At 44.8% G+C, this 288,358-nt stretch overlaps 2 protein-coding genes and 1 pseudogene across 6 annotated transcripts; 2 read left to right on the forward strand and 1 right to left on the reverse strand.

Annotated features, from left to right (window-relative positions):
• Positions 1 to 20,722: 20,722 nt before the first annotated feature.
• Positions 20,723 to 21,418, forward strand: LOC143402202 (stAR-related lipid transfer protein 6 pseudogene; annotated as a pseudogene).
• Positions 21,419 to 24,253: 2,835 nt separating this feature from the next.
• Positions 24,254 to 33,050, forward strand: Psmg4 (proteasome assembly chaperone 4). Of its 2 annotated transcripts, XM_076857875.1 has the most exons (4): positions 24,254 to 24,539; positions 29,122 to 29,197; positions 31,821 to 31,936; positions 32,861 to 32,943. In XM_076857875.1, exons 1-3 carry the CDS (start codon positions 24,366 to 24,368, stop codon positions 31,907 to 31,909), a joined length of 339 nt encoding a protein of 112 aa, XP_076713990.1. In that variant the 5' UTR covers positions 24,254 to 24,365; the 3' UTR covers positions 31,910 to 31,936; positions 32,861 to 32,943. The 2 variants fall into 2 exon arrangements, with proteins under 2 accessions (XP_076713990.1, XP_076713989.1); XM_076857874.1 differs by lacking the exon at positions 31,821 to 31,936 and having other exon boundaries at positions 24,255 to 24,539; positions 32,861 to 33,050.
• Positions 33,051 to 34,271: 1,221 nt separating this feature from the next.
• Positions 34,272 to 216,307, reverse strand: Slc22a23 (solute carrier family 22 member 23). 4 transcript variants are annotated; one of them, XM_076859136.1, is made up of 10 exons: positions 215,604 to 216,307; positions 177,274 to 177,377; positions 171,418 to 171,572; positions 84,875 to 85,043; positions 64,183 to 64,310; positions 55,280 to 55,382; positions 52,571 to 52,803; positions 50,687 to 50,719; positions 49,377 to 49,500; positions 34,272 to 38,630 (listed from the first exon to the last, which is right to left on the reverse strand). In XM_076859136.1, the coding sequence occupies exons 1-10, from the start codon at positions 216,258 to 216,260 to the stop codon at positions 38,273 to 38,275; spliced, it is 2,064 nt and encodes a 687-aa protein (XP_076715251.1). In that variant the 5' UTR covers positions 216,261 to 216,307; the 3' UTR covers positions 34,272 to 38,272. The 4 variants fall into 4 exon arrangements, with proteins under 4 accessions (XP_076715251.1, XP_076715254.1, XP_076715255.1 ...); XM_076859139.1 differs by lacking the exon at positions 215,604 to 216,307 and adding an exon at positions 189,553 to 189,611; XM_076859138.2 differs by lacking the exon at positions 34,272 to 38,630 and adding an exon at positions 46,821 to 46,949.
• Between the last annotated feature and the right edge of the window lie 72,051 nt (positions 216,308 to 288,358).

A 288,358-nucleotide genomic window follows, 5' to 3' on the forward strand; every position in this document is an offset into this window, starting at 1 on the left:
ACATTAGCTGTTGGCTTGCATTTGGAGATTTTTAGGGGCACAGTTAACTGTTTGAGTAAATGGTAGGCAGGGAGGTGTGAGTGAACTGGAAAGTAATAGAGGTACACGTGGGCATGAGTTACTTTCAAGTGGCATTGTCTTATTCCATTGTGTGCTGCTATCACAGAAGACCACAGATGGAGTAATTTTAATGGATAGAAATGTATATTGCTTACAGTTCTGGAGGTTGGGAAGTCCAAGATGGAGAAGACAGCGTTTGGTGAGGGCTCTCTTGCTGTGTCATATCATGGCAGACGGTGAAAGGCAGAGGCAAGAGGAAGAGAGGGAGGGGTACTGAGCTCCTCTTTATATAAAGAACCCACCCCAGTGAGAACAGTCCTCATGGCTTAATTACCTCTTAAAGGGCCTGCCTCTCAACACTGCTGCAATGAGTATAGGCTCCCAACATGTGGACTTGGAAGGACCCATTCAAACCATAGCAGGCACCAACCTTAAACAATCATTGGAGAATCTCTATGCGAAACCCCCTAATTCACTGTCAGGGGATCTCAGACTTGGAGTGAGCACCAGGTGGCCCCTCATCAAACTCCTACCTGAAGGAATATGTTCAGGTCAAGTAGCTCCTCACTGACTCTCAAGGCAGAACCATAACTCTGTTATTCAAAGTGAACCCAAATCTGCCTCCTGAAAGCTCCATCTGCAGGTCTTAGTTCTGCCTTTTGGAGTAGCCTAGGAAGCATGAACAGCAGGGAAACAAGCCAGGGAGCCTGCGACCCAGGCCCAATGCCTGAGTGCCAGTATCTGTGGGGCTTCCAGCAAGCACACAAACCTCTGCTTCAGTTTCCCAGTGCTGCAGTCTGGCTGAGCACAAATCACCGATCTTCAAACAGGAAACTTTATTGCCCGAACTCCACCAGCACTCCACACACACTCCCCAGGAACTCTCTCAGTCTTCCCCAGGCTTTGGGCCTACCCCACTTGGACCCCTCAACGGGAACTCCAAAGTAGAGGGCGACTGAAGCAGGAAGAACCACCCTATTCCCCCCCAGCTGCCCTATAGCCGGACAGCAGGGTCCATATACAACTGAATGCACAGCTTAACATAACCATCATCCTCTCAATGGCTCGCTGGCCTCACCTCTCAAGCACTCCCTTCTGGCAGAATGCCATGCGTCATCCCGACTGTGGCCCTCAACATCCCAGCTCCAATAAGATCTTTCAATTATGCTCCAGTTTTCAGGTTCCCAAATATTTAAAACCACAGTCATCAACTGTGTAAATGTTCCATCTCTAGGCTCACGGTTGCTATGCTGTAACCTTCCTGTACTCTCCTGGATACTTACTTATTTGACTTTTCTCTTGTTTTGCCTTCCTGTTTTTTAATTTTTTTCTTTTTAGCTTTTGATGGACGCTTATTTTATTCATTTATTTATTTGTGGTGCTGGGAATCGAACCCAGTGCCTCACACATGCTAGGCAAGCACTCTACCACTAAGCCACAACCCCAGTCCCCTAGCCTTGTTTTTTGAAGCTATGGAGTGTCTCCAAAAATTATTTTTCAGTATGATAAGTCTGAACATCAAAAGTATCCCCAAAGAGACCCAAATAAGGCTGAATATAGTTGAAGTCCCATTTTCCTGCCTTTGCCACATACTTGAATACTTGAGTGTGTGCAAGCACACATGTGTATATGTGTATGCAATTGTGTCTCTGTGTGTATGCGTGCATGCAGTTGTATATGTTTTTGTGTGTATACATGTATATGTACATACATGCAAATAAGTGTATGCATATGTTTCTCTGTATATGCATATATGTACATATATGTATATGTGTGCCCGCATGTATGCATGTGCATTGTGTGTGATCTATGTATATGCATGTATGCATGTCAGTTTGTATGTGTTAGCTTTCTGTCACTGTGGCAAAATACCTGAAGAAAACAACTTAAGGAAGGGAAAGTTTATTTCGGCTCACAGTTGTAGATGTTTCAGTTCATAGTTGGTTGGTTCTGTTGCTTTCGTGCCTGTGATAAGGCAGCACTTCTTAGCCGGGAGCAAGTGGCAGAGGAAACTGTTCATCTCATTGGGGCCTGGAAGCAAAAGAGAGAGACAGGAAGGGGCAGGAGTTCTAATATCCTCTTTAAGAGTGTGTCTCCAGTGACCCAACTTCCTTCCACTAGGATCTACCTCCTAAAAGTAACCCCCATTCCAAATAATGCCACAGGCTGGAGACCAAGCATTTAACATGGTCTTTGTCCCAGGAACACTGAAGATCCAAACTACCACAATGTGTATGTATGTGTGTGTATGCATATATGTGTAATAGACAAGCTGCACATAGTTATCTGTGGTCCTGTCTGACCCTGGGCCTGTTTTCTGTCATGCACATGCCTCTTCAATCTTTGTCCTTCTTGTGTGTGAGCTGTTGAGATATTCACATTGTCTTTACTCCACCCCCTGATTTTTTTTTATTTTAATTTTTCCTGGGATTGAATCCAGGACCTTGAGCTACATCCCCAGCCTTTTTATTTTTTATTTAGAGACAGGGTCTCACTAAGTTGCTGAAGGTCTTGCTAAGTTGCTGAGTCTGGCCTCAAACCTGTGATCCTCTTGTCTCAGTCTTCCAAATTGCTGGGATACGCCACTGTGCGTGGGCCAGGATTTTTTAAAAATAAGCTACTGTCACCTTAAGCTTGACATAAAAAATAAATGTTAAACCTTAAACTGTATTTAAACTCAAAGCTTAGTAAGTAAATGATGATTTCTACCATTTATGATGATTTTCTCCTATTTTACCTCCCCTCACTACCCAGGGTAGATACCTTTTTCACATTAACCACTATATTCAAAACTTATTTTTTAAAAAATATTTTTTAGTTGTAGATGGACTCAATACCTTTATTTTATTTACTTATTTTCATGTGGTGCTGAGGATGGAACCCAGTGTCTCACATGTGTTAGGCAAGCGCTTTACCACTGACCTGCAACTCCAGCCCCAACACTTCTTTATGATACTCTCAGGATGTGTTCTGGTCTAATCCCAAATTATTCCTCCATCTATAAAAGGTGTTTTCAAATTCTAAGAAAGGTGGAGTGCTGGGGCACAGAACCTCATCCTGAGCTCAGCTCTGGAATGAAATCGGTGCTGTTCTTTGGCATCCCTTGCCAAGTTCTCGCTCTGCTCTTCTCCCCTGGGACTCAGGAATGATTTATTGTTGAATGGTCCCTTGTTTGGAGCAGTGAGTTTTCAAACCCTGGAGCCTTAACCACAGTGAGATTCCACATAGGGGGAGGCCTGCCTTTCTTTGAGGCAGTGGAAGGGTGAACATACAAGGGCCACAGGGAAAAAAGAGCTCTCAGAATACAGAATGCTCTCAGACCCAATGTGACATCCTCTCAGAATACATGCATAAGTTTGGGAACTGGAAGCAAATCCCTTACAGCTGCTCATGACTCTACACACCCCATGCTGACTTCTGGGGATGCCTGCCTTGCTTTGAAGCTCACTTGGCCACAGTCCAGCTACCCCTTGAGACAGATAGATTCTCTCTGGGCCCCCACACAAATTCTGAAGAAAGGGATACTGCCGGGCTCTGATCTCTGGGCTGGAGCCTCCGAGTGTCTGGAGTCCACCGAATGGGCACTCCGAGGACACCCCATGATAAACATGGGGGTAGGCAGAGGGATCTATTCCAAAAAAGTGTGTTGGGCAAACAAGGACGGGTGCAGTGACGTGGGACGCTGGTGGGTAAGGAGCTCTCTAATTACTTTGGAGGTTTTCATTTCCAACTGTGAGAAGACAACTTGTCTTACCATATAAAGCAGATGATTTTGCTCATGTTTTTTAGTAGCTATCAGCTCAAAGTTTCTATGAGGACTTAAATGGACCCTGTTCTTTCTGCCCTTGGCTCTCTCAGTCCTGCAGATTTCAAAGATAAAAGATCTGGTGAGGAAGTAGCCTCTCTTCTTGGGTTTTCTTCCAATCATTTGCAAGCATTGGATTTGTTGGGGGAGGAAGTCAGCTGGAGGGCAGGATTCAAGTAGAGACTTGCTCATTCTTGGACTTCTGAGACAGTGCCTTTTGGCATCTGGGAGGCTGGGAGCTCTTTTCAATCAGCTTCTTAGCACAGGTGTTGTGATGCTGTTGTTATTGGTGTTGATATTGTTGGACTAGAAACCCAGCCCCATAGGAAGCCCAGAAGAAAAAGGCTGAAAGGGATACAAGAGAAGAAGTAGGTGACATAGTTATGCATGTTATCGCATCCTCTCTGACTCAGAGGGAAACCTTAAATACCCACACCAATCAGATTGCACACAGGAAGCAGAAGAGCATTATGGGAAGAGCATTGCATTTGGAAAATTGTAACAATTAATGGGGGATACTAAGGAATATTCAGACCTTTCCATGGCATTAGTACCTACAGCTCATCATGCAGTTCCTGATGAGTGGCAGGCACCAGTGACTGGTAGGTATTATCCTTATTGCTATGTTAGTGGATGGGAGACTGTCTTAGTCTAGTCAGACTGCTATAACAAAATACTGTAGACTGGGTGGTTTATAAACAAATTTATCATTCACAGTTCTAGGGGTGGGAAGTCTATGATGAAGGTACTGACAGATTTGATATATGGTGAGGGCTCTCTGCTTCACAAATGGTGCCTCCCTAGCATGCTCTTACTTGGTGGAAGGGGAAGGCACCTCTCTGGAGCTTCTTTTATAAGGGTACTAATTGCATTTAGGATGGCTCCATCTTCAAGCCCTAATCACCTCCTAAAGTCTCCATCTTTTACTATCATCACTTTGGGGGCTAAGACTTCAACCTATGAATTTGGTGGGGGACACAAACATTCAGACTATAGCAGAGACCATGTGATGATGCGCCAAAACGGTTAGTGGAATAAATCTAGGAGTCAGAACAGAGAACAGGAATCTTCATTTCAATGCTGTCCGTATGGAAGTACAAGGGAAGTCTGAGTAACTGCCTGGGAAAAGCTCAGACTTCCTGCTAGGAATCCTGGTTTCTTGTTTCAACCCAACTGCATGGGTCTGGGCAAGTTTCTTACCTTTGCTGCTCAGACGGTTGTTAGCAATGTCTGCCTCATGGGGTTGCTCTGAGGGCTAAAGATGGTGAATCTATTCCTGGAGTCCTGGGCCAGAGGCCTGACCCTGAGGGTTCCAACAAACTAGGTCTGGCCACTCCACCCCCCAAAACCAAGCCAAAAGAAAAGGTAATGGGGAAAAACCAGGGACGGAGACTTTAATCAATATGGCCATTCTGGGAAGACAAAGTGAGATCCAGAATCCAGGCCCTGTCTTCTGGACATCGACAGGAGCTTTAGGGTTTAAATAGAGAAGGAATTGCAGGCATGAGAGGTGTGCAAAACTAAGAAGGCTTGGTCAAACTGTGATCTGATCGATCATTCTCTCAGTTCTGGTTTTGAGAGGTAGCTCTGAAGAAGTCTTTATTATTTGAGGGGGTAGTTTCCACTTGCTGCTCAGAACGTATATCAATCAGACTTGTGATCCTGGAAGAAGGAGCTTCAGTTTCCATGAAATGATCGCTCCTACTTAGGGTGGCAGTCTCATCTTTGGGTGACGTGCCTGCCTTCCTGCCGAGGTCCAGCCCCCGCGGGGGGTGGGGGGTGGGTTAGAGTTAGGGGTGAGGGTCCAGGGTGGTCCCTAAGAAGGAGTGGCATCTGAGCAAGAAGAGGAGTCAGGACGACAAGTTGCAAGTTAGGAGCAATCTCCAGAAGACATCTCATTGCCCCTGGAGGACCTTTATTTTTATACCTGTTTTACAGGTGTTTTTTCAGGCAGTTAATGGATAGCTTCAAAGCCCGAAGCTTTCTTACTTCTAAACTAAAATCCTAGTAAAACACACTTAAAGTAGTGAAAGTCTATTATTTAAAAACCTACTACTCTGAAGTGCCTCTAAAATATATCTATGTTAATTTTACATTATTCTATTTTTAATTTCCAAAGTAATTTTCTTTTTTCATATGACCTATTCAACTGCTTTCTAAAAGAACTTCCTGGATCCTTGGTCAAAGCACACCAATTCTCATGTCTTTGTAATCTTTAACTAAGGTAGGCTTTACACCTCAACCCCTTTTGTCATTTATATTAACTATGTGTTTTCCATTTTCATCATAAGTTTCTGCATAAAGCAAAGGAGGGTCTATTGGTTTGAGAATGTATTTTTATTAGCCTCTTGTCCTCGAGGGGATACCATAAGCTACTATGATGGTCCTTGTACTGTTGGCACAGCAATTGTTTTTCTGTATCTGGGCTATTGTACAGGTTGTGGCTTTAGGATGGGGTTGGGGGGGGGCTAATGTAAATTGTTAACCATGGGATAAATATTTCTCGTTGCTTAGGCTTGAGGAATAACACCATTGTTTGTATCCTGAGAGACACTGAAACGCACCTCATCGCATGTCTCAATTGTATTATCCTTAGTCTCATTCTGGGAATTTTCCGGCAATCTCAGGCAGTACGTCCTTTTATTATTGATTGACATATGCCCTGTTATCCATATCATGAGTATCACAAACAAAACACTTAACATTCCTAATGATTCCAGTTTCTAGATTGTGTGGCCTTGCCACAGCATCCCCCACACTGTGACCCTGTCAGACAGAAGGTGCAGGATCACCTTCACCACCTTCCACTGTTCTTGGAAGGTCCAGGACAAGACCAAAGACCTCTAGGCACCACTACAGGTGTGGGGAACAGAACGCTGCAAACCTTGCCTTAGTCTTGAAGGGGGATGAGATAGATTAGGGAAATTTAGGGCTAATAAAACCTGTATTTCTAGAATTTGGATGAACCCTCCTTAAATGATTAACATACCTCCATGCAGAGGTGGGCAGATCCCAAAGTTCAACGTAATAAAAGAGACAGATACACAGTGAAGGCAGAGATGCCAGGCTTTATCCTGCTTTCATTTACCCATGGGGCATCTGCAGGCCAGTCTCGGCTTTTAGCAACAGCAACTTCTCTTAAGTCCCATCATGTCGAGAATAGACCTAAGATAGTACTCGGCAAGGAGCACAGCATCACTAATTCACAGTTCTTATTCCACTGAGAAACCGTGGATGCTGTGTTCTTATAAGTAGCTTTGAGAGAGAAATGTCCAGAAATTAGGTCCAGTGAGGCTCATGGAAATGAAACTGATTTAGAAGTTTGGAGAATTGTGAAATAGGATCTTTGTAGGGTTAAGACAATTTGTGAATTGTTCTAGGTTCTTGGAGGAGGACCTGTTATAAATTGGGGAGCAAAGTATCGAACCTCATTAGGGTGGTGAGACGTGGTTAAATGCATACCCAACATGCCTGACCTTCTAGGAAAAGATTACCTGGAATTTTTAATTTGTGATAAAATTAAATTCATGCACATAACATAAATTTACCATCTTAACCCTTTTTAGGCAAATAGTTGACTGGCATTCAGTACGGCTTAATAATTGTTTGCAAGATTAGCGTATTCATGAAAAATTGAAATTGACATTACTGGGCAACCATCACCACCAGCCATCTCCAGAACTTTTTCATCTTCTAAGACTGAAACTGTCTTTCCACAGAGCACTAATAATACCCAACTCCTCACCCGCCACCCCAGCCCTTGGCAACCAACATTCTACTTGCTGTCTGTAGGATTTGATGACTCTAGGTGCCTCATATGAGTGGACTCATGCAGTATTTGTCCTTTCTGTGACTGGCTAACTTCCCTTAGCATGATGTCCTTGAGGTTTGTCCAGATATAGCAGGTATTGAAATTTCCTTCCTTGGTAAGATAAGGTTGCCTTTCTCAGTGGACGCCCCAGGCATTTAATCAAAGCTTTTTCATGAGATCAGTAACTAGGAGAATTTTACTGAATTCAGTTCTGCCCTTCTCCTCTCTACCTGCTACCCTTCCTTACCTGGCCATCGCTCCTGCTCTCTGTAACAGCTTCCTAATCTGCTCCGTACTGTGTCTCTGACTTGTTCTCAGCCCTGCCTCTCCACCTTCTGATGTTCTTGCACTTCCTCAAACTGACCTCATGCCCCTTGCTGTTGGTTTATACCAGTGCTGTTGGTTTCGACCTGGTAGAGTCCTCTTTATCCTCCAGGCAGCCCTACCCTTGTCCATTCCAGGAAGGCTTTCCAACAACCCTGTCTGTGCTCAGTGAGCCTCCTAAGTCACTGTTTATTTCTAGCACATCCTGTGTTGCTCTGTAGTTATTAGCTTGTCCATTTCTTTCACTAAAAACAATATTTGTCTGTTTTATTTAGGGGGGGGCGTATCCCCAGTGCCTAGCAAACAGTAGGAGCTTAATAATTGTTTGCAGGATGAGCATATTCATGAAAAATTGAAAAATTGCTTGGCAGCTCACCTACTGAAAGGTGAGTTTCTATCCAGATGCAGGTGCCATTAGTAGAACTAATGAGCTTGATTGACACATTTTATCATTTTATGGCTTGATATTAGCTCTAAAGATGACTTTTTATGAGGAGATGTATTAAAGTTTGGAGTGACTTCTGAAGGGGCCAGAGGTATTTAGATATGATGTTGTGCCCATTAATGTATAGAATAGCTGCTTTTAATGGTCTTTGTGCTGTAATTCAATATACAAAGACATGTTGTTCAAGTCAGCTTTTTGTGGCTGTGACTAAAATATCTGACACAAACCACTTGAGGAGAAAGGTTTATTTTGACTCATAGTTTCAGACATTTCAGTCCACGGTTGGCCAGCTCCTTTGCTCTGGGCCTGAGGTGACGCAAAGCATCATGGTAGAAAAGTTTGGTGGAGAAAAGCTGTCAGCTCCTAGCATCTGGGAAGCAGAGAGAGAAAAAGAGAGTGGGGTAGGGAAGGAGCCCAGGGACAAGATGTAGTCCTCAAGGGCACGCCCCCAGTGACCTACTTTCCCCAACCATGCCCCACCTGCCTATAGTTTCCATCACCTCCTAGTAATTCATTCAAATTATTAATCCATCAAATAGACCGGTACACTGATGAGGTTTAAGCCCCCAGGATCCAATCCTCAAAACCCCACCTTTGAACATTGCTAGGTTGGGGACCAAACCTTCACACATGGGACTTTGGTGGGCATTTTAGATACACACCATAATACATGTATAGACGTATGTAAGTAGATTCTTAAACCTTTGAAGGGTGGATTTGTGTGTGTGCATGGGTGTGTGCGTGCACATACACACACAGTGGGGATGGAACCCAGGACCTCACACCTAACAAGCAAGGCTGTACCACTGAGCAACACTTTTAAAAAGTGCTCAGACGATGGTACACAGCCGATGAATGTCACAGGGGTCACTCCCAGCATTCCAGAAGCCCCCTTGGTGTTCTCCCTCCCATCTCCCATTCCAAATATAATCAGTGTCTGACTGTAGACTATCTGCCAGATTGGGGAATTTATAGAGAGGGAATCCAGTAGTGTGTGCTGTGCTGGGTCTTGTTTCTTTTTCTTAGCATTCTTTTTTTTGAGATTCATTCATATTGTTGCACACGGACGTACATATCCGGCGCATTCTTGGTTCCTTAAGGTGTTGTGGAGCTGCGAACGGTTAACCCTGATGTGTTTATTGTGTGCCTGCCACTCCATTTCGGCGGAGGGGGACGCAGTGGTCACCATTCTCAAGGGCACCTTTGTGTCTTCCCAGCACTCAGTACAGTGCCTGGTGTGCAGATGGCTTCAGTAAATGTTTGCTGAGTGAACCCAATGAATGGGCATTTTGTCACTGGATCTTTTCATTTGTTCCTTGGCTTGTTCCCTGGCTCTCCTTGAAATACAGCTGCTTTCATTGGTCTCATCTTTATTTATTGGGTGTATGTGCTTGTTTTTCAGAGCCAGGAAGGAAAAAAAAAAACAAAAAACAAAAAAAAACAAAAAACCTAGCACAGAAATAACCCCTTCAGGGCAGCCATAGTCCCTGTGAAGGAGCCCTCTTTTGTGCCCAGAATGGAATCGTCTGCAGCTCGGTGGAGGTTTAGAGTCCACTGGGATTCAAAGGGCCCTGTGTGAAGAATCAGAGGGGCAGGCCAGGCAACAGGGCTTGCAGACAGGCCGTGACTCATGTGGCGTCTGAGCACCGATGCGGGAAAAGGGCTTTGACATTCTCAGAAGCACACACAATGTGCTGAGCAACCAGCCCACCTGCCCCTCCCACCCATGCAGGGCCTTGCTGATGAATCCCTGCTTCTGTATCACGTGATCCGTTTCAGCAGGAAAGAGAGAAAATGAGACAGTCTTTTGTTCTGCCACCATCCATGGCTGCCTATCTCTAGCACAATGCTCTGAATCAGGCCAAGCATTCTAAGAAAATACCAGATTGGCCCAAACGCAAGGTGAGCTTTCACTCAGCATGGGCTTGAATTTAGGGCCATACATTTGCCTGTCATGCTTTTGTGTCTCTTTGCTTATCTTCAGTAAATCTCACAGGACCTTAATGATCAGACCTGCATTCCAGAGCCTCAGGGCCACCCTCTGTACCACCACTGTAGGTGCAATGAATGTATTTTCCAACCCCATAAAGGCATACACCATGTGGGAAAGAATCCCCCTCTCCCCATAAACAAGCATTAACAAACACAGACTAAAACCTCATGGGCCTGCATTTAATGAAATATTTAACACTGTGGTTGTACTGGGAACTTGAAGGTATCAGATAAGAAATCTAAAGCAAGAATGCAATACAACTCCCAAAGGCTTTGATAGCTAGCCTGGGCCTAGGACCACCATCCACCTTCAGGGTCCGCTGGGGTGAACATCTCTCTGGGAAAATGGTTTGGGGGAGATGACAACATGCCACTGAGGGCATGTTGGTCAAACTTACCTGGAAGCCTGTGAGTTTCCTTAAATCTAGGCTCCATGGCCCTACATGTTGTCATATATTCTTTCTGTTTCCCCACTCTCCCCCTCCCCCTCCATTCTCTGATCTGCGAGTTGGGGAGCGAAGGCTGAGGGGTGCATGTGGGATCCAAAAATTCCACCCCTCAATGACTAAGTGCCTTAAGGCATCTCATCTATTTTCCCCAGGTTCCTAACGACTACTTCCCAGGATTTTTATGGGATTCTTCGCTTACCTCTTCCGTGTTAGTCAGGTTTGCATTGCTGTGACCAAAATGTCTAACAAGAACAACTTAAAGGAGGGAAAGGTTTTATTTTGGCTTACACTTCCACAGGTTTAGTCCATGGTTGGCCCACTCCATTGCTCTGGACCCAACGTGAGGCAAAACATCATGGCGGAAGGGTGTGGAGGAGAACTGTCACTTCATGGCAGTCAGGAAGCAGAAAGAGGGAGGGGAAGGGGCTGCAGAGAGGATAAACTCTTCCACAGCACTCTCTGAGGGACCCACCTTCTCCAGCCATGCCCCACCTGCCTACAGTCACCAGCCAGTCAGTCCATTCAAACTAGGATGGACTGATTAAGTTACAGCTCTCTCGGTCCAATCATTATACCTCCGACATTCCTACATCAACCCAGAAGCTTTGGGAGACCCTCATATCCGAATCATAACATCTACCTCTTTTTGCCCAGCACACTGGCTCCCTTTCTCCAGCCTCCCTGATCTTTACTCAGCCACTCCAGGCCTAGCTACTTGTCCAAGTGACACCAGTCCCCTCCTGCTCTCGAGGATTCAGCATCTCAGTATCTAGTGCCCCAACCTCTCACTGGGTCCTGTCCATGCCCTTCCCTCTCTGTTAACTCTTTCAGGTGCTGAGGAAGGAACCCAGGGCCTCAAGCATGTCTGAGTAGTATAGCAAGAGTTTTCCCACTGAACCACACTCTTAGCTCTTAATGAGCATTTTGTGCTTCCAGGTCTTGTGTTTGCAACAAGCTACCTGGGCCAAATACTGGATTGGGCAGAGTTCAGCATGGGTTAAAAGTTGCTGCAGGAAGCAGAGATCAGCATGGGAGGACCCAGGGTCCCCCCTGCAGCAGTCGGGATGCCCTCTCCTTGGAAACCCTTTCCTGTGCTTTGATGTATGAATCTGTAATGAGTCTTGTTACTGTCCTTCCCTAATACAAGGGTGTAGGAAGACCAGGCTGCCCCTGGCCAGTCTGACTGGGAAGAAATCTTTTTATTCATTACTTGTGCTTCGTCTAGGGCAGAGGCCAGGTCTGGTCCCATACCATAATGGGTTGGTGTGGAATGTGGGATCCTGCCACCTCTACCTTCACAGCAGCAGGGTGTGAGTGAAAGGGGTATCTCTACTATGACCTGAGGTGGAGTAGCCAAGAATCTAAGGACAGAGGTAGAATGGATGATTGAGTTGTCTTCTAGGTAAGTCAGGACCATGTCGATGCTTCATTGGTTAAGAAAACTGTATTGGGCTGGGGTTATGGCTCAGTGGCAGAGCGCTTGCCTAGCTTGTGTGGGGCACTGGGTTCGATTCTCAGCACCACATATCAATAAATAAAATGAAGGTCCATTGACAACTAAAATATTAAAAAAAATGTAATGTCATTTTATTTGTGTGTGTGTGTGTGTGTGTGTATATATGTGTGTGTGTATATATATATATATATATATATATATATGACAGAGATTGAACCCAGGATGCTTAACCACTGAGCCACAACCACAGTCCTTTAAAAAAATTTTTTTTTCTTTTGAGAGAGGGTCTTTTTAAGTTCCTTAGGGCCTCACTAAGTTGCTGAGTCTGACTTTGAACTCATGATCCTCCTTGCCTCGGCCTCTTGAGCAGCTGGAATTAGAGGCATGCACTTCCACACCCAATTTATTGACAATTTAACAAAGAAGTATGGACAGCCTTGTATTGACAATTTAACAAAGAAGTATGGACAGCCTTTGACTTATGGTGGCTTTTAAAAACGATCTTTTAGCTTGATGGTGCAAAACTGACTTTCACTCAATAGAAACTGCCCTTGGAGTTTTAAATTTGGATTGATACGTGATCTGACCCTCTCTCATGAGGATGGGCAGTGACAGTGAGCTTCAGGTTCTCATCAGCCCCGTGATCATGAGGGTTAACAACCAACATTCCACAGTGTGCTGTGTTGCTAAGCTGGGATGCTGGATAGGTTGGGTGCAGTCAATACATTTTTAACTTGGGATACTTTCCACTCATTGGCCCATTTCCCCATTGTAAATTGAGGATCACCTGCGTAGAACACCAGACCTTGGGGCTTTCCTTTTATGCCAATGGGGTGGTTGCTGTGCTGGTTTTTGTGTATACTTGAGCAGTATAAGTGGGTCAATACTGACAAGGAGGTGAAGAGCCAGAAGAGGTAGATGTGTTTGGGGACAATAGCCTTTTGGGGGATATGAGAACCAATAGGGGAAATTTTTTTAAAAATTTATTATTCTTAGAGCACCTAGGAAAGTCTAACATTCTCCAAGTTCTCCCTAGAAACAGACTGCTTATTTTGGGAAATTTTGGTATAAGAATCTATTCTTCCCATGTCAAAGATTAGAAAGGATGAAGAACCAGCCAGGGAGCCTGAGAGGGAGGGACCGGGAAAGCCAAGGGCACCCAGACAGAGCAGAGACCTGCAGGTCCAGGGCTGCCCATCTGGTGAGGAAGGGACTGAGACTTTGCTGTAGGCTTTGTACATAAAGAGTTTTGGTGACCTTGGCAGGAGGAGTTTAGTGACCTGCAGGGAATGAAACCCAATCAGAGTAAGCTCAAAAGAAAGGGAACAAAGGAGGTGGAGGCAGCATAGAAACCCTTTCCCCAGGAGTTTTGCAGTAGAAGCCTAGGGATCCAGCCTGACCTGGCCATAGCCTCTAGCTCATTGCCACATCTTTCCCACCAGGTGACCCAGGCCTGCAATCTACATCCTATAGGATAAACTAAGTCATCCAGATAATCAGCAAAAACTGATGAGGGGCTGTGTCTTAACTGATGTTTGACGTGTTAATAGTTTTTGAGAAAGGCCAGGGAATTGGCAGTTGGCTGTGGCCACCGTCTAACTTAGCATATAAACCCCTCCCTCCTGTCTTGAGGTGTGAGGATCCTTCTGTCTTGCTGCCTCTCAAGGTACACTTCAGTCATATGTCCCTAACAAATCGCACTTTGTGCATTTCTAGATTGGACCACTTCTTTCTCCAGCCTTTTGGCCCCTCCTATCTTTGGAGGCTGGTTCTTACGTGCCAGAACTGGGTTTTTCCAAGACAAGAAGCAAGCAGACAGAGAAGGGGAGGTAATCAGAGTGAGTGTGTGTGTGGGGGTAAAGAACTCTTTTTTTTTAAAAAAAAAGATGGGGGGGGCTGGGATTGTAGCTCAGTGGTAGAGTGCTTGCCTAGCACATGTGAGGCACTGGGTTCGATTCTCAGCACCACATATAAGTAAATAAAATAAAGGTTCATCAACAACTAAAAAATTAAAAAAAAAAAAAAAGATGGGAAAAACAACAGTATATCAGTGCCGAACGGAATAGCTGTGGAGGCAAAAATCGATGATATGGGAGAGAAAGGTAAACATTGTTTATGTGCTGTCCTTGAGATGGTGAGAGGAAGTGGAAATTCGTGGCGCTGTGGAGGAGGTACCTTCACATCAGAGCATGGGTCTGTCATCTACAGTAACAGGGTCAGAAGGGCACATTGCAGATAAGTTGCTGGGTTTGGTGGTAGGAATAGATTAAGAGCAGGATGTGAATTATCATATACTTTTTTTTTTTTTTTTGTACTGGAGATTGAACCCAGAGGTACTTAACCACTTTTCATTTTTTTTTATTTTGAGACAGGGTATTGCTAAGTTCCTTTAGGCCTTGCTAAGTTCCTGAGGCTGGCTTTGAAATCATGATCCTCCTGCCTTAGCCTCCTGAGCCACAAGGATTATAGTCATGTGCCACTGCTCCTGGATTTCATGTACTTTTTTTTTTTTAGTACCAGGGATTGAACTCAGGGGCACTTGACCACTGAGTCACATCCCTAGCCCTATTTTGTGTTTTATTTAGAGACAGGATCTCACTGAGTTTCTTAATGCCCTCGCTTTTGCTGAGGCTGGCTTTGAATTCACAATCTTCCTGCCTCAGCCTCCTGAGCCGCTGGGATTACAGGCATGTGCCACCTCTCCTGGCTCTCATATACTCTTAAGATGAGAGAAAACAAAATGGTTTGATCACTAGGAGGCTGAATGCAGTTTTAGGTGATATTTCTTCTCCAGGCCATTAGGAATTCCTCAAGAAAAATCTTGAGAAATGTTCATTGGCAACTTTTAGTCAATCTTATTATTATTATTATTTTGTGGTGGAAATTATACATGCTAAATAGGTGCTCTGCCATTGAGCTACCAGCCATCCCCAGCCTAAATCAGAATTTTTGTTACTGTGGCAGGCAGTGGTAACACCAAATATTCAATATGTTCCCCACATTTTGCAGCCCCCCACCCCTTGCAGCTATGCAGCAACAGGTGACCATTTCTAGTTAATGGGCTATATGAATGAATGAAATGTGTCACTTCTAGGTCAGAGCATAAAAAGCCCAGGCCTAACAGTCCAGTGCTTTCCTCTGTTACTGTGATCTGTGTTGTCAGGTGGTGGTGGGGGCTCTATCAGCCTGGGTTACTGAATATTCAGCATCCCCCACCCCCACTACTCTCCCTTCTCTCATTCTAAGCTAGATATACAACATAAGCTAAAAATAGACTGTCACATCAAGTCATTAATATATTAAGATTAAAATGTTTATCATGGGATAAATCAGTCTGTTATTAACCCAAACAGCACATTACCAACCATGACCTATAATTGAGTTTGGGTTTGGTTTTGGCTTAAAGGCCTAAGGATCTCATTTGTGAGTAACTCCATGAAGCTATTAACATCCTGGAAAATCTTATGACTCATTGTCAACACCGTGAGCATCCCAGGGACAGCTCCTACGGCACACAGCCTCATTATAAGCCCCAGACTCCCTTTCTGCACCTGGAAGGAAGCTGACAGGAGTCCTTTCCACAGAGCAGTTTTTATACACCATCTGAGATCCTGTGACTGGGGCTGAAAGGGTAGCTCAGTGGCAGAAGACATGCTTAGCATTCACAGGGCCCTAGGCTCCGTCCCCAGCACTGAGAAAAAAAAAATCCTGTGATTCTTGATTCTTAATAAAATTCATGCCAGACAAAGGCTCACAATTTAATCTGCTAGCAGAAATAGGGCAGAGCTGAATCAAATCTCCCAGACCGGCTTACCCTCTCCCTTCAAACTCACTGTTTTCTCCCTCTGTTGCTGCATGGTTTTGCATTCGTGAGCTGCAGCCTAATTGGGTCACAGTACCTGCTGCAATATCTGAATGTTGTACAATCACAGAGCCTATAGGAAAGACTGACTCAGACACAGCTCCCGGGTTAAGAATGGGAATCCAAGGACCTGCCTGCAGCTTTGGGAAAGCAAAAGTAACCGCTTCCTTCCCACCTGCCACCTAGTGGCTTTCTGCAGAATTACACTCTTCTTTGACGCAGTGGGGGTTTGGGCGGAATGTGGATTTCGTTACCATTCTACATTCTTATCTGATCTTGGTAGGGTATTAACTCTGAAAGGTGGCCTTAGAGACCATATGAGCCAATCTTCTCAATTTACAGCTAAGGTAACAGACCTAGAATAGAGGCATACAGCTAATTAATAGAGGCATACAGGACTACGATCCAAAGTTTGTAGATTCCCTTCTTTTCAAATAACCATTCAATATTTGCTTTATGCTGATTATGAGTAGGGTCCCAGGTTGTACACTGCATTACAGATGAAAGATCCTGTTGCAGTTTTTAGGAGCTCTCTGAGGGGGAACCGGGCATGCAAAAAAGCCATTACACAAAATGGTTGCTCCATGGAGGTCAGAATGAAGGACAGAAGAAGGGCCAGCCTGCCTGGGGCTAGGGAAGGCTCCTCAATGGGGTGATGTTAGGAATGAGCAGTTTTCAGGCAGGAATGTGAGGGGCAGGCCCAGGCACAAAGTTGCCCACCGTGTGCAATGGTGCATAGGACAAATACGGTTTGGGGTCTAACAGCTTCAAAGAATTCAGTATCACCTGACTGTAGAGTCAGCGGGTGGGTGGCAAGGGGAGGGGCCTTGAATGTCTGCAAAGGCATTGAGGTTAAACATTGCTGAAGAATTTTTTTCTTAGTGGAAGCAGCACAATCAGATTTATCAGTTCAATAGCTCTCTCTGGCGATAGTGAGAAAGACAAATTGAAAGCCAGTGAGAGGTCGAACAGGGAATGTCGTCAGAATGTCATAGCTGCAGTCTAGGCCAGAGATGGGCAAGGTCTGGACCAGGTCAGGGGCAGTGCAGGTGAGAAGGACAGAAGACAAGAGCGTGGGAGAGGTGAGTGGGCAGCGCCTTATGCAGTCATGAGATGGTTAAATGCATGGACTGGGAAACAGAGCGAGTGGGGGACATTCAACACTGCAGGGAATATAATAAGGCAAGTAAACCTGGGGCCAGGTCAGAGAGGGGAGAGGGAGAGGCTGAGTTCTGGTGTGGCACGCTCCCAGGCCAGGTGCTGTGCAACAGACACACAGTGACAGCCAGCAGGCAGTTGGGTACGCAATGCTCACTGCAGATTCACACTTGAGAGACAAGTTGATGAGCAAAATCACGGCCCTGGATGAAATGGCACACGGGTGTCTGGGTGAGATGAGAACAGGCCACAGGGGAAGCTGGACCCAAGGTGGATTCTCAGAAAACACATGTGGAGAGAGTGTAGATCGAGTATTGATTGTGTTTACTAGGGATTACCCTTGGCAGGAAGGGAGAGAAAGCAGGATTGGACAGAAGGAGAAGAAAAGTTGTAAGGCGGACCCCAAAGCCTCTGTTGACTGCAATGGATCTTCAGAGTTGAAATAGCTGTCAGAGTTGACCATACTGGGCCCAAGTGGCAGCCCTTATTTCCTTGCCTTCATCAGAGAGCTCTGTAGGAAGGAGCCTTGGGAAAGACAGACCTCAAGAGCTCTAGTAAATCCATACAGCGGATGACATTTAAAGGCCCTGTGCTCATCACTGAGCTATTTCTCCCTGGAAGGGGGTCTGCCCTGCTTGGGCCACAGTTGCTATTATGTCCATTTACTATCACACTGGGGAAGGGAGTACCCAATGGCACACAAGGAGATTACTTGTGTGCTAACTGGGGTGCCAGGAATGGATGCCAAGCATTTTCTAACTGTCTCCAGTGGGGGCCAACAGTTCTATCATCTCTTGGTGATCAGAGTGGATTTCTCCACTAAGATGGTGACTCTTCCCCAGGAGTCCAAAGTGCCCAGCTGCAGCCAGAGCTTATTGTTTAGTTGGACTCTTGCTGCATTCTCTGGTGGAAATGGATCCCTAATCCTGTAATCCTGTAAGCACAGGTTTGGGAAGCACAATCCCGGAAATGGGCCATTGACAGTGATAGTGTGTGGGTTGCTTCTGTTTCTACCCTTGGGTCTGATCCATGAGGTCTTCCTACTGGTGGCGTAGCCCCAGGTAAAGCCCTGTGTATTCACATGGACAGACTGATCTTTGACAAAAGGGGCACCTCTCTGTGATGGTGCATACCTGTAATTCCCACACCTCAGGAGGCTCAGGCAGAAGCATTGCAGATTCAAAGTTAGCCCCAGCAACCTAGCGAGGCTCTAAGCAACTTAGCAAGACCCTGTCTCAAAATTAAAAATGAGGCACAGTTAAGAATGGGGTTCAATGAAGACAAGGGTTTGAAATGATAGATGAGAAATTGGGGAAATCAAACTTGATTACCTTTACTTTTGTTGTAGAAGCAGAACCAGGGTCACCTAATGAACTTGGGCTTGGGTAGGGTCAGGACTTAGAAAGAAAAGTCCTCAATAATTCCCAAACACAGTTTAGGGAATGTGGGTCTGAGTCTTTTGGGCTGTTGATGTTGGGGACACGACTGGCTATGACCCACTGTTGCCGAATCACGTGGCTTCCTTGGGTGCGGAAGAGGGAGGAGCATGTTTTGACCTGTGCTGGCTGGATGCTGGGGAGGACGCTGAGACAATAGGGTGCTAATTGTCTTAGTTTCCCATAGTTATTTAAGGTGTGTTTAGAGATGAACTCTCTATTTAAAAAAAAAAATGTGTAGGGGCTGGGGATGTGGTTCAAGTGGTAGCGCGCTTGCCTGGCATGCCAGCGGCCCAGGTTCGATCCTCAGCACCACATACAAACAAAGATGTTGTGTCTGCCGAAAACTAAAAAAAATATAAATAAAAATTCTCTCTAATAAAAAAAAAAATGTGTTTTATTTTTCCTACGGAGAGAAAGCACCAGAAGGTATGAAAGGGGACTTGAGGTGTGTGTAGGGGGTCTGTTCCTTTGGAAACCTTTGGCCAATCTCTCTGCCTTTTGCCCCACTTCTCAATCCTTCAGGCTCTGGTTCAGCTGGCTGCTTCCTCTACTCGAGCCCCCAGGCCCAATTCCTCTGCTGTTTCATTAGAGGAGACTCCAGTGTTCACTTTCTATTTTCCAAAGACATGCTGGGATTCCTTGACCACGGCTATCCCTCTTCCCACTCTCTTCATAGCCACAGGATTATATGTCTGACATCATTTGCTATCCTATTTATAGGTTTAGACTACGGACAATCCCTGATCGCAGAGTTTGATGTATGATTTTTCATATATAATGGTCTGGAGGTGCTACACATGGGCTAGCAATACACAATCCTATCCTCTCTGGTGAGGCTAAATAGCTCCCAGTCAGCCACAGTCATGAGCGGAAATAACTGATTCTCTACCGTGCACTGTGTTGCCAAGCTAAGGTGTTGGAAAGGTTAGGCGTATTACAAGTATTTTTGGTTTGATGATCTTTCCAATTTATGATGTGCAATTTCCAATATTTGTGCCATGTAACTCCATGGGAAGGGAAGGTGTTTCTGTGGAGGCAGAGATGGGGGTGTAAATGCATACCATCCTGAATCAGAAGCCCTTTTAGATAAAACCAATAGTGACTAGCACACAGTGAGTCCTCAACATATCTAAGATGACACCGGGAAGCAGAGTTCATTCCTCTTAACGTCTTCACAGAGCTTACAGTGCCAAGGATTGAACAGGGGTCAACGCTGACCTGAATGATTCTCAGGTTTGGCATTTGATGAAGCATCTATTCATCTATTTCTAAATTGGATGTTCGTTTTTTCATTGTTGAGTTTTGAAAGTTCTTCATACATTGGATATAAAACTTTTATCAGATATGCTTCGCAAAGATTTTTCTCCCAGTCTGTGGCTTGTCTTTTCACTTTTTTATTTACTTTTATTTTTTTTAGGAGTTTCTTTTGAAGAGCAGAAAAAATGTAATTTCAATGCAGTCCAGTTGATCAATTTGTTCTTTTATGGGTCACATTTTGGGTATTGCATCCGTGAAATTGATGCCAAATCAAAGATCACAAAGCGGGGGTCAGGATAGGGGCACTTCAGGCCTTAGGCTGCAGCCCCTGTGGGAGGTGTGGAGCTTCTCCCTGTCTGCTTTCTGGGTTGGGAGGGGGTGGTTCTGGATATGGTCCAGGTCGCAGTGCCCTACGTCCCCAGCCATTCTAGGAATCTCTGCAAAGTCCACAGGCCGGTCTCTTCACCTGGGGCTGTGGAAAGCAAACAGGAAAGGAAGAGGCTTGAGGGCATTGAAACCCAAGTCCTGCCCTTGCAAATATCCCTAATATTCCATCTGAATGTTTTCCAGCTCATCCGATATGTCACCAGGTTAACAGATATGGAGGTTTCTATGAGGATTTGGAGAAGAGTCCCAATGATTGGTAAGATTCTGGACTAGATTAATGTTAGGAAAGGAAGTGACATTTAAACAAATAAACCAATCAAACTGCATCAGCTGTGTAAATACATTGCAGAAGAGTTTTCTAAGCAGAGGGAATATCAAGTACAAAGACCGTGAGATAGAGGAATATTGGGCAATTGACCAACAAATTGCTCAAAAAATTTTAGGTTACAATCAAGATACATTGGGCTGGAAAGGGGTTAAAATTTCAAAAAAGAAAACTGTTTCCATTAAGGATTATAGAAAATTCCTTGGAAATCTATTTGGTGTTGAATGAATAATTCCAGAATCAACATTTAAACTATTTTATTTTTCTCTACCAACTTGGAAATAGGATTACATGGGTTACAGCACTGAAAGTAAACTATATGGTATACAGGATTGATTCAGACACATTTATATGTCATACCATAACACAAAGTTTTTCCATGGGCTCAATCCCAGCCCCCGAGACTTTATTGTCTTAGTAGACATCAAGGGCTGTGAAGGGAACATGGACATTATTAGTTCTCAAGGTGTAGATTTCCCAGAATATCCTCCATCTTCAAATTATGTCTGTCATTATAACCATCTTTGTGGCTATGTATGTTCACCTCTAAAAGAAAACCCAGCATATTCCAAACTAGAGATTTTAGTCCAAACAGAAATGAGAGGAAAATTGTCCCCATCAATAATTGAAAAAAACCACATCTTCTAACTTAGTAAATTTCGTCTTCAATGCAAAAGATGAATAAAGACACACAGAGCTCCATTAGACTGTGGACATCATAATGGTCACCTATCATTCCAAAAGAAGAAATAAAGCCTCTCTGTTATTAAATCAGAGATTTAAGACTATTACAAACTGCTAGTAAAATATGGTATAGCAGGTATTGCAGTTTATTTCTGAGTCAATATGCTTAAATACTGCTAAACTGTTTAGACAGTACTCTTGTACAAATTACTGAAGATACTTTATAAAAATAAAAACTCGTAGTTGTATAAGAAAACACTAAATATATTTTTTAGTCTCACATAATGATGTTAAATGACAAGCATTACTAATACACTTTGCTCTTTTGCTTTTGTCCCTGGAAAATGATTTGTTTACAAATTATTTTATAAGAAAACAAATATACTCTGAGATCAGCACTGAAGATTAAAACAAAAGTTTTCTCCTATAATTTTTTCTTTAAGTTTTATGTTTACATGTATGAAACCATTTTGAGTTCTTTTTTTGTGTGTGTGTGTGTGTGTGTGTGTGTGTGTGTGTGTGAATGGTGCACATATGAACTGAGATTCATCAGTCATTAAGAAGATGTAAATTAGCCAGGTGCAGGGACAAACACTTATAATCCCAGTGACTTGGGAGGCCGAGGCAAGAGGATTGCAAGTTGGAAGCCAGTCTGGACAATTTCCTGAAATCCTGTCTCAAAAATAAAATAAAATAAAATAAAAAACAGGCTGGGGATATGGCTCAGTGGTAGAGCATCCCTGGGTTCAATCACCAGTATTGAGGGGGGCGGGGAAAGGAAATGTAAATTACAACCACAATGAGATAACACTGAATACCTCTTATGGCTTAAATGAAATAAAATGCACATACCAAGTAGTTGATGTGGTCCTTGCTGTCTGACTTTCATATGTCAAGGTTCTTAAAAAGTGCGACATATAACTGCCATATGATATAGCCATTTTACTCCTAGGCTTTATCTATGAGAAATGAAAGCATATGTCTATACAGAGAATTGTTTGTACACATATGTTCATAGCAGCTTTACTGTCATATCCAAAATCTGGAAACAGTCCAAAGGAATGTCAACATGTGAAAGGGTAAACAAACATGGTATAGCCTTACAAAGATATACTGCTCAGCAATAAAAAGTAATGCAATTGATACATACAACATAGATGAATCTCAAAATAATTAGAATGAATGAAAGCCAAAAAAAAATAGTACTGTATGATCCCATTTATGTAAAACCCTAGAAAATGCAAACTAATCTGCAAATTAGAATGCAGATCAATGGGACAGAGGACAGATGGACTGATTATGCAAGGGATTGAGGGGGTACTGGATGTGTTCATTATCTTGATTGTGATGGCGGTTTTATGGTTATGCATGTGTCAAACCTTCAATTTGTACTTTTTAAATGTACGGTTATTGCATGTTTTACACTTTAATAAAGCCATTAGAATATTGACTTGAAAATGAACTATAGTATTGAATCATTAATAATTAGCAAATAGATCAAAACTATAAAAAAATTTCCTTTGTTATTAGTCAGCTTTGTGAGACCACAATGAAATGTCTATTAACTTTATAAAGAGATAAGTTTCAACTTTGGTGAAGATCTCACAGCCAATGATGGAAGCACAACAAGGGACAGTGGTCACATCTTGAGCCTGGAGGGGGGGAGAGAGAGAGAGAGAGAGAGAGAGAGAGAGAGAGAGAGAGAGAGAGAGGTAGGTAGGTTTGGAACCATGCTTGCTCCTTTAATAATAACCTTCTCAGGAGAACTACCAAAGAAATATCTCACTGTCCTTGGTGACCTAAAAACTTCCACTAGGCCCTGCCTCCCAAAGGGGCCATCCTGGGGCTTTAGACTTTACTCAAAATGGACCTTTGGAGGCCACAAACCACATTCAAACCGCAGCACCCTCTTAAATTTCAATTAATTAACAGAGATTTAAAAAGTAGACCCGTGATAGTGGTCCCATTTTTTTAAAATTATATTTTTAGTTTTGGGTGGATACAATATCTTTATTTTACTTTTATGTGGTGCTGTGGATGGAACACCAGTGCCGCATGCGTGCTAGGAAAGCACTCTACCACCGAGCCATAATCCCAGCCCTTGTTTGCTTTTTTCACATTCTCTCTTGACCCCTCTCTTGCCCTCATAGAAAGGACCACAATGGCCGGCATTCATGGTGTGTCCCAGGTACTGTCAGAATCTCTCCCACATCTCTGAAGGGTTCCTATTCTAATTTTCATTTTGCAGATGAGGAAGTCGGGTCTCAGGCATTAGGGTTTGTTCACGATGGCAGCTCACGTGGGTCCCATCCCCAAAGAGTGCCTATTCCTCCGCCTGCTAACTTAGTCCCCACAATTTTCCTTTTTTAGGGCTTACTCTCCACATCATTGCCATTCTAAAGGGCTTCCCTGGAATTAAGGGACTGCTAAGAGGGGGAGGTATGATGGAGGTGTGTTGGCGGAGTGCTTAAGGAACAGCGTCTCACTGTGGGGTGCCGTGTCACGGCCTGGGAAGACGCTTCCACTTCAGGCCATTAATGCTACACGTCAGTAAAAGTCAGGGTGGTAGGGAACAAGGTGGAGACGAATTCTCATGGGTGTCCGTGGGCTCCCCGCCAAGGCTGCACCGTAGCTCGGGGTAGAGGCCCGCTGAAGCGCCGGGTCCTGGGAGGCACCGACTTGGTCTAATTAAACCCAAGGCCAGCCGCCAAGCCCCTCCCACCGGGATTGCCCCGCCCCGGCCACCACAGGCACCGCCTCTCCCGGGGTAGCTCCGCCCCCTGCCCTAGTCGCTCAATCGAAAGCGAAAGAGCGCTCGGCCTCTCGGCGCTCGTTCGCTCGGGTCTGGCCCGATCGGCGCCCGCGGCTGGGACCGGGTTCCGGCGCCGTGGGCGTGGGGCTGGCGGGAGGCATGGAGGAGTCGCAGGCCGCCGCGGGCGGGGACGTGTGTCTGCACAACTTCAGCGCGAGGCTGTGGGAGCAGCTCGTCCACTTCCACGTCATGCGGCTGACGGACTCGCTCTTCCTGTGGGTGGGGGCCACGCCGCATTTGCGCAATCTCGCAGTGGCCATGTGCAGCCGCTACGTGAGTGCCGGTGGCGACCCGGGGCCTGGAAGTCCGGCAGGGCCGGGGCTGGGGAGGGGCTTGGTCAACGAGGGGACCCGGGCTGGACGGAGGACGGGCGAGGGCACCTGGAGAGATCCAGGGAGGTCCTGGGCGAGAGGGTGCCACCAGATGGGGGCCGGGAGGGGAACGGGGTAAGTGGGAGCAGGTGTGGTGGCTGGGGACAAGGAAGAAGGCCACAGGAGGAACTGAGATGGGACTCGGGCAGGTAGGGGATACCTGAGGGGCCTCATGTGCAACCCCAACCCGGAAGATCGCGGGATGGTGTCACCTAGGTCTATCCCTGGGCTGGTGGGGACCCCAGGAATTGACCCAGGCCTGCACCGACTGGTCCTCAAGCGGGTTCCTCCTCTCGGGTCCCTTTAGGTTGCAGTATAGGGGACCTTGCCTCTGGTCACATTGGCTGGAGATTGCCATCAACTTTAGTTTTGACGGCATAGATGTTTATTTACATCTCCAGTACAGACAACCCTTCCTGAAGTTGGAAGTCCTGCATCTACATTTGATTGCCTAACAGGCATCTGACAGACATACTTGAGACCAATCTTTTGATCTCTCTCTCACATCTGCTCCTCCCACAGCCAGCCCTTCTCTGCCTTTGCAACTCCCATCTTTCTGGTTGTTCTGGTCATCCTTGATTTCTTTCTCTCACATATCACTGCGCCCTGAGTTAGTGAATCCATGTGCAATGCTGTCATTCAAAGCTTGCAGGGAATACAATTGATCACCTTTATGTTGGCCACCCTGAGCCAAGCCTGTGTCTCCTCTTTTCTACTTTTTTTTGGCTTTCTTCTTGTGCAGTCTACATTAGTTTCCTAGGGATGTTGTAACAGTACCACAAACAGGTGGCTTAAAATACTGAATCGCCTTTCTGGAGGCTAGAAGTCCAAATCAAGGTGTTGGCTGAGTTGGTTCCTTCTGGGGACTTCAGTGGAGAAACCATCCTTTGCCTTTCTCTCAACTTCAGGTGGTTGCTGGTAATCCTTGGTGGTTCTTGGCTTATAGATATTTCACTCCAGTCTCTGCCTCTGACATCATGTGATCATCTTCTCTCTCTCTCTCTCGTGTTTGTGATTCCTCTCTTTTCTTTTCAGGGTGCTTGGGATTGAACCTAGGGCTTCATGCATCCTAGACAAGTGCTTTACCACTGAGCTACACCACTAGCCTTCACCTCTTCTCATGAGAACATCAGTCATATTGGATTAAGGGCCACTCTACTCTGGTATGACCTCATCTTAATTATATCTTATTTACATTTGCAAGCACTCTATTTTCAAATAAATTTACACATCCAGGGATTAGGACTTAAACATCTTTTTCTTTCGGGGACACAATTTAACCTGTAACATTGCCTATGGCTGTTTCTTTACAGTGCAGAAAAGTGATAGTTTTAAGACTGAGGTGAGACATTGTCATCTGTGTTAGGTTTTTGTTGCTGTGATCAAAATACCTGACAAGAACAACTTCTCTGAGGAAAGGCTTTATTTGGTCTCATGTTTTCAAAAGGTCTCATTCCATAACATCATTCCTCTATTAAAAAACCTTTCAAGAGATGAACTCAGAGCATGATCCAGAGACTTTTCAGTGACCTCTTAAGGCCTATTAGTGCTCCTCTTAGTGCCGCTTAGTGCTCCTCCCTACCTACTTACTCCTGCAGTGCTGTCCTCCTCTGCAGTTTAGTGTTTCAGAGTGAGGCTTGTCTGATTTAGGAGTGTTTATGAGAGGCTGCTCATTAAGCCCTGTGGAATGTATGAGGGAGACCCTCTCAGGGGGGACTAACTTGAAGTCACTCAGGTAATAGGGTTGATGGGTCACCAGGGGCATTGGAAAGCCACAGGTTTATAGCTATATACCATAACACCCAGAGAAGCCTTGGGAAAGAGACAGCATCTGAATTGGGAGTTCTGGAAATCCTTAGTCAGTAGTCCTTTCCATTCTCACTGTTCTTTTCTGGGTGTTTTGTTTTTCTCTTTTGGTGACTCTCGAAAGGTGGGTCTTTGGGCAGGTTACAATTCCAGTTCTTTCATTGCAGGAGGGGGATACCTAGGGGGACTAGTGTGTTTGGAGCCTCCTCATGTTCTTTCTCTATTTATTTGTCCCCACAGTAATAGGAGTGGCTAATAGATTTGGGTAAGGCAGTGGGCATATGAGGCTTAGGACTGTGCGTTGGTAAGACCATATGTCACTCATGAACTATTTCAGCCCCTTTTTGCAGCACTGGTTTAGGGAGATAAGTAAATAAACTCCTCTTGTGGGCTGCTTTGGTGGCCTGACCACTTGGTAGTCATAGCTCCCAGCAGAGTATATTTTCTCCATTGGAAGGTCATATTCCACCAAGACCAGGGCTGAAAAGGAAAAGGGACCAGTCTCCCTTATCAGATCTGTCAGAAGCCAGTTCCTACTGAATGGCCATGTTGGTGCAGTGCCTGGATGTTCCTTTTGGGGACAGAGGCTGAGGCAGCTGGGAAAATAAGGTAAAGGTATAGCTGAAGGCAGGAAATCCAAAGTTCCTGTGGAGCAGGGCTCAACAAATTATGGCCCATGGGCTGACCCTCCCTCTGTTTTGTAATAAAGTTTTATTGGAACAGGGTCATGCTCCTCCATGTAGGTAGAGTTCTGTTCCAGCTTTTGTGCTTTGATGGCAGCATCAGGCAATGATAATAGAGGTTTTGTAATTTCTTTTTTTTTTTTTTTTTTTTTTGAGGTTTTGTAATTCCTAAAGCCTAAACTTTTTACTCTGTGGCTCTTCCCAGAGAAACTCTCCTGGCTTCTTTGTGGAGGATAGCATCACAGTGTCTGTGAAGTCTCTCTGCCTCTAACCCTGTACATGTATGACAAGGCCATGAAAACAAGATCACACAGTACAGCTGCTTCCCCAATTGGCCTGCCTTGGATGGAGCAGGGAATTTTGGTGCCTAGAGAGGCTGCCGATATGGATGATCTGAGCTGGATCAATTTGAGGGTGGCTGCCTGGCATCTAGGATATCCCTGATGTGTGGAAGGTGGCACTCCCACTACAGCAAAGTCATCGGGGATCCTAATGTACTTTTAAAGTAATGAACTATTCAGAAGGGTAACAAGATAGGTTTCTTTCCTTTTTTTTTCCTTTTAGTACTGGTAATTTAACCGAGGGGTGCTTTACCATTGAGCTTCATCCCAGCCTTTTTTTTTTTTTTTTTAAATTTTGAGACAGAGTCTTGCTAAGTTGCTGAGGCTATCCTCAAACTTATGATCTTCCCTCCTTAGCCTCTAAAGTCACTGGATTACAGGGGTGTGCCATAGTGCCCAGCCAAGATAGGGTATTAAAATTTAATTTTGGTGGAAAAAGGCTACAGGGTAAGGTTTCCTTTTTCAGGAGACTTAATTATAAATACTATTAACAGTACAGCTACATGTTGGCCTTGGAACCTGTAAACGGCAGGTCCATTAATTAAGATCATTGACCTTAGAACCTGTAAGCAGCAGGTTCATTAATTAAGATCATGTTTTTTGTCTTTCTCAACCAAAAATGTGTGCAGGAAATGCTTTAATCTCCTGTGTTTTTTGATCTCCTTTTTAAAAATAGACCTGAACAAATTCTGAAAGTGACTTTGAATCTCTTAGGAGACGAGCTACAGTCTCTTTGGTCTGTTCTCTGCCATGCTGCCCAGCACACAGTAGGTGTCTGCTTAGTCCACTTGTTTCCACATGCACAGTGGGGTGAGGGACATCAAGCCCAAAGCCTGTCATTAAAACCCTTGCACAGGTTTCCCAGAGCTCTGTACCCAGGCTATTTCTCGTAGAAATCTGCTATTTTGATAAAAACAATTTTGGCCATTTTACAAGGTTAGCAAGACATTTTAATGGTGAGGGAGATTATTTCCAAGTTAATTGGGAGTAAGATTTCCTTCAGATTTCATAAGGACCATATTTGTTTATCTTAACATCATTATAGTGCTTTTTTCATTTTATTGCTTCTTATCTGAAATGAGATTGGCTAGAGTATTCAGAAGTCTTTATGTTGGCTTTCTGGATGCGGTGGCTGGTATCCTTCTCAAAGTCATAGGATGCTAACTGACCTTAAAGGCCTTAGCAGAGCCTTCAGGGATGGGAGCTGTGAGTCCTCTCATGGGCTGAGCTGAGAGGATCATCCTCCCTCTCAGAGCCAGGCACGAGCCACCCAGGCTGTGCTTTGCTTTCTTCTTGCTGTGCCCTCAGTGATCTTGTTTGCTTCCCTTTTGGTTGGAATGTTGCCCTTCCGCTTACTTTGGAGTTTCCGACATTAAAACAAGCCCTTTATGTAAAATCAGTCCTAGAACTTATTAACAGCTCTGTGGCTGCAGCTGCAGGTGACTTCTCTGTGTTTGTCTCAGCTCTCTGACCTCCTGTGAGTCAGGGGTCAGCTTGCTTGGCTGTTGACAAATGCCAGCCATTTCCCTCAGTCCACGTTTCTGCCCTCTCAGAACCTGCTGCTGCCACCCTTGTGAAGAATCAGAAGCTGTAGAACTATGGCTGTTGGCATCCAGGTGGGGAAGCTTCAGTGCGTTCTTTGTTTTTCTTTTAGGATTCCATCCCTGTGTGCACTTCCCTCTTTGGAGACACTTCTGACACAACCTCCACTGGCCTTGCCCAGCGCCTAGGTACGTATGTACCCACAGCTGGTGCTGGGAGACCAGCCAGGTGGGACCTGCTGTCTAATGCCATGAGGCAGGTAACTTCAGAAGTGAAGAATCTTTATACTAAGAGATGCAGCCTCATCACTGCTGGAAGCACAACCCTGCATGTTCTGTCTTTACAGGGCACAACTGTCCCTGCTCCACCTGTCACTACTGTCTTGACTAGCATATTCCCAAGGAACTTTCCCATGCTCCTTGGCTTCATTCTTGAGTTGATGAGCTTTTATTTTCCTCCAGGGAGCACATCACCTCCTCATGGGAGGAGAGAGTGAGTGGTGCCCACAGCCTGCCATGGGCAGCTGCTCAAGGTGGCTCTCTGGGCCCTTGTGGGGATTTGGTAGAGCCTATGAAGCAGGCCTATGAAGCAGGCGTCATCATTGTTCAGGAAGGACCATCCTGTAGTCTCTCAGTGTATGTTCAGATCTTGGAGAGACTGTGGTTTGGCTTCTGAGTGTGGCATAGAGTGGGTATCAAGCAAAGAATATGTGGTGAAGATTCTACCCTTTCTGCACCTTGGATATATACATACTGTAAATGTCCAGGTAGTTCAAGTAAGAATGGCATGTTCTGCCATTCTCAGCCCCTCAGGCCCACAGTCAGTGTGCACAGGATGCCCTGCCTCCTTCTCAGTCTTTGTGTTCTTTGTTGTTCCCATTTGCTTCAGTTCTGGGGTTAGCATAGGGCCCCTCTGGAGAAGGAGGCCAGCTGGTTTTGAGGAGCTCATACTTAGTTGTGTTGGGTGCTATGCAAAGAGGCTTCTATTGGCCTGACAAGTGGGAATTTTCATGTCTGTCACTGTGTTCCACATGCATGAACATACAGCACACAGCCAAAGAGGACATCCTCCAGTAGGTGAAGGCAGGCTAGATAGAATGTCACCAGCCCTTCCAGACTTGCCACACCCACACGGTCAGCTTTTAGGAACTTGCAGGGTACATTTTCTCTAGCATGGAGTTACAGAGACCTGGCTAGTAATTTGGTAACTTTTTATTAGGAGACAATTTTAAATTTACAGGAAGTTTACAAAGAAGAAACAGGAACTCCTCCCCTGTCTACTCTGATTCCTAGTTGTTATCCTTCCCCCTCTGGGTTTATATCATAATTTTTTTCTGAACCATGTAAAATTTAGTTGGAGATATGCCCCCTTTTATTTATTTTTTTTTTAGAATTATTTTTAGTTGTAGATGGACACATACCTTTATTTTATTTATTTATTTTTATGTGGTGCTGAGGGTTGAACTGAGTACTTCACATGTGCTAGGCAAGTGTTCTATCACTGAGCTACAACTCCGGTCCCTGATGCCCTTTCCTTTTAAGCGCTTCCCCATGTTTTTTTCCCATGTGTGAGGGGTAGCACACTTAGCTAACTACTGTGTGTCCATGCCTGCTTAAAGTGGTGGGAAGATGTTCCTGTTTACGGAGACAGAAAGCTGGCTGGGATTGCCATGGCAGACACGCATAGAGGAGGATGGCGGGAGCTCCTCTGATATGCCATGAGTTTTATACCAGAAAGGTAAAATAGGTTCAAGAATATCCATCAGGTGTCTAATCCAAGTTTGATGCAAGAAGCCAGCGGTTCTCAGTAACTTAGAACTGCTTGAGTAGTGCAGTGTGGCTGTCTGCTTCTCTGAAGGGTCTGGTGCCCCACAGTACCCAGACCAAGTGGAGGCTGCCCAATTAAGTCATGTGCTGTGCCTATCCTCTTAAGCCTGGAAATTCATTATTAATGCATTATAATGAAAAGGGAGAGGTTTCCTGCAACTGTATCATGTACAGAAAGTGAAAGCAAGTACGGAAAGAGCCAGCCTTGGAAATTCCAAGTAGCTCTGGAAGTATCACAGGCTTTGGTATGGATGAGGAGACCCTGTGCTCTTGTGGCTCTGCAGGACAGCTGAGTATGAGTAGATGATGTCAGCAGATACAGTGCTACTCCCTGGGAGGACCTATCTTAGCAAACAGAATGATTGGAATCTCAGTGGGTTCCTACGGGGAGAGAGGAACCTCTTCTGGGCAGGCTGAATGGGTGTGGCCTGATGGGCCTTCTCCCAAGTGGCCTTGGTATGTCCCCCTGTTCTGCTGTACTCTATTTATTTATAGATCATTGTCTAAACGAGTAATTCCCAGTCTGCTTCATGCACTGAAGAAACGATGGGAACCTATGGGCCTTCCCGCCCCCCCAGGGCTTAGTGGATCACTGTTTGGGCACAGCTGTCACTGATGTGGGCACACTGCACCCACCAAACTGGTGAGAGACTGCTCCAAGCACCATAAGCTAAACACTAGCTCTTAGGATACTGAGAACTGCTTCTGTCGAGATACTTTCCTCTTAAAACAACAACAACAACAACAACAAAAAAAACAGCTTAATTGAGGTATAATTCACCTGCCATACAATTTGCCCAGCTCTCCTCAAGGCAGAGGCTGGCTTGTCCTCTCAGCTTCTCTGGAGTTCTGCCAGTTGCCCTGTAAAGAGGGCAGTCAACTAATCCCCAAGATCTCTTTTATCCCTGAAAATCAGACTATTCTGGAAAAGGTGAATAAAAAGCCCTTTGAGGTCCTGAGGTCTACCCTTTCTTGATTTACAAAGGAAGACCTGGAGCTCAAAGAGGTTTCCTGGCTGTGATGGAATGGGAAAGGATCCAGGCCTCCTGCAGCTGGCTGTCCCCATTCTCCTGAGCCACATGGTACCTAGGAGGACCACAGGTGTGATGGTGATACCAACTGAGTGGACAGAGTAGTCCCTGGATGAAGCCTGGTGCTGTGTGTGTTCTACACCAGCCTTTAATCATGGTACAGGTGGCCACCACCACCCCACTTTTCTGCCTGTGATGAGATTGATAGTGGGATGGGAGGATAGGAGATTCTGCACCAGCCTGGGGTGTGGGTGAGGCTGAGGAAGGAGACCCCGGCACAGTGCAGTCAGCCAGAGTTGTTTTGGGCTTACTGCTACTTCTCAGCACATTGTCTTGTCTTTCACATTTGGAGTGTGTGACTTTGCTTGATTTTTGCAGCTGGACCAGTATACCCCAACTATTTATCATTGGCTGTATAGAAAAGAGCTAAAACTTAGATTCAGCATCAGAAAATTATACATGTGTGTATACACATGTGTGTGAACATGTACACATATGTAAATGCATAGAAATATAGGGTTGCCTCTGGGAAGGAGAACTTTAACTTTTAAATACTTTAGTGTTATACTGTCTGTGATTTTAAGAAATAAAACCCAAAATGCCACAAAACCAAAACACCCTATGTAGAGCAGCAGCTCTCAAGCATGACTGTGGGTTATTGGAGGGCTTGTTCACAGATTTCTGGCCTGAACTCCCAAATTTCTGATGCAGAAGGTCTGGATAGGGCCTGAGAATCTGCAAGTCTAACAGGTTCCAGCTGCTGCTACTGCTATGAAGCCACACTTAAGAGTCACTGTTCTAGAGACTAGGGGAGTGGCTAAATGACACTTGTCTGCATTTGTAGCATCAGTTCAAAGAGTCCTAAAATTAGGACTCTCTTCTCCCCTTGAAACCATTCTCGAGATTCTCAAGCATTACCAGCTGTGGGTAGGTGTGAGGAACAGGCAATTGTGGTGTTTCAGTCATGGCTGTGTCAATGTGTTCTCTCTTTTAGCCAGGAAGACCAACAAACAGGTGTTTGTCAGCTATAACCTTCAAAACACAGACAGTAACTTCGCATTACTTGTAGAAAACAGGATCAAGGAAGAAATGGAGGCTTTTCCAGAAAAGTTCTAGCTGAGTGGCAGAAGGGAGAATTTATAACTTATCTACAGTGTACATTTAAATAAATGGATTGAATTTTATTTTATCAGTTGTGTTCAAACTTTGTTCTTGAAGGCTCACTCTTAGGAGCTTTTCCTTCTCCTCACAGGGCTGTAAGGCCCTAGGGATGGGCCTTGAGAAGGAGGAGAGTCCGGGGGCTGTAAGGCCCTAGGGATGGGCCTTGAGAAGGAGGAGAGTCCGGGGGCAGTAATACCTGGCCACTTGGTGACAGAGAAAAGGGGTGAAATGGGATTTTTTTGGGAGTGAAGCGTGTGACCTAACAATCTAAAGTGTAGATCAGACATGATTCATATGTACATTCCCAATTAGAATTAAGATGAACAAGTCTTTACAAATATGCTTTGGGTTTGTGTGTGTGCCTGAGACTGTCTGCCTCGTGAACTGATGTGTTTATCTTCCCATCTCAGCTGAACCCTTCTCCTGGGCACGCACTTCTTGCTTTGTTTTCCTTGAGCCCTTCCTTCACTTTTTGTTTTTTTCTTGAGGCTACATTTGAACCTCACTCAATACTACTTACTAGATTTGTGGTCTGGGTGAAGCCTGAACTTTTTTGGACTATATTTTCTCATCTACCAAATGGGGATAATTCCCACCTTCCTGTGTGTTACTGCTCGGATTAAGTATGAACTGTGTTGTCAACTAAATGTCTTGGCAGTCAAGTGTCAATTATGGTTTTACAGGTTCGGATACCTCAGGTCCCTCTTGCTCTTTCTATTATTGCAGTCTCTTCCATCTCCCTTCTCTTTTCTTCCAAGTCCCAAGTATCTGCCTTTGATTTTCACCTTAGCATTTTTCTGTCTATTAACACTTGGATTCCAGTTGTGCCTTTCCTCAGAGGTGCAGGTAGTCTGAGGCCCAGGCTTTCTGATGCAGAAGGTCTTGCAAGCTCCCTAGGTGCTTCTCTAGGCAAGAAATGGCAAACACCACCAACAAAGAAATTTCTAATCTTTGGGGTCCACATGGACCCTTTTGTTACTAGAGGTGGATAGTTCAGGCCCTGGAACCATTTTGTGCAGTGGCAAGAGTTTTGCATGGAGCCCGTGATAGTAATGGAGGGTGGTGACTGGCCAGGAAGAAGGGCACTCAGAGGAAGACATTTGTATGAGGTTCCATCCAAGTGCCTCCCTCCTTTGCAGACTTTGGATGCTAACCTTGGAGGCCTCAGTCAGCTTGGAAAGCAAGTGGGCACCTCTCCAGGAATAGAATAGTAAGTGACACAAAATCAGGGCTATGGAGAGAAGTTTGGTATAAATACTTTATTAAAGAAATAATTGTTTTCTTGTTAAAAAACACTACATTAGAGAAGAGAGTTTTGGGTTATCAGTCTTTCCTCACAGAATCACAGTGTAAGATATTCACTTCTTGACCTCTCTAGGAACTTTCAGGCCACGGATTAGCAGAACATAAACAAGAGAAAAAAAATTCCTCTTAAATGTACTAAATTCTCAGGTGGTCTGAGAATGGCAATAGATAAACAGTTTATGTTTAATCCGATCTCTGCCTCCGACTGCCTGTTAAGACTAGGACTCTTAAAGCAGAGTGAGAGGCCCCCACCATCCTGCTTAGGGCGAAAGAAGACAAGCATACAGAGGCATTGAAAGTAGTGACGCACCGAGCGAGGTCTGAATCAACATGGAGGATTTTTATTACTGGTCGTCAATGGTAGTGAAATGCCCTTCGTTGGATACCATCAGGTGAGGTAGGGAAGACATTCCAGAGGAAATCTGTTAATGGGGCAACATTTTTATTTCTGTACATTTACATACGAATTTTCCCCAAAGGTACAACAGATGCGACACCATGCAGACACGTTGCTGTGAATGACAGTTCAGAACTGGATGTAAGCTTGTGCTGTGAACAAGTACCGCCAGGGGAACCCCATCGACACGTACAGGAACACGGTTCTTATATGAAAACCTCACGTTTGGGGTGTAGGAAGGACAGAGGTAGGGAAGCGGTCCTCACTAGACATAACACCGTACTGCTTCTCCAAAACACACACAATACATTAAAGTGAGGTGGTGTCCTTCAAAACAAGAAGACAGGGTTGAAGCATGGGCCTCCTCCAACCCGTGCGCCACCCCGGGGCTGTGCGAATGTGACAGTCATGAGATTGATTGAGTGGCACTTCCACTTCAGGGATTTCTCCTTTGGCTCTAGGAACTGGTCATGTTGAGTGTGATACTTCCCTTAATGAGGATTTTTTACTTGCTCTCTCTTCCGTGGTCAAACCAAATTACCAGCCCTGTCCTCTAGTTGCAGGTGATTATGATCTTAGAAAATAAAAACATTTAAAACTTGTTCCTATTTGTCTTGGGTGCTAATAAGTAGGATATTTGATAATAGTTATTATTGGCTTCTGGAAAAGAATAAAATGAAGAAACATCCAGCCCCAGCTCAGGTGTTCACATTTGTGCATATATATATATTTTTTTTAAATCAAAAAGGAGTCACAGAGCTCAAAGGTGAGTAGAGAGAACAGCAGGGAGTAGGTTTGTACTCTTGATGTTTCCCTGGTGGGGAGAGGGTCGAGTAGAAGGGTCAGGAGCCTGAGAAGCGTCTCTCTACTAATCATGGGGGGAACACAGGACTGAGAAGCTCAAGTGCGGGCAGCATGGTGCTGGAAGCTGGGCAGAGGCCACCTCCTCTGTGGAGCCCCACAGGCCTTACACGTATCAGGCCTGGGTGCATCTGCTGCCTTTCTGACTTGGTTGACACATACTTCACAGGGCTCTGTCCATGGGGATGGTTTCCTTCTCCAGCTACATTTCATAAAGGTGTTCCTCAAGAGCTTCAGGTACCCCTTAGCTGAAGTAGCAACTCAGCCTCATCCTCTGGCTGCTCCAAAAGGGGGAACCCCTGCTGACCAAGGGACAACACCTGCACATCCACTAGACTTTGGTCCTTTGAGTCCAGGCCTCAAAGCCAGATTCTTCTCTGGTCTCTGATGGATTAGTCCTGATTGCTGAAGTGATCAGTGCTGAATTGGTTGGCCCAGTGTTTTCATCATTGTTATCTGAGGTGGAGATCAGAGGCTTTGGAACGGAAGTTTGGAAGTGCCCTACCTTGACACCACCTGCCTAGTCATTTCAGCAGTTCCCTGCAGTTTCCATACGTTTCTTTAAAAAGGCCTGCATGACCAGTGTGAGACCGCTCACAACTTCTGAGTATGCCTTATCCTGAACTTCACAGGGCTTGCTACCAGGTGTCTTGGTAGCAAATACCCTAAAAAAGGTAAAAGATATTTCACAAGTTTGGCACACGAAGGCTGCACAGATCCAAAAAAATAAAAGGCCTTTGTAAGGTGAATGCGGACTAACGTGGAAACATGGAACAAAAGTGACTTCAGAAACCAGGAAGGGAGAGGATGAGCTAAACTTGGAGCAGGTGGATGGGGAAGGACTGCTCAGAAAGCCTCCCCTCAGCTGCTGGGACTTGAGTGAGCTTCTCCCAACCCCACATCGGCTGATGAGACAGCTCAGGTCCAGGTGCTGGGAGCACGTGGCTATACATCTGATGTCTGCCCCGTTGATGCCTTCATCAAGGCAGTGAGTGGGCTCCTGCCAACACTAGTAGTACCAGCTGTGAAGGGCAAGAGTTGGATGGAGACTACAGGAAAGACCAGGTGGAAGTTGGAAGGGGAGAAACTCAACCCCTGTCTCTTTGAATTCTAGCAACTGTCATTTGGAAGTCATCTAATTACCCACACAGGCCAAGACCATCATGACCTTGGAAGAACACAGCCCATCGCAAAGGTGAGCATCGCTAAGGGGTGAGGCTGACGTTCTGTGAGAAGCCAGGCTGTCTAGAAGAGCAGGTGCTAGAGTTGCAACAGAGTGGCACCTGCGTGCCAAGAAGGCTGGTTTCTTAGCTCTGGGCTTTCTACTGGATGGTGCACGATGAGGAACACGGCGAGAACCCTTGGAGGTGGATCAGAGGTGGGAGGGGAACTTTGGTGAGTTATTGCTTTCTCTCACTTTATCTTGCTTCCAAGAGGCTGGAGGCCATTTGGACTCACCTGTGGGGAATCTGCACTCCTGCCCAAGCCCCACCTCTGGGCTGAGCCAATGGCAAGCAGGGAGCCACTGAGGAAGATGTGAGGCTTGCAGGCTCTGCTGGCTCTGGTGTGACTTGAGTGACAGCTATCCCAGCCGGTGATCTCTGTGGTATGTGCTTGAGATGTGGGTGACAGGCTGTGTTGGGAGAGCAGGCCCTCCCTGCTGGGGTTTGCCTCAGCTGTCTTTTCAGTTATTTTCTTGTTTTTAGTTCGAGAAAGTAGCCACATTTTCAAGTAGTGACAGATGCAAAGCTGACTGTGAAAGAGGGAATTTCTCTGCTGGAGCAAAATCTGGGAAGGAGTTTAATAAAAATCAACCCATCTCAGACCTCAGCACATTTGCTGGTTGTGTACTTAACTAAGCAAAACCTGGCATCAGAAAACTGGTGATATTATCACTGATCATTTATGATTTCTGGTGAAGTGTGGAAGTTTCCCCCAAAGAGCTTCCGGCGTCAAGTACAAAAGAATGATCCTGAAGGAAAGAAAGACTGAGCTGGTTTTGATGATATCCGGGAACTGTTTTCCCCTAAAACTTGGGGTGGAAGCTCTTACCTTACAAAGGAAGAAAAAAGGAAAAAAAAAGTTTAAAAAAAACCATACACAGACTCTAGCAAAAACCTAATTCATGTACATTTCACTGTTTAAAATGAAGTCCTGGGAATGCTCCAAGAGTGTCATGTCTGTCCACAGGTGGGCAGCCTGTGGTGGGGGGCTCCTTCGGGCCTGCCCAGGTGACCTCTGGCTCCTCAGGCGGAGGGCGAGGAGCGGCATCTGACTTCTCGGGAGGACACTGGCTGCTGTGTTGGTCACTCACAGGGTCTTCCTTGGAGTGACCATGCCTTGCTCCCAAAGGAGGTGTTTCTGCTTCGTGACCAGTGAGAGGAAAGGGAATAAAGTGCTTCTCGTAAAAATGACCAAAATAAATATAAACATTTCATGGCAGAAAAGAAAGTCTTTGAAGGGTTGTTTCCAGAGTCTGTTTCCTTGAACCCTCTCCTTGGACTTTTGGAAAGACAGAATTTCCCCATACCAGTTGAAAGTCTCACGACTGGGTGGCATCAGCAGCAGAGTTGGACTTTCCTACCCCAGGTCATGTGCCTGCTCCCTGGTCTGTAAACCTGTGCCCCAACTCCCCCCAACCCTTCAAGCCCCAGGGGACTCTCAGGATGGTGGCTTGGCCAGCTACATAGACTTCATGCCATTGGCTGTGGCACCCTCAGGCAGCCCGTCACCTGCAGTGGCGACATCATGCAGGCCCGAGTAGTCCTTGAGCTCAGCGTTGGTGAGCAGGAGTGGCTGCTCCCCCTTCTTGTGCGGCAGCAGAGGCTGCCTTGTGTAATGTTCCCCATTGGAGATGTTCTCGGGCAGGTTCTGGTCCCTGCTTTCAGGCAGCAGGAGGATACAGATGATGCAGATGAGCGTGCAGCAGGCAAAGATGATATGGTGCAGGAAGTAGCCTTTCTGGTTGTGCAGCTCGATGATAGGTGCTGTCAGCATGCCAAAGCCTGCGCTGGCCAGAACCAGCCCCAGCCCGCCACACCTGCAGGGGGAGACAGAGCACACCGTGTTAGTGGTGTGCAGGGGGTGAACACCCAGAAACACAGTGGTCCAAAGTGTGGAAGAGCTTGAGTGGATCACGGGAGGCAGTGGCAGACTGGCTCCTGTGGTTTGAACGAGTCCCCAAATTCCATGTCCTGAAAACAGAATTTTTCAAATTCATATGTTGATGGCATTTGGAGGCGAGTCCTTTGGAAATAATTAGACAAGGTGGTCAAGGTGGGTGGGGCACTGTGATGGCATTAGTGGCTTTACAAGGAAAGAGAAGCCTGGGCTAGTGTGTTTCCCGGTCTCACCATGTTATGCCACTACCCTAGGACTCTGCAAGTTCCTACCAGCAAGAGAATTCTCACCAGGTATAGCCCCTCACCTTAGACCTCCAAGACTTTAGAGTCAGGAGCTGAATAAATATTTATTCTTTGTAAATTACTCAGTCTCTGGTATATTTATATCAACATAAAACAGTAAGACACGGGAAAGTGTCACCTCTGCAGTGGGCCCAGCTGTGCTTGGCATCACTCAGTGTATCCCATCGTGGGACTTCCCAAAGTACCTTCACCTTGGCCCCATCTATGTTTCCTCATCAACTCAAAAATTTTCACTTTGGAAAGGCAACTTTTTACTACTATTGTAAGTGGGAAAACAGTCTTATTTGCCATACGTAACAAGGGAAAACAGTGTTATACTGTGTTCCCAAGCCTTGTTCTTTGTTTTTTTAAAAATATTTTTTAGTTGTTGATGTACCTTTATTTTTTATTTATATGTGGTGCTGAGGATCGAACCCAGTGCCTCACATGTGCTAGACAAGTGCTCTACCACTGAGCCACATCCCCAGCCAGTCTTGTTCTTTAAAGAAAAAGGCAGAGAATGGGCAGAGTAGAGGATACCCAGGGGTTAAACAGGGTATTAAAAGGCATATTAACACTAACAGAGACTTTGTCCTAATTGTAGTGATTGGAAAATATCTGTGCTTTAAAGACAATAATTTCCTCACTGTGAGTTGACATCCTGTGTATTTCTTGAAATCATTCTGCATACCATCAGTGGAAACTGTCTTATTTCTGGGGATTATGCCAGAAGGGTCCTTGAAATGAGGTACACACTGAGAGAAATTCATTGCAGCCCTGAGCTCAGAACCAAACCCAGAGCACAAGCCATTTATCTTTACTCCTCTATCAGGTGAGGTAGCTTGCCCCAAATCCCAGAGCGATTCACAGATATGCAACACTTAAAAATCCCATAGGGCTAATTTCTCTCTACGTTGACCTAAAACCATATTTTGGGGGCTGAGGTATTCTGTGGCCACTGAGAAAGCAATGAAGTGTTGGGCTGCAGTGGGACCCTGGTGTTCAGGTGACAGGCGATTAAAAAAAAAAAAAAGAAAAAAAAGAAAGTGACAGGTGGAGGTGGCTTTGTCTTCAAAAATGGGGAGAAGGGTTGTTCGTCCAACCCTGGAGCTGTGGGTAGAACATACAATGATGAGCACTTCAGTTGGTCTGAGGAAGAACTTTGTCATGGAGCTTCTAAGACTTCTTATGTGCCTCTTTGAGTGAAGGACCTTTGTTCTTGGACATCAGAGGCGGGGGGTAGGGGGGAGGCTGAAAGGGAAAGCCTTGCAGCAGGTAGGAGGTAGGTATGTAATTCCAGCTCTTGACTAGTTTGTGGTTCATTTAGCTGACACTGTAGATGGCTCCTAACTCAGAGAAAGACTGTCCTACAAGTTTACAAGATATAAGATCAGCTTACAGAAATCAACTGTAAGTTTCTATGTTAAAAACAAACTACAAAATGAAAATGCTTAGAAATAAAAGAAATATAAGTCTTGCATGCTGAAAACTGCAAAACATTGCTGAAAGAAATTTTGAAAAGATAAAAATAAACGGAGAGACATTCTGTTGTGGTTTGGATCAGGAATGTCTCCCAAAGACTCACGTGTTGAAGGTTTGGTCCTTAGCTGGTGAAGCTGTGGGGAGGTAGTGCAAACTTTAGGAGGTGGGGCCCTATTAGAAGAGGTAGGTCACTTTGAAGGATGGACTTTGTCCTTGGACATTTCCTCTGCTTCCTGGGTGCTGTGAGGTGAGCAGGTCTGTTCCGCCATGCCATCTGCCACCAGGGGCTGCCTCACCACAGACCCAGCCACAATGGAGACGGCTGACCAGGGACTGAAATCTATGCAATTGTCAGCCAAAGTAAAGCTTTCCTCCTTCAAGTTGTTTTTCTTAGGTATTCTGTCACAGCAGCAGAAAGCTGACTAACACATATTCCATGTTCTTGGACTAGAAAACTCAATTTTGTGAAAATAACAATTCTTCCCAAATTGAGTTCTAGAGTCAACAGAATCCCTATCAAAATCTGAGGGGATTCCCCCCCTTTTTTCTATTGAGAAAATAATAAGCTGATCCTGAAATTTATGTGGAAATGCAAAGAACCCAGAATATCCCAGAACAATTTAGAAAAAGAACAAAGTATGAAGACTTACTTTCCCAATTTAAAACTTTCTATAAAGCTACATTGATTAAGGCAATGTGGTATGGATGTATCCACAGACAGATCCATGGGATTGCACAGAGTTCAGAAACAGCCCTTTACACTATAGTCAATTGATATTTAGTTATTTATTTAAAAAATATATTTTAGTTGTCATTGGACCTTTATTTTATTTATTTATATGTGGCGCTGAGAATTGAGCCCAGTGCCTCATATATGCTAGGCAACGGAGCCACAACCCCAGCCCCTGGTCAACTGATTTTTGACAAAGGCAATTTCAGTGGGGGAAAGGACAGTCTTTTCAACAAGTAATGCTAGCTCAATAGGGAAATTTTTTTTGAAAAGAATAAAGTTGAGCCTTGACTTCATATCATATGCAAAAAATTAATTCAAAACCTATGATAGCACTAAAGGTGAGAGCTAAAACTATAATACTTACAGAAGAAAACAACAAAGTCTTTGTGACTTTGGGTTGCAAAGAGTTCTTAGATATGACACCAGAAGCACTATCCATAAAATAAAAAGTTGATTACCGGACTTCATTGAAATTTAAAACTTCTACCCTTCAAAAGGCAAACGGCTTCAGAAAGGGAAAATATTAAGTCACATATTGGGAGAAAATGTCTGCAAAACATATGTCAATAAAGGACATGTATCCAGAATACATAAATAACCCTTAAAACTCAAAAGACAAATAATCCAGTTTTAAAATTGGCAAAAGATTTCAACAGAGATTTCTCCAAAGAAACTATACAAACTACAAATGTGCAAAAAGATGCAAGATGATGCCCATCATTAGTCATAGAGAAATGCAAATTAAAACCACAGAGCAATGCTACTTCATACCTGCTTAGAGGATAGATATAAAAAGAGAATAACAAGCTAGGTACGGTGGCACCGCCTGTAATCCCAGCAACTCAGGAGGCTGAGGCAGGAGGACTGCAAGTTCAAAGCCAGCCTTAGTAACTCAGTGAGACTCTGTCTCAAAAACAAAGAAACAAAAAGGTCCGGGGATGTGGCTCAGTGGTAAAGCACTCCTGGGTTCAATTCCCAGTACCTTAAAAAAAAAGAAGAAGAAGAAAAATGTGTTGGCGAAGTCATGTGGAACTGCCATCCTCATATATATGTTCTTCACATATTCCTACTACTGATAAGAATATAAAACAGTGCAGCAACTTTGGAAGACAGGTTGGCAATTTTTTAAAAGGTTAACCAAACTTTTTGTATAACCAGCAATTCCACATATGAAACAGATGAGAACACATGTCACAAACCTAATAAGACAAGTGTTTATCAAAGCATTATTCATAATAGCTAAAATTTAGAAACAACCCAAATGCCCATTGACTGGTGAAAGGACAAGCAAGATGTGGAATATCATATATAATGGAATATTAGTCACAAAAAGGAATGAAACACTGATATGTGCTATCCCATGGATAAATTGCAAAAGCATCCTGAGTAATCGTTTGACTCCATTGATAGGAAATATCTAGTCTACAGATACTGAGAGCACATGAGCAGTTGCCTGGGGTTGGAGTGGGGACAGAGACTAATTGCAAAGGGGCCTGAGGGGGTTTAGTGGGGTGGTGGAAATGTTCTGTAACTTTTTATGATGGTCACATGGTGCTATAAATTTACTGTCAGTGAACTGTAAACTTAAAATGGATGAATCTGATGGTATGTAAATTATGCCTCAAAGCTGTTAACCACCTCTCTGAAATTGCCTCTGTGGGGTTGGGCCTCTTGCTAGTACAAATCCCTAGTATGTTATATAAAATGCTGTGGTCACATCCCATACTATGAGACTTTACCTTTTCTTCCCAGGAACCCAGAGACTGTCCACACTGTCCTGTCCACTGCCACCTGTAGCTGCTCAGGCCAGGATTTCTGTTCTGCTCTGCTCACCAGGGCACTTAGCAGCCTGTTCCCTGTACCTGGGGTCTTTTCAGGGTCTTTGTTAAGAGCAAGGTGGGAGAGCCCCTACCCTGCTCCCACAGACCCTCTCAGACCAGTCCTAGGTGGATATGGAGTCACATGACTTGGCGCTCATCCCCTTCTGGGCACTGAGCTGTGGCTCCTGCAACTCCCTGAGATTTCCCTGTCCACACCAGCATCGGTAGTCCAGGCAGAGCAAGCTGCAGAACTGCTCCCACCTGTTTGTGCCTGGTGCTCCCACCCTATCTTTAAGACATTCTTGTATGGCTTCAAGACATAGTGCACGACCATGTATCTCATAGACTGAACAAGTTTTCAAGGGCAGGACCTGGTTTTTCTCTATCTGCTGTCCCATTGCCCGAGACCTGGCTGGCACCTGAGTAATACTCAATGTTGCAGTCATATTTCTAAGAGATCCCCAATGATTCCCACCTCCCAATATTCCCACCCTTGTGCCCTGATTGTGGGATGGACCTTAAGGCACAAATAAGTCACTTCTTATCAATAAAATGCTGCATGGTAATGCTCTTCCACGAGCAGCTCACAACAGACTCTCTTGGATCAGCCTGGCTGTCTATGATGAAGCAAGCTGCTATGTTGTGAGGTTCATGTGACAAGGAACAAATTGGCCCCTGGTCAATTGTCTGCAATGAGCTAAGGTCCTTAGTCTCACAGCCCTGTGAGGAACTGGATTGTGCCAATGGCCAACTGTTGGGTGGTTTTAAGGCAGATCCTGCTCCAGATGACTACAGCCCATAAGAGAACCTGAGCAGGGGACCTGGCTAAGCCAGACTCAGACTCTTGACCCACAGATGCTGTGAGATAACAGATATGTGCTGCCTCAGGCTACTCAATTTTGGGATTATCTGTTATGAAGCAATGGATAACTACTATACTCCGCGAGAGACAGAATTCTCCTGCCTTATTAGTCCAGGAAACTCTTGCCCAGGCTGTGATATATCATTGGCACTTTGTATTAGAAAGTCCTTCACCAGGGGAGAGGCTGAAAACCTTCAGGAAAAGTCACACCATTATGCTGTGCACCAAGAGATGCAAATAAGAAGCAATATTTCTAGGAGTGCCTCCCAGATACCCACCCCTTGTCAGGCAGAGGGTCCCAGATCACCCTTTAAGAATACTCTGCATCTATCTATCTTTCTTTTCTTCCTTCCTTCCTAGCCACATCCCCAGCCCTATTTTGTATTTTATTTAGAGACAGGGTCTCACTGAGTTGCTTAGCATCTCGCTTTTGCTGAGGCTGGCTTTGAACTTGTGGTCCTCCTGCCTCAGCTTCTGGAGCCACTGGGATTACAGGTGTACACACCACTTTTGGGGTGCTGGCGGTCGAACACAGGGCCTTGTGCATGAGAGGCAAGCATACTACCAACTGAGCTATATGCCTAGCCCCGCCTTTTGTTCTTACTTGTCCATGAACCTTTCAAGGACACAGATTGTTTTCTAAAACAGCAACTGGAACACACTGTTTGTACTTAATAAATATTGGATGCTTGTGGATTGGGCCGGCTTCCTAGGTAGGAAGGCTGGCTCACCCAAATGAATGGGACAGGTTAAATATAGATGACCACTACGAAGAGCAGTGAGACAAAGTCCATCTATCAGATGAGTAATAGGAATACCTAAAATAGCCATTCAGTACTTCTGATAAACTCAGGAAGCCACAGGATGTCGTGAGGGACATTGTCAGATGCCAGGGATAATGGATGTGTTTGGGCTTTAGTAAGATATCTCTGGAGCCTCCCTGAATTCTACTTGTGCTTTTCTGGCATTAAGTATGGACAGAGCCCTTACTCACATGGGGGTCATAAACAGAAAGGTGGAGTGCAGACCCTCAGAAGAATATGCATGGGACCACTACTAGAGGGCAAAGGCTCAGCACCAAGGAAGTCTCCTTGCATAATGCCAGGTGAATGATATTTATATAATTTATGAATATAATGTTGATAAATCATGTTAATGAAATATAATTGATTTATGGCGCATTAACCTATCTGTATTGTGTATATAATATGAAACATGTTCATATGCATATATAACATGGAATTTGGTCATATGGTACATAAAAATATTTCAGCCCATGACAAACCACAAACACACACAACAATGGACCTATGAGATTATAATGCAGCTGAAAATTTCCTGTTCCTGGTGATATTGTAGCAGTGGTGACATAGCCATCATGACATCCAGCACAGTGCATTTCTTGTGTATTTGTGATGATGCTGGTATAAACAAACTACTGTGCTGCTATAAAAGTATAGTGCATAAAATTAGGTACAGTACATAATAATTGATAATGATGACCAATGGCTGCTACTACTGGTTTGTGAATTTATTATACTTATTATTTTAGAGTGTACTTCTTTATAGTGTAGAAATATACTTTAAAATAAATGTTAACTGTAAGTAGTAATATTCTGTGTTATTTGACAGTGACCTCATACGTATTTACCATGTTTTTGATTGTATCAAAAGGCCATGCAAATGATTAACCTAGACCATTCAGGTTTGTGTTAAATGAATGCTAGGATGTTTTCAGGATAAAACTGGCTGGTAACATATTTCTCCTAACATGTCCCCATTGTTAAACAATGCATGACTATTTATATATACATACACATATTTTTTTCTATGAAGGCACTTTTCTGTTTGGTTTTATACCAGATTTCTAGAAGTTATTTGTAATATTAGGAAGGATTTTGGCAGATATTGGTATACCATTTTTGACTTTGTATTTCCTCTTCTGAAATCTCTCATGTGATCCTTACTGGGCATAGTTTTAAGGTGTTAAATTCATTTCCTTCCAAAATGCAGACCTGACTTTTCTGCTGTTCTCCAGGCTTGCCACTAAGGGGCAGCATATACACATGTTTACTTATCAGAGACACCTGATTTATAGAAAGGGGGACATGTTGTCTCCTTGTGCATTAAGAACACAAATACTTTAATAGTAATAATATATAGATAAGAATGGAAATATGACAGGAAGACTACTATTAAAAGTATCAAGCTTGAATTAAGAATTCCAGGACTACATAGACTAAATAGACTCTAAATGCCATATTACAGCATGTCATCTTGGTCCTTTATGCGTCTTCTTGAAGCAATATTGAAACAGAAGACCCTGGGATCTTGTTCAGGGAGGAGTCAGCGCAGTCTGACTACAAATGATTTAGAAAAATGGGCTGGGGGTACGGGGTGGGGAAGTGTGCAGGAGAGGGTAGACAAAGGAGTTCAGACAATGCATGGGAACTGAGCACCAACACCCAGGGCTCCTGGGACCTGTGAGTGATTATTGCAGACAATGAAGCCAACTTATCATGATCACCAGTACCTGCCTCCTCTCCCATCCTGACCTCTTTGAATGGAGAAAGGAAGCCAGTGCAGGTCCAGGGGTTCCCTCCTGCAGCTTTCAGTTAAATAGTATAAAACAAGATGACCTGGCACAGAGAAGCCACCAGCTGCTAATAGACCAACCCAGGACCCCAAGGCCACTTCTGCTCAAGTGGGGAGATGGGGCCATGGGATATAGGTCCTTTCCCAGCCCACGGCAACTTGTACCCAATTCCTGAAGCCTTGGAAGGAAATCTCAGAAGAAGTTGTCACATGACTGACAAACACAATCCGGACTGAGACTAAGCAGCAGGGAAGCGGTTCTCTGTCATATAAAGTCTGGACAGAATCTCATGAAATAAGATTTTGTTCACCCTCCTTAGTCTTCACAATCCTCGGGATAACAGATTTCTGCAAGTGTTTGTGCAGAAAACTTCTTATTCTTGTATTTGTTTACAGTCAGTCACTCCTGGAATCTTAACCTTTGCTACTGTTCTTGCTCAGAAGGTTTGTTTTTAGTTTAGCACTGTAGAAAAAAAGTAAGTTTTGCATTAAGAAAGAAGAAGACCACAGATCCCCCCAAGCTGCCCACCCTTATTTATCTTGTACTTATCTATGTGAAGTGGGGGATGGTAGGAAAGCCCATTCCCACCCCAGGGACTTCATGGGAGTTGTTCTGTTGTGTGAGAAAAAGCCACACAAGTCCACGGGTGGGAAGGGCTCACAGTGAGAAGCGTGATTTGTCAGGAACACTAGACATTCTTCCCAGCCTGGCCTGGAGACCCCCTTTGGACTCAATTTCCTTTCATCCTCTGCAGGTACAAAAACATCCCTCAGGGTCTGATGTTTTTTCTAGTTGGTCATCTTGGTGAGCTGAGCCTCAGAACATACTGGTTGAATTTCTATCCCCAAATAATCTTTTCAGGTTTGTGTCAAAGAAGAAAAGGGTACCCCATTTCCTCCAGTCTAGCTTGCTAAGCAAAATCTAACAATGAATAAGGAGGCTACAAACTACCAGAGTTAAGTTTGCCCTCCCTCCAGAGAAACAGATCATATAATCATATAAATAATCATATAAATACTGCAGAGAGGCCAGCCCCAAACCCAGAAAGTCTAACAGGGACTGGGGCCCTCTTGAAAGAATCACCTTTGTTCGATTCTTTTATAAAGGAAATTTTACTAGTTAAAGAAAGAAGTTGCTGTGCGCCTGAGGTGTTTTGCAACTACAGGCATGAAACGAGCCGACTCGTCCCTGACGGCTGCTTACTCAGAAGGCAGGGACAGGATGGATTACTTGGCACTTAATCACTTTTTTCTTAATCATAGAATATCTTGGCATTTTCTTACAGAAACCAAGTAGCCATCATTCTTGGCTTGTATTGAACGAATCCAAGAGCATGAATCAAAATGAGCTCCTGTGAAAACTCTATTGTCAGCATGACAAAAGTCCAAAAGCCTGTCTGCCTGCTCCCCAAGTCCTGCCTAGCACCAGAGGGGCTAAAATAATTAGTCTCTCTGGGTCCTGCTTGGAATGGAAATGGCCTCTACTTGTTCTTCCAAAGGGTGTCACCATGCTGACTTTCAGGTTTTAACTCACAGCTGAGTAACTGCCTATAACTCACAATTTATATTTTCTAAAAGCACGTGCTTTGATGCTAATGATGTCCTTCGAAAAAGCTCAGTGTGGTATAGATCAAGGTAAGCTCTTCAGTAAGTCACAAAATAGCAAGTACAGGCCGAGTATTTCTTACCCAAAATGCTTGTGGCCAGAAATGTTTCAGCTATTGGATTTTTCCAGATTTTGGAATATTTATGTATACATAATGAGATATCTTAGGGATGGGACCCAAGTTTAAACACAGAATTCATTTATGTTTTATATACACCTTAGAGATATAGCCTGAAGGTATTCTAAAATAATATTTTAAATAATTTTGTTCATGAAACTTTGTGACACTTCTATGGTGTCATGTTGGAAAAAAAGTTTTGGATTTTGGAGTATTTTGGATTTTTACAATTTCAGATTAGGAATGCTCAACTTGTATTAGGAAAGTGACACTCTTAAATCACTTGATTTTTATTATGCTTTAATAATAACATTAAATGGTGTCTATCATCCCTAAACTACTTTCCAGGGATAGCACCAGAAGAATGAAACCTCACTTTATGAATTAAAACAAAAGTACTTAGCACACATTAATGACACCTTTCCGGAAAACATGAATTAAGGACAAACTCCATGTGGGCCAGGGTTATGTTCTTATTTATCTGACCTAGTGTTTGGCAAATAGCAGGCTCCCGATAAATCCTTCCTAACTAAATCAAAGCCACTTCCTGGGCTTCCTCTTTCTGAGGCCTTCCTTTGGATTAGTGATTTCTAATCTTTTCAGGCCAAGCCAAAAAATAGGTCCTTTCTGCTTCTTCCCCCTGCCCGCCGGCACCCCTAGACAGGGTCTTGCTGTATTGCCCAGGCTGACCTTAAACTCATGATCCTTCTGCCTTAGCCTCCAAAGTAGATGGGATTACAGGCCCATGCCACTGCATCCAGCTTCCTTTTGATTTTCAATAGCTTTGTTATTGAGGTCTCTTAGGAGAGCTAACAGCACTGACCTTAGCAGAAATACATGTATAAGTGATCTGCCTCTCTTTCCCGCTTCCAGTCATCATTATGTTTCCTATATGTGAATAGTTTCCTGCTCCCCATTCCCCTGGTTACTTCCTGGACAGGACCAGGGATCAAACTCTCACCTGCCCGTTGGGTGCCTCCGGGTCAGAGTGAAGCTGTCCATCTGGCTGTGAGTCATGCAGCTGACACTGCCTGCACACCCAGTACCCTTGTCCAGAAGCCAGGGACGGGGAAAGCTGCTGGGGTTCATGACACTTGAGCCTGTAGCCAAGGACTCATCTCTGAGTCCCCAGAAGAGAATGTGCTGTGGTATCCCTTGTTACCCACCTTATCACCGTGGGGGTGATCTCCGCACAGAAGAACACACTAAGACTTCCCACCGCATGGGAGGCAAACATGCCCACAATGGAAAACGCAATGGAGAACTTGTCCTTGACGCTGTCACTCATCCCTGGAGGGGATTAAGAAGAAGGAGAAGTGAGGGGAGACAGAAAAGAACGAATAGGAGGGAGCTAGGCCGGGGGTGAGGGGTGCGGAGCAGGAGCAGGGATGGGAGGATGGAAGCCTGGGACAACCCCCAAGGGTTCCCTCCTCCCCGCTGCCAGTGTGCAGTACAGTCAGGGGCATGCAGTTTCCTTTGGTCAGGTAGCACCTCCAGGCTTAGGAGCCTGGAGCCCTCTTGGCAGGGAACTCTTTTGGGCTCCTTGAGTCCCTGTCCATCAAGCATGCCAGAGCTACAGTGACCTGAATCCTGCAGCCGGGAGCCATGCCCAGCAGGGAGCAGGCTGGCCATGTCCCTGCTGTCTTAGCAGCATCCCTCCTGCCCCAGCTTCCAAAGGAGCCTCCGTGATTTCAGCCTTGGGTCTGATCAGTCCATGCCAGGAGGCAGAGTATCTTAGAGTTGATTTAAGAGAACAAAACCTCAAATAACCCCAGAAGAATTCAAGGGCTTGGAGGGAAAGTGCTTAGCTGATCCCAGCGACTCGTCAATGGCACCAGAGCCTAGTTTGCAGAAGGCAGCGTGAAGCATAGCTCATTGGCACGTGTTTGTGGGCCACATGCCTGGGCCCAGCTTAGTCTTCCCCTTCCCCCGCCAGGATTGCATGGAGGGCAAACACTCCTCAGGGACACTGAGGCATGGGCTTGGATTGGGCCAGGCAGGTGCGATGGCAGCATGGGGCTCAGGGCAGCCGCTCTGCTGTCCCATGACTGGAGAGCAGCGAGATTGCACTGAGTTGCAAGGGAACAGAAGCTTCCCCCTGGAAGCACGGACCGCCAGGCCCCAGCACTCCAAGGGCTCTCTGATCTTGTCCAGGCGCTGTCCATGAGACAAAGCAATATCAGCAGGGGGCCAAGGGCCTGTGCTGACTTTGGGTGCCAGGGGATAGGGAGGGCATGCGTGCCAAGCTGCACAAAACCGGGGAAATAGGAGTGGCTCTCTGTAGCGGCAAGAGCAGGTAGAGAATACAAATGTATGCTTATAGTGTCCAACCTACGGCCAACTTCAGCTGCAATTCTTGGAGGGCAAAGGGAGGAGAAGAGAAAGAAAAAGGAAGCCAGTCTGTGAGTCTTTATGAAAACTCCCACGTGGGTGAATTAAAAGATGAGAACGTGCAGGAACAGCTTTGGGGACTCACCTGAGTCTGGATGCTGGCTGTATTTTCCGATCACTACGCCCATGGAAACGATGGCACCCATGCCGCACAGGATGACAAAAGTGGGAAGAGAGGGAGAAGGCATGTTAGACATGGGCTAGTGTAGTACGCGCCCTCGTGACTTGTTTCTGAGCTAACTCCCTTCTATGTCTGGGTCGGCGCCGGCTGCCTGGGCAGTGGAATTCACACTGGACTAAACAAAGAGCTTTTTGTTAAGAAGAGAGGGCTGAAGCCCCACTGGCCTCAGAGCCTGGGGAGAGAATGCAACCCTTCAGAACAGAGACCCTAGTAAATCCAAAGGATGAATTTCCTCACATATAAAGTTATTCCAGGGTTACTGCTTAGGGCCAAAGAGGGCATCTGTGACACCCTGGGGGCAGAGGCATACTGCCACATCTTTCCCAATTGTGTGAGCTCTGCAGAGGCTCCCTGGAAGGGCAGCTAGTGCAATGCTCATCAGGGGGACAGGGACGGAGGGAGAGAGATGCCACCTGTCCATTTCCATCATTAGTCACAGCTGCAAATAGGATCAGGCTCCCTGCAAGGTACTGAATGCATAAGAACCTGCCCAAGTTAGAAAAATACCTCCCGAGTTTGAAACTAGCTGTCTTATAATCCAGTCTGCACAACAGGGCTGCTTCCATCTGGGGTGCACAGGGTCAGTCAGTGAGTCTAACTGACAGCTGGGGTTGGCTTCCCTTGTAAAGGAAGGGGGCATGCCCTAGGGGCGTTGATTTACCCACAGTGTCCCCAGCCTGTCCCAGGAGGACTGCCTGGGCATGAGAAGGCATCCTGCTCGTTCATTTTGTGCTCTGCGCAGGCCCGGGATGAAGTGGTGCTTTTCCACACACAGAGGTGGCTACTTGTCCATGAGGAGCTATAACGAGCTCACTGGAGAGACGAGATGGATTTCCTAGCCTTTCCTTAAATTATTTTAGACATTTATCAGGAAATTTCTTTGGTCCAGAGAGAAACTGAAAAACGAGAATGTATACGAAAAAGCAGTGCCCCCCACGTGAGGGTGTCAAAACAGATTTATTTTCCCCTTAATTTCAGACAAAAGAAACAGGCCCTTTGTTCTTTGTCATGTGATGAATCACACAGAAATAGTCTGCTCATTAGCGGAGTCACATCCACCAGGACTCTGAGGGCCGGGCATGCTGTGGAGTCACAGTGCAGCTGAGAGAACTCTGATTTAGGGCCGAGGAGCTGGGGAAAAAGGCAGGAGGGAAGGCCCAGCATCCTCAGAGGCAGGGACCAGAGACACTCTACTAAAGGACCATCCTTCCCAAAGCAGTTTCTTCAAGCTGTTGACTTTGGAATGAACACTGAGGCCAGAGGAAACGCTCCTCGGGCCTCACCCAGCCCTTCTGTTACAGTTTGGCTCTCAAATGTCCTCAAAAGGCCCATGTGTTGAAGGCTTAGTCACCAACCTGTGGTGCCACTGGCATGTGATGGAAACTTAAGGAGATGTGCCCTATTGGGACTGGGTTAGGTTATTGGGAGCATGTCCTCAAAGAGGCTGTTGGGACCTCAGCCCCTAACTCTTCCTCATTCTCTTTTACTTCTCCTCTACCATGAGGTGAGCAACTTCCTGCAACATGAGCTCCACCATGATGTGCCTTGTCCCGAGGAAAAAGGCAGTGGACCAACTGACCGTGGACTGACCGTGGACTGGAACCTCCAACACTGAGAGCCAAAGTAAACTTCTCTGTTCTTTAAGCTGATTATCTTGGGTACTTTGTTACAGTAACAGAAAAATAACTGATAAGCCTTCCAAATACTCTTGGTAGTTTTCCAGAGTATCTGCTTCCCTCCTCCAGCACCCCCCCACCTCCACCCCTCCTTTTCCCCTGGCCCACTCACAGTTGAGGAGCCCAAGCTGCAGAAGTGAGGCCAAGGCGGTGAGGATCATGAAGAGCAGCAGCCCTCCCCTCCGTCCAAGGAACCTGACCACCACGCACATGGCCAGGCAGGACGCCAGCGCTATGCTGGCCATGGTATAGTAGTCAGCATAGAAGTTCTCCAGGAGTGGCACCTTCACCTCGTGGCCCATCATGCTCCTGGCAAAGCAGTGGTGGATCCCGTACCCTGTCAGCCTGCAGGAGACACACACACATACACCAGGAGGGGCAGTGGGCAGGCATGCACAGACGGAAGGGAAGCCCTGTCTTCTGGGGGTGACTGGGAGAGACAGGGAAGCAACTCAATGTGTGAGGGGGCGGGGGAAACGTGCCGTCATCAAATGTGAACCTCTGACAGAGTGGAATACAGAAGAGAAGACTTCAGAGGAATGTCTGAGAGTCCTCTTGTTCAAATGCGACCTTTCCTGGGAACTGAGGGTGTAAAGCAGAGCTCTTTGTGTGCTCATTTAATCCCACAAGAGCCCTGTAAGTGGCCATGCCGACCTCAATTTGGGCAAACAGGCACAGGGCAGTTCTCAGTGGGTCAGTGACAACTGCTGAGATATACTGCCTCTTGGGGTCTCTCCTCCTCTTTGGTGGCTTGGGTTCTGGAAACTTGGGGATCCATCCAGAGAACTACTTATTTCACTCATTACCTCTGGCTTCTCAACCAAGGGAACTGGGACGAGCCGATTAGAAATCAGGCCAAAGGGAGACATTTAGTCTTCAGGAAACTCTCTCAGTTATTCATTTATCCCAGCTTCCCCCTCATTGTCCTGGGTGTGGTCCTTTACTGTCCCACATGAGCATGAAAACGTGTACCCTAATGTGGCTGACAGATGTCCTCCAGGAAAACAGGAATGAAAATGTGGCTAAGCACTCCCAGGAAGGTTGATGGTGCCTAGCACATACCTCCGGGGCTCCGAGGGGTCCTGTAGGACGTGGCTGAATCTGAAACACCTGTGATGCCACGGGAGCCCGTTCATTATGTCAGCTCTGTCTGTCCCACACCTAAAAATTCCTCTCCCAACCACTCTTTTCACGCTACAGGGAAATCTAAATGCTTTTCATTTGACCTTGAGGATACATCAAAGTCAACTACAACAGATCCCGCCCCCACAGGGGACAGGCACCCTGGGCTTAGTGAAAGTATTTCCACTCGGGAGATCCTCTATAGGACCCAGCTCCCCTGTGCAACTATTTTATAATCTAGCAATTGATTGGATTTGGTTAGTCTCCTGGGATCCCGTGTCAATTTCTTTTCTTCCTGGCCTGCTGGGATCTCAAGGCAATCTGCTACTTTTTGTTGCTGTTATTGTTGTTCTGATAGAAATGAAGCTTACAGCAGGTAATTTTCAGATAACAAAACCAGGGAGAAACAGTCCTCCTCCCTCTACAGGAATTATAAAAATGGAAACTTGCCATCTCGTTTATGCCAAATTTTGTGATTTTTTTTCAACATTCTTAATAGCACCATTAGCCTATCAGGCATGTGCCTGAGATTGGACAGCAGCAGGATGATTGTGCTTCGCACTCATGTTGGGTGGCTGAGAGTGCTGGCCTTGATCACTGTGGGGTTACAGCAGGTCATCAGAGAAGGTTTAAAGAGTGATTAGATATTTCCTTTTCTATCCTTTGGTGGTAAAATCTTTTGTATCCTTCACAAATGAAATTTAATCTGGAACCTCCAAACTGAGAACTGATTAAATGGAGCTACTTTGACAGAAAAGAGTTGTGGGGCATGACAGGCTCCAACCCTGAGCCTTTCTTTACCTGAAGGCAGGCTTAGACCTTCTACAGACAAGTGCAAACTCCTCCCCCAGTTCACAAATAATGTGCAAACTCCTCCCTCAATTGACCTTCACAAATAATGTGCAAATCCCTTGCTCTGATGACAGCTAACCCCTACAGGGAGCTAACTACCCCAGATAAGACCTGACTCTAAATGAAGGTCCATATTTTGCAGTCAGGGAAAGGCAGCTTATTAAGCTATGGGTTGAAACAGGAAGGATCTTTCTGGGTTTATGCTAAGCCCGCTGTGTGAGCAAAGGGCTCCCTTGTAGGGCCCAGCAGGTGAGTGTGAACAGTAGTGTGTGAGAGGCCTCTTGGAGAGCATCTGAGCTGTTCTTGGTTCAGGCTGACCTACCATTATCTGCAGCTACCCCTGGTTGGGGCCTCTGAGCAGGTTGGGGTGCAGGCGTGAGACAGCCGGGCTGAGGACAGGCACGGAGCATGGTGTGTGGCCTGGGCTGTAGAGCCAGGCAAGGGCCCATCATCTCAAACCCCCTTGCTTTTTTTAAAAAGCAGAGAGAGAGAATTGTTTTGAGGGCACATCTGTTGTGACCTAGCTTGGGCCTCCATCTGGGCTTCCTGTACTTGGGGAGCTCTGGCACTGTGCAGGACACAGGGCAAGATAGCTGGGATGGGGACCACTGGCTGGGTGCTAGCTGCCCGAGGCTTCCTGGTGGAGTCTAGATATCTTCAAGCCCACAGATAAGTAGCTTTGATGGGGTGTATCACACTTCCTATGACCCCCTTCACAGAGAGCTGGCCTGAGAGCAGGCAGGGGGCAAGCTGTGATTCAAAATCCTCTGTAGGGCAGGGAGGAGGATCCTGCACCCCATGCCCCGCCTGCCCCCCACCTGGCCGCATGTGTCCCCTTGTGACTCACGAGTTCACACACAGAACCACGATGTTCTTCCACAGGTTCCGGGTCCCCACCACCTTCACAATGCACACCTTCTTGGGTCTCCGGGAAAGCTCCTTCTCCAGCTCTGCAAGAGACAGACTGTGTGAGACTGGGCGGAATGGAAGATTCCAGTCCAGGCACCACACAGAGGGGAGAAAGCTTTTCCTTCCTTTAACACAGGGATAGGGTCTAGGCTTTTGGGATAGAAATGTACTCATAGGACTTTAACTTTGTAGTTCAAAATCCCCTATAGAGACCGAAAGGGAGCCCAAACATAGTAGTGTGAGTTTCCATTCAAAGCTTTTTTTTTTGGAGGGGGGGGCGGTTTACCCAGGCAGGGTACATACAAATAAACAGTGTAGACTCATTTAACTTTTTTCTGAGTATATCACTTGATGATGACTTTCTAGGTTACCCAGGCCCTCATTATGCCCTGGGCAAACAAAATAAATGGCTCTTTTCTTTATAGAATATGTATCCATGTTTGTCACCCACAGTTCAGATACCCTATTTTTTTTTTTAATATTTATTTTTTAGTATTTGGCGGACACAACATCTTTGTCTGTACGTGGTGCTAAGGATCGAACCCGGGCCGCACGCATGCCAGGCGAGCGCGCTACCACTTGAGCCACATCCCCAGCCCCCAGATACCCTATTTTTTATCACTGATTTATAATCTCATTTCATTATCATCTGATAGGATGCAAGATTATGCCTTTTTTTTTTTTTTTGGTATTTGCTTAGACTGGCTTTTTGGCCTAAAATATGGTCTATTTTAGAAGATGTTCCATGTGCTACTGAGAAGAAAGTATATTTAGTCATTGATGGGTGAAATATTCTATATATATCCGTTAAGTCTAAATTATTACTTGTATTCTTTAGTCCTGATGCCATGACTATGGCTATTTCTGTTAGAAATTGCCCATATAGTATGTGGACATTTGAGAGACAAATGAATACATATGTGTATGTGCATGTTTTAGTTGACAAAAAGTCTTTGAGATCTGGGGCTGGGGTACAGCTTGGTGGTGGAGCACATGCTTAGCATGCCAGCACCCCAAACATAAAACAAAAACAAGACAGACAATGTTTTTACTCAAAAGGATGTGATGGACTATAAAGCTATGACACTGAGACTCTGGTGCAGCTCAGGGTAGCCGGGAAGTCGATCTGACAGAATCAAACAGTTGCTCCTATGTCACTGTAACCAGGCCGCGAGTCTGCGGAAGTCCTGGTGCTGACTTGGCAATTTAACAGAGAAGATCAAAACAAGGAAACCCTCAGCCTCCAGGAGCTGACTGGCCTTTGCCTGGAGCGGCAGTGTCCCACACTTGGCTTCCTGGGTCCCCTCTCTATTCTCTAGCCAGGGGATGTCCTTGTGGAATAATCCTCCACTTAGGAACTAAAAAATAAAAGAGACTTCACAGATTGGGAGAGGGAGCCAGTACACTTCAAGACTGTCACAGTCACCAAGAAACAAGGAAAGACTGAGAAACTGTCACAGGTCAGGGGAGAGGGAGATGAGGGATGGAGGTGGGGAGAAGAGATGGCTAACTGCATAAGGGGGTCCTGGGTCAGGAGCCACTAATGGAAGAATGGTGACACCAACAAGGCCGGAGGTTGGTTAACAGTAGTGTATGCTGGTATTCAGTTTCTTCACTTTTGACAAAGCTATCATGGAAACAAGAGATGTTAGTCAGGGGCACTTGGAAATTCTGTTCTGTCTTGGCAACTTTCCTGTAAATACAAAATCATTCCAGAATAAGAAATGCATTGAAATAAATATCTACTGAGGAAACCTTGAGTGTCTGGGGGCCTATATGTCCATCTTCTGTATCTATGGGTTGTCATCCTCAGATTCAACTAATCGTGGATCTAAAATGTCAGAAAAAAATTACCTCTTCACTGAACATGTACAGACTTTTTTCTTGACATGATTCCCTAAACAATACAACGTAACTATTCACATAGGATTTACATGGAATTAGGATCATGAAGACTCTAGAGATGACCTAAGGGGTATGGGAGGCTGTGTGAAGGTTCTGCACAAATACTGCACTCTTTTATAGAAGGAACTTGCGCATCTGCAGATTTTAGTATCCAAGAGTGAGCCCCAAACCACTACCCCACAGATGTGAAGGATTTCTCTGAGGAAGACCATGCCTTCTGAGTTTCCAGAACTTTCTTCTTTCCCATATTTAGGGGTGGAGATTCAGGTCTGTGCAAATCAGCACAGTTGGCATTTTGCCTGACTATCCACAGACCCCCTCAGCTCCTCAGTTCTCCCAACCTGTATTTTCCCATCAGCAAAAATTCACTAATTTGCAGACACTTTCTCTATGGTTAAATAACTAAATACACTCGAGTCACTTAATAACATTCTATCCGTGATAAAAGTATACTATATGTAATAAATACATGAACCAGTTTACTACCATTATTGAGTACCATGCATGGTACGTAACTGTATATGCTCTACTTTTATATGACTGGCAGCACAGTAGACTTGTCACCAGCATCATCACAAACACGTGAGGAATGTGTTTTGCTGTGATGTTATCCAGCTAGAATGTTTAGAAATTTTTCTGTTCCGTTGAAATCTCATGGGGGTGCTGAGGTCGTAGCTTAGTGGTTGAGCTCTTGGCTCACACGAGTGAGGCACTGGATTTGAACCGCAGCACCCCCTAAAATAAATAAATAAAATAAAGATTGTGTCCATGGATAACTGAAAAAAAATATTAAAAAAAAATCTCATGGGACCATAGCTGTGAATGAGGTTCACCATTGACCAAAACATCGTTATGCAGTGCATGACTATTCCTCCTAAGAGCCTGGAAATACGAATATCAGATACTCTTACATTCCACGATGTAGGTATCTTCACTGTTGTAAAACTCATCAGAAATCAACCATAATTGCTGTGTTTTCTCACCAGGTAAATCTTCCACAGAAATTTAATTATTCATTAACAAGTTTATGTACATTTGAAGTTGTTTCTTTTTTTAAAATGTGGCCCATATTTAACTGCTAATGCATTATTGTGTATGAAATACAATGTTAAAGAAGCTGTAGCAATTGAATTATGATCTGAGTTTTTTTTTCCTTTTTTTTTTTTTTTTTTTTTTAAATAACATTAAGCCCTAGAGCTCAGTCTAAGAATTAACTATAGTGTACGGAGGTAACCACATTACTCTAAATGGAATTAAATTAACCTTTGCAGGGATATTGATATTTTGTCAGGCTCCGTTACTCCCATCACCCTCCTATCAGCAACAACATAAAACTCCCTCAGCACTAAGTATGTTCTTCTGGGATAAAATCCACAAGCTGGGAGTTGTAAGAAGCTGACTTCTGAGACCCCATGAGGTCACTGAATACAAGAGACCTTTTTGTCTCTCTAGTTAAGAGATGCGAACCTAAACTCTTTGCAGATGGAAATAAAGGTGGGTGGTGGGGGAGACACCTGGATAATCCATTGGACACAAGTCTCAGGGACGTTGCTGCTAAAGGTGTGCCTCATGCTGTCCCCTTCCCAAACTCTTCAACTTTCTTGATCTACAGTCATTAGAAGAATTTCAAACGGAGACACAGGTAGAGCCTACTTAATTTGACCAAACAGGTGCAGCCCGCCCCTTGCTCTGCATTTCCCTGCCCCTGTGTGGCAGCAGCAGAGGTCTGGGTGTGGTGAGGGCCCAAGGAGCCCGGATGGAAGCTTGGCTTTGTGTTTCCTTGGGAAAATCATCCACAGTGTCGTCCCTTAGCTGAGTTTTCAGTTACCTGCAGTCAAAGGTGGTCTGAAAATATTAAATGGAAGTTTCTAGAGATTAGCAATCCATAAGTTGTAAATAACTTTCATTACAGTGTATTGTTATAATTGCTTTACTTTGCTAGGAGTTATTATTGTTAATCTCTTACTGTGCCTATTTGAAAATCCCACTTTATCACAGGCATACCTATAGAGGGAAAAACAAAGCCTGTCAGGGTTTGGTGCTCTCAGTGGTTTCAGTCACTCACTGGGGTCCTGGAATGTCCCTCTGCCTTGTGGCCATGGGAGGACCATGTTCATGCTGTGAGCCTGGCTCTTATCTGTTAAGTGAGACAAAGTGCTGCCCTAAGGACCAGATGCAGGAAGGCGTCAAGGCATCCGCACAGCACCCCCAGACCTGTGTCTGCTGACTGCACATGCCCTGGTTTCTCACCACCAATGGTGGGAGGCAGAGGTGGCCTTGCAGACCCCTGGAAGGTGGTCACCGCCTCTCCACATTGGAAGCTCTGGGTGTGAGAGGCCAACTAGTCTTTCCAAGGCCAGCAGAGGGAGAAGGCAGAGGCAGCTCACCCCGCAGAAGGTGCAGGAGGTGCACCAGGGCTCTGCGTCGGTCTGCAGGGCGGTCGGTGTGTGGGGAGCCGGACTTGCTTTGGTGCTTGAGGACAAGGCTAATGTTAGCAGGGAAACTGGAGAATGGCAGTTACAGAAATGAAAAACAAGAAAAGGCAAAAAGAGAAGTGTGGGGGGAGAAAAATAGAAACAGGAGAAGGAGGAGGAGGAAGAGGAGAAGGGAGAGGAGGAGGAGGAGAAGGAAGAGGAGAAGCCGCACCACTGCCACAAAAGTTATGGAAAAAAATGTACACCCAAAGCGCCAGGGCGGCGGCTCTGAGGCCCCAGCCCACGTTCTGAAGTAGATGTTTGGTGTCTCTGTACTGTGTGGCCCTCAGCCCCCAGGTAGTGATTTAGAATGGTGGCCCTTGGCCACTAGAGCAACTTTGCCTTCCAAGTCTTATCATAGTCACTCCAGGCAGCTGAATTTCAAAATCTACCCACATTCTCAACAACTGACCCAGCACTGCAGATCCCTGCCATTGTCTGATACGTGACTCCCCTAACCCAACCCTCTGCGGAGAGGGGCAAGAAGTCATGCATCAGAGGGGTCAAAAGCAAGGGTCAGGTGTCAAATCTGTTTCATCACTTGTGAGTGCTGTGACTTTGGGCAGGTTACCTAATGCAGAGGACACAGAGGTGTCCTTATTCTGGGACCCTCTAGTCACTGAAGGCTCTGAACTGACTGGTAAGACAAAGAATGAGGCAGGTGAGGGCAAGGCCCGGCTCTCCCTGGCTCTGAGAGCCCCTGTGCAGAGCAGGCTGGCTCCTCTAGCGGGGCTGCCCAGAGAGGGCCTGGTGCAAGAGGACAAAGGACAATGATTCCTCACGCATGGCTCTCCCCCAAGAAGGGAAAGAAAGGAAGTTTGTTCTCTGGGCTTCCTTTCTCTAAGACTTCCTTTCCACGGGGCAACCTTGGGGATGGTGGGAAGAGTGATTTGCCTCTTTGGGCCTGAACTGAGGTTCTTCCCCATCACAAGGCTCTGTCGTGGATTAAATGCACATCAAGGGTTTTCCCCAGGCCCTGTGGCTCTTTGCTCGCCTTGCCATTACTAAAAAGCAAGGGGCTGATCCTGTGTCTTATGCTAGGAGTTTTCTGCAGTGAGCGACAGCACCAATATGGCCTCATTTGGAACCATCAAGGCTTCTACTTCTGCTATAAGTGTTCAAAATATTGGGAGTTATGACCTGGGAAGGAAGGAATGCTGTCATATTTGGACATGTCATGTGACATGGAGAGAATGACACTCAGGAATACATCCAAGTGTCTGAAGTAATTCAGCTGCAATACACCACTAAGAACATCAGACATGCTCAATGATAATCTGAAGATAGCTTTAAAAGAGGAATGGAAATGGAAAATTCTGGAACAAAAGGTTTTCTTCTAGCATAAATTCAAGGTTAGGATGCACTAATAGGGGCATGAGCAGTCCCCCTCCACCCCCACACACCTAGAGCTACACCCAAGTCACTCACGTAACCAGAGGTGACAGAATGAGCAGCCCTAACCCTTCCTGGTGACAGAGGATTGGATCTGTATATTCCATAAATATTCATGGAACTCCTGGTACATGTCAGGTCTTCTTGGGTGCTAGGGGTACAGCAGCCAGCTCTGCAGACCAGCTCTACCTGACCCAGCCTCACAGCTCTGCAGGGGTAGCAGGCACTAATGAGGAGTCCTACAAATCCTTCATTACAGCCAGCCTGAGGGGAAACGGGGAAGTGTGGCAGCAATATTCATGCACAGCTGGGGGCTGACTTGAGCTCTGAGGAGTCAGCCAAGATGGGAGAGAGGAAAGGGGACTTTCCTGGGGTGGGCCCTGTGGGAAATCATGTGGGAGCCCAACAAAGGCCAGCTGTCTGCGGGAGGTAGGCAGAGACCAGGCAGGGTCCCTGCTTGGAGGATGCAGGGATCTATCCTAAAGGCCCAGGGAGGCTGCAAGAGAGTATTAAATCAGGAGTTGATGTGACCTGAGGATATTTGATCAGCAGGGAGGATGGAGCAGACCAGGTAGAGCCTTTAGCTGGTTGAGTGAGCTGAGTAAGAGACCAGGAGTGGGTTAGGAGACTACAAGTGAGGGGAAGATGATTTCAAGCAGAAAAATGTATCAGTGGACGAAGACGGAAATGGCAGCTTTGGCCAGATGTAAGAGACGTGCTGCATCCCCCAAGTGCTCCCCAGTTTTGCTGGAGGCTGTCATCAAAGCCCTTGACAGTCAGGAGGCGACAGAGAGCCAGAGGCAGATGTGAAGTTAGTGCCCCCCAGACAGAGCTCTGTGAGGACAGCTCCCTGGTGGAGGTGAAGCCTTCCCCTGTGTTAAGTGTCAAGTGTACCAACCATCCTGTCCTGCCTCCTGGCCGGCACTGCAGAATAGAAATGAGCACGAACAAAGCCCATAAGCAAGGAAATAATTAATACTCCTTTCCAAAAAACAGGAGGGAAACAAATCAGTGTAATTAGGATTGAGGAAAGAAGCTTTTCCCGGGCAATATTTTAACCCGCAAGAAGTGAAGTATGATAATTTAATTAGGGAAAGGCAAGTACAAAAGAACCGTAAGACACAAGAGCATGAACCTGCTAATGAAAGAGGCCTGGAGAAATTTGGGGAAGCTCTGGGGATGACCCAAAGCCAGCAAATCTGGTTCCAAGGAAAAAGCTTAATATAATACTCCTTCCTTCCCACACATCTCCAAGGTTTCCTTCCTCTCTCAGAGCAGCCCAGTGATGCCACTTCTTAGATTCAAGTTCCAGTTCTACTACCTAGTAGCCATGTGACCTCCGTTTCACAGCAAGGCCACTTAGTCTCTGTGTTTTAGTTTCCTCATCTGCAAATGGGGACAATTATAGTTCCTCCCTCATAGGACTGTTGGGAAGAAATAGCTTCATACATGTAAAGCATTTAGGATTAAACACATGAGTCAATACTTGCAAATCATTTAGAAATGCGACTGCCATATAAACACTATGTGTCATCTTGTCTGCTATCCTTGCGCCTGGATCAAAGGGACCACAGATGTTCCCTTGAGGTGCTAGCACTCAATACTCTGCACATAGAACAGACCAGGCTCCCATCTTTCATGCCAGAGAGGACAGGATTTTGGGTCAACTTGTATTCTCCTCCTGGGCTGAGGGCTGGTAGGACAGCAGATGGTGATGGCCCAGCAGGTGGTGGTGGCCCAGCTGGCTGTCCTCTGGGTGGAGGTAGAGATGGCATCCTGGCTGAGCAGCCGTACCGGTGGCACTTCTACCAACCCAGGTTATCAGATCTTCTGATTCAGGAGTCTAATGGAAAGGCAGCTAGACATTTCTCTGTTCTGGTCCCTTGTCCCTTTCTTATGAGGAATGGAGACCTGCAGGGTACATTCTCCTACCTGGCGCAGGTGCCTGCTCACTGTGCCTTGAAGCCAGGCTCGCCCAGCCATTCCCACATCAGTCACTCACCATCGCTCTCCATCCCTCTTTCCTGCTGTTCCACCCCTGCCTCTGAGTGCATGGGGATCCACTTCCTGTCGGCATGCAGGCTCTGCCTTCAAGACCCCTGAGGGCAAGCCTTGGCCTGTTTCCTTCCTTGCTCTATCTAGAACAGTGCCTGACACACAGTGGGCATTTAGTAGGTATCTGTTGAATGAATGAACAGTCATAACAAGGATTTCTGCTGGTGGAGGAAATGTGCACACTCTCCTGGACAGGGACTTGTCGATTATTTTCCTAGGAAATTTTACAGTAACAATGTATACCAGGTCTTCAGGATAGGGCACTTGGGTCTACAGTGTCTTTCAGAAGTCTGTCTGTACAACATTTATCCCAGAATCTCTTCTAGTGCTTATTGCAAATCCAAGTTCTCAGGGCTTATTCACATCTCCTAGGTCCACATTTCTGAGTCCAAGAATCTGGATGTGAACAACCTTCTGCTAATATTATAGATCCCCCACTTTACAGCCCCACCTAGTTTGTGATTCACAATGCCTCTGATTCACAAGAATTCAATGGATCTGAACCACTATACAAGAACAGTATGGTTTTCCAGTTCTTCCATTGCCCAGCAAATAGGTCATGGCCAGAAGTAGACAAAGGCCAGCTCTCTGAAGGTCATTATTAGGAAAAGAGAGGTCAGGAAGGCAATAGTAGATATGCATCCCAAGTTAGGGCTTTGGTGGCTTTTAAATCTGAAAGGGCAGGGAGTTCAGGCAGGTCAGGCTGAGTGCCACAAGCCCAATATACACAGTGAAGATCAGGTGTGGGCTCATACCCCACTTTTGGATTTGGAAGGGCAATGTGAGCACTATAGTGTGTTGAACGTGATCATGAAAGAAACCAGCACCCAGAAAGGGGAGAGAATTTCATTTTGCTCTAACTCCTAGCCTCTAGATGTTACTGCTGCCTTTCTTCAAATCACTGGTTGCAGAAGAACTGAACAGAACAGCTGCTTGGTACAGAAAAACCAGCCCAGGAATCATGGCCTGCTCCACGGAGACTCTGGACACCTTCACCAGCCCACAGTCTACTTACCGGGCATCACGCCCTTGATGTCGCTCTCAGGGCTCATGCAGTTCTTCTGGGTGAAGTGCAGGATCAGCTTCTTTGCAGACTCAAACTGCTGGGTAGCCATCAGCCACCGGAGGGACTCAGGGAATATCCTTCAAAGACACAAAGGGAATTGTTGAATATCTTCTGGTTCTGCAGGGGGCTGAGGAGCAGGGCTTGAGGTGTGACCCGCTGCCCATGACCTGCTGGATTCTCCTCAGCCTAATGGGGGAGACAAGACTACAGGCACTGAGACGTGTCCAATTTTCTTGTAGAAAGTGTGAAAATCAAAACTTTAAAAATGTGGCCAATATGAAAACATTCTATCAACTGTGTCAAGGAATCAGTGTATACCTTTCAAAATAACTTGTGTGTGTGTGTGTGTGTGTGTGTGTGTGTGTGTGTGCCCGCGCGCTGGGGATTGAACCAAGGGCCTCCTGTATGCTAGGCAAGTGCTCTACCACCCAGGCCAACCATGGATTTCTAAAACATGTATAACCAATTCACTGAAGCATTCTTTTGTTGTGTTTTGTCACAAAATATAAATAGAATATGTTTAAGTTTAAAAACTTATTCCTAAAACAAACCAACCTGACTGCTATTTTCAGTTTTTGCATGTTTGAAGGCTTAGTCTAACAGCTTGCCTTCAGGATTATTTCAGTGTTGCTACTAACTGCAGGCTATTTCTCCCTGAAATAAAGCCCCTGCATAGTTGTTTTCAAGTTTTATCAGCAACAGATATATATTTTTTTAAAGATTAGAATCTTGTGCAAAGCCTCAATAGGGGAGAAGAAAGAACTTCCCCCCTGGTGCTTTGTTATCAATTAATTGATTTTGTGGTGAAGTGTGTAGCACAACACTTAGGAGAATGGACATGGCTGTGTGCCAGTAAAACTTTATTACAGGCAGCAGGCTTGGGAGTGACAAAAAGTGGAAATCAACACTAAGGACGGTAGTACCAGCTTCTTGTTGTCTAGTCACCAGCCTATTTTAGTTTAGTTACATAGTATCCGGAAAGTCATGATGGACACTGATGAGAAGCTACTGTAACGACCTAACCCCTCCCATGCCAGCTCAGGGGAGTCCAGTTAAATGAACCCAGCAGCTAGAAAAAGCATTACTGGTTCCCAGCGGCTTGGGAGGCTGAGGCAGAAGTATCACAAGTTCAAAATCAGCCTCAGCAAAAGTGAGGCACTAAGCAACTAGTGCCAGGGATGGGGTTCAGTGGTTGACTGCCCCTGAGTTCAATCCCCGGTACACCCCCACCCCCACCCCCACCCCTGCCAAACAAAAAGCATTACTGGTGCTGTGCTCTGAAAGCTGGTGATGGAAAGCGACAGTAACACACATTTTAACTTGAAGGCACTGATTCTTTGTTAATCATCAGAATTAATATCTGTCTCACTGGCCTCTAGATATAAAAGTTGCGAATAGCGTAATTTAAGCAAATAGAAACACATAGATATAACATGACATATCATATAAATATTAAAATCTGGCATTTCTTAAATCTTTTCTTTATAATGCAATATTTTAAGCATTTATAATGCAATAATTTATGCTGACCCCCCTGTAGTTTGAAGGTCTCATGTGTCGTATTTTCATCTTTCTATCTGCGTGCAATGTCTTTTTCTAATTTCTTGAGATGGCTCTAGATCATTAACATTCATTTTTTTTTCAACATATGTATTTAAGACTTCAAAATTTTACCTAAGTATCCTGTTAGCTATGTCTGTGATTTGATTCTAAACATCTTATGATTTTCATTAGATTTTCTCTTACCTAAAAGTATACAAATAAGTTAACCTGACAGGCCAAGTTATTTTGCAGGTGGCCTCTGAAGCACTAAAGGATGATATAGGACGCGGGGAAGTTTGTGTCTTTTACAAATAAATTAACATTAATTAAATCATGGGCCCTAACTGCAGGGTTGGGAAGGTTTTGACAATCCAGGTCATAAACAAATGCTATGCCAGGGAAGAACTAGGCCTGGGGGTGGAAGCAACCACCGGGGGCAAGGCTGCACCCCACCACCCAAGCCCCGGGGTCAGGCTGCACCCCACCACCCAAGCCCCGGGGTCAGGAGCCTGGAGCACTTGAGTCTCCACCACAGACCTCCAGGTTACATTGCTCCAGCCATCTCACATCCTGTTCTTACATTCATCCTTGAGCTTTCCCCACAGAATGGAGGCTACCATGATAATGTGCTTGCCTCACAGAGTTTTGGTCCCTAGATTCAGGAGGTGAGTGAGGTCTCAGGGAAAATACGAAGAGTCCTGTATTTGAGTAGCATCACTCTGTCTTTCATAAAGCCCTGCATCATGCACACAGGCAGACATTTTTGTTCCTGGAGTTCTATCAGTGTAGGCACTGAATCCCAGGAGGACAGTGTTGCACCCACATAACCCTGACCTTCAGGAGAAGATTCTTTTCTGTTTCAGAGGCACAGGCAGTGACCACAGCCCCAACCCGGAGGATTCACCTGCAGGCTAAGGATGCCCAGGTTGACAGGCCTCTGGGGCGCTGCCTAATCCCCCGTGTGGCCATGCACTCTCTAGCACACGCTGGTTCTGAAGACATCAGAAGGGATAACCAAAAACCAACTACAGTAAATACACATCCTTATGAGAAGTGGCCATGAGCACATTTCTAGACAATCTCTGAGAACCGTAGAGCTTGTAGGACAGGTTTCCAGGAGAGCACCCATTTCAAAGGCATGGTGGGTCCTCACAGGTGAAGTGGGAGTGGCCTTAGAGCTCAAGCTTTCACGGGTCACCAAATTACTTTTCTCTAGTGTCCTGAGCATTGACCCTACACTTCTACCTCAGAGGGGTACGTTCTTGTCCTCACATTTTGCAGAAGGAGACCTTTGTAGATAATTAAGGTAAAACATACAAGTGTTATACATATGTGTACACACACACACACACACACACACACACACACACCCTTCCTTATGAGAGAGTCAGACAGAGCCTGTAGAGCCTGGTCCAGGGCTGTCAGGAGAGACGGCTCTGCTGGGCTGTCTGGTGTAGGTACTGCAAGATCCTGGGCATTATGAAGTGCAACTAGTCTGCAGTGAATGGAAATCAGAAATATTGCTCTCCCTGGAGATGTGGGAAGACTCCTGGTAGCCACACTATTGTCTCTAGTGGCAGATGGCTCTGAAAAACCACCTGACTGGACTGCTGGCTGTCAGGTTCTCCATCAGTCTCCCATGTGGAGCTCATTAGTAGTGTACTATCATTAACCCATTTTAGAGATGGGAAAACTCAGGCAAAGAAAGTTCAAGTACACTGCCCAGGTTCACACAGCTGTTAAATGGCAGATGGGGATTTGAAGGCCAGTGGTCTGGATTGGAGGGTCCACACCCTTAACTTGGAGGACACTGGCCAGCCAGCAACTGCCATTTGGGACTGTCATTCAGCAATCTTCCCCAGGCCTTCCAGAATGCTACTGGCCCAAAGGACGAACAAGTGGAATACTTACATTTTATGAGGGGCTCGCTGTATTTAAATTTATTGCAAAGTCATAAAGGACTCATTGCACTGTTGGCCTCCGAGGGAGCCCAGAGAAGGTTGCTTTGGTTTGGAGAATGCGCAGTATGGCCACATGACGGGAAGTGAATGGAACCTCTCCTGACTAGGACATAATGTAATAATGCCACGCAAATCAAAAAACTGGCCAATGGCCCAGGACCTGGGAGGAACATAGCTGAGCCTTAGAGATATTGATATTTCAACAAAATAATAAAAAAAATGCACAGGAGCCAGCTGGAGGCCACATCTGCTGGGGACACTCTTACATGTGGATGGTGACCAGGAGGATGACTTCTGCAGCTGTCAGAGGTGATGAGGCAGAAGAGCCATAATAGCTTTCCTGGCAGATGGCTTTCTAATTGGCTGCCAGAAGCGGCTTTGGCCAGGATGGCTGTACTTTTTTTCTTTCAAATCTTTGTACCTATCATCACAACGTATCTATGCTGCAAGGGGAGAGGTACAAGCCAGGGGAGTCCCAGGCACCAGAAAAGAAAGTTGGTTAGTTTGCTATCGCCACAGCCCCAAAAGAGTGGAACTGGAAGTTTTCAGAGCTGAAAGTATTTAATTCTTTTCTACATGGTGGTATTCATATTCCATTTTACAGATGGGAAAACACAAAGAAAGTTCAAGGATATTACTTAGGATCATCCAGCTATTAAAAGGCAGAGCTGGATACTATAGTGACACAGTCACATCAATGTTTATAGCAGCTCAATTTACAATAGCTAAACTGTGGAAGCAACTTAGATGCCCTTCAATAAATAAATGGATAAAGAAACTGTGGTATAGATACACAAAGGAATATTATTCAGCATTAAAAGAGAATAAAATTATGGAATTTTCAGGTTGGAGAATATCATGCTACATAAAGTAAACCAGTCCCCCAAAACCAAAGGCCAAATGTTCTCTCTGATAAGTGGATGCTGATCCATAATAGGGGAAGGGGGCATGGGTAGAATGGAGGAACTTTGGATTAGGCAAAGGGGAGGGAGGAAAGGGGAGGGGTATCAGGGTAGGAAAGATGGTGGAATGAGATGGGCATCATTACCCTAGGTACACGTATGACTCGACATATGGTGTGAAGCTACATCACGTACAACCAGAGAAATGAAAAGTGTGCTCCGTTTGTGTACAATGAAATGAAATGCATTCTGTTGTCATGTATAACTAATTAGAACAAATTTAAAAAAAAAAGGCAGAGCTGGTATTTGAACTTTCACACCTGATCTCAACTTTCACACCTGACAAATGACCAGTTGGATTGCTCCAAGATGGGAGGCACATTGATCCCTGGGTTTCCTGCAGGAAGGGCGTGGGCCTGCTAATTCCAATGTGGGAAGTAGGGGTTAGGAGTGCTGCAGTTAGGACAGAGCCCTGCAGGATGCAAAGTGGAGGATATTTTTCTCTTTGCTTCTAAAAAAATGTTCATGATGAGGATGCTTGCTACAGCACAGTGTTCCAGCAGAAGCCACACAGGACCATGCAGAAGCAGGCAGAAGCTCTGCTGGGCTGGGTGTGCCTGAGGTCCCCCGGGCATGGAGAGAGAGGGTGCTGGCTGTGGATAGCTGCCTCTCACCAGCACATTTTGAGTTCCCAGGTGTGGTGCTGATCCAGTGATGGAGAGGTGAGAAGGCATGTCCTCCAGCCTGTGCAGGCTGCTCGCACAGTAGATGTAGATGGACGGACTGTGGGCAGGCTGAGCAGACAGACAGCACGGGGAAGCACTGTGTTGCATTCACGGCACTTGCCAGTTTACTACCAAGCCCGACTGGGTGTACAGCCACAGTAGCACACACAGGAGCTGTCCTCCCTGGAAACTGGCTCTCCAGGTCATCTTGGACTCTCAGATCCATCTTGTCCCAGCAGAAGTCCCTAGGGGAATGTGAGCAGAAGGCTAAACTGTCCAAAGGACCACCTGCCCCAAGGAATTGGATCGGGGTCCCTTTCAGAAATATGTTTGGGGATGGTTAGAAGGTCTACAATCCCTCAGTCACAATTCCAGAACCCTCAAAACCTCTGTTGAACTTGGTAACAATACCCAGACTGGGCCTGAGTCCAGTGGAGGCACAGCCAGACCTGGACATGTGTGGATTTGGCCTTCACGCATCTCTCCTCATGGAGCCCCACGGGCAATTCATTGTAGAGATGCCCGTATGTCGGATGCCAGACTGTGGCTGCAGACCCTGATACACGTTCAACACTGTCAGTTCAGCGATGGTGAAGCTGCATTTGAACCATGTGATGTCACCTGCCGTGTATCTATTAATGCAGGGCTGCGTGGCAGGTGCCCCCCATGACATGAGTCACTTCATGACATTGTCCCAGCAACAGCCAGAGGTGGGATGATCATCAGTGACTTAGAGCTGAGTGAACTGGGGCAAGAGTTTGGCTATGGAATTCTTAATTAAGCAAATCACAGATTAATCTATTCTCTACCAGACACTATCAATGGATGGCTGAGTAAACCAAATGTGGTATATACACACAAGAAGATTATTCACCCTTAAAAAGGAAGGAAATTCTGATACATGCAATGCTATGGCTTGAATGTGTCCCAAGATTTCATGTGTTAGAAACTTAATCCCCAAATGAATATGCTGAATGGAGAAGGAAACCTTGGGAGGTAAGATTAGATAAGGTCATGGGTGGGGGCTCCCATGAAGGAACTGATGGCTTTATAAGAGCTCTGTCTTGCCATGTGATGCCCTCTATCATGTTTTGATACTCTAAGGAGGCCCCTGCCTTACAAAAGCACAGAGCTCTTGGACCTCCCAGTCTCTAGAAAGAAGCTAAATAAACCTCTATTTTTTATAAATGACCCAGTCTCAGGTACTTTGTTATAGCAACAACAATAGACCAAGAGTAAACCTTAGGGACATTATGCTCAGTGAAATAAGCCACAGAAAGAAAAAAAAAACACTTTTGATTTCACTTATACAAGGTACCTAGGCTCAGATTCATAGAGATAGGAAGCAGAAGGTTGGCTGCCAGGGCCTGAGGATGGGGATAGGGAATGTGGAGTTGTCATTTAAAAGGTTTGGAATTTCAGTTTTATAAGATGAAAATGTTCTAGAGAAGAATTGTGGGATGGTTGCACAACAGTATGAATGAGGCCACTAAGTTGGACACTTTAAAATAGCTAAATAGGCAAATTTTATGTATATTTTGCTACAATTAAAAAAAAATACAATTAAAATTGAAGCTAACCCCTTGGCACAAACAGCATTGAGGGTCATTTCTTTCCTCTGCTATATCACAGTGCCCCATGTTTCAGTTTCACTCTTTAAAATTTCCAGACTGGCACACATTTGCCCCCCTGGTGATCCCAAGACCCCTGCTCTGTGTGCTGGGCCCCGTGGCCCCCCTCTGGAGGTCTCGGATAAACTCGCACTAACCTATTCTGCGGACACGCACACACACAGTCAATGAAACCTCAGAAGCTCATCATTTTCCTGTGTGTACTTGCCACATAAAACCCAACATAAAACCACAGCATGGTTCAGCAGGTCACTTACCCTGTGGCTTCAATTAATCTAAAAAAAGCCAAGAACCGGAAATTAAGTGCAAGGGGTCTCTGATTGAACATTGTGGAGGTTACACAATCCAGTCGCTGAAAACAGGCTAACTTCACAGAAGAGCCCTCGGGACTGAGACTGAGGAGTAAATTCTAGGAGAGAGAGTCCCCAGCCACAAACACAGGGCAGAGGCCACAGAGAGAGGGGACAACAACCATGCTTCGGGAGAGATGGCCAGACAACCCCACACAGCAGTCAGCAACAGGGGACCCAGAGATGTCCCCATGTCTCTCTGTGGGCTTAGGAGCTTGGCATGCTATGGATGCCTCTAGGATCCAACTGTCCTGATGCAAACAACCCGGTACCATCATGAAAGCCCCACACTCACTCACCAAGAAGAGACAGAATGACAAACAGGACTTGGTGTCGAGGGGGAACCTTTGGTTGCACATGGCCCAACCCCTCACTGACAGCTGAGTCCTGCCTGGGCCCAGAACCTGGGTCTCAGGATTCTTTCCACATCATGCAGGGTTGACAGTGTTGCTTAAAAAGCAGGAGAAATAGATTTTAGAAAGACTCCTACTCAAATAAGCTACCGCAAAACTCGGGCTCTTGAAGAGTTCAATGGAAAAAAATTTTAATGTAAAATCTTTTCCCAGTGGCATCACATAAATGATGTTACTGTATCAAGATAGAAAGTATTCTTTGCTTTCTGAATTAATGCCACTGTTCAGACAAGGAGCGCTGCTTTTTCTCCTCCAGTACCTGCCTCAGTGCAGACTTTGTGGAGCGCAGTGACTTAGGATTCCACAGGAAGGAGCTGCCTCGAATACACATTCCTGTCTTGTCCTCTTTCCCGGAGTGGAGGTCGCGCTAAGCCTCAAGCTGTTCTGGTTTTCCCAATGCCGTCCCTCTAACCCCAGTGACTGTTCACTAGAGCCAGCAGTTAAAACTCAATACTGTGACCTTTACATCAGATTACGAGGTGGATCATTTTTCCTTGACATTTAAAAATAACAAATTATTTCTTTATCCTATCCAGGCTGCTTTCTTGAGAATTCATTTAACATCCATTCTGATAAAACGCCAGTTTGGAAATTCTCTTGAGTAGCGTGTGCGTTCTCGTTAATTTGCTGTACTTGAATATTTACTCAAAGAAAATACAGGAAGGAAATAGGACGAACCGTTCATGCTCTATTAAATTAGTTGTACCCTCAAGTTATTCATTTGTTTTTCCAAGTATTTACTTTTAGGGCGACACCTGTGGAGACAGGCACACCCTCCTGTCTGGGATTCAAGTGAATGTTTATGGCATAAACATTCACTGAGCACTGTTCACCTACCAGACCAGGTGGGCGTGGAGATGAACCATGGTGTCTGGAACACTATCGTAGTTATCTTGTTGGGAAGAAGAACATGCTAAACATGAACTCTACAATGGAGCTGTGCCCCCAGCCCATGGCGGGGGGCGGGGGTGGTGGCGCATCTGTTAAGTGGGTCATGCACACAAAGTGGGATCAGGGGAGAGGGCAATGTCACCAAAGGCTTTCATGGAGATGAGGTTTTCCCTGGATGGGCCCATGAAAAAGGGTGAATCTGTGCTAACTGTGCTTTCTGATTTAAAGAGGTGATTCTAGCTGTTGGCGCTTTGGGCATGACCAAACATCACGATGTTATGAAATTCTGAAGAGTCTCAAAAGCAAAATAATCCACCAGTCCATGGTTAGAATCAAATTAAGTACTAATTGGGAAAATATAATTAGTTTCTGGTTCAAAGCTTTTTTAAAAATATAAGCTTGCGACTAGTCGATATGGTTTCACATGGGCTTTCTTTTTAAACTTTAGTTTTGTTTGCTATATATATAAAATAAAGTGAGCAGGTGTAGTTCAGGGTATAGGACATGGATGAATATTTTTAATTCAAGTTTTTATTAAACTTTGAAATTGGGAGATAAGGGAGGGGTAAACATAGACTGGCTAAAATCAAATGTAGATTGGCTCTGAGGATGGTTAAGCCCCAAGGTTTTCCTAAGGCAAATGAACTCCCTGTAAGCTTCTTGGTAGAACAGGGAGATTTTTTTCAAAATTGAAATTACTATCCCACTAAACTTTCTGTCATATAAACTCATAACTTTGTGTCTTTATAGTTCTTCAAAAAATCTAGACTCCATAATCATTCTGTTATAGAAAAATTATGGAAGCCTTTGACCTTAGTCAAGTTACTTTGTTCCTCTGGGCCTTAGTTTCCCTACTCTGTGGGAGAAGGTGGGTGGAATGGCAGCAAGACCCACCTGGCTCCAACATTATCTAGACCTGGGACTAACAGTCACTCCCTCTGAAAGGCAGAAATCATGCTGAGCATGGCCATGCACTGAGCAAATATTCTTATGGTACTTCAGGCTTGTGCCAGGCACAGAATCAGTACCCAAAACGTCTTTGGAGCTAATCTTTCCATAATTAACCAACTCTGAATGTATAACAATTGAGATGAATTCAAGATGTTCCTCGGTTCATATCACAAGCAGATGAAGACTAGGAATTCAATTAAAATATGAATTCATCTAGAATCTATAACCAGGAATATAGCTGGGTTAACTCCACTTTCCCCCTCTTGCCCCTTAAACTGACTTATCCACACAGGTGGTTATCAGGCTACAGAAAGTATAAGGTGGATAGGGCATTCAAAATATAATGCTGTAGGGGGAACTGCTTTGGCACCTCTGCGAATGATAAAGAAGTTGTGATATTGCAAAACAATTTGAAGAGGCAAGTAGGCAGAAAGAATACGGGTTTCTGTTGCTCCTGCATCTAATGGGGATTTTATTGGCACCTCTGTATTTGCAGCCTGTCACAGGGAGTCTAATCAGCTCCCCCAGCCCCTGGGGAACCAGCCTCTTCCAACCCGCTGGCTCTAATCCTGGTCCCCAGCAGGGTGGCAGACACTGACTCATTTTCTGGGTGGCTTCCTGCCAGTCCTGCCCTGACCTCATGCCTGGCTCTGGAAGGTGTCTCTAGCCATCACCGCACACCCACCTCTCCCAACTCCTATGGAAGCTTGTTTCATTGAAACTTGTTTAGGCAGTTTCAATGACTAAGTGAGGCTATCTGGTCTCCTGTCCAGGGCTGCCACTCTTTTGATTGGGCTGTGTGCTTTGCCATTCTCTAAGGCCAACCCTGAGGTGGCTGGGTCCCCTACTTTGGCCATCTGACAGTAGCAAACACTTAGCACTAGACACCTGTCACCAGATGTCCATATACCTGATTTCAGCCAGTTGTCAACAGCTCAGCCCCATCAACCTTCCAAAGCAGGCACACATGGTGGCTCTCTGCCAGGGAAGGTTGTAGAGTGATCTTTGGGGTAGCTTTAAGCAATACCAGCTTTCTTGTGGGGTGGTTCTTGGAGTAAAGTCTGCATGGATTGGTAGGGACCAAGGCTGGCTCGGGCAGAGAGCCTGATGCCGTGGTGCAGTGCATGGTATTGGATGACCACACTTAACCCACTTAACCCACTTAACCACACTTAACGCCTCTTTCCACTTCTCCTTGGAAGCTGTTGTGTTGACCACTGGGGTTCCTAATATTTTACATAATCTCTGCGTACTCAGAATTTTAAAATGAGGCAAAATGAAGCAGCCTCTCGCCTGAGAGCTCCCTCAAATTCCATGCCATCAGCAAATCCCCAAACACCAATTTAGAGAACATTGTGATCTCACTTTTAATTGCTCATTCAATTTTCGCCACTGGAATATGGAGTACATTTGTATTTCTACATTTGTCTTTTGTTAGCATTATCCAGTCTTTCCCCAATCTAGATAATTTGTAGACAAAAATAGGATTTGACTAAGATTTTTTTTTATTTCCAATACATCTCCCTAAATTAACTAATAATCTGTTAAAAAATAATTTTTGCACATTTATTCAAACTCCTAGAATCTACGGCTTTTTATGATTTGCTTCTTCCTTTTTCCTTTGAGGGAGAAATTTTCCTATCTGACTTAATTGTTAATGTAACTGAAATCAGTCTCCCTCCTTGTGTGCAGGGAATTCCACAGCCCTTATTTGATTGATAATAAAGTCTCTTTGTATAATGTAGTATTTTGACCCCCTTTTTGAAATAAAACCTTTTGAAGGAGGAAGGTATTGTGTCTCTTGTCTGGGCAAGAAGAACCACTGATCACTGCTGGATTTCACACACACACACACACACACACACCACACATTTATACAATTTTCAATGGCTCTTTTAATCGTTCTAACAATAAGCAGCAAAATTAATTCATCCATTTAAATTTTTATTAAGCCTCTATCAGGGTAGGTAGTGATACTCTAATGGTTTTAAGAAATGTTCTTATAATTGTTAAACAATGTAGTAGATATAAAAAAAGAAAAAGAGGACACAGGGCATCCTTCCTGAATAAGCATTGCTCTGTGCCAAGTGCATCTTGTGCTCAGTAACACAGGGGCCTCCTGGGCTCAGCAGCTCCATGGAGTGCAGGACTGAGCTGAGTAGCTGGTAGCCTTTAGGTCAGCCTTAGCGTCTACCCGCAGGATTCAGACCCCAGCCCTGCTTAGCGCTACAGGCCTTTCAGCAAACCATCAAATCTCTGGGTCCCTCAGTTTCTTTATCTGCACCAGGTTGTCCTAGCATCTACTTCAGAGGGCCTTCGGGAGGATGAAAGGGGCAAGGGATTTGAAAGCATAGTCTGACTATGAAACAAAGTCTGGCCTGGGCCAGGGCTGGTGGATGTCTATAGTCCCAGCTACTCAGGAGTTCAAGGTCAGCCTGAGTAACAGAGAGAGACTGCATGACAAAAAAATAAAGAGAGTCTTTGACTCTCCCAAACAAACCCTCAAGAAATGTTAAAAATTATTATTATTATGGCTAAAATGTTTTTAATATTTAAAGAATTGGGATCATATTGGAATTATTACTATTTTTTCAAACTGGACATTTATCTAACCTGAGGCCATCTGTTTGTTTCACAGTGGCAGTTTTCTGGAAACTTTTAATAATTAAAATCCCTTTCAGCATGTACATGGTTTCCTAAGGGTTTCTGCCCCCAGGAGCCTCAAAGCTGTCGCCCTTCCCAGCTGGTGCTTTCTTTATGATGGCAAGCGGGGCTTTTCTTCCATATTAACATTTATCTTTCATTTGGGGAATCGACACTATCACTTATGCTCCAACGGTAGGCAGCGCGGCCCAATCCTTCTCTCATTTCCTCATTATTTCCCCTATGGCTGATTATCTTCTTATGGCTGTCCCCAATGCTTCTGAAGATCGTGCTGATTGCCAACCACTTCTTTCTCTCATCAGAATGAAATTCCGACCCAACAGGATGCAGTTCATGATTGTCTTCGTGCATCTGGAGCACGCCTGCTGTGCTTCCTCTAAGCGCCTCACACAAAGCATGCGTGCCAGGTAAATGCAAGATGAGGGTCTTTCCCCACTAGGTACTTGCTGAAAAGTCCTGAGAGACAGTACAAGGTGGAGGGATTGGCTGTGAGCAGCAACAGCTTTCAGAGAAGACGCCCGTGGCTGCTGGTGGCCGATCAGGTTAAGCAAGGTAGGAGGAACCTTTCCGCCTGTTACACAGAGACCAGCCAGGATGGAAGCCGCCAACATGTGTCTGTGTCCAGGGTGCCAAGTGGTTCCATCTAGGACCAAGCTTTTGTCACCTCATCATTCCTGGGAATACTGGCGATGTCTGCTGTCTGAGATGGTCAAGATGGCATCTGTCCTGGCAGTGAAGTTGGACCAGGGAATCAGCTCTCTCTCGCAAGGTGGTATCTGTTTCCTTTCACTATAGACCCTGGAAGCCTCTTTCATTTACAAAGTTATGAATTTCTACACGGATGACTCAGAGGATGTCCTTTTGTGTCTTCTTAACATCTCCATCCAAAGTGTACCAGGTCCCACCCTCCCATGCAGGAGGTCATGCCACTTCTTCTGCTGACACGTGACTGCTTCTCAAACTTCAGGGTCCAGCGGCACCCCAGGAGCTCTTCATAGGGGACCCGACCCTCGGACACCAAATTCAGCAGCATCAGCCTTCACTTAGGAATTTGTTGGAAACACTGATTCTTAGATTCAGTCCTGGGGTTGCACTTTGGGAACCACTGGCTTTTGAAAACCAGTCTTTAATGACTTTCCCTACTTATGAGTGTTTTGCCAAAGCTTCTTGATTCCTCAGTTTCCCCATCTGAAAACAGGAATAATCCCACTGACCACAACTGTGACCTCATTCAAGAATAGGATGGTTAAGACATCTTCACACATACAAAGGCTGCAGCTGATCTTGGGGAAAGTGTGTCCTAAACTTTTTAAGACCTGCTCAAGTTGATGAACGTCACAACGTATGCCTCTGCCTCAGAGGAGACACGAGATATAAATTACAGGGTAGTTTCCCTTCTGTGTCAAGATGTTCCCTGAGGCAGGACTGTGATGACAGTCCTGACACCTAGAGAAACACCGCTTGAGAAACAGTGGGCAGGCACGTGTCCAGTAAGCTGTCCCTGGACTGCTCACTGAATCCAGATCCCAACTGTGCACTAGAAAAAATGCACCCAGAGGTAAGGTGTTGCGCACACCAGCACCTTGGGAAAGAGCCTTTTGGAGTGCCTACTTCCTGTGGGCCCCTCCAGAACACTTCAGACAGACACCACATGGACAGCGTGCTCCCTCCTGTCATTCCTTGGTAGGGAATTCCACCCAGAAAAACAGTTGTCACCCTGTCCCACGTCTTACCTTCCCTAACGTCCACCCTGCCATCTCCAGAGATGTTCTAATGCAACTCAGACCTGGACCTCAAAATACAGCAGCAGATGGTGCTGTGCACAGGGCTTCTGGCCAGGGGAGGAGCTGGCACCCCGGTTCAGGCTGCAGTCCTAGAAGGGGCACCTTTTCCCAGTTTGTACAATTTGAATGTAGTGGCGCTTCCAGCCAGCATCCTCTTCCACTCTTGAGTCATGTGCCGCTTATCTTCCTGGCATATCTAAACAGAACTCCTCTTAGGCTTTCCCTCTTTCTTCTATTTTAGATCTTGACTGTTTCTTCCCATTCTTTTTTTTTTTTTTTTTTGGGCCACGAGCTTGAAAGAAGTCTTCATTTATTCTAGAGAAAGGACCAGTTAGTATGACTTCCTTCTAGATTGGCACTGAAGCTCCTGTTGCCCTGTCCTAAGGGATGACAAATGCTCTCACAAAGTGACTAAACAAGTATTTCTATTTGGGACAAAGGCAGGGTGGATCTTAGCTTCAGGCCTCTGAGTCTATTAGAGGAATTACCTACTACCTGTGGCAGGGATTATATCACATGCAATCTCTCTTTTTTTTCTTGCTTCAGGACAAAGAGCTTAAATCTGATCCTGTGGAGCGCACTTACACACAGCTCAGCTCCAGGGTGCGCATCATTTCATTCTCCCTGGCCCTTGGCTTTGGCAGCTCTTCTTCTACCTAAGCCCACAGGGAAACCCACAGTGGGTCCTGCCTGGCCCAGGCACGGAAATGCGTTATGAGCGTCCCCAGGCACCTCTGGGATGACATGGTTCTCCTGCCTTGGCTCTACTCACCAGGGCACAGACCATTCATGGGTCACATCTTCCCTGTCACCAAGAGCACCTGCACCCTCCATACCCCGTCACAAGTTCCTGTCTAATCTCTGGGTACATCACACTGCTGCCTCCTTGGGCTGGCTGGCTTCTCCATCTTTGTGGTCACTTTATTCCAGAACATTCTGTAACCTTGTAGCTGCTGAAGGGCTGCCTATTGATCAGACCTTTTGATTTTCTGATGTTTTTGACATTCTGGGACTTTACTGATGCTCAGGAGACTGCCACTCCCAGGGTTAATGCATTCCTAGAGATAGGACAAGATTCACCTTCAAATGCATGAGTCACATGGATACCAACAATCCACAGCCCACATCCCCCCCAAAAATCACTTCCTACCTCAGACTCACATGCTGAGCTGCTCTCCGCCAGCCCTAATCACTGCAGGACCAGGTATCAGACAACTGGGGACAACTTTATGTCCCAGAGCCTGCTCAAGTAGTCAGTCTAGATAGTCCTAAGCCTTCTTACCCTGTCTCCTCTGTTCTTTCCTGGGGCGGGATTGGGAGAATAACCCACAATAAAGGCTCCTGCCCACATTTTCTCCTTTCCTCTGCCGCCTGACAGATGTTGGTGATTTCCTGTGTGGCCCTGTGTGGCATGGCGTGGCCCTGTGTGGCATGGTGTGCCCCCTCCTCCTGGAAACTGTGAGCAACGAACTATCATTTCAATGGCAATCGCTCCTGACCTGTTGACCTCACTGCACCTAGATAACAGTAAAGCTTGCCTTTAGAACACACTGTTTTCAAGCAAGTCCCATTGTCCTCAAGAACGAAACCCTCCCCTTCTAAGGTTCTCCATGAACTGCTTACCTCATTCTGTCACCCTCCAAACTCTAATGGCCTCCATAGTTCATGGGATGGACCAGCCCTGTTCGCTGCTCCTCCTCTTACCCTCTTGTCCATTGGCAAGTTTCCCTGGGTTCACTGCTAAAGCATTCCTCCCATGAGACCTCAGCAGGTGACCCTGTCCATCTCCTAGTGTAGGCACCGTGGCATCTCACACCAGTGGTCTTTACAGTTGTCTATCCCTACATTAACCCTCACCTGTGCTGGGTCTGTTCTCCACACATCAGACAGATCCTCTCTGAGCACACACCAGAGCCTGCTAGTCCCCTGCTTACAACCCTCTGACACATTTCCATAGCTTTCTGGAACAGGCACATGGTGCTGAAAGAGCCCCACCTACGTTTCCGAGTCTCCTTCTACCGGTCCCTCTTGTCTACCAGGTTCCAGTGGCTACCGACCTTCCTCTGCCCCTTCCAGAAGGAGCCAATGGAAGCTTCTGCCTGGCTGTTCCCTTTGGCTTGGGACACTTTTCTACCCAGAACTCAGCATGACTTCTCTCTGGTTCTTTAGGTGTCAGCACAAGGTTCAGCTCCTCAGAGAGGAGCTCTGAGCTGCCCAGGCTTTCGCTACCCTCCATCCCACTGTGCCGTTGGATTTTCGTCACAGTGCTGATTATCTAGAAGCACAGTATTTGCTTATTTATGGATTTGTGGTCTGTGGGATCCCTCCCACCCCTGCATTGTATTTCTCAAGGGAGTGGTGACTTAATCATGTGTAGTATATTTGGCATCTAGAATAGCATTGGCACGGGGAACTGGTAATTACTCAATAAATAATAGCCAAATTAACTTCTCTCTCAGATTGTTCTGATTTCTATAGTTCCTGAAATGCAAATTCCCCAGTCTATAATTTTTGATCTTCCTAATGGTTTTCTCAGAGATCTGTGATTTCATCTTTTGCAAGAATTTTCTTTCATGTGAGCCTTCAGTTAGCTCATGGGAGGTTCTATTGTTTACCCTGGAAAGTCTATTTCTCAGCCTTAGTAGGTGGCTGGAATTTGGAACCCACAACCATGCATGATGCAGACTTTAAGACTCCTATTTTTTTAGGGTGAGTCTTTCTGCCCACAGTCCAGGGAACCAGCCAGTTTGGAACTGAGTTCCTATGGTGGGCAAAGACTTTCGAGTCCTGTTGTCACTGATGGTTTTGACTCCTGTGTTTATTTAAGGAGCTCAGTTCTAATTGCAAAGAGCCTGTATTCTTTTTCTGTTTTCATAACAAAATGCCCGCAACTGGATAGTATATAAAGAAAAGAGATTTATTTAGCAGAGAGTACTGGAGGCAGAAAGCCCAAGATGAGTGGGCCCCATCATTTCAACCTCTGGTGAGTGCTTTATGGCAGATGGCATCTGTGTTAGTCAAGTTTTCAATATTATGGCCAAAACACTCGATGAGAACAATTTAGAGAGGAAAAGTTTATCTGGGACTCAGGGTTTCAGAGGTTTCAGTCCATGGTCAGCTAACTCCATTGCTGTGAGCCTGAGGTGAGGCAGAATATCATAGTGGAAGGGTGTGGTGGAGCAAAGCTGCTCAGTTAGCGGCAGCTCAGTCTTTTATAACAACCCATCCTCATGAGATCTAACTGCTCCATGAGAAGAGCTTCAGCCCTCTCCAAGGACACGCCCCCAATGACCTAATTACTTCCCATTAGGTCCACCTCTTAAAGGTTCCACCACCTCCCAACACCACCAAATTGAGGACCAAGCATCCAGCACAGGAACAAATCACATCCAAACCATGGCAAAGCCTGAGAGTTCTAGACACTGTACAGGTCTTCAAACCCAAGCTCCTTAGGCTTCTTTCCGGTTCAGACACTGAGCTATTTCTTTCTCTTGCCCTGGCTCCTGGTAACTTCTCTTTGTCACATTGGAGCTCAGCATTGTTTTTTTTTTTTTTTTTTTTTAACATTATACTTTATCCAGCATTTGAACAGGCCTCTGCCTGTTCAGTCCTCTCTCTTGACTAGGAGATCCCTTCTGGCCCATCTCTCCACACCTTTGTCTTCACTGCCCCCCCAACCTAATAACCCGCACCCTGGGGGTTCCGCCTCGCACTGACGGGTTTATAGTTCTCATTAACACGTGCGCTTCCATGCCTGCTCCTTAGAGTTACTCCAAAACATCATGCATGCAGCTAGGCACCCTGGGTGCTTGCAATAAATACTTGCTTGTTAAAGCAAAGTGAGCGACTTTCAATATTTTGCCACCAACAGCTGGTTGTGCCGGCTGGTGCTGCCACTCAGCCCTTCTCCCCAATAGGCCACTGCATCCTGTGGAATGAGAAGCCTACTGCAGCAGAAGGGAAGAGGCTGTAATTAGGGAGATGAAAAAGGGCAGGCACTGCCACAGTCTTTCAAAGCCAGTAATTCTTGTGGAGCCTTTCAAGACTGGTAGGCAAAGGTGGAATATATTTCTCACCACCACGTTTTGTTTCGTTTTTTCCCCCCAATTTTCTGGGGAATCAAACCCAGGACTTCATGCATGCTGAGGTAGTGCTCTGCCACTAAGCTAGACCCCCTGCCCTCATCACTGATTCTTTCCTTTTACATTGGACTCCTATACGTGTTAAGAGGTGATATAATGATAGTAGTAATTGTATTAGTTAATATTTAGTATTTATAGAAACTTACAGGCCTGATGTGCTAAGCACCATCAATAATAATAATATAAATAAAATATAATAATATTAAACATATTCATCAACACAGAGGGCACTAAGTGATAGGCATCACTCTAAGTGTTTCTCAAATTGACTTTTCCTAACCTGAGTGTTGATGAATCTGAAGCCCAGAGAGGTTAAGCAACTTGTCAAAGAGGCTCTGTACCCAAGTCTCCCTTCCAGACTGCTTCTGTGCATCCCCACTGCGTGCACTGTTACAAACAACTGTGTGTAGTAGAAACTATTATGACCTACTTCTTATGGAGATGAGAAAGCAGAGACTCAAGTGTGGAGCAGGTTGCTAGAGACACAGCAGCCTGACTGCAGTAGGGAGCAGTGAGCACGAGGCATGGCACTTGGGACCACTGCCCAGCCACTCCCGCGGGCACACTTTAACTTGTTAAAGTCCCCTGCAGGCCTTTTCAAAAGTGATAAAATTCTATTTTTAAATTTGTATATTTTCAAAAAATTTTATTGTAACTTGTAACGTGTTTAAATAAATGCATGCTTTATCTTGATTGTCGTTAACCTCAATGTATTTCTAAAATTTAAATTAAAAAAAGATAAACAAAACCCCCAGCCATTCCCAGTATAGGCCAGCCCTACAGACCTGGAGCTGGTCTCCAGGCCCTTCTCCAGGCCCTTCTGGCCCCAGGTCTCTTCCCACCTGGGACAGGTGCAGGGGGTGGGGGCAGAGAAATAGTCCTGTCTGTTCTTCCTGGGGTGTGAGGCTCTGAGAAGTTATTTTCCCCCATCCCAGGCCTCCAGCCCTGGGTGGGCGAACAACACCCAGTGCCCTCAGGAAGCAGCAGAGCTGAGTAGAGGATTTGCAGGGCAGGCATGAGGGACAAAGGCCGAGGGAAGGCAGGGTACAGTGCCTCTACCCATAGAGCAGTGGTTTTTCAACATTGGCTGAACAGGAATCCTCTTGAACCTTTTAAAATTTCAGTTGTCCAGAGGTCATATCCCCTAGAGCAGTGCGTTCAATTGTTTTATTTTTTCCCTCCCTCTAAGGTCAGCAAGTCAAAAACTTGAAAGTTACTCTGAAGGACCAGATAGGAAGCACTTTCAGCTCTGTGGCTGGAGTGGCTATCTCCAAGTCCAGGCTCCAACAGGAGCCAGCTAGGGGACCACAGCTCTGTGCTCTGCACAGTGGACCACAAGACACCAGGAGTGAGCCACTCGCTGTCTGTAGAGTGCTCGCAGTCTGTGCCTGGCACAGGGTCAAGCACAGAATGAGCATTTGTTAGATAAATCAGTGCCCTCGAATTCTCCAACAGGCAAAGCCTAGTGGCAGATGCCCCAGGGCAGGGGACAGGAAGGCCTTCCTTATAAGATAAAAGGAAGACAGTGGATGATCCCCTTCTGCTCCCAGGAAACGACCTCATTCTTGGCTTCTAGAGACCCTGCTAGAGGTATAAGGGTGTCCTGGGTTTCACCTGGCTCTGGGGCTGGGGAGGAGCCTGGTGTTGGCAGCTGTAGCTGGTGAGCACCTCCCACCCTTTTGTTCAAGTTATTGCTGGCTTCCTGCCGCCCCTGAGGTTCTCCTGTCACACACAGCCAGCAGGGCCTAGCTCTTGAGGAAAATGCGCCTGTTCACTGGTTCACCCTCATTTCTGGGAGGGTGGCTTTGCTACCAGAATGGGAGGTGCCAGAACTGTGAAGTTAAGGCAGGTGCTACACTTCACCATGCAGTGCCATGCGTATCCTGTGCACTATGGCGTATTGAATGTCTGGGTGAAGCGCAGGCATGGACAGGTGGGAAGGAAGGGAAAGAGAATGTGGGAAGGAAGGGAAAGGGAAGGAGGGAAGGAGGCAAGCATCTATAAAAAGGGTCAGAGAATTATTTTTTTTCCTTCAATCTCTACCCATAGAGTGGTTTTTCAATATTGGCTGAACAGGAATCCTCTTGAACCTTTTAAAATTTCAGTTGTCCAGAGGTCATATCCCCTAGAGCAGTGCGTTCAATTGTATTTTTTTTCCTCCCTCTAAGGTCAGCAAGTCAAAAACTTGAAAGTTACTCTGAAGGACCAGATAGGAAGCACTTTCAGCTCTGTGGGTTTCCCAGTCTCTATTGCCTTGTCTCAGTAGGAAAGTGTCCCTGGGCAAGGCATGTGTCAACACCTGAGCAGGACTGTGCTCCAGTAACACTTGACACAGATGGTGGGCTGGACTTGGCCCACAGGCTGAAGTCTGCCCACTCCTTACCCAGAGGAGATAGGAAGCTTCGACATCACTTCATTGACATCTCCATGTCTTCCTCCCAACATGAGTCCCCCCCCCCCCCCAACGCCCGACCCTGGCTTGCAAATCCTTTCATAAAAATTCATGTCAAAGTAACCCTGGGGGGTGGGGGGCTGCAGCAAGGAGCTGTGAAGCCAGACTGGCCCCAGGCAGATCACTGGAGCTGGGTGACGGGCTTGGACTTGTGGGAAGTCTGGGGATCACAGGGCCTGTGCCCTGAGCGTGCGGGGATGTGAATGACAGGGACGCACGCGGAAGATACTCACGACCAGTAGAGCAGCATGAGCAGGAAGGGGCAGATGATGAGGGCCTGCAGCACCTGCCAGTCCCGGCACAGGGCGGCCAGCCCGGGCATGAGGAACTGGCCAGCCATGGCCACGAAGCTCGCCACCATCGTGATCATGAACCGTTTTCCAGGCGGACACAGCTCTATTCCTAGGACACAGAACAACAAGAGAGACGTGAGTGACGTGCCGGAGGCCTGGGGGAGCCCTACGTGATATGCCAACATCTCTACATGGGTGAACTGAGGCCTGACAGGAAAGGGAGCAAGAGTGTGGCTCAAGGTCACAGAGCAAGGGCACTGTGATTCAGAGGTGCTTAGCTCAGAAACTAGGAAATGCTGCTGCCTGTGGGGATGGACTTTCTGCATTGCCCACTGTCCCCTTCTTTTGAGGTTACTGAGCTGGCTGTCCAGCGTGTTCCCTTGAGTGTCTGAGCCGTTGCCATTCCCTCCTGTCTAGGACGCTGCTGGACACCCTCTCAACCTGTAGATGGGACACCAGCAACATCCATCCATTCACTCTCCACCTGTCCATCTCTTCTCCTGGTCCTGACCTCAGTGCTCCTTGAAAACTCTGAGTTCCAGGTGACCTGCGGTCCCTGGGAGATCAAGATAGAGCTGAGTTGCCACCTATCTATGTAAACAAGACAAGAACAAATAAAAAATCATAGCGCAATGATGTGGCTGGAAAACTCCTTCTCACATTGGAATCCTGGAACCTACTCTAATGTGGGTAGGTTGGGCATCTTTTCCCAGGCTGCAGATGAATCACTTCTAATTCAAGTGAAAAAAGACTGTCTGTTTTCAACAAATGCCCCCTGATGGAGGCAGATCATGGTTCCTCCTGTCTCAATTTTACCTTGAGTAAAAAATATGCTTATATAACTTTAACCAAGTGACAACCCCATGCAGGCCCACTTCATGAATCCTAAAATAATGGTCCTTAAAACTAGAGGCATAGTTTTTATTAGACTTTCCACTTACACAGCATGCAAATTTGTTCGCTACTCTCCTACTACAAATGTACAGTATTCCCTATATTTTTCTTTCTTGCCTTTTTTTTTTTATTGTTTTAAGTATAGTTAAAAGGATTTGAGAAGAAAAAGCAAAAGAAGAAAGCCCCTCAGCAGAAAATACTTTCATGCCTTTGAGTCTGGAGACTGTTCAAAGGGTGGACTTTGTAGATTGTTACAATAGCGCATGGGCTGGTTCTCCAGGCTGGGGTAGAGGTAGGAGGTCCCAAGGCACAGAGGAGGGGGAAGATGAGAGGGAGAATGAAAAAACTATACTTGGCTACAAGGATGTTATCAGTCTTAACAAAGACAGGGCATTGTGTCAGCCAAACCTATACCAGCTCATCTTTAGAAGGAAAAAAAAAAAATGTCATTGGCATTTCTATTTCTGCTTGGTCACAAATGGTCATCATCATAGCTACATTGATGAGTGGCAGAGAAACCTGGTCTCACTGACTATCGCTAATAAAGAGCCTTTTACCATTTAATTAGGAAAACAGGATTAAATAACCCACTCTGGGCCATTTGCTGTGATGCTGTTCCTTCAATACCACAGGCCAAACTCAGTAAAAGGATTACTGCCTCGCAGGGCCCAGAGGTGGCATTTCTGCCCTCTGAAATAATAAAGAAAAGAGTCTCTTCAGAAAAGGCTAAGAGTGGTAGGTTCTAGTTTTCACTTATTAAGCACAAGCAGATTTGCTGCTATGGAAACCAGAAATCTGCATTAGCCACAGTGCATGCAGTGTTAGGAGGCTCAGCATCAGATAAGAAAATTTAGCACTTGGTCACTCCTATAACCTTTGAACAAAGCCAGAGAGAGAATGTCAAAGTAGCAATAATGGCTTCATGTCAGTGAGTTTGGTCATATGACAGACCTATGTGCTCCTTGTGCTTTTTCTCTTTACTGCCTCTTTAATTTAGTGACACAGTATACATTAAAACATTGGCGACTTTGGCAGTCCCCTCTTATCTGTGGTTTTATTTTCCATGTTTTCAGTTACCTGTAGTCAATCCTAATTTGAAAATATTAAATGGAGAATTCCAGAAAATGACAACCCATGAGTTTTGAATTGCATGTCATTCTGAGCAGCATGATGAAAGTTTGTGCCATTCCACTCTGTGGGGAGTGAGTAATCCCTTGTCCTGTGTATCCATGCTGTATATGTTACCCACCCTGTAGCCACTTAGTAACATCCCAATTATTAAGTTGACTGTCATGATAAATCATAGTGCTTGTGTTCAGGTAATTCTTATTTTACTTAACAAGACAAAAAGTAGTGATGTTGATAATTCAGAAGCGACAAAGAAAAGCCACAGAATGCTTATTTTAAATGAAAAGGTGAAAATTCTCAACTTCCCAAAGAAAGAAAAAAAAAAATCATATACTTAAGGTGGCTAAAGTCTATGGTAAGAAAGAAATATACTATGTAAAGGGTTTGTTTACATACTAAAACTGCTGAGGTTTCAGGCATGCACTGCACTGGGGGTCTTCAAATATATCACCCAAGAATAAGGGGGGGGTGCTACTGTACAATTCTTTTACTACATGCCCTCCTTGGGATCCCTAATCCCACATACTAATCTACACTTGTGTGATATCATTCAAAGGATCACAAAATGACTTCCGAGACCATGGTCTAGGTTTGCAGATGATGGAAGAAAATGTTTCCTTAATGGGCAAGTAATGGTGTGGTTTGACGTCACAGTCTCTCCTGGGCACAAAGGATTGCAGTGGCTACTACATCAATCAGTGTGACCACTGATGTGAAAACTATTAAATTGTCATAGTTTTTCTCTTTGAGGTCCTCTCTCCTAAGTGGTCTGAGTTGCCCCTTAACTTCTCTCCACCTGTGGGGTCCGTGGACCTGAGATGTCAGCCTCACAGGGGAGCTTGTTAGAAATGCTTCAGCCCAGGCCCACTCAGACCTACAGAATCAGCACCCCTATTCTAACAAGAACCCTGGACCCCTCTTGAGGACAGGCTCCCTGAACTTCCCAAGCACTTTAAGCACGTTTGCCTCCCTGATACAGAGCTGAAGAAGGAGAGCCAGCTTTTGATCTCTCCACTCCTGCTTTTGCTAGGAATCCTGGCAGAGATTTGACTTTATCTCACCGGGTAGAGCAACCCAAGGTACACAAGGCAGATATTTGTTCTTTTGGCAATTCCTGCTGTGGTAATGGAAAAGCACAGTGACTTGAAGTAGGGACACAGATGTGGACATTTTTTGCCTTGACTCACCAGAAATTCTTTCTAAATTGCTTGAATCCAACCATGTTCTGAAGGTTGGCTATAAAAATTAAAAAAAAAAAAAAAAAAAAAAAAAAAAAGCAGCAGCAACAGCAATTACCAAGGAACCACAGGCACTTTAGGCTTGCCATTAATCACATGTTCCTTTTGGAAGGTGAGAAATCAATTTTTTTTTTTTTTTTCTGAAATAGGAGAGAGAGAATCCACCAGAATATTAAAGCCTTAAGTTACAGCATCTGTCAGAAGGGGTTAAGGACTGCAAAGAGGTGTCTGTGGCCACCCATGGCCTGCTCCACCTCTGTAAGCAGGAGTAGTTGGTGTAATGGCTCACACACCTTGAAGATGCTACCCGTCACCTGGCTGGGATCACTGACCTTGACCTTGCAAGGCGGGGAATGGTGTTCCCAATCCAAGTGTCCCTGGAAAGCCTGGTTATTTTGGAGAGTAGGTCTCCCGCAGGCAGGCACCCATAGCACTCAAGGAAGACCCTGTTTCTAAGCTGTGTCCTGGTATGTCTTAGACCTAACTTCTTTGCCAATGAAGCCAAGCTTGTCTTAGAATGTCACTTAACAGGCAGCAAAACTTCCCCTGATTATGTAAAATGGTAATGGTCACAACTAGCCAGCATCTTAAATGATTCATGAAAGCATTAAACATAAACTATCCCAGATGTCCAGCATGCAGGGTCAACACTGCTGTGGTGAAGAGTCTGGACTGTGGAGGCAGAGTTCTTGGGTTCAAACCCTGTTCCTGCTGCTGGTGACCTCAGTGTGGTCATCTAAGTGATCATCTGTGCCTGAGTTTTGTGCAAAATGGGGCATTGTGAGTATTAAACAGTACACAGTGCTGAACACAGTAAGGGCTTTGTGCCAGTAGCGGTGAGTGATAATACTGTTCATTATCACCACGTCTTAACACGACAGTTATCACTCATTAGTCACATTTGACCCAATGACTCTCATTTGGTTTCATTTATTGTCTGCTTTATTTAGTGACTTTTCAGAGTTGGCCTGAGGGTTATTCTAAAAGACAGGAGAAGAGAAATCATCTACAATGACAGCCCATGCCATCACAATCCTCCTTCATCCCTTTTATTTCATGGAGATTCTCTCAGACCTGGAAGTAATCCATCAAAAAATAGAATTGAGGGTCTGGCTGGAGGTGTGACTCAGTGGTAAAGCACATGCAAAAGAAAATACAAGACCCTGGTTTGATTTCTGTTACTATGGACAAACTCATCCCAAACAAAAAAAAACAACATCAACAACAAAACAGAATCCAAGAAAACCAAGAAAGAGTCTCCAGTGTTAAAAATGCTCTTCCCTGAGTTCCTCAAAGGAGGAGGCTCACGGCGACTCTCAGAAGCTAGGCAAGCTTGGTTGACAAGCAGAGAAATTGCTGATGACTCCCAGAAGTAAACAACCCATAGTTAAGATGGAACTAAGGCATCTGGTCAGTAAGTAATGGGGACCGTGACCATGATGGTCAGTCCAGGGTGCGGGAGCAGCCCGAGGCTCGCGAAACAGGTGGCCTTGTTAGCAGCTGCAACTCCAGGAAGAAGATCTGCTTCTCAGAGTTTGCAGATTCTAATTAATTTCCTGGAAGAAAAGAAAGCTGTGCTTCTCAGAGCAGTCACGGCAGGTGACAGGAGGAAGGCCCAAGCGAGGGAGGCACCCAGGTCTGGCTGCCATCAGCTGGCTCCACAGTCCTTCCCTGAAGGATGGGACACAGGTCAGTTTGATGTGTCAACATGGCCAGGACACTGTCCCACGTATTCAATCAAACACTAAACTAAGGAGCTGGGGATGTGGCTTAGTGCCAAGGGAAGGGCACTTGCCTAGTATGCTGGGGGTCCTGGATTCCATCCCAGCATGAAAAAAACAAAATCAAAACCCAACAACGAACAACAAAAACAACCAAACCAAACCAAACCAAACAAAAAGCAATAACTTGAGTGTTGCTATGAAGATGTGACCATGTCCCTAATCAGCTGACTTTAAGTAAGAGAGACGGTCCTAGGTGATCTGGGCAGGAGGGGGTGACCTGATCTGTTGAAAGACTATAAAAACAGAGCTGAGGCTTCTTTGAGAAAGAGGGAAAAAATTCCACCTGGGTAAGGTGGCCAGTAAAAAGGGTGGGATTTGGGATTTTTCCAACTAGCTCCACAAACAAGGAATCCAGCACCTTGCAGAAAATCTCTAACATGTAACACCCACTGGTTTTATTTCTCTGGAGGCAGCTTGACATGGAGATCAGGACATCTTGCAAACCACACCAGGTCACATGGGGTCTTCCATAAGGAGAAGCCTCCACTCTTCTTACAGTAACCCACAGGACGGATGTGGCTCCACTTCATCCCTTCCCTTCCCAGCCCAGCCCTGAGCAGTGTCCCCAGGCTCCCAGGGCACTGTTAAACCCGGGGGTGGGGGGTAGCGGGTGGGGGCGGGCATCCAAGTCCAAAAGCTATGAAGGCAACAGAGGACAAGACAACATTCTTCCCTCGTTCTTAATGTGCACAGATGGATCTTAGGTGGTGTCCCCAGATTAATAATACAATAATATGGAGGATAGGCAAGGACATGCAGCCCAGGGATTCTCCAGCAGAGGGGGAACTGGACAGAAAGAAGAAAGAAGAAAGAGTCAGGGGAACAGGACTTAAGAACTCCAGAGTTCTGGAAAGACCTATTAAATTTGGCAATAAAAAGGAAACATCATAGTGGCTTTCATGTTCATTTCAGGAATGAGAAGGCTGGGGAGAGGGTGCTTGGTGCCACTGACCTCCTCCACTCCAGGAATTTGAGGCCCAGACTGTAAAGGGAACAAACAGCTCCCCAGGGCCCATCCAGCTCAGAAATTCCATCATCTTATATAATAGCCACTAAGAGGCTGTGCATGGAGATGGACCAGATTTCAAACATTGCCCCTTTAAGTTGTTGGCTTCAAAGCAGAACTAGCAGAAACCCAACACCTGGTCTGCATGAAGGACTTTGAGGGTGCAGAGGCCCAAGGCAGGGTCTGGGTGGCTCCATCGCCTGACTCCAGCTCCACTGTGACCGGGAGCTTGTGGGGCCACTCTGTGGGCTGGGGCAGGACACCTCTCAGTGGATTGGTGGCTAACTGGAAAGTGCTGAAGCTCTGAAGATACCAATGACCACTATAGAGACAAGCAAAGTTCTTACAGGAGACCCCTGTGGCGTGTCAACCCAGGGCCTCACCGTACACTGGAACATTCTCCTCTGGCACAGACCTAAGGCTTGTCTTCTTTGTTCACTCTTTGTCACCTATGTTTGTCCTGCTTTTTAAAAGCCTATTGTTTTGCTGATTTTTAATGCTGAATCATGATTTTAGAAATTCCTTCCTTATACAACATTGTTTTTTTTTTTTGAGTGCTGGCGACGGAACCCAGGACCATGCATATAATAACCAAGCACTCTGCTATCGAACTACACCTCCAGCCCTAATTTATTTATTTTCTTTTTTAAGAAAAATATCCCATGTTCAATGTTCATGGAAGACAGCCTGTTAGCTATCAGCACTCTCAACAACTGCAGGCATCCCTTACTTGCAGGACAAGCCCTTAGAAAATTGTTGAATTGCTGGCTAAGAACCCCGCTCTGCATATTAAAACATTTACACCTTGGCATCTCAGGGGGAGAAGCCCCAGGTAAAACAAGAAGTTTGGTGCTGATGTGGGCTGGTGGAACTCAGCCAGCCCTGGCTTTAGCATCTGAGAGATCTGCCTGCCAGACATACCAGTCACAGAACAAAGTGCTACCATTCTTTCTGTATCCCCCAGACCCCGCGAACACACACACTTATCATCCTCTGGATTCAGTAATTATAAATATTTAATTAAAAGATGTTTGGAACTAGTCTTTAAAAAACATATCCTATCCTCCTGCAAATGTATAAAATGTAGTCTTTATTCTTTCTAAAACACTCTTTTTTTTTTTTTTTTTGGTGCTGGGAGTTGAAATCCATGGCCTCACACATGCTAGGCCAGCAGTGTACCACTGAGCTACATCCACAGTTTTAACCACATTATATAAAATACTGTATATGCTGGCTGTAGGTAGTGAGAAGTAAAACTTTCTTGGGGTTTCAAAGGGTTCTTGGCGTTTCTAAAATGACTACACAGGATTTTTGGGGGGTTGGATTTGGTTAGTAACAAAGGAACATATTAAGGTGGCTGACCATATTTAAACCAGAGAACTAGGTATTTTCAGAATCCTTGTAAGAGAGTGTGCCTTGCAGAGGACAGGCTGAGGCACAGACTGGAGCAGACAGGAGCCTGGTCTTCCCAGCTGTGTGAAGTTACTCAATCTCTTTGTGTTTCTGTGTCCTGGTCTCTAAGGTAGATAATAAATGTATCATGCATGGCAGTTGTGATAAAACAAAATAGAGTGACATCTGACTCATACCCACGCCACAAAGGGATTCCAATGTGTCTTTGTCCTTGCAGACATTAAGTGCCTTGAGAGTTCTGGGGTGGGGTGATTTCAGAAAGAGATTAGCTCCAGTGAACCAGGTTCTTCCATCTGGGGCATAAACTATCTTGTATTTTTTGTCACGCTGGTCAAAATGGACTCAAGTGATACTTCACACAAACCCCATGTGCTGGGATTCTTCTTCTTCTTTTTTTTTTAATAGTCTCCCCATCCAGGGGAAGCTGAGCAGGTTACTTGGCAGGAAAAGGATCTTCAGAGCCAGGGTCTTTCCCTTCCAGAGACTGAAGGTAGAGGTGGGGGGCGGGGGAGGCACATGAGCTGCCCCTTGTTCCTGCCACACAGATTCATTTTGAGGATCTCCTTGGCCCGTGGCCCACACCCAGATCCACCTACTCTCCCCTTGCTGATTCATGTGTGGAATTCCAAGAAATGCAGTTGGGGAGACTGGGGGATGAATGACAGGACTCCACAGAGAGAGAGGCACACACTGTTCCCGGGGAACTCAGCAAAGTCGAGAAACACTGTTATGATATGTTCTCCTCGGAAAGCACTTCACAGCAAAAGTCAGCACTTAAAATCCACACTGCACTAGTCACTGTGTGGCCAGGCCCCAAACCACCTTGCACACAGGATAAGTCTGCACCACCTTGCACACAGGATAAGTCTGCACCACCTTGCACACAGGATAAGTCTGCACAACTCACTGGCAGAGGGGGGAGAAGGGCTCCCTCCACTGCTCAAGCACCAAAATTAATCATGATTCCTGGAACAGATCTGTGGAATAAGGGATCTATCATGACACTGCTGCCTGACTCCTTGCCCCCTACCAAGGTCTGCACAAAGGCCTGGGTGCCCATGGGACCCGGGGGGCTTGGAGGCCAAAGTTACACAGCCCAGGACTATGAACACAGGGGATTGGCACAGGCTGCTTCTCCAAACCCGCTGCCCTTATAAACTGGCCACTCCTCTACTGACCTCCCCAGTTACCAGAGAGATTAGAAGCCTATTCTGCAGAGGAGGGGACACATGGAATAGAGGGAAACTCTCAATGGAGTTTCTCAGCAGAGACCTGGCAGACCATGTGACTTGCTCAGTTGGTGATCTTACTCATGTCGGTTCCTGCTTGGTCTCAGGGCTGATGAGCCCCCTGGGAGGCCACCAGAGGCTCCCTTGAAGACCGCCTTTTCATCCCAGACACCTCGTGCCTTCTTCCACTGGCTGCCTGGCCCCCTCATGTCCCCATAATATGGGCCACTCTTCTTCACTGTACTTTTGCTCCTTCGGCCACTCACTGTGCTAGGCCTGGAAGGGAACGACCCACTCAATAATTACTACCACAGGCAAGTTCACAGGGCCCCTGGGGACCTGGAAAGCAGACCTTGGGATATGTGATTGTGGGATTCCTTATTATAGCAAGAGAGCCTGAAATTGCAGGTCACAGAGACCCAAATAGCATTTGAAGGCATGATTGTAAAAGGTTGCTATTATCACAACACTGCAGAATCTCTCCTCCCTGTGGAACAATTCATTTTTCTTCTTAATTCAGGTTTGCCAATCCGAAGGCATGGTCAAAAGCATTCAAAAAGAGTGGTTTTTCTCCCTTCAGAGAAAGAGAAACTAAAAAGCAGGAAATTTTAGGTATTTCCCCCCAAATGACATTCTAGTGGCTGCTGGACATGTAGACATGGACATTTAAATGTTCAAATGCAGAAGTACTGAATTAATTACCATTTGAGTATCTAGTATGTCTCTGGCACCAGGGTAGGCAATGGCTCCTATGTATTGTAGGCCAAACATTTTGGAAGGTATTTTTCATGTGTTAAACTCATTTTTTTTTTTTCTACCCAGCAACTCTGTATTATAGGTATGGTGTTTTTTTGGGGGAGGGAAGGAGTACCAGGGATTGAACTAAGGGGACTTACCCACTGAACCAGCCCTATTTTGTATTTTATTTAGAGACAGGATCTCACTGAGTTACTTAGCACCTCACTTTTGCTGAGGCTGGCTTTGAACTCGAGATCCTCCTGCCTCAGCCTCCGGAGCTACTGGGATTACAGGTGTGCACCACCATGCCCAGCATAGGTTTTAATGTTCATTTTACACAAGAGGATCCCAAAGCTCAGGGGGATTAAGTGACTTGTCCCAGATCCTACAGTTAAAGAGGAACAGAGGGAGGAGTTGAAACCAGGTTCCCCTATGCTATAGCCCATCAGTGCTGGGGGCAAGACTGTCTACAATTGCAACGGAATCTCAGCACCACAGAGACAAGTGCTCCCTTGGTTTTGCTCACTGCTGTTCTTCAGAGCCTTGGACCTCACCAGGCACACGCCAGAGGCTCATGTTTGTGTCAAATGAACACACATGCACCACTTTCTTCCAGTCTTCTCACTTTATCACTGTCTCCCTTTTCATGAAATCAATTACAGTCATTGCACAAGAAATTGATCAGTGAATCTGTAGACACCAGCCTGACCTTTTAGGTGGAACTTATCAAAGGCCACATCATGGTCTATGTATGCATATGCTAATGATAATTTAAGGAAATATCAACCATAAAATCCAATATAAACCATAAAGTTCAGTTTCCTTTCCAGATAATAAATTATTCCTACCACCTTACATCTTTTTTTTTTTTTTAAACCTAACATCACAATGACTCAAATGAGGAATAGAGATTTAAATCCTTGCTAATGTTTCAGCTCAGTGATCTCTTCTGTTTAAAAACAATGACTGATGTTTGGCAGTACATGCTTAAGAATCTAAATTAACGGCACTTTTAGATTCCCAGCTTTTAATAAGAGCAGAAAACCCCAAGGAGAGAAATGACTTCAAAAATTAGAACGGCCCATCTTCAAAAGAATCCTTGCCTTCCAGGTCTGCCCTGAGTTTTCAAGCTAAGGAGACGAAGGGAAGCCTGGGGTGGTTGTAGGGTCAAGTACACAGTTTAAAAATTACCATCCAGGTTTTCCAGCCAAGAATTCCAAAGTAACAATTCTCAATACCTCAATCATCTGGGGCTAGTCATTCTGCAGATCAAGGTCACACTCAATGATGGATCATGGATGCACACTTATGTTATGCATCTGAACAAATGCACGCCTCACAGGACTTCAGAGCTGAATTCCCCGAGGAGTGCCGCCAAACAGAACACCCCTCAATTGCTTCCAGCCTTGCCCCATAATTGCACGTGTGAGGTCCCCACCTGTCCGAGGGCAGGGAAAGTTCCCCAAGTTGTATTTCTCATCATCAGCCTCTTCCTTGTCATCATTTTATGAGCTTGTCATGCAATCCGGCAATTCAGGGCTGGCCTTATGTAAATAGAACGTATCTCAACATGAGTTCCACGTATCATTACTGTATGATATCTAGTAACAGCAACTGCATTTCACTCTTGGGTATCGTTTTCCTAAACAGGGAAGAATAAGTGGCAACTTTGTCTTCAGCAAGGCCTTTCTTTCTCCTCTCACCTGCCCATCTTCTCTTGTATCTTCATTTGAAACATTTCTTTTGAAAATGTACACATTCACAATGGAGAGAGAACAATGTAATGAGTCCCCATATACTCTCTGAAAGATTTTTCTGTACTTGGCCTCTCTCGGCTCATCTGCTTTATTCCCTCCCGCCTCCCCATATTTTAAATCAAATTTGTGACAATAATGTCATTTCACTTCTAAACACAGATATATGTCTCCCTCAAAAATGACATTTTCTTATATCAGTACAATGCCATCATCACATCTAACAAAAGCAACAATAATTCTTTAACGTTATTTATAACATCTAGTCGGTGTTCAAATTAATTATCACAAGGAGATCTTTTTAGTTTTTCAAAAACCGGGATTCAAATAAACTCCACCTGTTGTATCTCCCTCAGGTCTCCTGCCTGGAACAGACTCCACCTCTCTCTCGCACGGCACTGTCTCAGTGTGGGAACAAGAGGACTCTGGTTTTATGAGATCACTTTCCTATGGGATTGTTAACCTGTTCCTTCAAGCTCTGTTTTCACGTCTTATCTTGGGCCGGTTTGACTCAGGTTCAAGGTTTATGGCAGGAATGACCTATGGGTGGAGTCTGTATTTCATGGTCCTCACACAACTGAGCCACTAAGACTGGGGTATAGGTTTCTTCAGGGAGCTCAGGGTGGTGACTGGACTTTCTAATTCATCCTTGTTATGCACTGTGTCCACCTTCAACTACTTTGTCAAGAAGAGATTTAAATACCAACGAGGATCATTTCTTCACTTGGCAGACGGGGACAGGTAATGTCCAAGGTTCCCCATTTCACTCAGAGCAGAAGCAAAGTCTTTCACAATGACTCTGAGTCCTCATGTGCCCTGTGCCCCTCCTCTATCCCAGTGACCTCATTGCTACACCTAGTGACTCCATTTCGGCTACCCTGGCCAAGAGAAGGAACTCTTCCTCAAACCCAGCCCACCCAGGTCTCTGCCCAAGTGCCACCTTACTGGGGACGGCACTCTCTGTTTTCCACACTTCCCCATGTTCTTATCACACAGGGAGAGAGTCTCTAGAATGGGGTTTACAAGCATAGTCACTGCCTTTCAGCAGCATCCTCACCTGGAGACATGTCAGGAAAGCAAATTTCAGGGCTCTTCTCCTACCTACTGAACTAGAAACAAGGGTGGGGGTCAGCAGGCTGGGATAACAACCCTGCAAGGATTCTGATACATGTTCCCATTTAAGAACCACCCTGATGTACTTTACAGATAGGGTAAATTTAATCCACCTCGTAACCAGGCAAGCTAGCACTATTTTTTCATCTTGTTGGACAGATGATAAAACACAGCCAGTGATTCTCATTCCAGAAGTCTGGGGCAGGGACCCAGAAATCTGCATTTCTACAAAGTTCCCAGGTAACAATCCCTTGAGGACAGCCTTTGGAAACCAATGCTATAAACACTGTAGGCAGAGTTTTATACACCTTAATACTGAGGTTCCATAATTAGTCTTCCCTTTGTAGCATTAGCATATTAAAAACAAAACACAACAGAGCTTCTTTAGAGTTTATAACACCTGTTGACCTGCCAGTCCTGGAGTAATTAGATGTTTGCTTATGGGCCATCAGCAGATATGTGATTTTTTTTTTTCCATTGAAAAAAACCAGTTATTCCAATGTCCAAAGGGCAAGCAGGTAGAGACATAAAAGACCTGGAGGTGCAAGAAATTCAAAATTTCTCAGTCTATTTCAGTTCAAAGGAACCACAGAGAATATGGAGCAGGACAGGTGGAGTGGAATGCAGAAGATAAAGAATATGGGAACTGCCTGGTGTGAAGGGTAGAGCCCGTGGCAAGCCGCCAAGTGCTTGCCTGGTTGAAAGACCTTTATTTATTTATTTATTTTTTTAAAGAGAGAATTTTTAATATTTATTTATTTTTTTTTAGTTTTCGACGGACACAACATCTTTGTTTGTATGTGGTGCTGAGGATTGAAACCGGGCCGCACGCATGCCAGGCAAGCGCACTACTGCTTGAGCCACATCCCCAGCCCTTAAAGACCTTTAAATTTAATTAGAAAATAAAACACTGTTGAGGTCACACAAAACATGACCGAGGTCAGGGGCTGACCACGCACTGCTAGTCTGCAGCCTCTGATTCTTGTCCAACCTGCTCATTTTATTCAAGGGGAAAATAAGGTCACAGAATTAGTTGGTAGTAAAAGTTAAAACATGATTTCCAAGCCTGGGGCTCTCTGGACCTCACTACATTTGCCTTTGGAGAAGACAAAATCACTTGGGTTGCTTTGGGTTTATTTTTAAATGCAGATTACAATAAAAACAAAAATCAACCCTGATAGGACACATAGCAGTTAAAATTAGCTTCCTCCTCCTTCTGCTCCAAAGTGTAAAACCCTTTGTGTTATATTCAGCCTAATGAGCATCAGCCAACTAAATAGAGGGTCAGATCAGGCTAGCAACTAGACAGGAGTGTTCCGGAAACAAGTCCAAGGTGAGGGAATATGCTGGCAGCAATTTGGCAATAAAGTGGTTTTCTTCCCATTCCATATGCAATGACGCATCCTCAGCAGCAGCAGGGGCTTCTGAGATGGTCTAGGACTGGGCACTGTCTTCTTCTGGTACCATCTTGTTTTTCACACACAGTCTCTATCTTGGAATTTCCTGCTTGTGGGCATGAGGCCATGAGAAACTGGACGCTGCGAGCCAAGTCCTGCCCAGCGTCTCAGCCATCTCTGTGGTAAATTCTGCTGACCACATGTCTGGGTGTGGAACAAAGGCTCAGAGGGCAAGACTTTGGGTCCCATGTAGGGGACTCTGCAGGTCACACCACGTTCATCACACCCACGCCATGCTGTGTGCACAGCGTGGGTTCAGTAAATAGATGCTGAGTAACACATTTATGACCTTCAAGTAACAGAATACTCCCCTGCTTAAATCCCCCAGCGCTTAAGCCAAATTCTTCCACAGCTGGACTCAAGTTTATTTCATTGTGGACTCCACTTACTCACAGCTGTGTGGCCTCTTAAAACCTCAGCTGCCTTTAACATGAGGACAGGCATTTCTTTTAGAAGCTGGGGCTTTTTCTCTCCTGGGGGGCAGGGGCTCCATTGGCCCCTGCCCCTCCAGTTTTTTCAGATATCTGGGCTTATAAATGTGCTGACTCAATTCAGGACTGTTCTGTGGTATCCTAGAAGTGACTGTTGGAAGTTATAGAAAATGCACACACACAAAAATGTACCTCAACCAACTCAGGAGATAATCAAGTGTTTCCAATAATCCAGAGTTGCTGGGAGTCAGGACAGACTCGTGATGGTTGACTCCCGGTGGCTGGAGGAAGGAGACAGTGCCTCCGTGACACACCCACCTTATTCTTACTCGGCTGCTACAATTCCTTCTCCTTCTCCTTCTTCAGATGGGGGTCTTGCTATATTGGCCAGATTGGCCCTGAATTCCTGGGCTCAAGTGATCTTCCTGCCTCAGCCTCCCAAGCAGCTGGAACTACAGTTGCATACCTCTGCAACCAGCTTACAATAGCTTCTGATAGAAGTTTTCACTGCCAACGACCTTTCCCTTTTAATTCATCTGATACACTGTTGACAGGTTCCTACCTACCCCTAACGTTACAGCTCCTTTCTATTTCAACACTGCTAAAAATGCCATGTCAGTTCAACTTCTGAGCATGCTATTCCTGGTTCTTCATGATTTCACCCCAGTCTATCTTCCCTGGGCTTTTTCTCACTAGCCGCTCTCCTCACATAATGCAATATTCCTGGCTAACCAGATGGTTCTAAGCCTCTGTACCCTTGAACACCTTTTCCCATCCATTGATGCCCATCAGCCACTATCTTCCTCCAGGACTGCCAAACAGATGAAGTTTCCCTTTGCTAGACCCAAGAACTGTATTCTGGAGCTTCTTACACCCCACCTTCTCCTATATCACTCCGTCTCTCCCCACAGCTGTAAAAGGAAAACCGGCCTTGCTCATCTGTGTCCTTCCTAATGCCTAGTATTGTATTCAGACTTAAATGTTCAATGAACACTTGTTCAATTGAAATCACACGGAGAGGCACCATTTCTCTGGGAGGAAACATGAAGAGGATGAATTAATAACTGCAGTTTTTATTAAACACATTCCACAAAAGCATGAGGGTCTACTATGATTGTAGCTTCTGAGGACTGTCCCAATCACAAAGCACTGAACTCCCCAGAGCCGCCCCAATAACAGGGGAGCTAGAGGTCTCTTCACCACCAGATCCACACCTCCATCCCACCACTGCCACATCAGGCAGAGGGATGACTTAATGGAGTTGGGGACAGAAGTTGTTGTGCACAGAGAGCTTGTATGTGCCAGTCACTGGTCATTTTTATTTTTTATTTTTGGAAGGAACATCGGAAGGAATTAATTATGATTTTTAATTAGAGGGGTTCGGTAACTCGTCAAGGCTCACATTTCATCTTGTTTAAATTTCATCTGTATTGCATGACCACCTCTGTGATAGATCTTAACCATTTTTTTTTTTTTTTTGGTGGGGGGAAGTGCTGGTGACTGAACCAAGGCCCTCACATATGCCAGGCACATGTTCTACCACTGAGCTACTCCCAGCCTCTCTTTTTTAACCACCCTCTATCTTCTGTTTGTTTAATTTGCAGGGTCCAGGTGCTTGACCTAGAGGGTTCTGAGGAAAAGATTCTTTTTTCCTCTTGTACAATCATATCCTTAATATCGTAACATTTTATGGTAGTGTAATAACTTTTGTAATAAAAAGAATAATGCTATTAGAGAACTAAAACTCTATGCAGGATGAAAAGTGGGAACATTAAGATGAGCCCAATTATATAAGATGATGTCGTCTTTCAGATTCCCTGCTCCTGTCTAAAAACACTGGCTCTTCAAAGCCCAGAGTCACTATTTCATTCAAAATAACCAGATGAAGAACAGGGGGCAAGACGGAGTATCCAGGACAGAGTCCAGGAAGAGAGCCGGGGGTCTCTAGGTGGAAACTGGAGAGGTGTGGAGAAGGGCCACGGGGGAGGGGGGGGCTGGGGGTCGAGAGGAAATGCCAGGATCAAGGGAGGGAATAGCCAGCCATTCCTCAGGTGACCAAACAGATCTGTAGGTATCCACCCCCCCACCCCCCCACCCCACCCCCACCCCCGCTCCTGCTAAAATTCACATCAGCCTCCCTGCCATTCAGGCACCCTTACCACAATTCTGATAAAAATAAAAGCTGTGTTTTTCCCTGTTCTTCTCCCACCCCCAATGTGATAACTTATCACAGGTCCCCAGACCTTTGATGGGGACAGAGGGTGGTCCACCTTCAAGGCCTTTGTTTTCTGTCTACTTCCCAGGGGCAGCCCTGGCCCCATCCTCCCCGGGGGAACTTTAGCTTCCCCACACCTGGGCATGCTCATGCAGATGAGCGAAATGAAAAATGACTATTTCCAGGAGAATTTCTCTTTCCTCCTCACGGTGGAGGTGTTTCCTGGCCCACAAGGTTCTCCCACAAACAGCACTATCCGAGAGAGATGGTCTGGAGAAGGGAGTGGGATTGGTTGGCATTTCCATTCTCTAAGCGCCAGCCATGTGTTCTTGAGTGAGGCGCTTAATACCCTCCTGACAATAGGTACTACCCAGAAAAATTGGTTTTGAGAGTTAAAGAAAATGTGACATAAGGCAAAATGCCTGCACATTCACTTGGTGTCTCGAAATAGCACATTAACGTAAAAATTCAGGGACACAGTTACATAGCCCTGTAGGCTGGCCTGGGGACCTCAGCTGTATCTGAGACAAAATGTCCCTTTAGTTCCAAGTAACCACAATATAAGTGAACTTTTGTAGAAGTTTAAGACTCAGTGCAAAATTTGGGGACTTTTTGCATAAGAATAGCAACTTGCAAAGCGACCTCATTTCTAATCACAGTATAAGGATTTTCCTAAATGTTCCTTTGTAGAGAGGCAAAAAAGAGAATTTCAAGGTCCCATGTGAAAAAGCACAAGAAAATTGCCATAGCAAATTTATAAAGCAACACAGAGCGGTCCTTATGAAAAACAGATGGAGGCCTGAGTGAGAAAGGACAGCTCCGTTATGTGCTGGAGACGTAAGAATGGAGAGGGCTTGTCCCAAGTTATTTGTGGGCTTCAATGGATTGGACTGGGAAAGACACATTTGGCTCCTGGAGAAACAGAAGTGGAGGCCATGCAGATTTGGAGTAATTATATTTAAAGAGTCATGTGTTCACACAGAGCCCCTTCTTGAAGGATCAGTTTGGATGGTCAGGAGCTCATCTTTTATATTCCATGTAAATGTTGTTATTATCCCATAGAGGGCATGCTATGGCACCCAGGGCACCTTCCAGTTATTCCATACCATGGAAAATGACCTCCTGCGATTTCTTAGCTTTAAGGAAATGCATTCAGAACATGCAGCACTTTCTAAAAAGTAGTCATCCTCACCCTGAGGCCTGAGCGAGGCTGTCCCCATTCACAGACACACTTGGAGGCCATCCTGAGGTTCAGCAGAAAGAATTTTTCAGAATTCATTCCCAGGTATCAAGTGAGAGTGAAAAAGTTAAAGGCAAAGGACTGGAGTGTTAGAAAAGTTTTGCCATCGAAACACAATATTTGTTATTGTCATCGCAAAGATTTTATTTCCAAAGCCAAACTTTTATACAGTGTAAAAGGCTGTGGCAAGGCAAAGTTTTAAAGATACATTTGAAGTTCAGTTTTAGTCAGACCTCACCAGTAAATGCCTATGGTGGTTAGTTTTGCCCTCTTCTCAGTTGGGGTACAGAATATGAAAACTCAGGGGAAAAAAAAATCATGGTAGTATTCTACTTGGGATGTGAGGCTGCAGTCATGGGGTAATCATTTCCAGGGTATTAGGTGACATTCACATGTAAATGCTGTCAGACAAAACCATCCCAGACATCTGGGGGTAAATGTTCAGACAGCACTTCTGATTCACGCTGGGCTGCCTTTGACCAAGTTGACAGAAAAGAGGCAAAAGAGCAGAAACTACGGGAACAATTCATTCATCATCTATTGTGAGCACAGATCTCTTGTCAGGAGAGGGGGGTGGGGCACAGGGAGAGAAGGCAAAGAAAAGACTGAAAATAAATCCAGGCCCCGCCCCACCTTCTTTACACTCGTTTTTTTAAAAATAAAACTGAGCCAAGAATTTTAGGTAAAATAATGTAAACTCTTTGTAAAGAAAGTTATCGTTTTATAAAATCATAATTTGAATCTTCACGTATTTCTCTCATTTTCTAAGCAAATCCTAGGACTCAAGTGACTAAATATATTTTGATTCATGGACAGAGGAAGAAATCTGGCCAGTAGAGTTAAGGAGATAATCCAAGTTTAGTAACTCCTAAACTGGCATTTTATTCCTCTAGGTAAATAACAGGGGCTTGAATTCTAGGTGTGTCTGAGTGAAAACTTATTTTCAAGTTACTGTTTTGCTCCAAGATGGAACTCAGAATTTCAAATCAAACTCAATATGGTGTGTATTTTAAGGATTATGTGTCTCTTTAACATGATTCTCTTCCTTCAAAAAGACACTGTGTGTCTAACAAAATGAGATAAAGCAAAACGGAAAGGGGCATCTCATTTCATTTAAGGCAGCCGAATACTAAACTTAAAATTGAAATTCATAATAAAGTGTAGCCCTAGAAACTACGAAGGTGAAGCTGTCCGGAATCTTCCCCCAGCCCTCTTCCCCAGGCCCACTTTTACTTCCTGTAAAAGAGGTCACTGAAAGAGGTGCTTTTCAGAGTCTGGCTTCCCTGACCCTTTGCATGAGCTTCTCGTGGGGCCCCAGGCTCAGGTCTACAGAAACATACTTTGAGGATGCAGCCCAGTAAGCCAAGTTGACCAGGGTACCCCAGGAGGTTCTGGTGCCTGCAAAGACTAAGGACCTTCACCATCAAATGTCAGAAAAGTTGCAGGGGTTTTCATACTCCTCAAATCACCATCATATGAATGACACTTTCTCATCAGTGTCAGGAGGAAGACCTTTTCCTTCCAGCTTTTAAGAGCCTGCAAACCAAACTGACAAAAGACAGAGAGACCAGCATGTGAAAGACAATGGTGATGTTTGAGCATTATAGTATGGATCTTGACCATCTCCCAAAGGCCCACATTTTCTAGTCTTGGGCCCCAGGGTGGTTCTATTGTCAGGTAGGACCCAGCAGGAGGTCATGGGATGTGCCCTCAAAGGGGATTCTAGGAACCCTGGCCCCTTCTTCTTTGCTCCCTGGCATAAGGTGAGTGGGTTTGCTCTGCCATACGCTCCTACCGTCATGTGCTGCCTCACCACAGGCCCAAAGCAACGGGTCCATCAATCATGGACTGAAATGTCCAGAACTGTGAGCCCAAACAAACCATTTCTCTTTATAAATTTCTCATCTCAGGCGTTTTGTTATAGCTGATTATCACACTGAGGGAGCTCACAGAATGGTTCAAAGAAGAGATTAAAATTTGGGGGTTTCTACAGCCCCTTAACACAGGGAGGGAATTAGAATTTCAAGGGACAATAAGGAATGAGAAATGACTGAGGAGTATGGGGGCAAAATAATGAAAGGCAAGGTTTACTTTAGTGAGGTGTGTCTCTGCAATTTCTCATCCTGGTATCAGTTCAGCTCTGACCATTGTAGTCACCCTTTGCCCCCAGTAAAGGGAACCTCCCTGAAAGGGGAATTTAAGACAGAGGAGGAATTTGGAAGGCTGTGCTTTTAGGTAGAAGAGAGGGCGGCACACAAAGCCTCTTTCTGCATCTGTGGGTTCACAGCTGCCATCAGCTCAAAAATCTTTAAGCTCAGTGGCGTCTTCTGGGGCACTCGGTGAGCATACACTCTCACCTGGATCTCTGTTCGTCCCTAACACACTCCTGCCATGTAAATAACTTTTATTCCTCCTTTCCAGAGTGGCCCTGAGAGGATGGTTATCAAATAGGTCTCAGGTCACATGTTTATAACATCTAGGACTTGAATGCAGATATTCCAATTTTAAGCACTAGATTTATCCTGTAAGAACAAAGCCAACAATCCCCTGCCAACACACACGCAGGTGTGCGTGCATGCACACACCCACACCCACACCCACCACTCCCATCATTTAAACATTATGTCTTCCTCTTAGACGTTTTTTTCTCAACCAGACCCGAGTGTAATTTATCACCATGACCATTAAGGAGACCGGCTCTTAATCAGCTAAGCTCATCAAGGCTCGCTGGCTCCAGTGTTTACTGAGACATAATTAAACACACAGCGAGCAGCCCGATGTCAGAGGATCATAAGTTGGTCCTGGATTGTCCATCTGCTTCCAAACATAATAAACATGATGGACGAGCTTGGGGAGCCGGCTAGAGTGGAATGGAGTGAAGAGCTAATCACTGTCACACACTGGTGCCTATCAGAGAGAAGCCCTGTACACCCCAGGAGGAAGAAAAATGTCTCATTTGGAAAACGATGAGGTAGAAGGCATGAGGTGGCAGGGGACGTTCTTACGTCCTACATATATTTATAATACTATTGCCTTCAGTAAATTTTAGACTTGATTCATTTGTTCCTACGCTGGGAAATATTTAAAGAGGATTTTGCTAAGGGAACAGTGCATGAATTAGAATAGACAGCCTGATGTCTGATGGCACTGGGAAATATATTGTATTTTTTTGTGTGTGTGTGGCTTTTGCTTCCAGAAATACAATATCTAATATTGTAGTCACCAATGACTATTCAAATATAAACTTCAATTAATTAAAAATTAAGAAAATAAAAGTTCAGTTTTTCAATTATACCATATGCATTTCAAGTGTTCTGTTGGTTGAAGGGTCCAAAGACCCTAGTACTGGCATGTGGTGAGTACCCTTTTCACTTTGTCACAACATGGTAGGAAAGTGGAAAGGGCACATGGGACGGCTTCCCTTCATCACAATCCATTCTCTCAAGAATTAATCTGTCTCTTTCTGCTTCCTGATCATCATGTGAGCTGCTTCCCTCTGCCACACTCTTCCACCATGTTGTCCTGCCTCACCTTGAACCCTGAGGAATGGAGCCAGCCACTTATGGGCTGAGACCTTGGAAATGTGAGCCCCGAAATAAACCTTTCCTCCTCTTAAAAAAATAAAAAAAAAAACTAATCTAGTCCTTCAAGAATTAACTTAATTCTTTCCAAAGGTGGTGCCCTCATGACCTAATCCTCTTCCACTTGGACCATTTCTTAAAGATCCATCACCTCTCAATAACATTACACCAGGGACTAAGACTCTAGCACACAAACCTTTGGAAGAAACACTCAAATATTATCTAAATCATAGCATGAAGATAAAAATTAAAACATAGTAAGTATAGACCTGGGCTCTGGAGCCAGATAGCCTAGGTTCTAAGTTTCCTGGAAAATTAAGAGCAATTCTAGAATGTTTAGAATTCCACTGAAAGCTAAATCAAAACTAATTTGAATGCACAAAATGATGCAGAAAGAGGCAGAAATTGAGAGCATGTCTTGAAAGAATCAATTCCAGGCTTTAGGCATAATGAGATAGGAAGGCACTAGGCAATCACAGACTACTTCACTATTCTTTCAGTCCTTATAATTTAAGAAATAAGCTTCTTGCAAACTATGCACCTGCTACCTCCTTCCAATGGAGTAAGGGTGCTTCTGTAGCTCGCAGCAAACACAGGAGAAAATGGTCTCTTGGCAGTAAGGGGAGCCTGGACTGTGGGGACCGTCCCTGGCATCTCACAGACTCACTCCATGAATCTTAAGTCTAGAAAGCAGGCAGACTCACACTAGAAAGCAGGCTTCCTTTCATGCAAAGAAAGTGGCTATTTATTGTATGATACTTAGCTAGACAAAAGATCCATTGCTAAGACTGTAATAAATATGTCCCTATGTCCGAATGCAAAGAACAACAGGCTTTGTTCATTCTTTCCACTTTTGTTTTAGTGACACTTCTCTTCTGTTCTCAAATCCAGCAGACTCCTGACATCAGCATTCGGAGAATGAGCACACAGAGATGTCTCAATGGGTACAGAGAATCAAATGACTAAGAAATAAATGCAAAAACACATGTTCGAGTCTTGTAAGGTCTGTATTCATTCATTCTTAGAGGGAAACCACTTATTTCTAAGATATAAAAAAAGTACCAGAGCCGGGAGTGGTGGGGCATGCCTGAAATCATAGGGACTCACAAGATCCAGGTCAACCTAGGCAACATAGTGAGACCCCCCCGTCAAAATAAAAAACAAAAAAGTCCGGGGATATAGTTTATTGGTAAAGCATCCCTGGGTTCAATACCTAAACTGCAAAAAAAAAAAAAAAAAAAAATACTGGAAGCCTACTTTTAAAAACTTGGAGCCTTTCACAGGACAAGAGAGAATAAGAGAAGAACATGGGGCTGGTTTTCATTGTGGACTCAGGATGGAATGCTTCTCAGGTCAATGCTTGTTGACTGTAGTAATATATTTCTATTATTAGAAAACCAGTTCTGCCTCCAAATCATCATGTAGTAACATAGTCTCACCGAAACAGACATTGTTTGTGTTTTTGTCTTTGATAAACTGCTCAAGTCCACAGCAGGGACTTTTGGTTTCTCAGTGTCTCTTATTCTCTAAGTGTGCAGACTGCTGTGGGCATCTTTAGTACTGCAGTATACACCAAGTGACAGTGAAGTGACATGGTACACATGCTTGCTGCCACCTGTACTCTTGCTACTAAGGGTTTCTACTTTAGCACTTCAAGTGTCTTACTTACTCTGGGTGATTTGGCCTGGTACCATGGACTACTCCCACTGCTCAGATAGGCTCAGGATGTGACATGCCCGTGCCGTCTGTGCCGGCATTATAGCATCTTTGCTCACATGCTTCTGCCACCTCTAAAACTCAACATGGCACATTGGAAACTAAACTCACCCCTGCCCTCCCTCGCAGATGTCAACCCTTGCCTTGATTTCCATGTCTGTTCATGACCTACCCATTTCCTTGATTCACCCAGATTGAATGCTGAGAGCATCCAATCTGACCTCTTTCCCTGCTGCATAGACAGACGTGGTCCTGGGGTCCAGCAAGCTTCCTGCCTACAGATCTTCTTTGCTCCATCTGTCTTAGCCACTTCCAATGCTCTGCTCCAGTTCAGGCAGTCCCCTCCACCTCTTCTGTCACCCAGTTTACCAGCTCATTCCTAAACAATCAAGGGCCACTTCAGACCTTTTGGTCGATGTCCCATTCCTATGGGATCAGGTCCAAATCCCTGGCAGAAAGTCTAGCACTTTTCTAGCTGTGCCCCTCCCCAACTTCTGAATGATCCTGGGAACTGTGCCCACTGCCTCGCTGTCCCTTGTTTTCACCTTTCAAAATGAGTCTTTTGATCACATCTTTGCTTCCAATCCTCATATGAGAAATAGTCTTCCCTCCCAGATGCCAGGGTGAATTCTAACCATCTTTTAAGATCCAGCTGAGAGTCTGATGAAGCTGTCTTGGGTCAGAATATACATACATCCTGATAACATTTAAAGAATAACATACATCTTTGATACATCATGGGAAATTTCCAAAAATATAGATACAGACACTTAGTGAATCAACAATAATCTACACACAGTGCTCATAGTTTAGTACACTTTCTTTCAATTTTTTAAATATATTTTTTTAAAAACTTGATTACTAGCTTGCTTTTGTTATTGTAAACACTTCCCCCACTCATTCTGAATACTCCCCCGAAAGGTGATATTCCGGAACCATGAGGTTTGGCTGGGTGACCACACCATCCATGAACTCAGCCCTCTCTTCATTGTTGTGACTCTGGTCTCTTCCCATTTTGTGTAGTTACACTGTTGTCTACACACATGTTGTATACATGCTTCTTGTGGGCAGGCCTTTCTCCCATTTCTTCGTATGACAAACTGACTTTAATAGCAAGCCTCCCAAGTTTAAGCGAATCAAAGTTTACTTCCAACAGCAAGAACGTGGATTGTGAATGTAACTACCGTGGAAATGCTCAGTCATTCCCCTAGCTGAAAGGGAGCAGGACCCAACCACGACATGAACTCCCAAGAACCTAGATCTCAGATCTCTGTTTGGATTTCCTAGATCTCTGCTTGGATTTCCTGCATCTAGTTGGATCTCCTGGATCTCCCAGGCTGCTCCCCCTCTTCGTCAGCAGCATCTCAGAGCTCTCACTCACTACACATGTGGGACACATTGTGACTCTTCTCAAGCCTTCCCTCCTCCTTCCGATCCGATCCCTCCAGAGCCTGGTCGCCCTCTCCCACCACTTGTGTCCAGCCCATCTCCTCTCCCTCTTCCCTGGTCTGAGATGCTGTCCACTCTTGCCTAGACCGTTGCAATGACCTGTCATGCTCCTCCTACATTTCATCCAAGAAATCCTTTTAGGGTAGAAATTTGATATTACTTTATTATTCTCCTAATACCCACCGAGACTCTCATTTTCCCACAGGACCCCATGTTCTCAGCATGGAGGTCCAGCCCGGTCTGCTTTGTCCTCCTCAGTCTGTAGCCAAGGGTCCTGCATTCTACTGCTCCAAGGCTAAAGTCCTGCCTCAGGAAACCTGCAGTCCTTGCCTCAGCCTCAGGTCTCCTCCTGTCCTTACCTGGCTAGGCCTTCAGGTTCTGCATGGGTGATGTGTCCATGTGGAGGCTTATTCCCTCCAACCCTTATCCAACTCAGGCCTCCCTGGCTTCTTCCACAGCACTCTAGTAGATGTCTCCTTCACTGCACTTGTCCCTTCTGGGGTGACATGCTTATCTGATTATATGTGTTCTATCTGTCTCTGCCCTAGACTTAGGGTTCCAAGAAGAAAGAAGGTTATTTTTATCTTCTTTAATCCCATATCTCTAATCTTCAGTGTCTGTGTATTATTTGAATCCATGCTTATGGAAGGAAGGAAGGCAATCAGAAGAAAGGAGTGAAGGAAGGGAGGGAAAATGGAGAGAATGAGGGAGAATAGGGGAAAAAAATTGGTTCCTGAACAGCCTGGAACAAATGCTACACACTCCAGGGTCTTGATTGAACCAAGGGCCAAGTGCCATTTTCCCCGGAGCCTAGGCTTGTCCATGGGTTTCCATTTCCTCTTTTTACCTTTGCAAGGGTGTGCTTTGGCTGATCTGTGGCCATCTGCTTAGAATAAGAACAGCAATTGGCACTGTGTTCATCTTCCTCTGGATTCTTTCTGTGGGAAGGCCACTGCATGGTTCCTAGGTTCCCATCTGAGCATCCAAGCATGGTGTGTACACAGAGGTCCCACCCTCTGGATGGCATGATGCAGCCTGCCATTCTGCACTTATCAACTTGGCCCCTGTGGGAGAGTCCACCATATTCTGGACACTGAGCTTCCCCCCCCCCCAGCTTCTGGGACTCAACCTGCCAACACCTGAGGCTAAACAGCTCATCTCAACACCCACCCCAAGATCCAACCAGGAAGTTGCCCAGGAAAAACGAAACTTTGAAGCTTTTTCCAAATGCAGAAAAAGTCATTGAGCCTTACAAGGAGGGTCCTCAACCGCGAGAAGACAACCCCTTCCCAACAACCTACAGGTCAAAGGTCGCCGTGTTCCCAGAACCAAGGTGGGGCAGGAGATGACTAGGGTCATTTCAAGTCTTTGTTCCGGAGGGGAGTCAACTGAGAGTCTCTTCCCTTCCACCTGCTTCCTCAGCCTTTATCATCACTCTGGAAATAGAAGCTAATCTCTCATTACCCCTTCAGAAGGTAAACAGTTTCTCCCTCTGGGTAAACAAGAAAGCCACAGAACCTCGGGAGGCCTCCAAGAAGGATGATAAGAAAGGATGACGCTATGCTGGTTTTGCCTGTGAGGACAACAGGACATTTCACCAAATCCCTAGGACATGGGATGGTTCCCACTGGCCGCCATCAGGAGCATCCTACTTCCTCATTCCTCCTTACCCAGGTTCACAGAGCCCTTGAGGGAGCTGCCCTCAAATTCCAAGCAGCACAGAACTGACAATGAGAACTCCAACCACCTCCTGATGCCCCCAACTACCTATCTTCCTTCCCACTTCATCTGTCTAGAACTGGTCCAAGGCAGGCAGCCCACAGCCTCTCTCCCCCTGCCTCCTCATGATCCCACATCATTGGGAACTTTCCAATCACACTGTTTCCTACCAACAGAACACGCATCCAAAGTCCCAGGACAGGCCCGAGAGTTTCTGGAACCTTCTTTAGGACGTAGATTACCCACAGGGCATTTCCTGTAGGCCCTGGGTTGTTATAATGCCAAATGCACCTTCCTTTTTCTTCCTCCTCCTCCTCCTCACAGCCTGGCCCACGGTTAGGTTCACTCTCACAGCTGGCATAAGCTGTTTCATCACAGTGAAAGGCAAGTTGTCCCTCTTTCCATAACTACTGTGTGTGTTTGGTGAAGAATATTGAATATCCAACCAATTAAGGGATTTCAGCATGGTAGGGTCTGGGGTGGCAGAAGAGCAGAGGAGAGAAGACAAATTCTTAGACCTACTTGAGAAATGAGCCAGGCAGGAAAGCAGGAAATTCATATTCAGTGGGATATACCCTAAGCAACCTAATATACTCATGACCTAATACACTCAGCAGTATTTTCCTGTTGCTTCCACCTGCCTTCATTGGAGACCCTGGAGAGAGGGGCTACGCTAGGGGTCCTGATTATTGGGAAACCCAAACATGACCACCATCACCTCTCTCCTCTTTTGCTAGCTACAGCATTAACACTGCATGGAGTCTAAATTTTTGTGTTTATTAAACTTTGTAAGCCTGGGGGATTAAAAAAAAAAAAAAAAGGCCATGGTTGATCACAAATTCTAAATTTGGATAGTGCACACACGAGCACATGCACGTGCGGGTGCACACACACACTCTCACACACACACACGCGCGCACGCGCGCGTGTGCACACAAAACTGCCTGAAACAATACTCTTATTATGTCATGCATTACATTATTTTTTTTCCTTTTAAATCACCTTCACTCAACGCCAAATGTGCTGTGAACTCTAGTTTCAAAACCAGGCTCTAAAGAAGGGTTGGAAAATTATGACCCTCAGGCTAAGCCCTGCCAGCCTTGTTTTCGTCCGACTTGCTGCCTGTTTTTGTTCAGCCCGTGTGCTAAGAGCCATTTTGACATTTAAAAATGGTTCAGAACAACCCAAAGAATTTCTTCTGTGAAGTTAATGTGAAATTAAAATCTCAGTGTCTACCAACGACCATCCACTGGAAGGCTGCCATGCTGGCTCACCCCAGACCATCTGTGGCCGCCGTAGCATGAGGACAGGGGCCTTGGGCAGTGACCTCGGGGGCCTGAACAGTCCCCAATCTTTACTTTCCAGCCCTTTCCAGAAAAATATGACCACACCTGCTGGGAAGCTTTGGTAGCTGTGGGTTGGATGATCTGACTAATTTGTCAAATTGGTTGTCAGAGCAGGATATTTTAATCTCACTTCAGATTCTTACTGAAAAATCAGTGATATCACTTAAAAATGCAAATAGTGATTTAATTATGAGAGCTGATTTCTCCTGGGAAGCCGAGTTATCTCCACATCAGAGAGAGAATACAGAGGGAATTTCTCTGGGTAGCAAGGGAGGTGGCCTCTCTGCCTTTCCCACTCCTTTATTTGAAGGGCAATAATCTAGAACCATCAAAGAGCATTTTAATTTTTAATGATCTTCTCTTATTGAGGCATTTAATTTGTGGTGGAAGAGAAAGATTTTTTTTTTTTTAAATCCCTTTTGAACTTATAATTGTGAGCCTGCACTTCCTCTACCAGAAGCAATGCCCGACCAGGCTGACTTGGAAACCAATTCCACTTAAAATTCAAGAAACTGATGTCAGATGAAAAGTACCCACAGGTTGGCTGTCAACAATGGCCTCCTATAAGACTGATGGCATTTGTGTAGAATTACAGGAAAGAAAGTGTGAGCGGGAGAGCCTGCAGGGAGGGACCCCCAGCTTTTGTGAGGCCCACGGGGGAGATAGAAAGGAAATCTCCATATTAGCATTCTGGTCGGATGGCTCTTTGTCCACTGTAATCAGAGTGCGGTGGAAACGCCTGGCGAGTTAGCCTCTTGGAGCAGAAAGAGAAGGGCAAAGGAAGAGGGTAAGGGGTAATCTGAGGTTATGGGCTGGTGCTGGCAGAAAGACAAATGTCAGGATTTTATGGGGCTGGGGGTGGCAGAACTGGGCAACAGGTACCAATGCTGAGGCTCTGCCCTGAGAATGCCAGGCGGCGGAGCCCTCAGCCGGCTGCGCAGTCTGGGCAAGTGTGCAGGCACAGGCTGAATAGACGGCCCTTTCTGTGGCTTCCGGCCCAGCCCTCCTGTCCCTGCTGCTCCAGAAACCTCTCTCCTCTTGGCCCCTCTTGACTTGGCCTAAGAACATGCTGGCGGCCACTCTGAAGAGCAGTTCTGGGTCTCCTCCCCCACTCCACCCGTGCTCTGGAGTGGTCCTTACAGATGCCACATTTCTGCTATTTGGCACCAAAGCTGTCACCAAGGAGACTTGGTGGTTCCTTGCGAACAGAATTAGGAGACCCAGGCTGAAATGAACTGGCATCCGAGATGCATGCTCCCTGCATGAGCAGTGCTAAAGAAAACAGCGTCAAGGCCCACGCTGTACTGGGCAGAAGAGGGAACCACCTGGAGGCAGGGGGGATCCCCTAGTCCCCTTGGGCCAAGGCAAGCAGGAGAGCAGGGAGGGATGAACTGGGTGGGTGGTGGCCCAAGCCCAACTGGCAACGCTGCCCCTTTTCTGAAATCAGAGTCAAGGCCAAAGTGCTCCAAAGTGCTGCTCCAGACAGGGCTGCTGAAGCCTGGAAGGAGTGGGGGGGTGGGGGGGCCAAGGGGAACTTGGCCTATCACCACCCCAGAGCAGGCAGGTGGGGGAAGGGAGTTCTGGAAGAAGATGTGTAAGTGCCTCTTGACCTCCTGCTCTGACAGGGAAACCTACACACACACACACACACACACACACACACACACACACACTCAGACACAGAAACACACATACATATATACAAACATGTAGACATACATAGACACACATTCAAACCATTACAGACACACATACACACAGATAAACACACATATGTAGATACAAATACAGACGTACACACGTACCTAGACAGATTCACATACAGACATGTACACAAAAATGTACATATAGATACTCACGCATATAGACAGACATGTAGGCACACAGAAATGCACATATATACACACACTCACATACAGAGACGACATACCCCCCCACACACATATACTTATCACACAACTAGATATACACACACATTCACGCCTACACATACACATAGACATCACACAAAAACAGTCACATAGTCACATATATATATGGACATACAAACACACCAGAGAGAAAAACAAGCAGAGAGAGAGAGAGAGAAAGAGAATGCTTGCGTGTGTGCATGCCAAGTCTCAGCCATGACAGTGGTCTTAAAACAAAAAGGAAAGGACACCTGTTGAACAGATTTGATTTCTTCAGACTCCAATCTCCATTTTACTCTGTTTGTCCACCTGAAAATCAGAAACTTGCTATTGGGATTCAACTGAATCATGGAAAATGGACTCAATTGAGTCCTTAAATCATATTTTAACCACAAATTGCCAAATTCCTTAAGATATGAGAATATGTGTTGTTTACTAGTATTCAAAAAAGAATTACCATTTTATCATTAATGAGTGAGGCTTTTTTTTTTTTTTTTTTTAAACCAGGGATTGAACCCAGGGGCACTTGATCCACATCCCTGCCCCGTTCTCCTTTTTGAGACAGGGTATTGCTAAGATGGTAAGGCTGGCTTTGAACTTGTGATCCTCCTGCCTCAGCACCCTGAGCCACTGGGATTACAGGTGTGCAGCACCATGTCTGGATGAGTGAGGAATTTTTGCCAAGAAGGAAAAGCATATAGTAAAACTTAGAAACACTTTCAGGTCTAAGAGGGGACAAGTGGAGAGCCTGGTACACATCTGGGTGCAGGTTAGACAGCCCACAGGACTTTCCTGTCACTATTAGAACCTCTGTGATCAGCCTGATTCCAAAAGCACTCTGTTGCTGAGGAACATGGTAAGAAGTCTTACTTAAAGATGAAGGTGGGAAGTAAATATTATCACTGTGCCAATATTGACAGGTCCCACAATGCATCAGGAGATGTAAAGACTTTCGGTTTAATCTAAAGTACATATGAGAATCGCCACTTCCCTGTTCAAAAGAATAATCTTTTATTCTTGGAGGTTTTGAAGAGAATGTAGCAAAGGGCCACAGAAGACACACAGTGGGGGTCTTTACTTGACTGACTAAACCAAAACCTATCCCCCCCCCAGCATTTGAATGAGACACACACACACACACACACACACACACACACACACACTCTATGTTGGATCCTCTGTACCATGGCCAGAACCCTGACTAAGGTGTCCCCAGGCCTAACAGTTGTTGGCTTCACCCTGCTCTATGACATTTCAGTGTAAATGTCATATAGGCCTATAGCACCCCACCTCACACCCCGATTACACCCTTGCAGAACACTGAGACCGGGCTTTGGGCTTTGCAACCTCACATTGCTCTGATTCAGGTTTACTAGGGTTTCCAAAGTCATATATACATAAACATCAGGAAAATCAAAAGACTAGTGCTACTGGAACTTAGTTGCCAAATTACCAAATCGGTCAAGTGCTACCTTCCCAGGTGGGGTACTCTGCCTTCCTCTTTCTCTTCCCAAAGCCAAAGCTCAGATGTGGCTCCTTCTGTCCCTTGCCCAGCCACCCAACTGAACTCAGATGATTTCTGGCTGCCAAGGTCATCCCCTCAGTAGGGAGCCACTGTCTTTCTTATTAGAAGCAGATCCTCTGCTCTACAGGTGTTTCCTGGGTCCCCAGTACTATCCCTGAACATGGCAGTACTGAAGAAGCCACATGCAAAGGCTCCTTCCAAATCCCAGGCCACTGGCTCTTCCAGTCTCCCACGGGCAGGTTGCCTTGCTTTTTCCTAAGAAGACATCAGGGGATCTCTCCTTGGTCAGGGTACCTGGATTCTCTGATGTGGGCTCAGGAGTGACAGGCAGCTAAATCACCTTTCTCATAGGTGAACCATCAGAGCCACACGAAAGGATCAGGGGAACTTCCAAACCAGAAACACACACAGGCTCCCCCTCAGACCACATGGCACGATGCATCCCTCCCTGAGACAGGCAAGGATACTACTTTCTAGACATCTCAATGGTAAATTCAACAGGAAATGTACATTTACCGAGGAGCAAATAATTTCAGGGGATTTCCTTTCTCCTGCCTTAGGTACACTTATATGAAGTGTGCTAGATAAACAAAAGAAAATCTCAAAGGTTTATATTTCCCACCATGATCCTCACTGCATTCAGTATGTGCCTCCACCATAGTCATGCCAGTACTGTGATCAGATTCACAGGAGAATCTAGGTACCTCAGGGGCAGCTCATTGTCTTTTCATCCTTGGAACCCCAGCACCCAGCAAGAACTCAGGAATCATTTATTAGTGGATGAACTATATGGAAGAACTGAAACAGGGTCTCTGTTTTTAAGTATATGCTACAGGAACAGTATTAGGGAGAAGACAAGTGTGCTTGTGTATGTACACATCCGTGAAATTTCTTCCTCTTCCCACTTGTATAAGGAAAGGAAAGGAGTTGGAGATTTCAATTATCCATACCATCTGTTAGTCAGTTTCTGTTACTGCAACAAATACCTAAGATAACCAACTTATAAAGAGAAAAGGTTTATTTCGTCTCACAGTTGTGGAGGTTCTAGTTTATGGTCACTTGGTCCAATTATTTTTAGGCCTATGGCAGCACATTTATGGCCAGAGCATGTGGTGAGGCAAAACTGCTTACCTCGAGCAGAGAAGTGAAAGAGAGAGGAAGTGGAAGAGGTAAGAGTCCCATGGTCTCCTTTAAGGGCACATGTCCAAGGAACTAAGACTCCCAGTAGGCGCTGCCTCTTAGAGTTTCCACCACCTCTCAACAGCCCCAGGACTAAGACTCTAACACATGGGCCTTTGGGAAACACTTTAGATCCAAATTATAGCATCATTTCTAATTTCTTAACTAATCAGTTAAAAAAAAAAAAATCTACAATGGAAAGGTACTATGCCAGGTCAGGACCCTGTAATCAGTTGTTGAATCTCATAATTCAACATTATCTTTTTTCCATTAATCTCTTTCCTTTCCTGTCAGTTAAGCATGTAGCCTTACCAGATGCAGAGGTGCATGCCTGTAATCCCAGTGGCTCAGGAGGTTGAGGCAGGAGGATCACAAGTTCAAAGCCAGTCTCAGCAATTTAGCCAGGCCCTAAGCAACGAAGTGAGACCCTGTCTCAAAATAAAAAATAAAAAGGGCTGGGAATGTGGCTCAGTGGTTGAGTGCCCTTGAGTTCATCCAGGAGGAAAAAAACAAAAAGGGTAGCCTTGTTAGTGCACAGGCAACAACACAGAGGAACAAAGTTCTGATCTAAGGGCCAGAGCTACAGGGTTGATTCCACATGAAGCATGTAAATGTCTTTGTGCTGTAAATGAGCAACAGGAAAAACAAAGAGGCCCCTATTATTGAGTTTACAAAAACCAAAATCCACTAGTGCCTCTCCACATGATAGTATTCAAATTCTTTGAGTTCCCATGCTTCACCCTCTCTTTGTAGTAAATATCCTCCTCAATTAAAACCATAATCTCCCTCCAAACATGGACTTGCAGCTCTTCAAATACAATAGGATGAAAAGAGAGGCCTTGGTATCATCTGTTTCCTCATCTTCAAACTGACAATTAGAAATCAGAGAGCCAGAGGAAAGAGACTGACAATATGATGTACAGTAAGATGCCCAATAAAGGAAAAGAGAGGAAGATAAATGTCCCGCTGATCTATTCCTTCTATCCTATTCCTGGCAACACAGCAACCTGTCCATAATCAAAAAGAAAGAAAGAAAAAAAAACATCTGTAAGTGTGTGCTTGTGTGTGTACACATCCGTGAAATTTCTTCCTCTTCCCATTTGTATAAGGAAAGGAAAGATGTTTAGAGGTTGCTGGGCAGAGAGGAGTTCCTGCATGCAATAAAAGTTCATTGCAAGGTTATTGTTATTGAGAGTTTGGGTTTGGTCTGGGCCCTCCTGCCCCACTCCCTCCACCAGTCCCACTCAGAGGCTCCAGAGCTGGTCAAAGCTGTTGCCTGGGCTTGCCTTTCTGTGCCTTCCACAATTTAACTTCGACATGGCAGAACCACATTATTTTCTGGGTTATCTTACTATTTTCCTTTGCATTTCTAAAGTCATGGACACAGAAGGCCTAAGGACTCATTCCATCTGGTGCAAACCCCCATTGTCAAAGTGGACATCACTTTGGCTTCTTCCTTCTACCCCTGACCATGGGGAGGAACCTCCAGAAGAGAATGCTGAGCTCGAGAAAATTAAAAAAAAAAAAAAAAAAAAAAAAAAGTTCAGAAGGGCAAATATGGGAAGGTGTCATCTATATGAAATGTTTTAAAAGGCAAAGTGGTACAGTACCATGTTCTAGGCGCTGCGTGGGGGCAAATAGAGACGTGGTCAAACTGAAGGTAAATTGTAGGGAGGAAACAGCCAATAAGGGGCAGCGGTGGCTTTCGGACAGAGGGAGGTGGAAAGAAGGGGTGGGAGGCCTGCACGGTACAAATGAGACTTCGTTTCTGGGTCGTAGACAACACGTGAGGCCCCAGAGGTTTTTCACAGCTAATAATAAAGGAAATCAAAGCCTGCGTGCTTTTTCTGGAGCACCTCCCTGCAAGCATGGAGCCCCGGGGTGTGGATGACTGCCGGCCACCGGAAACACTCAAAAGGCAGTGGTGAGCAAATAAACAGCTGACAGAATTGGCTCATAAAACAGCGGCTTCAATCGACCTCAAGGTCTGCGAGGTTAAAGGGCCACACCCCCCACCAGAGATGGCAGCCACCTGTGCCCAGGGGAAGGGGAAACCCTCCACGCAGGCAGCCTCTCCCTTCGCTATTTGCCTCTGAAAATGAAGCTGAGCCTAAACTCAGCGTCTCCCTCTCGGCACTGCGCTGGCTTCTCCCCTGCACAGGGCAATTCTTCGGGACAGGAGACGCGGGTGTTTATTTCTGAGCTGGACGCGCTGGCCAGGACACCATCCCTGTGAAACCTTTCTTCCCGAGCCTGGGAGTTTGTTATAACCATGTCAACTTCCTCCTCATAGGTTTGGGGTTAAGGACAAGCTGGCCCGGACCTCTGGGTTTTGAAATCTGCCGGATAAGGGCACTGTCACCCTTCAAAGCCTTTGTCGCTGCCTCACCTCGGAAGCCCTCAGCAAACCCTATAAATAAAGCTATCGGGTATTATCCCCATTTCCAAGATGGGAAACGGCACCTTCAAAGGGCAGCTCGTGGGCACAGGGGCGCGAGCAAGGCCTCTGAAAGAGGCACAGGCTTCTAGGTCCCCATGGGAACACACGCTCCGTAAGCATTAAGGAAACCTAGTGATAGAGACTGGAAGGGAAGCCAAGATGAATGAGAAACTGGAAACAGCAGGCGCTGTATGAAATAGTCAGTCAACATAGTGCCCATGTCACACTCCTAGAGCCTCCGAAATCCGGCAGCATTTCGATGCCATGGGGATATTTACCATTTATTTTTGCCAAGCAAACTTTCCCCAACCTTAAACAAAGGTCAAGGGTACTGCAACACCCCTAGTGCAAACAGCCAGCTGGAGGACTCTTCACAGCCTCTGCAAAGTCAGCTAATAATTATCCAGACAGTTTTCTTAGTTTATTTTAATGCAGGTGGCTTACCCATAGTACAAGAGCCAAGAGCGATTCCCTTATCAATTATAGCATGAGGAAGTCACTTCAGGCACAGAGGGGGTTCTCTTCCTGGTTCTACTCACTGGATTAACCAGAGATCTTAACTCTTGGACTCCATCTACTGTGTCTACTTGTTTCAGAATACCAAATAGATGCCTAAAAGTGTGTCATAAAGAAAGCTCCTTGATTGAAGGACTGCATCTTTGATTTAAGGACTGCATCTTTATTTCAACACCCCACACTTTTTATCCCTTTGCCCAAGGAAAACACTAATGGAAAACAGATGAAAAGGGTACATGGTAAAGGCATCGCGTTCATTTATTCAGCAGGGATTAGGTCACAGCACAAGGCCGTGGGGGATGCCAAGAAAAACAAGCCACATCGCGGGCCTCAGCAGATGACAATCTGAATGGGAGATACATGCCTCTAAGACATGACATGCTCCGTGTGATCCTGGTTTTGCAGGAATGCAAAGGAGGGAGCTGGATCCAAGGTAGAACTTCATCAAGGAAGCAGCATTTGGATTTGGCCGTAAGGGAAAAGTAAATAAGACTGTCCTGCCTTGGGGTGGGGTGCATAGGGAAGGGGCAGGGAGAAGGCCTCTCAGCAGAGGTGGCCAAATCCTGGACCCAGTCCTGCGCAGGAGGCCAGGAGAACAATTAGGTCCTTCGTACAGACCAACTGCTGGTGGGAATATACCTGGAAAAAATATGGAAAATAACATAGTCTTTCTGAGAAAATTAAAAATATAACTACTGTATGACCCAGCAATCCCACTTCTGAATATACATCTAAAAGAACTGAAATTAGGATCTTGAAATGATGACTGTACCTGTCTTCATATCATTGTTCACAATAGCCAAGACAGGGAACACTCAGGTATCTGTGGCTGGATGAATGGATTAAAAAATAAGATAAAAACATGCAGTGGAGTAATATTGAGTTTGAAGAGGCAGGAGATTCTGCCATGTTAGGATATAGAAGAACCCTGAGGGCATTATGCTCAACGAAATACAGCAGACACAGAAGGACAGATGCTGCATGATTTCATTTACATGAGGGATCTGTAAATAGGCAAATTCATAGAATCAAAGAGAGGAGTGGTCATCGCCAGAGGCTGGGGGTCAGGGGAAACGGGAGATGCTCATCATAAAGCTTCAGTCCAGTGAGATGAATGAAGTCTAGAGATCTGCTGTGGAACACTCCACCTAAAAGCCACCATACTGGTTGTCCATTTAAACATTAGTTGAGAGAGTAGATCTCATGTTAAATGTTCTACCAACCATTGGGGAAAAAAAGTCCTCTGGAGAGTTTGTTTTATCCACCAATGAAAATGCCAGAAGGAATCACAGCTCCAGCTGTGATTAGAGCCTGGAGGGAGGTGGGGATTGCCACTTCAAAGGGAAGTGGAAACCGGGGCAGTGTCTGCTTTCTGTCATCTTGCACAATGGAACCACCACGTGCTGTTTCCATACCAGCAACATGTCAGGTGTTCTCTACTGACGTCCCACCTCAGTCATTTAGAACACAAGGAGGACAGGGAGTCCAAATTATCCAACTGCACAAAAGGAAACTTCTTGGTTACTTCAGTGCCGTGCAGAGATGGGTCAGGTAACCTAGGCCACATCAGAATCACAGATCGTTTCAACTTAGAAAAGGGTTGGCATTGAGAAGGGGGTGCAAGGAGCAAACCAGCTGAAACTCACTTTATTGTGGACAGGGCTAGAATGAGCACCTCCCTGAGAACTCAGGCACTCGGGCAGACAACAGACACTGCTGAGCTAAACAAGCTCGTGCCAGCACATACATCCTTCATCACTGAGCCGTTCTTCTCAGGTCACACGCATAAATCTGCACAAGTATTCGGAGCTCAAGTGTAAAACAAAATAGAAATCAACCAACACATACAGATAGCCAACAAGAACGTGGGAAGATGCTAGGGGTCACTAATCATCATAGAAATGCAATTCAAAACTACAAAAAGGTACCCTTCACATCTATTAGGATGGCTATTATGAGAGAGATGAGAGAGAGAGAGAGAGAGAGAGAGAGAAAGAGAAACAACTACTGTTGCAAGAATGTAGAGAAATTGGAAACCGGCACACGGTTGGAGGGAACATAGAATGGGGCAGCTGTGAACAACAGATAGTAGTTGTATGGCGGGTCCCCCCAAAATTTAAAAATTAAATCACCATTTGATCCAGCAATCCCACTTTGGGATATATATCCCAAATAAATGAAAGCTGGGACTCAAACAAATATTTGCCCACCTATATCCAGAGCAATATTATTCACAATAGCTAAAATTTGTAAGCAACCCAAAGTATCCAATGAAACGATAAAGAGAATGCATAGCTTGGTGCTGTGCCACAGGTGGTGCACATCTGTAATCCCAGTGACTCAGGAGGCTGAGGAAGGAGGATTGCAGGGTTGAGGGCAGCTTCAGCTACTTAGACTCTGTCTCAAAAGTAAAAACTAAAAAAAGGTTAAGGATGGAGCTCCGTAGTAAAGCTCCTCTGGGTTCAATCCCTAGTACAAAAAAAAAGTTATTTTTATGTATATATATATATATATATATATATATATATATATATATATACACACACACAGTGGAATATGATTCATCCTTAAAAAGTAGGAAATTCTGCTACAACATCATGAGGAAATCATGCTAAGTGAAATAAGCCAGTCACAAAAGGACATTATTGTATGATTCTATTTATATGAGGTTCCTAGAATAGAAAAATTTCTAGGGATGGAAAGTAGAATGAGGGGGATGCCAGGGGTTGGGTAGAGGGAAATGGGGAACTGCTGAAAGCAGTATGATTGACAGAGTTCACTGCATTGCCATTCTCGGGGCTCACATCTCCTACATGTCTTAAAACAGAGGACTGTGTTCTCACAGTCAGATTTTAGGTACTGGCTCAACAGCAGAGGAAGGGTCGTTTCAGGGTCTCTGCATGCACCTACTGTCACTTTGACATACATCTCCAAATCCCATCTCCATTGCTCATCTTCCCCAGATGCTATCCCATTACTTAGGAAACAAAAAGCCATGAGCTGGCCCAAGGGAGCTCAGTGTTGGAGACATGGCAGATGTGCAGACCCCCCACCCTGCAGGGGGGGCTCAGATACAGAGACCTGTGCATCCATGGGGGGCCCAGGTTGAGCTGCCAGGAACAGCAGTAGCCAAGGGTAGGAAGGCTTCTCTCAACTGGAAGTGGGGAGCGGGTGCAGCAGGCTCAGAAGAGCTGAGGTCAGCAAGGGGCTATCAGGACACCTACATTACTGGGAGCTAAGGAGGCCGGAATCTGTGTCCAGGCCACAGAAAACATTCCATAATTTACATTCTTGTAGTTCATGCATTTTCTATTTCTACCCTTCTTTTATGTGAAACTGTTCAAATCACACTTTAGGATCCCAGTCAACTTTTGATTCCAATCAGGTCTTCCCTTTCAAAGAGTCCTCACAGTGGCATCTCACAGAACACATTCTCTGTAGTGCTTTTCTACAAAAAACAAAACCAAAACCAAAACCAAAAAATCAAAACAAACAAAAAATAACAAGGAAAAAGGTACTTGAAGAGGTGGGGTGCTGGGATCCCAAGTCCTGCCTTTTTAAGGATCCTGAAGGTTTTGATATCACTTTGTATCTTTTAAAGGTTTGGACGATTCAATCTATGCTAAAGACTCTTCACTGGCATCCTGTCTCCTGGACTGGAACTCATTCGCCTACATCGGTATTACACAGCCAGGTAAGAACCAATGTCGTAGGCAGGGAGCGGTTTCAATTTCAGCAGCTGGGAGAGGTCACAGAGGCTGGAGATCTGAGAGGTGGTGACTCCAACTGCTGTCATTTCCAAAACTGCTATTCCCCATTTCATGGCAGGCAAGTTGCTGTCTTCCTGTATTAGCAATACCTCACTATTATTTGAAACCAGATTCCAACACACAGTCCTGCAAACAGCACGCCCATGTGAGCTAAGGAAAAAAGCACTTGATTTCCCAGTACCGTTTCTGTTGAATTGCATTGTTGGGGTCAGAAAAAATGTAAGGCCATCTCAATAGATTATAAAGGAATTTTTGAATAAATATTTCTAAATTGTGAATGAGTGCCATCCCTATGTTAGCAGCCAGGGGCATGAAGATAGTCTCTACTCTGGCCCAGGAATTAGAATCAGATACAGAAAGTACCACAAATCCAAGTATTACTTGACTCTACGCTGATTGTTAAAAAGATCACAGAAATGGAAGAAACTTACTGGAATACTCCCATGCACCTTTCTTGGACTTGTTTACTTTTATCAGCAAATTAAAAAATCAGTGAGGTCCTTTTGTGGGGGAAAAAAATGCTATCTGGGTTAGAGACATAGTTCATCACTACAGCGCCTGGCTAGCATAAATGAGGATCTGGATCAATCCTCAGTACCACAAAAATAAAAGAAAGTTATCATCTTAAAGGGTGCTTTAAGAAATAAACATGCATGTATATTAGTCAGGCATTGCAATGCCTACCGATCAAACACTTCCCTAACCCAAACAGTTGTTAAAAAGGTGTGGGGCCATGATCTTCCTGAAATTTTCCCATGAACCTAGGCTCCATGGGATCAGGATTAATGATCAGGGCAAAGCCCCATCTTATGAAAAAGACAATACTGGAATGAAACCTGGGCCTAGTGGAGACCTCTAATTGTCATCCACAAATCTTGTCTTTCTTCCTAGAGTGAAGGAGGAACGCAGCAGAGAAGCCCAGTCTCTCCACACCTAGAGGAAGGCTGCAGGGCCCAGAAGCATGCAGACCCCCGAGGCTCTCAGAGGGGAAACAGAGTGAGTGCAGCCTGTAAGGACCATCCAACAAAGACTTTGAGGGCAGGAGGGATGGGAGGACAGGGACAGTCCTGGGCCGGGTTCTGCCGTGGGCTGACCTCTTCATTTCCATGTGCATGTATAAATGAAATATTAAACAGGCTGAGCCAATTAGCAGCCTTTCAATTGCACTTGCTCAGAGGCCAAGGAAGCAAGTTTTGATCCATAATCCCACTTGACTCGCTCACCCCTTGGTGGGGAACAGATTCCTTTCTTGTGTGAGAATTTTGCTCATCCATCTTCCCATGACACTGTCAGCCCCTGCCAGGCCCACGTGGCCAGCTCTGGAAGCCCACAGCCTAGGCTACAGCAGGTGATGTCCCCGTGCTGAAAATGTCTACCCCAGGCCTTTCTTTGCACCCCTGCAACAGTCCTGTAGCCACTGCCTGTAACTCCAGACGAGTGTCAGAAATGTGCTCTCCGCCTGGTGAGGACGTGAACCATGGTGTGCTCAGGGAGTGGCACATGTTCTGTGACTGATGTTCTTGCTCTTTCAAAACCAAACCAAACACACAAGCAGCTGTGTCTCCTTCCACCAAAGCCAGTTCTTTCTTCCTGCAGCTCTGGCTTCGGTGTTCTCACCTAGCACAGCCGTGGGAACCTTGGGGACTCTGTCCCAGGGGCCAGGCCACCAGCCAAAACAGGATGTAAGTCAGGCCCAGCTGGGGTGCTGTAGATGAGACAGCCTTCCTCCTTGGGAGCCAGGGATTCCTCCTGGATACAAGCTAAGGCTGGGGGGCGGCGGGGGTGGGGGGACACGTGAGTAGACAGAAGGAGGGACAGGCAGGGATGCAGCTCATGCAGGCACAATCCTCATGCATGGCCCAGCAATCTCTCCTCAGATCCAGTGTGGCCCAGGGTGGGTACCCAGGGGCTTGTCTGGGACTCTCCAGAAGAACCGTCACTTTAAAAAAGAAACAGCCTCACATGCCAGCCTGGTCCTTCCTCGCTTCAACACCTGCCTGCCCTGGGAAAAGAAAGGAAGGGGTGCTTTTCTGGGGCCTGCCACTCACTCCAATGGTCCTGACTGGAAATGCACAGCAGTATAGGGGGTGCAGAAGATGAACTGGGTCAGCCCACCACCTGGGATGTGTGGGCTAAGACTAAGAATCTGGCCTGAAGACAGTCAGAGCCGCTGAAAGGACATGAAGCAGAAGAGTGACAGGATGGATTCGGGTTCCAAAAGATCATTCTGGCTGCGGAGTGGAGAGGGAGGAGGGGGAGGGGGAAAAGGTGAGAGGTCCCAGGAGCAATCCAAGATCTGGGAGCCCAGGGGAAATGAAGGGACCAAGGGGATCAGGCACAGGGTCTGCTGTGAGTGCTAAGTTAATAAACTGCTCCCGTTGCCGATGGCCGTGCCCCCATTCCTTGTTCTCATTGGGAAAATGCAGCAGGAGTCCACAGAAAGCCATCTTGGCGTGCTGCTTAGACAACAGAGTAGGATTTCCTAAAATTCTGGCTGCAGATCTGGTCCAATCAGTCACCAAGTGTTTTCTGAGCTCCAAGGTGTGCCTGGTGCCTTCCGGGCAAGCGAGCAGAGCTGATGGGGACACGTGCCCTGGTGCAGCACACAGCCTCGACTTAATAGGTTTCTGTAGATTTTTACACTGAAGAGCATGGATTAGACCTATAACCATGGAAACTATCTATCCTGAGTGTTCTAGGATAATCCCATTAAAGATATTCTTTTCTGTTGTTACCATAGGACAAGGGTTGGAACATGTGTTCTATTGTGTGTGTGTGTGTGTGTGTGTGTGTGTGTGTGTGTGTTTTCCCTCAAAAATTCTAAAGCATTAAGACAAAAAAACAGCAATCTGTATAAGGGGTAAAAATGGGAGTTCATAATTCACTTGATCAAATGTATGAAATATGATATGTCAAGAGCTTTGTAATGTTCTGAACAACTAATAATAAATAAATAAATAAATAAAAAGGAAAAAAAAAAACAATAGTCATCCTGTCCATCCTTACCCTTAAATCTACTGGGAACTTTAGAGGCAAAGGGAAAGAGAAGCCAGAAAACTTATCTTTTGAACCATGTATTAATTTGTCAATCAAAGACATGTTGGTTTCTTATTCTTTGATTCATTTTTTTTTCTTTAGCTCCTTTAACTGGTCACAGTAGATATGCATGAATTAGACTGTTGATGGCATCATTGAAGAGTAGAAGGAACACTGGGAGGACCGTGGACATCAGAGTTGGAAAGATGAGTTCTGAGCCATGATCCCACCATGCCAGGGCTGAGTGGTCTAGGTCCACCTTTTAAACCTCAGCATTCCCATCTGCTAAAGGGTGTTGAATATTTGACTCACAGTGCAGTGGGGGCATCTGGGTTAATAGGGGCTCAGTGCCTAGAACAGGTTCTGATTCAATAAACCATGTATTGCTTTGTTACAGCTAGTATCACCAATAGCACACACAAACTAATTTTTCCTGAGTTATTTGCTTCTCAAAATATCTCAGGTGAAAAATCTCAGGAGGTTGGTTCCAGGACCCCTCAGAGTTATCTAAAACCTATGGATGTTCAAGTGCCTTATATAAAATGGTATAGTATTAGCATAGAGTAGAGGATATCTCCTCCTGTCTACTTCAAATCATCTCTAGCTGATGTACAACAGGAATGCTATGGAAGTAGTTGTTATATTGTTCAGGGAATAATAACAAGAAGAAAAATTCTTGCACATGTTCAGTACAGATGCAATTTAAAAAAATATTTTCAATCTGAGTTTGGCAGAATTCATGGCTACAGAGGGCCAACTGTACTTCTACATGATTTATATAATTGCTGAAATCTAGAAAGCTGGCTCGGAACTCTTCCACAAGCAAAACATCAGCTCAAAATATCAGTCTCAGCAACTAAAGCACATGACTAAATAATTTACCTTGTAAAACATCCCCAGCAGAAGCCACCATCCCTTAGGGGCCAGGGATCTCAGCAATGATGAGTAAAACCTAGCTCAAGCAAATGGTCTCTGCCTCCCTCTCCACCCTCTTCTCAAAATCTAAACTTTGTTGAGATTGTCAGCATTGCTTAACTCACCTAGCAAAAATCCCTCCAGATACTTCTCTTGAAGGAAAGGAAAGGGGGCCGTCATGGAGTCTCAGGCATTGAGCAGATGAGCAGGATCCAACTTATCTGAAACATGGTGACCCATCATTCTAGGTGTCCCACGGAACTACTGCTGAAGTACTTCTGCCTCCACCAAGCATCTCTGTGAATGCTTCCCGGAGGTCACATCAGTTCTGGTGGCAAAAGCATTGGTCTCATGGCCTTTAGATGGTCAAAGCACATTTCTAAAACAGTGCAGCAAGCAAAGTATGCAGTGAAATGAAGGGTCAGGCTGATGCCTCTACTGCATGGCTTTACAGTGTGGGCTTACAACAGCCCTGGGAGGAAAGCACTAACGCTGCCCCTCAGATGAGGAAGCTGAGGCGCAAGGAGGGGAGTTAGCTTTCCATTTCCTGGAGATGCATAGCTAGCAGTGGCAGAAGAAGGACTTGGCATGATCCTAGGTCCAGTTTTCTTTCTTTCTTTCTTTTTGACTTTTTAAAAAAAAATAAACGACAGTGGAATGGATTACAATTCTTATTATACATATAGAGCACAATTTTTCATATCTCTGGTTGTATATACAGTATGTTGACACCAATTCATGTCTTCATACATGTACTTTGGATAATAATGTCCATCACATTCCACCATCCTTGCTAATCCCCTGCCTCCTCCCTTCCCCTCCCACCCCTCTGCCCTATCTAGAGTTCATCTATTCCTCCCATGCTCCCCCTCCCTACCTCACTATGAATCAGCCTCCTTATATCAGAGAAAACATTTGACATTTGTTTTTTGGGCTAGGCTAACTTTACTTAGCATTATCTTCTCCAACACCATCCATTTACCTGCAAATGCCATGATTTTATTCTCTTTTATTGCTGAGTAATACTCCATTGTGTATATATGCCACATTTTTTTTTTTTTTTTATCCATTCATCCACTGAAGGGCATCTAGGTTGGCTCCACAGTTTAGCTATTGTGACTTGTGCTGCTATAAACACTGATGTGGCTGTGTCCCTGTAGTATGCTCTTTTTGAGTCCTTTGGGCATAGACTGAAGAGAGGGATAGCTGGGTCAAATGGTGGTTCCATTCCCAGATTTCCAAGGAATCTCCAAACTGCTTTCCATATTGGCTGCACCAATTTGCAGTCCCACCAGCAGTGTAGGAGTGTGTCTTTTCCCCCCACATCCTTGCCAACGCTTATTGTTGTTTGGCTTCATAATAGCTGCCATTCTGACTGGAGTGAGATCTTAGAGTAGACAAGGACCTGAACAGACACTTCTCAGAAGAGGATATACAATCAATCAACAAATCTATGAAAACATGTTCATCATCTCTAGCAATCAGAGAAATGCAAATCAAAACTAGGTGCAGTTTTCTAATGGCTTCTGGGTTGTAGGAGTCATGACTACTCCCTCCCACTCTCACCAAAGCCCCCAGTGATGCTGACTGGGACTCACCCTTTTCTTCTATCTAGAAAAGGGAAAACCCAGGCACTGGTCTCTGTTGTTCTCACTGGGTTGGGCCATGTTTTTCTGACTAAGTTCTGCTTGGTTTTCTCAGCCTCCTCCAGAAACCTCTAGCTTACTGCCTCATCGCCAGCTGACCAAGAGGTTCATTGTTTTCATTTAGTGTGAGGTCGAAGTGACTAAGGGTGGAGAGCAGAGGTGAGAGGCCTTGTGGATTGGGAAGTCACAACTAGGCATTCACTTCCTGCCTTCTTGGACAAATCGTGCTTTCTGGAAACGGGCTTATTTGAATCCTTGGCTCTCTGTGACGGAGAACTTGATGACATCCACATCTTAGAAATGTGTTCCCCTCTCTGGCTCTTCACATTGTGTCTTCCACATGGTCCCAGTGTCAGGGACAACATAAGTTAGGCTCCCACAGGTCCTCGTCCCTTGGACTCAAGCACAGCTCCCCTTGGATACCGTCTTAGTCTGTTTTCCGTTGCTATAACAAAATACCTAAGACCAGGTAATGTAGAAGGTATAGAATTTTATCTGGCTCAAGATTCTGGGAAGTCCAAGATCAGAGTGCAGCATCTGCTCAGCATCTGGTGAGGGCCTTCTGGCTGCATCACAGCATGGCAGAGGGCATCACACGGGGCAAGAGAGAGAGAGAGCATGCCAGCTCAGGTCTCTCTTCCTGTTCTTATAAAGCCACTAGTGCCATCCTGGGGACCCCAACCTTATAACCCCATCTAACTCTGTTTACTTCCCAAAGCCTCCCTCTCTAAGCATCATTAATATATTAATTAGGGATTAAGTTTCCAACACATGAACTTTTAGGGACACATTCAAACCATACCAGCCACATAACTTTCAACCTCAGATCCATAGATGTGCTTTAGGGATACCCACAAAATCACTTTAATTTTACATAGAACTATGCATGTGTGCACGTGGGCAGACATGCAAATGCATACCTGTGTGAGACATGCAATTTTCCAAGGGAAAGACCCTTAGCTTTTATTGAATTCTGGAAGGGGTCTCTGACCCAAAAAGAATCACAACTATTGCTTTAAAAGGTGCTTTCATTTCTGTCAAATCAGTCAAATTTCAACAAAAAGTGGGTCAGTGATTAAAAGCTGAAAAAAGTCAAGGATGGGCAATTTAATCTGTAGGATTTTAGGGAAATGAGAAAAAAATCCTCCAACATGATAAGTTATGCAAAAGAATTACAATAGAATGGGACCCACTCCCCATTCTGTGGAAGGAGTGGGACAAGAATTACACAAATCGGGGAAGAGAATAGGATTGGGAGTAATAGCAGGAGAGGAAGGCCTGCACAGGCCTAGGAAGCAGTGTTCTATTTCCAAGATGTATGTTGTTCAAAAGGTGGGTTCTAGGTGCGGCTTGTATAGCTGTACACCAGCTCCTATTTTTATTTAATCCTACAGAAATAAATGTGTCCATGGCCCAGAAGTCCTGGTATCCCCTCTGAGCCAAACCTGCTGATACGCCAGAATTACTCAAAGTGATGAGCTAATTAAAATTCTATGGTCTTTCCCAGAAATGCCTCTATTTTTAACCTAATTCTGACTGTCACTGGAGTGTGAGGTTTATATATTTTTTAAGAAAATACTTTTTCCCGTTCTTAATATTCTCATGAATAATTCAGTTTCGCTGATAATTTCTTCAGTCTCTTTCAAGCATTTCTTCTAAAGAGAGATGGGGACATTCCCAGGCAGAAGGGAAGAGGTACAAGCCATGTGAATCCTTGTACCTCACCTTCCAAAGTCCCTAATTACGTATAAAGAATACAAAAAGAATTTTTTAAAAAGGGGGACACACAAAGGACTATAGCCCTAGAATTCTAAAACTCACCCTCAACTCCTTATAGTTTTCCTCTAACCCTATGTTCAGGGCCTTATGCAGCTTGCAAATGTTTTCCTAAAGTCCATGTGCGATTGCTTATTAGAAATAATAGTACAGCTGGGGATGTAGCTCAGTGGTTTGATCCCCAGCACTACCAAAATAAGTAGATAGGAATAACGATGTAAATGTGCATTTAGGTTTTTAAAAGCTATGTAAGGATTTTAGACCACTTGCCATTGAAATGCTTCACATTTAAAACTGTGTATGTGTAAATGATGTTGCTTCCATATTAGAGATGGTTTTCAATAAACTTCAAGCATAACTTCTTGTTTTCTTGTGAAAATTCCTCTTACATTTAGACATGTCTCCATTTTCAAAAGAAAAAAAAAAAACTCATTACACAGTAAGCCCAATTAATTTTTGTTGCGCATCATACTTTCCTTTTAAGAGAAAGAGGCAAATTAAAAGGAGATAAATGGGATCTTTATCAGGATGGCTGCTAGAGCACAGCTGTGCAGAACTCAGCTGAACTTTATGGAATATACACTTGCATTTAAAAAAAAATGCTTTGGCTGGGAATTTGTTTTCCCCTACACTTATTTTCTATTCTATTTCTATTTCTATTCTATTCTATTGCTTTTTTGTTTTTTTGGCCACATCTTAGAAGGCAAAACAAACAAACAAGTAAAAAGTTTTCTAAGAATTATGCTTTCTTGGGAGATGACATCAAGAGAAATTACTTAACAATGCAATGAAATGCTTAAGGCAGGAGGATTGCAAGTTCAAAGGCAGCCTCAGCAACTTAGCGAGGCCTTAAGAAACTTAGCAAGACCTTGTCTCAAAATAAAATATTAAAAAAGGTATGGGTATGTGGCTCAGTGGTTAAGCATCCCTGGGTTCAATCCCCAGTGCCAAAAAGTAAAATAAAATAAAAAGTCAAGGTTTAGAGAACTTGGATCTTGGTCCTCGAGGAAACTTGAGTCTCACGGGGCAGAAGGGATGCAGGTGGTCTTCCAAGCACAAGTGACTCTGCTCTTGATTCTAAATTTGTCTGAACCTTTTTCCACATAGGCGTGAAGAGAAGGGCTCTCTTCTGTCATAGCCGTAAGCTCTGGATAAAATCCTAGGTGTGTTGGGAGGTCAGCCCATGGCCATGGCCGGTTGGGCTGGCTGGTCTAAAGCTTCCTGTGCTCACACACTGGACCTCTAGGTGTTACCCCGCCACAGGCAGCTCCTTTGAATGCTCAGCGTTTGGAGCTCATCTCTCTTGCCTCTTGCTTGTTTGTGGCCCTTGTACCCACACCTGGTACAAACTCCACATTGTGCAAACCTTTACCACGACCTTGAGCTTGCCTACACTTGCTGACCTTGTAAACATTTAATGCAGAGAAAATGTCGATTGTGGTTTAATTTCCATAAATTGATTGATCTCTTGAAACCAATGGGACTTTCAAAGCCCATTAGGGGCTCACTTCTCTGTAGACCTGCAGAAAGGACTCCTGAGAGCTGGACCCTACTGCCACCTGTGTGTGGTCCTACTGCAGCCCAGCAGCCTTCCAAGGGCTGATACTCAGGGAACCATTAAGTGTTCATATTTCTGAAATATCTCCCACCTGAGATTTTATTTGCCTATTCAGCTGCTCTGGGCAACGTGCCCTTGTTCTTCAGAGTCACATGATTTTATTTATTTACTCTTCAAAAAATCCTGCAATACAAACATGAACTTATTTGCAAAAGCATCTTGCAGAGTCGCTGTAACTGGCTTCTTCTCCTTGAGCTGATGAACATTTCATTTTGATGTTTATCTGGTGTCATGGTAACTGGCAAGACTTGAGATTTACTTTTCAGACTTAGAAATGATCATAGAAATTCAATTTAGCGAATGCTCACTGAGTTCCTACCATGTGTGGAAGAAAGAAAGATCAATCTCTTTCCTCAAAAGGGCATGGATCACAGTGCCAAGGACTAGACCAGAAATCGGCAAACTTTTCACAACAAAGCCAGATGGCAACAATTTTAGGTGTGTCAGGCCATGTGGTTTTTGCTGTGACTATCTGACTCTATCACTATAGAGCAAAACCCACTGTAGACTATAAGGAAACACATGAGCAAGGCTATGTTCTGATAAAAACTTTGTGGACACTGAGATTCAAACTTAATTAATTTTTTACCAGTCACAAAATATTAATCTTTTGATTTTTTTCCAGCTATTTTAAAATATAAAAACTATTTGTGTCTCTCAGGTTATACAGAAAAGGCAGCTGGCTGACTTTGGCAGGTGGGCTGGAGCTTAGACTCCTGGATAGCCTCTCTGAAGGCTCTGTGAGTGGAGGCGAGATGCCTGAACCTCCTGAGCCTCAGTTTCCTCATCTGTAAAGTGGGATGAGAATCTTTGTCTCATGGGATGCAAGGATTAAAAACTGAAACACAGAAAGCACTAAATGAACGCTAGCTGACCCCCTTCCTGGATCATGATAATAACAGTGAGGAAGGCAACTACCCTTTCTCAACATTTTTTAGGTGCTATGTACATTGTACAGTATTTTGTTTAGTCTAAGGTGCCACTGATTTTAAGATGACCTATTATTAAATGTAGCCCCAAGAAGGAAAAGGCTGTCCTGATTCACAAATGCTAAATTGTGTGTGTGTGTGTGTAAGGGGGGGAATAGGTGCATCTTTGAATCCAAGCCACACATCCCCTTTCATCCCAAACCAGGAGGTAGGTGCTACTATCATCCCTTTCATACAGATGAGGAACCAGAGGGGCACTCTCCAGTCTATACTCAAGAGCTAGGAAGTATCAGTGGTGAGATGGGGAAGCTGGCAAGCTGGTGCAGAGGCTGAGCTCCACTTCAAGGACACAGACACCAGGGACAAGGCTGGAACAACTTGGATCTCTAAACACAGCACAGAGGAGCCATCTCCTTGGCCGAAGGGGACCTGCACCAGGCCAGTCAGGCAGTCCCTCGGGTGCTTCAAGGTACGGTGTGAATGCAGTAATAGATAACAGGAATTTAAACATGTAGACTAAAAATATCAAGACACACTGACACCTGGCCTGCAAGTTTGTCTTAACAGCCATCAGGAAAGGAGAGGCATCATGGACAGAGGAGAGAAGGCTCCGGGACGTTTCTTGTCCTCAGGCTTCACTTTCGCACGTGAGAGGAAGGCATGCAGTTGTGGAGTCTGGGAACCAGAGACCAGCCTGCAGCTGCACGTACAGGTAGCCTGACTAGAGGAAACCATGGTCCTCCTTGATCTTCTCTCCTCGGGCACAGGGGGCTCAGGCATGCTCCAACCTCCAGGCTCAGGTGACACCATGTACAGCACAGGAAGCCAGAAACAGAGTGTGGCTGTCAGGCCTGAGCCTTGGAGTGCACAGGGTGTAGGAAGATCTAGACCCCAATTCTACCAGATTCTACCTTGTGTGGCTCTCAAATCCTTTTCTCCCCATTATTATCTCACCCCCAAACACTTATGACCTTCTCAAAATATGCTGAGAGAGAAGGAGGGTTTTCTCTTCTTTCTACAAAACTCCAGTTACTCAAAAGAGCGCAGTGTGTAGCCTCAACTTGTGTTACTGTGCTGAAAGAAATTAACCTGGAAGTCCCGAGCCTGCTGTCTTTAGGAAGGCCTGCAGACCACTGGCTGGCATCTGGGAACTTGGATTCTGGAAGGGTGCCTATCATTCCCTGATAATGAAGACAGGTTGGCGGGCTTAGCTGGTCATACAAACAACGTGGAACACGCTTAGCATCTGATTTTCCTTCTGGGAGTCTGGAATTTTGGTATGCACAAAGCGAAGGTGCTGACAGGGCCAGCCCCCAGTCCAATGCTGAGTGTTGAGTCTCTAGCAAGTTTCCCTGCCAGGCAGCGTTACCCACGGTCGCCTCAATCCCATGCTGGAGGAGTTAAGTGCACCCGGTGTGGCCTCCTGGGAGAGGAACTGGGAGCTGGCCCCTGACCTCCTCTGGACTTGCTCCATCTGTTCTCTCCCTTTGCTGATTTTGCTCTGGATCCTTTCATGTAATAAATCATCAACATGAGGATGACTATCTGCTGCTGAGCACCGAGTTCTCCTAGTGAATCATCCAATCTGAGGGTGGTCTTGGGGACCATTGACACAGCCATCTTTTATCAACTTATTTTAGAATTCTGTCCTTCTGAAATAGGTTGTGTGAGGCATAAAAAGGCCCAGGGGGAGAGGAGGCCTGTCTTATTCTACTGCTATATTTTGGGTATTAAATGTCTTCCAAAGGTTCATGTGTTAAAGGCTTAGTCTCCAGGATGGCACTGTTGGGAGATTCTATGATCCTTTATCATGGGAGGCCTCCTGGGAGGACCCTAAGTCATTGGGGGTATGTCCTTGAAGGGGATTGTGGGATCCTGGCCCCTTTTTCTTTGCTCCCTAGCAAGGCAGTTTTAAGCTACCATGCACCCCACCCGGGCTCCAGCCATGATGTGCTACCTCAGTATAGGCCCAAAAATATGGGGCATATTGATTGTGAACTGAAACCTCCAAAACTTTAAGCCAAGATAACCCTTTTCTCTTTATAAGTTAATCATACCAGCTATTTTGTTATAGTGACAGAAAGCTGACTAGCCATACACTGATCCTGAATGAAAAGGGCAGAAGAAGCCAGGACTCAGTTATTGATCCTTCCATTCAAATGTTGACTGAAGGCTCATTAAATGTTCAGGGAGAGATGAACATCATTATCTCTCGAAGGTGAATTCAGAGTGTCAGATGGGAAAACAGATATTCCATGTGCCAGAAACAACAGAAGCAAAGTGCTGGAATTGACTTCCCACATGTGAATAGTTTTTCTTATTTGCTCACCTGGCATTTGAGTTTCAATGGCAATGCTAGACTCTAAGCTATGCGGTCAGGTTCAAACCTGGTGCATCTTTAGGTCCTTATGTGGCACCATGCTTTGCACTTGGTAAGTAGTCAGATGGCATATGGATAGATGAGAATAACCATTCAGGACTAGGAAGTCAACACAGTCTACACTATGATGGCAGGTTGCAGGGAATCCACCAACACTCATAGGGACCCCAAAGATAAGTTCCAGATATTCAGAAGGGAAAAACTGGCATTCCAAGAGGCAATAACAATACACGCAAAATGTTGGAGCCAGCAATGACCATGATAAACTGAGGGATCAAGAGAAAGTTACACAGAACCAAGGGAGTGACGTGGTGGAGTTGGGTGGAATCGAACAATGATGATGCTTAAGTGAAAAGCAAGTGAATATGAATGCAATGAGGAAGAAAGTAACTATGCTAAAGGTGACAATTTGGGAAGATGGATTTGGGGAAAGCATAGAGGAAAGGCTTAGATGGACTGAAGCCCTGGAACAGTGGACGTAACTGAGAAGTTCCTGCTAGGAATATAACGTCAACCAGCACGACAACCACATACACAATAAAGGTGTGTGCACAAAGTCAACCCTGGAGTCTGCCCTAGTACTAGATCTGCTGCTAAGACATATGAGGTCTTGGCAGATATTCTTTCCCCCTTTATCTTTGTAGGATTCTAATAGATTCAGGTTCAAATTAGGGGTGTTAGCTGTGTCTTTAAAGAACATTTCTGAAGAGAAAGTGGATGGGCTTTGATACCTAATTAACATTGGTGGGTTCTTAAAAAAAAAAAAAAAAAAGTGCAGAAAACTGAACAAACACTGGTAATAATGATGGCAGTAAGGAAGCCTGGAGAGAAAACTGAAAGACGTTCTTTAATCACACAGAAATTATGCAAAAAGGAGAACAATCATCTCATAGCTAGAAGCATCGAGACTTTCAATGACAATAAGCTAAGAGAAAAAAAAGAAAAACCAGGGGAAGATTTTTTTGTTTAAATAAAACAAGAGGAAAATGAATCAGTTGATAGTTGGTTTACCCATCCCATTCATCATTTAATACTTTCAGTACTCCCAAGTTCAAAACAAACTACCCCCCTGTCAAAATATTACTTATAAAACTGCCATGGAGTCTGACAAATTCTCATGATTATATCTGAGCTCATTCTGTGTTTTGAAATGGAATATGAGCTACTGACCCTCAGGAAGCTAATTGCTTTTTAATATATTCAACCCAGTGAGGCATCCAACTAAGCCATTTGCTTACTACGCAGGCGGTGCACTATAGTGAGCTTTCTTGCCAGAATCAATATAGGCCAGTGGGCTAGGGCTGAGGCTATCACTGTGGGTGGAGATAGGAGTTCTGGGGAGAAACGAAACGGCTCAACCTATTTTCAGCAGAGGCAATTTACTGCTTTGTGTGCAGTATCTCTCTCTCTCCAGGGAGGGAATGTAAAACCTATAATGTGCAGACCTGTATTGAATATACGAGGCTGGTATTAAATATGACAGGATAGGCAATTCTGCAATTGGCCCCCTTCCAATTAATTATCTTGCCTTGGTTACGATTGGCAAAGACCAATTCCTGGCTTAATGGGGCAGAGAGAAGGGATATAGACATAAATGCCTATCAACCAACACTATTCTTCTTATTAAGATATTCCCCATAGAGGAAATCACATGCCTATTTTGTTTACTTGAATTTGCTTTCAAGTAGTTGGCAAATTAGGAATTTTAATAGCAAAAAATAAATTCATTTGGCGCTATGTGTATTTCAATTTCATTTCTAGCAGGCATTGGGAAGCCACTTATATATTTCATCTTTGAATATTTTATCACCATATACATTGCCTTGGAAAAAAACATGTTGCCTTTGGGACAACGAAGATCCTGCAGGTTTTATTAGACCGTCCTGCCAGGAAGAGCACATCAGTTCATACTGGTGCTGGCTTCAGCACGCACACGGCCATTGTGCAATCATTTCCAAGCGGCATCCCCCAATGGGAAATGGGGGCAGAGCCTGGCAACCCAGCTCCTCTACCTCCCTCTTCATTCTGATCTGAGCAATTCATCTGACCACTGCCGTGCCTCAGCCAAACGAGGCCAGCACTCAACCATGGCGCAAAGTGGCTCTTCCCAGAGTCCTCCCCTTTGGCCTATTTTTCGGAGCCACTACCAACCCGTCACCTAGTGCTTCCCCTTCCCCTCCCATCACTCCCACTACGTGGCTGCCATTTCAGTCACTCTGCATCTCTTACTGTACCACATGCCTTCTTGTCCCTCAGCCCAACCATCGACCTCCGTCTTGAGCCTTCCTTCCATACAGTTCTCCCTCTTGAAGTTCATGTCATTCTTCCCCTTCTCCTGAATTCCCAAGGGCTCTCAGCTTTCTGGCAAGCACCCCTAATTTATTCACTTTTCTGACAAATATTTTGCTGCCTACTAAATAAATACAGTTCATTGAGGTTGCGCTCACTGTGTTAGGTCATATGGACAAAAAAATCAGTGAGATCCCCATTTGCCTTGTAGATTAGCTAGAGGGAGAAGGCAAAAGTGAGGTCATACAAGGCGTTAGGCTGGACCCCTCGTTTGCAGGTGGGAGAGATGGGAAGATCTATGAAGGCAAAGGGTCCTCTGAGTGGGCAGATGAAAAATGGGTAAAATCTGGACATGTGCTGGTGGGTGGAGGAAGAAGGGCACTACGGATGGCGGGAGGGTACAAAGGAAAGCATGGGGGACGGGGCTGGGTGGAAAGGGTAAACGGGAGGAAATGCAGGATGGGGGACAGTGGTGAATGCTGCAGAGTGCAGGAGGGGCTCATGAGAAGCCCTCCAACCTCCCCACCCCCTTCAGTGATCTCCAATCACTGGGCTGGGTGGCTCCTCTGTTGTGCCTCAGTGCAGGGATCAAGTGCCTAAGTGCCTTCCACATTGGTAAGCAGCAGCAATGTGGGGACAGGCATTGCCTACCATGGCTTTAATGCTAGTCACCTCTGATGCAGCTGCATAGTACCTGGTGAGCAAAACTGCACTTTTCAAAGTCTTTCAGTGAAGGGGGTGAGGCTACGGAATCAGAATCAGAGATCCTTGAGCTGTATTATATGTAGACAAGGGCAGTATTGGCATGGAGAGGTGGGGGTCAGGGAAACTAGAGACTGTTGATGGCATTCTCTAGCAAGATCCAGTGAAACCAGGGCAGCCCTGGGGAGAAAGTATTGACGCATCACATGGAGCACCTCACAGGCTCATGAGCAGACCAAGACCCTCCCCCAGCCTAGCAGTCACTGCAAGACCAGCAGGACATGGGTGGTCTCTCCTGACGGAGGATACTGGCAGTGTGTGGATCCTGTGAGCAAGTCCTTATGGAACAGGACGCATACACCTTGAGTCCCAGGGCGTCTGACAGGCTGAGCAATGTCGTTATGGAATCTGTTTCCTTGGAAACCCGCAATGACAGCACATACCTAAGACACTTGTGACTAATCCCTCCGTGCCCTTGACTCCTCCTTTAACATTTAACGAGACGAGACAAGACGGACAGCCCCAGAGACTTTGTACTTCATGCTCAGCTGACCTACCATCCTCTCTCCCCTGGCTGGGCATGTTTATCAGGTGAAACACTGTGAGGCCTGAAATCAACAGAGCCAAAAGTTCATCAGGCAGGGGCGGCATGGATCTGGACGGTTCTCCTAGAAGTAAAGGGTCGCAAGGACAGGAAAACCATGATCCCACATCAACACTTATTCTGGCAAGACTCCAGAGGCATTTAAAACCACCTTTACCTAGACGCACTATTGCAGTTATTGGTATTGCTACAAAGGCAACAGGTGCCAGTTTTCTCTGTCCCTACCTGAAGGGCATGAGATTGCTATTCAGAATGTTTGAATTCTGACCCTAGTTCAGACACCGTCTGTCGGGCCTTAGGAATGCCTCTTAACCTCTTCAAATGTCAGAGTTTAACACCAAGCATGAACTGGACTGTGGTCTGGACTCTCAGTTGCAGCTTAAGGGCCCATCTTTGTAGGACAGCTCGGTCTAGGCCTCCCTGCCAGCCTGCCCCTTTGTGCCCTGTTTTCTGCACGGTGAAAGTCTGCTGCCCTTAATGAGCTCCCTGGGGATCCATGCTGATACCTGGCCTGCCTCTGAGACAAGTTCTATTCTCTGATGTTGAGTCTAGTCCAAAGCGGCAGTTCTGAAATATACTTTCTTACCATAGGGCCCCAGGTTCCCAGCAAGTCTAACCAAATACGACCGGGCAAAAGTAGTTTTAAATAACCTGACAGGTTGGAAGTTCTTTGAGGGAAAAAGCCACCTTTCTAATGATAATCTATAAGCTCTAAAAAATCACCAACTGCTCCTTAAGAAAGCTCAGGTGTGTGCACTTCCTCGTCAAGGATGAAAAGTTATGGAGCACTGTCACATAGCATAAAGGATACCATGCAGCAAATTCAAGGTATTGCATTTGTGGGGCCCGGGGGTTGAGGAATTGGGAGGTGGAAGACAGTGAGGAGAGGGGAGGATTTTCCACTTGGTTTTGGAAACTTAAAAGCTCAGGTGAAACAGAAAGTTGACTATGCATTTTGGGGGTTGGAATGTTGCCATTTTTCCTTTTTCCCCCAATACTAAAATGTTCCCACTAACTCTACCCCTAGCTTCACATCAGCAACTTGAACACAAGTTGAAAACCTAAACCTCCGGAGTGCGGAGTGCGTGCCTGAGTGGAAACTTATGCAATTCAAACTAGAGCCTTGCAGCTGGGGTGGGCTCAGATGACTGACGCATGCTCCCCCAGCCTCCCTGTTCCCAGCGGGCACTTCAAAGGGTTCCTGTGGTTTTATTTATTAGGATGATGAATAATGTGCAGATATTTCTCCAGGATCAGGGCTTTTAGAACTGGACTCATTTAAATCTGTGCAGAGACAGCCTGTGTGTATGTGTGCATGCCAGAGAGAACGAGGGGAGAAAGAGAATATAAAAACCTGGTGAGGGCTGGCGGGCCAAGAGGGCTTGGGTACCGAAATGCTAATCGATATCTGTGCGGGACATGAGTAACGGAACACTGGGTTCCAATCCAATGCAGTGTTTGACATCGGAACGAGACAGACTCTACAGGGGTGAAGGGTTTATCCAAACTCATCATTTGAGCACCTTCTGGAAATGTTTAGATGAAGATTTTAAGCTGAAAGGAATCTGTGTGGGCAAATAGGAGACATGTCACAGCCCCACTAACCCACCCTGTAATATCTGATGTAGCTGGTTAAGATATTAACATAAGGTCTTCCTATAAAGAACTATTTCAAACCAGAAAGGGAAGACATTTTCTAGCAAATAACTAATTTGGATAGTTCCACTAATAGTATTTATATACATTTGAGTCCCTAACAATTGTCTGACCAATGAATCAAAGAAATCTTGACACCATCATGAAACAAATCACTTTGGTAGATGTTGTGGTTTGGATTTTAAATGTCCCCCCAAAGTCCATGTGTTGAAGGCTGGATCCCCAGCCTGTGGCACCACGGGAAGGCGGGGCCTAGTGAAGGAAGCTAGGCCATTAGGCTGTGCCCTTACAGGGGATACTGGGACCCCAGCCCCTTCTTTCTCTTTTTCACCACCAGGAGGTGAACAGTTTCCTTTGCCACATGTTCCCATTCTTTTGTGCTGTCACAGACCCAAAGACAACAGGGCCAAGCAAACATGGTCTGAAATCTTTGCAACCATGAGTCAAAATAATTCTTCCTTCTTTGTAAGTTGATTTTCTCAGGAATTTTGTGATAGCAATGGAAAGCGAATACAGTAGACTTACACCAACATATACAAAGTCCTTATGAAAGTGGACGGTGTTTGAACCTATTTATTCTGTACAAAACTCTATACATACCCAAAGTCAATACTAACATTCTTCTTTTTTTTTTTTTAATACTAACATTCTTCTTCTTCTTCTTTTTTTTTTTTTTAAACCTGGATGTTGAGTTTCAGGGCCTCACACACCGCAAGGTGCACACTCTACCACCGAGCGACACCTCCAGTCAACACTAGCATTCTTACATGCTAGTCCAAACTCATGTCACGTCATTTTAAAAATGGTGCAGACAAGCTGTCTGCAATGACAGGAGGAAACTGCAGGGGGTTATAATAAATCATTCACAGGGTAGGTCAGTAACAAAAACTCTCACCAATCTCAGAGGCTTACAATATCAAAAGTTATTTCTTGCTCATGCTATGTGCCCACTAGGATTGGTAGGGGGTCCTGCTTATCGCCACTTGAGGATGCAGGTTTCAGGAGGAGCCATCATCTTGCACACTGTTGGCTGAAATGCTAGAAGCCCAGAGGGTCTCTCATAGGTGATCAAATGCTCCCGATCAAAAGGGACAGATCCCTACCACCCCCAGTTCATACACCAGAACTAGTCACTTGGTCCAACCTCAAGGAGAAGATTGACAAAGGCATCAATGACTTCCTCACTTTCTTACCTGGAGATTCTCTGAACACACTGGGAGTGGTGGTGCACACCTGTAATCCCAGCAGCTCAGGAGGCTGAGGAAGGAGGATCTCACGTTCAAAGCCAGCCTTAGCAACTTAGGAAGGCCCTAAGCAACTTAGCAAGATCCTGTCTCAAAATAAAAAGTTTTAAAAAGCTCAGGAGATGAAGAGCCCTGCGTTCAATCCTTGGTGCCAAAATAAATAGATAGATAATAAAAATTTTAAAATCCAACAAAATTCTGAACCCTGAACAGCACATCACATGTGGCTACAGGATGTCATTTCCTGGAAGACTTATGTCCTGGGGAAAATGGCTCAGATCTCCAGTCCACTTTCTACCCTTCACCAGAGCCCTGGAACCACCTCAGGCCTAGCCACGGCTGGGGACGCTACCAGGCTCTGAGATACAGCACCCACCCAACCTTCCAGGGCCTCCCTGCACAGGACCTGGATCCTAGTGGAGCCTCACCTGGCTTCAATATTATGCTCCGATTCTTTTTTTTTTTTCCCCCCAGGGATTTTTCACTGGGACAGCTTTTATCTGTTCGGCTGTAGGTCAGGCATGAGTCACTACAGGACAGCAGAATGGGGCTGTGGCCTCAGGGTGGGATTCTAGGACCAATGCTCAGTAAAAATATAACAATACCCCAACTCGTGCCCGTGCTGGCACTGTGACAAACTGTGTTGCAGCCGAGATACTGTTGTCAACTGGCCACACACGGTGGGTGATAAACCCTGGTTCTACCATGGCCTATCTAGGCCAGCCTGGCCCAGCGCCTGCCTCCATGCCTCTGTGCCTCCATGCCTCCGTGCCTCCTTGCCATCAGTGGGACAGGAATGGTCACAGCACTTTCTTCATCTGGTGGAGGTGCGGATGGGAGGAGAAGGAAGAGCTAGGATAATGCCTGGCCGGACTCAATTAGCACTGGTGTTCCTCATTCAGTTCTTTTTCTTGTTAGTATCTTGACGTCCCACATCCACACTTCACTCAAACTCATTTGCTATCACAGAGAGAAAGTCACACCCCTTGCAATAATTTGGTGAGACAGACCAACATGTCACCACTTAATAATGAGACGACTAAGACTGACCCCAAGTTCAATCCTGTCTGCCCCAAGCCCCCATTCCTTCCCTGGAATGTTCGACCTCACTCACCCCATATCCTGAACACGTGGGGGGTTTAACACAAGGAAACGATTCAGCAGAGGTCATTCCTCTCCCTGTACTTCACACTCTTCAAAGAGGCAGCTCCAGTCAATCCAACACCCACATCAGTATTTTCTCCATGGGAATCTGTCCTGTATGCCGGACAGAGTTGAGGGTCACACTCTCAATTCTTGGTAGGCATAGCTCACTAGGTTTAAGTCTCAGATGCTGGAGATGAATCAGGGCAGAAAGGGTTGGGATGGAACTTCCTAACTCCATGCCAGGCTGAAACTCAAACCCTATGGGTCACACTTTATTCATGGCTTTGTAATATGGTCCACACGAACCTTTAAGATGCACTTTGGTCCTCGCCTGGAAATTCCTACCTTCCTACCTTGACCTTCATGCTGCCTTAGGTCCTTGTGAGGGGACTCTGTCTGCTCCTGAATGTTCTAAGCGGGAGAGTCCCCCTGGATTCTGTGATGGAGGTTCCTCTCGCATGGTACCAACGTTGTCTTCCCTTCCAATAAGGGGAGTCGTCTAGAGCAAAAGTTGGCAAATTGCAGCCTGTGGGACAATTCTGGCCTGTGGCTTATCTTTCTTTTTGTAAATAAGATTTTACCGGAACACCCATTTGTTTACACATCATCTGTGGCTGATTTCAAGCTACAATGGTAGAGTTTAGTAGTTGGGACAGAAGTCACATGGCCCACAACATCGAAAATATTTACCATCTGGCCTTTTACAGAAAGAGTTTGCTGAGCCCTGGTCTAGAGTTCTGTGTCAAGAAAAGGTCTGTAGAGAGGAAAGACATCCTGCCACAAGGACGACACGCTGTCACTGCCGACGGAATGCAGGAATGGCAGGCCTGCCCGCTAGTCCCAGCAGACCCCCAGACCAGAGGGCACACATTTCACTTAAGTGACAACTGTTTTCTTACAGGCCAGATTCAGGGACAGGACCATGAGCAAGATAAACTCAATACCTACCATTTTCGAGTTTAAAATTATGTGTTGGGGTCAAAGTGTGGGCATAGGGAAAGACAAGGAATGAAGATAAGGATAGAGATTTGTAAAAAAATCTACTGCCGCCCAAAGAACAGTGATCTATACAGAGAGCAGTGAAACGAATGAATTAGAGCTATAAAGATCAACGGAGGGCATCTCAGGAATAATGCCACACGGAAGAAAATGTACATAGTAGAACACACACAGCTTGCTTCAACTTATTAAAAGTTCAAAACCACGCAAAACTAAATGACATGGTGTTCATGAATCTGCTGTAATTTGGGTCTGGAGTATCCCCCAGAGGCCCATGCGTGTAAGCCTTGGTCCCAGACTGTCATGTAAATGGGAGGTGGTGGAACTTTTGGGAGGTGGGGCTTGGTGGCAGGAAGGAAGTTGCATCATTGGGGATGTACCCCCTTGAAGGGTATCCTGGGACCCCAGTCCCTGCCTCTCTCTCTTTGCTTTCCAGTTGCCATGAGGTGACAGGGTTACACTTCCCTGGGCTCCCACCCTGACCATGAACTTAAACCTCTGAAACCATCAGCCAAAATAAAACTTTTCTTCTTCTAAGTTGTTTATCTGCGGTACTTTGCAACAGCTACGTAGGGCTGACTAGCAGAGTATTAGTACATGAGGTCCACGGGTAAAGAAATGCAAGGGAACACACAAGGCCAAATCTAGCCAGGCTCACTGCTCCTGTGAGGATGGGCCCACAGGGAACTTCAAAGGTCTCAAAGCTGGGGAGTGTGACTACCCACATGTGCATGGTGTCACAATCCTTTACCTGACACATATCTTATTGGTATTTTATAGCTGGTCAATATTTAGTAAAACCAAACAATTGGAATGTAGAACCCACATGCTGAATGCTATGATTCTGCTCACCAGGACAGTAGCCAGTGATGTGAACACCCAGAGGAGGGGCTGCAAACCCAGAAGGGAGCAATCAGAAGAAAGTTCTGGAAAAAGTGGCACATATGTCACATGAGGACTACTTCACCAGCAAATTTCACATGAGAGGTCACCCCAGGACAATGTTCCAGCAAAAGAGCAGTGATGGAATAGATAATAAGGTTTTCAAGGAACTGAAACCAGCTCAGCAAGACGAGTAGAGCAAGTGGGGTGGAGAGGGCCTGCTGAAGCCAAAAGCGATAGAGCCCTCTGAAAGGCTTCAGCTATGGGGCAAAGTGACAAGGTTCTTCTGGTGGTGGCCACATCAACTCATGCTGCTATCCTGAAATGCCCACAGGTTTCTCCAGGGTTGAAAACAACCCAGTTCCCCGGTGTAGGTAGCAATGATGTGCACCACCAGTACCATTTGAAAACACAAACCAGGTGCAGACTGAAATTACACGAAGCACGTCATAATCACAGCAGATGCTCACAGCCCCTAGACTGCTACAAGCAGAACCAAAGTTTGTGTGAATCAATAATTTTTGTACACTGAATTAAACCTTCATGTGCCAGCAAAGCTTGCAATCGTAAAGATATTCCATGGTGAGTCTTTGCAAAGCTGTCACTCATTCTCTAAAATAAAGAATTCCCCGTTGCATGTCAACTTTATCATACTAGATTTTGATCTATCAGATTCATTTGAAGTAAACACTTGTGTCTAAAATTGTTTTATAAGCCATGAGTAGTGACATATGCGTGTACTACCCAGCTACTCAGAAGGCTGAGGCACGAGGATTGCTTTAGCTCAGGAGATTGAGGCCAGCCTGGGCGAGATAGTAAGACTGTCTAAAAAAAAAAAAAAAAAAAATCGAATGAATAAATATAAAAAAGAATAATTCTCAATTCTTTAAAAGTATGGATGAGTGAAAACTCTGAATGCTACTAACACTTTATAAATACTTCAAATTCCTATCAAAAGCAAGATCACGGAAATACACATTTTCCTGGTGGCAGCAACAGATCTGGAGCTTTAGAATGCTACAAAGGAAAACAGGACAAAACAGGGTGCTGTCTCCTGGTTTTGTCATCATAGCAGAAGGCTCAAACTTGGACTTTGATTACCAAAGAATGACCACATTTTTTTTCCCTCCCCTTGCTTCTATTTTTCAAATCCCAATAAAAACTGATTCATTAATGCTCATGATAAGTCAAATCAGAACCTCAAAGATAGTCTCCCAAGAATACAGTGACTTTAAAGTTCCCACAAACCACTGGAGCCAGCATTTCTAGCTATGTGTACCCTCACCCTCCAGCAGCCTTGTTCACAATTAGCTAAAATGTGGAAGCCACCCAAGTGTGAAAGGGTAAACAAAATGTGATATTTCCATTCAACGAAATATGACTCAGCCCCCAAAAGGAAGGAAATTCTGACACATGACAAAAAAAATGAATGAACCTGAAGTCATTATGCCAAGTGACAAGAGCAGTTACAAAAGGACAGATATTTTAGGAGTCCACTTACACGAGATAGTGAAATTCATGGAATTGAAAAGCAGAACGGGGGTTGGGAATAGGCATAAAGTGTTTCAAGGGTACAGAATTCTGCAATATGGAGAGTCCTGGAGATGGGTGGTGGCAATGGCTGCCCAGCCACGGGAATGTCCTTCCTGTCACTGAAATGGACACTTGAATGTGGTTGAGATGTTCTATTTGATGGTACGTTTTACATTTTCCACAATGAAAATGAAAACTTTCAGAACACAGATGTCTGGATTGAACCTCACAACTGACAAGATTATTAGAGACTAGCCTTCTCCCCTGCTGTGGTACCTAATTGTGTTAGTCCCCTTAAAAATCTGTGGGTTTCTTGGAGAAGTCCTCTGAGGACACAGCTGTGCTCCGTGATAGCCCTGGTTGAACCAGGAGCCAGGGCATTTCTGCCCACCTTGTTATAGGGCCAACATATGGGCCTGCAGCTGGCCCATATGCAAAACAAAAGCTCCCTGTCCTGGACACAAATGGCTTTCCTCGGGAGCTTCTGTTGCTAGGACAGAGGCATGTATTGGAGCTGGAATGCCAGGAGGGGAAATTTGGTCATCTCTCTCTCTCTTTTTTTTCAGCTCATTTTGTCACAAAGAACATCCACAGAGTAATTGGTGAGGCTGCCAAGATGGTGTGACAAGCACCCCACCTCTGAATTTAAGCAAGATGCAGCCCAGTGACACATAGCTCGCTCTGAATGACACAGCTTTCAAGTTCTCCTTTAAACACTCATCCCTACTGATCCCTGAAGAAGAGGTTTTTATGGGACCTTCATAACTAACACCTTTCCACGCTCTTTCCAGGTTTTAATGACCTGGCAAGACAGATTTATTAAATGACCCAGCTCGACATTAGCTGAAAACATCCTGTGGCAGCCCCTTCAGCTCTGCTAGCAATCCATCAGGAATTTAGAAACCTGAAGGGGGCGGGGGGGGGGGGAGGAAAGTATTTAGGTACAGGTGGTTCAAGCAGGCACTGCAGGAAGGCAGACAAACCTTAGCACTGAAAGAGACAGGAAAAAGAAAACCTCACTATTCCACTTACACCATGCACAAAGCTAACATCCAGGAATTCCACATCAGAAACTTGCTTCTCCTTTGTCATTCCAATACGTTCCCTTGTTTGGAGATGGTGAGGAGGGGCTCCAAATAAAGCAGCCCTAGGAGGCTCCTGGTTCTTCTAAGGCAAGCCTGTCCATTCTACAGAGGAGGCTGGCACCGCCTGGTCACAGCCATCTGCAGGCTGGGGGCTCTGAGGACACTTGTTCCTCGGTAGCAAGGCCAGGCATTGTTGGGGAGAACCTGTGAGCTCAGAGAGGCCTTTGAGGATTAACCCTCTTGTTTTACAGATGAAGAAAGGGAATCCAAGACTGTTGATAACCTGCCCAAGGGTAACCCAGCCTGCTGGTGGGGGAGGCAGCAATGGGACCAGGTTACCTGCCACCCAGGCCACTTTCTCCCCTCTAGGACATTGTCAGAAGACAGTGGAGGTCTGCGTGCTCTGCCTGCCTTGACCCAGGCCCTTGATGTTCTTGTTCATCGTATACAGACCTGGAAGCCACACAAAGAAAAAGAAAATGCTGGATACCCCAAGGACAGGGAACAGGGTCCAGACCTTTCTGAGTCATCATTTAACCACCATTAGGCTTTACAAACAATGGCCCATGCACGACTCTTTTCTCACCTGACCCAGTGTTTTACCTTAGTATCTTAAAAAGTCATCTTTTGAACAATGTTAAGAGAGACACAGCTAGGCCCAGGGTAAACAGCAGTGTACCTGACAACACTTATTCTCTGCTCTTCATTTCTGGGAGTCCATTTGATGGGGAAAAAAAAGAAGTGACTTACTCCTAACCTGCAGACGCTGTGTCAACTGATGAAGGTGAACTCTACCCATGAGAAGTCATGCTGATATCAGGGTCCCCTCTACGATGCGATGACCACGTGGTGTTCCTCCCCCAAACTTTGACACAATCCACACGGAGGGACATTTTTCAAAATATGGACCCTTCACAATCCTGCCCTGGTTACAAGTGCCAGAATCACAAAAGCCAAGGAAAGACTGAGGAACTGTCACAGATCAGAGGAGACGTGACAACTAAGTACAAGAAGAGAGAAAGGCCATGAGAGGAACAGCTAGTGAAATCCTAATAAAGCTTGTAGCTGCGTTCGTAGGACCATAGCCGTGTGACTTCACTTGGATAAATGTACTTGACGACTATGTAAGATGGTCCCCGTAGGGGACGTGGGTGAATGAAGGGCACACAGAAATCCTCTGCATTACTTTTGTTAGTCTCCTGTAAGTTAAAACTTATTTCAAAATAAAAATGTTTTAAAATTGTGAATAAAAAAATAAGTATATCTGTCTTGCATTAAGAAAGTTAGCTGGGTGCAGTGGTGTATACCTGCAACCCCAGTGGCTACAGAGGCGGCGGAGGCAGGAGGATGCCAAGTTCAAAGCCAGCCTCAGCAACTTAACAAAGCCCTAAGCAACTATGCAAGACCCTGTCTCAAAATTAAAAATCAAAAGGGCTGGTTTGGTTAACGGACCCCTGGATTCAATCACCACCAGTACCAAAAAAAAAAAAAAAAAAGAGCTGAAGAAACCCAGGAATTGTCAATTGTCAGCTTCTCTGAGTAAATTCTCTCAGGTGGCTTTGAGAGTGAAGATAAAGAGGTGGTGGGGAAACTTGCAGGTGGAAAGCCTTAGTGTTCCTTAGTGCTCCACCACAGCCTGTGCCACAGGATTTATTTTGGACTAACTCCCATTACCTGAAAGAGAAGCTCAAGGAGGCACCTGGAAGAATGCAATTTTCCTTAATTTTCCTTACCGGTTGCCCTAATGTCCAATCAGAACCTGATGTCCTCTGCTTCCTCCTCTTGACTCTGAATCATTTTGCACATAATCCAAATGGTCCTTGACCTAGAACTAGGGGGAGGCTAAGCCTCCACAGAAATGCAACAGGGGATTCACTTAACATGTGAATGAAGGCAATTCACTCCATAAATATATTTTGTATTTGGTGGGTGGGGATCAATAGGTCAGATGAGAGTCCTGGAACCACAGAGCCCCACACACCCTCAAGCAGGGAGAAATGTAGTTAATAAAAACAACAGTGAAAAGTGTGTTCAGATCCCACTCATCAGGGTGGCTGTTAGCAAACAAAAACAAACTAGAAAGAGTGTTGGTGAGCCTGCAAAGACACTGCAGGTTTTGTACACTGTTGGTGGGAAGGTAGAACGGAGCTGTCATGGTGGAAAGCAAGTAGGGTAGTTGCTCAAAAACATAAAACCAAAATTGTCATGATCTAGCAGTCCTACTCCTGGCTGTGTATTCAGAAGCACTGAAGGCAGCATCTTGAAAAGATATGCACACTCACATTATTATTATTGACCACAATAGCTAAACAGTGGGCACAACCCAAGTGTCTATCATAAAATTAATGGGGAAAAATGTGACATGTACAAACAATGGAATAGTATTTGGCTTTAAAATGAAGGAAATCCTGTCACAGACTACAATGTGGATGAACTTTGAAGACACTTTGCTCACTGAAATAAACTGGTCCCCAAACGACAAAACGCTATAGGATGTCACTTAGTTGAGATACCTAGAGTAGTCAAATTCATAGAGACAGAAAGGCAAATGGTGGTTGCTAGGGGCTGGGGTCAGACTTGTTTAATAGGTACAGAGTTTCAGTTCTGCAGGAGGGAATGTTTCCAGGGATGGATGGTGAGGACGGTCACCCAGCAATGGAAATGTACTTATCACTGTTGAATGGTACACTTAAAAGATAATTAAGATGGTAAATTTTTATGCTATGTGTTTTCTACCACAATTAAAACTTAAGTGTATGCAGAGAACTAGAGTAGGAGGCTGTGATTAAAAATCCAAAAAGTGCAAGCTGGTGAATTCTGAGTGAGCAGTCAGGGAAGGCCTCTCCGAGCAGGGAGTGGGGAAGAGGAGGGCTCCGTTCCCCCCTCAGGGTCTCCTATGTCAGCTGCTCTCTAACTTCCCCATGTCACCACCTGCTCAGGCTGTTTTCCTGCAAATGCCTCTTCTTCTAGCCCCACGAAGGCCTATGCTCACCAGGTGATGGGTTTAATGTATGTATCTGGCTGAGGGCCTGTGCAGGAAAACGTACAGGGATGAGGAGGTCCCCGTTCCCGACTTTCCAGAGGATCAGAATCTACAAAGCAAAGCAGGCATAGGAATAAAGGGTGCTGGTATTTGCATTTCAAATTACAGCCAGCACTTGAAATCTATCAGCTAACACCATACCTGCTGGTGGAGAATAACTTCACTAGAACCAGTCTCAAAGATCTGTTTCTCCTTGTTACCTTTTTTTTGCTAACGTTGCAAAATGATAAACCCATCCTCAAAATAAATTAATTAATTAAATTAAATAACACTCTGTCAGTGAAAGGATAGGCTAGAATACAAAAGTGACATAATTAGTTTGTTTTTCAAAAATGGCTCTGGTTGGGCTGGGGTTGTGACTCGGCGGTAGAGCATTTGCCTAACATGTGTGAGGCCCTGGGTTCGATCCTTAGCACCACATAAAAATAAATAAACAAAATAAAGGTATGAAAAATAAATAAATAAAGATATTGTGTCCAACCTCAACTAAAAAGAAAAAAAATGTTAAAAAAAAAAAAAAAAAAAAAGCTCTGGTTTTGGATGAAATGAGCAGACTTTTCCTGGCTGGGCATTGCTGGGCCAGATGCCACCATCTATCCATTGGCTCCTTGGGAATAGCAACCAGCTGAGAGCTATAGTCAAGGCGAGGAATGGATCTCTCTCTACCACCTCTGGGCCTCCTCATATCCATGACACCAAGGAGGAAAAGACACCAAAAAAAAAAAAAAAGGTCAGGACTGCCTGGAGATAAACTCAGCCATCTCAACTAAGTAGGCTCAGGTCACAGAAGATATTAAATCAGTTTTTAAACAATGCCCCCTCCATAAGAATGCAGAGGTATGCATTGCATCCCTCTTCCTGACTCATGTCCCTTGTCTCTCCCTCTCCAAAGTCTAGTGAAGTCCTAGTGCAAACCAAATGTATGTGGGTCAAGAATTCTGTTCCCATCTCCTGTGGTCTTAACCCATAGGACCTCCCATGAAAAGTCCCCAAGGCTAGAGTGAACTTTGGGGCCCAGAGTTCTGGGGTGTACTCAACACTCTCTTGCAGGTTTAAATGTTATCTAAGGAACAGCCTAGGGCAGGAATGAGCCATACTGGCTCCGTTTCTCTCAGTGTCTTTTACTTACCAAAAGTTAGATGACCCTCAGCATTTCTGAGCCTGGTGTGTATAAGCAGACCGGGAGCAGGGATAGCAAATGTATTTTATTCCACTTTCTTCATTTTCTAAATATTAGTTTCAGGTTCTGCCGGCTTAAATAACATGCTGCCCATCTGCCAAACCACTGGCTTACAGAAAAGCCAAGGACTGCTGCGGGAGCTGAGCCCCACCTGCAAGCCCACTCTGTGGCAGGCGTGACCTGGGACACGAACCTTGTTGCTGGCCCCACACTTTCAGGGAATCTGGTGAACTGCATGGAAGGAATGTAGAGAAACCATACCCTGACTCTTTGCAATGATGAGAAGTTTCTCAGACTTACCAAAACAACTCTGATGAGATTTCTCCCCCAGCTTTTAGTGCTGGATTACTCATGTATCAAAAATTCCTGGGCTGTGGATGTAGTTCATTGGTAGATGCTTGCCTTGCATGCACAAGGCCCTGGCTTCCATCTCTAGCACCATGGGGGGAAAATGCTGAATTAATAGAAAAATTCTTGTTGGACATCTACTGTGAGGAGGAATGTGCTATGTACAAAGGATCCAAGCTCAGCTGCATCTTCTCAGGGAGCTACAATGAAACTGAGAGCAATGACACATGGGAGATCCACCAGTAGTGTGGTAAGGAAAAGGAAGACAGAGACCTCAGGTTACACTCACCATTGACCCTTGCCCCCTGCTGTGCTCATTAAAACACAATTTGCACACGAATGTTCTTACCAAGTCATGAAACTTATTCTGACTGACATCAACTCATAATCAATAGTTGTAGGATATGACTGTGCAGTCAGTTTGGAATTCAACCAACTGTTTTGGAATCCAACCCAAATCTATCTGGGTCATGAAGTTTTTATGAGACATCTCAACATGTTCCTCTATGATTCAAAACTGTCTATGTGACAATAGCAGCAGTCCGGTTTCCGCATTGCTGATATGATGTGATAATAGGATAATAATATGGAATTCTAGCTCCTTTTCAGCTTTAACACTTTCTAATCACATTGGTACATCTATTCTGTATTACTGGGTCATTGATTGCCATCATGTTCCATGAAGTCATTTATTTACCTATCTAGCATTTAGGTACCTGTCCTGTGCCAGGCACAATCTAGGCTAGAGATATAGTGGAGAACAAGAACCATTAGTTACCTGCTTTCATGGAGTAAGTATTCTCTTGAGTGGGTGAGTAGCATGTACAGAGACACGAATATACACACCAATGAAAGTAGGGTAGAGAGAAATTAGACTAGATAGTCTGAGAAAGCTTCCCAAGTCTCATTTAAGCAGAGATTGCAGTGATCAGATGTGGATGGGTCTACCAAAAAGTCTGGGGTGGAGAATTTAAGTACAAGAAAAGAAGCGTGCAAGAAATCCAGGGAATAAGAGCCGAAAGGCCCAGTGGGCTAGAACATGCTATGAGTCTAAGGGTCTGATCCTGTAAGGTTATCGCAGGCCACAGCAAGGCATTTGGAATGAGCAGTGAAAACCACTAGAGAATGTGGCAAAGACCACCTGTCACTCCCCAGGACCTACTCTCCCCTTCTTGCTATAGGCTTGCAGCTATACAAAATAAGCCCACCTCCCCAGTACCCCTAGTCTTTGGGGGTACACACACAGGCTACTGTTTTCTGGCCAAAGGGATGTAAGAAGTGTTTCCTGAGACTTCTGAACAGGGGGTAGGAGTGTTCCCTCCCCCTCCTCCACTCCTCTCTCCTGGCTGCAGTACAGAACCACAGAAGAGGCCTGAGCCTCAGAGTCAGGAGACAGTCTTAGCAGCCTAGGCTGACAGTGCTGAGGGTAGCGACAAATTCCCCTTTGTTTAAATTCCTATTGTTCTGGTTTCCAGTGCTTTGCAAGTAAAGCGACTGCTGAACAAGACAGGCAGTTTGAAGTAGGAGAGCAGAAGGTCTGATTTGTGTCATATGACTGTCACCCTGGTTGTCAGTGGAGAAGGAGCTGCTGAGGTGTGAGGGGGAAGCAGGAAGATTAGTTAGGAAGGTTTCACCACTAGTTATCCAGGCACGAAAGAGAAAGCTTTGCCTCAGGGAGTTAAGGCAGAGGTGGAGCAAAACCCAGCGGCTTGAATATAACTTGCAAGAATTGCCAGGGGACTTGCTGATGGAGGGAGAGACAGGAGAGGGTGACTTACACATTCCCTGGTTGACCCACCACATTGTCATGGGGAAGAACAGCTCTGAGGATGTGGGAGGAGGGCTCTTCTTTGGCCACACTGAATTTGACATGCACACTGGATGTCCCAGTGGGACTCAGCAGGGAGGGCCAAGTGGGTGATATAAATTTGGGACGCTGGCATCTAGAGATATTTCATGCCATGTGTTTAGTGGAGCTGACAGGAAGAAAGTGTGGATGCATAAATGGGAGCCACAGATGCAGCCTTCTTACAGAAAAGGGATGAATAAAACCAAGTGGGTGTGGTGTCATGAAAGCAAAGAAAGGGAACTAGTCAAACTAGGTCAGAAGCTGCTGAGAAGTCAGTTAAGATAAGAATAAACTGCTGGAGCCTTTGGCAGCTTGGAGGGTGTGGGTACTCTTATCAAGATCACTTCCAGGAGCAGTGGGACAAGACGCCTGAGTGGACTGGGGGAAGGATGGAGTGAGGCACTGGAGGGGATGCAGGGAGCTCAGGTTTGGGGGCAGTTTTGCTGTGAGAGGGGAGAAATGAAGCTACTGTCTGCAATCCCATTTGCTGCCCATAGTGGTCCTATCCAGCACGGGAGTCATTAGATGCATGTGATTGCTTCCATTTAAATGAACTAAAATGAGTTTGAATAACAAATGCAGTCCCTCCATCACTCCAGCCACATCTCAGGTGCTCCACAGCCACCTGTGCCCATGGTTAGAGGACTAGACACCCCAGGGAGAGTGAATTTCCCCACTGCAGCAAGTGTTCTTGGACAGCTCTGGCCTCAAAGCTCCCCTAAGAAATCATGTATTAGCCAGGTGCTACAGCTCACACCTGCAATCCCAGTGACTCGGGAGGCTGAGGCAGGAGAATCATGAGTTCAAAGCCATCCTCAGCAACTTAGAGAGGCTCTAAGCAACTTAGTGAGACCCTATTTCTAAAAAAAAAAAAAAAAAAAAAAAAAAAGAGAGAGAGTGGGGATGTGGCTCAGTGGTTAAGTGCCCCTGGGTTCAATCCCTGGTACCCAAAAAAAAAAAAAAAAAAAAAAAAATCATGTATTATTTTGGTTTGCTTTGCCTCCTTAGACTATGTAAGACAGAGAATGGGAGAAAAAGTAAAAGACTGTGTTTTCCTGTTTGGATCATGCTATGGTTTGGATATGGTTTGTGACCACCAATACTCACATTGAGGTTTGATTCCCAATGTAGCAGTATTGGGAGATGAGGCCTTTAGGGGATGAGTAGGTCATGGGCTTAATGCTCATGAATGGACAGATGCAGTCTTGCAGAAGCTGTCCCTCTCACAGGACTAAAGTAGTTACCAGGAAAACCGGCAGTTGTAAAGCAAGCCTGCCACCCCTCCCCATCACCCTCTGGCACATGACACTCTCTATTCGGCTTCTCTGTCATAAGGCCCCTACCAGAGACTGAGCAGATGCTGACACCATTCTCCTGGAATTCTAGAATCATGAGCCCAGACCAACCTCATTTCTTTATAAATTATCCATTCTCCAAGTTTTCTATTTGCTTCAATAACTTAGAGGTGTAACTATCGTTGGTCTCATGGCTTTGTCCAAATTCTTCGGGCTCGTGTTTATGAACTCGGATGATAACTTCCAACACTTGAAGAGATCAGAAACCTGCACCTTTTCAGAAGGTACCCAGGGGAAGGTATTTATTTATTTGGGGTCCTAGGAATTGAACCCAGGACCTCATGCCTGCTAGGAAAAAGTGCTCTACCACCAAGCTACATCCCCAGCCCACGATTTGCAGGTTTGTGATTGTTCTTACCTTCATTCAACCTTTTATAAAAGGGGATAGAAACAAGCCTCTCAGCCACTGGGAGGTAGCTCTACCTCTCCCTCTACGCTCTTCTCTCCTGGGGCTCCAGATCACACCAAAGCAGCTGCGACGGAATGGAAAAGCCAACTGTGCAAACATTCACTTCCCCAGTCACAAGGTGGAAAGGAAAAATGCCAAAGAAAAGAGCTTGGGAAAACAGCCAAAGAGCAATGGCTCCCTGAAGAGAACATGAAATAAGACCCAACAGTGACGGCAGGAAGGAAACGGGAAATCAGATCCAACCATGCTTGGGTCAGAGAAGACCACTGGGCTCTGGGGTAATGACTACAAAGGAAAAGAGGGGTGTGAAAGCTGCAGCCTGGATGGCCTGGGAGGGGCACTCTGTCATTCAGTAAACCCTTTGAAGAACAGGATTCGGGCATCAGAGAGCAGCCTAAATGCCCTCCCCTAACTCCACGTTCACATAAAAGTTCTCACAATCATTGCCCCCTGTGGTTGGTGGGTGCCATTGGGGTAGGAATCAAGAAGCCTACAGGATACGTGGGAAAACTGGACAAGGATTCCCAAGAAGAGCTTCTTTTCAGAAACAAAACTGCCAAGAGGATAATGTTGGTGGTAAATGTCACGTTGGGAAACACAGACTGGATGAAGAGTTCTCTATTTAGCTTTCTCTAGAAAAAGCCTTGTGCATCAGGGGGACTATCAGGCTAAACTCCTTAAGGTGCATGAACCGGTTCCCTTTCATGGCAGCCCACGGGACAAAAGGGGATGAACTCAGAATTATCTCCCCAAACACAGGACAGAACACAGTCTTAGCACGTTATCTTCTCCCTCATGAAGCTGGTGATGGTTCTCTATGATCTGTAAAGACCCAACACGTTATGGCATCCATGTCCCTCTAGTCCTGGGTTCCTTCTCTGTCCCATCTGTGCACAGCCCCCCATGGTCACTCCTGTGTTCCCTGTGGGTGATGAGGCCAGACAGCCACAGGGGAAGCCACACCATGAAGAGGCCAAGGGAGCAGTCAAAAAGAGTGGGTCAATGGGGTGAGTCTGGGCTCGGGGACACTGGTCCCTGAAGAGGGATGGGAGGTCTGCGGCCCCTCACAGGTGAGTTTTTGACAGTCTCTATGGTTCTTAAATTTCATGCTGTCAAGTGAGTGAAAATCTTGGTCTATGTTAACACAGGCATGATGGAGACTCTGGATGAGCTGTGGACATAATGACGATGAATGTGGACATAAGATTTCAGCGACCACTCACATTTATATCTGTATTTACGCTCACCAAAAGCCAGTGTCAGCATGACTGACAGCAAAAAAATGCAGGTTTAACAGGGGGGTGGATAAAGTCACAGAAGAACGGAGCCCTCGCGTGCACACCACGGCACAGGCACCATCAACACCACCGAGCCCAGATGTCAGGCTGAGGACCCAAGACCATCTGTCTCTGTAAAGGCCACTTCATTAGCAGGGAGAGAAACAGGAAACAGGCTGTAACGAATGTTTCTAGTCTCTGTTACAGCCATAAGTGGACTAAATGCCTATTTAATTAATACTTTAATAATGTCACAAATCTAACTTTATCTCAAGAGATGGAGACAGGTTAGCAGAGCCATTAAATGACATCCCATTACAGTAAGTAACTGAGGCTCACTCAGGAGTGGGGAAATACATGACATTTGAGAATTCTGTGCTGCCAAAACCTTAAAATCATTAATGTCATTTTAGATTTAAAAAAAAAAATTATGTGAAAAGGCATCAGGTAAACTCCCATTATTTATATCAAAATGCCAAAATAGATTAAATAAAAAATTGACTCTAAAGCTAGGCTCTTCTGCTACTAAACCCAACAAGGGTGAATGGGTAATTCTGTTTCAGGAAAAGACCATCATCCATCACATGAAAGCCTTATATTTGAATCATATTGGTTTTGAAATTGTGTGTTGTTAATATTTTGGTTTTATAGCTATTTGGAAGTTGCAAGAACTAATATAAATTCCTTAGGAGATGTTTGCACACATTTCAATAATATTATAACAACATATTTTAACTCAAAGAGAGAGCTGTTAGAAGTGACATAGCAGTGACAAACAGGCATTGGAGCCACGGAGACTTGGGTTTGAACCCTGGCTCCTCTACCTCTTTGTGTGTGGCCATGGGTAAACTTTGTTTTCCATTTGCAAACTGGGGATAACAATTGTGCTCATATCATAGGCTTATTGGGTGGGTTAAGTACCTATAGCACTCAGTGGTGCCAAGGTACCGGGGACTGATTCAGTAAGCGTTAGCTTTTGCTTAATGGCTTCACTAGCAAATTAAACAAGGTCCAGGGATTAGAAGTGTCCGTTTCCTTAACTGTAAAACAAGGCAATTAATAGGATGCATTTTACTTGGTTAATAAGAAATTTAAGTGTATCTATATATGTCAGTATATACGTGCATATAACTTAGCAGAGCACCTAAACTTAGAAAATGCTTAATAAGTAGCTATTGTTATCAAATCCCCATCATCATGATAGTCTCAGTTCCTCCTTAAGAGCAAAACAGTGTTCATCTGTTCAGCACCCTGCCATGGCCTGCTATCCACAGGTTGGAGGGCACAGAAAGGGCGGTCTCAACCCAGATTCTTCTCAGCTCCTATACACCTAACCCCAACATGGCAGGACTTGTAGATGATTCTTTCTAAAAAGAGATAGAGGAGTGATATAATCCTGCTTCATGCACGGAGACCAATTAAACTGTGAGAAAAGGACAGAGGATGGAGGGCCATGGCTCTCTGGCAAGCACTTCCGGTTCAATAAGGATCATTACGCTTCCCTTCTCGAATACAAAGAAGCCGATACCATTTACCAAAGAGAACAAGGTAACATTTATCCCACATTTTACTCCATTCTAGGAGGCCTTATTTGCCCTGGAAGCCCCAGAGCTTGAGGGTCAGGACCTCTCAAATGAAGACAGCAATGCCAGTTTTACAAATCAAATTGATGGCAGGGAAAAAGCCAGAAATCCCAAGTCACACTGGAACTGTAGCAAAAATTCTCTCAATATTATGTAAAACAGATATGAATGGGGAACTGAGCTAGAGCGAGGCAGCGCTTAATTCCTCCCCTCCCCCCATGCTGACAACCTAACTTTGGTTTGGAGGAAGATCTGAGTCCTTTCCCAGAATTGACACAGAGCAAATATCAAGCAAGACATGCTTTCAAAAGGCATAGGTTAGAAGGGACACAAGCATCAACTTGGCTTTTGAACAGGAGCAGGTTGGACACAAAGCACCCTATTCTACAAGAACCATCAAAGACCCTGCAGTAGCAACACCTCTCAATGAGAGAATCATATTTTCAGTTCTCCGTATTCCATGCTGGAAGTTCAAAGGTCCTGTGAGCTACCCTTCTCAACTGGGCCCATGATCCGTCTTGCACACCTGACCTTCTGCTCTGTCATGTGAGGATGTGACCCGGGGAGCATCAGCCTTAGCTGCAACCCTTCCTTCCCCTCTCAGACTCCTGAGGGTTGGTTTCTATGGAGGTAGAGGTCACGGCTTTAAAACTGCCTGGAGACCCCAACTCTGACTTCTCCATTAAATCACAGAAAGGCCTGGATGCTGGGTCCGGGGCTCATTTGGCCCCAAATATTTGCTAGGTCTGATATGTTCTTAGACCAGCAAGTGGAGGGTGGTTTCCAAATAGCTTTTCCCCAGAAGAGTCACTTGAAAAAACATGAAAAAATTGAAACTTTTCCCATTCAGAGAAAGGCCCCTCATCTAGCAGCTCTTCAACACATTTTGGGAGCAGACATTCTGAAATCAACTACATCGCAAATAGGGCCCACCATCGTCCTCCCAAGAAGGCAATCAAAGGGCACAGAGTACAGCAAACACATAGGACCAGGCCAACAACTGCCTTCCAGATAAGGAGCAAGTTCCAGGAGTTCACACTGAAACACAGAGAAGGACTGGGGATGAAGCTCAATGGTTTGCCTCCCATGTACACACAGGCCCTAGGTTTAAATCCCCAGCACTGCAAAAAGACAAAAATAAAAACACAGAGAAAATGTACATAAGCATTTTTTCTAATACCCAGGGAAAGGGAAAGGAGAACTTTATGAATATATCCAAGTCCTGAAAATGGCTATCAGTATTCTATTTCCTTAATACTTGTCTTAGCAATTAACAGAGCATTTGTGAGAGACGGATACTCAGGTGATCTGATAGAAGAGTCAGGGTCCCCTGGAATGATTTGTCCAGGAGAATTTTTTTTCTAGAGTTTATTATCCTTTCCAATCTCTGAAGTGGTTAGGACTTTTCAAGTGCAGTGTGTGGAGCTCTGAACGGATGCTCTAAGGGAGGTCATTTATTAAGCAGGCCACTGGAAAACAATTATGAAGTAGAGTCTCACTCCCCTGCCACCTAGCCAGCACCGTTATTTTCCTCTGACTCTGCGCTAGCAACTCAGTCCAGAGTTTCCTTTTCACTGGCATTTCCCAAGCTTTCTGTGAGCCCCCAAATCCCTCGAAGGCCTGAGCGAAGAAGAAGGGTTGATTATCTCAGTGCAGGATTCTTGCTCTCTGCAGAGTGGCGTCCATTCAGCCCATCACATCCCTATGGGTGCACAAACACGGAAACATTCACCAATGTTTCTCTGGAACTTCATAGCTTATGGATGTCAACTGACTCATCCTCTCAACCCTCAGCAAAGTCTTTCAGAGATTTAAAAAATATATATATTGACTAAAAGCAGTGAAGAGAAACTCATTCAAGATTGCAACTGGTGAGTGTTGTGGCTTGGATCACAATCCAATGTAGACTCTACCCCAGCTCTTCCTCAACTACTGTCATGTGAGCATGCACACCCATGTGCACTTGGGTGTGTGATGAAGAGAAAGAAGGCATCATGGGGAGAGGACAATCATCTCTGACTTGACTCAGTGAAATGTCGAATTCCTCCCCATTAAGGCATGGGGATATGATGCTTCAAACAACTCATTATTGAGTTGCCTTTCAATCCATGTTTTCAACCCAGTACAAATGAACATATGCCAATCTCAAAAAAAATCATTTTCTTGCACCACGATGTAGATGCATCACTGAATGGTGTACACTTAAAAATGGTGGAAATGGCAAATTTTATGTTATATATATTTTGTAACAGAAAAATAACTTTCTTTTTAAAATACTTGATATAAGGACAAGACAATACTCCTCTGGGACTTAGGTGAGTTAAAACCTATGCTGGAAATAATTTATATTGTATATATCATGGCACTGAATCAATGTGACCTTTGCCACAGTTGCCTCTGACCTATTAGATAATCATTGCTACATCCAAAGGACATTTTTCAGAGTCTTGCATCATTTGACAACACATTGACCCCTTCCTTGGCCCCCAGTTGCCAACCTATTCTGACATGCCACTGACCACTCAAGCCATTCCTTCCTGTCTTGCTCAACTGGTTTTTCTACCTCCACCTTTTTTTAATCTCATGCTATAAGGCCCTGGGTGATCTTAGTTATTCTGGTAGCCTTAAGTGGCTACCTTTACTCTGAAGATCCACAGACTTTGCTCCTGAACTTCTGAATAGCAAATCACCTGCTAAAGCAATACCCACAGATCCCCTGAAGATACCACCAACTTGCCATGCCTGAAACAGAAGTCATCATTCTCTCCCCTCTGCAACCCCCACAGAGGAAAGGGAGCGGCCAGTAGCTTCAACCGGCCAGTACCTTCAACTGGTGGAAGCTGGAATCAGAATACCTGGGCTGAATCTCATGCTTCACATCCATCCAGGGACCCAAGTGGGCCACCTGGTCATTCTGCCCTTTCTCTGCTCTTCAGTCCCCTAGACAGTGGACTCTAACTCCTTAGAGTCTCTCCTTGCCCAAGGTCCAGCCCTTCCTTCAGGCTCTTCCCCTTCCTCACCTAGATACAGCGATAGCTGCCCAGCTCCTGGCCTGGCTTCTTCCTCGGCCTCCTGACCACCATGGCCTGAGTGAACCCACTAAAGCATGCTTCTAAAGGTTTTCCTTTCTTGCTTGGGGTCCTTTGGTAGCCTGACACTGTGGTCAGGAAGCACACTGTTGTGTGTCTTTCCATTGTCCAGGCTTTGCTATGCTAGACTCAGGCTCCGCACAAGCCCTAATCACCCACAGTACCCACAATGCACTAGGCTCAGCCAAATTCTAATGACCCTCAGTACCCAGAATTCACTGGGCTTCAGCTAAAAATCTAGTGATCCACAGTACCCAGACACACTAGATTCTAGCCAAACTCTAATGACCTGCAGCGCCCAGAATACACTAGGGTCCTCCAGCCTCTAAGAACCTACTGGGAATAACAAACACAAAACTCATGGCTCAGGGGTCTCTTCTGATGCCCTCGGTCCAATCAGAGCCTGTCCGTGGATCTCTACTCGCTGAACTCAGTCCCAGAAGGCAGGAAGACATGTCTGCCTCTGCATCTTTAGCATATGACAGTGCCCAGCATTTATTATGCAATCAAGTGACAAGCTGTGGTTCTCTTGGTACCTGGTAGGATCTCAAATGTTTGCCAAGCAAGCCAAGAGAGGTAGCACTGGTAATACCAGCAACTTGGGAGACTGAGGGAGGAAGGTTGTGAGTTTAAGGCCAGCCTCAACAACTTAGTGAGACCCTGTCTCAAACAACAAAACCAAACAGGGCTGGGGATGTAGCTCAGTAGAAAAGTACCCCTAGGTTCAATACCCAGTGCTGGAAAAAAAAAATTGTTTGCCAAGTGTTGTGGTTTGGATATGAAGTGTCCCCCAAAAGCTCCTGTGTTAAGGCAGGAATGTTCAGAGGTGAAATGATTGAATTGTGAGAAGTATAAACTCATCAGCCGGCCCCAGTTTGAATGGACTGACTGCATGGTAAATGTAGGCACGTGGGGTATGGCTGGAGGGGCTAGGTCACTGGGGGCATGCCCTGGGAGGGGGCATCTTCTCTGTGGCCCCTTCCCCTCTCCCTCTTTTTCCAGAATGCCATGAAGGAGCAGCTTCCCTCCACTATGCCCTTCTGCCGCGATGTTCTGCCTCACCTTGGACCCAGAGCAAAAGATTCTGCCGCCCATGGACTCTAGCTCTGAATCCATGAGCCAAAATAAACTTTCCCTCCTCTAAGTTGTTTTGGTCACAGCCATGTTAAGCTGACTAATACACTGAGTAAATGAGGGCAAGAGAAAGTGCTCTTCTGTTTCCATGTGGGTCACCAAAAAACAAAACGTATACAACTTGAAGCAGAGCTCATCAGGCATGATGCACTCATTGCTTTCTGTTCAACACCAGGTAAGTCGCGTTTCTCTGCGTGCTCTCAGGCAAGATCATGTCTCTTCACAAACAGTGGGTCTTGGCAAACCCAGTAACGACTTTACTTCCCACCCAGTACCTTTGGATATTTTTTTTTTTAAGAGAAAGAGAGGGAGAGGGAGGGAGGGAGAGAGAGAGAGAGAGAGAGAGAGAGAGAGAGAGAGAGAGAGAGAGAGAATTTTAATACTTATTTTTTAGTTATCAGCGGGCACAACATCTTTGTTTGTATGTGGTGCTGAGGATCGAACCCGGGCCGCACGCATGCCAGGCGAGCGCGCTACCGCTTGAGCCACATCCCCAGCCCCATCCTTTGGATATTTTTAAGGAGTCTTGTGCTCTTTACTTGCTTGCAAGGTGATTGATTCATTTCATTGCTGGGAGCCATCAGCCAAGTAGGTATGACAAATTCCTTGCCAGCTTACTCCCATGCTGTCTAGAGGAAGGACTTTTGAAAGGTGACCTTGCTCAAGGACCAGGGCAGGATCCGTGTTTAGGGTGTTCCCCCTTTAGAATAGGGCAGTTTAGCATAATAGGAGAGTAGAGTGTTTCCCCTTTAGAATAGGGCGGTTTAGTATAATAGGAGATTAGGGTGTTCCTCTTTTGGAATAGGGCGTATCCTGCTGCTGAGTTCCTCTTGAGTGCTTAGGGTCAGACAGTATATTTTTGGGAGACAGAAGCCCATGCGGAGTGGATTTGGGAGAGAGTGAATTAGGGCAGAGTAGTGGATTTGGGAGTGGATTTGGGCAGAGAACGTGGATTCCCCCAGAGCGTGTTTGTAGACGGCCGGTGTGAGTTCGGGAATAAAGAATTGCTGTTTGAATCTACAAGCTGTGTGGAGACTCGTGATTTGTGCCCAGCCAGAGACTGCGGCATTTCATCTTTCTCATTCTTCTTTCAAGAATGAAAACAAAACACCGCCAGTCCAATATTGAATGAATACCTGAAATTCCTGGATTCCCTCTTCTAGTCATCCCAGCTTTTAGTTTTGCATCCCATCCTGTCTTTCCAGATGGGAAAAAGAAAATCCCAGGGGGTATAATAGGATTCCTGGAATATATCTGCAAACTCAACAGGCAAATATTTGGTAAGAGAGAAGAAAGGAGTTGGGGTCAGTGAGGGCAAGGCTGATGACTTGAGGGCAGGATCTAGAACCCCGGGGAAAGCGAAGCTGTTAACCATTAATCCTACCCTATCTCTGCATCTCTTCCCAGGTGGCCTTTGTATCTACCTGATGCAGTGTCACACAGAGAGCAAGAAAAAAAGTTCACCAAAGCTAGTTTTTAGTGTGAAATTGAGGAAGGCACAAGTGTGGGACCACGCACCTCTAGTTTCATCTCTACGTGAAATTTCAACAAGGGAGGGGGCTAATGGTTGAACTTAGGATGCTAAAGCCATGGGATTCTAAACTGGGATACAGTGGGGCCCAATAATTTTCCATTTGCTTCTGTTTCCCACCTTTCTTCTCCATGAGTTATTCTAGGAAGGGTCCCCATGTTTCCCATGGAACGTGGTTTGAAAATCCACCCGCTGATTCCAGAGAGGGAGATGAGAGCTCAGAGAGATCAAGCCATCTGTCATGGTCACAGCCAGTCAATGGTGGGAAATCAGATCTCCTGATTTCCAAATCTTTCCACTTCCTGGTTTAGGATAGTGGACAGTTTTGTTTCAAACCAAAGCACATGCACCATTAAGATTTCAGTCTGGGAAAAAACCTAGACCATAAAGTATGTGCAATTTAATAACATCCTCCTCTATGTGGGGATGGCATCCAAATATTCTTAATTTAAAAATATCCAGCTACCTGTATCTGCTGTTTATTTCCCCCCCTCTGATTTTGAGACAGACCTATCTTTACCCAATTCAAAACACCCAAAGAAATAAGCACTTTGATGTCTTTCTATCCATTTAGGCAACATATGCATGTTTTCTTGCCCTAACTTCTGGGAAGAAGACTAGGTAGGCATGGGGGTCTCAGTGATGCCACTGGCCACTCTTCTTTCTCAGCCCTCATCTTTCCATTTTGAACATGCAGGTGAGACAATATGTCCGTACATTCCCTATAGGCATACACAGATACTTGCATTCTTTTTCAGAGAAAAATCTATAAAAAGTCAGATTTTAGATAACATGTAAGTAGGGACAGAAAGACAGGTCTGAATAACGTTTATTTGCAGGATTAGTAAACTTTGAGAAAACTGAGTCCTCTGTGGCATGTGTGGCCCTTGCTCCACTGTCACTCACTAGCCATCACGGCATCCCAACTCCCAAGGGACCGGAACTCCATCACCAGGTGCTTCTACTCTCACTCACCAGCCCCTGCAGATGCCAGCAGCTCTGTGTGCTCAGAGATGGGATTAGAAGGGAGACAGGGTGGTAGAGGGAAAGTGAGCCATTCTTTTTTTTTTTTGCTTATAAATTGGCTCCTTTGCTTTTCTCAACTTGCCTGTGGAGTTTGTAATGGGTTTCCAGTGACGGAAACAAGAAATGGAGAGAGACTGATCTGCTCTGATTTCCCAGTCACGCCCTCTTTGAACCTGGGTCAAACCAAAAAAGAAAGAAAGGGAGGGAGGAAGGAAGGAAGGAAGGAAGGAGGGAGGGAGGGAAAGAAAGAGAGAGAGAGAGAGAGAGAGAGAGAGAGAGAGAGAGAGAGAGAGAGAAAGAAGGAAAATGGCTTCTCTGAGGCCATTCTTTAGTAGAGCTGGTCCCACCAGGTGAACAGGGTCTCACCCACAGGATTTCTGTGATGGAGAAGGGCAGGCAGGGGAGAGAGAAACAGACCCACCAAGCACCTTACTGAATGTCATGCAAACGTTTGCTCCCAGGAAGGAAGAAGTGAGCCACATGGTGGCCAGAGCCACGCCTGCCTGACTGCACAGTCTCCATTCTTTTCGTCCCCCACAGGGACAACACGCTCTATGGAGCCCTTTGGCTCAGTCTACTAAAAAAATATATCTTACAGCACAACGGTGATGCTTAACCATCCTGTTGATGAAAATAGGTCCCCAAATTTTAGGCAGTTTACACAAGGCCATATAATAAGATAACACAAGTTCTGGGACTTCAGAAAAACAGAAGTATAAAAATATATAGGTGAGTAAGCAGAAAAAAGCCACCTCACATCAGCACATCAGAAATTATTCAACCACTTCAATTGAGAGTCTAAAACCCATCAGGTCATGTGAGAAGGAGAACACTACCTGACCCAGAGCAAACTCAAGATTTTTTCTGAGTCTATTTACCAGCCAAGTCAAGACTTGGCTTCTAATTTGCAAAGTAATCAGTAACTTAGTCATCTGAAAAATTTCGAGTCACTTCCTGATTATGGGTAAAATTTACCCAATTATTTAGGCTGTGTAAGTTGGAAGGAGAGTTATTACAATGAGAACATCTTTGAGAGGAATTTTCAAGAAAATTTTTCATTGCTTTTAGACCAAAAAAGAAAAAAAAAAAAAAAAGTTTCATTTATTTGCCCACACTAAGTAAGTTCTCTCTGCTAGCAAAAGGCATTGTTCATTATTTCAAATTGGGGAAAATAATATGGGCTGGGGGTACAGCTCAGTGGTAAAGTGACTGCCTAGAATTCATGAGGCCTGGGTTCCATCCCTGCCATCAAATAAATAAACGAAATGATATATTTCTCTCTTACAAACCATCATATCATTGACTTCTTTTGTTGTTGTTGGTGGTGGTTTTTTCTTTTTTCTTTTTTTTTCGGGGGGAGACAGGGTCTTCCTATGTTGCCCAAACTGACCTCAAACTCCTGGGCTCAACTCATCTTCTTGCCTTAGTCTCCTCGGTAGCTGGAGCTACAAGTTCACACTACCATGACCAGATGCTTCTTTTGAAGAAAGATACATCTTGGATAATGCTGTGTCCCTTTGCCTATGATATTATAGAATCCTGGATGGGAAAGGGATTCATAGCCCGGTTCACCATGACTGCCTAAATTCAGAAGTGACCATCTCTTTAGTTTTTGATAAGACTTTATTTTCATAAACAAGTGGAAATGTGATCTACTTACTTCTTTTTCTTGGTCTGTGTTCCTTATTGGCTAAATCAAGTGTGTGTGTGTGTGTGTGTGTATTTGGTGTGTGTGTGTGTGTGAATGTCCAGAGGTAATGATAAAATTATAAAATTAAATCATTAAGCCACTGATATAGTCCCAGTGTATTTAATTATTTTAGCGTCTCACGATGGTCTCAGAGATATGCAGGCAGGAACCTCTCCTGTGGCCCTGCATAAACTCACTTGGCATGGCCCAGTCTCTGTTGCTACTGCCAATGTACACTTTGCTTCTGTGTAAAGACTTCCGGAGAAGATGCCAACAGTCTCTATTTTATGTCCCAATTACACAACTACTTCTCACTTTGGCAGCTTAAAGAAAACAAAAGTTTAAAGGGTAGAATATTTAACCACAATGTACCTTAACAAATAAATCCAAAGCCAGGGTGGTGGGGGGAATTAAAAAAAAAAAAAAAAAGAAAAACCCTTGGGCAGACTTGCAAGTTAAGCAGAAAACATTCACAAGTCAGCAGCATTTCTCAAAATGACACGTCCACCTTCCTCGTAAGCTGCACGAGAAATCACAACAGCAAGAATAGTTACTTCCCTATTTACATGGCCAAGCATGTGCAAGATTGAAAAAAGAAGGATGTGCAGATCTGTGATGAGAAAGGTCAGGCAAAGGCACTGAGATAAAAACCTGGTTAAAAGGGGAGAAAACTTAGAATTATTAAAAATGTAAGTTCCCAATAATCAACGCCCCAAAGTTTTAAACTTTTCTTTAGAGTTAGGAACTCCTTTACCCCTGTGACCCAACTTATTAATAAATTTCCCTAAAGCAAAACAAATTCTCAAGTTTCACCTAAGCATGCCTAAAAACACCAACAAGCATATGAATTGGAAATTTGTAGTCACCCTGCCCTGTTGACTAGGAGCATCATAGAATAGATATTCTATCCTTTCAAAGTACAGAACTAAAATAAAAAAAATCTTTCTGAACTTCCCGTTCTCCAAACTACCATGATTCAAAAAGATGAGCTACCCCAGCCCAGCCCCCACCCCGTTTCCTACCTTGCCAAGTATGGGTCTTCTGCCATCTCCCAAACAAATCCCCCTAATTTTCATTGTTTACTATCCTCTCCTTGAGCTCCAAGTCACATCCTTTTGCTTTATTTCAATTGTGCTATTCCAGATGCTTTCTTAACTCTGACAGTGGGCCACCGGTTGATACTTGGACATTTTTATGACAATGGCATTTATCATTATATTTGAATGTTAGTCCCACATCTAAGAAAACACAACCATTATTTTCTATACCATATTTTACTGGCAAACAATTGTAAAAGTGCTTACACAAATACATGTAATAAAATAACACAAATGATGGAGATAGGAAAATGGGACAATGGAAACATTAAAGTAGGGAAGTCCAGATGAAACTAGGAAGGGAGGTCAGAACTTCGAGCTGGTATCATCAGGCCCACACATGAATTCATTACATCAGTGGTTGAAAAGTTCTGGCCCACTGGACAAATCTGGCTGACCATCTGCTTCAAAAACAAAGTTTTATTGGAACACAGCCACGCCTATTCATTTACATATTCTTTATAGCTGCTTTTATGCTACAGTGGCAGAATTGAGTAGCTGCAACTGAGACCAAATGGCCCATGAAACCTGAAATATTTATTTGCTGGCCCTTTACAGAAAAAATGTGCCAATGTCCAAGTTATATTATTCTTTGCCTAGGAGATAAAAGCTAAGCAATTTCCTAGGATGAGCACACTCTTTGTATAGTTCTGAAGTAGAAGAGAACTTTCTACTATAGAGCTATTATTTAATCTAATAAAAAGTCTTTAGGATCATTTTTTTAACAGCAAAATAAATATAGCAACAGGTTTCACAAGGCCCATGGCACAATGATGTCATAGACAGTAAAGAGGTTCTATGTAAATCTGAAACACATGAGGTTCAGGTTCAAATCATGCGTGGTCTGGTGTCATTCAGGGATAGTCTCTTGAGATGGCAAAGGCTAGTCACATGTGCAGCCCTTCCCTGGCCCTGGCAGACATGGCTAATGGATCCAGGGGTTCTCTTCTGCTGAGCCCTTCCTCAGAAGTCTCCCTGTTCTCTGGCAGCCTTAAGTCATCCTGCGCACTCGGCATGCAAGATAAAACCAATAAGCCATCTTTGCTGTAAAGCAATTTTTCCTGAACACTGTTGGCTTGGGGGTGGTGAGGCTGGGGTTACACTGTCTGCTAAGTCCCCAAAGCACAGATATTCTATTTTTTTCAAAGTACAGAACTATACCCTCCAATGAGAGTCCACAGAGAAGGACTAGATTGCCATCCTCCCTCAACAATCCGTCTGACTTGGCTGCCCAGAGAGAAGATCCCATCAGACAGTCAGAGAGCAGGGCCAGGAGACTCCTCAGGAAAAGAGCTGTGAGCTGTTCTGCTGCACAGACCCACAGGGACCAGGGCCACAGAGAACCTCACAGGCACTCTGTCTGGAGGCCTTCAAGCCCAGCGCCCACAGAACGGCCAAACACCTAGATCCGCTGACCTTGTCACACATACATTTTGAAATAGTTCTCCAAGCAATGAGGGCTCCAAACTAAACATAAACAAACTGAAAAAGATGATCCCCAAGAAACTACAATTCAATAAAATGTTGGAAGAGGATGTCACAAACACCAATCATGGATTCAGAAAAATATACCTCTAGCTTTTTTTCTACACCCCTTTTTTCCTTGTAGCTAAAAAGCTAGGTCATGAATTGATTATATTTCTGGTGGAACAAAAATTTAGTTATATAAAGAAGTCTTTTATTAGGAATGTTTAAGAGAATTAAAATATTCTTATTTTATCATGATGGAAACTGCTACCAAATCTATACCTGACTCCTACCCATATTGTCAAGGGGAGAGAGGAAGACAAAACATGTCATAAACTATCCTACAATCTTTCCCCAAAGATCCTTCCACTCAGTGACTAAAAAGCATGAAATATCCACCATGCTTGAAATGTTCCTTCTCTTTATTGGCATGTGGTTGTCTTCTAGAAAGTCGACAACGAATAAGTGAAACATAATCACGTTTGACAGAGAGGTAATACAGCCAACAAACATGACGGAATAATGAAGTAAAACTTTCTTAATCCCCTTTTTAAAAAAGCAAATGCTACCAAATCTTGCCATTTATTCTTCTAGAACTAACACTTAGAAATCAATTCCAGATCACTTAAGGTCACCTCTGGGCATGTGAGAATATAGAAAATTTGCACTCCATATGGCCTTAGAGGGGAAAAAGAAGAAGAAAAACAAAAACTCTAAGAGTCAATGCAAATGCTAAGTCCAAACCCTATAGTAAAAGAAATCTAGTATGCTCTTTCAGAACCGAGTGCAGGGATACCCAAGTATGCGCTGGATCTGGAAGTGCACAGAAAATATCAATGCAGAAAATTCCAGAGGAAAGCAAAAGCCACTCCTTAACAGCTACAGGCTGATCCCCGCTTCTCCAAGCCATTGTGCAACCTTCTGTGTCCTATGATGGGCACTGAGCCCAAGCTGGAGGTAAGGATTAAGTAAATGCTGGACAGTATCATCTAAAACAAAAAAACAACAACAAAAAAAACCAACCTCTTTCACAATCATCAAGGCCTCTAAAGTTTGTACTTCTAAAGGGTTGCCAACCCAAACAACCTGCATGCACGATATCTTTCCCAGAGACGCGTAGGCAATGATACTTCTGTCAATTCTTGTAACAGTCGTTGTGAAGGTTTCTACTTACGTAGTGCATACAAGGTGAGAATTATTCCAGCCAGGCAAAATCCTTCGAAGAACCTGAGTGTGCTGAACATTGTCACATTCACTGACAGTGCTACAGTCAATCCAAAGATCAGAATGAAGATGATGGAGAACAGCAGCACAGGCCGCCGGCCGACCCTGTGTAGGGAGAGGGGGAAAGGAGTCACTGTTAAACGGGATGGCGACCTTCCTGAAACCCAGTGCCCAGCAGGTGCTCAGTATATGTTGAATGAGTACTGGACTAAAAGTCTTCATGCTGTCTAGACCCATTTTACTAGATCGTGGACTCCTAGGGACAGAAAGGCCTTCTGGGGACATTTAGCCCAACACCCTTACCCTGGGCGAAGGGAGCACAGATCAAATAGCTACTGGGAAAGGGGATTGAGACATGAACCCAATTCCTGTTGCCGAGTCTATTTCTGAGTATAAACAGGGATGATTCAAAGCAGGAGGAACAAAATCAATAATAACTCCCCAAACATAAACCTTGACACACCCAGCATGAAATGTCTTGAGAAATCTCTGACCTTTGGAACTGGACAGAAAGTCAACATGGGTACGGAGTAAAGGCTGTAGTTATCTTCTCCAGGTTGTTAATCTAAGCCAGGTGCCCGGTCCTACACACAGCCTGCAGAGCCAGGGCCAGGGCAACTGCCAATTTGTTTCAGCTACATGACAAGAAGGTAAGTTTCAAGAGATCACACACTAAGTCAAGACGGCTTGAACTTAAATAACCAGCGTGGTCCTGACAGTGAGCTCCCCCATCAGCCCCCTGGAAGGGCAGCAGTTACAGTAAATTTTTGGATCACGGGGGCCGGCCAGTGCAGGATTGGTGACGTGGGGGCGATGTGCTTTGGGGTGGAGATGAGAGGGAGGATGGAGGTGCCCCTTGGGATGCGGAACTCACTAGTTCTCCATGTCCCCAAGATAACCTTCCATCTTCATTAATTCAATCAGAAATAAACTGCAGCACTAAGTTCACCAAAGGAGTTAATATGTAACACGACCGGCTTGGATCAGAAGGAGAGCTCACCAATGAAGAAGGGAGCAAACAAATTCAGGTCCAGTACCCTAAACACCACGTGGCTTAGCTGAACAACTATCCTGAGCATATTTATGTCAAGGCATCTACGTACAAATAAAATGCCTGAAAAAGGTAAATACAGAGGAACAGAGGTGGAGAGGTGGCTGCCCAGCGGTGGGGGTGAGAATGGAAAGTGGATGTTTATGAGCACGTTTCCACCATCCTTGGAAGGGAAGTGGAACTGCGTTAAACTCAGAGCATAACTCTGTAAATATGCAAAAACTCATTTATTTATGCTCTTTCCATGGGTATTTAAATCATCTCTCAATAAAGCTCTTGAAAAAAATAAAAAGAAGACACTCAGTAAGGAATGCCCTAAGAAAGAGATAGATATAATCTTAAGAAAATATGGGGGGGCGGGGGCAGAAACAACAGGGAAGCATGTCCTTCAGAACTTTCTAAGGTTCTAACCATCTCCATCCATCACTTGGGGTTTTGTTAAATGAGGCCAAGGCTATCAACTCAATGTTGTTGGACATCAGTGGTCTTGTCTAGAGATATTAGACCTTACTTCCCTTGACCAGTGGGGTCGTCATGACTGGGAGAGACCTTACCAGATGATTTTATTCATTTTCCATTCATGAACAAAAATAAATTTAAAATATGGCTTGTTTTCCTAAAATGAAGAAAAACAAACAAAAATCTAAAACCCGGGTTTATTTCTCTTTACCTATCTCCTCTGTAAAATGGGGCTAAGCATCCTTTTGCAGTTATTGAGATGGTCGGTGAAGGGAGATGATGGACATGACCAGAATGCCTGGCACAAAGAACCTAGTTCAATGTTTCTGCTCTCATTCTCCCTGCAGGCTACGTCCCTGACACTCGCCAAACATGGCTTGACTGGTTCTAACATGTTTTAGAAAAGATGATTGATTTTTTTTTTTTTTAATCTTCAGAAACCATTCTAAGTACCTCCTAATGGTTGCTAAGATCAGTAAGTAAAACTTATCATTAGGGACTGTGGGGCATATAACATCTTTGAAATTAGAGCGCCCTGGTTGTGAATCAAGGCTCACACCACTTTTGAACTATCTGACCTTAGAAAAGGCCAAGCATGCCTGCTGAGCTTCTGTTCCCTTTTGCAAGAGGCAATAAAATACCTACCTAACAGAGTTGCTGAGGGGTATGGAAACACTCAAGAGACGTAGCAAGTGTTCAATACATGCCAGTTATAAGCCTTGGAGTTCTAATATGAGAGCAAGTGTTCAATACATGCCAGTTATAAGCCTTGGAGTTCTAATATGAGCTGGCTCCCTAGGGCAGAATCCCTTGGAGATGACTGATAAAATCATATTCCTCAGTCAGAAACGCAGAGGACTTTTTCACTTAGGATCTGTGGTTGGCAGAAAAATGGCCTTGAACAATGTCTATGTCCTGCTGGGCACAGTGTGTAATCCCAGAGGCTTGGGAGGCTGAGACAGGAGGATCGTGATTTCAAAGCCAGCCTCAGCAAAAGCGAGTTGCTAAGCAACTCAGGGAGACCCTATCGAGTGCCCCGGAGTTCAATCCCTGGTACCTGCCCCCTCGCCCCCCAAAAAGATGTCCGCATCCTAATCCTCAGAACTACTATTCAGGGCAAAAGGGATTCTGGATGTGATTAAGGTTAAGGAGGACCTTGAGGTGTGGTGGGTTTGACCTATTACAAGACCACCTTCCCCAGCTACAGGGAACCTGAGAGAAGGCAGCATGAGGTCTTGACTTGCCATCTCTGGCTCTGAAGAAATGGAGAGAATCTACAGAATGTGTCTGGTTCCTAGAGAGCCAGAAACAGCGGGAACACGTCTGTCTCTGAGCTTCTAGGGAAGAGCACTGCTTTGCACACCCTTGTTGGACTTGTGACCCACAGAACTATAAGATGACTGCTTTGTGCTGTCAAAGCCACCAAGAATGTAGTGATTTGTAACCGTAGTCGTAGGAAACCATATGGGGTCTCCATAGGAAATAGACATGGAAGTAATGGGAGGAGATTGTAAAGGGATTATTTATAAAAGAGCGAGCAAACTGGGAGAGAAGCTAGGAGGGATAGTGCTCAACCTTGCAGCTCTCATCAGGAGGGAGCTTGGGGACAGACAGCCATGGGTGGCAGAGAGGCGCTGTTCGGAGGGCCCCTGACAGGAGGCAGCAGTCCTTCCAGCCCTGAGGAGATCAATGCCTGACCTCAAGCTCCTCTCCACTGGGGCTCTGCAGCTTGTGTTCCCCACTGGCCAACAGGAGTCCAAGGGCAAAGGGTGCAGCCCATGAACTATAATTACACATGCAGGACAGCCTGTAACAGAGCAATCAAGGGCAGGGAGGTGGCCCAACCCCTGGCCTGCATCTCTCCTGCATCTGCACTAACACACCACCCAACCATTCCAAACACACACCCCAGACAAAGCTTGCCTCTGACTGGATCCACTTCCCCCTGCAGCCATGAAACTGGGCCCCCAGCTGTGAGATTTGGAGTTCCCTAACAGGGTTTATTTCCCTTTAATCAAGGCTCAAGCAGGAGTAAAATGCCAAAAACAAAAAAAAAAAAAAAAAAGTGTGTGTGGGTGTTGTTGGAAAACACCAAACTTCCAAAGTGAAAGAGAGGCTCATTCAGAATGTTCAAAACACCCCCCAAAGCAGTTGCCTCTGAATCCCTAGAACACGCCTGCTTGTCTACCCCACCTCAACCTGGGAAAATGACTGTTGAGAACTGACTACAATATCAGACTTCTAGCTACTCACAGAGGAAGACCCAAGCACCTTGGTCTTTTGTCCCTACATCTGGTGTGTGACCAGGCAGGCCATTTGGCAAGATGTGCAAGAATACGATGTCACAAAAACAGCCTTGAAGCATCTCAGACTTTTGGAGACTAATTCATTTAATAAAAGCCCGTATTTACTTTCCTTTTAAATCTTTCATTGAATAAGGACACTAAAACCTGCATCCAGTCTGCATTTTTTTCAGAAAGAAGGTGACATGGATTCTACTGATATATATTCCTAATTTATTTCGATGCAGGTTTTTGAAAAACAGGATCTTTTAGACGTATAGTTCATACTAAAAACCTATGCATTTGGTTAAAAACAAACAAACAAACAAAAAAACCCTATTGCCTATCCTCAAAAACAAAACAAAAAACAATAACAAAAACCCCAAAGGGGCCCCCAGCGTACATCCCCAGAGGTCGCTGATGACTTTTCTATTACTGTCCACAGGGTAGGTGTCCATATGAAGCATTTAAAAGTGATGATTTAGCAGATTCTGGGCACACAGGAAATCACATTATATGTTCGCACAAGGAACTCACAAATAGACACGAGCTTTAGGAAGGAAATTTCCACAGCTTTAAAGTGGCCTCTGAATCTTTTGCTGCTGTCTGCTCTGGGCTCCTTGCTTTTGCCTGAGCCAGCTTTCTCAGTTAACCAGGGTCGAAAGGGCATCACAAAGACATACACAGTTTGTTTTATATTATTCTTGGCCCTTATTATGTCATCAGGCCCAAGATGTGCTGATTCGTCAAAAACAAACAAACAAAAAAAAAAACAAAACAAAAACCAAAATTCCTTTAAAAAGAGTGGAAAGGGAGAGACCGCTCTACAGCGCCTGTCCTTGACCTTACATTGCACAACTGTCTCTCTGTATCACAGAATATCCTAAATAAAAAGTGCTGTGGCACACTGGTGGAGAGACAGGGGCTCTGGGGTCAGGTGGCCTGGTGTCAAGTCCTGGCTCTCCAGATTAAAGGGGAGTGAACTTGGGGATTTACCTAAACTTCTATTCTTCGACTTTTCAATGATGAAAACAGGCAGTAATAGCTCTTACCCAACAGGAATGCTGGAGGATGGGATTGTTACATGTCTGGGAATGTTTGGCGCTGTGCCCGGTACACAGTAATCAGTGTGAGGTGCTAATGACATCATTGTCATTATCATCATTAATAACTCAGCTACCATCTTCCCCTCCTGATCTCTACCGGACAACGTCATCACCCCATCCTGAAACACACACTCTGCTCAAGGCAACCTCACTTCCTCACCCACCCAGAGAAAGTGCTTTCACCCTGGCCGCTCTTCACGATTCCTCCCCTGTCTGCAGGGCCCACCCATCATCCAAATGCTACCATCTTCTAAGGCCTTCCTTCCGCATGAAGCCCACGGGGCATCCTGGCCAAGTAAAGGACTGACTCTAAAGTATGTGTGATGCTCTGAGGTGCTAACCAGAGCTGCCTTACCCATTCAGTCCATGTGGACGAAGGTCTCTAGTTCCTCCCCTATTTGTTTATTCAGTTCTATTTTTCTAAGACAGGGTTTCACCATGTTTACTCAGGGAATCCTGGAAATTCCTGAGCTCAAGTGATCCTCTGCCTAGCTTCCTAAATAGCTGGGACTGCAGATGCACACCACCGTGCCCGGATCCCCTCTATTTTTTAAAGCATTGTGTGCATCTACCCCTCAGTGCAGCCCATAGAGTCCTACCCCTGAGGCCTCCTTACTAAACATCGAATGTCAGTAGTAGATGAGGCTGCAGGCTGGTTTTGCAAGATTCTAGTATTTAGAGAAATTGCATAAATTTAAATTCTCACTTCCAAATGGTTCACTATGTGCACTGACCAATCCTTTTAGTTTAGCATTCCCCAGGTGGCAGCGTTGGCTCTGGCTCTGGCATCAACACCAGGACAGAAAAAAGACACAGTAACAGTATGCTAACAATGACCATTTCTCTTTAGCCAGCCAAGGCGTGCTGTGGCTCCCAAAGGTTCGTGCGGAAGGCGTGTTGGTACTCACCAGTCAGCAATGCATCCAGTTATTAGGTAGCCAAAGATTAATCCAACCAGTAAGGAGAACTTAGCGATATGGACCTTCCAGGCATTATCACACACAAGATCCCACTAGAGAGGGGCAAATAAAAAATAATCAGAGAGACACATATACAGACCTAGTTGTACTCAATCATAAGGGCAATACAATAATCCTGCAAGGACCATGGCACTGGTGTCAGAGCCGTGTCAACAGTCTCATTAATGTTTTTGAAAATTCAATGAAAAGTGCAATTTAACCATAAAACAAAATGTAATATTTTTATCTGGAATGGGTTATCAAACTCTGAAAGGAGTGATTCATGAAATTTTGAGGATATATATTCTTTCTGTTCCAATGGCCACAGAGAACGAAGGGAGAGGGACCAGCTAAGGAGATGGGGTGTCACTGATGACCATTGCCCCTGAGGAGCAGCGCCCCTCCCCAGCAGAGCAACTTCAGTTACCCAGGAGATGGGAAGACCTACCAACTCAGGGTACTATAATAACACAAGGAAGTAAAGAGTGACTTTTGCATTTTCACCCCACAACTCTCCCACACTGTAGCTTTAGAAATAAAGGCAGGAGTTAATGGTGAATGTTGAAATATGAACTTTAACTAAACATTTTTGTTTTTTCCTTCTAAATATTCCTGGTGTTTTTCTATATTGCTCTATAAAGGTAGCTGCGTTACTTGGAGAGAAAACCAGTCAAAAAGTAAATATGATAGTTTATTTTGTACAGTTTTTATTATTTGATTTGATAAATAAAAACAGTCATCTAATTCCTCTCCTTTGTAAAAATAAGAGAGAAACCAACGTTTTTCCTGCTACGTGACATGTGTTCAAGTGTGGACGCAGGGTGTGGGTGGACACAGCATGTGAGCGTACATGCAGACCACTTCTGGGTCAGAGAGCAGACAGACAAGGAACCCCCCCCCCCACTGCCCCGGGCCCCCCGGCTAGCACTCTGGAGTCTGCAATGCCCCATCCCTGCTATTCTGTGCTGATGCCACCCTCAGTGGTATGTAGACGTCCTGCTGCTGGGGCAAAGAAGTGGCCAAGCTTCCACTTTGGGGGTCTCCAGGTCAGTAAGGCCAAGCAGCAGCGGTAGCAAACTCAGCTGGGGACATGCAACACAGGGTGTGGAATTTGTGAATGAGAGAGGTGTTCTGGAAACAGAGACATGAAGGGCGAGGCCATGGGTGGGGGCTGGAACTTAGCTATGTCTTCTTAAATGTCTCCCTCCTCCACCACCTTGAGACCCTGAGTGTAATGCAGAGGATCCTTGCAAACTCAGGTCCTGCCCCCGTTTCCCAATTTCTGGAAAGTCTGGTGAGGGCCCTGGAGGATATTGCTATGGATCTCAGCTTCAGAGGGATTTGGGGAAAGCTCAGGTCAGCACCAGCAGTTGCAGAGGAAGGCACCTGGCTTAGAGAGCAGGAAGACACTGCCTGTCACATGGGTCCCACTTCTGCTTTGGACTCCTTGGGACACTGCTGGATGATGCCCCTGACACAGGCTCCAGTCACCAGAGACCTGTGGGGAGTCACCTGTTCATCCATCTGTTTTCAGGTGATCTGCATTGGGCGGGGTGGGGGGAGGGAAACTATATATATTGGGGGAAGAGAGGGAATAAAGGAATGTGGGAATGCAGGGCCAGACTGCAGGAGGGTCTGGCTGGCAAAGCACAGTTGGGACAGTTGTTGTCAACGTTTGTTCATGTGTATGGGGAGGACAGCGAGGCTGGTGGTGCAGAATCCCATTCAGAATTCAGATACAGCGGTGCTTTAGAGGGCCAACTTCCTTCTAGGAGGACTCCTGTGGTTCTCAAGATGTGCTCTAAAGCACATGCATCACCTGGCAACTAGCAAGAAATGCAGATTCTTGGGCTTCCTCTTAGATCCACTGAAGAACAACCTCTGGAGGTAGGCACAGCATTGTGACACCCAGGCTGACCCAGTCCTGACCTTGAGAACCTCCAGGGGTGCTGTTCTGCCTTTTCCCTCCTATGATAAGACAACCCATGAACTTTGCCATCCCAGGCTTGATTTTAAACAATCAACTCCCAAGAGCAGGGAGTGTCTTACACTGCATAAAACACACACAGTTGTTGGCTTTTCCTCTAGACTGCAAGAGCAGGAGTATAAAGCTCCAAGATATCTAAAGTGGGCTTTTGGAGGCAAGCCTGGAAAAGCAACATTCACGGATATGCTGTTTCTAGGAGAAAATGCATTTTTAATAATAAAGGCTTTTTTGGCATGCAACCTACTTCTAACTTCAGGAAGGAAGGATTTGCCTTAAAATGGGAGTTACAGCATTACCATGAACATCGCGTGTGCATTCTGTTCCCTAGCTTAGTTTACACGTTCTGTGAGGAGAGACCCTTTCACACCTGTAACGGTTCATCTCTCAGTCGCATCCTGCCTTGTGTGAACCTCGGCCTGGCACATTCTTGGCAGGAGAGGAGCAAGCCCTGACCCCAAGCTGCTGCCGGTGAGGAATGCACCAGCTTTTAAACACTTCCCTGTCTCCACCAACACTTCCCATTGATGAGTTTATTTGAGATTAAGCGATGCAAAGGAGTACATTCTGCTTATACTAAATGGTTGGGAGGCAAGGGATTTCAATAAAAGCATTCAGGGGAATGGAGAAAATGGCCAATGCTGTTGCCCGTTCAGCCACCTGAACAATTACTACTCTGGGCCTTGGGCAGCCATAACCCAATTTAGTTGCTACCTAATAAGTTGTTCAGTGATCACCTCAATACGACCCCTATCAATTAACAATGCTGGAGTCCAAAAGTAAGACGCCGCCGAAGGACTGGCTCATAAGGCCAGTAAGGAAAGCAAGACGGGGTAGAAGTACTGAGTGGCATCACCAATCTCAGCCTATGGGTACCCACCCCCTTGGAGGGGTCCTGGGAGTCTAGTACAAGGCAGTCACCAGCCACCTGGGTGGTGCCTTAAACCATCCTCAATTAGAGGCAGGAATGGGGAGCATTATCTGAATCAACAAGCAGAGGGAATGGGAGGTCCCAGCAGGTTTACCAAGATAAGGGCTACTCAGGCCTGGGGACCCGCCTAAAAACAACACCCTGGTAATCCTGGAGGCCCACCCCAGAGGCACATTCCACTGGGCTGGGTAGGGCCAGGCTGAAGGACTCCACTGAGCTGCCTCCCTTGTTTAACTTCTACTTCTGGTAATGACAAACATGTACCAGGAAAGTAAGATATGTTCCAACAGAGTGCTATCTCTTAAAGAATTCTAAAGAATTTCAGAAGTATGAGGAAACTTTGAGATCACCTGGCTCTCAAATTTGTTCACATTGCCACAGATAAGATGTGACAATTGGTTCTTCTGGAAGCCAAGGCTATGTGAATTTTTAACATTAAAAAAAAAAAAAAAAATCTGATGAGAATAATGCCTTAAAAAGTTCAAGATCAGAGCTTATTTTTTTTTTTAATCTCCAACATTCTCTGCTAACCTCTCTTTCTTTCTCCCCGTTATATCAACCAGCAATTTTAGCAGATTCTACCTTTCAAATACACCCTGAACATATCCACAACAGGCATTCACGCCTCACCTGAGAGTCCACCCTCCTTCAGGTGTGTTCCTGTAGCGAGGACTGCAGGTCTGGACATAACACTACCAGACCTCCTTACAGTGAAGGTTTCAGGTAAGATTTAGGGTCTGCTGGTCAGATGCACACCCCAGAACAACTCTCAGTGTTTAGCCTACTTCTAATGTCTGGACTGCCTTGAATTAGGAAGAATGTCAAGAGGGGTAAGTGGTACAGACTCGGCAGGGTTTGGGTGGTCTTGGAGCCAACAGTTCTAGCAGTGGCTAGGGAAGTGTGATTCTGGAGCCAGTGGTTGGGGGAGTGACTCCCAGATTTCTAGGTTCCTAACTGAGACTCCCCTGGCAGGCTAGTTCTAGGGCACTGTGCTGGGAATCTTTCCAGAGCCCCAGCTTGCAGCTGCTCTAGCAACGCAGTGAGAACTGTTTCCCTGTATTCGGTCCCTGAGTTCCATCCCAAGCATCAAAAATAAAATAAAATAAAAACATGAATAAATAGCTCCTGAAATACTCAAGAGTGGTCTCTGTTATTTGCAAACTGAACCCCGTTCCCTGATTAAATTTCCTTGAGATGGTGTTGGCGGGGCAAGATGTGAGCCAGGTTTCCAGCCTCAGGCTCCTGAACAATGCAAGAGTCTCCCTGCATTAACTTCAGCCTTCATTTCCTGGAGAACAATGAAAGCCACCCTTTAATGAAGCATGTTAACACTTCATCTGCAGATTTAACAAGATCATAAAAGCAGTCACATCATCGCCCCATTTCATCATCTCAGCTTCAACTTCTGAGCCACTTCTCCCATCGGGACACTCCATGGTGATGCCCAAGGGAGCTTTGAGCCAGGACTCAATGGGGAGACAATGACTAAGATGTGTGTCTGTGTTTCACACACTGCATGTTGGTAGCTACATACTCTGTTTAAAAAAAAAAAAAAGAGGTAAAAAAATTTTAGTAGACTATTTTTGTACCTATGTATTTTAAGGATAGAACACAAGAAATAAAACCTTAAAATAATTGGAGGAAAATAGATTACTTATCTGACTTTGGAGATGGAAATTCTATGGATAAAAACTAAGGGGGAAAAAAAATAACCTAAAAAAGTGACTGGTAGATTTCATGATACTTTAACCCTTACTATTTATTATTAATTTTAACTATTATTTAAAAATTCTAGCCATCAAAAATGCCATAAACCAAGTTATAAATACTTAAATTTGTAAAATATATCCATAGAACATTAATACCCTAAACATTTAATGAGTATTAAATTTTTTTTTTTAGGTTTTCTTTCTCAAATATATTTTCTTCTCAATACAGACTAGTACTCCAACTAGAAATGGGTTAAACACCCAGACAATGGACAAAATATAAGAAGCAGAAATGCTTCTAAGAACACCAGGAAATGTTAGATTCTGCTAATGAAAATCAAAGCATAATATTTTGGCTATCAAAATTTTTTTCAAAAAAATGTCCTCAACGTGCAGGAGAGATGTGGAGGTGTCAACCTGTAGAAGGAGGGTGAACAGAAACTGCTTTTCTGAACAGGCAGCACATGTCTTAAAAACATGTATCCCAGCGATTCCTTTTCTTGGAAATTTTCCCCAAAGAACGGATCAGAGATGCCCATAGAGGTCCTTGTGCAACAATGTTCACTGATTTTAACTCACAAGAGCAAAACCTCAGACCTGAGTGAATGCCTGGTGACATTACACAGCCATTCAAAATTTGGCTTGTGAAAACCAATGACTGAGAAAAATCCCGTGACACAGAACTACGAAAATGCCTCGGAATGAAAGGTGATAAATATGAGAGACGTTTGCAGGGAAAAGTTAGAGGACATCCCAAATATCAAAACTGAGAATGGTACTAAGGCTGAGTTTTATTTTCCATTTGATATTTTTCTAAATATTCTACAAGTAACCTGTGAACCCTAAAATAAGAGGAATACTCCCCAGAGTGGTGGTGAGGGTAAGATGAATTATCATTAAGAACATAACCAACAAAGGCAAAATCTTTTCAAGAATATGCACTTTTACACACTCTAAAGTAGCAGGCCAAGAGGAAGCTTGTTTTGAAATTGCTTGGGGGTCAAAATTTTTATTTTTTTGGCACTGGGGATTGAATTCAGAGGCACTTGACGACTAAGCCACATCCCCAGCCCTATTTGTATTTTATTTAGGAACAGGGTCTTGCTGAGTTGCTTAGCACCTCACTTTTGCTGAGGCTGGCTTTGAACTCGTGATCCTGCCTCAGCCTCCTGAGCCACTGGGTCAAAACATTTTTAAAACAGTACTACGTGTATATCTCAGTGTGTTGCCAGCCTGGGCAACACAGCCCGATACTGTCCCCAAATAAATAAATTTCAAATTTTTTATGTAAAAAATTTTTTTCTTTTAGTTGTCAATGAACCTTCACTTATTTATATGTGGTGCTGAGGATGGAACCCAGTGCCTCACACAGGCTAGGTGAGCATTTTACCACTGAGCCTCAACCCCAGCACCTCAAAATTTTTTAAAAGGAAAAAAATGAAAGTGATTTGGAATAAATCACATCTGAAGTTTATGTTAATGCTCATTAACTAAAGCAAAAAAGTGTTTTTTAGGGAACTGAATGAAAATTTTCCCCAAAGTTTCATCTTTTGAAGTGGAGATCCCCGCTTGAGCCTGTTCCATTAGCAAACCACCAGGGTTTTCCCAATCACCGAGCAAGCGCTCTGTTCTCACACTGAGCACAGTCAGTCGAGATAAAAGGAAATATTTCAGTTCAATACTACAAAGAGGATAATACTGCTTAAAATTTCAAAGGCTGAAACGAAACTAAATTCTTGACTGGGTCACTAGAATTTAGAGAAATGTGAAGTTAGCGCTTTTCTTTTTCCCCCTAAAATAGCATTTCAGCAGCCTCTCGTGAACCAGTGTTCCATACACCATGGGTTTGCTGTGCTCTGCAGTCTTTTCAACTAGAGACAAAAGAAATGGCAAGAACATACACACATGCGCGCACAAACACACATGCATGCACGCACGCACAGAGTCCCGCCCTGGAGGATTAGTCACAAAGAAACAGCCTCCATCCAGAAGCTGAACTGATGAAGTCCGTTAGCTACTATTTAGGCAGCCTAAGCGAGCCTGTGTTTTTTAGTATTTTGCATCTAGCAGTATACAGATTATTTTTTCTTAAAAGACTCCATCAAAATTCAAGATACACTGCATGATTTGAAAAACCTCAAATTACTCTCTGCTTTTTTGCCTCTCAGCTCATCCTCCAATTTTAGGAGGCTTGCTGTCAACGGTAGCCAACACAAGTGCCAATTTAGGGTTGGCATACTTGCAAGCTTCCTTAAGTGACATAATGAACATCTTTGCCAGGTACTCGGGGGGAATTTTTAAGTTTGGTTTCTCTGTTTTCCGTTAACTGTCACTCAAACTGCTCCTCAACTTTCATTCTTTTCTAACTTAGTGCCAAAATCACAACCAGGGCCTGTGGGAGGAAACGGTAGCAAAACTCAATGGCCAGCTTGTCCAGGCTAGATGGGGCATACGCCTCGCCTATTAAACTGACAAGCCTGTCTCTTGTAAGAGACCCATTCCAAAGCCACAGCAGTGGAGCTGGTCAGAATTCTTAAACTCCATGTAGTGCCTTTTTGGTTAGGGTTAGGGTTATGGTAATTTTAAACCCTACGCCACGGGTCTATCTTTTCACATCTTTGTCTCCTATTGCCTGCCTCCTTTTTCAAAGTGTGGCTTCCTGGTGTTGGAGAAGTGGGAACCTTGATGCTTCATGTACTGACACAGGCTTTCCCAATTCTCACTGAACCTGACCCCTTTTAAAAGGCTAGAGATGTAGAACTGCTTTCCAGGAGATTTTAAAAGGGAAACAAAAATAACCACCGGAACCCACCCTCGGTGGAGTTGATGTGGGGGACTCTCTGTGGGAAAGCAATACAGGGGATCACTTTTCCTTTGCCTTAAAGGAAACAAGGGTGTCTATGGTGGATGTTCTTGTTCATTTGGTATAAAGCCCTCTGTGGCATTTGAGGAAGCTGAACAGATCCCCCAAAGGCTGCAGAGGTTGTTAATAAGCAATGGCTTTTTATCGATCCACACCTTGAAGAATCCTGGCTCCAGAATCTGCAATGGATGTCTCACTAATGGCCAACTACCTGTGAGAAAGGAAATTAAGAGGCCGCTCTGTAGGGAGGCCTGGGAGGGTGGGGGGAGAAAGAGAGAACCTAAGGAGAAACCCTTCCCACAGCCCGAGGCATCGAGACAGATCAACCTCTGAGGCCCTCAGTGAAATCAGCACAAGGCTTCTAGCAGGCTAGGACGTAGGAAGTAACTTGAACCCTGTTTTCCTACGTCACCAGGGGATATCTAGTGTAACCCAGGGCAGGACAGAACCCGACTATCACATTAATACTGAAGACATACCAACCCACTGTGGAGAGGAGACAAGTGTGGGGACCTTCTGACAGTCCCATCAGGGGATTCTTGGAATGGGGAAATGTAATGGCCCAGATGATGGATCACGGAGGGAACCTGGAGGTCAAAGGAAGATCATCTTTGGCTCCCTGGCTTCCTCCTGCCACAGGTGATGGTTCTGACATAACATGGCCCTGTCAAGGCCCCCTACGACCTGCCTCATCTCACCCCCTACTTGCACGCTGTGCCCCACAAACCTCTTTCGTCTTCTCTCACTGCCATCTCTCCCACCAACCTTTGCCATGACCCAGTCATGCCAAAGCCCTCACCAGCTCCCAAAGGGCCCCTGGACCCCTTCTCCCAAATTGCTCTTCCACTCCCAAACCCCACAATATCCACACTCCTTCCCACCCTGACTTTTCTAGCTCAACACTTACTTCAAAAGATGAGTCTCACTTCAACCAAAATTGCTGAGCATTGTTCATCACCTGTCAGCCTAAGCATCGGAATCCTGCTGAACTGCTTTATAAGCACATGATGAAATGAAAAGAGTAAGGGGGTGAAATTACAAATCTACAAATGACTATAGTTCCATATTCCTATCAAGTCCAATTAACTTAATCGAGTGCTCTCCCTGGGCTATTTAATTATTTAATTGTATTTCTTCAAAGACAATTTAAATAATTAATATGTAATTATTACACACTATTTAATGATAAACACCTAAACAAAATATATTTTAATTGCCTGTTGACAGGTCCTTCTTCCACAAGTTCAGAGTTGGAAAATTTGTACCCCACAGGTCAAATATGGCCCTGAGCCTGTTTTTGTAAATAAAGTTTTATTGACACACAGTTATTCTTCATTGACCTATTATCTACAGCAGCTTTGGTGCTACAACGGTAGACTTGAGCAGTTGCAGAAAAGACCCCATGGCCCACAAAGCCAAAAGTTAGTGACTATTTGGCCTTTTATTGGAAGTTTCCAACCTCTTTCTTGCACTATCTGTGAGTTTCTTGAAGAACGAAAGCCTCCCTGTGCTGTTTCTCTGTATCTTGGACCCAAGCTAACACCTGGCACGTGGGAGGTAGGAACAAGGATGTATGCTCATGCAGTAACTACTGTTCCTGGAAGTTGGAATACTCTTTATGTTTGCTATTTATTTCTTAATCCCCTTCATGATTATTTCTTCAAATACAATTTAAATAATTAATATCTAATTATTACACAAAATTTATACCGGCAATATGGCTTTTAAATGTTTCCGCCCAACTTTTCACTTTGGATAATTTTCCCCTGGGGAAAGATATTTCTGGTTTTATCATTAAAGCCAGTAGAAAATTGGGTATATGAGAAATTTATTTAAAACAATGAGAAATTCTCTTTTAATAGAACAGATCTATTATGTCGATTAAGCATTGTTCTATGAGAAGAAAGGAAACTGAGATTAGTTAGGAACTGATCAGGTGCTAGGCACACTTCGAGCCTCTAAGCTTTCAGTCATCATGACAGGCTTCACACAGGGACATTATCACCACTGTGTCCATTTTATAGGGGAAGAAACTGAGGTGGAGAGAGGTGAAACAACTACTCCAAGATCAAATGGCTCTTAAAAAGATTATAAATCCAGATCTGATTAAAACATACATACTTTAGTAGGGCGTGATGGTGCACACCTATAATCCCAAGGACTCAGGAGGCCAAGTGAGGAGTATCAAAAATTCAAAATCAGCCTCAGCAACTTGTTGAGGCCATAAGCAACTTAGTGAGACCCTGTCTCAAAATAAAAAATAAAAAGGGCTGGGGATGAGCTCAGTGGCAAAGTGCCCTGGGTTAAATCTCCGGTTCCAAAAAAAAAAGTACTTTGCCACTCAATAAATTCAAAGAAATGCAAACAAACAAAAAAATATTTCTTTGATCTGTATTAAGTGGCTATAGGCTTTAGCATTTTTCTCACCAAGTACACTTCATGTACAAGGAAGTAAAGTACTGTGGTGTTAACAGGACAGGCTCTGGCATCATTTCATTGTTATGGTGACTAAACAAAAATAATTTGTGAAGTGTCTGTGAATAGCAGGCATTCAGTAAATGGCAGCTATTAAAAACAATAATATTGGACTGGAGACGTAGCTCAATAGGAGAGAGCTTGTCTAGCTTGTGCAAAGCCCTGTGTTCCATGCCCAGGGCCACAATATAACAAACAACAACAATAATATCACACTACAGGTTTGAGCATCCCGATTCCAATTATACAAAATGCCCCTAAATCCAAAACTTTGAGCATTGAAGCCACAGGTGGAAAATTCCACACCTGTCTTCATATGATAGAGCAGTCAAAATGCAGACCCACCAAAAACACTGTAAAATAACCTTCAGGCCAAGCATATAAGGTATAGATGAGACATAAATGAATTGTGTATCTAGAAATTGGTTCCCATGCTAAGATATCTCCTTTTATATATACAACTGTTCAAAAATCCAAAAACCCCAAATCTGAAATATGCTGTTCCCAAGCATTTCAGGTAAAGATTATCCAACCTGTATCTTATTTTTCATAGAATTTTTAGTGTCTGAGGGCTAGAAAAAGTCATGGTTAACCTGCTACTTTTAAAAATGAGAAGTCTAGAGGGGTGAAGTGACTTGCTTGAGATATAAAAACCTGTGGTCAAGCCAGGCACAAGGGGAGACCAGGTTTTCTCAGCTGTAGTTGCTCTATACCAGGGTGCCCTGAAAACACAGCGTGTCTGGGATACAGGACTCTCCCAGGAAACTTCATAAGTCAACTGCTGCCGAGCCCAGATGATGCCTGATCCAACAGTCAGTTGATCAGTACCACCTCCCTGAGTTCAAAACCCTACAACATGAAGGCCTAAAATAATAATAACTCAGCATTTTAATTGAGAGCAACTCTTAGGCTTCCTGCCAAGAAGTCACCTTTTTTTTTTTTTTTTTTTTTTTATAATATATGAGTCAGAGTACTTGAGAAGCTAAACCAGTTTTTCTCCTGTTTCGAACTGGTCTGACCATCTGAAAAGGACATGAATGATACTAAGTCAAAGGGTCTATTCAAATAGGGTTGATTATTTTTTTCCTTGTCTGGCTCAGAAAACTGTGACTATAGAAGACAGTCCACAGGAACCACAACACACAGACACCACCCGCCACCGCCCCGCCACATCCCAAAGTTACTCAATCCAATGAATGCTCTAGGTATAGAAGAGCCTGGGTTCTCTTTCTTTTTAGCTGATTTTTTTTATTAGTGCACTATAATTAAACAAAACAGCAAGAGTCACCTTGTGACATGTATACAGCATATAACATAATTTGGTTTTTCAAATGTGTACCCATTCAGCCTCTGTCTTCATTGTACTGGGCTATATAGCTCAGCATGATCGGAGAAAGAGCATCGCAGGGTCAACAAAAAACAGGAGACATAGAAATCAGAGACTAAAATGGGGTCTGAGCTCGTTGCTTGATCATGACAGTCAACAGCAGTGGGGATGCACAGTGACGATGCAGATTGGGGCCTCATGAAATGAGTCTCCATTCCATTTCTGCCTCGTTGAGAGTCATGTGACCCTGGGCAAGTTCTCTCCCGGTGGGGGCTCTGTTTCAACATCTATGATATAAGAAGCACAAAATCTATGACACACAGTTGTTATGAAAGTCAAGAATGATATCTAGAATCCAGGTATGGTGACACACGCCTGTAATCTCAGCAGCTTGGGAGGCTGAGGCAGGAGGGTCATGAGTTCAAAGCCAGCCTCAGCGAAAAAAAGTGAGGCACTAAGCAACTCAGTCAGACCTTGTCTTCAGGCCATGCATATAAGGTATAGATGAAGCATAAATGAATTTTGTGTACAAAATAGGGCTGGGGATGTGGCTCGGTGGTCCAGTGCCCCTGAGTTTAATCCCTGGTACCCTCCCCCGCCCACCACCAAAAAAAGAATAATATCCAGAATATGTCCAGGGCAGTAACTGGCACAAGTTGATTATGACTCATTAATTTTGTCAGTGAGTGAAGGAGGTCCTTGGGGGGTTACGTCTGTTGGTAAGTAACATTTGAGTCTGAGAGTTAAAAAAAAAAAAAAAAAAGACTTCAAAAAGGCCTTTGATTTAGAGGCTCGGTTATTCATCTGAGCCTCACCCCTAACCGATCCAAATTAAGGGGTGTTTTACTATCCTACATCCTGTCTGCACAGCCGGGCACCAGAATAGAAAGTGGGAGAGGCGAGTATAGAACATGCCCTCCAGGGAACAGCTGTACTCACAGCTGGGGAGGAGCTGGAAGGAGAATCCACTCCGTGCCACATGGGGCTCTCTGACATCTCTCAAAGATCTCAGGATGCCTGTCCTTCACTATGACCTCCTGGGCCGCATCCTGGGAATAGCAACACAACCTCATTCCCAACGCTCGCCGCGGTCGTTCATTAAGCGCACCGTTTCTCTGACCAAAAGGAAAAAATAAAATAAAATTTTAAAAAACCAGGATGGCTCTCAAAAGGTAACAACACTATTATTCCCCAAAGGGTGTTCATACTTTCTCTCCTTGAACTATTAATCTCCCGAAAACACCATGCTGAGTTGGCAGAGTGACAGCAGAAGGTGACTGTGCAATCCGGCTCCCAGCTGGCCTGGTGCTCAGCTGGAGCACGAATCTGCAGACACAGCCCTTAGGTGAGGAGAGGATCAGGGGTAGCTGTACCCCAGGTGGGAGTCAACGAGAAAGGACCCCTCGCCCCCCATGTGGTGCCTTTGGCAACCTGGGGTCAAGTTAACCAGCAGGCAGCTGTCTGAGATTATTCCTCAAATAAAACTGCAAAGCATCCTTAAGCCAAGGCTGGGATCATCTCTTCAAGGAGTGCTGCTGGCCACTGTGAATCAGTGCTCCAGGAAGCTCACTGGGGCCAGGCTGACTATTCCTAGGACAGGGAAAGGAACTGAGTCTACAGGAGACAACGTGAACCTCAGCAAGAGGAGAGTAGGGGGAACAGCGGCCCTCTCAAGCCAAAGTAGCTGCAGAGTTGCCCAAGCACAGCCCTCACCATGATCTCCCACCATGCCTTGCAACTTTGCTTCTTGGAGGTCCTCAGCCCCTCCTACCCAGCAAAGGGCAGAGTGGTATAGGTTTTAAAGTTTATAACAGGCCTGGATGAATAGTTCTGGAGAAGACATCCTGATGCTGTTTCCAGATTTGGGATTATGGGGCTTGGAGGATGTGAACTTGTGGGGTGAGACTCCATGATAAGGTCTCTCTACGTCATACATACCATGTATCTGCAGTATGCCTTTGGGGGTCCCGGGGGTTGGCTCGACTTAGCAAACTAGCCTGAATTCCATCTCAGCCCTTCCAGAATAATATTTTCCATTAACTACGAATTCAACAGAGCAGCCTTGACACAGCGTGGCACCACACAATCATGTTGACCACACCACCTTCCCCACTTCTCTCTCTCTCTCCATCTCTCAAAGGCAAACAGGAAGCCAAAGCCAAGAGGAAAAGATAAAATTAATGATCCATAAAGGAAACCCTTCACAACCACACTCCCCTCCCCCGCTTCAGACATATTTGCTTCTAAGTTAGCAGTTGAAGCAGTGTCCAGCAAGGCACGGGCAAGCAGGTGTTCATCTAAAATGAGGATTAAGGGGCTGGTTGGAGCTCAGTGCTAGAGCACATGCTGAGCATGGGAAAGGCCCTGAATTTGATTCCAAGCACTGGGGAAAAAGGACGGTGGGGTGGAGTGGGGAGGGAATCAATGGCTAAGTGATTTGCAGGAATATTATTAAAGTTAAGCTGATATCTCCTTTGCAGGACTTTTCAGAGCCTTTATGGTGTGACTATGAATCATGAATATGAAAAAGGGGGCTCTGTATTTTCCAAACTTATGTGGCCTTGGAAACTCCCTACACACACTTTCAAGGGCATGTCTTTGGACTACAGAATATCAGAAGTATTGCCACGTATATTTGGCTTGCCCTTCATGCTCTAACACCGTGTATGAACACAATGCGAATTACAACACATGGAAATTCTGGGATTTCAAGGTTGGGGTAAAACAGCCCTATCAACCCTGCCAATCCAGATAAGAGACAGAAGGGGTATTCATGAGTATTGAATAATATACTGTTCAAAACAACCAGAGGAATGTTTTTCTATCTTCCATCAGAGAAGATAAAAATAATAACTATTTTCCTCTTTCTTCTTGAGAGATTATAACAGCTAATTGGTAAGAGATAGACAAACATTAAATACTCTTAGGAAATGATCTGCAAAAGGTCAACCACAACAAAAAGCAATCAACTGTGCAAAATTCCACTTCCTTGAAAAGAAACCTGACTACACTGCACATCCCCACCTCTGTTGCAGAAGGATGATCGCTCCTCCGTGAGCCCAAGTCTAGGGGTGGTGATGTGCTGTGCAGGTAATCATCACCTTACCCTACCTTACCCTTTAAAAGTGGTCCTTATTTCCAAAAGAAGAAAAAGCAGGGTATGAGAAGATATGCAGGGCTGCATCTTTCACAACAGTCTAAATATGGAAGCAGCCCACGTGTCCATCAACAAGTGAATGGATAAACAAAATGTGATCCATATGCATAATTGAATATTATTCAGCCTGAGGAAGGAAGGATATTCTGACATAGGCTACAACATGAATGAACCCTGAGGATCTCATGATAAGCGAGACAGGCCAGTTGCAAAAGGACAAGGTCCTGTAAGATTGCACGTATCTAAATAAAAACACAGAGTAATCAAGTTCATAGACAGAGAAAGGGGCTGGAGGTTGCCAGGGGATGGAGGATGGGGAGTGGGGAGTCAGTGTTTAATGGGTGCAGAGTGTCAGTGTGGAAAGAGGGAAAAGTCCTAGCTGTGGATGGTGGTGCTGGGTGCACAGGAATGGGATGGATTAATGCCACCGAACCGAACGCTTAAAAGTACCTACAATTGTACATTTTACATGTATTTTATCACACACACAAAAATGTGTTTAAAAAGTGAATCTTCAGGAAATGGGTTAGTCAGTGAGCTGATTCACTTCAACCAGATGCACAGAACTTGGAGGAGAACCCTAACTTGAGACCTGAACAGAGAGTGCCCTCCTCCTTTCACTCTTCTCACCCTTTGCATCACACTCCTGAGAAAATCTTTGAGACCCCAACCTCTCTGAACAGCATCTTCTCTCCACGGCAGGCCACCATGGTTGTGAGCACATACCAGAGGGGCCCTCTCTAGACTTTGGAAGATATAAAAGGAAACTTATGGTGGGGGCGGAGAAGAGGAGTTATTTGTGTTGGAAAAGCAGAGTATATATGAGGGTTTAGAAGTGGGGGGGCTGGCTGAGGACAAGGCTTTCAGGAAGGTGACCTTCACCAGGGAGACACTAAGGAGGATGGGGGTGGGGGCAACCAAGGGCAGATCCTGGGGCGGGTGGGGACAACTTTATTAGGTTAGCCTGAAAATCCCACCTTAGCCTAAGGTGCATCTCAGTGCTAGAACATGTGCTCCGCAGGTACCCTAGGGTCAATCCCCAGCACATGAAAATAAAATTAAATAAAAAACTTATAATATGGGATGGGATTGTGGCCCAGTGGTAGAGCACTTGCCTGGCATATGTGAGGAACTGGGTTCGATACTCAGCACCACATAAAAATAAATAAACCTCCATCAACAACTAATAAATTTTTTTTTTAAAAGGACCAACTTATAATACAACCTTATTTTGGGCTTTTGGTGGCTCTCAGAAATATCTTGATCAGGGATCCCAGCCTTTCAGAAGACTGAATTCCCAACCCCTGCTCTATCCCTGGACAGAATACGAGAGAAAGGAAGACAGTGACTGGGAACAGGGCAGGCTGGTAAAGGTCCATCCTTGTACAACTTAGGTGTGGGCAAGAAGTTTGCAGGCTATTGACCAGTCATTGATTAATAGGTTCAAGATATGGATGAGTCCAGAAAGGGATGGGGGTCAACCCTATCTGCTATTTATACCATAGTGCTTTACTCTCTTAGCTAAGATAAGTTGGCTGGAAGTTTTGGTTTGGGAAAGTAGACATTGAGAGGAAATTCTGCTAAAAAGGGCATTTGAGAAGACTGAACCCAGGACAAGTGGAATAGCCTGGGGGCAACATAGAACCAAAGAGGGTTCTGGAAGTGAGGAAGCAGAGTGTCCATAGTGTCCAAGTGTCCATAGCTCAGAGAGCAGTCATGGTCCAAAGACCATCATTTGCTAAAACCAATCTCAGTAATGCCCAGTGATCTCCAATTCTTCTTGTTTCAGAGGTCTAAAGTTAAAGTTGGAAAATCATAGGTAATTAGATAATGCAGGTTAATTATCCCTTAAATAAAAATACTATTTTGAATTTTGGATTTTTCCAGAGTTTGAATTATTTGCAAATATATATTGAACTATCTTGGTGATAGTCATTCGTTCATGTTTCATATCTATATATGTTAATGTTAAACACTATTTTTAATAATTTTGTGCATGAAACCAAGTTTTACTTTGTAGAATTTTCCACTCCTAGAATCATGTCAGTACTCAAAAAAGTTTCAGATTTTGAAGCATTTTGGATTTGAACTTTCAGATTTTGAATTTTGGGGGTTAGGAATGCTCAACCTGAAACAGTCGATCACATGACTGTCCTCAGAGATCCAACAGGAAGTCTTGCAGCCAGGAGTCAGATTAAATGCATGGATCAAGCACACACTGGGAGGTCTGTTCATTATTTTCTGGAATAAAACCACAGGTAACAGTGTCTTGGAAGTTAGGTTCCTAGAGGTGGAGTTACTGGCTGAGGTGGCTCAGTGGTAAGGTGGTGGCCCTGGGACCCACAGCGGGTTTTTCCCTGTCCTAACCCAGCACTTCTCACCTACCTCTGCTCCCTGGATGTCAGTCAGCAAGACCCAAAGTAGGGAAGCTTCCTTCTCTCTGCAGCACTGAGGTTTTGAGGTCAGGTTGGCCATAAGACTGAGAAAAAGCCTAAATTTTGAATAATTTTTTCATTTTCCTTTTTTCCAAATCACACACCCTCTTTTGCAAACCGAGAGGAAGCTGCCCTCCTTGCTGCAGTGCCCCAGTGCTCTTGGGCTCACAGGAGACCTAAATGGAGGCAGAACCTCCAGTAATGCATCTCTCCTCTGTTTCCCTTCTTTGGGATGTTGCGACACCCACCAGGAGGGATGCGTCATTTCTGCTGAACGTTTGGGGGCCTCCAATCTAAACTGGATCTCACTGTACATGCATTATCGGTTGCTTAACCTGCTTTGAAAGGAACGCGGTTCACCTCACAAGCACAAACACGCTCCCTGAGGATGCGCATGAGGGTTCCACCTGTGGAGCAACACGCAAACACCCTCAAAACCCACCCAGCTTCTGGTATTTTAAGCCCAGTCACGTGGCGAACAACTGCCTATATTTCTTTGCTTGCTTCTCTCTCTCACTAAGTTGTTGAGGCTGGCCTTTAACTCACTATTCCTCCTGCCTCAGCCTCCTCAAGGGCTGGGATTACCGGTGTGTGCCGCTGGCTCACCTGCCTACATGTATCATTGCTCCCTTTCAGGTCTTCAGGCAGACAGTGAGGAATCAGGAGGGTTGGCGCCACTCCTCCCACTAACTCATCCCTGTAGGGAACCCAGTGAAGGGAGCGATAGGATCCTTCAGGGTGGGCTCCACCAGAAAAGAATTCCCCTTGCGCAGTCTCTACCCAAGGGGCTTCCCGACCACGAGGACTCGCAGCTCATGCGTTCTGTGCTGGGCTACATGACAGCAGACCGGCATCTGCTCCCTTTCCTGTTCTTGGGTCCTCCAGCTGTCCACCCTCCGAGGCTTGCCTGGCCCTTCTCACCGAAAGGGAGGATGATGAGGCTACAGAGAGCAGGCAGTCCCAGCTGCCCGAGGCCTCTGTCATGTGCCACGGGAGAGGGTGGGACTCCATCAGAGCAGCTGCTAAGTCATCCCTGGGTCACACACGGCAGCTGACTGGCAGCGTCACCTCCAGGTGTGGCTTCTCCCTGCCCACACAACAGCACCATCAACCCTGGAAGGAGTCCTGGGAACTGTGGGCTGCGACTTTCCACAGCCAGACATCCCTGCCCCATAGATGGCAGCACCTTCCCCACTGCCCCCCACCCCTCCTGCTTCCCACCCCAACACGAAGAGGCAGAGGAAAAAATCTGCCTCCAGACAAGTCATGGCATCTCATGGCGGCCCTGATTCTATCAATCAATTTTTAACCATTAGCACTGAGAGGCAAGAGGGAGTGGAAAGAAGGAAGACACAACTTCAAACATTTTTGCAGGCGACGCATCCCAGCCGCAACCCCAGGCAACCCAAGCGCCTCCAACAGGTGGTCAGATAAACACAACGAGGGAGTATCTGAGGGGTCCACGTACCAGGGTCAAAAATATTAAAACAAAATTTGAACCTGTTTAGAATTTTTGGGGTCGTTATTTCCTAAACAACACAGTGTAACAGCTGTTTACCGAGCATTTACATCGTACTAGCTATCACAAGTCACAAGTGAAGAAGCACGTATGCACGATGAATGCAAATACTACACCATGTACAGAAGGGACTTGAGCATCCTCCAGATTTTGGTACCTGTGGACGTCCTGGAACCCATTTCCTCAGATACCAGAGCACAGCGATGCTTCTTGTCAATAACAGGAACAATGACTTCCACACACAGTGACGTGCACGCTAAGGAAAGATGGTGCTAATGAACAAGGCTGCTGAGCTCATTGACATGACCTTCGGGAACAGAACAAACTAAGCTCTGGGGAGAGACAGGAAAGCAGTGGTTGCCTAAGGGGAGGGTTGACTGGTGATGGGCAGGAGGGAATTACGACGGTGAGAAATACCTGGGTTTAGGTAGTGGTTAATGGGCCTGTGTGTGAGCCTAAGCCCTAAATCAGACATTTAAAACCTGCCCATTTTCTATATGCAAATTATACCTCCAGCTTAGAAAATCTGGTGAAAGGTTTTCAACCGGCCTGGAGACAGGGCAGGCCTATCTGACTCCCTGGGGTTGCACAGGGCCTTCCTCCCTCCACCAGCACCGGGGTGACAGGCAGCGCAGTGGGGACACACGGGGGCTGAGGCCAGCACAGACCAGAGAGCTCAGTCTGGAGCTACGCTGGGAGTGGAGCCTTCTGCAGCGTCCCCTCTGCCTAAGGAGCAGACCTGCAGGTCAGGAGCTCAGAAGAGGGCAGGGAACGGTTCGTACCACTTCGACTCCAAGGCCTGAGGTTCCGGACAAATGTGGTTATGGGATGTCGTCAATACAGAGCCTCACTGCACTCTCAGAAGCACCGAGACTGCCCGACCTCCATGTACGTCCTCCACAGGAGCCCCTCGGAGAGCCAGGGACAACTCTGGCTGCAGAGGGCCTCCAGAGCACAGCCTCTCTGCAGTGCCCGCTCATAGGTGGCCACTGGAATGCAAGCCGCTGGCCGGGGCTCAACCCTCAGCTCTGCCATTGCACTTGGCTGTGTCCTTTCAGAACTGACTGTCACCTCTCTGCACCCAAGCTCCTCATGAAAAATTCAAGGACAAGTTCATTTCTCAGGGGGGCTGCTGTCAGGATCCACAATGATACCCCTAAAATACCCAGCCCAGCAAACCCGCCTGCTTTCTCCCCTCTGCTCCTTCTCCGTCCTCTCTCACTCAGGGGAGGGTGTGCATAGGTCCACGCCATTCACAACCATTTTTTATCAGTCTCAAGGTCTGTCCTTCAGAGCCAGGTGTGGTGGCACACGCCTGTAATCCCAGTGACTTGGGAGGCTGAGGCAGGAGGATCATAAGTTCAGGGCCAAGTCTCACAACTAAGTGAGGCCCTCAGCAGCTTAGCGAGATCCCGTCTCAAAATGTATGACTGCCCCCCCCCAAAAAAAAAGAAAAAGTAGCTGAACTTCCTGCTATTACCTGTCCCCTCTGCCACCACCCTATGGCAGCCACCTCCATAGAAGCTCCAGGGACTGCCTTCATGTGCACAGTGATAATTTTACAATTGACAAAACGGGATGGAGACCTCATTCTTGCAACACTGATATCCCAACACTGAAATGAAGGTAGGAATCCCGCCATGTTCCAAGGATAGTCTCTGAAAGAGTGCACCTGCATCCACCTCTACCCCAACAAGACAAGTTGGAGTCCAACTCCCAGTAACTCAGAAGTGACCGTATTTGGGGCCTGGATCTTCAAAGAGGTAATTAAGGTTGAACAAAGTCTTTACAGAGGTTCTAGCCCAATATGACTGGGGTTCTGATGTCCTTTTTTTTTTTTTTTTTTTTTTTGGGGGGGGGTGACACCAGGGATTGAACTCAGGGGCACTTGACCACTGAGCCACATCCCAGCCTATTTTGTGTTTATTTAGAGACAGGATCTCACTGAGTTGCTTAGCACCTTACTTTTGGTGAGGCTGGCTTTGAACCCACAGTCCTCCTGCCTTAGCCTCCTGAGCTGCTGGGATGACAGGCGTGAGCCACCATGCCCAACATGACTGATGTCCTTGTAAGAAAAGGAGATCAGGGGCTGGGGGTGTGGCTCAGAGGTAGAGTTAACATGTACAAGGTCTTGGGTTCCACCCCAGCACCAGAAAAGAGGGAGAGGGAAGGAGAGGGAAAGAGAGACAAGGACACAGACATGTACCAAAGGAAGACCACGTGATGGCCATCTGCAAGCCAAGGAGAGGCCTCAGGAGAAACCAGCCCTGCCAACATCATCCTCTTGACTTACGCCTTCAAAATGGTGAGAGGATAAATGACTTCTATCTAGGCCACCCAGAAGGTACTGTTTGTTACGCAGCCAATAGCAAGCTAGTACAGCAGCAGAGTGAAGCCAAAGCCGAGGAAGGCCTGGAAGAGACACAGAATGGGGTTGGAGCTCACCCTATCTTCAGACTTCCAGAAACATCCTATGATATTTCTGTATTTTTTTTTTAACCCAGTTGGACTTTTTCCTGCTATGGGCAGCTGACAGCATTCTAACTGACCCCCGAACTTCCAAACCCATCACAATATTGTGCCATTTTTCTCCTCCTATCCCTTCCATCACAGGACTTATATTCCAGTTATCCCCATCTCACACCCTATCCTTCCCCATCTCTCTTCTTTTGCTCCAAGCTTCCTTCTGCCCAGAAGGACTGCCCCTGTACACCTCCTCTCTGCCCAATGGGAACACTCCCCCCAACCTCTAAGGCACTTAGTCTTCCCTTGGTTTCTGGCAGCTCCCAGAACAGGGCTTTACACATAGTAGCTGCTCAGTAAACATCTGAATATGATGCAGGATTCTGGATTCCTCTGCGTCACCTTTCAAGCCCTGTAAGATTTAGCTGCTATGTTTTCTAAATAAATTCAAACAGATCACACAGAGAAGATGGCTAGGCAACACCCCCTCCTAGGACTCCAGTAGAAAATTCGTTTGGGGAACTTACATCCTCTTTTCAGTATGACAAACTGTGAGTCTTTAAATTCCCTGATGCCCTCCACTGTAGTCTAGATAGTGTTTTTCAAAGATCCATGGGTTAAAGGTTTGGTCCCCAGCCTCTGTGCCATTGGGAGGTGGTGGAACCTTTAAGAGGCGGGGCCCGGGGGGAGGAAGTTAGGTCATTGGGGGTGTGCCCTTGAAGGGGATACTGGGACCCCAGCCACTTCCTGTCTCTCTCTTTGCTTCCTGGCTACCATGAGGTGGGCAGCCTCCTCTGCCATGCACTCTATTGTGGTTTGGAAATAAAATGTCCCCCAAAGGCTCATGTGTGGAAGGCTGGTTCTCCAATATGGTGGTGTTCGGAGGTAGAGCCTGAAGTGAGGAGATCCTGATGGCTCCGGCCTCATCAGTGGATTCGTCCACTGAGGAATACGAACCTGAGTGGATTAAGGAGGGGAGACTGTAGGAGGTGGAACCTAGTTGGGCATTTGGGGTACACCCTTGGGAACTGTAGCTTGTCTCTCTCCTTTCCTCTTCCTCCCTCTCTCCCCTTTTCCTGCTTCCTGGCTGCCATGAGGAGAACAGCGCTCTTCTAGCACACCCTTCTGCCATAATTTTTCTACCTCGTCATAGGCCCAAAGCAATGGAGCAGACAACCACGGACCGAAACCTCTGAAACCATCAGCCAAAATAAATCTTTAATTCATGTTTATCAGGTATTTGTCACAGTGACAAAAATCTAACACATGCTCCCACCATAATGTGATAACTTGTCATAGGCCCAAAAGCAATGGGTTAACCACTCATGAACGGAAATATTCAAAAACTGTGAGCCAAAATAAACCTTTCTTCTTCTTATGGTGATTATCTCAGGTGTTTTGTTACAGTAATGGGAAGCTGACTATCACAATTTCTGCCTGTTAAAGGTGATTCATTTCAGTTTCCCAAAAAGACTGGAGTCTTGCTTCCCTTCACTACTCCTCTCTGCCTCAGTCACTTATCTAAGACTCTACCTAAAAAGAACTAGAGTTAAAAATGGGGAACAACATGATTGCCAATGAGAAATAAATTAAATAGAGAAGTTACTACTTATACTTAAAAAATAGTCCAATTCAATTCAAATGCATTCTCAACAGACACATATGACCAAGTTTTTTTTTTTTCAACTTGCTCATAGCTTTGACAGTATTCATTTTTGACAAGTTTGCTTCTCATTGGATGTCCCAGAAAATGATTAAAAATAAATCTATTAAAATGAAATAATTTCTAAAAACCTACCCTGGAACATGGACTTGATGACTTACCAGGCAACACAGCTCCAGAACTACCAAGCCACAGACAGGACTCTGTGAAGAACACGTCACCCTTTTGCCTTAGTTTGCTCAAGTTGGAAGGTCTCTGAGCCACCTCCATTGACTGCTTGCTAAAGTAGCTCCTGAGAGCCAACCAGCCACTCTACCCCATGCCTGCACACAGCCGTCTCATCTTCTGCAGCTCTTCACTAAAGATACCAAGAAGGTCAAGCACACTGCAAAAGGAATACAATGCTACCAGGTCCAGGGACAAGAGTGGAACCAACAGTGCTGTATTTAAGGAGGGACAGATCCCATAGGGGACAGCAGTCCCAGGGCCACCTGGAGCAAGGGGAGGGTCAGCTCTGGTTAACGTAGGTGCCCCCTGGGGAACAGTCTCAGCTAACATCTGGCACACTTACTTGCTTTTAAATTTCTGAGTCTTTTTGTTGTTGTTGTTGTAACAGGGATTGAACCCAAGGGCACTTAACCACTGAGCCATAACCCTAGTCCTTTTTAGTCTTTATTTTGAAACAGGGTCTCACTAGGTTGCTTACTAAGTGGCTGAGGCTGGTTTTGAACCTGTGATCCTCCTGCCTTAGCCTCCCAAGCAGCTGGGATTACAGGCATGTGCCACTGTGCCCAGCTTAGACTTTAAATTCCATGGCAACATATGGTGCGGTTTAGGGAAATATTCTCCAAAGGCCCACATGTTAAAGGCTTGGTCGCCATCCTGAGGTGCTACTGGGAGGTGGTGGAACCTTTAGGAGGCAGGGCCTAGTGGGAGGAGGTTAGGTCACTGGGGGCATGCACTTGAAGGGGTTTAGGAGGTGGGGCCTAGTGGGAGGAAGTTAGGTCATTGGGGGTGTTCACTTGAAGGGGATTGGGGGACCCCCAGCCTCTTCCTGACTCTCTGAAGTCCATGGGTACTTTCCCTCAGCACTGGGGGGAGATGTTACAAGACCAATGCTCACTGCCTGGTGCTCCAGGAGGAAGCTGGCCCCGATCTGTTACTCAACAAACATTGCCAGGGCTTACATGGGGTTCTGGCCTCTAGCACTTCGTGTCTTTGTCCCATGGGAGAGCTCGGGAGAGCTCTGGTTTCCTGGGGCTGTAAAATCAGAAAACCACCTCACTGGGAATTAATTATGGAAAAGGCATGTCTGAATTAGAGACATTGTGAAAACAAATCCTTTTTACTTCCAAATAAATGCTTCCTTTCCCAGTCATTGTTACTTTAAGCAGAGGTTCAAAGGATATACTTTCAGGAGGGACTTTGTGGGGCTGAGGACGTGGCTCAGCTCCAGCGTGTGCTTAGCATTCATTAGGCTCTGGGTTTCCTCCTCAGCACCACACACACCAAGAGGGACTTGATCAGCAGCAGCATTCACTCACACAGAAATAGGCAAAGGCCACTTTTCCAAATGTGCCGCTGCAGGAAGGCTGGTCACACTGTCAAACTGTGTTTACAGCATCAAGAAGCTCAGCAAACCCTTCACAGAGGGCAAGGATTGCTGGCTGCTCCTCCCAGGCAGGACGCTACGCCCTTCGGCAGCCCCTCACCTGGACACTAGGGCCACCCGCTGTGGGTTGAATAGGAGCCCAGGTCTCCAGGGCTGATTCACCACCCAGCACCCCTGGCCATCTGTGGGGTGTGGTCAGGAAACACAATGCAGCTGCACATCAACCTAGACCAGGCCTTCTCATACTTGGGGCACTTGGAGCACTTGGGGCTGGATTGTTCTCTCATGTGCACTGTCCTGCAGATTCTCAGATGTTCAGCAGCACTCACGGCCTCTGCCCACTAGATGTCAACACCAGCCACAACCCCACCACCACCTAGTGTGTCAACCGAAATAACATCTCCAGACATGTCAAATGTCCCCCAGGAAACAAAATCCATGGAAATCATCCAGAGAACTATATGATGCCAGGACGCCACAGATATTTCCAAAAGTTCCCCAGCAACTATGAGATCTGGACCCAGCCAGGCATGGTGGTGCATGCCTGTAATCCCAGCAACTCAGGAGGCTGAGATAGGAGGATTTCAAGTTTCAAGGCCAGCCTCAACAATTTAGCAAGACCCTGAGAAACTTAGTGAGGCACTGTCTCAAAATAAAAAGTAGGGCTGGGGATGTGGCTCAAGCAGTGGCACGCTCGCCTGGAATGCGTGCGGCCCGGGTTCAATCCTCAGCACCACATATAAACAAAGATGTTGTGCCCGCCGATAACTAAAAAATAAATATTAAAATTCTCTCTCTCTCTCTCTCTCTCTCTCTCTCTTTCCCTCTCTCTCTCTTAAAAAAGAAAAAAAAGTAAAAAGGGCTGGGGATGTAGCTCAGTGGTTAAGCACCCCTGGGTTCAATTCCCAGAACCAAAAATAAATAAATAAACAAATAAAAAGTAAATGCTCCGGATCCCACAATGACCAACCCTAGACTCAGACTGGACCAATTCATTCTAGAGAAAGTCACCGTGACATCAAGTGGTTTACAGTCAAGTCATTATCCACGCTACAACCCAGCTTGAACTCGAGTTTGATCAGTGTTCATTGCAGATAAACAATATCCTTTGTCTTCAACAGCTCAGTCAATTTTGACTTTAGGTCTGAGTTGACCTATGTATCTATCTTCTTTCCATTCTGATCATCCTAGAATAAAATGCTGTGACTTCAGTCAGATGCAAGCCATGGCCCCTTAACAACCTCCTTACTGGCACCTTTAAAGACATGCTTACTGAGCACCTACTAGGTTCAGTTGCTGAGGACCCATATTTGAGCAGCAGGATTGGGGTATGAGAGTGGGGAAATAGGGAGCCCAGAAGGGCTGAAAGGGGTAGCAAGGGGGAGGGGAGGGCTCTGGATTGACGGATGGTCTATGCAAAGATGACACAGCTGTGGGAGACAGATTAGCGGCTGGAATATAGGATTTCAGTGGCGACAGAGACAGGAGAGAGGACAGGGAACCTGAAAGCCCACTCACCAGGTCCAACTGCATCTTAAAAACTGTGGAGCATTGAAACCAAAGAGTCACAATGAACTTCTCAACCACAATACAGAACACACACACTGGGCTTGGTCAGGGGGTGTGGACAGGATCAGAGCCCAGTCCAGCAGGTCCAGCTAGGGCTTCCAGGAAACATGAGGCTGCCAAGGCCCCTCAGGACTGCCCCACACAGGAGTGCTGGATCTGGGGTTAGGGCTGAACTGTGGTTCTAAAACTCAGATGCTAAGTCCTACCCTCTGTAGCTCAAAATATGACTGTGTTTGGAGATAGGGCCTTTAATAAGGTAATAAAAGTAAAATGAGGTCACATGGGTGGGCCCTGGTCCAATACGACTGGTGACCTTATAAGAAGAGGAGGGTCTGGGCATGTAGCTCAGTGGTAAAGAATGCGTTTAGCATGTGTGAGACCCCGGGTCGAAACCCCCCAAAAAAGTAGGGAGAGGAGGACAGACGGACACACACACACACACACACACACACAGGATGCTGTGAGGACCCAGGAAGAAGCAGGCATCTCAGAGCCAAGAAGCAAGGCCTTGGGAGGAACCAGCCCTGCCAACACCTTGATCTTAGATGGATTTCAGCCTCCGATCTGGAGGAAATGCACATCTGCTGGTTAAGCCCACCGAGTCTGTGGGGTTTGTGACGGCAGCCCCAGAGCTAATACGGAGAGGCCAGCTGAAATCCCTTGCGGTCCCATGGGGTCTGGCATCAGGCCAGCCACCTGCAGTAGCAGGGAGACTATGTGGTGGCCAGTGGGGACTCTGGGAAGAGCTGCCACTTCCCAGCGCTGTAGACACCAAGCGGGAGGCAGTGGTCTAGGGGCGGGGTCACGGTCGGTCACATTTTGTCATGTGGGCTTGCTGGGGGGTGTTAAGAGGCCCAGAGGGCTCAGAGTGGAGCTCAGTGGTTGAGCACTCATCTAGCCTGTGCAAAGCCCTGGGTTCCATCCCAACACCAGAACAGCAAACAAACAAAAGTCATGTGAATGTGTCCGGGGGACAACACTGGGGGGCTCTGGACAGGCTACTCAGGCGGACAGAAGTCTGGAGCCAGGACGAGGGCAGCTTCTCCCCAGGGTCTCTCCCCCTCGGGTGGTAAAAGCTTACTCTTCTATCATCTCCCTGTTGACACACTTCAGGAGACCTAGGGGAAAACCAACCAACGCGTGCCCAAGGGCGGGGTCCCATGCTGCCTCTAGGACCAACCCCTCCGCACCCTGCACACAGCCTTCCCAGCCTCCACCAGCTCCTCAGAGAAGGCTTCCTTTCCACTGGTCACCACCCAAGCCCTCCTTCAGAGAGGCTCAAATAGCATGTCCCCACCACTGAGCTTCCCTGCCTGACAGATGGCTGAAGCTCCTCTGGGCTCCTATGGCTCAGGTGACTCCCTAGCCGGGCTGCTCACCTGCCTCTCAGGGCATGCTTACCTCTATATCCACTCCTTGAGATCATTTGCAGTGGCATGAGCCTGTCACAAAGGGGCAAATACTACATGTGCCACTTATTTGAGGTACCCAGAGTCATCAAGATACAGGAAGCAGGATGTTGGTTATTAGGGGCTGGAGGGGGAGGGAAAGGAGAGCTCTTGTTTAGACAGGGTCAGAGTTTCAGTTTGAGAAGATGAAGACAGTTCTGGAGGTGGACAGCACCAATGTCTGCACAACAGTGTGAAGGTGCTTCACGCCACTGAACTGGGCCCTGAGAAATGGTTAAAATGGTCCATTTTATGTAGGTGTAGTGCAATGGGTTTTTTTTTTTTTTTTCCAGATTTTAAATAACATAAGACAAAAACTTTGTGCTTACTCTAAGTGCTCACATGCATGCGCTTGACACCAGTGAAGTGCCTCAATATGCAGCAATCAAAGCTGCCCAATTTGTAAAGCATCTTTTAAACACAGAGAGAAAGGGGACCTGTAATCGAATCTGGGAGGAAACACTCTGTAGTGCAAATGATGAGGCTGGCTGCCTAACCATCCATAATTCAATATGACCCCTGGGAAGCTCGCTGTTGGTGGATGCCACTGGCATCCTCTCCTCTGCGCTTATTTTTTTAAATGGCACTAAGAAATAAAGTGGCGCTATTCACAGTAGAATTAAATTGTATAAAATACCAACTTTCCATCTTCTACTTAAAAAAAAAAAAAAAAAAAAAAAAAGCCTGGGCTGGGGTGTAGCTCCGTGGTAGAGCAGTTGCCTAGCATGTGTGAGGCACTGGGTTTGATCCCCAGCACAGAGAGGGGGGTGGGGGGGAGGGCGGGGAAAGAGCCTGATAAACACTTAACTCGCATTCCTATGACTTAACATTCTCTACCACACATCCCTGTGACTCAGCTGTTTGGTTTTCTGTCCAGATAAGTCTGTCTTGCTTCTACAATAGTGTTTTCCAGTGTGAGCCGGCTCCCTGGCTCTTTAATTTCTCACAAAATTAACCAATTTGGGTCTTTGTGCCAGTACTTCCTGGCCAAAGCAGGGCCTCAAAAAGTGTTCTCTTTTCACCAGAAGAAATCTAGAAAAAGATGTGGAACACAACAAAGGAGTAGAGAGAGGCAGAGACAATAGTGTGAACTTGTAAAATAAGGAAGACAGACACATTAGCTTTGAAGCAGTGACAGCTGGCCTTGTGACAGATATCAGGCTCAGAGGGCCCTGCTTTCAGTAGGGCCACATTGAGCTAAATTGCTTTGCTGTCATTGTCTTGCTTTTTTTTTTTTTTGTATTGAGGTTTGAACCCAAGGGTGTTCTACCACCAAGCTATATTCCTAGTCTTTTTTATTTTGAGACAGGATCTTACTAAGTTGCTGAGGCTGGCCTCAAACTTTTGATCCTTCTGCCTCAGCCTCCCTAGTAGTTAGGATTATAGGTGTAGGTCACCCAGTTGGCCCAGCTCTTCTTAACACTTTGCATTTTCATTTTTTTGCACCGAGCCCTACAAATTATGTAGCTGGTCTTGACTTTGGGGGTAGAGGTAGTAACAATTTGCAAAACTCTTTTGGTGCCTGCACAAGGGCTCTTTTTAAGTTCTCAGTGGTGAACCGGAGCTAACACCTAAGACCTTCTTTAATTATTCCAACAAGCCTTGGGAGGTGTGTTCCCCCCAATTCCATGCTAAGCTTAAGTAGCCAGTAAGTTCCATCCTGAGACTCTGGGAAGGAAAAGGGTTTTGGTTTGGAGCATTTAATGGCTGCATCCCTGGTACTTAATGATTCTCAATTACCCAAAGTATCTGTGCCTAACCCCTTCTAGCCCATTTAAGGAAAAGCAAAACCCAGACGCTGTCACATGGTTTGAAGGAGTCCCCCAGTCCAGGTAACTGCACCCCTGCTCTGGAAGCTGTCTTTCCCCACCCTGGCCCCAGCTGGGCAGCAGACTTTCACCTGGAACTCGGGAATTGTAACAGCCGGGTAAGGAAAAGCCCAGACCAAGCCAGTCTGGAGAAGGCACAGAGCTGGCTTACAGGAAAGGCCAGGGCAGATGCGGCTTACAAGAGGGTGATGACAAGGACAGTGATAATGGTGGCAGGGTTCCTGGAAGACCCCCACTTTGTGATATCAGAAGCACCCACCCACAAGCACACACCCTACCTCTTTGCAATAGATATCTATTTTATTAATGAAACTTGAAGTTTGGTTCTTGTTATTTGTAAGTGAAGGGATGACGAGAGAGTTCCGACACAGTGTAACGCTAGACAAATGGAATAGTCTGGAGGGTTCTGTCACAGTGGTGGTTCCACTCCACACCATCAATCACCTCTGCCTCCTTTCCTAGAGGCACAGGCCCTTGTCAATCGCCAGGTCACCTGTTTGGAGGGAAATCTGTCCACTGGTAATAAGCAGCACTGAGTCAAGGCTGAACAAAGAAAAAACAAACAAACAAAAACCAAACCAAGATGACTAACCCCCAGCAGGTCAGAGACTATTGAGGTCAAAGTCAAAGGCTTCTGGGAAACACCCCGCCAGGTAATGCTCCAGGTGGGAAGGGGCAGCTCTCCAAAGACTCCCACTCTTTCCTCCAGTTCTCACCTCTCCTAAAATTTGCTCTCTGCTGTTAACCATCAACTCCTCTTTAAAATTCCAGGCTCCCTGATGTGTGCTATCGCCTGGCACAGCTAACCCAGACTCTGAAGCATTCTACTTCTTTCTCTGCCGTCCATCATGAACTCAGGTTCCTCATCCAAGAGCTCCCTGAAGTTAGTGAAGTGCTGGGCCGATTCCTACTCTCACATCCCTTCTCCAGTCCTGGCTGCTCTCCGTGAGTCCTGAGTTCTGTGGCCATCGACCTGTTTTGATTTTTAGTTTGGAGTTCCACGAACCAACCGTCCCCTGGGGGACGACTTTTTTGTCTGGGGCTCTTCCAATCCCCCTCAACCCAGCTTCCCCATGTGAAGAAGGCACCCTGGTGGCCCAGGGCCAGACATCTTGGCATTCCCAAGGAATCAACGGCCTTTTCGGGTGTGGCCTATTTGCTCCTCCATCCAAGTACTTCTCCAGTGACTCATCGGGGGCAGCCCTTGCCCCAGCCGCGGAGGAGGGGAAGGCACCTGAGCTTTCCCAGGTGCCTCCTGTTTGCCAGGGGCCTGGGAGGGTGGCACAGATGCTTCTCAGGTGTTCTCCTCCTAGCCCCACCACTTCCCGGGCGGTGAGGCAGCACAACCCCGCCCTGCCTATAAGGAAACAGGTGAAGGAATGTTCCCAAAGCCAAGCCTGTAATAAGAAGCACGGGCATTGCACTCTACCCCCTGCCAAATGAGAACGCACTTGTGTCTTCCATGACATCAAGTTCAGGTGAGCTCAGACACTCAGGGGCTCTCCAGACATCCTTCCAACCAGGATACAGCCAGTGTTAAGGTGAGGGAACAGGTGGGTGCTCCCTCAGGGGACGGCTGATTTGAAGGATGAATTGTAACCAGAGGGTTGAAAGATGGAGGGAAGGGTGTTCCAGACAGGTGGAACAGCATGAGCAAAGCACCAAGACTAGGCTGGGAGCTACGAGACATTTCCTACAACAAAGCAGGTGGCAGGGAAGAGGGGAAAAGGCATGTAGGGTTCAGGTCTGATGGTGACAGTTCATGTGGCCATGAAAGGGAGCCATAGGAGGCTCCAAGGAGGGAAGCAAAGAGGATAGGGCTCCATCTTACTTAGAGTCTCTGGGTCCTGAGGTTTTAAGGGAGGCAAGATGAGGCAGAAAGTCAGATGAGGGGACTAAGGAGGCTGAGAAGGGAGAGAAATCTGCCCAGAGAGGTGGTCTGCAGAAGCCCACCCACACAAAGCCACAGGATCACCGTATCTCAACTGTACTGAACCCCCGCCCCCCAACACACACACACACACACACTTAGGGCCACTCTCAGGCTGCAAAAGAATCATCTGACAGGCCAGTGAAAGAGAGAGCCAAAGAAAGGCAGAGCCCCTGTCTGCACTTCCTGGTCTTTCTCTGTCTGAGGGTCACTCTGGAGCAGAGGGTGATGACAAATGGATTCAAACCCTAATAGTCTGGTGACTTTTGGGCAAGTCAGTGACCTCTTGTTCAGTCTTCTCACCTGTAAACTGAGCCCTTGGGACAAGGAGAGACCTTCACCACCGCTCTACACAGGACAATCTGGTACCTACCCAAGGCACGTAAGCCCAGGGACAGCTGGTTGAAGGGAAGTCAATTCTAGCCCTCCTGTTGCCCACAGCTGGATCGCTCAGCCTTGTGCAAGTTTAATTAGCACCCTTTCTCTTGGAGCATGAGGATGTGAGAAAATGCTAGAATATCCTTAAGGGCCAGTGTTTCCTAACAAAGCCCAGTGAACAGCTTTTAGGCCCCTTTATCTGGCCTCAGGTTGCCCAAAGCCTGGTCCAGTCCCGAAGCTCCCAGCAGCCTGGCTCCACTGGCAGCACACACAGGCCTGGTTTCCGCACTCCACTGGTCAGGAGGCCTCTTCCACCAAATGCTGTCCTCTCCCCCCTTTGCCTGTGGTGGCTACAGAGCCTCAAGACTTCAGGAGCACAGTCTGTCTTCTCACTCCACTCCCAGCCTCCATTCCTAAGCCATTGCCTCCTGGGTGGCTCTCCAGAGCAGCAGCCTCCCGACCAGCCCTGATATATGGAAGTCAGCAGCTTCTGTGGGCCTCCCGGCCTGCCCTTGTCTGCTCAGCACATCCCACCCCAGGAAGTCTTCACACTGCAGCCAGACAGGTCTCTTCAAAAAGAGTTCTCACCAAGTCATACCCCCCCACTCTGCTTAACACTCTTTGATGGTTTTCCTTTGCTCCAGAATTAAAGGAAAAGATTTTCACATGGTTTATAAGGAATCCCCATCCCCCATTCCCATACTGACTGCTATCAACGCCAGGCTCTGCATGCCACAGGACCCTTGAAACTGCTGTTTGCTCTTTGTGGAAAACACACAGCACTCCACCTACCCCTGCCCCCCAACCCTCAGATCCCATCTCGGATTTCAGTTTCTCACAGCAGTCAGTCAAAGTCAGTTTTTTCCCCCCTCTTTTCTTGTCTCTCATTTCTCTCTTTCCTCATACTTAACTTTGTTTGTAATTAAAAGATTATTTGATCAGTTGGGGCATGCCCTCTGTATTAGTCTGCAGAGTCTGTGGAAGCTGAGCTGTCTATTTTCACCCATCATTATATCCCCAACACAATGCTTTGCTCAGAATAGGCACCTGTGAAAGGGAAGGAGGAGGGAGGGAAAAATTGGGGAATAAAAGACAAAGAGAGAAAGCTCAGGGTCACAGATTAGTGTGATAAATGCTGAACACCTGGCTCTCTTAAGAAAAATGCACACCCTGGACTGTAGTTTGCCAATTTTCATGGTGTAAATACTCCCACTGTGGCCCATTCTAAGCTGCCAACTTGACAGAATTGGACGTGAAGTTGGACAGTGATGGGCAAGGTGGCTCAGAGTCAATGGCAGCCAAACTGGCTCCAGGACACCATTGGTCTGTGACAAGGCCAGAACTAACATTCAGAAAGTCCAACATGTTTTGAGTCCGTCATACCTTTCGTTAAAAAAATAAATAAATAAATTGCAATGTACAAAAAATGCTAATGACATACACATACACAAAAGAGACTTACGGAGAATTCTAACAATAACAAAAACAACATAACAGTTCAGAACAAGAAGAGGAAGAAGGAAGGGAGACACACCACCCAGGAAGACTGCTGTCCCCCAGTTTTTCAGCTGGTTAGCTTCTAGTCTTTGCATTGATAAGAGTCACTGATTAATTAAGTGAAGGTCTGCATGAAATGCTGGTTATCCTCTGACCTAGTATTTCCCTTTCAAGCCTAATCCTATTCTAATAGCTCTATAAAAGCAAAACAGATACTTGTAACACTAAAATAAACAGGAAATGAGATCATAAAAACACTAAAAGAAAACATGTTTTTTTTTCCCCTCCCTAATATTTCAGGCATATCAAAGCACTAAATCTAACACAAAACCCAGAAACCATAAAAGAAAAACCTGTCGTTTGCCCCTATCCAAACCAAACATTTATGCGAAGCTAGAGAAAAAGTGTTTTTAAGAAATCAAAACAGATTCATTTACTCAAAGCATAAAGGGCTTCTATACGTCAATAGGAAAATAATAATCCCCGAAACACACATACATTCAAAGGCAAAGACATGAAGAGACAATTCAAAGAATACACAAAGAGCTCAAAAGCTTGCAAAAAGATGGGTTAGCTCTCATACTAACTGCAAATTACAACAATAACCAGATTTAATTTCCACATATCAGACTAGGGATGAGCTAATGGTAGTTAGTGCAGTATTAGCAAAAGAGTTCAAGAAATTTTAGTAAGTTGACAACAATATCAAGCATTTAAAATCTTTTCAACATGGTACAAATTAATAGCAAACTACATTAAATGAACACATTGACTGAAAATGTAAAAAAAAAAAAAAAAAAAAAAGATGTGTGTGTGTATAAAGCATTTAAAAAGTAAAAACCAGTTATTAGACTAGGATAATAGAATTGTGAGCTATTTTAAAAAATATTACAATTGCAATGATATTGTAATTATTTTTAGTCTTAATTAAATTTTACTGATGTCACTTTAAATAACTTCTAAAAAAAGATACAAATTATTTCCCAGGATATTTAACAACTTTCAGGATAAAGGTCAGAAATCTTTAAGGAAAAAAAAAAAATCAGAAGATTGGAGATGAACAACCAAACTAAACTTCAAAATTAGCAAAAAAAAAAAAAAAAAAAAAAAAAAAAAGGACTTGGGAAGGTTAGTTATCATCAATTATCAGCAAAATTCTAAATATTATTCAAGAAAGTAGTGAGCATTAGAGGCTAATCAGAATTCACTCAGATGTATGCAAATTATTTAAAATAATATTTTTAAATCTATGGTGTTTTTCTTTACTAAAATCTCAGAAGTATGAGAGTTTGAGTTGCATGTTGGGGTGGAAGAAGGAAGCCAAGTGAGATGAGCCAGACTCTCCTGTGCTCAGATCCCCACCACCTGCTTTCTGTGTAACCCTGAAGGATTTCATTCACTCCTTTTTTTTTTTTCTTTTTTTCCAGAAGGACAGCGATAGTACCAAGGGAGGGTACCTGGGATTGAACTCAGGAGCACTGGCCACTGAGCCACATCCCCAGCCTCATTTTGTATTTTACTTAGAGACAGGGTCTCACTGAGTTGCTTAACATCTCCCTTGCTGAGGCTGGCTTTGAACTCGCCATCCTCCTGCTTCAGCTTCTTGAGTTGCTGGGATTATAGGTATGTGTCACCACACGTGGCCTGATAATACCTTTCAATGGAACTGGGAGATGAAATATGGAGAACTATGAAAGTCATAAGGAAGTTGAGTACATGGTTCCTGTGCAAAATACCTGGCCCATTCACACACTGAATTCATACCACTGAGGTATGAATCAGCAATACCCATTGCATGTTAAGACTGGCCTTGGGTTATTTTTATTTTTACTGTTACTTTGTTTTGGTACCAGAGATTGAATCCAGGGGCACTTTACCACTGAGTCACATCCCCAGCCCTTTTTTTTGTATTTTATTTGCAGACAGTCTCACTGAGTTGTTATGACCATGCTAAGTTGCCGAGGCTGGCTTTGAACTCACAACCCTCCTGCCTCAGTTTCCCAACCTGCTGGGATTATAGGCGTGAGCCACCCTGGGTTATTGTTATTCTTAATCAAAGGAAATGATGCATGGTTAAAAATGTTTTAAATGTATAAAAGGCTGCACCAAAGAAAAGTGATGACATTGTTGTTGTTGTTGTTATTTTGAAGGCATTGCAGGTTCTATAATGGAAATTCTGATATAGATAACCAATACCAAGGACCAAGTCAAAAAATAAAAACAAAAAAAAATAATATCCTAACAGGGAAGAATAATTTTCCCAAAACTATTAAGATGAAACCTAAGTCCTGCACTCTGCTACACCAGCCTTGGCAAAGAAAGCCCTCACCTAATGCAACTCCTCAAGACGACGAGGTGGCTTGGTGACTGTGTTCTTGAGATAATCATTGTATGTTATGTCACTAAAAGCTTTCAAAGCTTTCGTGCATCAACTGTAGGTTCTGTTTGTAGAGGCCCAGCATCCATTTGTCACCTCTTCCTCTTTTGTGTAGGACACCCAGGGCCTGCTGCGTCACGTTCTGGTGCCATGCTTAAGAGACCCATGCCACAAGGAGCAATCAGCACAGATGAATCTGTCGTGTATGGAACAGCTAAAGTAGGTGGACATTTTCAGCCAGAAAAGAGTCTATTGAAAATGCATTCTATATAGAGGGTGGATGGGGGGAACCCAATCATTCCAAAGAGAGAGTTGTTATACAAAAAGAGAGAACCTAAGTCTTATTCACTCACACACACACACACACACACACTCACACACACTCACACTCACACACTGTTTCACAAGGAAGAGCATCTACAGATGTGCTTGCCTAAGTATAGAGCACTTCCTTCCCATGGGTGGAAGTGTTCAAATCAAGGATGAACAAGTGCCTGTCAGAGGCAACTCAGAAGGGTAGAGAAGCTTATCAGGCCCAAGATCCCTTTCACCTGTAACAACCTGGGACTCTATCTGGCTTGGTGGTTTCGAGTGTGTAGGCACTACGGAAGTTAATGAGAATGAAGGTGGGAACTGTACCTAGCACCTAGGGACAGAATAGGGGGAACTGTAGAAAAGTACCTGCTGAAGGATCCATGCTGAGTGACAGGGGCATTGCCTGCAGCTTGTTTGCAAGCTGAAGATCATGATATGGGGCAGGAAAAGAGGATAAATGGCAACTTTTGACCCTGAACTTTCATCCACTGACAGAATATGAAACCTTTTTTCTACTTCTGCTTCTACTTGGGCATGCAGGCACAAGACAACAGGCACCTGATCTCTAGAGTTCCCCCACTCGTCACAGTATCCATTCCACATTTGCACATCTGATACAGTATCTAAGTGTACACAGCCAGCAGAGAAAAAAGTCTATCTTAGTGCCAAAATGCACTTGAAAAGCTCTTTAAAGCGTTTGTTATAGAACACTGTAGAAGAACATTCCTTTATTTAGATCATATTGGCCTGTGAAAATCAATATGTCCTTTCTGGTCTTTACTGTATGAGAAAACATGCCTCTAATTATTGTTCCCAGGCCTTTACCCCTTAGCGTTGCTCTGGTGGTGCCATGGAATTGCAACATGTCTTCAAGCACTCCCCCAGAAGCATGCCACATACATTAGTGATACCTGTGACCTTTAATACCTTCCAAAGTCTATTTTCAAGAAAGATTTGTTCTCTTTTCCCATCCTGCCTGATAGAGTGTTGAATAGCTATCTCCTAGGGTCCCATAGCTAGGGGAAAGATACTCTTTTCCACCTTCTAACTTTGAAGTTCAACCTCTTTTTTGACCCCAACACAAAGCACTCTTCACACACACCCCTTTCATCCATTCTTCTTTCTCTGCTCTGGAAAAGCCTTCAAACATTTGAAAACATTTCCAAATCCTCATTCTGTCAGGCATACATGATGACTTAAATAGTCATTGTTCTGAAATTTTCTAGGCTGTTAAGCAAAAAAGAAAAGAAATATTGCCTCCATGAAAGAGAATAAGTCACAAAAACACCTTTGGAAAGGAGAGACTTGGTAAGGGGGACGGGGAGTGAGGGGGATGGGGAATGAGGGAATAGAGGTGAACCAACCTGGAAGGATCTTCCTAATTACCTTGCAGAGCAGTTGGGACAACTAAACCAGACAGTTCCCACAGGACAGAGCATTTCTGGCTAGGTAAGTACAAGATTAAAACAATAGTTATGATGATGTAAGAGTTTCATCTTACACATCCATGAGGTTACAACTGCTTACTAACAGATTTACCAGGAGGCAAGTTGCACATTTGACTATCATAAACTGTCAAATTCCATTCTTGCACTTAGACTAAGCATCTAAAACTGCTCAGAGCTGCCCAGAGGGCGGGAGCGGAAGGAATCTACATTTACTACTGCATTTATGGGGTAAAAAACAAAAACTGTTTCACAAACTGCTTGACAGGATGGCATATGATGTCTCTTATACATTAAGAAAATCAAAAAATTATAGATGTCTAGGGTAATGATTGTCTAACACTGCCCACTCTTCATTTTGAGGCCCACACACCTCTCTCACAAAACACTCTTGCTGCATGCAATACCTCTGCAAGGGGAACCACTCAGACTCAGAGGACAAAGTGAGCTCACCAGGTCTCAGTGCCTCAAAACAATGTAACTGCTGTGCAAGAATAGTGGTGGCCCCAGAATATTCCCAGCATCCTTCCTATACTGATGTTTACTAAAGTCCTGAGAACATTTGAGAAAACATTTGAGAGAACACTGGTGTGGCAAAGTCTAAAATCCAACATCTTTGGAGAGGGCTGGACCATGGTGGGGATGATGGAGTGGGAGGGGGAGGAATTTTCTAAAGCTCTTTGCTTCTTTGGCTATAACTTCAGCTCTTCAGTTGCCTTTAGACTCTGTCCAAACCAAGCGTGGGATGGCTGAGGTCTTAGAGAAAGAGAAATCTCTGAGAATAGGACACTATTTTCATGGATAGATGTTTCTTTGTGGGAGACACAAGGACAACTAGCCTGTGAAAAGAACAGAGCCCTGATCCTGGCTCCAACCAGCGACCTTGAAGGAGGCAAGTCCTCCAGGGCCGCCTGGTGACAGGTCAGCAGCCTCACCCTGGGAGTGGGCCATCTTTGCCTGAGTGAGGGTGACATCTAGCAAAGGGCAGCGGGTAATGGAGGGGTTTTGGAGCGAGGGGATCTTTTTCCATAGGACCATTGGACAGGGGTTGGGGTGCAGATTAGTAAAGGCTGAGGTGCCCTCTTGGAGGCAGGACGCAGCGCAACCGCAGAAGGGGTAAAAAGCCCTAGCTTTGCACCTAATAAATGTCGTCTTTGATGGATCTCAAAGAATTAAATCAATAAGAATCCAGGTACACAGAGACCAGCACCACTTGGAGAACTTCTAGTCTCCCTCAAGCTTTGGTTTGAACCTTGGTTTGCAGGGAGAGGGACAGGTGGGTAGGCTGGAGGCTGCCCAGGGGGGAAAGAGCTCCCGAGAAGGACATGGGGACAGGGTGGTCGCGGCCCTTACCTTGCTGACCACATTGCGAACGAGGCCCGTGCGGATCCCATAGTCCCATTCGTGGCAATCGCAGTTGGAGGCGTTATCCCCCTTGTCCGGAGGGGACGGGAGAGGTGGCGTGTCGCCCCTGTCTGTGCCGCTGTTGTTGCTTCGGTTGCCCGCGGCTCCCCAGGAGTCCGTGGAGAAGGGGGTGGTCGGGAGACTGGTCCAATTGCCCATATCGCCCCACCGGCCGCTGACTGTGTTCCCCGCCAGCTCGGCGCCTTTGCCGGCCCCGCGGCACCAGAAGTTGGGCTGGTCCAGGAGGAAGGAGTCCGAGAACTGGCTGAAGCCGATGAATAGTGCTGGAATCCAGGTGAGCAGCACGAGGGTCTTCTGGTAGCCTCCGCCCAGACCCCCGAGGAAGGGCAGCACCGACCCGTCGTAGTCCAGCAACAGGAGGCTCGGGGCAGCAGTCGCCGAGCAGCAGCTCGAGTGCGGGCCGCTGCCGCCGGGATGCAGCGGAGGCAGCGGCTGGATCTCCGCGCCGCCGCCCGGGCCCGCGAGTCCCCCGAGGGGCGCCGAGGCCGCCGCGTCCCCCGGCGGCAGGGAGCCGTTCTCCTCCGCCGGAGGCGCCTGCCGCCCGGACCCGCCACCCGCCGCCTCACGCCGCCGGTCTATAGCCATGGCCCGGGCCCGCGGCGCCCGCAGAGGCGCATAGAGCGCGGCGGAGCTCCGCGGGCGCCCCGGGCAGAGCGCGCCGGGCCGGGCGCCCGCAGCCGCCGCCGCCGAGCAGGGCCCGCGGCTCTAGAGAGGGCGCTCCGCGGCCCCGAGTGCGTCAGGTCGCCCCCATGTCACCCGCCGGACCCCGCGCCCCGGGCGCTGCGGCCCCGCTTGGGCGCCTGGCAGAGGCGGGCAGAGGCCGGCCGGGCCCTCAGCCGCCGCCGCTCATCGGTTCAGTGCCGCGGCCGAGCCCGCCGCTCTCTGCTGCTACACGCCGGCCGCGGGAGGAGGAGGAGCCGGCGCCGCGCCCGACCCGCGCCCTTGTCGGCGGCTCCGGGCCTTGCGGGAGGCGGTGCGGGAGGCGGCCGCTGTTCCCGGGCACCGGGATGTATTTATCAGACTTCGGGCGCCTCCCGGAAGCCGCGAGCTCAGGACCCAGCCTGCGGAGCCGGCCGCGCTCTCCGGCTCCCGAAGCCGGCCTCCCTCCTCCTCCTCCTCCTCCTCCTCCTCCTCCCGGCGCCGCGGCCCGCCCCCTCTCCCCCCGCCGAGGTGGAGGTAACCGCGGCACCTGCTGCGCCCGGCTCCTGCGCTCGAGCGCCCCCTCCAGTCGGGACGCGCAGCAGTAGCCGCTCGGGATCCACGGAGGGGGGTGGGGGAAACCGGACACCCCGGCCCGACTGGCCGCAGGATCCCCTGTCAGTCTCCCTTCCGCGCGGGGTGGGGGAGCTGGAGGGGGAGGGGTGCAGATCAGGGGACGCGGGCCGGCCAGGGGTCGCCGCCGAATCGGTGTGCGCCGACAGCGTCAAGACAGAGGGCTCTTAGAGGCTTGGCTCCCGCAGCCTCGCGGGTCCCCCACCCAACCCGCACGCGTGGGATCTCGATGACCTCTGTTTGCTCCAGAGGTGCCCGACTGCCCAGCCGCCGGTACCCCATTCCGAGCTTGGGGGTCACCGGCCTTCAAAACCACCCTGTGTGTGTTTTCCAGGCTCAAATAAGGTTCATTTTTATGTCCCCGGAGCAGGGGCAAGGAGGAGCATTTGCCAATCCCAGGTTGCCAGCACCCCGCAACGTCCGGTCACCCGCTACGGACCGCAGCACCTGGTCCCAAATCGCCATTTCTCCCCCTACCCCAAAATGAATGCTATATAAGCACAAGGCTGTAGAAGGACATATCGCTAACACAAGTTATATATATACACATTTTAAACGTGAATGGCAAAGGCATTCCCCGCCCCCTCCCCAGGATCTTGAATTCACATTTGGAATGCCCTGTGCACAGGCGCACACATCTATACTCTCACACAAGACTAACCTCTCCCTCCTCTTCCCTGCTCCAGCGCCAACCTTGCCCAGCCAGCGCTATATAAATAACACCAGCCCTGCGGCAAACGTCTGTATTAGCATATTTCCTCCTGTACCCAGGGGCCCGACACCAATGAGAATTACAGGGCACCTTTCACCCTAGTTTCCCCACATGTTGGAGACATTTCATATTCTGAGGAGTTCATTAATGAAAATCTTAAATTGAGCAATCCATTTCTAGTCTTATTTGGGGCAAATAAATAAAAGTAAAAGAAATGTTTTTGCTTTCCAAAAGGACATCCTGTAAGCTACATATATTGTGTACTTTTGTATTTCCACTACTCGCTCAACTACGTGCTGTATAATTTAGGTACATGCTGTATAATTTTTTTAACCCGCAATTCAATGTTACAGGCAACATGTGTTTACTGCATGAAATTTTTGCACATGGAAGAACTGCTTCTGAAGGCAGCCAGGAGGCCAGGCTTGGGGAGACCAGACCGGGGTTTGTGAATTTTCCTGAGTGGCTGGAAAGGAGAGATTAGACAACAGGCGGAAGGGACTTAATGGGTTGCAGAAGACTCCAAATCTTGTAGAAATGGGTCTCAAAACCTGCACATATTTGAAGAACTTTAGTGAGTGATAGTGCACATGTATATGTGGTGATGATTTTTTCCAACTCTCATTATTTATTACCTTACCCCCTCGTTTAAAGAGCTAATTCATGCAAAGTGCTGATCCCCATGCCTGCAACAGAGTAAGTACTCAATGAATGTCAGCAGTTTATCATGACTATCTGCAACTGTTACATATAGTCTGCATTTCTGTTTCTGAATTTGTATATAACATGATCTGTATTTTCATTTATTTCTGCTTCAGTGCTGTCTTTTCCAAAAGAGGTCTGTTCTGTTTGACTCCATCTCTTTTCCCTATGGTCATTAGGACTCATTGATTTTCTTAGAGTTCATCAAAAAATAAACCATTGAGGGTCTTTAAAAATTTGTGTTTTTTTTTTTTTGTTTGTTTTTTTAAGAAAGAGTGAGAGAGAGGGAGAGAGAGAGAGAGAGAATTTTAATATTTATTTTTTAGTATTTGGCGGACACAACATCTTTGTCTGTATGTGGTGCTGAGAATCGAACCCGGGCCGCACGCATGCCAGGCGAGCGCGCTACCGCTTGAGCCACATCCCCAGCCCCTAAAAATTTGTTTTGTGGACTATGAATTATACAGAGTGGTGAGTTTTATTGTGGCATATTCTTCATAAATACATAAACACACTTGATCAGTTTAATAGACACTGACTTAAAAATGGTCATTCTAATTAGAATAATAACAATCATAGGCAACTTTTCAATATTGGCTTTTGAATTCTCACATTCCAGGGTCTTCAAGAGGAATTGGTGAGGGTTAGATGCCTGACTCTGAGATCATAGAGCTGGCTCACCATAGAACCAAATAACTGGTTTCTCCCTCCCTCCCTCCCTCCTTCCTTCCTTTCTTTCTTTCTCTCCAGGATTGAACCAAGGGGTGTTCAACCACTGAGCCGCATCTCCAGCCCTTTTTTATTTTGAGACAGGGTCTTGCTAAGTTGCTTAGGGCCTTGTTAAATTGCTGAGGCTGGGCTCAAGCGGTAGCATGCTCGCCTGGCATGCGTGCGGCCCAGGTTCGATCCTCAGCACCACATACCAACAGAGATGTTTTGTCCGCCGAGAACTAAAAAATAAATTAAAAAAAAAAAATTGCTGAGGCTGGCTTTGAAGTTGCTATCCTCCTGCCTCAGTGACCAGAGTCGCTGGGATTACAGTTATGTGCCACAGTGCCCCCCAGCAAACAACTGGTTTTGAATTCAGATCTTCTGACTTAACATTCAAGGGTCTCTCTATTTTAGTATGCAGAGGCAGATTACAAAACCACAGGAGAGTGTTGTAAAAGGGGGGGGGGGCGGGGAAGGCAATAGTTTCTCTGTACATATGTATATTTTGAGACAGGGTCTTTCTAAGTTGTACACTTTAAGAATACACAATAAAAATAAATGAAACAACTTTACAAAAGGCAAAAAATAAAATATGTTTTGCTTGCCCTTGAAATAAAAAAAATAATAAAAAAGGAAAAGATATTTGTTAATGGCATTTTTAGGTGGGAGAAGCCCTGACCCCAAAGAAGGAACTTCATTTTGAAGTGTTAGTCCTTGTTCCTGAAAGCTGATAAAAATCCTCAAGTGGTGCATTCCCAGAACTTGGAAACATACTTGGAAATGGTAACATCTAAAATTGAAGTAGAAAGGAATCAACACACAAGGTTTGGAATCCTCCTGCAGCCCTGACCCAGGCATTGTAATTAAGTTGCTTATTAGATTAGAGGTTTCCAAAGTTCCTCTTGGATTCACATTTTTCCCAAAATCTAGTCAAGAAGATTAAAAGATAACTCTTTTAAAATAAACTGTTCTTCTATTTATTAAAACACAAGTAACCTCATAATGAAACCTAGAACAAAAGGAGTAAACAGGAAGAATTTGACACTCCAGCTGCCTCCAGTTCCACTGGCTAGTTTAGGAAAGACTATTAGATACATACTATCAAATTACCTTTGTAATTTTCTGCCTGTTGGTTGCTGTTTTTCTTGTTTACTAATTGACTTACTACCTCCCACCTCTGGAATGTAAGCACCTTTCAGGATAGGTACCTTGTTCACAGCTGTATTCCTAATTGCTAAAACAGTACTTGTCACCTGCAACACCCTCAACACATATTTGTTGAATAAGTAAGTATGCCCAGTTATTACCTCTTGATGATACCATCTATTAAAATCATATAGCTCTGTTTACTTTGATTCTTAAGTCACTAAGCAAGCTTTTCATATTTGTTCAAATTCTCAAGCATAATATTCAAATCGGCCAACATGAGAATTCGAATGAACTTGAAAATCCCATTTCTTATTGTAACCTGTTGTGATTAGTGATTAATGGATTAACTCCCAATATGAAGGTCTGGGGGACAGTTATTGGCTTGCAGATGGTGGTTTATAGGCCAAATGAAGCTCACAGATCATAAGCAATGTTTCCAGAATAACAATTGCCTACCATTCAAGATTGAGAAATTGAAAACTTTTTAAAAATGTGTTTGGAGTTTCTTTTGTTATCAGGGGATTTGAGGCGGTCTCTCCATATGCAGAGGTTACTACTCCAACTCAGAACTTCACTCTTGACTTCGCTCTTGACCACATTGAAAAAAAAAAAAAAAAAAAAAGAAAAGAGGAAAAAGAAGAAGATGATGATGAATTGAAGAAAAGTCAGGTTTTAGTAAAGAGAGGAGCTTTCTTAGAAAGCAAAAGGTAAAGATACACACTTCCCAGAGCAGAATGAGAGTGATCTTGAGGCTTAATTTGGGTTTTTAGTCAGGCTCACAATTAGGTGGAATATGTATGATCCAAACAGTCAGGACTTCCCTAGGGTTTGGAAAATAGGGAACGAGGTCATGTTTTCCAATTAGGGGGTCTGGTGTATTTCCAGGTTTCAGCTTACTTCACCATCTCTGTCAGTCAGGAAAACAGACCAGAAAGTTGGTCCAATCAAAGATCAGCCCATAGCTTCCTGTGACTAAATGGTCTCCTTCTACTGAGGTCTTCTTTTGCTTTGTTACATACCAGAAAACTTATAGGGGACTGGAATTTATGGGTTGTTTAGTAAGCTCATACATTTTGATCTCTTTCTGTCCCTTATGTTCCTTTGTATATCTTATATACTCTTTTCTCTTTTTCCCTTGGAAGCCCTGGTCCTTCTAATGCCCTGTGTTTGTAGGCCATGCTTCTGTGGAAAGCAGTAACACACATCCACAGGCATGCCATTTAGCTCCCCAGAGCATCTGAGCGTGTGACTCCGAATTTAAGTTAGCATTCTGAATGTCCGGATCTCTCTAAGAGGCTGTCATTCTCTCTTCCTTTGAAAGCTTGTTAAGTGATCTACCAATTTATAATTTCCTAAAAATTGAGAAAATAATGAAAAGAGCTGAAAGATACAAGCTAACCTCAAAAATGCTTGAATAAGTTTATTCCCTTAAAGATTACAGGAGAATAAAAAGAGTTTTTGGCTTACCTCTGATTTTGATGGAAACTTAATTTTAATCCCTCCACAATTCTGGAAAAGTCAATTCTAAGGTTTTGGTGTTAGGATTAATTAACTTTAAACGTACAGTACCAGTCATACTAAATAAATATCATATTGGTTTTACTTGTATATTCATACTATTTACATTTGAATTATAGATGGATAGATCACATAATGAATATCATGTGTCTTTCTTCTTATAGCAACTTGCTTTCTTCCTTTCAAGTAGTTATTTGAAAAGTGGGTGACCTTGATTTTTGGAGGGTGGGAGAAAGCGATATGAAATGATTCCCAACTGTACTGTGTATATTGTATTTGAACATTATTTATATCACCCTTTGACTTTTGGAATGTCAACTCTGACTCTGTAACAAGGAGTTTGACATTTACAAAACCTATCATAAATGAAAATGAAAAGGCTACTTTTGATCAGTGGCAGAAGTAATAAAAATGTCACATAAAGTATCCTACGGAAAGCTACAGGTAATATTTCAAGAAAAAAAACTACCTACTCATCTAGTACCAGCCAGATCCATTCTTCCTGATGAGAAGGCCATGTGAAAATAAATAAGACCTTCCTGTGAAAAGCTACTCCATTGCAAAGTAATTGATAGAGCCCAGTTACTTTCAAAAGCTTGGTCAACGTTTAATTTCGAACTCTTTTATTGAGAAAAAAAGATAGTTGGTCTAACAAAGTGATCTAGAATTTGATGTTTCTTTTCTTTGCTAAAAATCAGACATAGCCATTTCAGTGACCAAGAGACCTGCCAAAAACAATTAAAGGAGGAAAAGTTTAATTTGGCTTATGATTTCAGAGGGTTCAGTCCATGGTTGGGTGACACTATAGCTCTGGGCTTGAGGTGAGGTAGAACATCATGGCAGAAGACTTGGCAGAGGAAACCAGCTCAGGAATCGTACCTGGTGGCAGAGAGAGAATCTCAAGTCCCCAGTGACCTACTTTCTCCATCCACACCCTATCTGCCTACAGTTACACCCAGTTAATCTGTATCAGTGGATCAATCCACTGATTATGTATCTTCTGAAAATTCTTGCATTCTTTCACATATGGGCTTTTAGAAGATACCTCCCAGATAAACCATAACAGTAGCCTTTGCTTTTCTTCACTTAAGATCATCCTGAGACATACAACATACAAATACTAGGACTTATAGATGAACATCATATATTTCCTCCTGGCAGTGACACAGTGCTGACCTTTTGATACTTACTAAAGGTCTCATGTTTTAAAAGTTGACTATATATGCATATTATTTTCAGTCTACAGTGTGGGTCATCTCAGAGGGCTTTGCATTAATCAAGCCTTTAGCAAAAACTATATAAATATATGGATAAAGTCATTAAGACATTTCTTCCTAGTTCACAGAATTTTTTTAAGCTTTTAAATTTTATTTTTATTTATTTATTTAATTTTTAAAAATTTTTAAAATTATTTCTTACATGCATGAAAAGTTCACAGAATTTTTAAAAAGTGAAACTAAACTTTTGGTTTTTGAAATTTGAGGAAAACCCTTTTTCTCTTTACAAGGTGACTTAACGCAGTAGTGGTAATAAGCACCCCCAGCAACCAAATCTTGGTGTTTAATACCTGTCTCCAATTCAAAAGAGACCCTTGGAGGAATGGCTGATTCTAGGACTGGGGCATCCTGTAGTGCCAGAAAGTAAGGAGGTGCTGAATGCCTGCCCTCACCACCAGTAAGGTGAAGGGACACAGGGGCCAGCTGAAAGAGTGCCTGAAGTCCAAAGCTGAGGCAACTTGAGAAATAAAGTACTTTGGATAATAACCCCAAATATAAAATAACTATCTATATTCACTAAAATTAAATGACTGAAAAATAAAATAAGTGATTGAGTAAATAGTTGATGAGTCAAATCTTCCATGCATCAACATTCCAAATAACTTAGGCAGATACTCTGCTCCCAAGGAGGTGGAGCATAACTCCCTACTGCTTTACAGCAGGCAGTGCATAGTGACTTCCTTCTGAAGAGTACAATATGGGAAGGAAGGGGAAGGGGGAGGGGGAGGAGAGGGGAAGGCAGAGGGGGAGGGGAGGGGGAGGAGAAGGAGAAGGCAGAGGGGGAGGGGAGGGGAGGGTGGAGTGGAGAGGGAGGGGAGGGGAGGGGGAGAAGAAGAAGAAGAGGAGGAGGAGAGGGGGGAGGGGGAGGAGAAGGAGAAGGGAGAGGGGGAGGGGAGGGAGGGGAGAAAAAGAAGAGGAGGAGGAGGAGAAAGAGGAGGGGGAGAAGGAGTGGGGAGGGAAGGGGGATGGGAAAGAGGAGGAGGAGAGGGAGAGGTAGATGAAATGGGAGAGTGGGAGAGGGAGGAGAAGGAGGAGAAAAAGAAAGAAGAAGAAAGAGAGGTAGGATGAAGATAAGGAAGAGGTGGAAGGAGGAGGAGGAGGAGGAAGAGGATGGGAGGAAAAGAAATAAACCATGCCTAACAAACACAACCTTGGGCAGGTGATCAAGGTCAACATCAATATTGATAAGTTGAGGTGACAGAATGAACATAGCACTCTGGGATCTTTCTCCCCCAAAACCCGTATCCCCAGTCCGACCATGAGGAAAACACCTGGCAAATCTAAACTGAAGGACATTCTATGAAATTCCTAAGTGTCCCTCCAAATGATCCAGGCCATTAAAACTGAGATGCTGTCCCAGCCATGAGGAGCCTAATGAGAGCAGATGGCTGAATGTAAAACAGGATCTGGAGCAGAAAAAGGGCATTAGGTAAAAACTAAGGGAATCTCAGTAAAGGAGGAACCTCAATTAAAAATGTATCAAAATTGGTTCATTAATTGTAACAAATGTGCCAGACTAATGTGTGAGGCTAATAATAAGAAAACTGGGTGTGAGGTATGTGGGAACTCGGCAATATTTTCTGTAAGTCCAAAATTAAACTGATTTAACACTCTTCCAAGCACTAATATTTCATTTTAAGCTCTAAGCCAATAATTTCACTTTGTATACATTCTACCTCATTTTGCGGGGCTGGGGTGGGGACTGGAGATTGAACTCAGGGGCACTTGACCACTGAGCCACATCCCCAGCCCTATTTTGTATTTTATTTAGAGATAGGATCTCACTGAGTTGCTTAGCACCTTGCTTTTGCTGAGGCTGGCTTTGAACTCACGATCCTCCTGTCTCAGCCTTCTGAGCCACTGGATTATAGGCATTCGCCACTGCACCTGGCAGTGACATTTTTAATCAAGTAAAAATTTAATGGTTGGGAAAACAAAGTTGATGGGGGAGCCCATAATTATGAATAATTGAAAAATAAATTTTATTAAAAACAATATAGTAACTGATGAAAAAAAGAGATACTTCAAAATATTAAATGTACCAACAACAGCAAAACTGTTAGCTAAGGCCCATGCTCTTGTCTAGAGGCCATCAGGAGAGGGAGTTTCAAGCCCCACCCAACAGATACAGACATGATAATTGTGACTTTCCATCCTCTCCTGTTTGGGTTTACATTTTTATTTTTTATCATAGTTTCATCATCAATTTAGAAATGCATTTAAATCATTTTTTTCCTTTAGCTTCTCAGAGCTTTTTCTCCTCTCTTGTTAACCTCCTCAGTGACTCCATTTCTTTAAGTTAACGTAGTGTCTTTGGGGAGGTTTTAAAATACACATGTATAGAATAACCTGCTGCTTTTACATAGCGAAACAGAGCAGGCTGTAGCCTCCGGGTCAGTGGTCTTTAACAGAGTCTTTTATCAGTCAGAAAATGCTGGAAACATAAATCTAAGGACATTCAAGTGAAACTCCATTTTCTAGTATATGTCCCTTAAGAACAGACCACCTGATTTATATTTCTCTGTAGCTCCACTGCCTATCCCAGGGCTTGACACTCAGTGAATATTTGCTAAATGAATAAAAGAAGGAAGAACAGAATAATATATGGGAATTTTCGAGGTGGAAAAGAAGGAAATATAAACCACGTCAGAGGAACAGCAGGGATGAAGCTGCAAAGGTGGTATTGAGAGGCTCGTGTTTGGGAAAGTGCAGGGATCCTTGGACTAGCTGATGCATGACATTTCCACAGTATGATTTACTTACAGTAGTGTTATAATTTAGATCTGAAATGTCTCTCGAAGGCCTTTGTTAAAGGCTTGGTTCCCATCCTTGTAGCACCATTGGGAGTTGGTGGAACCTTTAAGATGTGGAGCCTCGAGGGAGGAAGTTAGGTCTTTGGGGGCATGTCCTTGAAGAGGATCCTGGGATCCCAGCTCCTTCCTCTCTTTCTCTTTGCTTCCTGGTCACCATGAGGTGAGCAGCCTCCTTCCTCACATGTTCTCTGCATGATGTGCTGCGTCATCATAGGTCTGTAGAGGTCAAGGGACTATGGTCTAAAACAGGGTCAAGAGACTATGGTCTAAAACTCTGAAACTATGACCCAAAATAAATCTTTTCTCCTTTTAAGTTGATTATCCCTATGAGCATCATGAGTTTTAAAAGGACATTTAGAAAACTCTAGAGAAACACCACACTTAGGGAAAAAAGAGCAGCCAACTTTATTGTGATATAATACATACACACATTTAAATATACAGCTTGATGATGACCTTTGAAGCCATCACCCCAGTCGGGAACAAAACACTTCACTAACACTGTAAACGCTCTGTTGTGCTCTTTGCAGACAACCTTCCAATACTCCCATGCTAACCCAGACCACTGCTGGTCTGCTTCCTTCCCTACAGATTGGTTTTTCTTGCTCTAAAACCTGGAATAAGCAGAACTAGGTAGCACATGCTCTCCTGTGTCTGGCTTCTTTTACTCAGCATACAGCTTGTAAAATTTACCCACATTGTTGCCTGTATCAGTGTTTGATCCCTTTGTGTTGCTAAATGGCATTCCAGTGTATGAACATGCCACAAGTTGTTACTCATTCTGTTATTAATGGACATTTTGATTATTTCCAGTTGGGGGCCAGTGTGAACAAAGCTACTATGAACCTTTCATATAAAAGTTTTTTTTTTTTTGTAGAGAAATATACTTTCATTCCTCTTGGCTAAATTATTGAGGAGGAGTTTGGGGATTCAGATTGAATGACTGCACCATCTTAATGGCCCTTGAGTAACCCTGGTTGGTTTTCCCCATACGGTTTCCCAGAATACAGTAAATAAACAAAACTAAGGGCTGGGGTTTTAGCTCAGTGGTAGAGCACTTTCCTAGTATTTTCAAGGCCCTGGGTTTGTGTGCTGGGGAGCACCACAAACAACACAAAACAAAACATTAGTGTGGTGTGAAAACCTTTACCACCAGATTCTGACACCATTAGCACCAGGAATGTATTTCACATCGGTGACATCAGCTTGAGATAAACTGGCTCAGATAAAATCTCTTTTACCCCGACTCCTGACCCAAATCACAGGGATCCACTAATCTTGTTGCCCCTCAGGACCATGCTTCTGTCAGTAAGTCACCAATAAATTGCACACCATACAACAATGGCTCTGTGTGTCTTTTCCTTTGATCTAATAGCAATTTGGAGCCAGTTCTCATACTCTGGGACTGGATTTTTGCAGAACAAGTAGGTTTGGTGAATGGTTCAGTAAGTATATCTTACTTTTTGAAAATGACACCTTGTGAATCGCCAGCCTAACCAGCCTAAAATATTGTTCTTGGGCTGCTGATAGAAAATTTTGTTCTTGGGGCTGCATAAAGCCTCCTCTAAGCTGCATAGAGAAGCTTACATTCTTATAAAATTAGAAGAATGCCCACATTCTATGAGGGCACAAATGACAAGGGCAAGATGGCACATATGCAGGTTACTGAGTCTGAAGCAAAAGTGAATACTTCACGTATCACGTCTAAATATGAACTTACTTTACATAGCTTATTAGGTTCTCATACTTGCCTAACTAGCAAGAAATCTATAGGAAATTATCCACGCTGTGAGTGCATCCGTATTATTTTTTCACATACACACAATAGGAAACCCAAATTAAACTGGATTATGTGTAAAAGAGACTAAGTAATGAAAAAGATCAAGATTTTCATGTTTCAGACATAGCTGAATCCTGACCATGTTACCTTCGCTGCCAGGCTCTATGTGGTTTTTCCTTGCTCACTGCTAGCAGCTCCTACAGAAAGAAAATGCTCCTTCTCAAAAAGCTCCAGCCAGTGGTCACTTGCAGTGACTGGTGGGTCAGTGCTAGTTTTAAACCCATTATCACTAAGGCTCCCAGGCTCTGATGCTCTGATTGGCCAGGCCTGGGTCACATGGCACAAAGGTGGCCTTGGCTTAATCTGAATCATGATGGTTGAAAGTGGAGTAGCAGAATTTCTCTTGGAGAAATCACAGTGCAGCTACCAGGAGAAAGAATGATGTTCATTTTAGTTGTTCTTATTAGAAACGAAGTGTGAATTCTAGATTGTTAAATAGATGTCGTTCATCTGGGGCCCCCAATCTAAATCAGAAAACAGATGAGACATTAGCTAGAAACCGTCAGAAACCAATCCTCTACTTTTCAGTTTAACTCAGCAAATAAATTAGAAGGAATTACTATGACCAATGATTCCAAGTTGCTTCGACTCCATCTCTCACTTAACCCAAGCGTGAGAGAGCTATTAATGCAGCTCAACATTATGTAATTGGGACGCAGAAGCTTTAAAACCCTCCTGGCTAAAGTAGGGGATGAAATCAGGGCTTTGCCCAGATTCCCTTGAGGAACTTGTAAATATTTTTGTTTGGTGGTTTGGGGAAGGAGGCCAGCTTCAAGGGGCTTTTTCTTCTCTCAGCTCCCAATTTAAGACTTCTGTTCAAAGCATTGCTCTTGGATTATTGGAGATAATTTTCCAAGAGTTGGAAGTGCCTGAGAGTTTACTTCTCCCTTACTTTAGGACAGGTGAGTATGGGATAACCCATTGCCTGATTTCTTGTACACAAAATCCCATTTTAGGGTCTGCTTCTAAGGATCAAAGTTTAAGTCCACAGGGATGAAAGCTGCAAGTCCAAAGGAACTCTGAGCAGATATAAGGAAGAAAGGACAGCATCTACAGTCAGACCCTCTGGATTTTTGCCCAGATTATACAACCTTCTGACTTTGCAACCTCAAACAAGGCACTTACTTCTGCAAATCTTACTTTCTTCATCTTTAAAATGGAAAAAATCATCACCCTCTCCTTACCATCCATCACACGGGTTTGGGTGAGGGACAAATGAGATAATGCAAACAGATGACTTGAACTATAATAAGTTACCAGTTACTGTTCCTTATTCAGACTGCTTGGGACTGGAAGCATTTGGTATATATTTTTTTTAATTTGGAATATTTGCATCTATGTAATGAGATATTTGGGGGGGGGGGTGCTACCCAAAGCAAAACATGACATTCATTTATGTGTCATATACACCTGTATATACATAGTCTAAAGGCAATTGTATGCAATATATTTTTTTAAATTTAGTGCAAAAAGCAGAGTTTAATGGTATAGATTTTTCTACTTGTGATGTCATGTTGGTGCCTAAAATATTTTGGATATTGACACATTTTGGATTTTCAGATTAGAGATGCTCAACCCATATACAAATAGTGACTGTCATTGAGACACTATCAGAAGTGGTCATTTTGACCCCAACCATTCCTCATATCTATGTTGTGCTTATCTGATTCTTCATCACCACAAACTTGGGGTCAGATTCTTAATATCAATCAAACAGAGACAAGAGGTTGGAATCCCCAAAGGACCTTTCATTCCATTAGCTCTGCTAAATAATTCTACAGTACAGTCAGAGAGACACACAGCTTGAGTTTGCTGCCTGTGGTCAGACTTCCTGGTAGCCAATATTTGCCGGCTCTGAGCTTTGAATCCCTTGGAGCCTCAGATCTGGCCTTCCGTGTTGTCCACTAGGCTAAATGGCATCGAGTGTGGAGGATTGCCACACCCTGGGCAGTTGCCCCGGTTTTTGTCCACTAGGAAGACAGAGATGAGTAGCTCTACCCCATCCTACTTGTCCCACTGTATTGCAAACCCATCATGTTACTCTGCGTCCGTGACGCAACCAGAAACATGTCCCATTCTCAATGATCTTTATTTAAACTTGTGCACTCCTCCCATATTTTAAGTTAATCAAATTCATTTTAACGGATTCATAAAACATAAAAATTTTACATATTCATGAGGTGCCATGTGATATTTCAATACATGTTTATATCGTGTAATGTTTAAATCAGGTTAAACATCGGTACCTCCTCAAATATATTTCAGTTCTTTGTGCTGAAAACTTTTAAAATCCTTTCTTCTGGCTTTCTGAAATATCAGAAATATATAGTACATGCTCCTATCAAACTGTAACTTAGGAACCATTGACCAAGTTTTCCCAATCAAAATTATTATTATTATTATTTGAATTGAACCCAAGGATGCTTTACCCCTGAGCTACATTCCTAGCCCTTTTTTATTTTCAGACATAGTCTCACTAACTTATAGAGGCTGACCTCGAACTTGTGATCCTCCTGTGTCAGCCTTCCAAGTAGCTGGGATTATAGGTGTGTGTGCCACTGTGCCTGGCACTAATAATCTTAATAATCCACTCAGTTACCATTTCTTGAATACTTGATCCCCTTTCCAGGGAGACTGCCTCACTTAAAGTACCATTACTCCATTTGGGGGTTGAGGAAAAGATGTTTGAAGATGTTAAGGAACTTGCCCAAGATCACACAACCTCAGCATCAAAACAGAAACTCGGATCTGTCTCATGCTCACACTTAGAATTCTCAACCGCCACAGTTAGCTGACTCCCTTGGCAGCAAAGAGCTGGGCCAAGCAGGGAATGCCCATGTCTTTCTGATTCAACTGGGTCAATGTCCAGGTTGGACAGGGTTCATTTCCAGTGGACCTGATTGGCTCCTGCCCCTCCTTCTCCCTGTCATCTCAGTGGACAGTTGGGCCCAGCAGGATTCCTTGACTCATGTCTTTGCTTTTGGAACTGGCCTCCTTCTTTCTGCCCCAACTCCAGTAACTTGGGAAATCCCAAATTGCTTCCTCTAGGAACACTTTCCCTTCCAGCCCTCAGGCCAGTCCCTATCATGCCCTCCCTAGAGGCATCACCCAGCCCTTGGGCTCTCCAGAAATCTCAGCATTAATTTTTATTCAGGGAATGAGAAACTTAGACTGTGAGAACCTCTTATAACTGTTCCCGCCTCCCTTTTTGGTCAGGTTCAGGCCCATCCTTTTGCTGCAGAGGCTTTGGAGTCTAAATTCCCGTGGCTTCCTCTCCGCCTCCATTGTGAGAATGTTCTGAGAACTCCCATTGTTGAGTATAGAATGTACTGGACGCTTAGGTGAACCACTTCCATCCCTCACCTTTCACGCATCCCTTGCCTTCTTCAAGGCGACTTCATCATCTGGGTCTGGGATAGCCCCAAACGTTCCAGGGGGCTGGCCCAGAACCGACCATTCCACAGAAAGAATCCCATAAAGCAGAATCCAGAATGCTGTGCATGTAAATCTATGTTATGTTTTTGTCTTGTCCCTGACCTGATTCATTGTAAGACGATCTTTGTGCCTTTGACATACAGCAATGGATATTTTTGAACAAGTAGGCCTGGATTTGCACATACAGATTTCTTTTTTTTTCTCTCCTCTTCAACAGAGGACAACAGACTTAAAAAAAAAAAAAAGTTGCCATTGATGTGAGACATTCCTGGCCCTTTTTTTCCTGGAGCGTCATTTGGAAGGCAGCAGCATGTCCTCTGACATATTCTCAATTTTAAAAATGTTTTGGTAGTCTTGGTTTTAAGGAAAGTGACTGAAATTCAACGGAAACCCAGTTTTAGTGATTAAACTGAGAAATGCCATTTGGGGTTTGCGATGACCTGTGATGATATGATGAAAGAGTTTGGTTGTTCTTAAAGTGGCTCTGATGGGAATTATTTTCTTCGAGGTGGCTCAGAGTGTCTCCAGAGGGGGAACCTCATGCTGGTGACTAGGATTAGGCCTGTGACCAAGAGCTGGCTTTTGACTGTATTCCACCTTTGAAAAACTGTTTCCTTTCTGATCTTGGCTGAGCACTGTCCCTCACATTTTCATTTAATGAGAGTGACAACTTGTCCAAACCCCAAGAGGAAACACCGGAGAATTTAAATCATTCCTTGTTCCAGGTCTTCTCTGTCAAGGTCCATTTTCTGTTTGCTTTTACTCTGATAGGCCTGGCGTTCTAACAGGAGTAATTGGAAAGGATTAGAATACAAAGTCAAAACAGCCTCTTGTTCCTCTAGGTTCTGTCTTTACATTTCATTCCGCCTCCCACTTCAAAGAGGCAAGGGTTGTCTGTACCCGGTTTAGGTTCTAATGAGTTGTCAGGGGGTGAAGCCCTGCTGGTCCTGATTTGGCACGTTTCTCCACAAATACACCTTCCTTCTTGCTTTGACTTCTTGGCAGTGCTGGGGATGGAACCCAGAGCCCCACACAGGCCAGGCAAGTGCTCGACCACTAAGCTACCGCCCAGCCCAATCCTTGGAAAGAGAGCTCTTCTGTGCCTCAGATGAACTTGCCAATCAATCACGTAGTCCCCTTAAGGAAAATCATTCAGGCAGCCCCTCTCCTTGCTCTAGTTACCCAGCTTGGTCCCATAGTTTCCAAACGCCATCCCCAAAGTCTCTCCCTTTTCCCTTCAGCATTGATTGCTCCCTTACTTCCGGGGCTGTGGACACTGGAATTCAGCCTCACTGTTTGAAGTTCTTGGTTGTTAAGAGAGGCGGTTCCTATGAAACCCAAGTGTGAATTCCCTCTAATTACGGCCTTTGTGTAGCTTTGCAAATAAGCCACTTGTTCTTGTGCCTGGAGCAAGGAAGAATGTTCTTTTTCTTGGTTTCAGTAGCTACCTTAAGGTCCAGTTGTGGTTAATCAAAACATAAGAAAGCAGAATCTTCAGGGTTGCGCTCGCTGGTGTATCAGTGCTAGATAAGACCACAAGAAATTAATAGGGCTTCCTATCTCAGGCAGGAAAGTGGGACTCCTAAGTGACAGCCAGTAACGAAGCTAAATGGGGCCTCTAGCTTTCTACTGTAAGCACTCATTTTCTGGGAGAGGAAACAGGCCAAGAGGATAGACTCTTTGACCTGTCCAAGTGCCCAGTAGAAGCCAACCTGGGACAAGAGTTCAGTTCCTCTGGTTCCCAGTGGACCTTCCTCCAGGCTGCCCCTAGAAACCAGATGTGTGCAGAGCATGTTGTGATCAATAAGGAAACTACGGATACACAATCAGCGGGGGTATTTCCTTCTCCCTCTTTCATCCATGGCATTTTTATACAATCACTCTCCAACTTCCCTTCTCCAGAAACAAATAGCTTAGATGTGTTAAAATGGGTTTTCTCTGAATTCCTCCATGAGGTGGTAAGCTCTCTCTGGGGAGCTGTATGTCCTTGATATTAGCTCTTAGTAAGGCTCTGCTAGATGGTGAATAAAGGAAACCAGGAAATGACGCAAATCCACCTGTCTCATCAAGGGCAAAATGGACTCTCCTCCAGTTAACCTGTTAATTTGGTTAACCAGTCATAGATGAAAGCAAGTTCCAGTACTGGAAGCTCATTTTTCACTTTTATTGTTTTAATGAGATTGGTTAATTTAATTTAACTTTTTTTTGAGATTAGTTAATCCCCAACACACACCCTCGCACTAGACCACTGAGCTATGTCCTATTTTGCATTTCATTTATTTTTTTTTATTTTTTATTTTTTTGAATTTTTTTAATATATATTTTTTAGTTTTTGGCGAACACAACATCTTTGTTTGTATGTGGTGCTGAGGATCGAACCCGGGCCACACACATGACAGGCGAGCGCGCTACTGCTTGAGCCATATCCCCAGCCCCATATTTTGTATTTCATTTAGAGACATGGTCTCACTGAATTGCTTAGCACCTTGCTTTTGCTGAATCTGGCTTTGAATTCACGATTCTCTTGCCTCAGCCTCCTGAGAAGCTGGGATTATAGGCATGCACCACGGCACCCAGCAAGGTTAGTTAATTTTAAAAGCACCACTACTATATATATATAGAATGGTATAGAATATATATAGAATCCAGGGCCTCTCCAATGCTAGGCAAGCATTCTACCACTAAGCTACATCCCCAGCCCAAAGTACTATTATTTAAATTAAAATCCCCAATAAAAATATAAGTCCTACAAAGTTTCTCTTTATCTCCAGATTCTTAAGGACAGGAGTTGCAAAAAGAGAGAGGATTCTTCCAGAAAAGCTTGATGACCTCTCCTATAATTCTGCCCTGCTTGGAATTTCTAAGCCTTTTAAAAAAACTCTCTTTTTTCAATCAACCTCTGACCACAACACTGAGCATATAGAAAGAGCTTGCTTATGTCTCCAGGGGCCATTTCACCAATAAGGCAATAATCAGCCCAGCTGCTGTGACTGTACGATTTCACACTCAGGCAAGTTGGTGGTTTCTGTGGGTACTTGCCAGGGACTGTGTTGAGTGGACCCAAGGTGCTAAGTGGAGGAAGACGTTTCAGTTGGCTCTCATTCGTTCTGGCAATGTAACTAAAAGACTAGACTAATATAAAGTGGAAGAGCTTTGCCAACAATGGTACAACTTCTCCTCACCATGATCATCATCAGCATTATACACTGCAGGGAGGCTGTTCTTCTGAGGGCATTGGGTCACTCACTGAGTGGATTTTCTTTTGGACTTTATTTTCTTTTAAAGGCAAATGAATTTGGGGACGTGTAACTTTAAGACCAGTTCCTTACATCAGCAAGCCTAATTCTCATCTCTCGGTGCCTGTGGCTCTTACTTGTTTTAAATAAAAATTAGAGGAGGTTATTGTTTTTGACCAAATTCCTGCAATGGAACCCAAGAGACCAAGCTAAAGATCAAAATGAAGTCTCTCATGCTAAAGTCCACAACACCAAGGTGAAACTAAGCTATGTGAATTTCTGAGAAATCAGGATTAGACAGATAATAGCCAAACTTCCCAAACAGGTCAGTTTCAATTGGCATAAGGAACTTTCCTCTTTACACAGAAACAAGGGTAATCTGAAAAAAATAATCAGTTATTTTTCTATTGTTCTGTTTCTCTGCCCCTGCCCTACAAGAAAAGCAGCTTTTAAGTGACCAGTCTACTTTCTGTTTTTGTTTTGTTTTTATTTTCTTCATTTTTATCTGTCTATAAAATCAATCTCTTCTGCTTGGCTCATTGGAACACTTATTCTGTACAATGGAATAAAATGTTGCCAAATCCTAAAGTTGCAAGTAAAGCAAGTAAAGCTGATTAAGATCTTCCAATTGTTGTTATTTTGTCCTGTGACACTTGTTGATGGACAACTGTTTATCATACTTAAAACTGTGAAGTAGTTGAACCGTCTTATAAATAGAATATTTCCATAGCTTTTCTAAATGCTACCAAGGTGCTTTTCATGTAGTTAAAGAAAGAGGGAAAAAAAAATCTGCTAGATAAACCACCGTTTGGTTTAGGTAAGCTAGGATGGGGCTGGTGCCTCACTCAAGCCCTTGTCACCTGGCTCCAACATGGCCACTGACCAGTTTTTGTGGACTCTAGGGCAACTTCCTGTCTTTTAAACCTTTGTGCAGAAACCATGGCACTGATTCCAAATGGAAGGCTCTAGAACATCACTTTGTGAGCCAAGGACAATAAGTATATTTAAGGTGGTCATGATTATTGGAATTGCTTTCATAGCAAGAGGGGTGAAGTTGCCACTGGAGATGTTACATGGGGTGTGTGTTGGGGGCGGCATTTGCTGACACATGCTTGTCAATAGGACAGTGGAAAACTCTAGAACTATGCAAGGTTAGGGTATCATACATGGCCTGTTAACCTGAGGGCAGAAGCTCTTTGCTTGTAGAATTCTCTGAACAAGTTGCCTCTATATTAAAGACCCTGCAGACTTCTTGCTCTTGGCTGACTGACATTGTGGTTGTGGAGAGATAGTGTTCTGGTTTAAAGGTGAGGTGTCCCCCAAAAGCTCATATGTGAGAAATACAAGAAGGTTTAGAAGTAGAATGATTGGGTTATGAGAGCCTTTACCCAATCACTGAATTAATCCCCCCAATGGGGATTAACTGAGTGGTAACCGAAGGCAAGTAGGGTATGGCTGGAGAGGGTAGGTTTCTGGGGACATGCCTTTGGTGTATATATTTTGTCCCTGGTGAGTGGAATCTTTCTTTCTCTTTCTCTCTCTCTCTCTCTCTCTCTCTCTCTGTCTCTCTCGCTCTCATACTGTGAGCCCCAAAATGAATATTTCCTCTTTAAGATTTTTCTTGTCTTGTCCTTTGGTCACAGACACAAAAAAGCTGACTGAAACAGATAGGATGCTGCAAATTGAGAGCCAAAATTATCTTGGGCTGTCTTGGGTCTTTTAATAGACAATGACCTTGACTTTCGTATCTGACATAATATTCTCATTAGGAATAGATACATTTCTCAGAATGAATCAGTAAGCTTAGTAGACACTCCCAGCCTCCACCAGCCCTAAAGCTAAGGATGACAGAAGATAACATCTAAAACCCATAGACTTCCCAGCCTCACTGCAGCCACCTAGCTGATGTTCCTTCCCACCCATGTCTGGTAATATGTTGATTTATGACTTTCCTTTATTCTGTGACTATGAAAGTTCCTGTGACCTCTTGTACAGTAGAATATGTCATTCAGGGTCACTTGAATCCATTTTCCTAGGCTATGGTTACTCATATTTGGCTCTGAATAAACTGTTTTCTCATTCCCTTTGAAGCAGAGTTGTTATTTTACATAAATTTTGAAATCATATACCAATTATGCTCATTTGTCTTGGGAGAAGATTCACAACTTCCATTAGACTTTCAAGTGGGGCCAAGAGGACTCAAAAGATTACTAGGAGTTCCTGAAATGGAGATTCTATTTTATATCAATTTGCTAAGATGTGACAAAAAACATAGATTGCCCTCTGCCACGAAATTTGAAGCCTGCTCATTTTTTTTTAAAAAAATGCCCATAATGTTAACATTAATTTATTTTAGATTTAGAACTTCAAAAGATGGTAAGATATTAATTCCATGAATGAAAGTACTCCGGAACCAGAAACTTCATTCCCTGGATGAACATGTGTGTGTGTGTGTGTGTGTGTGTGTGTGTGTGTGTGTATAATGGTCTTATCACTGTCTTAAAAATATAAATTTGCATCTTTCTTAAAACATTCATTGAACTTATGCCATGTGTAATAGACTGGGACAGGTTAACCCCCCCACCACCAAAGGTTAATGGTACTAATAAAGAATTTAAAGTCCAGTTAGTAGCTGCTGATCATGTTGCACACTTTGATAAAAGTTGGTGTACGGCATAAACAGACAGCTCCTGACCTGGACAGGGATTCAAGCCCTCTTAGAACAGGTAATACTGGAACTACACCTGGGGTAGAGATTTAGTAATGATCTAGGTAACAGGGCAGTGACAGGAGAGAAAGAGGCCTCAGATTATGTAGCATGTTTAGATTTTCATGCACACAGGGACTCGTTAAAATGAAGTTTGTGATTCTGCAGGTCAAGACAGGTCCTGAGAATCTACATTTACAAGCAGTTGCCAGGTGATGAGGTTGCCAGCAGGCACTACTTTGAGTACCAAGGAGAGGAGAGGTATAATCGGACATTTAGGGACCTACTCAGAAAGTGGCTCAAGGTCACTTTGTGTATTAGTGGGTTTTTCTTGACTATAACAAATACATGAGGTAGTCAACTTAAAAAGAGAAAAGGTTTATTTTGACTCACAGTTTGGAACGTTTTAGTCCATGGTTGGTTGGCCCCATTGCTTTGGGATGTGGGTGAGGCAGCACATCATGGCGGGGAGTAGGTGAAGTAAAATTTCTCACCTTATGAGCAGGAAGTGAGAGAAAGAGGGAGGGACTGGAGTCTCACAGTCCCCTTCAGGGGCAGGCTAGCAATGACCTAAAGACCTTCCACTGGGCCCCACCTCTTAAAGGTTCCACCACTTGAAATAGCACCAAGCTGGGAACAAGCCTTTAAAACATGAGCCTTGGGGGGACACTTTAGCACCTTATTCCACATGTCTGCAAGAATCAATCTCTCTCCCTCTCTCTCTCTCTCTCCCCCCGCCCCCCAACTCTAAATAATTTCAAACATATAGAAAAGTTCAGAGGATAGTGTAATCTCACGCCATCCAGATTTCCCACACATTGATTTCCCAGCTACATCTGCTCTGCGGGTCTAACAACACAGAAGGACTGCACTGCACTCCCTCTTCCTATCCCCTGCCCTCTCTGCAGAGGAACCAGAGCCATGTATCTTTTCACCTTGTTTTTATGTTTTCACACACGGATGTGTACGTAATCAATATTCTGCGGGCTTCTGTAGTCTGTATAAATAACACTCCATTCAGTTATCCACGATTTAACTCAGTTCTATGTTTTCGATACCTGCCCTGGTGAATATTTAGAGATCTAGTATCTTTATTTTGAATCACAATTTTCATATTATTCCTTTTAATTTATTACAATATATGCAACCACTTGTCTGCTGCTGAACATTTAGATTGTTTCCAATTGTTCATTCTCCAAAGCAATCATTTGGGCTGGGGTAGAGCTCAGAGGTAGAGAACTTGTCTAGCATGCTTAAGTCCCTGGCTTCAAATGTAGCATCCCCCAAACAAAACAAAAGGAAACATTAAAAAAAACAAACAAAAAAAACAAAAACAAAAACAAAACAAAACAAAAAAAAACCACCAAAAAACAACAATGATTTGCAGGGATGTTTGTGTATCTAGTATACTCATCCTCTATCGGTTATATGCATTTCAAATGCATTCTCCAAGTCTGTGGCTGGTTTTGTTATTGTTGATTCTGGTTTAAGTTTGTTTCCAGTGTCTTTTGTTATATAGAGATACTAAATTTTAATGTAGTTCAGTTTGTCCTCTTTCTGTTGTGATTTATTTATTTATTTTTTATTTAAAAAAATTTTTTTTAGCTGTCTATGGACCTTTTATTTATTTATATATGGTGCGGATAATTGAACCCAGTGCTTCAGGCATGCTAGGCAAGTGCTCCACCACTGAGCCATAACTCTAGACTTTTTCTTTTTTTCCTTTTTAATATTTTGCTTAAGAAATCATAAAGATGTGCTCTGGAATTGAGGATTTTACAAATTATAGGGACCAGTTGAGAAGAATGAGGTGTATCAACTGGACTGCAGTTTTTTAACCCTTAGTACAACCATATCTCTTCACATAGATGTGGTTTTGTTTCATCTCTATTCCTTAGAGAAGTAGAAAATTCCACTTAGAAATTGGTGCTATTGTTTTCTCTCTTTCTTTCTGGGTGTATGTTTGCACTGAGGATTGAACCCCGGACCTCAAGCATGCTAAGCACCTACTCTACCACTAGGCCACATCCCCAGGCCTGTCTATTTAGTCTTTTTCTGGTTCTTCAGTGCATTCTCTGCTTCCAGGGTCTTTATCATTGACTGGTAGGCACCTGGATAACTCCTTTGAAATAGACTTTATCATTGACTGGTAGGCTCCTGGATAACTCCTTTGAAATAGACTCAGGGATACAAAATGGCAGTAAGCAGAGTCACTCCCTGGAGTACAAACACTTCCTAGTCACATCCTAGTTCCTGGGCAGTCTTCTCCCGGGTCTCTGTTATTACTCGGTGTCAAGTTTCTTTTGCACACCCCTTACCCCCAAGTCATGCACTTTCCATCTGCATATTGCAGAGCAGATTCTAAAAAATCATCACCAAAATATTTACCTGGCGCCCTTTGTAAATCCCCACGTTCAAAAACACCAATATTTCCTTGCTCATCCTCTCACTAGTTTCCATCACTGTCTAGTACCTGCCTTTCCTTGCACAGCTCCCCTTGTTTTAATAATGAAAAGACATTTATTGAGTTTGGCTTTGGAGACTGGAAGTCCACACAGCATTGTGGGTGCTCTAGTGAGGGTCCCCCTGGCTGCAAAATATCACGGTGATAGTGCACGTGTGTATCTCTGACTCACCGTCTCTTTTCACAGATAAACTTTAGAAAAACATTTTGAGCTTTTGATGGGAGACAATTGTGTACTGAACTGAATATTTGGGTGGTAGAGTCAATAGAGCCTAAGTTCTTTTAAGTTACCTGTTTGTTATCTGAGGTAGGTCTTTCACCTCCTTTTTCCTCTCATGTGTCCCATTCTTGGGATCCTGGAGCTTGGGGTCTTTTCCAGTGAAACTCATTGCAGGCTGCTCACCTGAGTCAGTCTCCTGACTCCTGTGGGGCTCATGTGTTCACATCTATGGGGGCCAACATTTTGAGAATTCCTGCTACATGCCTGCCTCACCACGCCTCACGTGCCTCTTACCGTTTCTTGTGACCAAATGTGGAAGCCCCTTTTATCACCTAGTATCTCTTGTCTTCTTACTCTGAGGGTTAGCAAGATTAAAATGTGGGACATGAATGTGTGGTTGACAATACTCAATCATGGTAGATTATCAGTTTAATTGATAAACTGTTCATGATTTGAGTTTGCAAGATATGCATTTGTAACCTCGTGTCTTTCTGTTGATTTAACCACATTCCCAAACTGTTGATTGGCACAAAGATATTTTCACTTTGGGAGAGCCGGAGGCTTCCTCCCCAGCCCAGCTTTCCAATCCTTCTTCTATTGTAATTTTCAAAAAATCAATACAGGTACCCCGAACTGGCAGTTTCCACTGAGACTTTTCTATGCTACCAGCATAATAGAAGCATGCCTCTCCTAAGGGTATCAGTTATGGTTCAGATATGAGGTGTCCCCCAAAACTCATGTGTAAGACAATACAAGAATTTTCAGAGGTGCCATGATTAGATTATCAGAGCTTGAACCTAATCAGTGGATTAGTTCACTGATATGGATTAACTGGATGGTGACTGTGGGCGGGTAGAATGTTACTGCAGGAAGTAGGTCACTGGGGGGGGGGCGGTGGTGCTGTGCCTTTGGGGTTTATATTTTGTGCCTGGTGAGGAAAGTACCCTTGCTTCCTGGTTGCTATGTTCTGAATTGCTTTCTTCTACCATGATTTTCGGCTTCACCTTGGGTCCAGAGTCATGAAGTCAGCTGACCAGGGACAGAAACTCTGAAACCATGAGCTAAAATAAACCTTCCTCCTCTATGTCATTCTTGTTAGGTCTTTTGGTTACAGCAATGCAAGCTGATAAAAACAATATCCAGTCACCCTTTTCTGGCAGTCCTCACCATTGATTGCTGCTTACTTGCTGCCATAATAAAATAACAGAGAATAGGTGGCTTAAAAAATGGAAATTTATTTTCTCCCAGTTCCAGAGGCTGGAATTCCAAGATCAGTTTGCCAACATGGTTGGGTTCGGGTGAGGGCTCTATTTCTGACCTGAAGATGGCCATCTTCTCACCATATCCTCACATGACAGGGAGAGAGGAAAAAGAAGATGGCAAAGGAACGGGAGGTGGGGGAGAAGAGATCTTCCTCTTCTTATGAGGGTCGGTCCTGTCCTATTAGGATTGCACACTTATGATCTCATTTAATTGTAATCACCTCCAAAACATCCTATCTCCACACAAAATCATACTATGAATTGGAGCTTTGGCATATGAATGGGGGACCAGTACCCCTACCCTATTCATTCCACAGCATTGCTCTAACCTCACTGTTATCACAAATGGCATCAACTCTGAGACTCATCAACTCTGAACTCAGCAACTCCAGATCAGCTGCTCAAGTCCTTCCCACCAAGCCCTTCCTGGGGTTTCCAGCTCCTCTCTGCATACCCCTTCCCTTAGCTACCCCTACTGCCATGCCTCGGCCTTGTTTCTGCTGGCTTTGGGTGTCCCCTGTCTGACCTGGACGCTGTGGCCCACCACTTTCATCAAGTCTGGGTAGCATCCCCACCGCCGTGGTCGAGGGTCCTAATCCAACCTGCTCCTCTCTTCCAGAACTCCAGGTTGGTCTTCTCTCCCCATTGTTCTCCTAAATTTAGGCTGCCTTGCTCCGCTGGAGAAAAGTATATTACCTACGTAGTCTAGACGGATGCTACTTCAAGTCCACGATCAGCTGAGCCACCCCTCTGACCTGGGAGCCATGGGTATTTCCAAAGTCAAGGCCAATATCCATTCTGCACAGCCTCTAGAGTGAGTCATTTTTTTACTCTCCATCGTTCTCCTCTCCTTTTTCAGCAGTCTGAGCAAAGTTGACCTTCCCTACACCCCAGCTCTCCTGGTTGTTGGATCCCTTCCTTTTGTCCTTCCAGCCCTGGGGATGGTAACAGCTTCCCTCTGTGGACAGATTCTGGGAACCTTAGTACCCCTATGTCCTTCCAAACCATTCTCTGCTTCTGTGAAACCAGATGGGTGTCTCCAGACACTCCCCTAAGTTCTCACAGACTCCACAGGTTAAGGGACTCTACCCATAAGACTTCTGCTATGTCACATGCCAGCCACAAGGCCCAGGTCCCAAGGTGACCCACACTGCTCTCCAACGTGGCTACAAGTTTAGGGGTTTCCACGACTCCTGTTCAGGTTCATAGTTCAATAGAACAAACCAAAGAAACTCTGTCTTCAATTTCAGCTGCATTAGAGATCACTCCAGCTTCCATTAGGAACCAGCCAAGGCCAGTGCCTCCGTCCCCATAGAGCTGGTGGGCGCCCCTGCTAGGTACATTCATGTGCAGTTTTACTTCTTTCAGCTTGAAACCAGAGCCTCTCACAAGCTAGGCAGGAGCCCTACTACTGGACTGTAAGTTGCCCTTTTAAGTTGCCCTGGCCGGCCTATCACTTGAGAATCTCCTGCTTCAGCCTTCTGGGGCTGGGATTGCAGGTGTGCACTGGCTCTCCGGGTTTTAGTTCTTGTGGAGGTTTAGATGGGATTAATGGACCCAATGGCTGTGGGTGGTTGAAGGCCATCTCCAGCCCCTCTCTCATCCCCAGTACTCAGGGAGGGGCTGAAAACTCTAGCCCCAGTTGTGTGGTAGGTTGCCATCCCTCATCCTGAAAGTTACCTAGGGACTCGCCTACAGGCACCTCATCACCATGAACTCAGGCATTGTCCACAGCGGGCCGCAATGGGTGATGTGACTCTCCTATCACTGAGGAAATCCCAAGGGTTTGGGGAGCTCTGTGGCAAAATGTGGGGACTCCCCATTTCATTTTATTTATTTATTTTTTTGGGGGGGTTACTGAGGATGGAACCCAAGGCACTCAACCACTGAACCACATCCACAGCCCCTTTTCGGTATTTTATTTAGAGACAGGGTCTCACTGAGTTGCTGAGGGCCTCGCTAAGTTGCTGAGGCTGGCTTTGAACTCACGATCCTCCTGCCTCAGCCTCCTGAGCCACTGGGATTACAGGCGTGCACACCGCCCCAGCTCCCCAACCTCATTCTCAGAAGAATCCTCTGTGTGGCTTTGTTTCTGCAGGGATGCTGGCAGACACAGTGGCCACTCTCCCTCCGCCCCATTCCTGGGCCATCATCTTAGCACTGACATGGCCACATCACAGCTTGTGTTCCACAGTGTCAGAGGCTATTTGAGACAGAAACATGTCTGGTTCAGTCCCTTCTTTCCCCAAGTTCCAACCTAGTGTCTGGACATAGTAATTTTTTGTTTGTCTGTTTCTTTGTGAGGCTGGGGATCAAACCCAGGGTCCACAGCAAGCCAGGGCCTAGAGCTGGCCACTAAGCTACTTTCCAAACCTAATAGTCAATAAATTTTCAAATGGATGCTATGGTTTGTCCCCATCAGATCTGATTTGAGGTTTAATTCCGCAATGTGACAGTGTTGGGAAGTGGGGCTTCTAAGAGGTGTTTGGGTACTGGGTATTGAATCCAGAGGTGCTCTATCACTGAGCCACATCCCCAGTCTTTTTTGTTTTTGTGACACTAAATCTCACTAAGTTGCTCAGGCTGGCCTCATTCTTGTGATCCTCCTGCCTCAGCCTCTTAAGTCAATAGGATTGTGGGCATGCACCACACATAGCTATTTGAAAAATACTTTTCTTGCATTTGACTGTTTTTGAAATATCTTCTCTATGGATATGTACACTAATCTGAAACTCACCCACATTCTCTCTCTTCCCCTGTCTCTCTCTTTCTCTCCCTTACCTCTATACCTCTGTCCCACCTCACCACACATGGGTGACGATAAACATGTCTAGGGTCTTGTCTAGCTACTCTTCCTTGCTCATCTGAGTTGGGCTGGATGTGCATTTGAATTAATGGGCAACGCCTGAGTCAGGGTAGAACGCATCCCATCGACAACATCCTATTTATGTGAACTTGTATTGCCATCAATGATGGCAATGAAAAACAAATATCAAAGTAGAGCCTGGATTTAAGTGCTTTGAATACATTACAGCCCATTAATTCCATGGAGGCTTTCAAACCAGACAGATCAGGCATTTGAAAATCATTTATCTTAAATGGGTCTCTGTGCCATACAAGAGCATTAAAGATGACAGTCAATTATGTCAGCTTCATGTTCTACATTAAAAAATAGGAAGCATCACAATTCCAGTTGGGCGCGAGGGGCATTTTTCTAATCCCATAATTAGCTCTCGAAGCATCCAAAGGAAACATCTCATCCCAGTCCTTCAAATAGCCACCTCTTTTTAAAATCCAGATAATGTATGCATTCACAGACACAAAGACCAAAATAGATCAAGTGGTGCCTGCTCCTTAGGTGATGGAGTATGGGAGAAAGGAATGAAAACAAGAAAGACATCATCGTTGGTATTTCCGGCTCTGGAAACTTGACTGTGTCCCTCCTCATTGATATGTAGAGTCATCCCAGGTACAGCCCTAACTATGCAGGAGGGTTGGTGCTGGATTCGGCAACACAAAAGAGTAATAAAAGCTTCTCCCCATTCTTGAGGAGTCCATTGTTGAGTGAGAGGGCAAGTTCAGCCATATGGTTGTAATATAGCATGGAGACGCAGGAGCAAGACACATGGAAACACAAGTATGACACTTGTAACTGTCCCGTGGTTGGTTAACTACCTTCAGTATTTGTCTTATCTGGGAGGAGGTGCAGAGGTTTCTTCCATTTTCTTTAGAAAAAAGACTCTAGGTACGATGCTGGAGGCGTGATGGCTGGTGACAGTTCCTTAGCGACAATTCCTGAGTGAGTCTGCAGGCATTCGTTCATCAAACATTCATTATTGTAAGGCACTGTGCTAGTTTCCACAAATACGGGAGAATGACAGGATGGTACATTTTGGTTGAATTATTAAACAATTCTTATGGCTTCTAATTTATGATTCTAAATTCCTGGACAACAAACCTGAAAGTCTAGAAAATTGAAAAAAATAAGAGCATAATGAGTGACTGCCAGACACCCAGATGATCTGGGCTAAGGATGACACATTCCTGTGATCCTACCCTGCCTTCCCAAGTCCACGGCAGATGCTGGACTTAACTGAGTGTTTGTCTGTGTGAGACTGAACATGGCTGAGAGTTCTTTGCAACCCAAGTATTTGCTATTCCTGATTTCTAAAATAATGCCTAAAGACTGGAGATGTGGCTCAATAGTAGAGCACTTGCTAACATGCATGAGTCCCAATTAACTAACAAACTAAATAAATGCAATGACCCAAAGGAGAATCCTATCTACTCCTACCCTTGAATTAATTGCAGGCAAGAGATCAGTATGAGGTGTGTATAATGGGGACAAGGAAGGTTGATTTTTGATTGATTGATCTTTGCTTATTTGACCACTAGAGCACTTAGGGACCTCGGACACTGTGACTAAAGATCTTTGAGTATGTGGGGCATGGAATACCTCCACTTTCACGATTGGATTTAGCCCTTCATATAATTCTGAGAGCAGGCCATGTTTTTCCCCAAGAGAAGGATGAGACTCCATCATGGCTAAAAGGCTTCCCAAGGAGACAGGGTCAGAATGGCAGCAGAAACTGACACCTCTGAAGCCCAATACCTATTTCACAATGTCACAGCTGTCCAAATAGAGGAAGATAGGATGCATGCTCTGTACTTGCCACATTAGAGTCTGTGAGGAATGCCACACACACTTTTCTTGGACTTTGTTAACACAAATTGAACTTGGGGGGATACTGGGGCCAATCTAAACTAACCCCAGCCAGCTGGCACGGGGAGACCGAGGAAACCCTGGATACACTTTGAACACTCTGCCAGGGATTGAATCTCCACAGACCCTAACCAAAGTATGTTCAGAGGGGAACCAGTGTCAGAGTCAACTGGGGAGCTTGGTAACAATGAAGGCTGCACCTACTGAACCAAAATCCACAGGGGTCTGGAAATTTGCATGATAAGTTCTCCATGGTGAGAAAGTAGAAAAACTGGAACCTATGTGCACTGCCGAGGGAAACATAAAATGGTGCAGCCAGTGTGGTGCTGCAGTCTGGCTGGGCACAATTCAGGAGCCACTTGTCAAAAGAAACTAACTTTATTTTTAGAACCACACAAGATAAACAAAACAGCTCCTCAGGAAAAAACCCTCAGAGCCCAACTGCCACCACCGGCTTCCCATAAGCCACCCACCCCAACAACCTCTTCCTCCCACAATCCTCCTGCTCTTGAGGCCCATTGGCTGGGTCGCATGGGCGGAGCCAAAAAAGTCCCCCAATGAGCAGCTCCGTGGTCTGAAAGGGCAGGGAAACAGCCCAATGAGCATCACCGCAGAGGAGCCAATCAGCTAGATGTTGCTAGATGTTGCTGGGGCCGCTGTGAGCCAATCATCAGCTGGTAGTCTGAAAGGGCAGGGAAACAGCTCAATGAGCATCTCCACAGAGGAGCCAATCAGCTAGGTGTTGCTGGGGCCGCTGTGAGCCAATCATCAGCTGGCAGTCTGAAAGTTTGCTGGAGCCCCTTCAGCTGTGGCTCTCAACAGTGTGGTGATCCCTCAAAAAATCAAACATGGAATTGCCATGGGATCCAACTGTTCCACTTGTAGGTACATACACAAAATGACTGAAGGCAGGGACTCAAACGGATATCTGTACACCTGTGTTCACAGCAACTTTATTCACGATAGCCCAAAGGCAGAAACAGCCTAGCGTCTGCTGGGTTGGATGGATGAGAAAAACATGGTCTACACACAAGATGGAACCTCATTCTGAGTCTCAGAAGGGGAGGAAATTCTGACCCATGCTCCGACAGGGAAGGCATCATGCTAGTCACAGAAGGCCAAGTACTGCATCATTCTGTTTACAGGAGGTTCCGAGAATCATCAGATTTATAGGGTCAGAGAGTAGAAGGGCAGTTGCCGAGGAGGGGGTGGGCGACAGTGTTCAGTGGGTGCAGTTTCTGCTTTACCAGCCGAGGAATCCCAGCTGTGGATGTTGGTGACAGTGGCATGATCCTGTGAATTCACTTAATGCTACTGGACAGTTTGCTTTTTGGGGGGCAGGAGGGAGCACTGGAATTGAACTCACTGAGCCACATCCACAGCCCTATTGTGTATTTTATTTGGAGACAGGGTCTCACTGAGTTGCTTAGTGCCTCGCCTTTTGCTGAGGCTGGCTTTGAACTCAGGATCCTCCTGTCCCAGCCTCCTGAGCTGCTGGGATTACAGGTGCGGTGCCACTGTTACCGCTGTTGGCCGGTGAGGAGTCCTTGCTTCCCCAAAATTGAAGAATAACACCAGAGAGCACTCGGAGGCAAGGTCAGAGTGGAAATTAGAAGTTTATTAAAGGACAGCAGAAAAGACTTCTCCCGGAGGAAGAAGGGGACCCAAGAGGTGGAATCCGTGGAAGTGTGGTTGTTTCACCTTTTTATAGTTTTGGTGATGGAATGTAGGGGGAAGGGTTGGGACACAGGTGGGCCAAACAAGTAATCTGGGCTGGAAGGACTTCATTATCAGTTCTTTGGGATGGGCTATCTCCCAATCTGTTGGGGGCTGTTTCCCGGGTTCCATTAACATTCCTTTGGGGTGGACTTTGGCCTAGGGCCTTTCCATTCCATGAGTTGTCCTGCGTTTCCCCCGGAATCATTATCAGCATGGCCTCCATTTTAGATCTTACTTGATATTAGACCCAATTAACCTAACTACACTGACTACCTAATTTTAAATCTGGCTTCACCACCACGCCTGGCTGATGGCTTGTAAATGGTTTAACAGTGAAGTTTAAATCATGTATGTTTTACTCAAAGTTTTTAGAAAGTAATAATATTGGTAAAAGAAAGAACGTAAGGAAAGGCTCTCCAGTTAATTCTTATGCCACTAAAGTGTGCTTTAAACTTTTAACTCTGTTTCCTCCTGGGTCCATAAAGCCTCTTTTTCTTTACCCTTTGCATCCTGTCTGTTACCAATTCCTGTCATTCTTCCCTAGGAAGGGACCTTTCTTCCAATCCCCTGCTACAGCATTCCAGGCCAGCACAGCCTCACACCCACCAGGCTCCTTTCTGTTTGCTGTCCCTCAAGCCTCTGACCTGTTTCTTATTTTGCTTGCTAAGCAAGTAGATCTCTCTACAGTACCAACCCAGTGCTCCATATATCAAGGCTCGCTACATACTCTATAACCTGGCCTCACTGGTAAGTTAGTCAACCCAGTTGACTAGTAGTCCCAACGCAACCCTTTGTCCAAACAGGACAACCTCCTTGTGGCCCACTAAGACATCATGCTCCTCTTCATCTCTGTGCCCTTGAGACCACAACACCTTCACAATGATGCTTTCCCCTTCTGTACTCTGTCTGCTCAAGTCCCAACCCCACCTTCCCCATTCACTCCAGTCCATGGTCGTATTCCATCCCTCGATGGCTGTTACCTTCCGCATCCAGGTTATCACACAATGCAGCATCTACCCGCTATCCTCAGTATTACCCTAGGTTTCACTCTGGAAAAACATTTGTTTCTTTACTATTTCCTGCCGGATGATCTAGCAGAGTTCTAGACACCCTGCAAATGATTCCACAACAACTAGCTGGTTACTACGCATACATTTCAACTTAGGCAGCTGGGCTGAGCAAACATCAGATTGCTAATCAGTTTCCAAAATATCATCTGTACTCTTTCAAGTCTATACGGGGTGTATGTTCCTAGCCCAAGGGTGCCTGCCAGTGGGAAAAACCTGCTGGGTCTCCTCATTTGCAAAAAAAAAAAAGCAGCTTTCAGGGTCACTTGAGGGCACACGGGGAGCAGGGGGGGAGGGGGGAGGGGGAAGCAGCTGAAATGTGCTAGACAAGAGGAGGTATCAACAACAGAGACACTTTAGTCGTCTTATGAAAAAATCTGTGCTCTGGGGAGAGGCAGCTTGGAATTCTGACGCCAAGCTCAGTGGTGGGCAAGGAAGTAGGTGGCCAGGCTGCTGGAGCCCAGGCTGGCTCCAGGGAAGAGTGTGAAGGTCAAGGTCAAAAATGCCTCGCCCCTGCCCCTCCCAGCCACCACCTCTTGCCCTTTCTACCCACCCTTCTGTAAAGCTGCTCCAACTTCTGCAATTGGAATAATCTGAAAAATCCAAGGGCCCACTCTGAACAGTGAGATCTTAACATTTGAGTCCTTGATAACTTGAAGCTCATTCATCAAATACTCACCCGGCTCCTCAGAGGGAATACCAGGCCCTGAGCTGGCACAGAGCAGTGAGCAAATCCTACCAGCACCCCTGGCCTCCTGGTAATTGTCTCAAGTCCACATGCCTAGGATGCTCTGCCAAGCCCTGGAGATTCTTGGATGAAGGCAACACAGGCTTATTAAGAAGAGACTTACGGCCCCTGGGAGGAGCCCTGTGTATATATATTTATAATGCAGTGTATGGCACATGCAAAATAATTTAATATTTTGAACATGAAGCTCAGCTTATCTTGGTCAATTTCAGAATATCTGAGATGGCACAGTTTTAAAATAGTAACAATTTTTCATTTCATGGTTCTGGAAGCTGGAAGTTCTGGTATCTGGCGATGGTCGTCTTCCAACTTCATTCCATGGTAGTCCATCCCAGTCTCTCCACACCAAGAGACTGTCAGAGCAACAGGGGCCGCTTTTACAACAAGCTTCTCTTGAGAGAGCTAACTCACTCCCGCAATGGTGACATCAGTTCCTCCTTTATGACTCAGTCACCTCTTCTAGGCCCCTCTTCCTAAAGTTGCACTGAAGATTTTGCTTCAGCACATGGACTTTGCAAGACCCCTCCCAACTGTAGCAAATGGCATACACTTGGACAAAGAAAAGTCAAACTCTTTTTTTTCTTTTTCTTTTTTTTTTTAGTAGTAGAGATTAAACCCAGGGGCACTTAATCATTGAACCACATTTCCAGCCTTTTACATTTTTTTATTTTGAGACAGGGTCTGGCTACACTTAGGGCCTCTCTAAGTTGCTGAGACTGGCTTCAATCTTGAAATCCTCCTGCCTCAGCTTCCTGAGTTGTTGGGATTTCAGGTATGTGCCAGTGCACCCCACAAAAGTCAAACTCTTTAATAGAAGAACATTTTGGTTTTGCTCGTTCAAGTTTTATGTGGTTTTCTAAAAGCCCTCTTTTTACAGTATCATTGAAGTGATCTTCTACTTTACCTGATCTCAGCTTCAACAGACCTGCATGAAGGCTTATGCTTTCACGGAGATATTTGATGGTTTCCAAGGACCAGTCTTGGGAATGGCTGACTGGGTCACTGTTCTTAGAGGACTGGTGGCAGGCAGAAGGCCTATTTGCATCCAGATGTCCTCATTCTGCTAAAGCACCATCAACGACCGAGAAAGTATTTCCTGCATCTTGAGGATCCCAGGTGCTGCACAGATGGGCACTGGTTCTCATCCTGAGCACTGTTCAGTGCAATCTTAAATACTGAGAGCATTTCTCTGGTCTCAGGAGAAGTGGGGCTGTAGCCTATGTCTTAATTCCCCATGCTTTCTGGCAAGGATGACCTTATGAAGCACTAAAATGACCTCATCCTGATGTTATTTGAAGAACAAAAGGGTCCACAGATATTTCCTATCATTAAAATTCCCACAGTTAGGGGTCACTTGTTATCAGTGGTGCCTGTTGACATATAAATAAATAAATTGTGCAGCGAAGGTCTTAAGTCATGGGCCCTGCAAAAACACTGAATCCTTCAGGTGGGCAGGTCCTCCTCCAGGGGTGGGTGGGGCCTGGGAGAAGTCCTTCTCTCCTGCAGCAACAGCATCCTCTGGCCATTTGTTTTATAAACAGACTCTAAACCCCACCTCAGGCCAACTGAGTCAGGGGCTACAGTTGATAAGATCTCACTGATATGTCCCCCCCCACCCCAATTCCTCTGTTGAAGACCTACCCTGGTACTTGATAGTGTGACTATATTTGGAAATAGGGTCTCTTCAGAGGGGGTCAAGTTCAAGTGAGGTCATTAGGGTGGGCCCTTATCCAATATGACTGGTGCCCCTTGTGTGTGTGTGTGTGTGTGTGTGTGTGTGTGTGTGTGTGTGTGGTGCAGGGTTTGGATTCAAGGCCTTGCTCATGCTAGACCAGCAGTCTACACAGAGCTACATTAGGGTGAGTTCTTTTTTTTTTTTTTTTTTTTAATACCTTTATTTTATTTAGTTATTTTTATGCAGTGCTGAGGATCAAACCCAGGGCCTCACATGTGCTAGGTGAGCACTCTACCATTGAGCCACAACCCCAGCCCCTAGGGTGAGTTCTTCATGATTGACTCCTGGTGCTCTATAAAAGAAAGAAAGATAAACCAAACAGAGATATAGCACATGCTCCAACCTTGATGTGATACAGCCAAGGGGGACCCTGGTCAAAGCTGCACCATGCTGTATGAAACTTTGAGATGAATAAACCTGTTTTCTTCGAAAAGTAGCCTACATCAGGTATGTCATTATAGCACAAGACAAGTTGACTAATACTAATACCTTCATCTCAGAATTCTATCCTCTAGAACTGAGACAATAAAATTTTTGGAGTTTAAGCAACCCAGTTTGTTGTAGTTTGTTACAGCAAGACACGTAGGAAACTAACAGGCTCCTGCTGTCTTCTATTTCACTGTCAACCTCCCCAAGAAAGAAGCAGAATAGATCCATTAGTCACTGTCATCCCTGATCTGCAGAGATGCTGGCACAGAGCCTAGAGATGGGCTATCCTGGGATCAGAAGCCCAGAGCCAGTTGTGCCTGCTCTGCAGGGTAGTGATCAGCTTTCTTTGGGAGGCAGTGGTTTCTCAGGTGGGTTCACAGTCCCTCCACCACTCTTGAGCACCTACCACAGCCAATACACAATATAGGGCACTGTGGGATCTAAAGTGTTCATATCAGGATTAAATTGTCTACCTTGTGGATGTTTGCAGACTGGTTGGTAGAGAGGAAATCTTTTTTTTTTTTTTATTGATTTAAAAAAAATGACAGCAGAATGCATTTTAATTCTTATCACACATATACAGCACAGTTTTTCATATCTCTGGTTGTATATAAAGTATGTTGACACCAATTCATGTCTTCATACATGAACTTTGGATAATGATGTCTATCACATTCCACCATCCTTACTAATCCCCTGCCCCCTCCCTTCCCCTCCCACCCCTCTGCCCTATCTAGAGTTCATCTGATCCTCCCATGCTCCCCCTCCCTATCCCACTATGAGTCAGCCTCCTTATATCAGAGAAAACATTTGGCATTTGTTCTTTTGGGATTGGCTAACTTCACTTAGCATTATCTTCTCCATTTACCTGCAAATGCCATGATTTTATTATCTTTTATTGATGAGTAACATTCTATATATGTGTATATATATGCCACATTTTTTTTATCCATTCATCCACTGAAGGGCATCTAGGTTGGTTCCACAGTTTAGCTATTGTGAATTGTGCTGCTATAAAGGTGCCCAAAACATGCCTTGGAGAAAAGATAGCATCTTCAGCAAATGGTGCTGGGGAAACCCATATGCGACAAAATGAAATTGAACCCCTATCTCTCACCATGCACACAACTCAACTCAAAGTGGATCAAGGGACCTAGGAATTAAATCAGAGACTCCGCGTCTAATAAAGAAAAAGTAGGCCCTAATCTTCATCATGTGGGATTAGGCCCCAATTTCCTTAATAAAATTCCTATAGCACAAGAATTAAAACCAAAAATCAATAAATGGGATGAAATCAAACTAAAAAGTGTCTTCTCAGCAAAAGAAACAATCTGTGAGGTAAACAGAGAGCCTACATCCTGGGAGCAAAATTTTACCCCTCACACATCAGATAGAGCACTAATCTCTAGGGTATACAAAGAACTCAAAAAGCTAAGTACCAAAACACTAAAAAAAAAAAAAAAAAAAAATCGAAAAACAAATAACCCAATCAACAAATGGGTTAAGGACCTGAACAGACACTTCTCAGAAGAGGATATACAATCAATCAACAAATATATGAAAAAATGCTCATCATCTCTAGCAATCAGAGAACTGCAAATCAAAATGACTGTAAGATATCATCTCACTCCAGTCAGAATGGCAGCTATTATGAAGACAAACAACAACAAGTGTTGGCGAGGATGCGGGAAAAAGACACACTCATACATATATTGCTGGTTGGACTGCAAATTGCTGCAGCCAATATGGAAAGCAGTATGGAGATTCCGTGGAAATCTTGGAATGAAACAACCATTTGACCCAGCTACCCCTCTCCTTGGTTTATACCCCAAAGACTTAAAAACAGCATACTAGAGGGAGAGGAAATCTTGATAGCTCAATTCAAGAAGGCTTTGGGGCCGTCCATTTTTCTTGGGGTATGTGCTTGCAGTCTAGTTTCTTCAACTAATTACTGTATGATCCAACCCCTCTCTGCCCCAAGCCCAAATCCAGTTTAAGGATATTAATGAATATTAGTCTTTGATGAAGGTTTTGTTGGAAGATAAATAGTTGTATTGCTCTCTTACCATTGTACAGAGATAGCCTATCCTAATATACCCTACAAACTTTTCTCTCTCTTGGAAATTTCCTAATCCTTTTCAATCTGCAATACCTCCGCTTCTTCTTCTTCTTCTTTTTTTTTAAAATACTTTTTAGATATTGATGGACTTTATTTTATTCATTTATCGATATGTGGTGCTGAGAATCGAACCCAGTGCCTCACACATGCTAGACAAGGGCTCTACCACTGAGCCCCAGCCCCAGCCCCTGATCCTCTTCTTGACACTTCTTCCTCAAAAGGCAACGAGTATGTCCTACTCCATGTCCTTGTTTGAATGAAATCGTAAGGTACTTTTCCTTGCCTCATTTCACTGTGGGGCATGAGAGTCACATGTGAGGTTGATATTCTTGCTGTGGCATACACCCAGCTGGGGGTGCCAGGCTGTCCTCTGGAGGTCAGGGGGTGCCCTTGTTCGTTTTCTCTGTGCAGCACTAAAGAAAAATCTATGAGTTTTTTTTTTTTTTTTTTAAGCAAATCCCATTTCAAGCACAGCTCTGGGCAGTGGGAAGAGAGCCTGAGTTGATTCCAAGTATCAAGTAAATGTGTGAGATAGAGGCTTTATTAATAAACTCTCAGGTCTGGTAGCCCATCCATTGATTTAATCAACACCCACTGACACAGAGGCCTCCAGGTCAGGACTGCCAGAGGTGTGAGGCACTCCAAGGTCAACAATACCCAAGGTGCGAGTCACATGTAGTGTGTGTGTGTGTGTGTGTGTGTGTGTGTGTGTGTGTGTTTCACTTTGCTTGGGCTGCCATGACAAAATTGCACGGATCAGGTGGCTTAAACAACAGAAATTGACTTTCTCACACCTCTGGAGATTGCAGTCCTGGCTCAAGGCATGGCCAGAGTTGGTTTCTCCTGAGGTCTCTCTTCCTGGCTTGTAGATGGCTGTCTTCTCTCTGTGGCCTTCGTGGTCTATCCCTCCCACCCTATTTATGTCTATGTCCTGAGCTCCTAGGACAACAGTCATATTGGATGAAGACCCGTCTTAATGATCTCATTGAATCTTTTATTTTTATGTATTTTTATTTTGCGGTGCTGGGATGGAACCTGCTAGGCAAGTGCTCTACCCCTGAGTGACACCCCCAGTCTGATCTCATTTAGTCTTAATGGCCTCTTGAGGTTAGGACTTTGGTTTTGTCAGCTCTTTTGCTGCTGTGACTAAAAGATCCAACCAGAACAACTTTAGAGGAGGAAATGTTTATTTGAGGGCTCATGATTTCAGAGGTCTCAGTCCATTGGCAGCCAGATCCATTCCTCAGGACTCCAGGTGAGGCAGAACAACATGGCGGAAGGATATGGCAGAGGGAAGCAGCTCACATGATGATCAAAAAGCAGAGAGAGAGAGAGAGAGACTCCACTCACCAGATACAAATATGTACCCCAAAGCCACATCCCCAATGCTCCATCTTCTCCATCCACACTCCACCTGCCTCTGGTTACCACTCAGTTAACCCCTTCAGGTGATCAATTCTTTGATATGTAAGTCTCTTGAAACCCAATCATTTCTTCTCTGAACCTTCTTGCATTGTCTCACATGCAAGCTTTTGGGGAATACCTGACATCCAAACCATAACAGGCTTCAACATATCAATTCAGCTCATGAAAAGGGGTGGTGCAGAGGATGTGCTTAAAGAGTGATTTAAATGTGTGGGGTGCTCAGGAGGGTACAAGGAGGGAGGATGGTCATGGTCAGTGCGGGGTCTAGGTGCAGGTCTCAGAAACCCCTCAGAGGGTTTCCTAATATCCTCCAATGGTGATGGGCCACACCCTCAGAGATGAGCAAATATGGGCATGGTGAGAGGTGGAGGGTAGTAGAGAAGCTTCTTGCAAGAAGGAGAAATGGCTGCATGGAGAGAAGTCCAAGGAAGGACAGCTGGTGCCTCTTGCTCCCCTGCAATTTGGAGACAGAAATGAGGGGTGGCCACCAGAGACCCTCCTCATTTAAAAAGGATGTGAATTAGAAGCACCCCCCTCCGACTTCATCCTCTGTGCAGATGGACCCAAGAGCTGAGGTTAGTAGACCTCAGGACTCTCCATTCCTAGGTACTGCTTCCTCTGCAGAAAGTGCCTGTCATGCCAGGCTTTCTAGGAAGAACATGCTCTCCCAAGACCATGGGGGAAAAAAATAACTCATTGATTGGTTGATCCTGGGAGGATTGTGCCAAACAAGCATTGAGAACTGGTTTGGCAGCCACCCTGGGAGTGTGCCTGTTCTGTTTTGTTGGACCCTTTGGGAGTATCCTGGTTTTGCTTGTTGTGCCTCTCTGTGTGCCCCCCCCCCACCCCTCACCTCTCACAGGGCTCATATTTCAGCTGTGTCACAGGCTGGCTGGTTAACTTTGGGCAGGCGGCTTAGGCTTCTCAAGCTCAGTTTCCTCCTGTGGAAAATGGGGCCGTTGTGTAAGGAAGACGTGAGGCGCTTGGACAGATCCCAGCTCTGCTCCCTTCCCTTTCCTTCCTCCACGATCATGGGGGAGGTGGAAACTACCCCTGAAAGGGGAGAAGGGCTCCTGAGGACCAAGTTCAAGTATGATCAGCTCTGCCCCATTCTTAAAGTTGTGCAGGACTCAGAAGCGTATTACCTTTGACAGCCAAAAAGAGAGTGACTAGGCAGGGTTTATCGTCCAGGAACATTCGAAGGCATTCGGGCAAGCTGTAGAAATCCCTTTGTGTGTACTATAAAAAAGAACCTTGAAAGTCAATTGGTCCACCCTTCCATTTTATGAGTGTGGAAACTGAGGCCCATGCAGGAGTTGATCTGTCTCGGTCGTTCAGCAAATAATCATGAGAACGCAGGTCAACATAAAAGGACACTCAGCAGAACAGGTTTGTTGACCCAAGGATAGAAAGGAGTCACAGAATAAAATAACAAAGCATTAAAAACTCTGTAAATATTGCCTAATGCTCTTTACCGTATGCCGGGCATTATTTGAGTGCTTTATCTATTTTGCCTTCATATTCCTAGGAAGTAGATTGAACTATAAAGTCATGGATATGAAGAAACTGAGGCCCTGAAAAGTGATTGTCCAGGGTCACAGTAAGTGACCATTTGGATGGAACTGCTCTAACTTTCAGAATCTGTGTTCTGAATAAGTATTCTTTGAGTATTGGGGTCACCTCCAAAATTCATATTGAAACTTCATCCTTAATGGAACAGTAGTAAGAGGTATGGCCTTTTGAAAATGCTTAAACGCTGAAGGCTCCCACCTCATGAATGAGATTAACACCTTTGCAAAAGGTCTTGAATAAAACAAACTCTCTCTCTTGCCCTTCCACCTTCTGCCATGTGACCCAGCTACAAGGCGCCATCTTGGAAGCAGAGAACAACTGTCACCAGACACCGGTCATGCTGACGTCTTGATCTTGGGCTTCTCAGCCTCTAGAACTGGGAGAAATAGAATTTTATTGTTTATAGGTTACCCAGCCTGTGGTATTTTGTTAGAGTGGCACAGACGGGCTAAGATTCCTGGGAACTTGTTAGAAATGCCAGTTATTGGTCTGACCCAGAACGACTGGAGTGGGACCAGTGAGCTGTGTTAACAGCCCTGTAAGTGATTCTGATGTTTGCTGAAGGTTGAGAACCACTGCCTTCAGTGTAGGCCTGTCTTTTCCTTCTTCCCTCAGAGCACCTTTATTGCAAGTAGAAAAGGAGACTAGAAAGATCCATTAGTGAGACTCTGAGAAGTTCCATCCAGGACACATTGGGATCACTGCTTTTGAATTTTAATGAGTGCGAGAAATGATCTGGGCTGGGAGGCTGCCATATTGGTATTTGGTCCATCGCTTTCTGTAGAAGTAAATTTGGGGCTTATTTATATTTTTTCCTTTCCCCCCTTAATCTAAGTACCTAGCACAGAATGGACCATTGATAATCAATAAGCTTTTATGGTGCTCCTAAATGACTTGTTTTCCACAGAAAGCGAGTCCGAAAGCAATAGATCACGGATGGAGACAGGCTTCCTGGATGGAGGCTGTGCCCGCAGGAGAGAGAGTCTCTGGCGTGACAACTGGAGAAACCCAGGCCTGCTGAATGCTGGCTTTCTTTCCCCTCTCCTTTCCCCTCCTCCTTTCTCCATTCTTTTTTCTCTTCCTCTCTCTTAGGTGATAACTCCCTATGTGACCTCTAGCCAGTCCCTTCAGTTCCCTTCATTTTGATTTTCTTAATAAAAAAAATAGGAGTTATATTAACATGAGTTTGCTTTACTCCCACGAAATATCAGGGAAAAAAAATGCACCTGAGTATGTTTTGAGGTGGGAGGGAAAGACTATACGGTAATGCATGTTGAAAGGCCACTCTTCATATTTTCTCCTTTTATGGCCCCAGACCAGAAAACCAAAGAAAAATACAATGAAAACCAAAACCAAGCCAACAACAACAACAACACACACACACACACACACACACACACACACACACACACCAAGAGCCAGTTCATAAAGGGAAGATGGCTTTTTCTGCTCTTCCATCTTTTGTCAGCTCTACTTCCTGCCCTACGCTGGAGGTGATGAGAAGAGGTGAGAACAGACTTCCAAGGACAGAGTTGTCGGGGGCTGAGCATTTGACCTCCTGCCTGATGGAAGGGAATGTGCTTCTGCTCCAAGTTGGGTCAGGTGAGTGGTGCTAGAAGTGAGTTCCCGGCGCTGGCAGAACACAAACACCATTGCCTGGAAAGTGGGAGGAAGAGAGCATGAAGTCTGCCATTCTATCAGTGACCAGGGCCAGGCGGTAGAGTGGGTGCTAGGGCCAGGCACGAACTACTCTGAAGTGACCAGAGACAGGGTATCTACTGCTGGGAGACACTGTCCTAGTGGCATCTGCCACTGCCCCTAGCAATGGGGCAATGGGAGGTTCCCAGGAGGAGAGGTCCCCAAAGGATCCACATGGCCCCCAATGGAGAAGGCAGCCGGAGGTCACTAAAAGATGTTATAAGCTTTCTGTACCTTGTGACTCCTTTATCCCCACCTCTTTACTCGAAGATCAAAGGGGGAATGAAGAGTAGAGAAAGTGGGTGATTGAGGCAGGGGAGGGGCCAAGAATGCATCGGCATCCCCTATTTCCCACTGCAGGATTCTGAGCTCACCATGGACAAATTTGGGAAGCAGCAAAAACAGCAAAGCAAAAAATTAAATGACAGTAAAGACTCAGTTTAGGGCTGGGGATATAGCTCAGTTGGTAGAGTGCTTGCCTCACATGCACAAGGCCCTGAGTTCAATCCCCAACACTGCCAAAAATAAAAAATGAAAAAAAAATAAGGACTCAATTTAGAGTCATCTGGACAAGGACAACAGAAAAGATAGTTTCCATGAACCTACAGTTCCAGGAGGAGGGGCATCCCATGAGGAGTACATGAGGAAGTACCAGGGTCAGAAGGTAGAGGAGAGGGGTGTGGTGGTCAGCCTGGATTGTCAACTTGGTTGGATTGAGAGATGCCTAGGAGTAATTGACTCTGGGTGTGTCTATGAGTGTGTTTCCAGAGATGACTGGCAAGAGGGACAGCAAATGAGTGGGGAGACTCTCCTTGAATATGGACGACACTGTCCAATAGGTTGGGGGTCCAGATGGGGGAAAAGGCAGAAGGAAGCAGAAACAATGCAGAATGCAACTTGATTTTTCTCAATCAGCTGTGTCTATTGCTACTGCCATTGCCTGTGGACACTGGATGCTTTTAGTCTTCCCATGTGGACTCTCACCAGTGAGTCTCCAGGGAATTTCCAGGCCTTCAGCCTTGGGCTGAGGCTGCATCATTGGTGTCTCTTGTTCTGAGGCTCCAGCTTCTTGGACTGAGCAGCTACTAGTTCCTCTGTCTCTTTAGTGTGCAAATGGCCATTGTGGGACTACCCAGCTTCTGATCCTGTAAACCAATACCCTTTTATAGTCTATGTATCTATGATTGGATACAATGTATCAACATATGTATACAAATATATGTACACAAATATGTATATGTCTACACTAATTTTATATATGTATAACTTTTATTATATATAAATTTATTTTACATATATATCTCTCCAGTTGATTCTGTTTTTCTAGAGAATCCTAATAGAGCGGGCAACTCTGAATAAGAGCATTTGCTGTGGTTTCAGGGGGAAAGAACCGGGGAGTTGGGTAAACAGGTTGAGGAAGGGCCACTCTGAATTATTTCAGCCTCTGCTGGGGCACAGGGGCTGTTCCTAGTTGGCTAATACCTGGCCCTGGGGTGACTAGGGCAAGTGGATAAGTGACTTGGGCGGGAGAGCCCAATAAGGATGATGGTTGCAGGTGTGGACCCTGGATTGGTGGATTTGTATTTGAAAAGCTGCCCCTGGGAAGGAGCTGCCCCCTCAGGATAGGAGTGGGGTGACTAGGAAAGCAAGAGACCAGATGTCCAAGCATGTAACTGGGTTGTCCAGAATGAGGCATGTCTGGCAGGGTAGATGTTAAAGCATCAAACTGAAGAAGTTAGAAACATGATTTATATAAAACCAAATCACCTCTGCAACCCTTGGGCTTAAGGAGGCTGGGCAGCGTGGCTCTGAGCTTTCCAGCCTCTACAGGCTTATAAACCAAACCAGGAGGAAACTGGAGCCTGTGCTGAGCAAACCAATCTACTATCAAACACACAAATCTTGCACACACACACACACACACACACACACACACACACACTTCTCAAATACATGCCCACATAAGAATCCAAGGTGGAGAGTAAATATTTTAGGCATTCTAATATTTTCTTCCTGCACGGCAATGGGTTCTTCTGCAGGCCTCTCTGTGGAGACCAGTCTGTAAGAGCAGTAACGAAAAGCCACACATTAACACTCTGTGCGATGACAGCCTCATGTGCTGCAAAGGGCTTTGGCAGATATAAAACCAGTGGGACCTGAACACAATTTCATGAGGGGGTCCTGTCAGGTGTCATCCCCCAACATGAGGAAACTGAAGCCCAGGCTATCACATGGTAAGTTAGTAACAAACCAGCAACTTGAACTCTGCTGTCTTCTTGGCCACAGAAATATTCCAGAAGAGTCTGGAAGAAAATCATGGTCTGTATCTGAGTTCTACTAATGGTACAGTCATGTGTGAGTTACGGGTGGGAATATACTCTGAGAGGGACGCTATTGGGCAATTTTGACTTGTGGACATCATAGAGTGTATTCACACAGACCTAGATGATGTAGCCTACAGCACAACTGGGCTCCATGATAGCGTCTGTTTTTCAATTTTATTTACTTTTTCAACTTTCTTTTTGTTAAAAAATAAGACACAAACACATGCATGAACCTAGGCTCATGCAGAGTCAGGATCACCAATGCCACTCTCCCACCTCCACCTCCTGGCCCACTGGGAGGTCTTCGGGGGCAGTAGCGCACAGGGAAATATCATCTTCTATCATAATGACACCTTCTTCTGCAATCCTTCCTGAAGGACCTGCCTGAGGCTGATTTACAGTCACCTCCCCCTGCCCCCCAATAAGTACAAGGACTACACTCTGAAACACTGATAAAAAATATAGTATAGTAAATACATAAGCCAGTAACCTCGCTGTTTATTAATACTCTCAAGTACTGTGTACTCTATGTAACTGTAAGTCTAATAGGCTTATAGAATCGGTAGCACTATTGGTTTGAAAGTTTCCATGAGCTTTACCAGAAACACATGAATTACTGTGTCGCCCTAGGACATCACTAGCAATAGAATTTTTCAGGTCTATTATAATCTTAAAAGATCACATGTAATCTACCATTGACCAAAATGTTATGCGGCTCATGGTTCTATACATCTTTGAGTCTCTTTCATCTTAAGACCAAACACTAAATAAATGTTTAGAAGGGAAAACTTCTTTTTTTTTTTTTTTTTTTACACCTGAACAGTTAGTTGTTAAAGAATTTCATGAAGTTTTCTAACCTTTGATAAAATAAACATAATATGAACAACCACAAAAGAGATACATTAAGAACCATAGCAGACACTTTATAGTTTAATATGAATCTTTCAAAGCAGGATATAAGTAGTGTAAGAAAGCATCTTTCTTTTAAAAATTAATTTTACAGTCTCATTTTCTAAAAAAGTTGAGGTCTAGACATTTGATCTAAGTTTAGTTCTAATCTTGTTTCTAATCATGGATGTTTCTGAAAAAAAAAAAAAATTATATACCTGAAATTTTTCTGATGTTCAAGGGTGGAAACACAATAGGAAATGGTAACAGAGGACATAAGGCAGTCGATGTGAAAATAAGTATATTTAAGAAGAAATCAAATCAGCAGAGTTTGGTAATTGGTTGAGAAGAAATGGAAAAATGTAAAGGTAGAGTTAAAAAATAACACCTCGGAAGGCTGTTGCAGCATAAACCAGGATATGACTCCCAAAATGCAAGGAATAAAACCAGGAAATGAGTAAGTGGGACAGCATCAAACTAAAAAGCTTCTGCCCAGCAAAGTAAACAAGGAAGAGCAAAGATCTTTATCATCTGCTCCTCAGATAGGGCGTTAATAGCCATCAATATACAGAACACCAAACATTTAACACCAATAAAACAAATAACCAGTTAATAAAGGGGCAAAAGAACTAAACAGACACCTTGCAAAAGAAGAAATACAAATGGCCTATAAATAAATGAAAACAATGTTCAACATCTCTTGCAATTAGGGAAATGCAAATCAAAACTACACTGAGATTTTATCTTACTCCAATAAGAAAGCTTCTTTTGAACTTAAGGTCAAATCTGATCTCATGCTGTAGGGCCACAGAATTGAACAGATCGGAAGGGTATGTGAAGGCAGTCTTCTTCCTCTTGCCGGTTCCAGCATTGCCAGGCACATCCAGGGAAGGTGTTCATTTCTCATATCTGTCATTCAGCAGGCACAGGAATAATTTTGACTGCTCTCTTCCATTTCAGAGCTGTGAAAACACACCAAGTACAAAGTTTTAAAAGTGTCTTCAGTCATGTGAGCAAATTCTGAAATAGAAAACATAGGTTGAGTTCTCTTTGGGGGAGCTTGTTTCTAAATAAATCACGTTTTGCAGAAAAAAAAAATACTCCATAGAAATTAAAAGAGAACAAATCCAAAGATATCCCGAGGGAACTCAGTGACTCAGACTGCAGACAAATAAATTACACCTTTGGTTTAGACTAATTTTGTGTATGTGACTCTAAAAAAAAAAAAAAAAAAAATGCAAACACATGGGAAGAGTTACTTAGAGTTTAATTGGTTTAATGTACTAATTACCATGTTGCAAAACCAGGAGACTAAGCTAGCAAATCTAATTGTGGAAAGAGAATCCAACTGAAGATTTCATTTATCAGGGAAATATTTATCTCTGTTTTCTCCAGATTTCTATTCTTGCAATGAATAGTCCTGCTTTGCTGAGACCTTTGCAAAATCAAAATACTTATTTTTGTACCATCAAATCAGGTGGGGGACAGAATTAATTGGAAATCATCTAGAAGGACTACAACTAGCTTACTGGGGAAAACTGGCCGGGTGCCAGCTGGCTGTCTTTTCTAATTCATGTTTATCTGAAGGAGTCTCAAGTCACCCACTAAAGAAATCTGTTTTGTAAAAGAAAAGGGAGTCAATGGGGATATTCTACACCTTCTTCAGAGGTTAAAGAGATGCAGTCAGAGAGGACACAACACCATCTTCGAATCACAGGGGGCAGGAGATGGCCATCCTTCTTTGTTAACTAAAAAGGTTTCCTAGTCGATCACTAATCTTTGCAGGATTCTATAGAGGAAACACAGAATCTTTAAGGTACTTTTCTCTGGCTTCAGGGAGCTTAGATTTTTTTTTAATTTGAGCCTACCTGGAAGATTCACTATTTTTTCCTAAGGGAATAGAAAGATGAAAAATGAACAGCAAACATCTTTCTTCTTTCCTTCCTGTTCCCTTTTGGCACTTCCCAGGAAACTCTCCGGAGGTGTGATTAAGAGCCTTTGCCTTGGAGCTGGGGGTGGGCCGAGAGGTGGAGTGCGGGCTTAGCATATATGGGGCTCTTGGTTCAATCCCCAGCACCACAAATATATAAAATAAAAATTTAAAAGTTTATAAGCTGAAATAAACACTGTCATTCCACGTCCTCTGGCTCACCTCATTCCTGATAAGAATTCCGTTGATTTTTGCCTTTCTTTCTCTGTTTGGTCTGTCTCTTCTTCCTCTGAGTCTTTTAATTATTATTTTGAATTTTTAAAGTGACCCATAAAAGTTGTATGTATGTATGGGATACTAGATGATGTTTCAATAACAAGTATACATTGTATAACGTCCAAGTCCAGGTATGCTTAGCTATTGCTTCAGACATCTATCATTTATTCTGATTCTTAGAGATATACTTGTCAGTGGTTTTCAGAAATTTGATGATGAGGTGCTGTGTTTGTCAAAATACAAATAGGAAAAAGGGACCAACCTATCTCCTGCACTACAAACAGGCTTTCCTCTTTCCTGTTCTTAATTTTTTAAAATTGAGATATAATATGAATAAAGTACACAGTCTTTTTGTTATTTCCTCGTTTTTATTGGTACTTTATAGTTGTACATATTGATAGGATTTGTTGTTACATATTTATACATGCACACAATATAATATGGTCAATATCATGAAGGCAAATTGCTGAGATATTAAAACAACAGTAGCAATAAACCATTCTAAAGGCTTCTGAGGAATGGGAGATGGGGAGTGGTTATAGGGACTTCTCAATAACCAGAATGGAAGCCAGAGACCCCTTAGGAAATGATTCTCAGCCTATGAAATTATTAATCCAGGGGGAGGGTAGAACAAAGACATTTTTTTTCTACATGCATAGTTTTTTAAAAAATGCTATCATTTACCTCTCACGCATCCTTTCTTGGGAGTTATGGGAATGTGCTGCCACACTACAGGAATGCACCAAGAATAAGGAAGTTGGGAACTCTACGGAACAGAACATGCAAAATCAGACAAGCAAGAGGCATCCCAGGTCTAGCTGTGTGGGAGACTAGCATGCTCCTGGTAGGAGGACAGAGGGCTTGGGAGAGATACATCCTAGGAAAAAATGGAATCTATAAGTTAGCCTCATGTGTTTGGTCAGTTAGGAAAACAATAATATTCAAAGGTTTTATTTTTTTAATGATACTGTTAAAGACTTTAGGAAGAGTTAACAAATGAACCAAGCAAGCAAAAGCAATCAGCTCCCCCAAATAATAACTATTATTATATCCACAGAGAAAAATTAAAAAGATGAGTAAGAAATTAATTGAATCATCATTCCTGAACATAGTAATATAGGTGACCACTAGTGATCAAATCAATATTAGGACGATTGGGGAGGAAGAACTGGGGACTGAGAATCCAAGGTGATGAGGAATACTTTGAGCCTGTTTTCTATTACAGGAATAGATGATATAAAAAATAATGATCAGGCACAGTGGCACATGCCCATAATCCCAGTGACTCTGGAGGCTGAGACAGGAGGATTACAAGTTTAAGGTCAGCCTCAGCAACTAACTAGTGAGATGTTGCCTCAAAATATAAAATAAAAAGGAATAGAGATGTGGCTCAGTCATAAAACACCCCTGGGATAAATCCCCAGTATAATAATAACAATAATATTAATAATAATAATAACAATACTGGTTTCATGATATTATTTAGGATGAATAGCTGTAAATTCTGGAATAGTGAAAATAGTTAAAAGGTGCCATTGTTAAATTACCAGGCTTGTCATTCTATTTGATTTTGATTGTGCACATGTATTTCTTTGAAAATTTAGAAAAAAGATATTTCAAAGAGAAAGGAAGCTGAGAGTTGAGAGTCTCGAGAGGAAAAACTTTTGATTTGTAAGAACACGGAGCTTGAGAATTTAAAAAGATTACGCTCTGAGGATGTAGCCATAAAATTAATACCACCAACAATGCATCCAAATCGATGGGCCCACAGGCTGTCCCGCCCTTTGGAAGTGGATCAGTGTCTGAGACAAAGACATTTGGAGAAAGGGATGAGATTGAGCGAGGGATGGCCGCTAGGGAGAAGCAGGTGCTTCCATCCTTCCACTTTGTAAACTAAGGCTCTGATGGGAAATGGTAACTGCTCCATTTCCCAGAAGATGGAAATCACAGCCCACCTTGCAGAGAAGATGCCTGCCCATCATGAGTGGGAGCAACAGGTCAATGACAACCAAGCATCCTAGGTACCGAGGACTCTGAGAACCCTTCTACCTGCCATGAACCTAAGGAGCACCGGAGCACATTCTAAAACTTTGCTTCCCTCCACATGAAGTGGCGACACACCACTCCCAAATCTCAATGGCTTTCATCAATGGCATGTCATCTCTTGCTCCTGACACATGTCCATTTTATTGTCTTCTTCATACTGGCCTCATCCTAAGACCCAGGAAGGTGGAAAAACTAGCGCGTGAAACACCGTTGATGACCAAGGAGGGACAGGGAAAGGGGAGGTGGGGCCTGCCCCCTGGCTTTCTCAGGCTGGCTCTGGTCCTTGTCTGTTGCCATCTAGGGAGTGAGTGGCCTTGGGTAAATCCTTCTGCCTAGAAGTGGCCCGCGTCCCTTCTGCTCAGGTTTCGTCTGCCAAAACACGTCGTAAGGTCACCCCACTTCAAAGGCATGGGAAATGCATTCTGTCCCCCAACCCAGAGAGGGAAACTCTGAGAAAGATGGAGAAACCACAAGGGCTTCAAGATTGGGGATAAGGAGACGAACAGTGTGTAGACCCCCCTGGTGAGATGACGTAGTCTCCTCAGGTGTCTCTTGGGATATGCCAATGGGGATTGATCCTAACTCCCAAAGGCAGTCAGGAGAAGCTACACCCCAGTGTGCTTGGGGTGCATGGGAGCAGGGTGGGAGGTATCCCTTAACCAGACCCACTTGCCAACAACCCAGTGTTATGTGTGTCACCCATACTTAGCTGCATTCTTGGGCAGAAGGAGCCAACATTGAATTGATGGCATTTCATGTCAGACTAAGGAGACCTGAGGGTAACTATAAGTCTCTTGCTTTTAAGTAGAAAGAGGGTTCAAGGTAAGACAGAACTGAGTTATAGAAAAGTTAAACATGCTGCAGAATATTTCATTCCTATACTCTGATAAACATTTCTACCACTGAAGTTCCAAAAGTGTTTATGTATTTGATCTCACTTAGCTCTCATTTGAAAAAATGGTCTTCACTTGTCTGTTTTCCAAAGTCAGGATTAGAGATTGGGAACTGATGTTTCCCTTTAGCATAGAGTTTGGGAAATACCAGTATAGAAGATGTCGTTTGAAAGATGAAGGAAATGGCCCCTAGGGAGAAGTTGGTTCTGGTCCTTGTCTATTGCCATCTAGGGAATAGCCGTGGGTAAATCCTGCTCCTCTCTGGACCTTGCTCATTTGCAACTGAGTGGATTGGACTCATGGTCTCCCAAGGTCACTTCTGTTGTTCTTATTTGGGTCTTTTATGACCCCAGAGGCCAAAGGAAAGGGAAGCTAAGGTAGGAAAGAAAAAGAGGAAAAGGAGAATTGAAATGAAAACTTGAGCAGAACACAAAGGAGGAAAAATGGGAACAGAGGAAAATCCAGTATCATATTTATTGAGAATAAAGTATGTACCTTGACATTTGTATCCTTAATAAAGATTTATCAGATGACGGGGACCACAGTGGAATGGAAAGTCCTCAGTAAGTGATCTCAAAATAGAAGCCTCAGTATTCCTTTGGCAGACTCATTTCATTTTCCAGGGAGAATTTTGAGTCCAAAGAGTTTACACGGGCAATTAAATTCTTACCTCTCAACATATCTGCCTAAAAGCTATGAAATAATGATGTCTCGTATTCCCTATGAGCAAGCCCTTTCTAAGGGCATGTGTTACCGAATTCAGTCTTCACAACAGCATTATGAAGAGGTTACGACTGAAATCTCCACTTACTGATTATGCACAGTGTAGCTCAGAGAGGTTAAACCCTTCGCCCAGCAAGAATGCAGAAATGCCAAGACTCAAACTGATATCTGTTTTATGGCAAAGCCAATATCACTGGGGACAGTGATAATAGGAGACACAATTAAAGCAGAGGGTTCACCAAAAGGCTTCTCCTTCATCTTCATCTTTGACTTCATCACGATTGTCTCTTTGTCTTCTCCATCTCCTCTCTCTTTGATCTTCATCTTTTGGAACAGGTACAGCTTGAGTGTATACCTTATTTGATACTTTGTATTTTGGATTATTTTTTTTTTCAGATTTTGGAATATTTGCACATACATAATAAGATATCTTGGGATGGGGACTCAAATCTAAACACAAAATTCATTTATGTTTCATAGAAACCTTATGCACATCACCTGGTGGTAATTTTATACAGTATTTTTAGTGCATCTGTGTTTTGACAGCAACCTGTTACATGAGGTCAAGTGTGGGGTTTCCACTTGTGGTGTTATATCAGTGCTGAAAAAGTTTTGGATTCTATAGCATTGCAGAATTTAGAATTTCAGGTTAGGGACGCTCAACCTGCGCCACATTCCAATGGTTCAAAAACTGAATCCAGGGCTGGGGTCATGGCTCAATGGTAGAGCGCTTGCCTCACATGAGTGAGGCACTGGGTTTGATTCTCAGCACCACATATAAATAAAATAAAAAAAATTTTTAAAAAACTGAATCAGCTGAGAAGGCACACAGGGAAAAATCTTCTGTTTACCCTTCCCAGCCACATGACTGTACCTCCACTGGAACCATCTACTATATTACTTTCTTTTGCATCCCTTCAACAATCCTTTATGCAAACAGAAGCACATGTAAATAAATATGATTTCCTACCTTCTCACCCCCAAGTTGACATGCCAAATCATCTCATACTTTGTACTATTTTTTTTTTTTTAACCTAGTCCAGGGGATATTTTAATTTTAGTTCACAGAGAGCTTCCTCATTCTTATGGACAGTTCCAGGGCATTCTACTCTGTGAGTGAATTATAGGTTTATTTAATATCCTTAGACATGGATACTTGGGTGATTTCTAAGTTTTTGGTATCATCAACAATGCTGCAGTGAACCACCTTGCCATAATAATAAGGTCCATTTGCCCTTGTTTGCCATAATCTCAGGAGTGGGGTTGCTGGGTCAAAGGAAGTACATTTGAAATTTTTAGTGATTATTGCCCTTGGTAGGGGCTGTACCATTTTTCACTCCTGGTAAGGTAGAACAGCAGGGCCAGCATCCCTGGTGCCTAGCCAACAGAGGGTCTTGTGACACTTCTAGAATTTCATCAATCTTATCAAGGGAAAATTGCATCCTAGTATAAAGTCCTGGGTCTCTAATTATGAATGCTTACAATTATTTTTGGGGCCATTTATATTTCTTATTCTGTGAATTTTCCATGACCTTTTGTCCATTTTTCTATTGATCTTGTGGTCTTTCTATTTTGGATCTCTGAGAGCTCTTCATATACTTTGAAAAAAAAAGCTTTTTTTTCTGTGTCACGAGCTACAAATATTTCCCTTAGCTTTTGTCTTTTTTTTTTTTTTTTCTTTGTGTTTTGCTTTGGTTTTATTTCCTATGCAGACTCTTTAAAAAATCTTTTTTGGCTTCTAGATCATAAAACAAAATTGGACATGCCAGTCTCTTCCAAGGTTATTCTCTCAATCAGAGTCCCAACCGGAAGTAAATGGCACATCGACTAGGGTAATTCAAGGGGAGTTCATGTCCAAAGGGCCTAATTCCATAAACCCTACAAGGGTTTATTACAAGGACACGGGCAAGCTTTAGGAGGCTCCCAAGGGTGGCACAAGAATTGGCACAGAGGTGACAGGCAAGTTATTACAACATGGAAGGGCAGGGAGTCATGTGGACCAGGCTGCCAGAGAAGAGCGCTGTGTGACCTGCAGGAGGAAACCCAGGAAATGAAATCCTGCCCTCTTTCTCTTCATCCCTGACTCGGCTCTTGATGCTCCCACTGGCTCCATACCAAGTGGCCTTCCAGGATGAGAATGAGGGGGCATGGGCTGAGCTCTGCAAGAGGGGGAGGGAGAGTGGGGTGCATGCTTTCTTGTAGTACTTGCATGCTTTTTTGCATTGGGAGCCTGGATCCATTTGAGTGTATCTTGACACACTTGTGGTTCCAGCTAATTTTTTTCCATAATGGCCATGCTCCTGTCCCAGTATCATGCAAAGCCTGCCTTCACTGATTAGAGTATTCACATTCGTTACACATTAGTTTCCACACATACATTTGTGTATATTTTTGGACTTTTTCCTTCTATGTCTTCAGTACATTCATGTGCCATTCTATATCAATTAGTAAGGCCTTGAGATGAATCTTAACGATTGGGGAGACCAGTTCTGTTCATTTTTCTTTTTATTTTAGGGTTTTCTCAGGTTATGCTTTATTTTGAATGCATCTCCCTATCTATTTCTGAAGATAGGTAGCTTATTAGGAAAATTTGGAAGACGACTGTGTTAAGTTTATGAATTTATTTATAGAAGACTTAAATCTTTAGAACATTATTTATTTCTTTTTGAAAAAAAACAAGATTTGTGAAGAAACTGAGCCGAGATCACCTTACTACATGAGAAAAATTATCATTTGAAATAATGGGATTATCTGGCGTTCCATACCTCCTGATGAGATGCAGAGAGAAGAACTTACCACTGCTCTGGGAGGACTCCTACCAGAAATAAACAACTTAAAATCTATCGTGGAAGCATGTTATCCAAAATTGATTTAGGGTCAGTCTTCAAATGGCCTGTACACTTCAAAAGCGTCAGAATATTTAAACACAATGAAAAGTTGAGGATCTATTGTAGACTAAATGACAAAAAGGTGACTTGATGGTACAAGTCCTGGGTGGTCCTGTTTGGATCCTGGATCAGGCACAAAGTATCCATCAAGAATGTTAAAGGGGCCTGTCTAGATAGAGCAGAGGGGTAGGAGGGGAAGGGAGGGGGCATTGGGGTTAGTAATGATGGCGGAATGTGATGGTCATTGTTATCCAAAGTACATGTATGAAGATATGAATTGATGTGAATATACTTTGTATACAACCAGAGATATGAAAAATTGTGCTTCATGTGTGTAATATGAATTATAATGCATTCTGCAGTCATATATAAATTTTAAAAAAATAATTAAAAGAATGTTAAAGGAGCAATTGATGAAAATTGAATGGGCACTGTAGACTAAACCATAACCATTTTATCATTCTCAGATTATCTGAATTTGATCATTATACCATGGTTATGTAAGAGAATATCCTTGCTCTCACAAAATTCATGTTGAAATATTTAGGAGTAAGGGGCAGGATGCGTGCCTTTAGCTTTCAAATTGTTTAGAAAAAGCAATAATAGGCACATTGTTGAGAGAGGAGTAATAAGGCAAAAGTGGTAAGATGTTAATAATTGATAACCTCGATGAAAAACCTAGAGAAATTCTTGGCATTATCCTTGCAACTCTTGTAAATTTAAAATTATGAATGTAAAGAAGTTTCAGAAAAAGGTTGGGTGAGTGGCTAAAGAGAATGTTAAAGGAATGAACTCTTTGCTTTTAGTAATTTGAGCTTGATTCTGCCTTTTAACTCATTGTTCAAAAACCTAGAATATTAATCCATATCAGTCAATCTTATTTTCAATCCACTTAATTAATCTTCACCAATTTTGATTGAGAGAGAGAGAGAGAGAGAGAGAGAGAGAGAGAGAGAGAGAGCGTTCTTTCAACTGCAGTAGGATTAATTAGTCTTTATTGGGCATTTGCCATATGCTAAGCAAAGACCCAGAAAATATGTAACAGAACAGAGCTTACCCCAGTGAGTTGGGTTTTCCTAGGGTCAATGCCAGAAAATGATATTTGATTTTGGTTTCCAAAGCCAAGAGGGATCTCCCTAATCCTCGTCTTTGGATCCGTCTGCACAAAAATAATAGCGACAGCCTCAGCCTCGGCATTCACCACCACCATTGTGGATGCTCACAGGGCACCAGGCAGGTGTTGTGTTAGTCTCTGATTGACATGAGGTTGTCTTCCCAGAACAACCTCTTTTCACAGGTAAACTGTTGCTGTCTTCATTTAACCTATGTGGAAAGTGGACTAACCCTTCCCTGGCAAGAGGTAGGGAATGTGCCTCTTTATCTTCTCTGTGGTATTAGGTCATATGCTTGGGTGCACCTTGAAGGCTGGGCAGAAAGGTGGCCTCCTGAAGGACGTCAGCCTTCTAGGCACAAGAAACTGTGAGCCACAACCAATGATCCTAGGTGCGGATTGCTCTCTGCCTGGCAGAGCGTGGACGGATGCTCCAGAGAGCTGGTCTCCTGGAAGGTGAGGAACTCTTGTCTCCAGGAGGCTGGGAGGAAGGTTTGCTCACAAATTGTGCGTGCTTCAGGAAAGATTCACAAATAAATCCTGTGGGTGCAGAGGAAGGGACAGGATCCGTGGCAAAAGGAAACAGGCGTTGGTTTTCAAACAAACATAGAACTACTAAGAGATGGGAACAGGAAGGAGGTGCAGGAAGCCTGTGGTGCTGCAGGATTATCTGGGACCTCAGATAATCCTGCAGCACCACCTGGATGAGCTGTCCCCAAGTTGTTGATAAATGGGTCCCTGGGGTTTCCTGACTGCTCTTCTGCTATGCTGTGTGTGCAGGCATGTGTATGTGTTTGGTGGAGAAAGAGAGTGATTAAGTGCCCCTGGATTCAATTCCCAGTCAAAAAAAAAAACCTGTAGAGGTTAGGTTAGTTTTAAAGTGAGCCGGGCACCTCCCTGGCACACCTATGCTTCTCTTCCATATACCTGATCTCTCTTCTTTTCTACTGTAAGTTGAAGCAGTACAGTGTCTCTCACCAGATGTGGCTGCCCTGTCTTGAATTTTCCAGCATCTAGAACCCTGAAACAAAATAAGCCTTTTTTTCTTTATAAGTTATTTAGCCTCAGGTATTTTGTTATAGAAACAGGAATGAAACTAAGACAGAGTCTAAGGTCCAGCACCTATGCCCTAGTCATCTTCCAGTGGCTAGCATCTGTACTTCAATCATCCCTGTTTGACTACAGCCAATTTACCTCCAAATGCCAAGCTCCACAAGTAAAAGTCAAAGTTGAGTCCTTTGCTTTGACACAGAAAAAATTTCAAGGAGGTGTGATTTCACTCTAAATTCTTCAGCAGGATGGAGCTGAAGCTGCTCTTTACAATTGGCTGGGTGCCTCCCACTTCATGCTGGGCTATCCCCAACCCTAATTAGTTTCTCTGAGACAACTGTCTATAAAAATCACCTGTTCACAAATCTCAGTCTCAGGACCTGTTTCTGGGGAGCCCAACCTAAGCTGAGCCCTCACACAGTCCTAGAACTATATGTTGGAGGAGAAAAATAACATTTATCTACCAAATCTTGGCTCTGGGAGATTGCCCCATGAGGTTAGACAGAATTCTCAGTATTTATTTCAGTATGAGGGTGAGTCTCTCCCACCCCAATAGATTGAAGTGCTTCCTAAGGAATGCAGGGCCACTTACCTGTGGGCTTTTTCGTTTTCTGGACAAGATTTATACATGGAGGGCCTGAGTGGGATTGCTTGGGACAATGGTCTCGAGTTTGAGCCTTGGCTGCAGGAGGAAAGGGTGGGGGGGCGCTGGAGGTGGCACTCAGCTCCCCCTTTAAATAGGTATTAGATAGAATTAAATTTCATAAGAACACTCGCTTTCTCAGGGCCATGCCTTTTGCAGACCCTGCTTCCCAGCAAGAACGAGTAGGGTTTTTAGCCAGGTCCTTTGGAGAGGAATTATGAGAGGCATGGGCAGCCAGGTTGGGGTGACATGCTTTAAAGCCTCCCTGGGGCTCTGAGGTGTCCTTGAAGGAGGAGATGCTGCAGTGGCAGGGTGTTCCCGATCCCTCCTCTAACAGCCTGAGTGACAGTCAGCAGAACCTCCCAGGCTTGCCTTTGCCAAGTCACAGTGGTCAGCTCTCACAGGCAACTGCCTTTCTTCTGTGAGTCTGAAAACTTCAGGGACTTTCCATTCGGGGCCAGTCCCTTCCACACTAGCAACCCTGTCTTTTCAGTCTGCGTTTTGTGTGTCAGGAGCAAATTAGGATGAATTACATTCAACTACTGGGTCTAGGGATGTGGCCCAGCTAATTCTGCAGCAGAGAACAATTACTAGGTTCATGAATCACCCATTTGTGGAGATGTCAATTCTCAAGACTAAGCATGAGCCGGCTTGCAGGAGTGTGTGGGGTCCAATTTCACCAGCTCTGATGAGCTCCAGGGCCACAGGTAAATGGAAACCCCACAGCCTGCCCCGCCTTTGACAAGCCTTTGACAATTTCTTTCCCATGGAACAGGGATGAAGAATTGTGTCCTCATAGCTAGGCTAGAAGGCAAACTCGGACTGCTCAGTGTCAAAGAGACGTGAAATACTGGTGGGGGGAGGGGGGTTGAGATCCACTCCTGCTGAGCAGTAAGGGTCAGTGGGGTGACATTTAATAGGAACTCAAAGGGTGGGGATACTGACTGGTAGAGTGGTTTTGAGTATTAGGTAGTCAAAGTACTTACATCGTAGGACTATTCTGAAAATTAAATGAGATAATGCAAAGTGTTTAGAAGATAATGAAATAATGAATTGAAGTATAAAGCACGCAAAAGTGTTTGGAAGAGTCATTGTTCCAGAAAAAGAAATGATCGAGAAATGATATTATATATTTAAACACCCACATATAGCTACATACTACTTTATCTAGTTATTATATATTATTAATTTAGTAATGAATAATAATATGTGATACATTATTATATCAATGTATCACATATTATTATTATATATAATTATAGCTATATTGTGATATATTAATGTGTTGTCTAATTTTTATTTGTTTTTAAATGCATATTAAATGTTATCAAACTTTATGTTTGATAACATATCTTACTATAAAAATCTATGAAATTTCATAGGACACATAAAATTACTCAATTGAAGTTTTTATAGGTGATCTATATATAGGGACATAATAGGTCAATATAATATACATATGTTATTGTCTCAATGTATTATTTGTAATTTTATGTGTATTAACTTATTGTCAAATAATTTCTTAGTTTTATTAAGTACTCATTAAATGTTATCAAACTCCATATATTAATATGAAGTAAATATATATCATATATTATATTTAATTATACTTAAGTATCAATGTACATGAATACTAACTTATTTTCTAACAACTTTTTATTTATTAATAAACACATGCTAAATATTTTTGAATTTTATAAATTAAGTTAACATATATTGGAATAACATAAAATCATATTATTTTGTCAATGTTATATGTAATTGTAATATTTTTGTATAGTATACTACTACCATATTGTCCAATAATTTTTTATTTTGAAATACATATTGTTATTTATTTATTTTATTTATATATGACAGCAGAATGCATTACAATTCTTATTACACATACAGAGCACAATTTTTCATATCTCTGGTTGTATACAAAATATATTCACACCAATTCGTGTCTTCATACATGTACTTTGGATAATAATGATCACCACATTCCACCATCATTAATAACCCCATGCCCCCTCCCTTCCCCTCCAACCCCTCTGCCCTATCTAGAGTTCGTCTATTCCTCCCATGCTCCTGCTTCCTATCCCACTATAAATCAGCCTCCTTATATCAAAGAAAACATTTGACATTTGTTTTTTGGGGGGGTTGACTAAATTCACTTAGCATTATCTTTTTTAACTCCATCCATTTACCTGCAAATGCCATGATTTTATTCTCTTTTATTGCTGAGTAATATTCTATTGTGTATATATGCCACATTTTCTTTATCCATTCATCTACTGAAGGACATCTAGGTTGGTTCCACAGTTTAGCTATTGTGAATTGTGCTGCTATAAACATTGATGTGGCTGTGTCCCTACAGAATGCTCTTTTTAAGTCCTTAGGGTATAGACCAAAGAGAGGGACAGCTGGGTCAAATGGTGGTTCCATTCCCAATTTTCCAAGAAATCTCCATGCTGCTTTCCATATTGGCTGCACCAATTTGCAGTCCCACCAGCAGTGTATGAGTGTACCTTTTCCCCCACATCCTCGCCAACACTTATTGTTGTTTGTCTTCATAATAGCTGCCAATCTGACTGGAGTGAGATGAAATCTTAGAGTGGTTTTGATTTGCATTTCTCTAATTGCTAGCGATGGTGAACATTTTTTCATATTCATAATGTTATTAAACTTTAGATATGAACATATGAGTATACTGAATAAGTCCAGTTGAATATTGCCAAGTATTACCATGTTGGACACCATGCACCATACAAACTCCATGTTCTTATGAGAGAAGGGCTTGGTGGTATTGGTCCAGGTCTGTTTGGGAGGAGAGCTGTCAGTTTGCTCTGTGTACTGTGCCCCAGGATGTAGAGTGGGGGAGAAGGATGAAAAGGAGTTTCTGGGTTACAGTGTTTGCACTTGTAGGGCCTTGGGGAGGGCGAGCTGCATTTCTGTCACTCAGAGGTACCCACTGAGCACTTCCTACCTGCCAGTGCTGTACCCAGAAGAGGAAATGCTGTCCTGGGTGACACACTTGGGCCCTGCCCTGCTCTGCTACAGGCCATCTGTCCACCTGGAGGCTGACCTTGAGAGGTTTGGAAGGGAGTGAAGACTCCAGTGCAGGGCAAGCAGAGGCTGTGGCCTGACTGCTAAGGAGGGTCTCGCTGAAGCCCACCACTCAAGCTGAGGCTGGAAGGATAGGAAGGTGTTAGGTAGGTGAGTGGTACCAGCGTGGCTTGGTGTTTCAGATATAACGATGGCTGTGTGATGGCACAGGGGAAGGGGGACTGCACAGGGTGAGCTGGAAACTGTCGAGCTGGCTGTGAGCCTGGGGAGCAGGGAGCCCAGGGGAGCTGGGGTGGTGGAGAGGCTGGGATGTAAGGATGCAGGAAGACACGGGCCAGGAGTCCCAGTACCAAGTTCAAATGCACCAAGTGAGACTAGAACATGCCAACGCAGAGGTAAGGTTCTGAGGCACAGTGCTGGTGACTCAAATCAGCAGAGCCTGTGACGGACCCTGAGTGGTGGGGAGCTTGGAACCCACCATGTGGGTCCAGGTAGCCTGGAGCAGGGACGTGGGGAGTGTGGCTGTGAATGGAAGAAGGACAGAAGGATAGCAAAACTGATGGGAGGGAGGCCCAAGAGCCGGGCCTCCGTCAATGTAGCATTCTAGGCCCAGGAATGGAAGAAAACGTCATCATCATTATCATCATCTTAGTGTTAGCATTTGAAGGTTGCCTGATCTTGCTTTTCCTGGAGTGAGATTTGGGATTTATGAATTTAAACAGATTTATGAAAAGAAAATATAATTTTTAGAATTTGCATTGACACCCTCTAACTAAAATAAGTCATTGGCTTGCTTACTTGTTAATTTCCAGTAATTGGCAAGATTATACCTCAAAATGACGCAGGAGTTCCCCACCCCTCCCCTCACAAATGCATGCACTTGAACACATAGAGCCTCTAAAATGTGTTACAAAATTGTAATAGTCTGTCTTCTGAGGGTCTCTAGGAAGGATTAAGATGATGACTAGAGGGCCAAGGGAGGTTTCTTAAAACAATGTAAGCTTCCCAAATGGAAAGGCTAACCATAGAGGAGAGGGGCTCTCTCCCTTGGAATTGTTCAAAGCAGCCCAAGACAGCAGAGATTCTTACTCAGGATATATATGCTGACACATAGCCTCTGGGGTGACTTTGAACTCTGAGGTTCACACTCCTCTGATTCTACGGCTTTAAAGAAGATTCCTGGGGCATCTCTTCTGTCCTACTTGAACGTTTTGCTTCCTGCCTAAGGTCCCATCCAAAGAGCTGATCCACATTCCCTATTAAGAGAATCCTGGGGCTCACCCTCCCTGGAGTAGCAGTTTGGCTTGGTGAGCCCCAGATGTCCCAGCTTTCTCCCCATAGTTTGCAGAACAGCATTCTCAACACCGCCAACTTCAGATTGCTTAAGTGAATTGTTGCATCTTCACAGCATATAGCAGACCCGCCCAGGAAAAATGCTCACCTTAATCTGGTTCCCTAACATCTCATCATCTCCTTCACTCCCAATCATCTCCACCTATTCTCTGTTAAACCCCAACCTTCATTATCATCCAAGACAGTGAAATTAACAGGGCACTGAGCAAGTGTACAGTGTTTCCACAGGGATTCTCACAAAGCTGGGAATGAGAGCTTTCATGTTTCTTCCACCATCCTACAATGCAGAATACTTATTAACTTAACAGAATACTTATGCAGTCTCACTTATTAACTCTTCAAAGTCTCCCAGTGTACAGCTTGTTTCTCTGGCCTCTGACACTGAGCTGTAATAGCTGTGTAATTAGGACAGCCCCATCCCTGTAATCCCCAGTAATCACCTGGTAGGAAGCTCTGTCCCGATCTATCCCATGGCTATCCCTGGTCTTCCCCAGGATGCCTGACTGGGATGTGATCTCCAGCACTACCATATGGACGTGGGCTTTCCATTCCTGAACAGGCTATCAGCCAGCTGACCCAAACCATGAGCCTTGCAGAGCAGAACAATGGTGGCGTTAAAAATTCAGATAGAAGCACACAAACAGGTCACACTTTAAGGAGGCCAGAAAATATCTCTGGGCTGGGACCCTGGAACCTTGTGACCTTGGAGGAAGCAAAGCCCATCTTAAGAATTTGCCTGTTTTCTCCTTTTTGGAGAGGTGAAGTTGAACACCATGATGTGAGATCCAGTGTGTTATTCAGCTTTCCATTAGTAACAAATACTTGAGGTAATCAACTTATAAAAAAGGAATGCTTTATTTTGGCTCACAGTTTTAGAGGTTCCAGTTCATGATTGTTTGGTTCTGTCACTTTGAGCCTGTGGCAGGGCAACCCATCATGGCAGGATTGTGTAGCGAAGCAAATCTACACTTCATGGCTGGAAAATGAGAGAGGAAGAGACCTACAACCCCCTTTGAGGGCACACCCCCAATGACCTAAGTACTCTCACTAGGCTCCACCTCTTAAAGGTCCCTTCACCATCCAATAGCACCAAAGCCAAGGACCAAGCACTTAATAGATGGGCCTTTGGGGTGCATTTCAGTTCCAAACTATAGCATCCAATCAGCTCTAAACCTATATTACTTGTCGTCAGACTGGAAAGAATTTAAGTGAGTATTTATTTTTCTCTACTATATTCTTAGGTAATGAAACCAAACCTGGATACAGAAGACACCATCCTGAGGTGGCAGCTGATTTGGGTGATTTAGGTGTGTCTCTTGGGCCTAGACCTGGCTTTTTAGTGGCTACTGCTACTTCTTCTTCTTTTTTTTTTTTTTTTTAAAGTTGGACCTTTTATTTATTTATTTATTTATTTATTTATATTCTGTGCTGAGAATGGAACCTAGTGCCTCATACATGCTAGGCAAGTGCTCTACCAATGAGCCACGACCCCAACCCTCATGGCTGCTTCTTGATACTTACAAGGGACAATGACATTCTGTGCTCTTATCCTACTGGACCTGCAGGCACCCAAACCTCTCTGTGACTCTCAGGATGACAGGGGTCAGGAGAGGACCCAAATGACATCTGAGGAAGTAGAAAAAGGAAGCAGACGGAGCCGGAGTTGGAGAGTTCACTATGTTCCATTTCTGGCCAGTGGGAGCGCTTGGCCGGTGATGGGCTCCGAGGATGAGTCAGCAGAAGATGGTAAACAGGACCTGGCAGACCCTGAATCTGTGACGGAGCTGAATATTGATTGCACTGGGGTGCAACTGAGAGAGAGGAATGGGGGCAGGGAAAGAGAGAGACATGCACACCAGAGAGAGGCCAAGAGACACAAGGCATTTGGCTCTGATTTTCCTTCCAAGAGCCTGCTGCTGAGAGCTGAGCCGGTCTCCTTGCTGATTGTTGTTCTTTACCAAGTCCTGAGTCACTGTGTTGCCTTCCAAATAGGTTGGAGGTGAGCTGGCATGGGAAGGGCAGGGAAGACAGGAGAGGTGTCAAGCTGATGATGAGCTGTGGACGTCCGGGCACGTCTGTGAGCATCTGTCAGCAGCAGCATTTGTTTGTTTCTGAACCGGACAGGATTCAACAACAACCATAATGTCCTCTGCAGGAGAAGGGGGCTGAGCCCAGAGAGCTGACAGATAACACCCTTGGTTTTTTACCAGCAGATCCCATTGTCCAAGAATGAAATTACTATTTTGCCAGAGGGAATATGTCTTTAGAGCAGCAGGCACTAAACCTTCCAGACAGAAGGAAGGGATTCGTTTTTCTCTTTTGCACGGGGGTCAGCTCATCTGAGGACAACCGTGCCCTCTCCCCTCAGCCATGTCTGGAATTAATCTCTCAGAGTTAAACGGTTGGGTGCAAAAAGAGAAATAGAAATATAGTCCTTGAATATTGAAATGCAAGAGCTCAGGATTCCAGAGAATGGGATCTGGACAAGTCTGCATGGGTTTTATTGTACATCATTTGGTACAACATTCTGCCTCATTACCAACCAAATAATCCAGTTTAGCAAACATTCATGAAATAGCAACCATGCATCAGGCTTGCTGCTAGCTGCTGGAGCTTTGCATATGATTAAGACTCTGGCATTTTCATGAATTTGCTCTCTCTCTCTTTTTGCTTTCTGATGATTTTGATGGTTATCACAGAGGAAGTCTGCATTACAATCTGCTTAATTGAACAACCTTATAAGTAGTCTCTAAAAGAATAAAACATCCTTTACATCTAAATTGTATCTATTTTATAAAGGAACAAAAATAAACTGAAGTTGTTAAACCTTAAATAAATGTTTCTTTGCCACGAAGGAGATTATTTCTCTAAGGATAAGAAAAGAGATTGTGACTAACATTAACAGGTTGGGATTTTATATATGCGTGCACACACATGCACATCTGCTGTATGTCTCAATTTCAGAATAGATTCATCTTCTCCTTCCAAAGTAAGAGGTGGCTATTGGCATTCTGCTACTGCCTCCATTTTCCTTCCTCTTCCTCTTGATGTTAGTAACTGAGGCAATTATGGATTGCATTGAGTCCCTCCAAAAGATATGTTGAAGTTCAAACTCTGGTACCTGTGAGTGTGATCTTATTTGGAAATAGTCTTTGCAAAGTAATCAAATTAAGAGCAAATCCTACTGGAGTAGTAGGTTGGGCTCTAAACTATAACTGATGTCCTTGTAAGAGGAGGGACATTTAGACACAGACACACAGACAAAAGAAAACCACGCAAAGACAGAAGCAGAGACTGGAGTGATCCATCTACAAGCCAAAGGATGCAAAGCATTGCTGACAAGCCACCAGAAACTGGGAGAGAGGCCTGGAACTGATTCTCCTTCCGAGGCTCCAGAAGGAACCCACCCTGCCAACGCCTTGATTTCAGACTTCAAGCCTCCAGAACTGTGAGGAAAAGAATTCCTGTCATTTAAGCCACCCAGTCTGAGGTACTTTGTTATGGCAACCCCAGGAAACAAATGCAATTATTTTTGCATGCGTCTAGGTTTGCATCGATCACATGCTGCTGGTCAATCCCATTCTTACTGGTGTCCGACATATGTTGTATATTACAATAATTTCATTGTCCACTCCCTATTTCTTTAGGTTTGCGGTCTCCTTTTCCCTCATCTTTTTTCTCAATCTTCTTTGAACTCCTGGTGAGCTCCTCCCGTCCCCTTCCTTCCTGTCTCTCGTTCTTTGGGCTGTAATGTTGCAGAGTTGTTCAGCCTTTCCTTTCATCTGACAGATGCTTGAGCAACTCTGTGCAGAACTCCGTTTGCTCTGAAGGAGGGTAACTTGACATTCCTCCTTCGTTATCTGAGGCTGTGTTGCTTTTTTCTAGAAGGGGTTTGAAAATGGGTATTTATTTTCCTTTCTGTTGCCTCTGGGGATTGCAGAGGTAGAGGGAAGGAATGCAGTTGACACGGATCTAGGGTGACGGCTGGACCATCTGGACTTGCTTTCAGGAAAGGCACTTTTACTTAATACCCAGTACCAGGACCCACTCTTCCTCGCGGAAGGGCATGGCCCCTTCCCAGGGGAGCACTCTGGGGTTTGGAATCCCTCATGCAGTGTGCAGTCCTGCAGGCCTCTCCCCAGGTGCCGTCTCCCCCTCATATTTTACCATTTTCTCCTCACAGCTGATTCCATAGCTCCCCCCTCAGAAGAGACAAGAGGGAGAGCGCTCTGCTCAGCGTGCCTCTCAGGCCCAGGGAGCCCGCTGAAGGCCCAGCTGTGCCTCACTCCAGATTCTTATCTTTCTTTTCTTTGCCAGTTCACATGACTTCTTCTTGTTTTTATTGAAAATCAGGGAAATTCTGTAAAGTCATCTTACCTCAGAGGTCCACTATCACACAGAGCGAACGTATGGGGAACTCATATTAAATGTGATTGACGACCCACGTTGCCTGGACAGATGGACGGATAGATTGTTACTCAGACTTCTAACTCCATCAAGTCTACCCTAGGAAACTGGCAAGGAGGAAAGGACCATCAGGGATGATTTTTTTTGCTTGAGAGATAGTGTATTAGTCAGAATTCTCCAGAGAAACAGAACAATAGGAGATTATATAAGTGTTTTATACACACACACACACACACACACACACACATATATATTATATACATTTATAGATCTCTCTGTCTCTCTGAGTTCATCACTGTGGTGAACATATGTGGAACTTATATTAAATGTGATATATATATATATATATATATATATATATATATATATATATATATACTTATGATGAGGAATTGACCTCCTATGTGACTTTGGAGGCTGAGGAGTGCTACTGTCTGCTGATTCTCCAGGAAAGTTAGCAGGAGCTCACCTAACTTGAAGGAAGGCCTTAACCAATCAAAGTCCCAAGGCAGGAGAAGACCCATGTTCCAACCCAACTGACCAGACAGAAAAAGAATTGCTATCTTCTTCCCTTCTGCTTCCTTCCGGCCCTCCACTGATTGGTTGAGGCCCAGCCACAACTGGGGAGGATCATCTTCTCTACCCTAGACTACCGATTCAAAGTCTACCGATTCAAAATTCAAAGAGAATGAGAGATCACTCTCTCAGAAATGTTCTCACTGGGACTGGGGATGTGGCTCAAGCGGTAGCGTGCTCGCCTGGCATGCATGCGGCCCGGGTTCCATCCTCAGCACCACATACAAACAAAGATGTTGTGTCCGCCAAAAACTAAAAAAGAAATATTGAAAAAATTCTCTCTCTCTCTCTTTCTCTCTCTCTCTCTCTCTCTTTCTGGATGTCTGTCACAGAGACAGACACCCAGAACAATACTTAACAAGATTTGGTCCAGTCCAAATGACACATAAAATTAACCCCTGTAGTCAGTATCTAACACAGTAAGGAAGAATTTAGATCCCGGAGTCAGACAGACAAGTGTGAACTCTGGCTCTGCTATTTACATGCTTTGTGGCCTTCATAACCTCTCTGTGCCTTAGTTCATCATGTATAAGTGCTAGCTGGGGGGATGGAAGGTGATGGTGAGTGAGAGCTTTAGGACTGTAAGCTTTATGACTAGAATTTTAGAACACTTGAACTGGAAGCTCTCTTCACATCAATCTGGTCCTCTGAGCAGTTCTGCGTGGCTTGTCGATGGGGATATATACTGAGAAATGAGCTGGTTGGTGTGTGAACCTCCTAGAGTGCAGTCACACAAAACCGATAGCCCAGGTGGTCACTCATGTGGCCCCGTGATGCAATCCAGAGACATGGTTGACACAAGATGTATGAGGCTGCTGCCAGCACAAAACTGCCTTCTGTTTACAGTAACCTTTTTCTATATAAGTAGAAGGAAGAGACTCTAAAATAATGATAAATAGTACAGTAAATACATAAGACGGTTACGAAGTGGTTGACCGTTATGTTCAAGTCTCACACTGTGACTGTCTGTGCCAAACTTTTTGTGACTGGCAGGAAGTGCAGGAGGTGTGTTGTCATCAGCGACCCCACAAACACATGAGCAATGCATGGTGCTAGGACCTCCCAAGGACTGTGATGTCACTAGGTGATAGGAATTTTTCAGCTCCATATACTCCTATGGAACACCTTCATAGATGTGGCCCATCACTGGCCAACATGTCCTTACGTAGTATGTGACTGGTTATATAGGAAAAATGAAACGGGGGCCCAGAAAAGCTCAACCTACCTCTCCAAGGAGAGGGTACCGTCATGGAATTTGTGAGTGGCGCCCAGAGTGGAAATGTGGGATATGAAGCAAGATGATGATCGCGTTACACCACGCAGTGGACTGGTGAGATGAAGTCAGGCAAGTCCACTAAACTCACCCTCTGGATGCAGTTGTCCGGGTGGCTGGTGATGCCCTGGGCAGCGTCTGGCATAGGATCTGAGAACAGCCAGGGCTTTGGTCTTTATCCCCAGGTGGTTTGATTTACGAGAAGCATCCTATTGATGCCAGTGGGGCAGTCTTCATATTGCCCCATTACTCCATTAGTTTGGTCCTCTCATTTTACCCTTCAGGGAAGGAATTTTTAAAAGTCCAGTTAGGTGAGTGCAATGGGAGCCCTGCCACCGTCAATACTCCCCATGATTTATTCATCACCGCCAGCCTCTGAGTACACAGCCCTCTGTCAGTCATCCCTGAGTTATCCTTACACAGACTGATGACGCAGCAGAAAGGCGTTTATTCTCCTCTTTGAGTCAACAGTAGGGAAATAGAGGCACCAAGGAGGTTCACTGCTTACCAAGACGCCCAGGGACTCAACCCAGGAATTAGCTTGATCCATCACTTTCCATTGAAGACTGCATGGACTCCTAGGTAGTATCATCACAGCTCATCCAAAGTTAGGAGCAGGACTTCCGGGACAGAGAATAGAGCTAGTCAACATTGTTGCTTTAATAATTATAGATTTGACGCATGGTTCTAGTGATCAAAACAGAAGTTGTTTTTGTACATTGGGTTTTCCAAGGAAATAGTTTTGACCTAAAACTCAAATCCTCCTTGGTCACCTCTCCCACCTAGGTTACATCTTCTACTTGGACTTAGAGGTACTGTCAATGCAGAAGTGCTTTTATATGCACTATGCTGAGAGGTCATGGAGAACAGACTCAGCTTGGTATCTTTCCCAGCCCCTGTGTTATTCCATTTTAAATGGACTAGGAGCTTAATATATATTTGTCAAACTGACCTGGATCAATTCATTCTTATTCAAAGGATAATGGTTTGATTGCACTGAGCATATTTCAAGTAGATTTCAAAGGCAATTCTGAAAGGAGATTGTTTTAGCCAGGGAAATTAACAACACTGGATGCTATCAAGGCTTAACTCAATAGTAGTTATCTTGCAATTACCTCATAATCCAATGGGGTCTTGGCTGGCTCTTTCCCGGTGGTGACTTAGGTCTGGCCTGCTTCTGTCATTATGTCACTCCTAGTAATCCCTGACAGAATTCAACTCCCAAATCAAGTGTGCACTATCAAAGTTGCAACTTTAATTAAAACTGCACTTGTCCCCCTCATATTTGAGATTTCATTTTCTGAGTTTCCAGTTATTTTCAATCAACCTCAATCCAAAAATAATAAATGCAAAATTCCAGAAATAAATAATTCATAAGCTTTAAATTATGCACTGTTCTGAGCATGATGAAATCTCATACATTTTGCTCCATCCTTTCTGGGAGGTAAACCATACCTTTAGTCCAGTGTATCTACATTGTATATCTTACCCACCCACCAGTCACTTAGTAGTCATCTCAGTTATTAGATCAACTGTTGGGGTAACTTGTGTTCAAGAAGCCTTGACAGAATAGCCTAATGCTACATCACAATGCCTACATCATTTACTACCTTCATCTCATCATGCAGATGTCACATCCACCTCACATCTCAAGTACCATTCAATAGAATATTTTGAGAGCAAGATCCTATCCATACAAATGTTTTTACAGTTTATCGATACAATTGTTCTATTTTATTATTGGTCATTGTTGTTAACCTCTTTCAGTGTCTAATTTATAAATTAAACTTTATCATGGGACTCATGTATAGAAAAAACAGAATACATAGGGTTCAACTGTAAGGTCTGGGAATGTATCCCCCATGGCTAAGGAAGGAAGACTGTATCTCATGTATTACACAAAAAAGATTTAGGTTTTCAATGCAAATGTAGATTGAGAAATGTCTATATTTATACTAGCCATCAGGGAAGTTAGTGGAATGTATGGAATGCAGAAGAAGTAGAAGGCATTGCCCACAAAAGTTAAGGATCTAGCTGGGGAGATAAACATAGAGATGGAATTGAGGCATCAGGGGAGAACTATGGTCCCTTTAGGAGCCCAGGGGAGGGAATAGATGTAGGATGAGGTGGGATCTGCACAATTCACAATGGCTAAACTGTGGAGCCAACCTAGATGCCCTTCAGTGGATGAATGGACAAAAAAAAAAAAAAAAAAAATGTGGCGGGCTGGAGATGTGGCTCAAGCGGCAGCACGCTCGCCTGACATGCATGCGGCCGGGGGTTTGATCCTCAGTACCTCATACAAACAAAGATGTTGTGTCCGCCAAAAACTAAAAATAAATATTAAAAATTCTCTCTCTCTCTCTTTAAAAAAAAAAAGTGGCATATATACACAATGGAATTTTACTCAGCAATAAAAGAGAATAAAATCATGGCATCTGCAGGTAAACGGATGGCGTTGGAGAAGATAATGCTAAGTGAAGTAGCCAATCCTAAAAAAACAAATGCCGAATGTTTTCTCTGATATAAGGAGGCTGATTCATAGTCAGGGAGGGAGGGGGAGCATGGGGGGAATAGAGGAACTCTAGATAGGGCAGAGGGGAGGGAGGGAAAGGGAGGGGGCAGGGGATTAGCAAGGATGTGGAATGTGATGGACATCATTATCCAAAGTACATGTATGAAGAATGAATTGGGTGTGAACATACTTTATATACAGAGATATGAAAAATTGTGGTGTACATGTGTAATAAGAATTGTAATGCCAAAAAAAAAACAAACCAACAACCAAAGTACATGTATAAAGACATGAATTGGTGTGAACATACTTTATAAAGATATGAAAAATTGTGGTATATAAGTGTAATAAGAATTGTAATGCATTCTGCTGTTGTGTATTTTAAAAAATAAAATCAAAATAAAATCAATTAAATAAATAAATAAATAAAGATAAAGGACCAGAATAATTTTCCAGATAAAGTAGGCTGAGGGAGGAGTTGGGAATGGAGCTTTGAAATACCAGCCTCTACATCAGAGCAAAGCCTGTCCAAGGTAGAGGGCGTGACCCTTGTCCTTGGAGAGACCCACAGAGCACTGCTAGGCACAGACCCAACCTTTTGAGTTGTTTATCTCCAAATAACAGGAGATATCTGCGGAGCCAGGTGTCCCTGACTCAGTCAGGCTAGGTGGGGATCCATAGCAGCCCCCTAGCAGCCACCAATCATCATGAGACAGGGAAATACCTGGGATGCCAGATGACCCCCCAGTAGTTTATGGTGGTTGATAGCATGTTGGGAAACCATGTATTTCAGCGTGTACACCCCTCGTGGCCTAAACCAGTCAGTTCAAAGGAATCCCCTTTTGTACTAACCAATCACCCCTACCCAACTTGTTCCCGCCAGTGAATGTGCTAATCATGTTTTAGAGTTGCTTTATGATTTTCCCGCGGTGTGTAATGATTTGCTAAGAGATGCCATGATGTATGTGAAGTCCCTGCCTTCCCCAAAGAGTGTATAAAACTGCTGCAAACCCTGGGATCGGGGCCTCTCAGCGTCACCAGTTGCTGTGTGCGCGCAATAAACACCTCTTTGCTGCTTACATCGATCTTGGTCTCTGGTGCTCTTTTGGGGGGTCCCGAATTTGAGCATAACAGCTTCTATAGAGGAAACAGCATGGGAAGAGGTCCTGAGAGGGCCCTGCAAACAGAGATCTGAAAGGCACACTCATCCTTCTGTATCTGTGGGTTCTGTAGCTGTGATTCAATCAACCGCAGATTGGAAATTTTGGAGGGAAATTGCATCACCGTTGGACATGTATAGATTGGACACATACAGGCATTTTTTTCTTGTCATTATTCACTAAACAGTACAGCATAACAACTATTTACATAGCATGCATTGCTATTAGCTATTACAAATTACCTAGAAATGATTTGAGGTCTACCAGAGGATGTGCCTAGATTCTAAGCAAGTACTGTGTCATTTTATATGAGGGACGTGATGATTCTTGGGTTCTGGTATTCTCCAGGAGTTCTGAAACCAATGTCCCCATAGATGCTGAGGGCTGACTATAGTTTATTATGGTTCAAATGTGTGAATGGAGGGGAGGGGGCAGCTGGCAAGCACGGTGTGCAGGTGCCTAGCCCCAAGGCCTTGTCAGCAACTGGACTGATCCTCTCTCTAAGATATCCTCCCCTTTTCACCCATCCCTCAGGCCAGGACTCCATCAGGGGTCTTAACCTAGCTTTTAACAATCTGTCAGGCACAAAATGGTCAATTATCCCAGGCAAGGTGTTAGAAGAGAGATATGCATTGAATTTCCCTTGTGTTCATAATAAAAAAAAAAAAAAAAAAAAAAAAAGCCACAAGCCACCAAGCCAGGGGGAAAGATATTTGTCACGCATATAACTGATAAGGGATTAACCATGAAAGGACACAGAGAATTGCTGCAAATTAATATGAAATAGTGCAATAGAAAAATTAGGAAAAGCACTAGACAGGGACTTCACAGATGCAGAACCAGGAATGGCCATTAACCCAGGAAAAAGAGTCTGGCCTCATTAATAATCAGGAAAATGCAAAATGAACCACAGGGATCCAGGGTGTTTCCTCCTGGGCTATTTGCATTTTTATTAAGGGCTGTGGGAGACCAAAGGGCCTTTGTAATCCAAAAGGATGGCACTCAGATGGTGACATTTCCTAT

Source organism: Callospermophilus lateralis, chromosome 6, assembly GCF_048772815.1.
Source record: "Callospermophilus lateralis isolate mCalLat2 chromosome 6, mCalLat2.hap1, whole genome shotgun sequence".
Lineage (NCBI taxonomy): Eukaryota > Metazoa > Chordata > Mammalia > Rodentia > Sciuridae > Callospermophilus > Callospermophilus lateralis.

Excerpts from the sequence above, each read along its gene's own strand:
- Slc22a23 (XM_076859136.1), bottom strand. The coding sequence starts at position 216,260 with ATGGCTATAGACCGGCGGCGTGAGGCGGCGGGTGGCGGGTCCGGGCGG. Across the intron at positions 171,573-177,273 it reads ACTGGATGCATTGCTGACTG|GGTCGGCCGGCGGCCTGTGC; the intron begins GTGAGTACCAAC and ends CTCCCTACACAG. Across the intron at positions 50,720-52,570 it reads GCAGCTTGGGCTCCTCAACT|TGATCGGAAAATACAGCCAG; the intron begins GTGAGTGGGCCA and ends CCATGGGCGTAG.
- Psmg4 (XM_076857874.1), top strand. The coding sequence starts at position 24,366 with ATGGAGGAGTCGCAGGCCGCCGCGGGCGGGGACGTGTGTCTGCACAAC. Across the intron at positions 24,540-29,121 it reads TGGCCATGTGCAGCCGCTAC|GATTCCATCCCTGTGTGCAC; the intron begins GTGAGTGCCGGT and ends TTTTTCTTTTAG. Across the intron at positions 29,198-32,860 it reads TGGCCTTGCCCAGCGCCTAG|CCAGGAAGACCAACAAACAG; the intron begins GTACGTATGTAC and ends TCTCTCTTTTAG.